This window comes from Mastigoproctus giganteus, chromosome 6 (assembly GCF_048544385.1).
Source record: "Mastigoproctus giganteus isolate SK-2022 chromosome 6, ASM4854438v1, whole genome shotgun sequence".
Lineage (NCBI taxonomy): Eukaryota > Metazoa > Arthropoda > Arachnida > Uropygi > Thelyphonidae > Mastigoproctus > Mastigoproctus giganteus.
The window spans coordinates 145,666,645-145,955,002 of NC_143580.1; the positions used below are offsets into that span (position 1 = coordinate 145,666,645).

At 36.6% G+C, this 288,358-nt stretch overlaps 1 protein-coding gene across 1 annotated transcript; it reads right to left on the minus strand.

The window, feature by feature from the left end:
• Window positions 1–11,843: 11,843 nt before the first annotated feature.
• Window positions 11,844–240,692, minus strand: Tip60 (Histone acetyltransferase Tip60). The gene is made up of 12 exons (XM_090376520.1): window positions 240,642–240,692; window positions 216,086–216,137; window positions 194,388–194,459; window positions 187,177–187,454; window positions 169,959–170,024; window positions 159,365–159,511; window positions 144,134–144,217; window positions 115,627–115,716; window positions 82,087–82,227; window positions 56,572–56,665; window positions 29,991–30,153; window positions 11,844–12,506 (listed from the first exon to the last, which is right to left on the minus strand). Exons 1-12 carry the CDS (start codon window positions 240,684–240,686, stop codon window positions 12,290–12,292), a joined length of 1,449 nt encoding a protein of 482 aa, XP_090232646.1. The 5' UTR covers window positions 240,687–240,692; the 3' UTR covers window positions 11,844–12,289.
• Between the last annotated feature and the right edge of the window lie 47,666 nt (window positions 240,693–288,358).

Consider the following 288,358-nt stretch of genomic DNA (forward strand, 5'->3'; position numbering starts at 1 on the left):
ACAGAATTCATGGGATACCTAGTTGCTGGACAACGCGATGCTGTCACCCATCTCGATAGTTCACGAACCCACCGATTGGCAGGTATATAGGTACACTGCATTCACGTAGACTGTAATTCGATGTCAGTATGGATAAACGTCACGAGTTAACTGACTTTGAAAGAGGGATGATAGTGAGTGCCCGACGCATGGGTCACTCTATCACAGAGGTGGTACAGAAATTGCACTATCCCCGTTTGACAGTATCAAGGGTGTATTGGGAATACGCCATTTCCAGAATAACATCTCATTGTGGACAGCGCTGTGGGTGGAAAAAGGTGGTGAATGAACGTGGCTGTCGACATCTGTCTTACATTGTTTTAGCCACCTGAAGAGCGACAGTGGCACAAATCACCGCCGACTTCAACGAGGGAGGTGCCAGAAACGTCTCTACCAAGACCACCAGGTAATCATTAGCAGCAATAGGTTATGGGAGCCACTGACTCACCTGAGTTCCATTGCTAACACTACGACATAGGACTCTACGCCTTAACTGGATGAAAGAACATCGGCACTGGACCTTGGATGATTGGAGATAGGTCTCCTGGTCCATTTCCAGTTATTTCATGTGGATGAGAGGATGCATATCTAGCAGAAACTGCAAGAAGCTATGCACCTGTCATGTCAACAAGGAACTGTTCAGGCAGCTGGCTTGTCAGTAACGGTCTAGGGTGTGTTCAATTGGTAGACTTGGGATCTCTGGTACGTCTAGATGCATCTCTGAATGGTTCATGTCTTACCCATTACTAGGTAGGTATCCCATGATTTCTGTCCACTCAGTGTATTTTGCTGGATCGAAGACAGTCAGTGGTGGGCCTACAATTTTAAGGAATAGTAGTGAAGAAAATTGTTTTTGTCATCAACAAAGCTCTGGTTGGGCTGACGATCAGATTCATTTGTGAAAATCCTCATTCACATTCACTTGATGAAATCAATATCGTACTCAGAGCATTCATCAAATGCTTCAATTTTTCTGAAACTATCTTTTCAATTAGGTATTCCTGAAATGCACGAATTGTATCTCTTTCGTTTAACCGAAATCTAATCGACAATTTTCTAACTTCATTCTCGCCTAATGTCGCTTGTGAGTTAATATCTTCAGGCCAATGTTTCCTATCAACTACCCTGGCTGACACTGCCAAATCAGCATTTTTACTATCAAGCAGCCTGCTTTCTACTGATTGTTTCAAATTTCTGTAGAAGCTTCTGGACCAATCGGAGAATAATTTCTGTAATCTGTCCCATGAAGTGAAACACCTGAAATTGTAGATTTTTGGCAACATTTCTGTAATATTGTCCCGGAACTGTTTGTCTTTCATGAAAAAGTTTTACGATTTGTTTTTTATTTGCCCTGTATAGATCTAAATTGCACTCCTGCAAGTCCAAGCTCAAATCTGATAATTCTTGAAGAGCATCACACATTAAACCCGTCTAATATAGAGTTCGTAGTCTTAATTTTCTTCTGTAATCCTTCATATGCGCATTTTTCTTTTTGGTTTCGCCTTGAGTCATTCTTTGCTTCTTGAAAATAATTAACTAATGCCTCATAATTATTCCAAACAGCGAAAAACGAAACTGGAAACTCAATGCCACCCATCGAGTGCTTAAAATTCTGCCAATTTTAATAGTTCAATGTCCAGCAAGTTTGTGCACATCTTCAATTCTCTGGAATTTTTTGGTGACATGACATAAAGTTTATCAATAAATGCTTTAAATCTAACGATACCTGCAACGGATTTCACAACAGATTTATGGATAAAGGGGTGGTTGAGGGGAAGAAGACAGAGAGTGGTAATCAGTGGACACTGCTCATCGTGGACTAATGTTATTAGTGGAGTCTCTCAGGGTTCAGTATTAGGTCCATTATTTTTCTGTATTTATAAATGATATTGATGATGGTATATCAAGCTTAATGTCCAACTTTGCAGACGATACGAAGGTTGGCAGGGTTGTCAAGGACACTACTGACACTATGCTGCTGCAACAGGATCTGGAAAGGTTGAGCAGATGGGCTGAGAGGTGGCAAATGAAGTTTAACATTGACAAATGTAAAGTACTACATATGGGAAACAGCAACCCCCAGAGCAACGTATTAACTCTGTGGTACTACACTGACAGTGGTAGAGAATGAAAAGGACCTGGGGGTGGTTGTGCAGGCAGATATGAAGTTTTCTGAGCAGTGCAGACGGGCTGCAAGAGTAGCTCATGGTGTATTGTCGATGATATATAGGAATTTTTCTAGCAGGGATAAGGAGGTGATTATTCCCTTGTATAAGGCAATGGTCAGACCACACCTAGAGTACTGTATACAGGTCTGGAGGCCTCATTTCAAGAAGGATGTAGAGATGCTGGAACGAGTACAGAGAAGGGCAACAAGATTAGTGAATGGAACAAAGGGGTGCTCTTACAAAGAAAGGCTTAAGTTTTGCAAATTACAGTGTCTGGAGACTAGGCACCGGTGAGGTGATCTGATAGAGGTGTATAAAGCCTTGAATGGTTTGAGCATCCTCAATGCTGATCGGATTCTTCCTCTTGCTCAGAATAATCACCTGAGAGGGCATAAATTCAAATTGAGAAAAGACAGATGTAGGATAGATGTGAGGAAATTTGCCTTTAGCCAGCGGGTGGTTGGTTGGTGGAATAGACTTCCATCCCTTGTCGTGGAAGTTGATAGCCTAAATAAGTTTAAGGCTCAGCTGGACAGGTATTTCGAACGAACAGAGGGGTGAAGTGGAAGTGGTTATTTTTTATTTATTTATTTATTTTTTATTTTTTATTTTTATTTATTTATTATTTTTTTTTTGGGCTGATGCTGCATAAGCTTGCTTTCTTGCATCAAATGCCTCTACTAATGCTAATGTATCACCAACTGATAGGTCTAATCGGTAATTAACGCAATGCCACACTATCAAAGAAGGGAATTTTTCTTTCATTAGTTCCATAATGCCATTATAAGAGCTGCACAGCAGTATCATGTGATGCAAACTAAGTGAGTTTTAGATAGTTTTCTGTCATACCGTATGACTGAAGACAATTGAGCAGAGAATCAAAAAACTTTCAAGTTCGACCAAGTCCAAAAACAAATTTACAGGAGATATCAATCCACTGTAAAATATACAAGTTCAAACGTAAACAATTAAAGTGGATTTCTTAATCACCATGGTCAATTTGTCAATTATCAATTAGATTTTACTGCCTGACGATTTTATTAGCCAAATTTTTTCTCATTTCATCACTAATGTGGTTCAAGATGTTAATGCAAGGGTTAGTTGAATTTGAATATGACCCAAGTCAATCCCATTTAGTTCTTGTAGGTCAAGCTCTGATTCAAAATTATGAACAGACTGACTTTCTTTAGCCACTTATTATGGGGTGCAAAAAATTTTTGCTGTTATTAATTTTTCATGAGTAAACTCTAAACACAGATTTTCAAGAGGCTCTATCACAGATTCTGCAAGCAGTTTATAGCAGTTATATATCTCACTGTTTCTTTGTGATCAAAGTTTTTTTTAAAGGCAGTAGCTGTTAGTAGTATCGGCAGCAGGTTTGAATATCTTGACCTTTGACCACACTGGTGATGTCATGGAAAAATTTTATTTTTAGCCAGCCAGCTGGTGCTGCTTACTTCCGGTGTTTATTTTCTATTCCGGTAGGTGACGCCAGTTTATTTTCTTGTATTTATTTTTGCTCCCTAGATGGTGTTAGCAGTATTTTCTCAATCTTATTTTTATTTTTACCCTGAGCTGGTCTTACACTTGGGTCGTCGTGCTTGTTTTCTGGAAACGCATCGCAAAACTCCCTCCCCTTCCATCCCACCAACACCCTCGTGGGGAAATGCAGGTGGGGGATGCATAAGCAGGTACCCCCACTCATGTGGGTGCTGGGTGGGGAGGAAGTAAAGTCGAAAATAACACCCTGCGAGAACTGCAACAAGACAAGGAAGTATGCCAGTTTAAACAGATTTCAGTTTTTCATGTTATTCTGAAAGCTCAACCCATTCAAAGTACCCACAACCACTGAAGTTTTAATTCCTCACATCACTTTTTCACTACATATTCAATGTAGATTTTTTAACAGGTAATTACACAAGATAAAAGTGGCGATTGCCACGATTGCTCTTTTTTTTTACCCTCAAATGGCAGATGGACAACACAACAGCCATAATTCTTTGATTGCTCATTTTTTTCCGAGTCATCTGCAATGCTGACATGCGTGCTTGGCAGGCCCCCACATTGCATATCCCCCAATGCCAATGGCCCTGTGTGTCCCAAGCCAGCACTTTCATTGTGGTGGGGAAGAGACCCTCCAACACACGCATCAGTGGATGGCCACAAAAAATCGGAAGCCAAAGAAGCCTTTGAAGATGCATATGGGTGGCACTCAGGGAAAAAAAATCGCAGAAACATTTAAACTTCTAATACCAACTGGAGATACTACCAATCCATTGTTAAGATCTATACAGATGTTAGATGAACAAAAGACAGAAGAAATATGTGTGGTATGATTACAAATGAAGACACAGTAAACTACAGCAAGTGGAATCTAGGCTAACTCCACTAGCAAGCAGCTAATGGAGTTAGACAGTTCAAGACATAACAAGACTTCTCTGGTTAAGAATGCAAAGAATTCTTCACATACACTGGTGTTCAAAGAAAGTGCATCACACCTTAAAATTGTAATTGTCATCTGAATAACGTATGTATATGGCAATTTCTTACAGATTGCATCAGATAAGATTGACACGCATAGGAGATGATGTAATATTGCATCAGCTGTTACTTTCAGCTGTATAAGCATGTTCTGCAGGAGTCGCAGTCATTCCTTGCTTGTGTTAGGATGGCGAGTTATATGCAGTTGACGCCACGAAGCAAGAGTTATTGTTGCGTTACATGAGGATGTTCTTCCCTTCATATTGCTTATAGAGTGCCTTGTAATCAGTCGACAGTGAGTAGATTTCTTTCCAAACTCAAGAATATTGGTTCTGCTGATAGGAAAAAAGGAACCGGATGCAAACGAGTCTCTACGCCAAATCAGGAATGTATTTTGAAGCACTTATGCCTTAAAAACCATAAAGCTTCTTCATCTGAGCTGAAAAAGAATGGGAAGAACATACAGGAGTGGTAACAAGTGCAGTAACAGTCAGATGACGCCTCTTCAAAAATGGATTTGTAGCTCGTCATCCTAAGAAGAAGCCTATCCTCACACAAAAAAATGAAAAATGTCCGATTAATTTGGTGTAAAGAGCATGTCAAATGGACCCCCAAGTAGTGGAAGTCAGTTTATTTTCTCAGATGAGAAGAAATTCAACCTGCATGGCTCTGATAGGTCACCTGCAGTTTATAAAAGGTTCCATAAATGCCAATGGATACTTGGCTATATTGGAAAGCAAATTGCTGCCAACCATTAGGGACCATTTCAACCTGCCAAATAACTGCATCTTTCAGGATGACTCTGCTCCTTGTCATCGGACGAAAAGTGTAAGTAGGCACTTCTGTAGTTACTTTAGCTTCATTTCTGCATTAGAGGTTCGACAGCAATGTGTTTACATTTGTTACAGGTGAAAAAATTGTTGGAAGAATAGTCCATTACAACTGTTAGCTGGCCAGGAAACAGCCCGGACCTGAATCCTATAGAGAACTGTTGGCATCGTGTGGAATCCGCAGTTGCCAGAAAGAAACCAAAGATCCTTCGTGAACTTCAGGAAGCCATAGTTCGTGTTTGGAACCAAGAATTATCAGTTGATTATCTTCAGAAATTGCTCTTGTCAATGCCTCAATGGTGTGCTGCTGTCATCAGGGCTAGAGGCAGTTCAACTAAATATTAGTTTGCACCTGGTGAACTTTTCATTTTGTTTTCCATTTAAAATGATAAACTGAAGCAAACTGAGGACTTCTGATAACATTTCTGCCTTAATTGTTGTGTTTACCAAAACTGCTGCATAAAGGTTGGAAATGCTCATTTTGGAATATTTTGAGAGCACATGTCAAACATTACTTAGCTTTGCCTTAACTATTAATAAATATCTTTTGTTTTTATTTCTATTTATGATGCTAGTCATTAATGTAACATATTGCAAAAAAGGGTTAGAAACGTGAAATTCCTAGGTGATGCACTTTCTTTGAACACCAGTGTATGTTAATACTTGAAGGAAAGGTTAAATGAAATTGGGACCATGTCAATATGAATAGCTTGACTCACGATGACCCTCTCTGGCAATTTCTTCATGTGTTTTTCACTCTGTTGTGTTGGTGTTTGAACAAGCTGTTGAGAGAAACTATCGGTTTACAAATTTAGCATGTGGTTTTGTCACACACACACCAGAAAACAGGTGAAAAACGCAAGACCTATGTAACAAGACGAAATGAAAATTGCAAGACTGCTAATTGCTACTCGACCAGTGACTTGAGTTTGGCAATGACTTGAAGTTGTGAATTGTTACTTTTCATACAAATCTTGACGTAAAGTTTTGTTTTAGTATCTAACAAAAACCCATCTGCAGCTAATTATGTGCTTTTAATAGTTAAACTGAACAAAATACTCATGGCCACACCAAAGTTAATTAAAAACGAGGCCTGCTTTAATTTGTTGTTTACCCCGACGTGAATGTGCCATTTGATTATCGAAATGCATCGTTATCCTAGTTTATCACCTTGTGCAATGTTTGTTTTCAACTTAAATTTTGAAAAATGCACTTGTTCAGAAAATGAATCGAGACTCCAAACAATTCGTTTTAATTGTGAATGTCGAAATAAGAAAATGATTGCAATGCAAAGAATGAACAGTGAACACGCAGCTGTCCAGAAGGTGGGGTAAAAAACCCAGGACCTATGTAAACAGACGAAATGAAAATCGCAAGGCCACTTGAAGTTGTCAATTGTTACTTTTCATACGATTCTTGAAGTAAAGATTTGTTTTAGCACCCAAAAAAAACCCACAGCTGCCGCTAATTATGTGATTTTAATAGTTAAACCAGTGGTTTTCGATCTTTTTTTAATAATGGCACCAAGTAATTTATTTTATTTTGTGGCACCCCTTCTCAATTTTCTGCCTGTTAGATCCGATTCTGTGTATGTGTGTGTGTGTGTGTAATAATTTTATCCTTTATATAGAGGTACTAAATAAACATCAATTATAGATCACCACAAAATTAAATAGTTACCTTACACCTTTTTATAATGAAATAAATATACGTGGCACCTCTGGAATGTTGTTGTGGCACCCTAAGATGCCGCAGCACCCCGGTTGAAAACCACTGAGTTAAACTGAACAAAATACTCATGGCCATACCAAACTTAATTAAAAATCAGGCCTGCTTTTAATTCTTTGTACAGCAATAAAAAGTCAAACTAGGTGATAACGTAACCATCTGTAATTCGTTTCAAATTGTTTGATTTCAAATTATCAACAGATACAGAAAGCTGCAGTTAGTGTTAATTTCACTGTAGATCGCAAATGGATGTTAGGCAAAGGTATGGTCTTTAACTATGTGCACCAGTGGCTGTCTTAGTTTTTATAACTTGAGAAACTTAAAAATGATAAAAGCTCAAGCTAGGTGATAATATAGCCAGATGATGACCTCAAAAATGAATAGTAGTTTCACAACCAAACAATTTATTTTGATAGTTTTTCATTTCATTTGGCAAGAGACCAGAATGCTCGGCTACCATTAGGGCAAGAAGCAAGTTTTCTACTCTTAGCCTGTTCAAACTCTAGTTTGGACTGATTAATAACTGCTTTACAATTGTTGCGAGCTTTGGTGTAGGCAGAAAATGAAACTGAAGAATTAGAAACAACATTTAAGTTTACTTTCAGTTTAAATAACACTTGCATTTAACTAAGTCCAAAAGTGGAAACATATACATAGACTATCATTTCCCACTGATTCCCTGCCCAATTACAAGGAATGAAGGAAATGTCACATCTGTTTTTCCCCTGTGAAACAGTGGGGAAGAGATCTCGTGTGACGTGCATATGTCCAGAAGACATAGCTTATGTGCAGTAGAGAAGTATTCTTAACGCACACTGTAAGTGCCCCTGGTTGTATTCACAATTCTAGACAGCGCATTAGCCAATATCGTTAGCCTTTTCAATCCATGGCCAGAGTTTAAAAGAAAAAGTACACAGACCTAAGACAGGAGATCAAAGAGATGTGGCATATGGAACAAGTAACAACCATCCCGATCATCGTGTCAACCACAGGTATGGTGCCAAAGATTATACATAACAGCCGAGCCACAATAGATCTCCCAGCAAACACCTACAAGGAACTCCAGAAAGTCACAATCCTGAACATCTGTAGGACAGTCAGAGAGTTCCTCAACCAACAGTAACACCAGACATAACAACAACTACCACCGTGTGTACTTGACAGCAATACCCGTCATGAGGTGGAATCCCCAATCAGGGAGAAATAATATAAGAGCGATAATAATAATAAAAACCAGTTAAAGCCATAAACACTTATGCAGCAGCTCCAGTACTAACATACACCTTCGGGGTCATAGATTGGACTAACACCGAGCTAGAAGATATCATGCAAAAGACAAGGAAAATAATGACCAAGAGCCGCCAACACCACCCGAAGTCAGCAGTGGAGAGACTAACAGTAGCTTGGAAAGAGGGAGGAAGGGGTCTAATAGACCTGATAGAGCAACAGAAAACAGCAATAGTTAACCTGAAGGATTATTTCGAGAACACAGCACCACTTTACCAGGCCACAAGGAAGACAGATAAGTGGTATACCCCACTCAACCTAAGCGAGGAATCCCCTCCCACCCAGACGGCACAAGAAATGAAGTTAGAAAGATGGGCAAGGACACTCCATGGCAGATACTACAATCCCCAGGGTCCTGAGCTGGATATCATCATTCTTCTTTTTCTTGATGATTGCTCTCTCTCTCAGGGTAACTCGGGAATTTTTTTTGGCTAGTGCAGCATAAGCCCCAGGCTTCCTTGCACAATATGGCTAATAATAATAATAATGACCTCTATCAAAATCACATCAATAACATTTCTCCCAATGCATGGCTCACAAGCGGGACGCTCTTCTCCGAGACTGAAGGATTCACGCTCACCATCCAAGACGAGGTAATCAACACCAGAAACTATGGAAAATACATGGCAAAGGAGCCCGGAATGTCAGATGACACATGTCGACGATGCCACCTGGCCTCAGAAACGATCCAATACATTACCATGGGGAGCAAGGTGATCACCCAGACTGAGTACACTCATAGACACGACGAGGTAGCCAGGATAATACATCAGAAGCCAGCGAGGAAATACCAGTTGAGCAAAGAAAGTGTACCATACTACAGGTACGAACCCCAGGCAGTACTAGAGACCCGAACCCACAAGCTGTACTGGGACGGTGCCATAATAACGGATAAGACCATCCAGCACAACGGACCGGACATAACCCTCGTGGACAAGATGGAAAAGGTTACCTACCTGATTGACATAGCAGTGCCCAACACTAGCAATGTCCAGAAAACCCATGAGGAAAAAATTAGAAAGTACATGAACTTGAGACATCAGGGTCAAGGAGATGTGGCATATGCAAGAAGTATCGACCATCTCGATCATTGTGTCAACCACAATGATCGGGATGGTTGATATGGTGCCAAAGACTCTACATAACAGCCTATCAGCAATAGATCTCCCAGAGAACACCTACAAGGAACTCCAGAAAGTCAGAATCCTGAACACCTGTAGGAGTGTCAGAGATTTCCTCGACCAACAGTAACAGCAGACATTACAACGACCCTGTGTACTTGGTAGCAGTACCCGTCACGGAGTGGAATCCCCCAATCATGGAGAAATAATATAAGAGCAATAATAATAATGACCTTGATTTTCTTCATTGCAAATCCCACTGATCTACAAAAACACATAGGTGTAAAATCCAGGGAGGTTGAAAATACAAAAAAGGACACCAATCAAAGCATCTGTGTCGAAGTGTCTGTTTCGGAGGAGTCGTTAAACATGTAATTTTTAATATTTTTTGTTAGAACTCAAGCCTTAGTGTTCACCAGGTGGTGTCTGTTAAGAGAGGTTTAACAGTACACAGATTAAGTTTTTTTTCCTATTTACGAAATTAGGCAAGAATTAAATATATAAAATAATCAATATACGTGTGAAACTGAAAGGAAAACTAAATCATAGAGCTGGGTAACACAAATTTAGTAACCAGGTGATTGAAATACATATGCAAATATTTGGTATGTATTCAAAGTATAAATATAAATTTCGAAAAACAATTCTCAAAATTAAATGTTAATTGATATTGAGTAACCCATTATTGTTTTGTCATTTCAGCCACTATCTCCATAACATGGGGAAAGGGGGGGGGAAGAAGGTTTGTTCTTTTAGTGACGAAATGCAACACACATATTAATCTTCATTTTGAATAAACAGAAATACATATAAATTAATTAAAATTATATAAATTTATGTATTTAGTAAAAATGAAAGTTAATCATGATAATACTACAGCTAGGCCTCTCATAACGCGATATTCAGTTAACGCTATTTGAAAAATGATACCACTTTTCACTTTACACGATACAAATTTCCAGTTAACGCGATCTTTTTTTTTTATGCGATAGTTGAAAAAGATTTGAATCGCGCGTTAAGCTTACTGCGAGTCGTAACGTCAATAAACAAACGTTTGCCTGCTGCCCGCCTTGGTGTGTTCCATCAACCATCGGAAGAAGACGTGTTTGTCTCCTGCTAATAAAGTCAATGCAGACTTGCATTTAAAAATTCAAATTTTTAAATGAGCCAGATGAAAATGTTACTGCGAAGGAGATAACGGTAAAAGAATTAGATGAAATCTTTCATATCGCATAGAACCTTAAACAAAAGGTTTGATGTTCTTTGCGATATTTATTTCACCAGGGCCCAGAGAAGATTGTTGTCGGCTATCGGAAATTGATTGATGAAAAGAGAAAGTCAACACTGTTCAAATATTTCTGCAACAGTAATTTCTTCATTGTGTATTTTATGTCAGAGGTTCCCAAAGTTTCTCAGTTCACGGTGCCTTTAATGTCTCAGTAATTTTTTCAAGGCGCACCCAGACCAAAAGAAATACCTAACAGTTTCGTTTAGTAGTTAGGTCCAAACAACTTAATAAGAAATGCTGAAACTGTGAACTACCTCGAGCTAGTAGTTCACGCAGTGTCGGACAGATGTCGAGTACCGCTGTGTTTCCCTTGAAAATTTTAAATATTCCACGGCACACAGTTTAAGAACCGCTGTTTTATGCAATAAACATTTAATTCCATAATTATTTTCATTATCTTTTACATTATATACAGTTAAAAAGTTATTTAAAAGGTATTTTTAAAATTCTTTATGGACATTCCAGAAGGTCAAGGACCAATTATAATTTTTTCCCATTGGTTATGATATTCAATTAACACGTTTCCGTTTTGCGCGATGCGCTCGCGGGACGAATTAATCATGTTAATCGAGGCCCGCCTGTATATTCTTTGCACAATGGTGAATTTACTGTTTTGTGGTTCTTACATGGTACTAATCATGCATTTAATGTGTTTCACTATCAGAGCAAGCCTTAACTCCATGAAGTGTAAAACACTAAATAGTAATCTAAGGAATTTTTGGTAAAACCATGAACTTCATGGTTTCTACTGCATGGTTTTTGGTAAAACCATGCAGTAGAAACTTCATTATATTCATAATAATAATTCATAAACTAAACAAATATATATAACCCTAAAATTCATAACAACAGTAGAAATGCAAGTCATGTAGATAATTTTTATTTTTTTTTTAATGTGGACTTGATGGTTTCTACAATGATCAAATGTGAGATTTGTACAATGTCTAACAGTGAGCTATACAATTACATACACAACCACTTATCACAGTATGAGGAACACACTGGCCACGGTGTTGTCTCAAATTCGATGCATATGTAATCATCAAATATGCACATTTCTAGTGAGTTTTAACACTCAACATTTATAAAAGTTCATTTATTATATTACGAGCCAGGAAGTGAGTCAAATACAGTGTAGTTTAAAATGGCAGTGAAGTCACAATCCAGACAGAGGGTGAACAAACCACCTGAACCATTAAAGGTTCTACACCCATTAAACTTGTGTTTTTCTTACAATGGAAGAAACACCAGTGCATGCAGAACTAAAGATATATCCACTAATCTTCTTCAGCAAAATATTCCACTGGAGTTTAAAAGTATAATGCACATATCTAAGTACTGAAATATTCACCACTTTCCTCTTTTAGACCAATCCTTAGGAGTCCAGTGCAAACATTTGGGATCGATACGAATTATTCGCTTAGCAGCAGCTCTTTGATAAGCATCAATAACTTCTTTGGTAAAAGTAATAATATACTGTCCTTTATAATAATTGATGAGATTTAAATACTGAAGTGTAGATATCACATCTTCCTTTTTGATACTGGTGAGTTCGGATATCTCACTGTGGAAGGAGAAGAAAAGTTTATCAACTGATGATTACATATAAATGTGTTATTGGTATAGGGTTCACTTGTAAAAGAAGATACATAAATCAGTTATTATTTACAGAATTAACTTATTAAAATCAATCATCATATTATAATTACATATGCCATACCCCAAAATTAACATTTCTTAGTAATCACTGGACGACAGAAACTGCACGTGCTTTAGTAGTAATACTAGTGTGATACAACAATATGGTACTGAAATTATTTAAATAAATAATCCTTTATTTACTTTCAATTACTTTCTTTTCTTTTTGTTTTCAAATTGTTTGATTTCAAATTATACAAGCCTTAGCTTCATTCTGTACATAGCAATGACCAAACTGGGTTTGCTACCTAGTGAATCATTCTCATATGGTGGAGATATTTCATCATAAGCTGCCTTGGTAGAGTAATGTCAACTACTCTAAATAAAAATGACTATTTCAATGGAGGACTACACTGAGTGGACAGAAATCATGGAATACCTACCTAGTAATCGGTAGGCCTAACTTTCGCCCGGATAAGGACAGTCACATGGCGAGGCATTGAGTCCCAGGACTATATTAAAACCGTACTTTTAATATGGTCCTTGAGGTTTTTGCAGACATTCTCTCAGATATGCCAGACAAGCTGTGCTTGCTATCTGGGCGTATAAAATGCTGATGGAACTGATATTCAGGTGACAATCAAATCAAGTGGACTCAATTTCAGTGCAGTCCAGATGGTCTGTGACAGCCAAATCTTCTGCTTGCACCTTCACGATGGTGGGTCTGTTAGTAATCCCCATGCGCAAGTACACTGTGGGTGACCACCCAGGTGTGAACCAACGTAAGCACCTGTGGAATGATGGAAATATCTGTGGAATGTTCACAGGTATTTCCATCCATGGTTGCTGCACTGCTGTCCATAATTCCATCGCATTCCTGGGTGGAGGATCCAAAGCTTGAATGGAACTTTCCACAGCATCCAAAAAATGCTCCACAGGGTTCATGTCAGGTGAATGGGAAGGCCATTCCATGGTGGTAAAATCTGTGAAATGTTCTTCGAACCATGGCTCTGTGTGGAGGCACATCGTCCTGCTGGAAGAGTCCATTGCCCCTTGGGTGCATGATGACCACGAAGGGACGCAGATGGTCTGCAAGGATGGCACGTAACCATTCAGAGATGCTTCTAGAAGTACCAGAGGTCCCAACATGTGCCAGTTGAACACACCCCAGACCATTACCGACCTTCCACCTGCCTGAACAGTTCCTTGTTGGCATGACGGGTGCATAGCCTATTGCGGCTATGCATGTCCCATAACCTAATGTGCTAATGACCGCCCGACGGTCTTGGTGGAGGTGTTTCTGGCACCTCCCTCGTAGAAGTCAATGGTTATTTGTGCCACTGTCACTCTCCGGTTGGCTGAAACAATGTGAGAAAGACGTCGACGGCCACAGTGCTGTCCATGATGAGATGTTATTCCAGAAATGGCCTATTCCCGATACACTCTTGATACTGTCGAATGGGGATAGTGCAATTTGTGTACCATCTCTACAATAGAGTGACCAATGTGTTGGGCACCCACTATCATCCCTATTTCAAAGTCGGTTAACTCACGATGTTTATCCATACTGACATCGAATTACCTTCTACACGAATGCAGTGTACCTATATACCTGCCAAGTGCTGGGTTCATCCACTAGCGAGACAGGTGACAGCGTCGCATTGTCCAGGAACCAGGTGTCTCATGAATTCTGTCATTTTAGTGCACATTGCTTTTATTTATTTGAAGTGGTATATGCCACTGCCCAGACTGCAGTTTCAACCCTTGCATATAATATTTTATAACTCATGAAGAATGAGGCTTGAGTTCATTTTACTTGCTGCACCATCTTATATCTCAGATTTTCATGGTGTCTCAGATTTACATTTGCCCACTTACAAGACCCCAAGCAGGATTAAAACTGTGGTGGTGGTTTAGTAGTAGACCTGTTCCTTTGGAATCAAACAGATTGATAAAATTTGGTCCCATGTTTCATGCTGCATTTTCTCACCTGTCCATCTCTTTCTTCCTTGTTATAAACTCGATCGAAATGAGATCAGAATCAATTCTTTAAATCATGTAGTTTTGTTTAAACTTTTGTTTAAAATTAAAATTTAAAAACCAAAGTGTACTAATAATCCCATTAGCCACTTTCTTCTAAAATAGACTGATTCTGGTGGAGTTATTGAGTTCAATCTAGTAGTGGTATGACTACAGGCAACTTAGAAGAGATTTTATTGTGGTGTATAAGGCTTTGAGCGGTGAAAGTAAAATGAATGAGGGAGCAATTTTCACTGTTATAAATTATTCCAGAATTAGGAGCAATAAATTCAATTACAGGAGAAGAGGTTTAGAATGGAATTGTAGGAAGCTTTCTTTTAGCCAGCGAGTTGTTAATTACTGGAATAAGTTGCCTCCGTGTGTGGTTGCTGCTCACAGCTTAGAAAATTGAAAGGATAGCTGGATAGATACCTACGTGAAGAGGGAGTCAAATAGGTAGTTTATTTTTTTAATTTCATTTCATTTTATTTATCTATTATTATTATTTTTAGGCCAGTGCAGCAAAAACATAAGACTTCCTGACACCATACTGTTAATACCAATACTACATCCATTCACTGCCTCATTCCAAACTCAAAAAACTAACTTTTCCTCTGTCATTTATATCTTTTACTTCTGTTTTTTGAACAATCTTCCTCCATATACATTTTCTGAAAATTACAATCTAAAGAAATTCAAGTCTAATGACAAGTATCTTCCACCTTCTCAACCTTCATGGTACTATAGGTTCTAATGTTTTTCATGTTTGAGGTTTTCATTAAAAATTAATTGCTTTCTACTAATTTTCTTCAAATACATTGCTTCATCTATGTAAACATAAAAAAAGTTATAAGGTACCACATGTGAAGCTACTTTTAACTTATCCTGGAGAAGGTATTATGGCAATAATTCATACCATATACTGTATTCAGAACCATGAGTATGTGCTATGAATTAACTGCTTATCTCTGGTATAATGGAGCCCTGATGTGGAACTTTATGTGGTCTCCTTAACAGTCCAGATTCTTTCATTCCAACACATCAAATTCACACCACATGAATATGTTTTCTGAATATATGGTATGAATTACTGCTTGTCTCTGGTTCTGAAGCAATTTCTGTGATGATCTTTTGTGCAGCTGATCAAATAAGTGAATTTAAGTTATTAGCAAGTGTCAAAAACAATAACACACTAATAGTATTTTCATATATAATTTTTTAGTTCACACCCAATCAGTTTAGTACAGAGGAATGCAACTGGTGTTATATAAGGTCCTTTTAAGAGGAATACAAGTAAAAATAAATGCGCATATATGAGGATCTTTGAAATTTAAAGATCTATTAGCAAACAAGGTAGCCTATTTTAACTTAAGAAGCAAAGAGCTATGTAGGATATAAAGAAACTGATTGAAAATTATAATATTCAGAAATCAGAGTTTTAAAGAAAATAAATGCAACTAATGGATGAAAGCAATGGCAAGATCATATTAGAAATAAGGAAATAAGAAGAGAAGGAATATTAGTTAAACATATATTCAAAGAAAAAATGAATGGTAACAGACTTAGAAGCAGAAGAGGAAGGCGGATCAATGGTGTCAAGAAGGTATTAAAGGAAAGAGAACTTACACTGTTAGTGCTCAAGGTCTAATAGGAAAGGTTGGAAGTTCAGAACTAATCTGTATGGGGGACTGAAAAGTTTCCAACCAAGATTAAACAGCTTTTTTTTTTGGTAATACTGACAGCATAAACACATGTATGCAGTCATAAAACAGTAAAACATCTCACCTTACTAACAATATCATAATAATATCAATGTGTTTACAATATATTTTGAAAATGGCTGTCTTTTTCAATGAATGCTTGAAACTTGAAACTACCTTGTGCAGCACTGGAAGGCTAGTGTTTTCAATTTCTTATGTAATGGCCTTCAGTTTATTCAGCATATATGGATACTCTTATAAATACTCACAAAGGAAAAAATCCAGAAATGACCGATCTGGTTATCTTAGGGAAGATGGGGGATGCGCATTCCTCCAGAAATTAGAAGGTTGCTAAATAACTCTCACAGAAAGGATACGGTTTTAGCAGACATATGGCATTTTGTACCATCGTGCTGAGGGAGTCCACAACGGAGTGTAATCATTATCATTAGCCATATGGTGCAAGGAAGCCTGAGGCTTTTGCTGCACCAGCCAAGGGGAAAAAAAAATTCTGAGTTATGCTGTGTGTGAGAGAGAGAGAGAGAGAGAGAGAGAGAGAGAGAGAGAGAGAGAGACGCAGAAGGGAATCACCAAGAAAGAAAAGGATGATGATATCCAGCTCAGGACCCTGGGTGTGCCAAGCCCATACTCACCAGATGTGAGCCCCTGGGGTTATGAACCATTGAAGTTAATTATGAGGGCATCTTTGGATTCAGGAGAGATTCCTTTGGACTGGAGAAGTGCCAACGTATCACTAATAGATAAAGGTGGTTCTAAGAGTGAAGTCAGTAACTATAGACTAAGTATGACTTCAGTGGTAGGGAAAATCTTAGAGGCAATGATTAAGAATGCACTCCACAGATATTTAGATAGATATGGCATTCTGAATAAACACAACGTAGTTTTGTTAAGGGAAAATCATGTTTTCCCTTAACAGGGAAAACATGACTATAAGCTATTTTGATACAGTCACTCATGAGCTGGATATAAGGAACAATTTTGACATAGTTTATTTAGATTTACAAGGCATTTGACTCAGTCCTTCATGAGAGATTACTATATAAGCTGGAACACGTTTGGATTACTGGAAAAATTCTAAGATGGATTGCTGGGGTGGCTGCCAGGCAGACAGCGTATGGTTGTGATTAATGGATATTCTTCAGATTGGCATAAAGCCATAAGTGAGGTTCCCCAGGGATTGGTTCTTAAACCACTTACAGATTGCATCAGATGAGATTGACACGTGTGGATGAGATTGACATTTCTTTAATTTTCGTAAATAACATTGACAAAGGGAGATAGAAGGTGTAATGTATTATACTTGGGGAATAATAATTCCAAAATAAATTAACACTCGGTGAATAATAGACGAAGAAAGGGATCTGGGAGTTATAATATGGGCAGATATGAAGTTTTCCGAGCAGTATAATCAGGCAGCCAGAAAAGCCTATGGTGTTTTATTGATGAGTTATCAAACATTATCTTGCAGCGATAGATATGTCATAGTTTCACTGTACAAGACAATTGTAAGACCGCATCTTCAAATGGAGACTTGATTTGAAAAAGGCCTTTGAGCTTCTTGAAAGGGTCCAAAAATGGGCAACTCACATGGTGAGATTGGCAAAAGGGCAACCAATACAGGGAAGGACTCCAATTATTTGGGCTACAGAGCTTGGCAACCAGGCACCTAAGATTAGTCAAATTAATGAAGGCGAGATTTTCACTGTTATAAAGAATAGTAGGGGGCATACATTCAAATTACAAGAATGAAGTTTAGACTTAGACTAGGTTGTAGGAAGTTTTCTTTTAGCCAGCAAGTTGTTGACTGGAATAGTTTGGTTTCATAGGTAGTTGAGTCTGACAGCTTGAATAAATTCAAAGGTCAACTGGATAGTTACCTATGTGAAGAAGAAAGAAAATTATTTGTATTTTCTTATCTACTTATTTACTCCCCTTCCCAGCCAGTGCAGCAAAGAAGCCTGTGGCTTCCTTGCACTATATGGCTCTTACTATTACTGTTCAATTAGGAACATGTGCCACTGCCAATGGCGATTCTTATGCTTAATATCCTTCTGATGCCACCTGTTGACAAAAAAAAAAAAAAAAAAAAAAGAAGCAAGTTACAGCATTTTTGGGTAAATATACTACCACCTAAACTTTGAGCTGTTTAACTTTTCAACGACCCTCTACTATATCACAGTGATCTATACACTCACTTGGTATAACAAATATGGCTGATGATGAAACTAGGTAGAAGAAACAAAGAGTCTTTTTTTTTTAAATACTTTTTTTACAATAGAGTCACCAACAACTAGTAGTTGTTGGTAACTCTATTGTCAGGGAAACAGGGAACATGCTTTGTAAAAAGGATAGGTGGAACAGGACCAGGGTATGTCTGCAGGGGCGAAGGTTGATGACGTTGTAGAGCGGATATCATCTTTTAAGGGCACAAAAGGTGATATAGTTGTACACATTGGCACTAATGATATTAAGAGCAGGAGACCGGTGGAATTACTTAACAAGTACAGGTAACTGTTGAAAAAAAGCCGTGAATTAGGGTTGAATTTGAAAGTGTCTGTAATTCTGCCTAGACACGACAGGAGGGAGTATATAATGAGAGCCTTGTCGATCAATTCGGCCCTGAAAAGATTGTGCAAGGTTCAAGGGGTAGAATTTTTTTCAGCCTGGTCTGTACTTGTTAACAGGAGAGACTGCTTCTACAGGGATGGGATACACTTAAATAGAAAGGGTGCAAGAATATTTGCTGATGCTATCGAGGCAGTGTTAGGTGGGTCGGAAAACTGCTAGCTTGGGGGGGGGATATAAGGACTAATAGATTAAAAGTAGCCACTGGCAGAGGTGAAAGTGATTCTTGCACTGCTTCTATTGGAACAAGCAGCAGCCTGGAAAACAAGATGCAGGATATTTCAGAGACTGATAGGAGTCATTGCGGTACAAGTGAACACATGGGTTGTGTTAGGGTTGATAAGAATAGGAACAGGTGCATGTATTCTTGCGTGTACACCAATGCTAGGAGTTTAGTAAATAAATTTGATGAATTTGAGGTATTGCTCAAAACATCAAAGACAGATATTGTTGGGATCAGAGACGTGGTGTCACACAGATATAAGGAATGCAGAACTGGAATTTTGGGAGTACGATGTGTACAGAAAGGATAGACAGAACAGGAAGGGAGAAGGGGTTATGCTATTAGTTAAGAAACATAAAATCCAAGGAAGTGAAGCCAGTCGACATCGCTGGACAGTGCAGTGTTGAATCAGTTTGGTGTGACATAGCATTGGGAGATCAAAATTGAGAGTAGGAGTGTGCTATAGGCCTAATGACTCTGATGAGTATAATAAGAAACTGTACAGGGAAATAGTGTGGGCCAGTAAATTAGAGAGTCTTATAATGGGGGGGGGGAGAATTTAATTTCCCAGATATTGACTGGAATTTGTGGGTTGGTCACTTACACACTAGCAAGGCTTTTGTGGATTTATTGGATGATTGTTTTCTACATCAACATGTTCGGGAGGCAACTAGAGGGAGTAATACTCTTGATCTGATTATCACTAGTGATTCTTCATGCATTAAGAATCTGCAGATAAAGGAACCACTAGGTAGCAGTGATCACAGTGTGCTGAAGTGGGATTTACTCAAAGAGGTAACTACCATCAGGGGTAAAGGGAAGGGTTTTTGCTTTCGTAAAGTCAACTACGATGGTTTGAGACAGTATTTAAATTCTATACAGTGGGACCAACTGATGATGTTACCAACAGCAAATTCAAAATGGGAAGCATTCAAAGAACTTAACTCGGAAGCTACTAGACTTTACATACCAACTAAGAAATATTGTTCAAGGTTTAGGCCTAAATGGATGTCAGACGAACTAATGAGACATATGGCAGAGAAGAAAAATGCACGAGATACATATAAATTAATGGGTGACATGGAAGCCTATGATAAATATAAGCTGGTCTGTAACCAAGTCACAAAGGAGATTAGGCAGGCTAAGGCAGATTATGAGAAATCCTTGGCAAAGGATGCAAAGAAAAACAGAAAAGAGTTCTTTATCTATGTAAACTCTAGAAGGAAAGGGATGAATCAGATTGGTCCACTGGATATTGATGGTTCAACAGTTCAGGATCCTGATCAGGTGGCTAACAAACTAAATGAGTATTTTGCATCTACATTCACACATGATGAGTTATTCAGGAAGGGGAATGCCAGAGGTGAAGTAAACTCTGGCAGTGAGCTAGATGATTTTGTAATAACTGAAAGGAAAGTGGAGGGGAAATTGTTGAGGATAAACATAAAAAAGGCACCCGGGGTGGATAGGATCTATCCAGTTATATTAAAGGAGGCAGCAAAGGAAGTAAGCAAACCCTTAGCCATAATTATGAGAGCTTCTTTGGACTTAGGGGAGGTACCCATAGACTGGAGATGTGCAAATGTGACCCCAATTCACAAAGGAGGATCAAAGGCTGACACAAGTAATTATAGATCTGTGAGTTTAACTTCTGTTCCAGGAAAATTAATGGAGGCACTGGTTAAAGAAGCACTGCAGGATCATCTAGACTAGGCTTCAGTTATAGCTTGGACACAGTATGGTTTTGTTAAGGGAAAGTCTTGCCTGACCAGCTTGATTGGATACTATGATGCAGTCACAAAAGAACTGGATGCAGGTAATAACTTTGATATTATATATTTGGATCTTAGAAAGGCTTTTGATACTATTGCACATGGAAGACTGCTGCACAAATTGGAGCAGTGTAGCATTGGAGGCAAATTGCTGATATGGATTAAGGGATGGTTGAGGGGGAGAAGACAGAGAGTGGTAAACAATGGACACTGCTCGTCGTGGACTAATGTTATTAGTGGAGTTCCTCAGGGTTCAGTGTTGGGTCCATTGTTGTTTTCTGTATTTATAAATGATATTGATGATGGTATATCAAGCTTAATGTCCAAATTTGCAGACGATACAAAGGTTGGCAGGGTTGTTAAGGACACTACTGATGTTATGCTGCTGCAACAGGATCTGGAAAGGTTGAGCAGATGGGCTGAGAGGTGGCAAATGAAGTTTAACATTGACAAATATAAAGTACTACATATGGGAAATAGTAACTCCAGAGCAACGTATCAAATCTGTGGTACTACACTGACAGCGGTAGAGAATGATGTTGTTGTTGTTTGGTTTTTAGGAGCATTAGCAACTAAGGCCATATTGCTCCGGGATATGCGGTGGTCATTCCTTAACCTTTCCGTATCCTCCATATTTGGTGGTGACGGCTCGAACCCCGATCTAATCAAGAAGCATGTGCTACGCACTGCTGCTCCTTCTCACCTGGCTACGGAGGCGCCTGGTAGAGAATGAAAAGGACTTGGGAGTTCTCTGAGCAGTGCAGACAGGCTGCAAGAGTAGCTCATGGTGTCTTGTCAATGATATACAGGAATTTTTCTTGCAGGTATAAGGAGGTGATTATTCCCTTGTATAAGGCAATGGTCAGGTCACACCTTGAGTACTGTATACAGGTCTGGAGGTCTCATTTCAAGAAGGATGTAGAACTACTGGAACGAGTAAAGAGAAGGGCAACAAGATTATTGAATGGAACAAAGGGTTGCTCTTACGAAGCAAGGCTTAAGTTTTGCAAATTACAGTGTCTGGAGACTAGACACCGGCAAGGTGATCTGATAGAGGTGTATAAAGCCTTGAATGGTTTGAGCATGCTCAATGCTGATGGGATTCTTCCTCTTGCTCAGAATAATCACCTGAGAGGGCATAAATTCAAATTGATAAAGGACAGATGTAGGATAGATGTGTGGAAATTTGCCTTTAGCCAGCGGGTAGTTGGTTGGTGGAAAAGACTTCCATCCCTTGTTGTGGAAGTTGATAGCCTAAATAAATTTAAAGCTCAGCTGGACAGGTATTTCGAACGAACGGTGGGGTAAAATGGGAGTGTTTTTTTTTTTGTTTTTTTTTGGCTGATGTTGCAGAAGCTTGCTTTCTTGCATCATATGCCTCTACTAATGCTAATGCTAAGGTATTACGAATAAATACTTGATATTGATGGGTCAACTGTTGATGATCCTGCTCAGGTAGCTAACAAACTAAATAATATTTTGCATCGACATTCACACATGAGGAGTTATTCAGCAAGGGGAATGCCAGAGGTGTATTCAACTCTAGCAGTAAGCTACAGAATCTTGAAATAACTGGGAGTAAAGTGGAGGAGAAACTGTTGAAGATAAACACAAGAAAGGCACCCGGGGTGGATGGGATCTATCCAGTTATATTAAAGGAGGCAGCAAAGGAAGTAAGCAAACCCTTAGCCATAATTATGAGAGCTTCCTTGGACTCAGGGGAGGTACCCATAGACTGGAAATGTGCAAATGTGACCCCAATTCACAAAGGAGGATCAAAGGCTGACACAAGTAACTATAGACCTGTGAGCTTAACTTCTGTTCCAGGAAAATTAATGGAGGCACTGGTTAAAGAAGCACTGCAGGATCATTTAGACAAGACTTCAGTTATAGCTCAGACACAGCATGGTTTTGTTAAGGGGAAGTCTTGCCTTACCAACTTGGTTGGATACTATGATGCAGTCACAAAAGAACTGGATGCAGGGAATAACTTTGATATTATATACTTGGATCTTAGAAAGGCTTTTGATACTGTTGCACATGGAAGACTGCTACACAAATTGGAGCAGTGTGACATTGGAGGCAAATTGCTGCTATGGATAAAGGGGTGGTTGAGTGGGAGAAGACAGAGAGTGGTAATCAATGGACACTGCTCATAGTGGACTAATGTTATTAGTGGAGTCCCTCAGGGCTCAGCGTTGGGTCCATTATTGCTTTCTGTATTTATAAATGATATTGATGATGGTATATCAAGCTTAATGTCCAAGTTTGCAGATGATACAAAGGTTGGCAGGGTTGTCAAGGACACTACTGACACTACACTGCTGCAACAGGATCTGGAAAGGTTGAACAGATGGGCTGAGAGGTGGCAAATGAAGTTTAACATTGACAAATGTAAAGTACTACACATGGGAAACAGCAACCCCAGAGCAACGCATCAACTCTGTGGTACTATACTGACAGTGGTAGAGAATGAAAGGGACTTGGGGGTGATTGTGCAGGCAGATATGAAGTTCTCTGAGCAGTGCAGACGGGCTGCAAGAGTAGCTCATGGAGTATTGTCAATGATATACAGGAATTTTTCTTGCAGGTATAAGGAGGTGATTATTCCCTTGTATAAGGCAATGGTCAGGCCACACCTAGAGTACTGTATACAGGTCTAGAGGCCTCATTTCAAGAAGGATGTAGAGCTGCTGGAACGAGTACAGAGAAGGGCAACAAGATTAGTGAATGGAACAAAGGGGTGCTCTTACGAAGAAAGGCTTAAGTTTTGCAAATTACAGTGTCTGGAGACTAGGCACCAGCGAGGTGATCTGATAGAGGTGTATAAAGCCTTGAATGGTTTAAGCATGCTCAATGCTGATGGGATTCTTCCTCTAGCTCAGAAAAATCACCTGAGAGGGCATAAATTCAAATGGAGGAAAGACAGATGTAGGATAGACGTGCGAAATTTGCCTTTAGCCAGCGGGTGGTTGGTTGGTGGAACAGACTGCCATCCCTTGTGGTGGAGGTTGATAGCCTAAATAAGTTTAAGGCTCAGCTGGACAGGTATTTTGAACGAACAGAGGGGTGAAGTGGAAGTGGGTTTTTTTTTTTTTTTTTTTTGGCTGATGTTGCATAAGCTTGCTTTCTTGCATCAAATGCCTCTACTAATGCTAATGCTAATGCTAATACCATTGCATTTTTTGGTTGGGAAGTGCTTTCATTTGTAGTTCAACATTGGGACAATCTGAAGTAACATACTCACATTTTCCTTGTACTATAAAACACAGATTTTAGTGTTTTGTAGTGTAAACGTTTGCTTGTCTAGCATATTTAGAAGTAAGTACACGAGATAACTGGATTTTTTTTTGTTAATTAATTAATTAATAAAAAATCATGGAAGCAGTGAAAGTTTTATGCTATTTGCCAATCTTTTTTAATTTCAAACTTGAATAAACTTGACCAATCCTTGAAATTAAACTTGACCCTGTCAAGTTTAATTTAAAACTTGATCGGGCTAGCCAGTTGGGTAAAGTACCTGCTTGGCAACCCAAAGGTCCCGGGTTCGAATTCCGCCTTGGGCTTGGATCAGAGTAAAATGCAAAAACTCTGGGAGGTGCATTATGGCCGCAGAAGGCGATGCGCCAACAACTAACAAAAAAAAAAAAAAAAAAAGACCAAGACCTTTTGAAATTGAAATTATGCTAGATCCAAGCATGCAAAAGTTAATTGTACCTATATGGCAGTGAATTTTTATGTTAGTCATGCTATATCATGCTATAGCAGAGTATCATTTTGAATTTTATTCCTTCAATTTAAGGAATTCATATACAGTAGAACCTGGATAAGAGGCGCCTCCGTAGCCAGGTGGGAAGGAGCAGCAGTGCTTAGCACACGCTTCTTGATTAGACCGGGGTTCGAGCCCATCACCACCAAATATGGAAGATGCGGAAAGGTCAGGGAATGACCACCGCGTATCCCGGAGCAATATGGCTTTAGTTGCTAATGCTCCTAAAAAAAAAAAAAAAACCAAACCAATAAAAAAAAAAAACCAACCTGGATAAGAAATTCCTGCATAAGAAGTTTTCTCAAGTACTAGGTTTTGTTTCTTAAGTCCCAATTTCACTCTATATACTGTAATGTATTATTTTCATGCATAAGAAGTTTCCTGGGTAAAAAGTTTTTCCGCATAAAAAGTTGGCGATAAAGAATACACAAGGTATTATTATAATGATGTTTTCCCACTTACCACTTTTTCAATATTGAAATTCTTTTGTTTTATATTAAAAAAAATATTAAACAATATAAACATTTTGGTAATTGAACAAGTTAGTGCCAAGCATAATTTTAATTCGTAGTAAATCACCGAAATAGGTGAAATTGCATCGTTTTTGTATATCTCATATTGTGAATGCCTTCACAATGAATTACCCTGATATTGCACTACTTCCAGTAAGCAACACCTCGCCAATGGAAAGGACTAATGTTATTTATTCTCGGCAGATACCATCACCCCTCTTTGGGGGTATTCGGCAAGAATCTACTGGCGAAGTGTTGCTTATTTGAGAATCCAGTGTCAAAGCATTGCTTATTCTAGGCAGCTCAATATCAGGGCAACTTGTTGTGATGGCATTCACAACATGGGCGCAGGCTGCATGGTGCAAGTGCACCACCTTTGGATTTCGAAGTAATACACAATTTTAAATATTTTCATTAATTTATTGAACAAAAAAAAAAATCCAAATTCTTTCTTTAAAAATACAAGTACTTTCTCCCACCGATCACGAAACATTGGCTCGACTGTAAATGTAAATCAGCCAAACTTGATTTAATTAAAATACTACATGTATTCAAACAAAAAAATTTATTCCCACATGCGTGGATTTGCCAGATTTTTTTGGCTAGGGGCTGCTTTATTCAATAAATGGAAAAAAAAAAAAAAAAACCATGAATGAATGCAAAATATCCAAAATATCAAAATATCCTGCAGGAGCCCATGATTCATAATATGAGATATCACAAAAAGGATGCCTTGTTCGATTAGTGTTTTCCGTAGTCTGAGGCTTAAAGTGCTAAAACCATTTTAGTATAAACATTTTGATATTAAATGGAAGTGACATACTGTAATAGTTTTCATCAATATCCATAATTGGATAGCATCGACCACGTGAAGCACAGAGAACCATTTGCCGTTAAGTTCTGATTTTACTGAATTACCAGACAGCATGGATTTATTAAGGGGAATTCTTGTCTGACCAATTTGATTGAATACTATTGACATGGTCACAAAGGAATTGGATGCAAAAAATAATTTTGATATCATATACTTGGATTTTAGGAAAGCTTTTGATACTTTTGATCATAGAAGACCACTGTACAAATTGGAGCAGTATGGCATTAAGGGCAAGTTGCTGTTATGAATAGAGGGATGGCTGAGTGGGAGAAGACAGAGAGTGGTAAACAATGGACACTGGTCTTCATGGACCAATGCTATTACTGGAGTCCCACAATAATTTGTTGTTTTCTATATTTATCAATGATACTGATGAAGGTATGCCAAGCTTAATGTCCACGTTTCTAGATGATATGAAGGTTGGCAGGGTTGTTAATGACAGTAAAGACAGTATGTTATTGCAACAGGATCTAGAAAAGTTGGGCAGATGGGCTGAGAGGTGGCAACTAAAGTTTAACATTGACAAATGCAAAGTACTGCATATGGGTAGCAGTAACCCCAGAGTAGAGTACCAACTCTCTGGTACTATACTCAGAGTAGTGGAGAAGAATAAAAAAGACTTGGGGGTAATTGTGCAGTCAGATATCAAGTTTTCTGAGCAGTGCAGACAGGTTGCAAGAGCAGCCCATGGGCTCTTATCAATGTTACAGGAATTTTCCTAGCAGGGATAAGGAGGAGATTATCCTCTTGTACAAGTCAAAGGTCAGACCACACCTTGAGTACTGCTACAAGTATGGATGCCTCATTTTAGGAAGGATGTAGAGCTGCTAGAACGAGTACAGAGAAGGGCAACAAGATTGGTGAAGGGAACAAAGGGTTGATCTGAACAAGAAAGGCTTCATTTTTTCAAATTGCAGAATCTGGAGACTAGGCACCTGCAAGGTGTATAAGGCCTTGAATGGTTTGAGCAAGCTGAATGCTGATGGGATTCTTCCTCTTGCTTAGATCATGCACCTGAGGGTGGGCATAAATTCAAAGTGAGGAAAGACAGTTCTAAAATAGATGTGCAGAAATTTGCCTTTAGCCAGTGGGTGGTTGATTGCTGGAACAAACTTCCATCTGCTGTGGAAGTTGACAGCTTAAATAAATTCAAGGCAGAACTAGACTTTTAGAACTTTTAGTTAGGTCCAAACAACTTAATGAGTAATGTTGAAACTGTGATGTTATTGTTATGTTGTTATTTGGCTTTTAGGAGCATTAGCAACTAGGACCATATTGCTCTGGGATATGCGGTGGTCATTCCTGGATCTTTCCGCATCCTCCGTATTTGGTGGTGACGGGCTCGAACCCCGGTCTAATCAAGAAGCGGGTGCTACGCACTGCTGCTCCTTCCCACCTGGCTACGGAGGTGCCATTGAAACTGTGAACTACCTAGAGCTAGTAGTTCACGCGGTGTCTGACATGTCGAGTACTGCTGTTTTCCTCAAAAATTTAAAATATCTCACAGCGCACAGTTTGGGAACTGCTGCACTATATCGTAAACAAGATTCTCTGTAAGCATGTTTCATTTAGAAGTATGGGTTCATTATCAGAAATTGATAATGTTGAATTTTCAATTTTTAAGTATATGAAGCATTGCTGTTTAATATTTTTATTTTAAAATACAGCATTATTAAAAAAGAAAAAGAAAAAAAAAACCCTATGGTGATGGTGCATTTGCCCTTTAAAACATTTAATACATTTCATCCACTGACTACCAAATAGTAAAATAGAAAGAAAAAAAGTGCAAAGTGAAATTATTATTGCTAATATAAAAACACTTGCTTATTAGGTTGTCTTTTAGTCATTATACATTCATGTTAAAAATTGGAAAAAAATGTTAAATTTTATTTTTTGCTATAATGTACGTTGCTTATAATGCAAGTGAAAGTTGTCCCCAAACAGCTGTATTATATCAAGGTTACACCATATTTTCATATTCACTGTAAGTGTGTGTGTGTACTAAATTTGTGTTTTATCTTAAAAAATACTGTTGCTTGAGGACTATATTTAGACAAAAATTTGGAAGAGAGTAATTTTTGAACCTGTTTATTTCTGAAAACCTGTAGAATTATTTAATTTTGGTGAGATGTTCTCAGGAGCTCTAAATAAGATAACACAATAAGCCACAATTAATTTATTATTAACTCTGTTTATAAAAAAAGGCACTGAGTACTAAGGAGTGTACAGAGACCTACCCTGAAGCTTAGATCAAAAATTTTGCATTTTTATGACTCACAATGAAAGATATGTTTCTAACTGGGAATAATATGGAATATTATTCATCAGCTATAACTATGGTTTGCTCAAATGAGATGGCCTCATTTTGAAAAAAAACAAAAAAAAAAAAAAAACAGTCTGGATAGGGAGAAATATTAGAAAGGAATATGAGTTACCAAGTATATAAATCTATTAACAAATGTAAGGTAATGCATATGGGTAGTAGTAATCCCAGAATAATGAATCAACTATGGTACTATACTGAGGGTAGTGGAAAATGAAAAGGACCTGGGAGTAATTGTGCAGTCTGATATGAAATTCTCTGAGCAGTGCAGACAGGCTGCTAGGACAACTCATAAGGTTTGTCAATGATATAGAGGAATTTTGCTAACAGGGATAACGAGGTTATTATCCAACAGTATAAGGCAATGGTCAGGCCAAATCTTGAGTACTGCACGCAGGTCTGGAGGTGTCATTTCAGGAAGGATGTAGAACTGCTGGCACAGGTACAGAGAAGGGCAGCGGGATTGGTGAGGAGAGCAAAGGGGTGCTCTTACCAAGAAAGGCTTAAGTTCTGCAAATTGCAACAGCTGGAGACTAGGCATCTCTGAGGTGATCTGATTAAAATGTTTAAGGCTTTGAATGGATTGAGCAAGCTCAATGCTGATGGGATTCTTCCTCTTGCTCATACTATGCACATGAGGGGGGAATAAATTCAAATTGAGGAAGGATGGCTGCAGAATAGACATGTGGAAGTTTGCCTTCAGCAAATAGGTGGTTGATTGCTGGAACAAGCTTCCACTCATTGTTGAAGTGGATAGTTTGAATAAATTCAAGAAAAAACTAGCCAAACTATTGGAGGGGATGGATAGGTGAAATGGGATTTTTTTTTTGGTTGATGCTGTATAGGCTTGCTTTCTTGCATCATTTTTCACTATTAATACTATTACTACTTAAGATAAAGGAAACAGGTAGCTATTGCAAATTATACCTTTCATTTCTATTTAGTTATTACTCAGTTCTAGCTAGTTATTATAAAAATGTAATATTTTTTATATATATTTATGAAAAATACTGTAATTTAATTTTTAAAATAAATAAAAGAAAACATTTACGCTAAGTACGCTTTAGCGTACTTACGAAAAGTACGCTAAAGTTGTGAACAGAAATATTTTTTCCAACAGATTTTCATTGATAAGATTTAAAAACATTGCATGCACAATGTTTTAAAATAAATGAATCTATGAATAAAGCAGTAGGTGAATAAAGCAGTAGGTGTACCGCTTGATTCATAGAGCTTACTGTGTTATGGGGACAAGATCTCTTTAGAAGTGACTTGAGAAATGCAATATAAAAAAAAATGTTAAACAACTTTTGGTAGACAGCCAAATTAAATTCATCACTAATAGTTACAAGGCATTGTTGAATGCCATTTAGCTTTTTTTTTTTTTTTTTTTTTCCAGGGTCAAGAAAGAGAGAATGCAGTTTTATGGAAAATGTATTGCATAAATGACAATTCTGGAATGTTTTCTGTAAAGATTAAACTAAACTAAAACTTTTATATTCAAATTATGATATGTTAAAATGTTCATACTTATCATAGTAATTATAGTATCTTATTTTAGGCTTTACTAACTTTATGGTTATTTGAGGTCTTTCTCCATTCTCTCCAGGCTTAAGGTTAATAAGAATTTCTAAAATAGTTTCAGACCAGTAGCTTCTGTAGGATAGGAGACCAAGATCTGAAAGTGGTTTCTCAGGTGAACCAGTCTTTCCTTCAAATTTGGATAGCTCATAACCTATATAGTAAAATGTTATATATATATATATATATATATATACACACATGTTATATAAATATAAATGAAAATGCAAAATACAGATGGTATTTCAATTAAAAGGCAGCAGAGTCTATCTTGCTACTTTTTAAGTTTATTTTCTCTCTTGGCCTTTTTTTGACCTTGATCACAATTTGGGCTGAAATTTAATTTTTTCCAATATTTAGTCCTATTGATTTTTTCAAACATTTAAAAAAATGTTGGGAATTTTATCAATTTATCATAAATTAGTCCAATATTAACATCAAATTCAAAAAGTTGATGTTAATGTTGGACTAAATGTTACAATTTAAATTTCATGGTTTCTGTATTTAAATTTTAGAAAAATTAATTCTGCTTTAATCATTTTGACAATAAATACAATTGGTAATACATTTAGCAGTCACACACTAGCTTGAATCATGGTCCACTCAAATATGTATGCTAATTGTATTCTCATACTTAATCATATTTCAAATGCTTTTTCCTCAATTGGAAATTTGTTACCTTGGATTAATCTAAAAACCATCAAGTATACTTCTGAAATGAATGTAAACCAATTTTATTTGAAGAAAAGATAAAATAAATGCAATGGCTGTAAGCCTGAAGAGATGTGTTAAATAAATAAATAAAGAAAGCAATTTTCCCATTGTGCAAAAAAGCAGCTGATTGCTCAAATTTTTAATTTAAAAATTGTAAAATCTGAATGGTTTTACATAGTCCAATGTTAACATTGGACTTATTTAGTCCAATGTTAACATCAATCAAATTCAAAAATTTCAGCCCAAATAGGACAAAAAGAGACAAATAGCTTATGCTTAAAAATAAGTGAGGTAGACCCTAGCACCCTTTAATTGAAATGACCTGTGTAAAAGTTTTAGAAGTGTACAATAGATGAATTTATCACATTAGGTGATTTTAAACTAGATTATTATTGGCACTACTTACGTAACATAATCATTCAAAAAATATCTCTTGTAAACTATCTCTCATTCATTTCTTTTTATCCCTTATTATAAATTAGTTTATCAAATTCCTCTTTTAACTCGGCAGTGCAGTGCAAAAAGGGTATTTGTGCAAACATTTTTGGTTCAAGGTTAATGGGTGAATACTTCTCTATCTTCCATTTCACTTCAAAAACTTGTCAAGTAATAGACCAGTTTTTGAAGTGAAATTTTATGGTTTTCACATGGGTACTACGAAGCAGGGGTCATCTCTGTGCATTTTGCTTCCTAATAACGAAGTGGCCAGAAACAACTAAGGATTATACTTATCTCTAGCCATTTTTAGAGTTCTGTATCAACACAGAGTAACATGGCAGAGCTGAATGGCATTTGGGAACCCTACATAAGCTACAACATATGTCCAAAATAGTTGTGTGAAAACACTGTGCAGCAGGAGTGTTCTTGTAACTTTTTTGTATAGTAGTCACACTACACCTCATGGCAGATACTGTTCAAAAAAAATAATAAACACACATATGAGGTGTGATCAAGTAGTATGGTGACTGATATCATAGCAGCATATTCCCACTTTATGAGTTAATTCATTCCTAGTGCATGCTCATAAAGTGGGAATTTATTTCCCATAGATGTAATGTTAAAAACAGGGATTGGATTACGATCTCAACAATGAAATTTGACCATAGTAGTGTTAAATAAATAAAGGTCAACAAAACAATAGTTTATGCTTAAACAATGATTTATTTATCCAAAGAAATGAAAACATAGCTTTTAAAATCAAGCAAATTATAATAATAAAGAAATTATTTATGTCATACAAATGTTAATGAATGTTTATTCTTCATCATCGACTAAATGCACACTCGTTGATGGCTCATCACTTGGTGGCCTAGCACTGGTTGTTGGAGTTTTCTTCTTCTTCAGAAATGCTTCAAGAGTCGTTTTTTCCCCCCAAAACAGTCTTCTCTTTTCTTTATAAATTTCACAATAGGATCACGCAACATTAGCGTGGCAACTGCTTTATGTTATCTGAGTTCAAGCAGAAGAGACTCTTTTGTCTGCATGAACAAACAAAACGTAGGCACAGTAGTACTGTATTGTATAGCTATGCGTGTGGTTTAAAATGCCGTATTTATGAATGTTTAGCATTTATTTATTGCAATTAATGTTCATATTTTCAATTTTGTTGATACTTGATACTTGAAAAAAAAAAAAAAAAACTCGTAAACCTGGGAGCTCTTAAAGTGAAAACTCATAAAGCGGGAACTGCCTGTATGCAAGTTATCTGAGTTCAAGTTATCAAGTTGTCACAACAAAGCTGATTGCTCATCTAGACACAGTAATGCACAATCACTAATTTATTTGCAGTCAGTTTGAATTAGTGTGTATTGAATAGAAGACATTTTCTGTTTTGCCACATTTTAAATCAGTGGTTTTTACTAAGCAGCAAATTTGAATTTTGTTTCAAATTAAGGAAAAGTATAACAGAAATCCAGGAAATGTTAAAAACAGCTTTCAGAGAAGATGCTATGTATCATTTGAAGACTTTTTCAGGGTTTGCAAAGTTTAACACATCAAGTGTTAAACATTGATGCAAATGTGCATCAATGTTTAACATTCAGGCAAAAATTCCTCTGACTTTAAGGACTATTTTCTTCCAATCTGACAGAAGAAAATCCAGATAGTTTTGTTAAGAACCTTTGCCAGTGGCTGACCAATTCAGCCATAGTGAAAAGAAAGCCAAAAAATGTCCCTGCCTTCCCCAATCCAGATTGACTCAATCCCATAATTTTTGAATTTGGTTCTTAAGGTTGTAGATCAAGTCAGCAGCAAATATGTTATAGAGGGCTGTGTGTTGAAGATAAACCATAAAAACCAATGATTCAATAATTCATGTTCATGACTTGATCAGAAGTGATCCAGGTGTAACAAAGTTGCTAGTGAAATTGGTATTTCGTAGGGGACATGTCAACCAATTTTAACACAAGATTTGGGAATGCAATGCATTTTAGCCAAATTTGTGCCTCGCACCTCACTGATGACCAGAGAGAGTGGCAAGTTGTCATTTGACAGGATCTTCAACAACACGCTACTACTGCTGACTTACACTTTCCATCATTACTAGTGATGAATTATGGGTGTATGGCTATGACTCAGAAACAAAGACTTGGTCTTCTCAATGGAAGGCTCTGTCTTCTCCAAGGACCAAAAAAAAATCAGAGCAATCTCAATGTGAAGATCATGCTTATCGTATTTTTTGGTTCACAGAACATAGTTTATTATGAATCAAATAGTGAACCAGGAATACCACAAAACAGTTCTATGACTGCATGATGCTGTTTGGAGAAAATGGCGGGTAAAGTGGGCTTTGAGGAATTGGCACTTACACCATGACAACACTTGAAAGGTCACAGATTTGCAATGACTGGGGAAATTATTCAGAATGTAATGCAGGAACTATTAGTAATTCTGAAAGAAGCCTATCAGGAATATTTCTATTTCCAGAAGCATTGGATTTGGTGTCTACAGTGTCAAGGAGATTAAGGATGTTCAAATTTCAAAGGAGATTCATCCAAATAGCTGGTAAGCTTCGTAATTTTACAAATATTAGTTCAGTCCCCAAACTTTTTAACCACACCTTGTGTGTGTGTGCACACATGCGTGCGGCTAGGGTTGCCAGATTTCTATGACCGGATTAAAGGGCACTCAAAAATAATTAATGCTACCACTATCCAAAAAAGGAAAAGGAAAATTGAATGATTTTTTAGTTAATAATTAAATATTTTGTTTATATTTTTTAGGTTTTAGTTTAAAAATAAGTTTTCGTATTGACTATAAATATTTGCAAATTTTAGTTTAATTTAGAAAATTTAAAATATTTAATGGTAAACCAGGCTTTCTAGGGGGAAGGATATGGATTGATATATAAGGATAATGAATGATATGGATGATATAAAAAGCAGGAATTGATCCAAATTTTTTAACGCAAGTTTAGTGCATTAATTGACATCAAGCTAGAGTAATTTTAGGTAGGTGAAAAAAAGCAAACAAACAAACAAAAAAAAAAAAAAACACGTACTGGTTTATAGCTAGAAATCATTCACACTGAACATATTTTGTACTATTTGGAGCAGCCTTAAGCACTTCAGCATCATTTTTAAATTTCTCAGAAAAATCTAAACAATTATCTTTAAAATTGAAGTAGATCATTAGTTCGCTTTTTATGAGTGAAGCTGAACATCTATTTTGCCCATCCCTCCACTTCGAGTTCATTACACTAAAAATCCTTTCTGAATTTGCTGAAGTCCCTGGTCACTGAAAAAACATACAAAAATGACCTTGAAAATATTTGAAAACTTAAAATCAAAACTTTTCAAAATTAAATGTCGCTAACTCGAAGTATTCGAACAAGTTTTAAATTTTTCAGAGGTTGACACAGTTTCATAATTTGCTTTCAGTACTGAAACCTCATCAAATAAATCATTCATATCCAACTTTAGTTTTTCTATTAATTTAAAGTACTCTGCTACTTCAACAAATGAGTCATGGTTAGGACAACCATTTTTGAAGCTTAATTTGCTGAGTTTCAAAAAAGGGGCATTTTCATTAAAATTAAATTTCTTTCCTAAATATTTCAATGCAGAATTATAAAATGGTTTGAAATCATTTATTACTGTGCTTTTAACTAATTTCTTTTAATTAATTTCTGAAAATGCTGATGAACTTGATACCCAATTTTTTGGGTATCAAGTTCAGTGAATTTTTTAGATAATTCATTATATAAAAAATATCACTGATAAACATTTCAATCTTTTCAAGCTCTTTTATTGTTTTGCAAATTATTTCGATCGCATACATTGAGAAAAGAAAATATAATTCTACAATTATAGGGGACCTCTGTTAAATTTTCATTATTTTCAATTTTGGTTTGCTTACGAAATAAAGGCTCAAAGCCTTCTATGAAAGCCATCTAGTTGGTACGTGCCTTAAAATTTCCTTAAACTCCGTTTCGGCAAACTCATGAAATTCTTTAAGGTTATCCCTTCTTTTAGCTGAAACAGAAAAATGACCATATATTTTCAAGACAATATTTTCTATATCTAAATTACCGAAAGCAAATTTAGCTAAATTATGAATAACGTAAGCATGGCATTTGCTTTAATTATGTCTTCATTTAATTTCTTAATATTTTGGAATAAGGATTTATTACTCCCAAAATTACAATTTGCATTGTCTGCACTGAAACTAGATACCCTTTGCCAATCCAATCCTAAATTACTCATTGAATTTTTTAGGCACTCAAATATTTCATCTGCACTTTCATCAGCATTTTCAAAAAAATCAACTAAGTAGTTTGTAGGACCATATTCTTTGTTGAAGTACTGAATTGACAAAGGAAACATTTTCATATTCTTTCTATTAGAAGCATTAATTTGTAAACAAAAAAATAATGGTGGATAATGATGTTTTAAATCATCCAAAACAATGGCAGCAGATTTAGTTCTTCCACGATATTTTTGGTGCAATTTTTGAATCATCGTAAAGTTTAGATTTCAATTTCGTGCTACAATCTAATGAGTTATAAGAATGGTGACAAATGATAAATATGAGTTATTTCAGCTGCAGTAACTAAATCCTCTTCTTTCTTATTCTTTTTCACAAGAAACCTATCAAGAAGATTTGAAGAATTTGCTGATTTATGAGCTTGTTAGTCTTTATACTGAGTAACCGCTAAGATGCCCATATAACCAACTTTAAATACATTTCTGAATGGGAGATATCTCGCCTCATGAGGATCATTTGTTGAAGATAGCCATTCGGATTCTTGCTTCCAATTTTTGATATATAAGAACATAGTCTCTTCTTCTTTTTTGGGTCTGTATATAACACGAAATATGTAGGTGCCTATAACCATATAAATGAAATAGATAAATGTTTCTTTGTAAAGTTATAAGAAAAACAGTTTAAACAAAGCCATTGAACTCCATATTATAAAAAGTGATTTTTCTGACACCTATGATTTTATTAATTATCTACCAGTCGCATGATTTTCAAGAAAATTAGATCATGGCCACACCGGTGCAAGTTTTTATGCTTTGTCAAAAAAATATTAATTTCATCTTGAGAAGTATGAAGTTAAGTGCATGGCGTACGTGAAACTACATATATGTAGTTTCAGTGAAACTATATATGGAGAGGCTAGAATAGGTTAACATTAACTCTTTATGATTCATTTCTCAGTGGTGGATTTTGCATTTGAGGGTTTTTTTAACATATCCCCTGTTAAAGCTTTGAAATGAAATTGTAATTTTTTGTCGGGGGCCCTGGGCACGTTGGGTCCGAAGCGTATGCCTCCTACACTTGTGCCACTGCCATTAGAGGCACAGGCATTGAAAAATGAAAATAAAGGACAAATTGCATCCTTTCTCGTTTCAATAAAGGATAAGGACAGTTTGGCTAAAATAAAGGATTGTTCTTTGAAATACAGGCCATCTGGTTACCTTATGTGCGGCATACATGCAATTCTGATTGGGTGTGTGTGGGGGGGGGGGGAATGTAAAGGATTTAACCTGGCTGGCAGTGGTTACACCCAAAAAGATGTAAAGTGTTTAGGGTCAAGCGGCACCAGGGGTTTCCCCCATCTCTGCATAGTTTACATTGTGGGTGAATCAGTTGACTGGAAAAGCCAAGATTTAAAAGTGTATGGACTTTGTATATGTGTGATGCCTTGTACCATTGTTCATCTGGTCATTTGGCCGCCCGACTCCTACTGAGGCCCGACGTTTTCCCACTTTCGCCCCATGGAGGCAGACCAGGTACTCACTAGTATATGGTTCACTCTGGCAGGTCCTGCAACCTAATTTCCTGAGATTTCAGTGGCTAGGACCTAAAAAAAAAAAGAAAAAAAAAAAAGCATACGCGTTGCGGGAAGCGCTAGGAGAAGTCCAAAATGTTGGGCAAAATTAATTTCGATTGGTGATTTTAGATTGTGTGGTGCGTGTTCACATTGCTGTCAGATAGAGTGGGATGAAGGCTGAAGACTGGGGGGAGATAGACAGAAATATGGAGCCGAAAGGGAAGGCAACTCCAGTTTACAGTGGGGCATACCCATGCCCCACCAGAGGGAAGAAATAGGGTGGCAGCAAACTGTCCCCTCCCCACCCTGCCAGGAAGAGGTGAGATAGTGAGCCAGACAAGGGAGCCGGCTCAGGTTGCCAATGTGGCCTGTGTGCATGGGTGGAAGCAAACCAGACCGCAGAGTCAAGTCCGCACCATCCAGAAAACTTGAGGCCCAGCAGAGGTGATCCAATGTTGGTTTAGCTGAATAGGTTGTGCAAAATGTCATAGTTGGGAGTCATTCATGGGACTGTTGTCCCGTCCGGTAGTCAATGTTCTGGGAAGTGGAGTTTTGTCACTTCTCAGAAGAGTTCCAGTTTTTTCCTGCATGAAGGATCAAGCAGTCAAACCTGATGTCTGGTTGGGGGTCTCTGAGAAGCTTTGTTTGACACGTTTATTCGATGTTTGCATGCAGAGGAATGGTCAATCGTCTGGCATACAGGTTCTGGGCAAACTTGGTGAATGCTATATATGAGGCTTCATCTTCCAGTAAGTAGTGTTCCCGGTTTTTGGGATTAAGGTGCACTTGGATGATTAATTCAATACGAAGATCTTCATAAAGTTCGCAGTCATACATCTGGTGTCCCCAGGTCTCCACAGAGCCACATGCACACATTGGGTTGTTTTCGAGTCCGAAAAGGTGTAATTTGTGGCGGATAGCTCCATGTCCTGTTAGGAGATACGTGCTGTACAATCCAGGGCAAAGTCATGCCGGATACTGTGGGTATATTTGTTGCATATCGGGGAGGAACCTCCGCGTGACTTCCCCTTTTGTGGAGGTCGTCCAGCACTGCTGCCATATTGATCGCATATAGATCTGAAGTCTTTTCTTCTCCACTGTCCGATTTGCAGTTGGGTCTGTGGGTGATCCTGGAAGGTAGTTGGATTTCCGTGTCTAAGCTGCTGTAACATGCCTAGGCGAATCACTTCAAGATCAAGGGGGAGGGTCCCAGTGGGTACTTGCAGCGCATGAGTAGATACGGTGCTGCACGCTCTGGTGAGGGTTAATAAAATCGGTCGGTGAATGATGTTGAGTAGCCGAAGATTTACCGCCGTAGAGGCCTTATGGTGCCAGACACCAGAAGCATATGCAATCACAGGGATGATGGCTGCTTTGTAAAGTATTGCTAAGGTTCTTCTTTTCAGCTCCCAGTCACGGCGGGTAATCCTGGCAAGCATGGCAGCGTAGTTTTTCATTTTCTTCTGGATGTATTTTAAGAGGGGTGTAAATGATAAATTTCAGTCCAGGATCACTCCTAGGTACTTGAGTTCTGTGGCCAACTTGATCGTTCTGTTGTAGATTTTTATCTGCAGTGGTCTGGTAGGAGTTAGATATCCCTTTTCCTCTTGTATATTAATGACCTTCTTCCATTGACTGGAAATCCTATCCATAGCTTTGCCGATGATAGCACATTGCATTCCACTTTCCATTTTGAGAAACCTTGTCCTGCTCAATCAGCTTCAACTTCTCGAAAATCTGCTAACAATTCCTTAAATGCCAATCTTCAGGTAATTCTCCAGTGGGGCAAAGACAACTTAGTTGATTTCAACCCTTCTAAAACTCAGTCTTGTCTTATATCTAGCAAAAAGGATTCTTCTGCTCCTATGCTTATCTTTAGTGACACTCCAATTTCTAGGCAAAATGATATATCTGTTTTGGGGATTACGCTGAGTTCTAATCTCTCTTGGTACAAGCACATTACAAATATTGCTTCCTCTGCATCTAAAAAACTTGGTTTTCTCTTTCGCTCTCGGCGTTACTTTTCTTCCAAACAGTTGCTCACTCTGTACAAATCGCAAATCTGCCCTGCCATGGAATATTGTTCCCACATCTGGGGTGTTGCCCCCAAAACCTCTGTCAGGCTTCTTGATTCCATTCAGAAGAGGGCAGTTAGGTTAATTAATGATTCATCTCTAACAGAGTCTCTCACTCGCTTTCTCATAGATGTACTGTTTCTGCTGCATGCCTTTTCTACAGATACTTCCATGGGCACTATTCTTCTGAAATGGCTTCTATAATTCCCGCTCTCTCTTTCAAAACAGGCCGAACACGTGCCGCCACCAGCCAACATCCATTTACTGTCCAACTTCAAACCCACAGAACCAACTTTTCATCTTCCTCATTTATTCATTCAACTGCTGTTTTCTGGAACAACCTTCCTTCATACGTATTTCATGAAAATTACAATCTACAGAAGTTCAAGTCTAATGTCAACAAATATCTTCTTTCATCTTTTCAACCTCTAACCCAAGCACGGTACTAAGTACTATAGATTCTAATACCTCTCGTGTTTGGGGTTCACATAAAAAAAAAAAAAAAAAAAAGTAGGTCAAGTTCCTGCGACCACCATGGCACAGCGCCTGGCCGGGGTGCCTTTCTCCGGATCGACTGGTCCGCTGCTTGTAGGATGGCGTTAATGACAGCACGCTGGTGTTGATCGGGGGTTTGGTTGTGAAGGTTATTGGAAGACAGGTTCTCTGTGTTTCTAATTATGGCTTCTTTAAAGTTGTTCCAGTTGGCTTTGTCAAAGGCATATCTGTTGAGTTTTTTACTGTTTGTTGGAGCCCGGTGAAGTGATCTGTGTATTGTGAAGGTGATAGCCCTGTGGTCTGGGGAAGTCCAGTCTTCCTGCACTGTCCAATCATTTAGGTGCCCGGCAAGGGATCTGGTAGCCATTGTTGCATCTATAGTGACCTCCCAGAGAGTGGAACTAAACGTGGGGAGATTGTTTGGTCGATTTAGGACAACGAAGCTGCTGTTAGCCAGGAATTCCTCCACATATTGGCCATTCCTGGTTCCTCGACGTTCAGGAGTCTCACTATGCCACAGTGGCGAACGACAGTTTAGGTCCGCTGATACGTAAAAGATGTAATGGGAGTCAGTCAAGACCTGATGGTTGGCCAATTTTATTTTTTTTATTTATGGAAAGTTTTTCATTTTTTCAAATTTTGCTTGCAGCTAACATATCATCTTCTCTTAATAGATTACAGTACTTATTGCATGCTTTTATTTTTATTAAAAAAATTAAATATATAAAAAAATCCTTTTTTTATATTTTTTTAAATAAAAAAATATAGAATTTCTGCTAAAAAAAGTCAGAAATAAAATATAAACATGAAGCCAACAGCCACTTCCACTGAACAGTGCAGAAAACATTAAGAGCTGAAATTACAAAATTATGCATGCTCACCTTTTTTGCACTTAGAATTCAGTTTGGTATAATTATACTGCTAACAGACATCTACAGACTGCAATATGCATTCAGCAATATTTCTTAATTCAAAATATTTTATTATCATCAGGTCAGAAAGTTTTTCTTCAGAACACACAACACCAGTCTTGTGATGTTATATTTTATCACACAGACAGAATATAACATTTGTAATGTATATTCTATCTATAGTTATGTTTGTATATTGTTTTTAGGAGCATTAGCAACTAAGGCCATATTTCTCCGGGGATATGCGGTGGTCATTCCCTGACCTTTCCGCATCCTCTGTATTTGGTGGGCACGGGCTCAAACCCCAGTCTAATCAAGAAGTGTGTGCTACGCACTGCTGCTCCTGCCCACCTGGCTACGGAGGCGCCACTATCTATAGAATATAATACATAACAAATGTTATATTTGTTATGTAACATTTGTTCTATATAACAAATGTTATATTCTATCACACAGAATACAACATTTGTAGTGTTATATTCTATCTGTGTCTATATAATATCAGTGTAGCTATACCATAGACAACTCTTAAAGAAAAACTACAGTAGTAGGGTGAAAGGCATCATTTCATCTGTATCTCATATTATGCTCATCCTTCGCAACGAGTTGCCCACGCATTGCACTACCTCGACTTAGTAACGCTTCACTAATAGAGAAGACTATGATTTAAATTCAATCTGTGTGCGTTAAAAAATAAAGCGAGCTGGGCCAAGTGGCGAAAGAGATTGTGGATAAAGTTTGGGAGTTGAAATGTTTAGGTGGCTAACTTCGAGTTAGTAAGAGTTGGCCTGGTTAACAGGTTGTGTGGCAAGTACGTTTGGGAAGGCTAGAAGAACGGGAAGAGGCACATGAAATATTGTCATGTATTGATTCAGGGCTTGGAAACAGATGAAACTAGAGACCAAAATTACCAAGAGGTAATACTGTCAGATTGGTAAGAATAGTAGTAAGAATCTGTAGATGTTTGTTAGTAGTATAATTATACCAAACAGAATTCTAAGTGCATTTGGCTCAGTCCCTCACGAGAGGTTACTGTATAAACTGGAAGATGTTGGGATTATTGGAAAGATTCTAAGATGGATTTCAGGGTGGCTGCTGGGAAGAAGGCAAGGCAGAGGGTTGTGATTAATGAATATTCTTCAGGTTTGTGTAATCAGAAGTGGAGTCCCCTGAGGATCGGTTGGTGGACCACTATTGTTTCTGATTTTCATTAACGACATCAATGAAGGGATAAAGGATGTGATGCCAAAATTTGCAGACAACATAAAGATTGGGAGAATTGTTAATGATGAGTGCCAAGCAGTGCTCCTTCAGGGTGACTTGTTCAAGTGACTCTGAAGGACAGGCTTCAAAAATGGTTAGAAAAGTGACAGATTGTTTTAATGTAGAAAAATGCAAGGTCTTGTGCTTGGGAAATAGCAACCACAAAATAACTTATATTTGTGGGGTCAAATAGGAACAGTAGAGGAAGAAAGGGATCTGGGAGTTATGATATGGGCAGATATGAAGTTTTCTGAGCAGTGTAATCAGGCAGCCAGGAAAGGGTGATTAATGAGAGTAATTCCCATGGTGCCTGTCAATGAGTTATCGACAGGACGCTATGGGCTTCAGTATCCTGTAGAGATAGACAGGTCATAATTCCAATCTACAAGGCAAATGTAAGACCACATTTGGAATACTGTGTCCAAGTATGGAAATCTCATCTGAAAAAAGATATTGAGCTTCTTGAAAGGGTCCAAAGAAGAGCAACTTGCATGCCGATTGTGAGATTGGCAAAAGGAGACCGCACAGAGAAAGAAAGACTTCAATTATGTGGGCTACTCAGCTTGGCAATTAGAGGGGGACCTGGTTGAGGTTTATAAGGCTCTGAGAGGGGTTATCAAAGTGAATGAAAGCAGAATTTTCACCGTTATGAAGAATTCCAAAACTAGGGACCATAAATTAAAATTACAGAAGAAGTGGTTTAAACTAGATTGTAGGAAGTTTTCTTTTGGTGAGTGGTTTATTGCTGGAATAAGCTGCCTTTTCAGATAACTTGTTCCTGTAGTTGAGGCTGACAGTTTGAAGAAATTCAAAGGTCAACTGGATAGTTACCTGTGTGAGGAGGGAAGCAGATTTATATTTTCTTATCTACTTTCTTTCTTTTGGCCAGTTCAGCAAAATCTGTGACTTCTTTGCACTATATAGCTAATACTAATCTCGCAATCCAGCTAAAAATGAAGCATTGCAGGATGAAGTTGATCTGATATGACAGAAGATATTCTAATGCTAAAACAATGTGTCCAGTAAAACAGCAGTAATTTTGACTACCAAGCAAGGGGTAGTCTGAATTATAAAAAATAACCTATATATATAAAATGCTTAGGTATGCTGCCCAAATTTTCTAACTGCTAATTGTTGGCAGCACCTATTCAAGCAGTTCACCTCGCATGACCACCATACTGGGCATTCTTCATTAATTTTTGTACTAACATTTTTCAACTTAAGAAAGTTAACCTATGCCTGAAAGCTATTGATGTATGTTTATTTTATCTTTCTTCAATTTTAATAAACCGTTCTAAGTTTTAAGAAGTATAAAAATGGCAGAACAGTGTGTAAGAACTTTGAGAAAATGTAGGAGAAATGCTATGAAACATTAGAGAGATCTAATAGACTAAGAGACCGAAAAGAGATTCTACGACTATGAAGACACAGAAAACATTGAAGAAAGAGAAGCAAGATTGGAAATGAGAAGTCGGGTGAAATGCCATGGACTAATCAAATAGAAGTACCGGATGTGAATAATCAACAAACTGTAATTAATGTGGAAGAGCATGACATAGGAAATATGTGTTACAACTGTGAGTATTGCAATGCAAGATATTGGGTGCATGAGTTAAACACATCGAATAATTACACTAATGCTGTCATCATGGAAAGATTTCACTTGACCCACTGTCTGAGACACCTACTCTATTACGAGAGCTGCTTACAGAGGATACATGTGAAACAAATAACTACAGAGAACATATACGAGAGTACAACTCAGCAATGGCGCTCGCATCAATAGTTGCAGAGATCAAATCACCACCTGGAAATGGTCCATACTGTTTTAGAATACATGGCCAGATTTACCATTTGGTCTCACCGCTATATCCAAACGAGACAAATAAGCCAGGATATGGACAATTTTATATTTTCGATTCTAATGAAGCAACAACAAAACGGCTTGAAAAACAATCAAACCAAGGGTGTATGGCCAAAGTAATGCAACAATTGGACGAGATGATATAATGCACCCACATCCAAAATGGAAGTTGCTGCAATATTTGTTGGGGAACCACCTGCAAATAGAGACATATGCATATATCCCACAGGTGACTGCTGTAGAATTATATCACTGCTAAACAAGAATGGTGAAGACTGCAGGATCTAGATTAAACTATTTACACCATAATCAGAAAGATGGCATATGTTACACCGGGTACATCTAGTTATAAGTAAATATCCAGCAACAATGTTTATATTGAAAACAATGTGTTCATAGAGTTGCACTCAAATAGAACACAAATAATACAATTTTTTTTAAATAATAAACTTTTATTAATGTATTAAACATTATTACTTGTAACCATAAATTTAAATGGATACAGAAAGCCCTTCTTTAATCATACCTTTTTTTTTTTTAAACAAAATTGGTATTTTTAGGTACATCACCATATATGCATAACATGTCTACTGATTGGCACCACCACCATGTCCACATGCAATAACTTGACTCCTAGTCGATGTATTTTCATGAAAATTTATATTTGGTCCTTTAAAAAAGATCAATCAAGCAATCCCAAATTTTATTAAAATCAGACCAACAGAAATCTGGAAATTATTATTCTTTTGTCCATTCACATTTAATACTTTGACTCTTAGTGAATGGATTTTAATAAAATTTTATATTTTGCTCTGTTAGAACAATCTGTCCATCCTTCTTAAATTTCATTAAAATAAGACCAATAGAAGTCTAACAATTATTATTTATTTTTTTTCATATACATACCACATAGGCTATCCATATATTGTATATTGAAGCATTAGATATTATGTTTGCTGGTTGTGGAATGGGTGGTGTGGCAGATGCACAGAAATGAAATTCTCTAGGTTCATGCTAATTTGTTACAATTTGTTCGTTTATTAATTTTAAAGTAATAAAAACACTTAACTCCTTGTGATAAATCAAACAAAATTATAGTTTATTGGCTCCTAAATTAAGTACAATTATTATGAAATAAGTTCCCATTAAATAATTTTGCTCTAAATCTGAAAACATTTCAATTGCTTTGGGCTCTGTTATCGTCTAAAGAGAGATAAAAGACAAAAATAGGAGGGATAATATAAGTTTTAATTAGCGTAACACCTTAATCAAAAACTGGTATTCTAGATATTTCTAACCTATCTAAATTACAGAACATAAAATCATAAATCACACAACTGGGTATTATAAATAAAATAATTGCAAATGATTTGTTGATTGAGGATGACAATGTATAGAAATTATCAGATTTCCCAACACACACACACACACACACACACACACACACACACACACACACACACACACACACACACACACACACACACACACACACACACACACACACACACACACACTAATTTCAAGTGTTTTGAAGTATCTCTTGAGAAATGGAAGTCGCTGCCTGTTCAATCTGGTCTTTTAAATCTGTGACAATGCTAACATTTTTTGCACACACCTTGCACATAAGTATCCTACACAAAGAAATCCATGGATGTGATATCAGGGGAACAAGGAGGCCATGGAATGGAACCATCCTGGTCAATCCACCAGTTACAAAATTTTTTATTGAGGAAATTGCACACATGCAAGCTCCAGTGTGGTGGTGTCCCATCTTGTTGATATAATATGTGGTTGCAGCATACAATTCATGCATATCTAGGTAATTTATGAAGTACACAGTGCTTTTGTGGAAGAAAAATGACCCAATCACTTGGCTGAAGGACAATGCGCACCACACATTTACCTTGGGACTACCATGCTCATGTTCATGAATTGAGGGGGAATTTTCAGATCCCCCATATGCAGCGATGTGTCTGTTAACTTTACCAGAGAGATAGAATGTCACTTCATCATTGAAAACAACATTTTCCAGAAACGTCTCAACTTTGTCTGTATGGTTGAGAATGTGAACAGTGAATTCCTCTTGTGGTTTGTCACAAGGCTTAATTTCCTGGATAATTTGCACTTTGTAAGCATACAGTATCAATTTCTAGTGAACCACCATGTGCAATGTTTCTCACAGTATTAGCAGCTTGCCTGGCAGTTGTTGTTGTTGTTATTTGGTTTTTAGGAGCATTAGCAACTAAGGCCATATTGCTCCGGGGATATGCGGTGGTCATTCCCTGACCTTTCCGCATCCTCCGTATTTGGTGGTCACGGGCTCGAACCCCAGTCAAATCAAGAAGCGTGTGCTATGCACTGCTGCTCCTGCCCACCTGGCTACGGAGGCGCCTTGCCTGCCAGATAGATTTTGTAGGACTTCAGGTAAACGCTTTCTGAATTTCCAAAATTTTATCTGCAAATGCACTAGGTCTACCTGCTCCTTTCTGGTACAGCACACTGCTAGTTTCTTGAAACTGTTTCAACCATTGTCTCATTTATTGTTCCATACAAGGAGTTTTCTGGAATTTCCATTGAAAATGTCTCTTTACAGTCACTGGAGATTTGATATCCCACAGTCACAATGCACACATTGCTTTCTCCTACACTGTTGTCATTTTAATGTTGTAATGTCACAATGTTTGCTGGGATCTCAGGTACTGGCACCAAGTGCACCACATGAGAAACAATTCACTAAGTGTTGTTTTGATAATTGTAGCAAACCATTTAATATACCAATTACAGTAAACTTTTAATCGAGATTCATAATCAGGTGAATAATTTATATACAACTTGTACATCAGAAGAAAAAACAATAAGAAGAGAAACACTTGCAAGAACACACAACTAAAAGTTGTGTTCCGGTAAAGTTTTTTAATTATTATTATTATTGTTATTACATTATTTCTCCCTAATGGGAGTGGGAGGATTCCACCGCATGATGGGTACTTGTACGAAGTGCACAGGTTGGTTGTTATGTTGGGGGTGTTACCACTGGTCAAAGAACTCTCTGACTATCCTGCCTATACATGTTCAGGATTATGACTTTCTAGAGTTCCTTGTAGGGATTTTCTGGCAGACATACTGCTGCTAAGCTCTTGTGTAGGGTCTTTGGCTGTTGTTATTTGTTGTTGTTATTTGGTTTTTAGGAGCATTAGCAACTAAGGCTATATTGCTCCGGTGCGGTGGTCATTCCCTGACCTTTTCACATGCTCCGTATTTGGTGGTGACGGGCTCGAACCCCGGTCTAATCAAGAAGCGTGTACTACGCACTGCTGCTACTCCTTCCCACCTGGCTACGGAGGCGCCAGGGTCTTTGGCACCATACCAGTGGTTGACATGATGACTGCGATGGTTGTTACTTGTTGCATATGCAACATCTCTTTGATCTCCTGTCTTAGCTCTGTGTGCTTCCTGATCTTTTCCTTATGGGTTTTCTAGTGGTTGCCAATGTTGGACACCACTATGTCAATCAGATAGATAGGCTTTTCCTTCTTGTCAAAAAGGTTATTATCCAGTCTGTTCTGTGGGATTGTCTTTTTCATTATTATGGCATGGTCCCAGTTCAGCTTGTGGGTAGGGATCTCTAGCACGGCCTGGGAGTTTGTACTTAGAGTACCGTATACTTTCTTTGATCAACTGGTATTTCCTCACTAGTTTCTGATGTATTATCCTGGTTACCTGGTCGTGTTTACAAGTGTACTCTGTCTGGGTGATCATCTTGCATCCATCAGTGATGTGTTCGATTGTTTCTGAGGCCAGGTGGTATAGTCGACATGTGTCATTTGCTATTCCAGGCTCCTTGGCGATGTATTCTTTATAGTTTCTGCTGCTGATTGTCTGATCTTGGATGGCGAGCACTAATCCTTCAGTTTTGGGAAGGAGCGTCCCACTCGTGAGCCATGCACTGGAAGCCATTTTATCTATGTGGTCTTGATGGAGGTCATTGTAGTGTCTGCCATGGAGTGTCTGTACATCTTTATAGCTTCATTTGTAATATCTCCATGCTTAGGTTTTGTGGTGGTGATGTACCACTTGTCTATCTTCCTTATGGCCTGGAAGAGTGGAGCTGTGCTTTTCTGGAAGTAATTCTTCAAGTTTGCTATCACTTTCTTCTGTTGCTCGAAGAGGTCGATCAAGCCCCTTCCTCCTTTCCGTGCTTTGTCAGTCTCTCCACAGACTTCGGGTGGTGTTGGCAGCTCTTGGTCATCATTGTCCTTGTCATTCTCATGATGTCCTCCAGCTCGATGTTAGTCCAATCCACAATCCCAAAGGAGTATGTCAGCACTGGGACTGCATAGGTATTTATGGCTTTTATTGTGTTCCATCTATTCAGCTTTGCTTTGAGCAAGCCTTGATCTTGTGTGCTCTAACTGCTGAGCTTGCATCATCCCAGGTATTTGTACAGCTCTTTCCCATCATGGTTTCAATCTCTTTACCAGTCTGCAGCTGGTAGTTTCAGCTGACTAATTTCCTCTGATGAAATTCGTGGGTCTTGCATTTGTCCAGTCCAAATTCCATCCTGATATCATTGCTGAATTATTCAGTGATCTGGAGTAGCTGTTGGAGTTTCTTCATGGTTGCTGCGTAGAGCTTGATGTCATCCATGTATACCATTCACGATTTGCAGATGACATTGTGGTCATAAGCCATGATCCCAAAGAATTAGAGGAAAATCTTAATCAGTTATGCACAGTTAGTAAGGATTTTGGACTAAAGATGAATATGGCTAAAACAAAAGTAATGATGATCAAGTATGCCACGGAAAGGGAAATAATGATTGAAGGAGCAGTAATTGAAAAGGTGGAGTCATATAATTATCTGGGACAAGTTATTAGCTGTAATAATGATATATGGCTGGAAGTCAAGAGAAGAATAAATTTTGGATGGATAGCATTCAGGAAATATAGTCACATACTGAAGAGCAATATCCCAGTTTGTCTGAAACGTAAAATAATGAATCAATGTATACTCCCCACCATGACTTATGGAAGTGAAACTTGGGCACTCACCAAAAGAATGGAAGAGAAGCTGAGAACTACACAGCGAAGAATGGAACGAATTATACTGGGAATCAGACTGTTAAATAAGAAGAAAAACACATGGATTAGGCAGCAAACTCAAGTAAAGGACATTCTTATCAAAACTAAAGAACTAAAATGGTCTTGGGCAGGACACATAGCTTGAAGACATGATGACAGATGGACTAAGAAAATAACAGAATGGTACCCAAGAGAAGCTAGAAGAAAACCTGGAAGACAAAGGCGGAGATGGATAGATGAAATTCATGAGTTTTTGGGTAGTAAATGGATGGCCAGTGCTCAAAACAGAAGGAACTGGAAAGTTGCTGGAGAGGCCTTCATCCTGCAGTGGATTGAAAATGGCTGATGATGTATATCAGGTAGGAGAAAGTGTACAGGTTTTTATTTCCTTCTTTGAAAGTATATCCATACTTGTTGTTGTTAAGCATGGTAGATAGCGGGTTGAGTGCTAGACAGAACTGCAGTGGGCTCAGGGCATCTCCCTGAAAGATTCCTCTGCTGATGGGATTGGTCTGGCTGTGGTGTTCTTGACCTTGATGCTAGTACTCTATTTCGCCATGGTTGCTTTTAGGAAGTTTGTCACTGTCGGATTGACTTTGTATATCTTCAGCATCTCTGTTAGCCAGCTGTGAGGCATGGAGTCGAAGGCCTTATGGTAATTGATGTAGGCTGTGTGCAGGTTGCTGTGCTTCTTGTAGGTTTACTCTATAATTGTCACATCAATGGTTAATTGCTCCTTGCATCCTTTGCTCATCCGCTTGCATTCCTTCTGCTGTTCGGCCATGATGTTCTAACTCTCCAAGTGGTCTGATATCTTCTTAGTTATGCAGCTGGTCAGGATCATGTACATCATTATGAGAAAGGTGATTGGCCTGTATTTTGATATCTTGTATCTTGGTCCTTAGCCTTCAGATATGTGATTCCTTGGGTAAGAAATTCTGGGATTGTCTCTGGATGACTTATCATCCAGGTTAACTACTCTGCTAGGTATTTGTGCCAGTTCTTGTACCAGTAGTTATGGATGTTATCTATTCCTGGGGTTCACCAGTTGTGGGACTTCCTGATTGACTATTGTACTTCTTTCTCCTGAATCTCCCATTCTGTCATCACCTCTACAGTCTTAGTTTTCTTCCGTTCTAGTTGTATCCAGGGGGCTTAGCTATTATGTCTTATTCACTGCTCCATATGTTGCCCCAGAACACCTCAATCATCTTATGCTTGGGTGGTCCACTGCTGTCTTTCTTGTCTTGTATAATACTCCTGTAGAAGGCTTTGGTTTTCATCAGACTCTGTTGTTTATTTTCCGCTGGGAACTCTATATGCATTGGCAGAGAGTGAGGAGGTTCTGCTTTAGTGTGTCTAAGTATTCCCCTATTCTCTGATTTTTGGTCTTATGTTTGCTGTGGACATTGTCTCTTTTGAAGATGCTTTTCACTTTTTCAATCAACTTCTTACTCCTACTACCCCGTTGATACTGGGTCAATTGGCCTACCTTGACTCTTAATTCTTTCATCTTTTGCTGAAGCCTTCTTTCCCAAGAAGGTGGTTCCTTCTTGTAGTCTCTCATTTCTTGTGAGACCACAAGAGCAGGCGGTTCCTTCTTCATTTCTTGTGGTCTCTCATTTCTCTTCTGTGGTGGCTGTTACAGCAGCAAAGTATATGGCTGTGTGGATGGCCTCCAGCCTTGCACTGGTGTTGTTGTTAAGGTAATGTGGTATTATTTATTGATTGAGGTGGCCTGTGACTTGCCCCCACGATTCTATTAGGTCTCTGCTTCAGTGATTATGAGGTCATTATGAGGTCCATTCTCTCGAATTCTGTTAGATTCTTCTTCCACTCATCTTTTATTTGATATATCATGACCTCATTGTTTCCACTTCAGCTGCTCTGGGTTGTATTTCTCTTGCTCTTCCTCTTCTGTTTCCATATTCTTTGTTCTTTGTAGTTGTCTGCTCACATCCTGCTTGACTATTTCCAAGATTACAGGAGCTATCAGGTTCTTTGTGATGATGGTCCTTCTCTGATTCGGTGACATAAACATCCGGGAATTGTTCCAACCACTTGCTATGTAGTCTCATCCTGTACATCATCATAGAATCCTGGGGGCAAGTCACAGGCCACCTCAATTAATAAATACCTTGGTTACTTCGTAGTATGTTGGCATGATCACATGATGAACATATTCATTTCCATGCTTCACTTCATGCGTTGGCATTTTCTTTCTTCCTGTGTCATCACTAGCACAGTTCCACAGGAAGCACTTCCAATTGGTTGGGCTGGATGGTCTAACACAGGCCTGGGCAAACCTTTTGGCTGAAGGGCCACATTAGGAATTCAAAAAGAAGGTGGGCTGCACGTTGTAAAATACTATTTTTAGATATATATTATTTGTTATCATGAAGAAGAAATATAACATAAGAAAAAAATTATTCTCTAACAACCAAGAATTTAATGAGATGAATGGAACTGTTTTACATCTTTTAACATTTTTTAATTTCGGGTGTTAATTTTGTAGTTGAGATTCTTAAAACTGCTTGTAAATGTTCATCGGTGATGCTTGATCGTAAAGAATTTTTATTTAGATTCATGATGGAAAATGTTTGTTCACGCATGTAGGTTGATCCAAAAATAACCAACATTTTTCAGGAAAAATCTTTAAGTTCGTCGAATTTGTCCGAATTAAAAGTATTGTAAAATTTACATTCCTCACAACGATGAAATTCCCTCAAATCGATATCCCACTGCAGATCTATAATCTGAAGTTGTGGTTCACTCGGTGCACTATCAATTTCTATTGAAAATGGGTCGCGCACTATTGCTAAACTTGTCTCAATTTTTCGGAAGTCGCCAAATCTTTGTGAAAAGTAGTCATTCAAAGCATTGATAATTTTACAATATTTTTCAAATTTACTTTCTGGAATCTTCAGCAACTTCATGGTTGGAAAGTGGTCTACCTTGTTAATCAATAAATGTCGAAGGAACAACTGGAGTTTTAATTGAAATCCATTCAAACTTTTTACCTTATCATGGGCGTATAAATTTTTCCCTTGTAACACGGTGTTGAGAGTATTTAAGTGTGTCACGATGTTCAGGGTAAACGCAAATTCACAAATCCAGTTATTATCAGTTAATTCGGGAAAGTCCATAATATTTTTCAGTTTTAAAAATAGAACGATGTCATCTGTAAGATCCCATACTCGCCAAGGAACTTTTCCTAAGCTAAGCCATCGAATTTGGCTATGATAGGAAATATCTGTGTACTCGAATTCAATATCTTGAAGAAAATTAACGAATTGTCTGTGTTTCAGGCCCCTCGATCGTATTAAATTTACTAGTTTAATAATACAAGATGTGACATGTTCAACTTTTAACACATTTTTACATAATAGTTGATGTATAATACAATGAATTGTAATTAAATTATAATCAGGATAATTTTCACAAATTTTATCCTGAATTTTCTTTAACGCTCCAACATTTTTACCTGTCAAACTTGGTGCTCCGTCAGTTGTTACGCTTATCATTTTGTTCCATTGAAAATTATATCTTGTTAAGCATTTTTCAACCTTTTCAAATATATCAGCTCCCGTTGTTTGGTCTTTAAGAGACTCCATTGAAAGAAGCTCTTCAATAATTTCAAAATTAGAGGTACATCCACATATGAAAATTAATAACTTCGCAGTATTCTTTTGGTCGTTACTTTCGTCGAAAGCTATCGAGTACCATGTTATGGATTATAATACTGATAATAATTGCTCATTCAAATTTGTATCGATACATTCAATTCATCTTACTATGGTTTGCCGAGATAAACTTATATTCTCAAAAAATTTGTGTTTAATGTCAGGACATATAATTCCACAAGCTTCAGTTATACATTCTTTAATATAGTCTCCATCAGAAAAAGGCTCGTTGCTTTTTGCAATTATATGAGAAATAACAAAACTTGCCCCTACAGTAGCTTCTTGTTCCTTAGTTATCCGCGTAAAAATATTTTGTTGTCTAGATAAATTTTGAATCAATCCATCAGCAGTTTCTTTCTCGTTTCCGAAGTTAAATTGGCACCATATTCGGAATGTTTAGTAGTGAAATGTCTTGTACTCTTTCAACACTGGGACACACTCCTGGCAGATGAGACAAATAGTCTCGTTATTTATGTTAGCAAAAAAATATTTTGTGTTCCACTCTTCATTGAAGACACGATGCTCTTGTTGAATTTTTCGTTTTTTATTCATTTTTAAAAGGGCGTAAATATTATTTTTATCGCTACTTGCACCAAGATGATAACCAAAGATAATGCAAAAAAACTAACTGCAGGATGACCGTCAGAGAATACAAGATCGGAACTGCGGCCGGTCAGCAGTCCTATCCTATTACTCCGCCACCGCAGCAAAGCCATTGTCGTCATCACCGGTTGTCTGTTACCGTAGTTTCGCGCGGTTAGTTTATAATTGAAAATTATACCATTATAAAAGCGCCCGTTGGCTCACTCCGGTTCATGCCCAATTTCAAATTCTATCTCAATTTGAACAATACAGAGATGATAAAACAATTTACGAGTCGACGAATTCTATAATGTATTACATATACAAATTTATTTTTCAAAAAGGCATCGCAAAAGGCATAAAATAAGTAAACTTTTTTCGAAAATACAATTAAAGCTCGCGGGCCACAAAAAAATGTGCGGCAGGCTGCATGCAGTCCGTGGGCCATAGTTTGCCCGGGTCTGTCTAACCCTTCCCTTGTGGTAGTTGTATTGGGGACAGCATCACCTGCTCCACTGTGTTCCTCTGGAGACTGTCTCTGATTTTTCAAGCCGACCCCTCTGCCTAAGGCTTGAACACGAGTGATTTTATCATATGCCACACTCCATGCAGTATGTTCATTAGTTGTCTTTGACATCATCATCCCTCTATGGAGGTGGACCTGTTTGGCTTTGGCTTGTATCCAGTGGTGGTATTAGTTCTCTAGAATGACACCAGATGGCACCACTACTCGCCTCAGCGATCACTTCGACTTCGGAGGAGGTAGGTCTGCTGAAGCGACTTTGAAATTTTTTCTTTTTATATTATTACCATTATTATTATTATTGTACTTTTTTACTACTATTATTATTATTATTATTATTCCAGTGTAATGGTCATGTTTGCTCCCAACAAGGCGGGACTCAAACCCAGGTCCATCAGGCTGGTAGTCCAGTATCGTAACCACTGGGCCATTGCACCCCTTTATTATCAGTATTTCTTAATATAAGGTTTTTTTTTTAATATTTAGTAAAGGAGGTGATACTGTCTGTACACTGTCCTGGGTCAACAAAATGTCTGCAACTATTTTATTTAAAATACTTATCTAAAATATCATCTTTGATTAAGGTGTTAACCTAATTTGGGTTTTAAAACTTATATATGATCTCTCCTTTCTTTTCTTTCAACTCTCTTTAGACTTGATAATGGAACCCAAAGAGCTTCAAAAACGTTCTTGGATTTAGGGAAAAATTATTTGGAACTCATTTCCTACTAACTGTGCTGCAGTCCAGAACCAACAAACTATAATTCTGTTGGTTTATCAGATGGAGTTAAGTATTTTTATTACTTAAATACCCTTTATGTTATAATTTTTAATAATGGGCATTGGCTTATGTCCTGCTCACTGTCAGAATTGTAAAAAAAACTGCAGTGCATTTCAGTACTTAAATTGTAAAATATTAATAACTGGACTGCTAATATTTGGCACAAAAATAGGCAATGACAACATAAAAGATTAAATATATTTTTTGTAATAAGTTTATCTATCATGTGCTCAAACTTGTAACCAACAGTGACCATCCTAGCTTTTTTTTTTTTTTTTTTTTTTGTTCCTTTGGCAATTTAAAGCTAAATTCTTTCTGTATGGAGTTACTGACATTTATTGAACAGTCTCATATGATGGGTCTCAAGCCACATGGAGTTTTCCCTACAAGTTCATGAAACACAGTCACTGTTTCAACATCCATTTTATCTTCATGTTCAGAGCATTTGAAGGAAAAGGTGCAAACCATGACAAGACAAGTGGGTGTTGAATGCGGTCTGAGAAGGCATCACAACAAAGTACCAGTTCGCAATGCATTGCTGATAAGCAAAAAGTGAAAAACAAATCCCTCACATGTAATCCCCATTCTCAATTTGCTTCCATTTAACATCTTTATATCCTCTGTATCAAGACTTTACTGAAAGGGGCACACTTTGGATATATGAAGGAAGTCTAGCAGTATACATTAGAGAACTAAAATTAATATCAGTAAATGAGTCCCATAAGTGTTTCTGATCATGGCAGAAGAGATTGGCCCCAAGTAGACTACCTAAGAGAACTACTTTGAAAAGAACAAAATCAAGTTAAATTCTAACTTATAAAATAATTCCTAAAACGTTCTAGCCAAATTTCATAGCTTTGTATAACTGCTTAAGTTTTAATTTTTGTGTGACTTCTCAAGGGTTAAGAACAGTCATTTCAAGATAAGACCAGTACTTCCACACTAGGACACCCTGGCTGATCTTGAACTTGCCATCAAGAAAGGATAGGTGCCTTGAAGTTAAGTTCAATCACCCAAGAGTTACACCTCAGGGTGACTGCTGGCATCTCTCTCTCTCTCTCTCTCTCTCTCTCTCTCTCTCTCTCTCTCTCTCTCTCTCTCTCTCTCTCTCTCTCTCTCTCTCTTTCTCTTGAGCAAGGGCGTTCTCAGTGGCCACAGGAATAACAGTTTAGGGGCAAACTGTATATAGAAGCATCACAAAAGGTCCCCTCTGCTGGATGGCCCTATTTTGTATTTCCCTCACCACTCCAAGAGGAGAATTAATCTCACTTGTAGACAATGCCAAATTAAGAGAGTCCAATCTTTTATTTACAAATGAGTTGGAGTTCAGTCTTTAGCACTTTTGCTGCCAACATTTCCGATGACCTTTTTTGGCCCAGGATTGAAAACCATGAAATAGTCAATCTGGACAGAAAAGGGAAGAGACATTTTTGGGCATTCTTCTCATCATAATTGAATTAACAAGCCTCTGGTGAAGGTTGCGTGACAAAACTATCCTATTTTTCTTCTGCAAACTGTAAGAAAAAGTTCTAAAAGTAAGGTGGTTTTACCTCTAAGGGATTAAAAATCCAAAGCCACATTTGCACAAGGAAGCAGTGAATGTGTTTTCAAGAAGCATTTTATAGTAATCTGTTGATAACTATTACTCTACTGAAGTTATACCAAGTCTTGTTACACCAATATCCAAAAATTAAATTACAACCATAAAATCTGTACTATCATGAAAAATATATACTTGTGGAATTCTATTAAATCTTTCGAAAAAAAAAAAAAAAAAATTAGACGAATTATATTGAGCTTGAAATGGAACATCTATTTTCACAAATCATAATCATGATTTGCTAAAACTGGGAAATAGTGCTATGTATTTAAAATAAGAAATGATCACCCTTGACAGCCAAAAACTCTCACAATGAGCTTCTATGCTTATTATAATAAAGCCTTGTGGCAATTCTACTCCTATAGAAGAGCAAATCTGGGTGTAAGGGATTCTGAGAAGTCTATACAGTTTGTCTTCCTAAAACATTTCAGACATACTTATGGATTCAGGTCTGGAGATCTGGCCATTCCATCCAAAGAATATCCTCACTTTGAAGGAATTCATTAACCCAGCTCTCCCAAGTGGAAGAGCATTAAGAAAATTATTGAATTTTCTTAATGCTCTTCAAAAAGAAAAAAAAAAAAGAAAAAGGAAAAATGAAATAGATAGACATGGAAGAATGAATATTAACAATTTTTATATACATGAAAATAAAAAAAATCATACAAAAATAAATATATATATATATATTTATTTGAAGCTGATGAGATATAAACTTACTAAATTCAATGAGCAACTTTCCAAAACCTTTTCGTTGATAAGGAGGTAATGTAAGAATGCAAGCCACATTATAATCTTCTGTTGATTCCTTTTCCTTTAAAATATTATAAAATAATAAAAAAATTAGGTTCTAACCATATTAATCATGAAAAAAAGTAATATAAACTGACTCATCAAACAGAGCAATGAACTTTTAAAATGCAATATACCAGAAATCTGCTACTATTACAGTAGAAGTGTCTATAAGTATCTAATTTGAGTTTATATAATTTAAGTGAGGGAATAAAAGTCTGCTGAAAGGATATATCCAAAAATACAACCTGCAATGATTATTAATTGCAAGCAATCAGAATAAAACTGATTACTTGCAATCCAGCCATCCAGATAGCTGGATGTTGTCCTAAAGATATAGTCCATTATAGATCTAATACTAGTAATTTCCCGATTTACAAACTTTCCACCTTATTATGACTCAAAGCTCAACTTTAACAGGATGCTTGCCTTTTTAAAGTAAAATGAATGAGAATAAAAATTTTCAACATTTATGTATTTAACATATGCTGTTCATATATATGATGTCTGATTAAAAAGTTCTGAGAGTTTATTACAAAACATCAGATTGACCTTCATCTTCAAGTAATTATGAAAGATTTGGTAAAGAGCATTAAAAATTTGTTCAGATAAGCAATTAACCATCTCAGAGACTGCTGATGAATTGGGAATCTCCTTTGAATTGGACTAAGTAATTTTTAATGAAAACCTTCACAAGCATGGTGTTGGCAAAATTTGTTCCAAGCCTGTTGGATGATGATGTCGAAAGGATTCACTATCCTGACAGTGAACCCTTTGTTGATAAGGTCTTACAGAATACTAGAGCAGCTTCAAATGGCAGGATTTGGACACTCTTATACCATTAGGATAAACTGCTTTGAAGGACATCACTTATAAAAATGTTGTATGTACCCTAATTTTTTTTAGAAAAATAAATAAAAATAAACTGTTTTGATCAGACCTCATACATAATATTGTAATCTAAACCTTCTAAAATATTAAGATTAGAAAAGACCTTCATTTATCTTGTTGCTGCCTCTACGTTCATCACTTACAAACTCACTAAGACTGAATAAAGAATTTATATTGTCTTGGAAGATCTTGAGTACTTGTGCTGTTACTCTTAAAGCAGTGGTGAGTCCATATCAGTACATTAATTTTTTGCAATTTCCTTAATTGATAAAAGATTAAAGGGATTATGGGTTGTTACTGGTAGAGTGAAACTTCTCCTAACGGACACCTCTCTTTAACAGACATTTTCAAATTCCCCAACTCTCCTCTATTGGTTTTAATGTGTTTTCAGCTTCTGTCTAGCGGACATTCTCTGTAACGGAGGCGGACAGGCAATCTCCACTGTTTCGTTTAGATTAGCACTTAATTTGATCTCCCCATAACGGACAGCGGGCGAGCTCACGACCCTTTTTCTAGGAATGTTTCTTCCACGTATTACCTCAATCGTGTGTTTATTTTCTATTTCCAATTCTCTGAATTTTATCAAGGTTTACGTCAGTTCTAAACTCTTTTTCAAGAATTTTAAGGTACATGTAAAACTTCTGATGAATTCGGTGTGTGCAGTGGGGGGGAGAATTTTGTCGGCCTTTCGTCTTTTGAGTTTCAGTTTTCAGTTTTGTTCAGTGTCGTGTGAAGTGTACAATGTCTTCTCGTAAACATTTAACTTTAAAAGATAAAGTTGAACTCATTAATGCGTATGATCGGCAAAAAAATAGTGTTCGCAATCTCGCTGCAAAATTCAAAATCGGGAAGATGCAGGTAAGCGACATCCTAAAGAAAAAAAATGAACTGCTCAAACAATTTTGGCAACACGTAAATGATCAGGTTCAAAAATCATTCCCGAAAACCGTTGGACTTCAAATTTACAATGTTACGTATAAGTGGTTTTGTCGCGCACGTGCTAAAAAAATTCCCATTAATGGGCCTATTATTAGAGAAAAGGCTTTGGAGGTTGCAAAATCTATGGGAGTAAATGAATTCAAAGCTTCTGTGGGATGGCTAGACAAGTTCAAAACTCGGCATAAAATTTCTTGGAAAACCGTAAGTGGTGAAGGTGGATCTGTTGATACTGGGGTTGTAACAGAGTGGACCGTCAAAATGGAAGATTTATGTCGCGATTTTGAAGCTAAAGATATTTACAACTGTGACGAAACAGGGTTGTTTTTTAAAGCTCTTCCTGAAAATACAATGAGTCTAAAAAACGAAAAGTGCCAGGGCGGAAAAATTTCTAAGGAACGCTTGACTGTACTATTGTGTACAGATATGCTGGGAGACTTTGAACAACCTCTTGTTATAGGAAAACCACAAAATCCTCGTTGTTTCAAGGGCATAAAGTTGAATCTTCTGAATGTTGACTGGAAGTCTAATAAAAAAGCGTGGATGACACGAGATATCATGAGCGAATGGATAAGTCACTTTAACCAAAACATGATTCTTCAAAACAGAAAAATTATTCTTTTCATGGATAATGCTGCATCTCACCTGCACATTGAATTGTCCAACATTCAAATTGTTTTTCTGCCATCAAACACATCTGCAGAGTGTCAGCCTTTGGATCAAGGGATAATAAAAAATTTTAAACTTCACTACAGAAAATGTGTTTTAAGACATCTCATTGCAAACATGAACGATGTAACATGTGCGAGTGACCTTGCAAAGAAACTCAGCATCCTAGATGTGATTCAATGGATTTCCTCTTCAGTAAATGCAATTAGAAAACAAACTGTCGTGAACTGTTTTGTAAAGTCTAGCTTCTCAAATGCAAAAATTGAAGTTGTGAACAGCGATGTGGAACACCAAGAAGAACAAGAACTTCAACATCTATTGATAATGTACGATACTTCCGCTACAAGTGACCCTGGCTACAAAGATATAGACTCGAACCTCACTACAGAAGATGGTGCTCTAGATATCAATGACATTATCATTGATATTTTTCAAGAAGTTCCTCATGAGGATGAAGAAATGGAAGGAGGTCATTCTGTCGAAGAACATATTAATGACGAACCACCGATGAAAACAGAAGAAGTGCTCATATAAATCAATCGTTTAAAAATGTTTTTCGCCACTGAAGAAGATACTGAAGGACTTTCAATGGTTTCTTCACTCCAAACAAATGTTGAAAACAAAATTATCAGCCGGAAGAAGGTGCAGAAGAAAATAAGTGATTACTGTATGTATTTTTCTTAAGATAAAGTCATAATATGCATAGCACAATTGTATGTATATTATTTACAAAAATATTGTGCAAAATCTGTATATAATTTAATTTAATTTTACATTAAACGTTTAACGATTTTTCTTTATCTCTTGTGTATGTAATTGTATATTATTTACAAAAATATTGTTCAAAATCTGTATATATTTTAATTTAATTTTACATTAAACGTTTCACGATTTTTCTTTCTTTTTTTTTTTTTTCTCCCTCAGACTTCTTGTTAGCGGACACTTCTCTCTAACGGACACATTCTCGTTCCCCATGGCTGTCCGTTAAAGGGAAGTTTCACTGTAGTTCCTTGGTATAGGAGATTATCTTGCCATTCTTTTCGTTTATATTTGTCTGTGTTTTAGCTGGGGTATAACTCACTTTTAAAAATTTAATGTGATTTCTATCTATAAGTATGCCTTCATTTCTGTTAATGGTGTTTATTGTGTTAATGAAAAAATTTCCTTTGTACATTCTACATCTGTAATTTTTGTCTGTTATTAAAACTGACATAAAAAGTCCCATTTGTGGTCTTGTTTTCAAACATGGTTTGTGGAGTTTGATTTGGGCACTGCATACATGACACTATTCCTACATGACACTACAAGATATCTCTGCATTGCATATGGTATTCTGATCCTTTTGTATTAAAAATTTTTGAAATCAGGGTTGATGGGAAGGACACTTCATATATTTTATGGAAACTGATTGGTATATCTAGAACTGATGCCAAATTTGTTGGCAATTCTTTCTATTTTCTCGATAATTTGGGAAAAGTATGGAATTGTATGTTATTGTCAGGGGTTTCTCAGGGTGATTAAAATATTTGTCGCTCATGGTTTCCCCCCCCCCCAGAAAATTTAGTGGATGTGGCTGATTTCATCCAAGAAAACCTGGCTTTCTACAAGGCAGAAGGCTCTCAGGATGAAGTCCTTTGCAATAAATACCAATTTTCATGCTAATGGAGTGATTGGATTTTACATCCAGTCACCTCATTAGAATAAAATGTACCCATGGGAGACTTCTGCATATTTCTGTGTATGGGAGCCAATAATACTAATAATCCATTAGTCTCTTACAAGTTAAGGAGAGCCTAAAATAAGTCCCCAGAATGAGTTATCATTCTGGGGGAATAGAATCAGGCTATCTATAGTTGGTCAATATCCAAACAGGAAACAATGGATGTTTTCTAATCTGAGTATTTAAATTATGACTTTTGTCTTTGCAGGCATTGATGAAATGGTAGAGGATTTGATTTGATTTTTAATGGCGCATTGGCAGCTAAGGCCATAATGCGCCAATGGTAGAGGACCATACCACAATAACACATTGTTAGAAAAAATGAATTATTTATTCATTTTTTGAAAACATGAATCATTGTTAGAGAAAATGAAACCTATTGGACTGGACAAGTTGAACCGCAGTTCACACAGGAAGAACTCCTAGCCGCAGCGGCTCTTATCAAAGGGAAAAAATGTCCGGGGCCTGACTTGTTTGAGCCTGAGATTGTGAAGAAGGTTGTGGAGCTTTCCCCGGAGCTATTGCTGCACCTATTCAATCTCTGCCTACACACTAGCACCTTCCCTGATGACTGGAAAGTTGCAAATATGAAACTGATCCTTAAAAATCCGACAAAACCACCACATCTACCAAGTTCATACAGGCCCATAGCCCTATTGTCCGTATGCAGCAAGCTCCTAGAGCGTCTCCTCCATGTACGGATCCAAAGCCACTATGAGAAAGCAAACCTAATATCACCAAACCAATATGGTTTCAGACCAGGGCGTTCCACGGTTGATGCTCTACAGGCACTGCTCACTGAGGCCCGCCAAGCAGACAGGAAATACTTCCTGATGATTACAATTGATTTCGCGGGAGCGTTCGACACCCTTTGGTGGCCGAGCGTCCTCCGCAGACTCAGGCAAGCAAATGTACCAGACAATTTGTTCAATATCATGAAAAGCTACCTCTCAAATAGGGTGATCACAGTAAATGCACCTTATCAGAAACTCACAAGACGGATACACCGTGGCTGCCCCCAGGGCTCGGTCCTGGGGCCGACCTTATGGAACATGGTGATGGACGAATTTCTATGCCTTGACCTCGGGGAGGTTCGTTCACAAGCCTTTGCTGATGACCTCATCCTGATGGTGACTGCAAATTCCAGGGCCCAGCTTGAGACCTTGGCAAACCATGCACTCCAAATCCTCCAGGACTGGGCAAAAACACACTGCTTGACCATATCACCATCAAAAACAAACTCTCTGCTTCTTAAAGGAACTCTCTGTATTACAAGACCACCACAGATTAAAATTGGAAACAAGACCATAAAGTTGTCAGAGCAACTGAAATATCTTGGCATAGTACTGGACAGAAAACTCTCCTTCCAAGCTCATCTCAAATACATCAGAACCAAAGTGAGAAACTATACTGCCATGGTTGCTAGGATATCCCGTCGGGACTGGGGTCTCAGCAAGCGAACCCTCTCGTTGTATTACAAGGCTATCTTCATCCCTGTGATTACGTATGCAGCCGGAATTTGGTTTGGCAAGGCTACGACTGCAGTAAACAGACGAATCCTGGATTCCACTCAACGCACGGTCCTGCTCTCCATCTCTCGTGCCTGCTGCACTGTAAGTACTCACGCCCTCCAGGTCCTGGTGGGGGCCCTCCCCCTCGACCTGGAGGTGGTGAGAAATGGAATGTTGTATCATCTTTCTAAGGGCGTGTCTCAGACCTGCTTGGGATTCGAGCTGAATCTTACCAACAACCAAAAATTTGAGAAGAGGAGACTTCAAGCACACATGCAGCGGGTGTGGCAGGACCGCTGGACAAATTCAACCAAGGGGGAAATCACCAGGAGACTCATCCCAGATGTTAGCAGAATCTATCCAAAATCCCCATTATGGTTTTCTCCAGGCCTGTATGCCACGTATTTGCTTACTGGCCATGGTTCAATAAAGGCAAAACTAACAACCTTTGGCCTAGAAGAGGACCCAACATGCACCTGTGGAGGAATTGAGGACTGGGATCACCTCATGCATGAGTGCCCCCTCTACGATGACCTCCGCTGCCAGCTTATCACAAAGCTGACTTATATACCAAAAGGCAAAGAAAACCACTTACTGGATACTAAGGAAGAGTATCAAGCTCTCACCAACTACGCACAGCAGCTTTTCTTGAGGAGAAGACAACTAATTGCAGCAACATGATAACCCTCTACTAAATGAACTCAGGGACCCTGATGGTACTGGAACAAGGCAGCTAAACTTGACCAGCATTACCATCATTGGTGTGAACTACCATACATTCTCCAAAATGTCACCCACCAAAGATAACTACCAAATAACTACCTTTGAATAGAGACAACTCACAAATTAAGACAATCTAAGAAAGACAAAAGGTTCTTATACTTCTGGACTTGTCTCTCACGGATGTGACCAATAAGACAATCTCCTAGTTAAAGACTGACAACGCCATCGGAGTGCCATTAGATGTCAACTGCTTTTCTTGGCCAACTAGCATTCCGAACCAGGTACCCTAACTTGGTTCACTTTAATACCCCCTCCCCCGGTAGGGAGAGGGAGGGGACGGGTTTCTGTCTCCTCCCCCTCCCTGCTACCCCATTTTTTCTCCTGGTGGGGCCAGTCCCCACTGACCTTTCTGGGGTTGCCTTCCCTATCATCCCCATATTTCTATCTGTCCCCCAGGCGCCTCCGTAGCCAGGTGGGAAGGAGCAGCAGTGCGTAGCACACTCTTCTTGATTAGACCGGGGTTCAAGCCCGTCACCACCAAATACGGAGGATGCGGAAAGGTCAGGGAATGACCACCGCATATCTCGGAGCAATATGGCCTTAGTTGCTAATGCTCCTAAAAACCAAATAACAAACAAACAAACAAACAATCTATCCCCCCCTTCCTCAGTCTTCCCCCCTACTCTAACTAAATATGTATTTTTTTTTTCTTATTTTTATTTTATTATTTTTATTTTTATTTTATTTATTTATTTTTTATTTATTTATTTTATTTTATTTTATTTTTTTATTATTTTTTTATTTCATTTTATTTTATTATTTTATTTTATTTTTTTATTTTATTATTATTTTTTTATTTATTTATTATTATTTTTTTTATTATTATTTTTTATTTTTATTTATTTATTTATTTTTATTTTTTATTATTATTTTTTTATTTTATTATTTATTATTTTTTTTTTTTTAGGCCCTTGCCACTGAAATCTTAGGAAATTAGGTGGTAGGGCCCGCCAGAGTAATTACTTCTAATGCGATCCCTCTATGCCTGACCTGCCTCCTCGGGGTTAAGTGTGGGCAACGGGGAGTCCCACTAGGGGCCCAACAGCTAAAAGGTCAGAGGAACAACACAACATGACACTACACAACATAAACATGTACCTTACACTTTTTAAAATCTCTGGCCTTTACAGTGTTCTGTGTTTCACAAACAGAGTACACAACACGGAGATGGGGGAAACCCCTTGGGCCGTTAGACAATGAACACTTTACACCACAATAACACAGTTTGTATACACTTATTAGAAAATAAATACAGATTTATTCTAATGAAGAAAGAAATGATCATTTATTTTAACTTAAGATGGATCCCTATTTTGCTGGTTATAGGAAGCTTATGATACCAGAAATCATATGATACTTTCTTGTGTCAGGATGGTGTTAATAACAGTGTGTCATTAAGGCACAGAAAAAAGAAGCTGGCATGTAGTGCAAACAAGTCATCAATAATAGTCTGATCCAAGACAATGTAAACCTTTTGTTCAGTCTTAGTGTCTCTTTATGTCAGTATAAATTCTTTGATTGGTTTATACTGACATAAAGAGCAGATCCCCTCAAAAGGAATTTATATAGTTGCTGAAGAACTTCTTAGCTCTTCAGTGGATGGCCAGAGGATTGCTGAATCAACCATTACTCTTCTGAATGTAAGCCATGAATGATGGAATAGTATCATGATGTAAACTCACCTATGTACAAGATGGTTGGTCAAAGGACAAAACTGTCATCAGACTTGATGACACTTGTACATAGGAGTTTTGATCTTAGGATGAATTGGTACATTTATAGGTGTGTTCAGTCATGCCACTACTTAATAAGGGCACAATTTAGGAGCAAGGACCTAATTAAGCAATTTGGTATCCTTGTTGGAGCTTTAAGTATCACAACTAATGTGACAGCTCTTCTCCAAATATCAGAGAAAGAAATGGATTTATCATAATCATTGTTTACATGTTTTCTCATTGGGATGAGGAATTCCAATGCCAGCCCAAAAAACACACAGTTGTGAGGATATTAGTAGAGAGTTTTATATGCAATTATTACTCACCTCAGAACAAACTGATTTTACCTCAGAACTGTTGTTACAATCATGCAAACTGTTTGATACTAAGGGGAGAGACACAATACGATATCAGCTGCAGTTCAACGGTACAATAGAAAGATTGAATAAAATTTTGGAGATCTTATTAAAAATTGTAGGAAGCAGGGTTAATTATGCACTGGGACTCTTATTTACCTATAACACTGCTTACTGAATATGGACATAATCTGGTTATGCTGATGGATATCTCTTCAGTTAATGTCAATACAGGCTTCAGAGATTTGGATGTCAATTTGGAGGAGGTTGTAAAAAACATTTTCCCTAACAAATCAAGCTGTGAAGGTAATCATGAAACAACAGGAAGGAAAAATAGACAGAATGGATGTATATAAATCCCAACCAAATCAGAAGTTCAAAAAAAATCAGTGCATGGTCAGACAAGAAGTTTTGTGTAAGGGCCCATGGCTCAAATAAAAGCACTCTGAAACTCTAGGCAGTTAATTTTAAGTTGAAAGAACTGGTGGCCCCTTTTAAATCATCTATAGTACAGAAAGACAACCTAAAGAAATACTTTTTTGGGATATGGATATATAGCGTGCCCTAATGTTTCCACAGAAATGGCCTTAAGGCAAAATGAAGGGGTTAGAACTAACTAACTCAACCAAACAATTCAGTGGTAGGTGGAAAGGATTGAAATCATAATGATGATGTCAGGTGAAGAATTAATTCACTAACCATTAAAAAATTAGCATTCTGCACTGACAGAAGAAAAAGCTGCAAAGGTATTATTGTTGTAATTCAGTCATCAACTTATTTTTTCAGCTTCATCATTATGGTGCTATAATTCATAGAAGTTAAAATTTTTTTTGATGGGGAGGGATAAGTTAAAAATATATGACTCTGTTATGTAAAATGCACTGTAAAAATAGAGAACATCGCATGCAAAGTCAAAATGATATACAGAACAGCTAATGTAATTAGAAGAAGAAAAGAAATGAACTTAAAAGATAAAAATGATTTAAATGATACTCAACCTTGTATATAAATGTTGTAATTGATAAGATCCAATTATGCATCTTTTTTATAAAAAAACTGATTAGATTACTAACTTATAGGGGAGGAGTCACAATTTCACAACAGATTAAACCAGTGGTTTTCAATCTTTTTTTTAATAAGAGCACCCCTAAGTAATTTATTTTATTTTGTGGCACCCCTTCTCAATTTTCTGCCTGTTAGATCCGATTCTCTGTGTGTGTATATATATATAATATTAAAACAAATATGTTTGTTTGTTATTTGGTTTTTAGGAGCATTAGCAACTAAGGCCATATTGCTCCGGAATATGCGGTGGTCATTCCCTGACCTTTCTGCATCCTCCGTATTTGGTGGTGACAGGCTCGAACCCTGGTCTAATCAAGAAGCTTGTGCTATGCACTGCTGCTCCTTCCCACCTGGCTTGTTTGGTTTGGTTGTTTGGTTTTTAGGAGCATTAGCAACTAAGGCCATATTGCTTCAGGATATGCGGTGGTCATTCCTTAACCTTTCCGCATCCTCCGTATTTGGTGGTGACGGGCTCGAACCCCGGTCTAATCAAGAAGCGTGTGCTACGCACTGCTGCTCCTTCCCACCTGGCTACGGAGGCGCCTACAAATATGTTATATGATAGTTATTACAATAATTTAACTATAAACAAAATTACAATTTATAATACAAATTATATAATATATATATATATATAATAATTTTATTCTTTATATAGAGGTACTAAATAAACATCAATTATAGATCACCACAAAATTAAAAAGATACCGTACATATTTTTATAATGAAATAAACATAAATTAAAAAAAAAAAAAAAAGTTTAAGTAACTTAAACCCAAATTACACGGCATCCTTGGAATGCTGTTGTGACACCCCGGCTGAAAACCACTGGATTAAACAGTAATCATCTGTATGGTGTATAATGATTTAAAATAAATAAAAAAATAAATAAAGAAGAGTTTGGAATGCAGAAAATAAAACAGGTAAGGGAAGCTATAGAGAGCAGCTAGTTTGTAGCGAATGTTGAAGGAATTGGCTGAGTAGCGATTTACAGAAATATTGAGAAAAGGAAGAAATGGGTGAAGTGACAGTTCAAAATACAGACATATTATACCTTAATAAAGCTCACTGCACAAAAACCATGCACCCTTGGAGCTTTAATTAAACGGATTAAAGCGAAGAGAAGCTCTGAAAATTTACTAAAAACTTCTGATTCAGGTTGCAAAGCTTTAAAAAAAAAGCACCATGTGTACCCTGTACACACGAAAGATGTTTTATTTTATGTGAAAACATCCTTGGCTTGGACAAGGTTAAAGGGTTTTTGGAATGAAAAGAATCCAAACACATTTAACATTTTAGAGCATTTATTTTTTTCGACGGTTTCATCAATTTGAGGCTGCAATGCATGCTCAATAGGTAATTTACTTACAATGGGTTTTATTGCTAAAATATGATATGTACACTTCAGATTATAGAGAGTGGATATTAGAGTTTGATATTACAAGAGGCTTTTGCAGTAGAAATGGACACGAGCTGATTTGTCATAGATGTTGTTGTGCTCATACCATTTCCCATAGTTCTTCAGGAGTATTATTAAGCCACAAAAGAATGTGAGCATGTGGACTGCCACGATGTTGAAATTCGATCCATTTAAAATAGCTGATGACGTAATATTGTCTAAATGGACTGTAACGCTTAGACTGAAGTAAAGTTAAAATACAATCCACAAGTTTATTAAAATGAATCGCACACATTACAGCATCTTCATTAAATAATGTTGCCTTTTGCATAAAATGAAGAGCTTCTGCTTGCTAATCAGGGATATCCAAACCATCATCTTTTAATTTGTATAAAATTTTTAGTAATTTAGGCCAACCAATTTCATTTGCACTCAAAGTTAAGAAGAACGTAGGTTTACCCAATTTTCTGATCATCGCAAATAGATCTCTTTTACGATGTGTCCAGTAATAAGTTGAATTAGGAATCGATTTCAAAAACACTAAATTCTTTTCAATGCAGTTATTGATGCATTCTCGAGATTGGATTTGTTCTTTGATGAGCTTAGTGTCTTTTCCAACGTATTTAAAAGCAATTATAATTAAAAGCAATAAGAATCTCGAGTTCTTAGTCTCATTATTTTCATGGCCATATATAGAAGATGGTAAGGTGTCACTCCATGTAAATGTGAACAATGAAGTTCACTCGATGCCATCATAAACGGTGTAACTTTTAAATCATCTGTAAACTCTTGATACTGACCAAGGTAAATGCTAGGAAAGGACAATTCTTCGGCATGTTTGTCAAAAAGTAAACTTGTGAAGCATTCCGTTCACCAGGTTATTTACAAATACCATTGCTATTTGTAAATATATGTCATTGCTCCATAAAAGTTTGTTGTTGAGTGACTAAACTTTCTTCAATAGGTACAGCTTCACTCATTTCACCATGTGTAGGAGCATCATTGTGTTCCATGTTGTCTTTATCGAAGAATGCCTCGCGAATCTCGATATCATACAGACAATACAAAGTAGTCGTAAGTAGATACTTTAACCAAACTAATTACATCTCGTTTACGAACCAAGCTCATTAAATAACTTGATTTGTCAATTTTTTTATGTTTGATATGAACATTAAGGCAATAATCATCATCTATACTCTGAGGTAAATGATTCACCATCGAATGAACATTTATAGGAACATTTGGCCCGAAATTCTATATTGACCGAAACCATGTCTTAGTCTTCTAATTTTCATGGATGGTATATGAGGAGAAATCAGCCACTAGGTCACTAAATCCAATCGAGGCAGATGAGGTGGAATAGCAGGATAAACAAAACCATTGCTCTTCGAAAATGTTGGAATGGAATCATTTTTGAGAGTTTGCATGTTGGTTGCATTTTATCAGCTCACATTAGCCCAGTGATGGCCATACCCATTTCTTCAAATTGGGTTGACAGGTGGCCAAATTTATTTTTTGTTTATGGAAAAAGTTTTGGGATTATTTGATTGAATTCTTCTTCAGCATACTAATACACTATCTTTTCTTAACAGATTTCTGTTAAAAAAAGATGGTGTACTGTAAGCAGAATTCAAATAATCCCAAAGCTTTTTCAAAAAATAAAAAATAAATTCTTTTCATGGGATCTTTAACATAAAAATACAGTCGAACTTGGTTATAACGAGCATGGAAATAATGAGATCACAGCTGTAACAAACAAAAAGCCATAATGATTTTAATTTATGCGTTATTCCATACAATCACTCACGGTTATAACAAGCATACTACACGGATATACCGAACAAATTTTGGTGACTATGCAAACATTCTTAATTGCTCAGGTAGTCAGAAAAACCCAATTCTTGGAATAGACAAAAAAGAAAAGGGTAACTTAGCTTTATGACCAGCTGCATCGGATTAGCAGCCGGTTTATGACCTTGTCCTCTGGGGATGGGGGGGCTATACAATACTGCATTGGCATTCCGTTTGTTGCATTACCCTATTTACAGATTGTTTTGTATTCACTGAACCATAAATTTATTTCGGGACTTCTAAGAACTTTGTATGCATTTCGGGACGTCTAAGAACTTTGTATGCAGATCACTTTATCATTCTTAAAGTAAAATCAGTTAGAAATGAACCCTTCCTTCAGAAACATGTCTACTAATAAAAGGAAGTGTCTCTTGATTCGTGAACAAGTGGAAATTACTCATGAATTAGAATGTGGTGAAAAAATATTGAAGTGTGTAAAAAGTTTTCTTTGTCCTCTTCAAGTGTATTGACATTGTGGAAGAATAAAGATGTTTACATATCGGCACTGGAAAAGAACATAACAGAAAAAAAAAATTTTAGAAAGTGCAAGGTTACAGATGTCGATGAAGCATTACTTTAATGGTTTACTACACAAAAAAGTGCTGAATTTACAATAGACAGTCCAATCTTGAAGCTCAAGCAGAAAAATTTGCTAAACAATTTGGACATGAGGATTTTGTATGTAACATTGGTTGGCTGGATCGATTAAAAACCAATATAACATCGTTTATGCAAAAATTAGTAGAGAATCTCAATCTGCAGATCTAATAATGGCAAATGAATGGATTGACCATGTTTGGGCAGAAATGTGGAAAGATTTCAATGGCGAAGACATCTACAACGCCGACGAAACAGGACTTTTTTATAATTTGATACTTGATAATACATTTAAATTCAAAGGGAAAAAATGTGTTGGTGGAAAAAAATCAAAGGCTTGCTTGATGGTACTCGTATGCACAAATATGACAGGAACTGATAAAAAAAACTGCTTGTTATCGGAAAATCGTTAAAACCTCGGTGTTTCAAAAACATAAGGAAACTTCCTGTGGATTACACTATGAACAAAAAAGTTTGGATGACTTCGGATATTTTTTGGTAATACGTAAATGATTGGAATAAGGAGCTGTTCAAAAAGAAGAAAACTATTTTACTGTTAGTTAATAACTGTCCTGCACCTCCCCAGATTCAAAATTTGTTCAACATTAAGCTAGTGTGTCTGCCTCCCAATGCGACATCAATTTTACAACCAATGGACATAGGCGTAATCAAGAGTTTGAAAGGATTTTATAAAAGATTTCTAGTTCTACATCTGATCAGTCAAAGAGAAAAGAAACTTACAGAGTCTATATCGATATTGGATGTTATAAATTTATTGAATGATGCGTGGAATATTCTTCATTACTTCGACAACCATATCGAATTGCTTCAAGAAATCAAAATTAAATTCAAATGAAATTTCAATCGTAGATGAAGATGATAGAAATGAAGAAAATAACTTACAATTATCCAAATGGTTGCTACTTAACAACGTAGGTTTTAATACAGATGACATTGAATAATTTGTACGAGTCAATGACAACTTGTTAACTAATGGTCTTCCTACAGAGAGTGACATTGTAGATGCTGTGCCCAACAATGACGATAACGACAATGATTGTGATGATGATATGATGACAAGTGAATCAAAATCAGTGCCAACAATCTCACAAGCTCATGGTGCAATGGACACATTAGTCAATTTTTTTTGAAGGAACTGAGGCAAGTAATGAGACTTTTAACACGTTGAGTGTTTTAAGGGGAAACTTAAGAAATATCAAAGTGAAATCTTTAAAACAAACATCAATTTTAAGATTCATAAATAAAGACTAATTGAAATTGTGTTTATTATTAATTAGTATTGTTTTTAATTACAGAGAATTAAATTGTGTTTAGTATTAAGTGTATGGTTTTAAAATTACAGACAAATAAATTGTGTTTAATATTAAGTGTATTGTAGTTTATTCTTCTTCTTCTTCCAGTTACATAGTTCCCTGAGGAGCTGTTGTGGCCACCAACAAAATCCTCCAACGGCATCGATCATATTAATATGCTTGTAGTTTTATACAAGCATATTAATACAAATATTATGCAGGTATATACTTATATTATTTTTTTCTCTCTAATATGTCTTTTGTTTTTTGAATCTATCTTTTTATCAAGTTATTGAGAATTTTAAAAAAATAGGAGGTAGATTTAACTCATCACTTATATAAAGTGTTCATTGTTTAATGGCCCCAGGGGTTTCCACATCTCCACTATCACAGATATAGCGAGTAACGGTTATAACGAGGAAATCTGTCGGTCCCTTGATGCTTGTTATAACCAAGTTCAATTGTATATCAATTCTGCTGAAAGTTGAAAAAAAGTTATGGCCATAAAATATAAACAAGAAACTAATTAGCATTAGCATTAGTAGAGGCATATGATGCAAGAAAGCAAGCTTATTCAGCATCAGCCAAAAAAAAAACACACCACTCCCATTTCACCCCTCCGTTCGCTCGAAATACCTGTCCAGTTGAGCCTTAAATTTGTTTAGGCTATCAACTTCAACAACAAGTGATGGAAGTCGGTTCCACCAACCAACCACCCGCTGGCCAAAGGCAAATTTCTGCACATCTATCCGACATCCGTCCTTCCTCAATTTGAATTTATGCCCTCTGAGCTGATTATTTCTGAGCAAGATGAAGAATCCCATTGGCATTGAGCATGCTCAAACCATTCAGAGCCTTATACACCTCTATCAGATCACCTCGCCGGTGCCTAGTCTCCAGACTCTGTAATTTGCAAAACTTAAGCCTTTCTTCGTAAGAGCAACCCTTTGTTCCATTCACTAATCTTGTTGCCCTTCTCTGTACCCGTTCCAGCAGCTCTACATCCTTCTTGAAATGAGTCCTCCAGACCTGTATACAGTACTCAAGATGTGGCCTAACCATTGCCTTATACAAGGGAATAATCACCTCCTTATCCCTGCTAGAAAAATTCCTGTATATCATTGACAAGACACCATGAGCTACTCTTGCAGCCCGTCTGCACTGCTCAGAGAACTTCATATCTGCCTGCACAATTACCCCCAGGTCCTTTTCATTCTCCACCACTGTCAGTGTAGTACCGCAGAGTTGATACGTTGCTCTGGGGTTACTGTTTCCCATATGTAGTACTTTACATTTGTCAATGTTAAACTTCATTTGCCACCTCTCAGCCCATCTGTTCAACCTTTCCAGATCCTGTTGCAGCAGCATAGCGTCAGTGGTGTCCTTAACAACCCTGCCAACCTTTGTATCATCTGCAAACTTGGACATTAAACTTGATATCCAATCATCAATATCATTCATAAACACCGAAAACAACAACGGACCCAACACTGAACCCTGAGGAACTCCACTAATAACATTAGTCCACATTGAGCAGTGTCCATTGATTACCACTCTCTGTCTTCTGCCACTCAACCATCCCCTTATCCATAGCAGCAATTTGCCTCCAATGCCACACTGCTCCAATTTGTGCAGCAGTCTTCCATGTGCAACAGTATTAAAAGCCTTTCTAAGATCCAAATATATAATATCAAAGTTATTCCCTGCATCCAGTTCTTTTGTGACTACATCATAGTATCCAATCAAATTGGTCAGGCAAGACCTGCCCTTAACAAAACCATGCTGCGTCTGAGCTATAACTGAATTCTTGTCTAGATGATCCTGCAGTGCTTCTTTAACCAGTGCCTCCATTAATTTACCTGGAACAGAAGTTAAACTAACAGGTCTATAATTACTTGTGTCAGCCTTTGATCCTCCTTTGTGAATTGGGGTTACATTTGCACATCTCCAGTCTATGGGCACCTCCCCTGAGTCCAAAGAAGCTCTCATAATTATGGCTAGGGGTTTGCTTACTTCCTTTGCTACCTCCTTTAATATAACTGGATAGATCCCATCCACCCCAGGTGCCTTTTTTATGTTTATCCTCAACAATCTCTCCTCCACTTTCCTCTCAGTTATTACAAAATCATCCAGCTCACTGCCAATGTTTACTTTGCCTACATCATTCTCCTTCCTGAATAACTCCTCATGCGTGAATGTAGATGCAAAATACTCGTTTAGATTGTTAGCCACCTGAGCAGGATCCTCAACTGTTGAACCATCAATATCCAGTGGACCAATCTGATTCATCCCTTTCCTTCTTGAGTTTAAATAGGTAAAGAACTCTTTTCTGTTTTTCTTTGCATCCTTTTCCAAGGATTTTTCGTAGTCTGCCTTTGCCTGCCTAATCTCCTTTGTGACTTGGTTACAGACCAACTTATATCTATCATAGGCTTCCATGTCACCCATTAATTTGTATGTATCCCATGCATTTTTCTTCTCTGCCACATGTCTCATTAGTTCATCTGACAACCATTTAGGCCTAAACCTTGAACAATATTTCTTAGTTGGTATGTAAAGCCAGGTAGCCTCCAAGATTAGTTCCTTGAATGCTTCCCATTTTGAGTTTGCTGTTGGTAACATCATCAGTTGGTCCCACTGTATAGAATTTAAATGCTGTCTCAGACCACCATAGTCGCCTTTACGAAAACAAAAACTCTTCCCTTTACCTCTGATGGTAGTTACCTCCTTGAGTAAATCCCACTTCAACACACTGTGATCACTACCACGTAGTGGTTCATTTATCTGCAGATTCTTAATTCATGAAGAATCACTACTGATAATCAGATCAAGAGTATTGCTCCCTCTTGTTGCCTCACGAACATGCTGATGTAGAAAACAATCATCCAATAAATCCACAAAAGCCTTGCTAGTGTGCGAGTGACCAACCCACAAATTCCAGTCAATATCCGGGAAATTAAAATCCCCCATTATAAGACTCTCTGATTTACTGGCCCACTCTATTTCCCTGTACAATATCTTATTATACTCATCAGAGTCATTAGGCCTATAGCACACTCCTACTATCAATTTTGATTTCCCTATGCTTATGTCACACCAAACTGACTCGACACTGCCCTGTCCATCGATGTCGACTGGCTTCACTTCCTTGGACTTTATGTGTTTCTTAACTAATAGCATAACCCCTCCTCCCCTCCTGTCCTGTCTATCCTTTCTATACACATTGTATTCCCCAAATTCCAGTTCCGCATTCCTTATATCTGTGTGACACCACGTCTCCGATATCCCAACAATATCTGCCTTTGATGTTTTGAGCAATACCTCAAATTCATCAAATTTATTTACCAAACTCCTAGCATTGGTGTACACGCAGGTATACATGCACCTGTTTCTATTCTTGGCTACCCTAACACAACCCATGTGTTTACTTGTACCGCAATGACTCCCAGCAGTTTCTGAAATATCCTGCATCTTGTTTTTCAGGCTTCTGCTCATTTCAATAGAAGCAGTGCAAGAATCACTTCCACCTCTGCCAGTGGCCACTGTTAATCTATTAGTCCTTGTATCCCCCCCCAACTAGCAGTTTTCCGACCCACCTAACTCTGCCTCGACAGCATCAGCAAAAATTCTTGCACCCTTTCTATAATAATCACTTCCATTATATAGTGCAGGAAATGGTTAAGAACGTGAAATTTCCAAATTGTGCATGCATATATTTCTGCCTCTATATATTTTGTATGTAAGTAGAAATATGCAGAACCTTTTATTAATTTTGCCGAAAATGGAAAAAAAAAAACAACCCCACCTTAGTCATAAATTATAAGCATGAAACTTCAAAATTTTTCACACACACACACACACCCACACACACACACACACACACACACACACACACACACACACACACACACACAATCCAAAAATTAGAGGGGGTAAAAAGTAAAAGTAGTAAAAAAAATAACAGCAGAAAAGCACAAATCACTACATGTTGTGTATAATAAACTAAAATAAAATATATGCCAGTAGCATGGAAAACCAGTAGAGTTAAAATGAACTTAACCAATAAAATAACAAAAAAATAAAAGTATAATAGGGGAGTGGGGGGAAAATAAAGAAGAAGAGAGTACTGTTGAAGCAATGTTCCTAATATAATTTAGAAAATACAAGCCAATTCAAAAGAAGAAATTTAGTGGTGCCTCCAGTTTGGCACCCGTTTCCGAATTATGTGAAATCTTACTAAGGTGGAAACGTGGACTACCAACACAATACGTGACCAAATGAACTGAAAATAATAATTAATAAAATAAAATAGACTGACCATCTTATTGTTTTGCATTTTGAATGCAAAACAAATCCACGCAATGAAGGAATGATACTAAAATCAAACCGCTGATGCAATAGATTTGCATAGCAGTGGTCCTTATGCAGCGAAAAATAATAAGACAGGAAGCCTAGTACTCACACAGCCAAACCATACCATTGACAAAACAATAGTTGAACTGAAAATATATAGAAACAAATTAGGCTATAGATGGCAGTACAGATGCAGCATTAGCAAATCATCACACTGCTACCATGTAAATATAATCCAAAAATTAAATAGAGGGATAAAAAGTAAAAGTAGTAAAAAAATAATACATAAGAAAAAATAATAGAAAAGCTAACGTCAGCAGCAGCAGAAAAGCACAAACCACTATTTGCATATAATACACTAAAATAAAATATATGCCAGTAGCATCACAAACCAGTAGAGTGAAAATGAACTTAAAAATAAGTTAATTTTCACTTTACTGGTTTGCCATGCTACTGGCATTTTTTACATGGATATTTGGATTATATTTACATGGTAGTAGTCACGCTACTACCATGTAAATATAATTCAAAAATTAAATAGAGGGGTAAAAAAGTAAACGTAGTAAAAAAATAATAAATAATAAACTTATTTTTAAGTTCATTTTCACTCTACTGGTTTGCCATGCTACTGGCATATATTTTATTTTAGTTTATTATATGCAACATGTAGTGGTTTGGGCTTTTCTGCTGCCACTGATGTTAGCTTTTCTACTTCTTTTTCTTATTTATTATTTTTTTACTACTTTTACTTTTTACCCCTCTATTTAATTTTTGGATTATATTTACATGGTAGTAGCATGATGATTTGCTAACGCTGCATCTGTACTGCCATGTATAGCCTAATTTGTTTCTATATATTTTCAGTTTAACTATTGTTTTGTCAGTGGTATGGTTTAGCCATGTGAGTGCTAGGCTTCCTGTCTTATTATTTTTCACTGCATAAGGACCACCGCTATGCAAATCTATTGTATCAGCAGTTTGAAATGCAGTGATTCCCTGACCATTATTGGCCTTGTGGTCCTCCGTCGAGATGGGGCATAATGGTCAATCTATTTTATTTTATTAATTATTATTTTCAGTTCATTTGGTCACATATTGTGTTGGTAGTCCACATTTCCACCTTAGTAAGATTTCACATAATTCGGAAACAGGTGCCAATCTGGGGGCGCTACTAAATTTCATTTGAATTGGCTTGTATTTTCTAAATTATATTAGGAACTTTGTTTCAACAGTACCCTCTTCTTCTTTATTTCCCCCCCTCCCCTATTATACTTTTATTTTTTGTTATTTTATTGGTTAAGTTCATTTTCATTCTACTAGTTTGCCATCCTACTGGTATATATTTTATTTTAGTTTATATATATATATATATATATATATATATATATATATATAAAAGGATTGCAGGGAAGGAATGACCCTTTTGAGAGTTAGCATATTTTATCTAATCACCTATTTTCAGGTAATTATTCTAGGCAAAACCTAAAATATCACTTCTCCCCCCCAAGGCTGACACTGCTTTATTTAGAAAATTAGAGATCATAACTGTTATGTTTCCAAGGACCTACCTTTGTTTAAATCCATATTGTTTTATTTGTTGATTACTCCTAGGACAGATTAAACTAATAATGACACTTCTAGGAAGAGTACAAACCAGAATGGCAACTGTTTGATGACTTGGAAAAATTGGAACAATATTTATGAGATTCTGCACATCTCAAAAGACTGAAAGTTGAAAAAAGGGGACATGTTGCTGTCTGGTTCTTTCATGCAATTATTCTATGAAAATCATAAAATATCACTTCAAAAGCAACCTCAGTAAAACTAGGTCCATATTCTAGAACGTACAGGAAGTTTCAGTTATTAATCTTCAACCAAAAAAAAAAACGATGAAAAAAATTTCCTCATGAATTTCCTCATCAATCACCTGACTGATTCTCTGTGACCCTGCAGCAGGTTAACAAATCAAATTTAAAACTGTGTATCCTTTGGCAAGGGAAAGGTAACTTGGTGAGCAGCCACAAAAGGAGATATACATAATTTTTATATTTCATTTTATTATTGTTTCTTCCTCCTTTGCCACCAATTTAATTTTAACAATAACATTCATTTCATATTATTTTTATTAATATAATGGCTTCCTTAAAGTTAAAAACATAAAACTTCTGCTTGATAGTTTGTGTAATAAATCTGCATTAACTTTGATAATCATATCTGCATGATGCATAATGCAATATACTCAAGTTGTTCTGGGGTGTGATGGATGGTCTATTTCAAAGAACTGATGCAAATGCCTTATTCCTCTTCATTCGACACTGTTTACAGTGACTGAGTAAACATGTCAAGTTCCTTTTAATTTCTTGCAATCTGGAAATAATGCAATAAAAGCTAGGATGTTTAAGAACATGTCTATCTGAACCAAGAAAGTTCTAATCAAAATTCTCTAGATTTTATTTTATCATATAGTCTATGCTCATAGAAGCTAGATGTTGAAGTTTGAAACATTCTTTGTTTTTGATTTGATTTAATATTTCAAATAATAAATTTCTTTCCATAACTGTACATGATAAGAAATAAGACACCAAGGAATAATGGCATGATTAAAAAGACAGTTGGAATGAAGATAAGGTGGTGATATATAAATTATGTGTGGAATGTGAGCTGGCCGAACTGGCTATAGCAGTACATATGTGCTAAAGAAGATTTTCTTGTGTAATAAATGCAAAGTGAACAAGAGACTAAATTTAAAATAAAATAGGAGAAAGTCAGTATCATGGTCAACAAAATTTATGGGAAAAGTGGATGACTATAAAAGGATCAGAGGATGGACGTATCAAGAACACAAAGGTCTGACCATTTGAGTAACAGAACTTTAAGTAAAATGGGTAAGCAATTACCCATTTTACTATTAAAATGGTAAACTATTAAACTATTAAATATATATAAGTATCAAAATTTCAGATATTATGAATAAGGAAAACATTGTATTTTAACACTCACAGTACTGAATAGAAGACTGTAGGGGACAAAAAAAAAAAAACATCAAGACTTTTACTGAGAAAAGATGTAAAGTAGTAGAACAGTCATTTTTGATGGATCTGTGTAAAATAAAATACAGCGAGGTTTTCTCGCTGAGAAAGGATATATGGCAGTAGGAAAACTATTTGTGATGGTTCCTGAGTTCTCATAAGTGATTGGCTTATAGATGAATGTAACAAATAATGCAGGTCCCGACTCAATGAGTTGGGAGTGGATCATTCCGGCAACAATAATGATAAAATTATGGTGTGAAGAAGAATTCTCTCCATGTTATTATGCACATTTCAATTTTAATTTGCTGAATTTGTCTTTGAAATGGCAGTAATCTAATACCTAGAAATTGCATAATAAAAAGTTATATTCATAACCATATTTCATATTTTAGCATTAGTTGAGGCATATGATGCAAGAAAGAAAGCTTATACAGCATCAGCAAAAAAAAAACCTTCCCATTTCACCCATCCAGTCACTCGAAATGTTTGTCTAGTTCAGCCTTAAATTTATTTAAGCTATCAACTTCCACAACAGATGGATGTCTGTTCCAGCAATCAACTACCCGCTGGCTAAAGGAAAACTTCTACACATCTATTCTAAAACTGTATAATATTATACAGATGTAGAATAGAGAATAATGTATAATATTATACAGTAGTACACCAATTATACATAAAACTGTATGTATAATTGGTGAGAGGAGCAAAGTGGTGCTGCTCTTACCCAGAAAGTTCTGTGAGCTGCTGCACCTCAATTAGATCACCACACAGGTGCCTAGTCTCCAGATGCTGCAGCTCACAGAACTTTCTTGGTAAGAGCACCACTTTGTTCCTCTCACCAATCTTGTTGCCCTTCTTTGTACTCGTTCTGGCAACTCTGCATCCTTCCTAAAAATGAGGCCTCCAGACATGTATGCAGTATTCAAGGTGTGGCCCGACCATTGCCTTATACAAAGGAATAATCACCTCCTTATCCTAGCAAAATTTCTGTATATCACTGACAAGACCCAATGACTACTATGGCAGTCTGTCTGCACAGGCTGCCATAGTAGTCATGAGAGAGACTGTCAGAGAACTTCATATCTGACTGCACAATTACTTCAGGTCTTTTTCATTCTCCACTTCCCTGAGTGTAGTATCACAGAGCTGGTACATTTCTCTTGGGTTACTGCTACCCATATGCAGTACTTTGCATTTGTCAATGTTAAACTTCAGCTGCCTAACTTTTCTAGATAATGTTACAGTAGCACACTGTCTTTACTGTCATTAACAACCCTGCCAACCTTTGTATCATCTGCAAACTTGGACATTAAGCCTTCAACGATATCATTGAAAAATACACAAAACAACAAAGGGACTAGCACCGAACACTGGGGGACTCCAATAATAACATTAGTCCATGAAGAGCAGTGTCCATTTATTACCACTCTCTGTCGTCTCGCACACAACGATCCTTTATTCATTGTAACAACTTTCTCTTAATGACATACCTCCAATTTGTACAGCAGTCTTCCATGTGCAACAGTATCAAAAGCTTTCCTGAAATCCAATATATGATATCTAAATTATTTTTTGCATACAGTTCCATTGTTATTTGGTTTTTTTTTTTGGAGCATTAGCAACTAAGGCCATATTGCTCCAGGGATATGCGGTGGTCATTCCCTGACCTTTCCACATCCTCCGTATTTGGTGGTCACGGGCTCGAACCCCGATCTAATCAAGAAGTGTGTGTGCTATGCACTGCTGCTCCTGCCCACCTGGCTACGGAGGCACCAGTTCCTTTGTGACCAGATCGTAGTATCCAATGAAATTGGTCCGACAAGATCTCCCTTTAACAAACCCATGCTGTGTCTGAACTATTACTGCAGCCTAAATGATCCTGCAATGCTTCTTTAACCAGTGACTCCATTATTTTTCCTGGAACAGATGTTAAACTAACAGGTCTATAATTATGTGTCACCCTTTGTGAATTGGGGATACAATTGCACATTTCCAGTCCATGTGTACCTCTCCCTGAATCTAAGGATGCTCTCATAATTATGGCTAAGGGTTTGTTTACTTCCCTCGCTGCCTCCTTCAATATAACTGGACTGATTCCATCCCACCCAGGTGCCTTTTTTTTTGTTTAACTTCAATAATTTCTCCTCAATTTTGCTCTCCATTATTACAAAATCATTTATCTCCCTGTTAGAGTTTAGTAAACTTCTTTCCTTACAGAATTTCTCCTGTGTGAATGTAGATGCAAAATTCTCATTCAGTTCATCAATTATCTGAGCAGGAGCATCAACAGTCGAACCATTAATATCAAGTGGAGCAATCTGATTCATCCCCTTCCTCCTAGAATTTACATAATAAAGATGTCTTTGTTGTTTTTCTTTGCCAAGGATTTCTCGTAATCAGCCTTCACTTGCCTAATCTCCTCTGTGACTTAATTACAGACTAGCTGATATCTACCATAGGCTTCTGTGTCACCCGATAACTGTTTTTCTTTGCCAAGGATTTCTCGTAATCAGTCTTCACTTGAATAACCTCCTTTGTGTCTTGATTACAGACTAGCTTATATCTGCTATCGGCTTCTGTGTCACCTGATAATTTATATGCATCCCATACATTTTTCTTCTCTGCCATGAGCCTCATTAATTCAATTAGTCCATTTAGGTCTAAATCTTGAACAGTATTTCTTAGTTGTTATGTAAAGCCTAGTAGCTTCCAAGATTAATTAAGGCTTCCCATTTAGAATTCGCTGTTTTTAATTCGTAATTTAGAATTCGCTGTTTTCAATTGATCCCACAGCAAAGAATTTAAAAATTGTCTGAAACCACTGTAGTCACCTTTACAAAAGCAAAAACCCTTCCCTTTACCCTCGATGGTAGTTACATCTTTGAATAAATCCCACATCAGTCCGCTGTGATGACAGTCACCTAACAGTTCCATTATCTGCAAATTCTTATTGCATGAATAATCACTGCTGATTATTACTCCCTCTGGTTGCCTCTTGAACATGTTTTTATAGAAATTTTGGTTATGAACGTAACTTATTTATTTCTTTTTTTTTATTTATTTTATTTCAAATTTATTTATTATTATTTTTTTAAAATTAATATCAATACGTTTTTACAGATCTTGATTTGTCCGATCTTAGTATAGTAAATTAAGAGTTATGAACAATACCAGTTTTAAAGATTTCATCTGGAAATTTTTCATTAGAGTCAAAGTTGTATTTGCCATCAATACTCATATTTATAAACTTACCTTTGAAAAATAGCCAACAATGTGAAAACCTCTGCTATCATATTCAGTCATAGAATAAAAAAGAAAGGGATCTGTGTCATAATACAGTGTTTTATGGTCTAGGAAACACTTCGCTAGAAGGCATAAATTCTGTGCATAAACCTAAAAATTAAAAACAATAAATTACTTAAAGTAATAATTTTTATCAGCTTCTGTAAATTAATGAATAAACTGTGAGGGGCAAGTCAAAAGTTCCCAAAATGGTTCAATAACAAAGAGTAGGTTTAACTTAGTCACAGTGTTGCTTAGTATTATTTTTTTAAATTTAGCATTAGCATTAGCATTAGTAGAGGCATTTGATGCAAGAAAGCAAGCTTATGCAGCATCAGCCAAAAAAAAAAAAAAAAAAAAAAAAAAAAGTAACATAAATAAATAAAAATAACCACTTCCACTTCACCCCTCTGTTCGTTCAAAATACCTGTCCAGCTGAGCCTTAAACTTATTTAGGCTATCAACTTCCACGACAAGGGATGGAAGTCTGTTCCACCCACCAACCACCCGCTGGCTAAAGGCAAATTTCCGCACATCTATCCTACATCTGTCTTTCCTCAATTTGAATTTATGCCCTCTCAGGTGATTTTTCTGAGCTAGAGGAAGAATCCCATCAGCATTGAGCATGCTCAAACCATTCAAGGCTTTGTACACCTCTATCAGATCACCCCGCTGGTGCCTAGTTTCCAGACACTGTAATTTGCAAAACTTAAGCCTTTCTTCGTAAGAGAACCCATTTATTGTATATTCACAGTATTATTTTTTAAATTTATTGTACTAGCAGGTTCCAGCCAAACCTTGGAAACCCTGCCATATATTCATAACACTGGGTCTATCTAGGGAGCCCCTGGATAGACCAAGAATGTAAGAAAACCAAAGATATACAAGAGATGGCTGAGATTCATGAGGAAGAAGCACAAGTTATCAGCAAGTCCCAGAACTAGCAAACCCCCAGGAATACACAACATTCACAACTACTGGTACAAGAAGTTTAGCAAGCACATCCATAAGCACACCAAGTGGAGCAGTTCAATCGGATGATAAGGCACCCCGAGATGATCCCAGCATCTGTCTCAAGGAATCATCTACTTGAAGGAAAAGATATCAGAATACCAAGGAATCGCCTACCTGAAGGAAAAGATATCAGAATACCAAGGAATCACCTACCTAGAAGCAAGGATACCAGAAACCTGACAATATACAGACCAATCACCTGTTTCTCAACAGCGTAAAAGATCCTGATCATATGCATAGCCAAGAAGGTATCAGCCAGCTTAGTGAGCCAGAAATTCAAGTTATTGTTGTTATTTAGGAGCATTAGCAACTAAGGCCATATTGCTCTGGGGATGTGCGGTGGTCATTCCCTGACCTTTCTGCACCCTCTGTATTTGGTGGCTCACGGGCTCGAACCCCGGTCTAATCAAGAAGCATGTGCTACGCGCTGCTGCTCCTGCCTACCTGGCTACGGAGGCGCCTCCAGAAATTCAAGGTGAAGCAGCAGATGAGCAAAGGATACAAGGAGCAATTGACCATCAATACATACAAAAGTTGTGGAGCACACCTACAAGAAGCACCACAACCTGTATACAGTCTACATCTACTACTGTTAGGCTTTTAAATCTGTGCTCCAAGCTGGGAGAGATCATGAGAAGGATCAGGACAATGATGACTAAGAGCTGCCAATGCCATCCAAAGATGGCTGTCGAGAGGCTGACCACAGTCCAGAAAGAAGGAGGAAGAGGTCTGACAGGCGTCACTGAACAACAGAATAAAGTGATTGAGAACCTAAAGAAAACACAGCACCAATCTACCAGGCCATAAGGAAGGTAGACAAGCAGCACACCCCCACTCATCTCAATGAGGCAACTCCAACGACCCAGACAGAAGAAATTAAAACAGAAAGCTGAATGAAGAAAGTGCTTTAGAGTAGGCACTACAATGACCTCCATCAGGATATACATATGCTAATTACCAGGAACTACAGAAAATACATCACCAAGGACTCTGGAATGCGAGTGATACATGTCAATGATGCTACCTTGTCCTAGAAACAATCCAGCACATCACTGCAGAATGCAGGATGATCATTCAGACAGAGTACACTCACACGACCAGCTTTCCAGGATAAAACATCAGAAGCTAGCAAAGAAATACCCATTGATCAAAGAAAATATATTGTATTACAAGTGTGAACCTCAGGCCATGACTTTCATCAACCAGTGAAATACCACCACTTTGCTTATTGGAGGCTAGAAGTGGTGAAACCCATGTTTAGTCTCTAGAGCAAAGTTTCCGGCATCCCCCTCCCCCTATACTTCTCCTTCAACCCATGCACAGTACTAAGTACTATAGGTTTTGATGCCTTTCGTGTTTGGGGTTTTCATAAAAAAAAAAAAAAAAAAAAAAAAAACAAGAGAACCCTACCCATCATAAGAATGGATAAGATGATCCTGCATAATAAACTAGACCTTCAGCGACCAGAAGGAAAAGATTACCTACCTGATCGACATAACAGTGTGCCCATCACCAGCAACCTCTAGAAAACCTATGAGAAAAAGATCAGGAAGATAACAGACCTCAGGCAGGAAGTTAAAAAGATGTGGCATAAGGAACACGTAATGACCATCCTAATCACTGTCAACTACCAGCATGGTACTAAAGAGCCTACATTAGAACCTAGTAGCAACACACCTCCCGTAAAATTCCAGAAAGCTGCAATCCTGAATATCTGTAGAGAAGGGGTGGCCAACGAGTCGATCGCGATCTACCAGTCAATTGCGAATTTAATTTCGGTCGATCACGACAAATTTTAAATATACAGTCATCCCTCGATTTGCGCACCTTTTGCAATATAATTTTTGAGACGGTAGATAGCGGCACATTTTGAAGGAAAAAAGTAGATCACATCACAAATTAAGTAGGCCACTCCTGCTGTAGAGAATTCCATGACCAATAATAATAGCCAAGACATACCAAAATAAATCCCATAAGGAGAAGAAAGAAGATAATAAGAATCTATCTTTGCATTTCTTTCTATACACTTTGTGTTGTACATATGCTTATATGTTTTCAAATGTCTGATATTGCATTTCCCACCGCTTGAAATTGAAAAATCATATCTGCATACATTACACAAGGCAAATGTGCTTTTTTTAAAGATTTTACAATACAGTTAATTCCCGACTTTATGAGTTAATTCGTTCCTAGCGTAAGCTCGTAAAGCAGGAATTTATTCCATAGACATAATGTTAAAAACAGGGGTTACGTTCTCAACAATGAAATTAGTTAGCTAATTAGTTTTATGTTTTAACAATGATTGATTTATCCAAAGAAATGAAAACATAGCCTGTAAAATCAAGTAAATTATAATTTAAAGAAATTTATGACTTAAAATGTTAAAGAATGTTTATTCTTCATCATCAACTAAATGCACACTCGTTGATGACTCATTGTTGGGTCAGCACTCGTTACTGGTTTATTGCACAAGGAATCTGTCTTCTTCAGAAATGCTTCAAGAGGCATTTGTTTCCAAGATAATCTCTTCTCTTTTCTTTATAAATTTCACGATAGCATGCATAAGCATTTTTTAATGGCACGCACAAATTGCAACTAACAAGCTATGTGCAAGTGAGATTGCAACTAACACAATTCACGGTGAGTAACAAGTTTACAAAGCTTAAAAAAAAAAAAAAAAGAATAAAGAGAAGATTCTGAAAATTTATTTATGTTTTTTATATGATTGAAGATTGTAGTGAAGGGGAAATGCATTTCACCCTAATAACATAAAAACCCACCCAATTCCAGCTATCGTATTTTCACAAATGCAATCACATCGAGTTTACTACCTGTTTATAATTGCTTGCACTAACAGAAAAGCACAATAAAGGGCAAATTGCTTTTATTGTTTTATGGCCGTGACTTCCAGAAATGTGCTTTAGAAAAATATCACAAAGGTGTTCAAAACTGGTTCTTATAACAGAACATATGATAACAATGAAAGTGTAGTGCATTTTTGAATTGGTAACTACAGTAAACCCCCGCGAATAGCGGGGGTTACGTTCCTGAGAAATGCCGCGAATACCGAAAACGCGAATGCTGAGTTATGGCTCCCATAGTAATAAAGGGGTTCCGTTCCAAAGTATGAAATATATACGAAAAACTAGTCTAAAATTTTGTCTATGTATGTATTCTATGTACCTTCATAATATGACTATGTACATAGACAGTACATAGTGAAATGCAAGCATATGGCATCGAAATGAAAATAAGAAACAATTTAATATTAAATGTAATATTTATTAGAAATTTCAAACAAATCTTTCAAACCAGTGCCTTTGCTAGCTAAAAAACTTATCCCGCCAGTGCTATCACCAGTTTCGCTAAAGTGTTGATAAAGGTGTTTTGCCTTTTCACGAATGATGAGTGAACTTAACGGAATTTTATTTTGAGTTTTAAAGCTTTATCCATTTTTTCTAATTTAACATCACGAGTTACAGAGCAAATTTTTGAAACAATTAGCGTGTTTTCACGGACACTACGGCGGATTTTTCCTTCCGATTTCTTGATTGATCGTACTGTTGACTTATTGATTTTATAATGTTTTGCCACTGAGGAGACACTTTCACCATTAGACATTTTGTCTAATAACTCAATTTTATTCGCTAATGTCATCATCTTCTTTGATCTTTTCACATTTCCCTTGTTATTGGTAGCCATATTTTTGTACGGGTTAGAAAGAACTTGTCCGCAATAAAGTCACTTTCTTCTGTTAACACACTCAAAAAAGTCTGTTTTACACTGTAAAACAGTAGATTTATCACTTTTGTAAGCATATCAATTTATAAATTGATAAATTTATTCAATTTATAAGCGCATAAATTAAAAGCAAACGACGAAACCTTCCATGACAAGCGCATAACACATACTGAACAAGGATCAGCGAGAAACATCCACTTTTGCGATTTTGTCACCCCTCTCCCCCCACCCACTGAGCGCTGTTTTGACTGGGAAAGATAATTTTAGCCACGCCCATGGTTTTTTATGGCGGAAAATGTTCACGGCACTTTAAAATTCACATTTTTTTAGGTTTCATTTTCTATTAAATCAGCGACCGTGAATACGCGAAACCGCGAATACAGATACCGTGAATAGCGGGGGTTTACTGTAATACAATTTACATTATAAAATGACCTTTTAGAGAGATAAATGTCTTACTTGTACAGCAAAAATTTCAACTTCCGAGATCTTGGAATGAATAACTAAAGAACAATGTGTTATTGGATTGACATTATGATATTTTCACGATACAATGGAACGGATCTATATTGTAAAGCAGGGTGCAGCATATTGTATAGCTATGCACTTGGTTTGAAATGTGGGATTTATGAATGTTTAACAATCATTTTTTTGCAATTAATCTTCATATTTTCGATTTTGTTGATATTTGATACTTGGGAAAAAAAAAAAACTCGTAAAGCAGGAACTGCCTGTACATATGAAATCTTGATATATACAGGACCATGAATAGGTATTTACTTGATTACTGAACTAGAGCTACGAATACAGCAAAAGTTGTATGATGGAGACAGGTCTAACTCATTATAAAATTCCTTCATTTGTAAGGTGAAGAAGCAAAACATATCTATGAGAAGAGATTAAAGCTGTATATGGGAAGGATAAAGCTGTATAAGAGTAGGAGACCAGCGGAATTACTTAACAAGTACAGGTCACTGTTGAAAAAAAGCCGTGAAGTAGGGTTGAATTTGAAAGTGTCTGCAATTCTGCCCAGACACGATAGGAGGGAGTATATGATGAGAGCCTTGTCGATCAATTCGGCCCTGGAAAGATTGTGCAAGGCTGAAGGGGTAGAATTTTTTTCAGCCTGGACTGTACTTGTTAACAGGAGAGATTGCTTCTACAGGGATGGGATACACTTAAATAGAAAGGGTGCAAGAATATTTGCTGATGCTATCGAGGCAGTGTTAGGTGGGTCGGAAAACTGCTAGCTTGGGGGGAGACAAAGACTAATGGATTAACAGTAGCCACGGGCAGAGGTGAAAGAGATTCTTGCACTGCTTCTATTGGAATGAGCAGAAGCCTGAAAAACAAGATGCAGGATATTTCAGAGACTGCTGGAAGTCATTGCGGTACAAGTAAACACATGGGTTGTGTTAGGGTAGCTAAGAATAGAAACAGGTGCATGTATACTTGTGTGTACACTAATGCTAGGAGTTTAGTAAATAAATTTGATGAATTTGAGGTATTACTCAAAACATCAAAGGCAGATATTGTTGGGATATCAGAGACGTGGTGTCACACAGATATAAGGAATGCAGAACTGGAATTTGGGAAGTACAACGTCTACAGAAAGGATAGACAAGGATAGGAAGGGAGGAGGGGTTATGCTATTAGTTAAAAAACACATAAAATCCAAGGAAGTGAAGCCAGTTGACATCGCTGGACAGTGCAGTGTTGAGTCAGTTTGGTGTGACATAAGCATAGGTAAATCAAAATTGAGAGTAGGAGTGTGCTATAGGCCTAATGACTCTGATGAGTATAATAAGATACTGTACAGGGAAATAGAGTGGGCCAGTAAATCAGAGAGTCTTATAATGGGGGATTTTAATTTCCCAGATATTGACTGGAATTTGTGGGTTGGTCACTCACACACTAGCAAGGCTTTTGTGGATTTATTGGATGATTGTTTTCTACACCAGAATGTTCGGGAGGCAACTAGAGGGAGTAATACTCTTGATCTGATTATCAGTAGTGATTCTTCATGCATTAGGAATCTGCAGATAAATGAACCACTGGGTGGCAGTGATCACAGTGTGCTGAAGTGGGATTTACTCAAGGAGGTAACTACCATCAGAGGTAAAGGGAAGGGTTTTTGCTTTCGTAAAGGAGACTATGCTGGTCTGAGACAGTATTTAAATTCTATACAGTGGGACCAACTGATGATGTTACCAACAGCAAATTCAAAATGGGAAGCATTCAAGGAACTAATCTTGGAAGCTACCAGGCTTTACATACCAACCAAGAAATATTGTTCAAGGTTCAGGCCTAAATGGTTGTCAGATGAACTAATGAGACATATGGCAGAGAAGAAAAATGCATGGGATACATACAAATTAATGGGTGACGTGGAAGCCTATGATAGATATAAGTTGGTCTGTAACCAAGTCACATAGGAGATTAGGCAGGCAAAGGCAGATTATGAGAAATCCTTGGCAAAGGATGCAAAGAAAAACAGAAAAGAGTTCTTTACCTATTTAAACTCAAGAAGGAAAGGGATGAATCAGATTGGTCCACTGGATGTTGATGGTTCAACAGTTGAGGATCCAGCTCAGGTGGCTAACAATCTAAACGAGTATTTTGCATCTACATTCACACATGAGGAGTTATTCAGGAAGGGGAATGTCGTAGGTGAAGTAAACATTGGCAGTGAGCTAGATGATTTTCTAATAACTGAGAGGAAAGTGGAGGAGAAATTGTTGAGGATAAACATAAAAAAGGCACCCGGGGTGGATGGGATCTATCCAGTTATATTAAAGGAGGCAGCAAAGGAAGTAAGCAAACCCCTAGCCATAATTATGAGAGCTTCTTTGGACTCAGGGGAGGTACCCATGGACTGGAGATGTGCAAATGTAACCCCAATTCACAAAGGAGGATTAAAGGCTGACACAAGTAATTATAGACCTGTTAGTTTAACTTCGGTTCCAGGAAAATTAATGGAGGCACTGGTTAAAGAAGCACTGCAGGATCATCTGGACAAGAATTCAGTTATAGCTCAGACACAGCATGGGTTTGTTAAGGGCAGGTCTTGTCTGACCAATTTGATTGGATACTATGATGTAGTCACAAAAGAACTGGATGCAGGGAATAACTTTGATATTATATATTTGGATCTTAGAAAGGCTTTTGATACTGTTGCGCATGGAAGACTGCTGCACAAATTGGAGAAGTGTGGCATTCGAGGCAAATTGCTGCTATGGATAAAGGGATGGTTGAGTGGCAGAAGACAGAGAGTGGTAATCAATGGACACTGCTCAACGTGGACTAATGTTATTAGTGGAGTTCCTCAGGGTTCAGTGTTGGGTCCATTGTTGTTTTCTGTATTTATAAATGATATTGATGATGGTGTATCAGGCTTAATGTCCAAGTTTGCAGACGATACAAAGGTTGGCAGGGTTGTTAAGGACACTACTGATACTATGCTGCTGCAACAGGATCTGGAAAGGTTGAGCAGATGGGCTGAGAGGTGGCAAATGAAGTTTAACATTGACAAATGTAAAGTACTACATATGGGAAACAGTAACCCCAGATCAACGTATCAACTCTGTGGTACTACGCTGACAGTGGTAGAGAATGAAAAGGACCTGGGGGTAATTGTGCAGGCAGATATGAAGTTCTCTGAGCAGTGCAGACGAGCTGCAAGAGTAGCTCATGGTGTCTTGTCAATGATATACAGGAATTTTTCTAGCAGGGACAGGGATGTGATTATTCCCTTGTATAAGGGTTTGGTCAGGCCACACCTTGAGTACTGTATACAGGTCTGGAGGCCTCATTTCAAGAACGATGTAGAGCTGCTGGAACGAGTACAGAGAAGGGCAACAAGATTAGTGAATGGAACAAAGGGTTGCTCTTACGAAGAAAGGCTTAAGTTTTGCAAATTACAGAGCCTGGAGACTAGGCATCGCCGAGGTGATCTGATAGAGGTGTACAAGGCTTTGAATGGCTTGAGCATGCTCAATGCCGATGGAATTCTTCCTCTTGCTCAGAATAATCACCTGAGAGGGCATAAATTCAAATTGAGGAAGGACGGATGTCGGATAGATGTGCGGAAATTCGCCTTTAGCCAGCGGGCAGTTGGTTTGTGGAATAGACTTCCATCGCTTGTTGTTGAAGTTGATAGCCTAAACAAATTTAAGGCTCAGCTGGACAGGTATTTCGAACGAATTGAGGGGTGAAATGGGAGTAGTGGTTGTTTTTTTTTTTTTTTTTTTTTTGGCTGATGCTGAATAAGCTTGCTTTCTTGCATCATATGCCTCTACTAATGCTAATGCTAATAGGTCTCCCAGGATTACTCATCATATGAGACTGTGAAAAATTGTAAAAGAAAGTTCAGCTTTGGGCAAAAGCAGTGTGGAAGGAAGATGTATCTCAGACACAGACCCCATTGTAGCAAAAGTGGAACATATAGTCCTTGAAGATGAACATGTGATTATAAATTTTATAGCATATCAGGTGAAGATTAGCCATGCATGAGTTCCTGCACAGGTTTAAGGTAGCAATCCAATGAAATCCAAGATTGCTGATACCTCCTCAAAAGCTCCATAGGAAAGAGTGTTCCCCACACAACTCTTGGGGCTTTTTAGAGAGAGAGAGAGAGAGAGAGAGAGAGAGAGAGAGAGAGAGAGAGAGAGAGAGAGATAATATTGAGTTTTTTTGACTGAACTGTGATTATGGATAAATGCTGGTTATATTACTAAGATCCAGAAACAAAGCAGGTGAGCAAACAGTGGAAACATTCGTCTTCACCAACCCACCCCCCAAAAAAAGCCAAAGTTCAATTGTCTGTCAGAAGACCGTGCTGCCATTTTTCCGAGTCTCCAAAGGTATAATTCTTATAGATTACCTCTAAAATGAACAGTACCACAGAAACTTTCTGGGAAAGTTAAGAGGGGCTATCAAGTTGAAGAGATGCAGGAAGCTATCCAAAGATATCTGCCTCCTAGTCGACAATGCTCCTGCTCACACAGTGGATTTTTACAATCGGGTGTAGGTTTGAAAATTTGCTGCACCTACCTTATTCTTCAGACCTCTAACCTTCAGACTTCTTCCTCTTTCCTAAAACAAATAAATCATAACGAGACTGTAGATTTCAGGCTGATGGGGAGGTAATTAAGTGAAAGAATAGTTTTCTACTTAAAGTGAGGAATTCTATTCAAGAAGGCCAAATGAACTTATCGACAGATGAACTTGCCAGCCAAATTTCAAATCCCTAATTCTAATTGGAATTTGGGGAGTACAATGTGTACAAAAAGGATAGACAGGGTAGTAAGGCAGGATGGGGTTATGCTGTTAAGAAACACACAAAATCTAAGGAAGTGCATCCAGTTGATATGGGTGGACAGAGCAATGTTCAGTCAGTTTGGTGTGACATAAGCATTGGGAAAGGAAAAATGAGAGTAGTTTGTGTTATAGGCCTAATGACTCCGATGAGTGCAATGAACAATTGTGCAGAGAAATAGAGTGGGCCAGTAAATCAGAATGCCTTGTAACAGGGAATTTTAACTTTCCAGATATTGACTGGAACTTGTGGTTTGGTCACTCGCACACCAGCAAGACTTGTGGATTTATTGGAGGATTGTTTTCCACAGCAACATGTTCAAGGAGCAACCAGAAGGAGTAATACTCTTGATCTGATTATCAGCATTGATTATTCATGTATTAAGAATTTGCAGATAAAGGACCACTAGGTGACAGTGATCACAGTGTATTGATGTGGGATTTACTTAAAGATGTAACTACCATCAGGGGTAAAGGGAAGGGTTTTTGTTTTTGTAAAGGTGACTATAGCGGTCTCAGATAGTTATTAAATTCTATACAGTGGGATTAACTGATGATGTTTAAAACAGCAAATTCTAAATGGGAAGTCTTCAAGGAATTAATCTTGGAAGCTACTAGGCTTTTCATAATAACTAAGAAATACTGTTCAAGTTTTAAACCTAAATGGACTAATGAGGCTCATGGCAGAGAAGAAAAATGTATGGGATGCATATAAATTATCAGGTGACACAGAAGCCGATAGCAGATATAAGCTAGTCTGTAATCAAGTCACAAAGGAGGTTAGGAAAGCAAAGGCTGATTACAAGAAATCCTTGGCAAAGGATGTAGAGAAAAACAACAAGACTTCTTTACTTATGTAAACTCTAGAAGAAAGAGGATGAATCAGATTGGTCCACTTGATGTTGGTAGTTCGACTGTTGATGATCCTGCTCAGATAGCTGACAAACTGAATGAGTATTTTGCATCTACATTCACACATGAGGAACTCTCTAAGGAAGGGGAGAAAAGAAGTTTACTAAACTCTAACAGGGAGCTAAATGATTTTGTAATAACGGAGAGGAAAGTGGAGGAGAAATTGTTTAAGTTAAACATAAAAAGGGCACCTGGGGCAGATGAAATCTATCCAGTTATATTGAAGGAGGCAACGAGGGAAGTTAGGAAACCTTTAGCCATAATTATGAGAGCATTCTTAAGTTCAGGGGATGTGCCCATGGACTGGAAATGTGCAAATGTATCCCCAATTCACAAAGGGGATCAAAGGGTGACACAAATAATTATACACTTATTAGTTTAACTTCTGTTCTGGGGAAAATAATGGAGTCACTGGTTAAAGAAGCACTGCAGGATCATTTAGACAAGACTGCAGTAATAGTTCAGACACAGTATGGGTTTGTTAAGGGGAAGTCTTGACTGACCAATTTGATTGGATACTACTACCACATCATAGTATCCAATAAAATTGGATACTATGTATTGTTCACAAAGAAACTGGATACAAAAAATAATTTTGATATCATATACTTGGATTTCAGGAAAGCTTTTGATACTGTTGCAGATGGAAGACTGCTTTACAAATTGGAGTGGTATGGCATTAAGGGCAAGTTGCTGCAATAGATAAAGGGATGGTTGAGTGGGAGACAGCAGAGAGTGGTAATAAATGGACACTGCTGCACATGGACTAATGTTATTAGTGGTGTCCACCAGGGTTTGGTGCTGGACCCATTGTTGTTTTGTGTAATTATCAATGATATCAATGAAGGTATATCAGGCTTAATGTCCAAGTTTGCAGATGACACAAAGGTTGGCAGGGTTGTTAGGCAGATGGGCTGAGAAGTGGCAACTAAAGTTCAACATTGACAAATGCAAAGTACTGCATATGTGTAGCAGTAACCCAAGAGAAACATACTGTGTGGTACTACACTCAGGGAGGTGGAGAATAAAAAACACCTGGGGGGTAATTGTGCAGTCAGACATGAAGTTCTCAGAGAAGTACAGACGGTCTGTCAGAGCAGAGTTTTGTCAGTGATATATAGGAATTTTGCTAGCAGAGACAAGGAAGTAATTATTCCCTTGTATAAGGCAACGGTGAGGCCACACCTTGGGTACTGAATACTGGTCTGGAGGCCGCATTTTAGGAAGGATGTAGAGTTTCTAGAACAAGTACAGAGAAGGGCAACAAGATTGGTGAGAGGAACAAAAGGGTGCTCTACCAAGAGAGGCTTAAGTTCTGCAAGTTACAGCATCTGGAGACTAGCCACCTGTGTGGTGATCTGACTGAGGTGTATAAGCCCTTGAATGGCTTGAGTAGGCTCAATGCTAATGGGATACTTTTGCTTGCTCAGATTAAGAACCTGAGAGGGTATAGATTCAAACTGAGGAAAGACAGTTTTAGAATAGATGTGCAGAAGTTTGCCTTTAGCTAGTGGGCAGTTGATTGCTGTAACAGACTTCCATCTGTTGTTGTTGTTGTGGAAGTTGATAGCTTAAATAAATTTAAGGCTGAACTAGACAAACATTTGGAGTGATTGGATGGGTGAAATGGGAGATTTTTTTTTTGACTGATGCTATATAAGCTTGCTTTCTTGCATCATATGACTCAACTAATGCTAATAATAATATTTCTAGGTGAGGGACCACCCCTCACCTAGAAATATTAGAGGTGGACTCTAATATTCTAGAAATATACTAGAGGTGGACTTAATGACCACCTCTTGTATGTCATCTGAAATTTAACGTAATTTGTTGGGAACTTACTGAAAGATATTAATTAGATTCAAACCACAAATGTATGATGAAAATTAATCCACATTACAAAGAATAATGCTTATTATCCCAAAATATCTATTTTGCACTGTAGACTAGTGCACCTGATGGCCAATTTCTTGATGAAAATAAGCAGAAAATCATAATTTTAACAGATTTACTATCTTTTTTGCAAAAAGAAAAAATATGGAGGAACTCTTTGTCACCAATTATATTACAAGAGAGAGAGAGAGAGAGAGAGGCGGAGAGAGAGTTTGTTTATTTGGTTTTTTGGAGCATTAGCAACTAAGGCCATATTGCTCCGGGATATGTGGTGGTCTTTCCTTGACCTTTCCGTATTTGGTGGTGACGGGTTCGAACCCCGGTCTAATCAAGAAGCGTGTGCTACGCACTGCTGCTCCTTCCCACCTGGCTACGGAGGCGCCTGCGGAGAGAGAGAGAGAGAGAGAGAGAGAGAGAGAGAGAGAGAGAGAGAGAGAGAGAGAAAGAGAAGATGAAGGGCTTAAATCAAGTAAAAAAGAGAAATTCTCCATTGTAAATCTGGAGAGTTTGCAGCTGGCAGCTATATGTTGGTGGTAGGGATACAGTTTTGGGCTTTCCTCTCACCATGGCAAAATTAGTTTGTCTCAGGTGAAGGTTGCTGGACAAAAAGAATCCAATTTTTCATCTAGTAAACTGGTAGAAACCAATTCTTAAAGTCAAGTGATTTTTCTTCCATTTGGATGAAAAAAACCACTTGACGTGTATCAGAAGGCAGCGAATGGGTTAAATGGTAGTTACACAACATACCACACTATAATTATGAAACTCACCTGACCGCATTAATTCTAATGAAGTAAATGGTATCCAGGTGAAAGAAGTGTACCAAGTGCAGTTTGCACTCCAGAAACTTTTGGATCACATTCTATATATTGAATTCATATGTTGATGCATAAAGAAGTTTAAGATGTTTTAAATAAAAAAAATCCAAGTTTGTAACTCAGAAAAAATAATGATTAATTATTTTATAGCTTTTTAGCTATTTATTTTTTAAGTATTTAAAAATGTGCCTTTGTCAAATATATATTTTTTTTGTATTAAGTTATATATCTCATTCCTCACAATAATAAGTTAACATTTTTATGTATATACAACATATGTGGCTATTTAGCAAGTAATGCTAAACAGAGGTATATGATAACCATTGACCGTGTGGTCCCACTGACAAAAAATATTTTTAATAAACAGTGCAAGAGATTTTTATTTATTTTTTTGCTAGAGGTGCAACAATATTGAGGTGTGACAATAAAGTTCCTGGACTGGTGCTAATGTGGTCATGTTCAATGAGTTTGAAAATAAACGGAAGTGGTATATTGTAGTTCAAACTTCCTAAAACAAATGGTGGTACAGAGATTTTTCAGTAGGCTGATAGGTTGCAAGTAACAACTAGTTTCACTAGTAGTGTTAACATTCTGTGTCATGATTTTGCAATGGGACAACGAAGAAATATCAAATTTTGCTTTGAACTCAGAAAATCTACAACAGAAACATATAAAATGTTAAAAACTGTTTAGGGTGATGAAACGTTAAGTCACACCAGTATGTTTGAATGGTATAAACAGTTCAAAGATGATATGAGGATGTTTGCAATGACCCAAGAAGTGGGCATCTGTCAACCTCTCGAAATGAGGAGAGACTTGCAAAAGTTCAGGAAATTGTGGCAAGAAATCGCCATTTGATCCTCAGAATGATGGCTAGTGAATTGGACGTGAATAAGGAGACAATTTGTCCAAATTCTGCATGAAGATTTAGGGGAAAGGTCTGTGCAAAATGTAACACAGCCTCACGGATGAGCAGAAGCAATGAAGAGTGTCATTAAGCGAATGACTTCATCGAGACTTGTCAAGGCAATCCTAATTCCTTGACTGTACTGTCACTGTAGATAAGTGTGGGGTGTTTCAGTATGACCCAGAGACAAAGCATCAGAGCATGCAGTGGACTTCATATCATTACCAAGACCCAAAAAGTTTCGTTTACAGAAGTCCATGGTCAAGACAATGGTGATCTTGTTTTTTAACAAACAGGGTGTGATTCACAAGGAATTTGTATCTGGGTGGGGGGAGAGATTGTGTCAATGCTGTGTTCTATATACTGGTTCTTCAAAAACTATTGAAGCACATTTCCTGGATGAGGCTGCAGTTTCGAGAGAAAGGAAGCTGGTTCTTGTTGCATGACAATGCTCCCCCACCCATTCTGCACTTGTTTGCTGTGAAGCCACTTCTGACAAAACATGGCACTGTACAGATCAAGCATCCACCCTGCTCTCCTGATCTAGCAACTGGCAGACTTCTTACACTTTCTCAAGGCAAAAATTGCCTCAAGGGAAAGAGATTTCAGGATATTGAGGACATAAAAAAAAATGCAACTGCAGAACCAAACATCATCTCTTTGGATGCCTTTACTGGCTCTTTTCAGAAACTTTTGGATCATACTAACAATATGATAGCAATTTTCTGCACTGATTACTCTATCCATATTACATTTGATCAAAAAAAAAAAAAAAAAAAAACCTTAATCAGTCAAAATTAAGAACACAAATAAAAATATTTAATTACCATAAGCTGTTAATTTACCTTACAATTAACAAATTATGGTACCTATTGTATTTGTGACATTTACTTTACAGTCCTTTCAAATTTGAAGAACATACAAAAGTTAAAAGCCTTAAAAGTAGTTTAATAGAAGTGATATGAAATGAAATTGAACAAAGCCAAAATCCCCAAAGGAACATGCACACAAAAATACATAAAACAAGCATATTGGAAACTGCGACTTAAAGCATGAGAGCTTATATTATAGAAGATCATGTATCAGATTTGACCATTTGTAAACAGGCAACCAGGAAAGCCCATGGTATTCTATCAATGACCCCACTGCACAAAGTAACTGTAAGATTGCAGTTACTTAGACACAGTATTACAAATGTAATACTGTGTCTAAGTAATACTGTGTCTTTGGACCCTTCTTGGAAGGGTCCAAAGACAGGCAATTTGCATGGTGAGATCGGCAAAAGAGTGACTGTATAAGGAAAGACTTCAATTATGTGGGCTACATGGCTTGGTAATCAGGCACCTTAAAGGGGGCCCCTGATTGAGGTTTATAAGCTCTGAGAGTGGTTATAAAAAATGAATGAAGGTGGAATTTTCACTGTTGTAAAGAATTATAGAACTAGGTGTCATAAATTTAAATTATAGGCAAAGAGGTTTGGAGCCAGACTGTAGGAAGTCTTTATTTAACCAGACAGTTGTTGATTACTGGAACAAGCTGCCTCTGCTGGTAGTTGAGGCTGACAGTTTAAAAAATTCAGAGGTCAACTGGATAGTTACCTATGTGAGAGGGAGGCCCATAATTTGTATTTTCTTATCTACCATATTTCCCCATGTATAAGATGCACCTTAATTTTGTGGCCCGAAATTTGAAAAAAAATGTATTACATAAAGTTATTGAACTCAAGTTTTATTCATCATAAAATTCATACAACTCATCACTGTCAAAACTCCCATCCATTAGCTTGTCCTCATCTGTGTCTGATGACGAATCACTGTCTTCATATATTGCCTCGTCCTCAGTTCCATCTATGGCATTTGAAATGCCACACTTCTTAAATGACTTGACAACGATCTCAATCTTGATATTATCCCAGGATCTTTTCACCCAGGTACAAACTTCTCCTATAGTTGGTTTCTTCGCTCTTCCTGCTGGTGTCAAATTGCCCAGAAGACTTCATCCATTGGTTCCATTCGTATCTCATGTCAGCTTTGAAGGGTTTGTTAATGCTGACATCAAGTGGTTGGAGCTGGGATGTCAAGGTATGACGGCAAGTTTTGTTTTTTGCTCTGCAGCAATCTTCTTTGTATTTTTTGTTATGTGTGCCTTGAACTGATCAAGCACCAATAGGGCAGGTTTGCATAAGAGCCCTCCTGGTCTCCTGCTCCAAACTTTCTCAAACCAGATCTTCACCCCATCCTGATCCATCCAACCCTTGTCATGAACGTGGACAATCACTCCTCGAGGAATGTCTTCTTTTGGCATTGTTTTGCGTTTGAAAATCAGCATGGGAGGCAGTTTGGTTCCGTCAGCACAACAAGCTAGAACAACTGTATAATGACTCTTTTCATGTCCACTTGTCTTCAGTTACAGTTTTCATCCCCCTTCTTATCAACACTTGGGACATAAAATTGAATGAAGTCCCCTTCAAATTGAAGGGGGCTTCATCCATATTTTCAATCTGTCCCAACTCAAACTGATGTGTCTTCAGACATTGAATGACAAAATGATGAAATTCAAGAACCTTCTGCTCATAGCTTTCAGGCATCTTTTGGGCAAGTCTTGTGCGTGTACGCATGCTTAGTCCATTCCGTTTCATGAACCTGAAGCACCAATTGTGTCCTCCTTTGAAATCAGTAACTTATTTTTCATAAGCAATTCTTCTTGCCTCGTGCTGAACCATCTTTGTGGACACAGGAATTCCAATTGCCCTTTGCTCTTCAATCCATATCTTCAATTCCCTCTCTAAATCAGGCCATTTTGCTGACTTGCCTCTCATGGTCTTCTTCTGCCATGGCGTTTTCAGTAGGGTTTCTTCTTCTTCCCGTAGCCAGTCTTGGATTGTTTTCTCAGTTGGAGGAGGCCCAAACTTACGTTCAGCAGCACGATTTCCATTAACTTTTGCAAACTGGATCACTTTTAACTTGAATTCAGCACTGTACGAAAATCTTTTCTGAGCCATTTCTGGGCAGAACGTGGCAAAACATAATCTAATATACCGGTAACAAGTGCGAAACAATGAGTGCAAAGACAAGAGCGAAAAAGCGGGAAATGTAAGTAAAAAAATCTACAACCACTGTATAACATGCACCCAGGTTTTAGACCCCAAATTTTTTGAAAAAGGGTGTGTCTTATGCATGGGGAAATACGGTACTTTTTTTTTTGCCAGTGCAGCAAAAGCCTATGGCTTCCTTGCACTATATGGCTAAATCCTGTTCTCATTCTGTGTTTAACAAGGAAACCTTAATTATTGAAGACACTACTTGCTGTAAATTTCAATAGCTATGCATGCATTAATTCTCTCATGAGTGAATTTCCAGACAGTATGCCACATTTTGAGTTTTTTGAAATATTGTAAAAAAAAAAAAAAAAAAAACTTATGTATATATATACCTAACCCTTGATTTACACGGTATATTGGTTCTGCAGAAGTGCCGTGTAAATGAAAATCGTGTAACTCAAGACTGTATAGAAAATGAGGGGATAGGCTCCATAACACTCAATTAAGTAATTTATGTATTTTTTAAAATAAATTTAACACTTTATTTTTATGTATAGATACACAACAAAAATTTAAGAATAATAAATGGAGTATAGTAAAAAAAGGATGAAGGTGCAAAACCTTCAAAATGTATGAAAACAACAGTTTATTCCATATTTTCTTTGCTGGTTAATATAGAAACAATCTTCTTCTTCCTTCTCAGTTGACAATCGTCACTACTGCTGCTAACTTCCTCTACCTCAGAATTAGCTCAATAAAATTCGTTATCAATGTCTGTTTTTTATTGTTACTTAATTCCTTATAAATCTTTTCACATTCAGCTAAACAGTTTCATAATTCCCTTCCAAATCTTAAGTTGCGATCAATATCGAGTAAACAATTTTCAAGATTTTTAGCCATTTCGAGTCCTTTACATATCGTTCTGATAGCGAGTGTTGAACTGGGTTAATTTTCAGAGTCACTGGTTATAGGATTGATAACCATTTCTACCAAATCATCTTTGTTAAATTCTTTGTCCATCACCAACTCTCCAATTTCAGAAGGAAATAAATCATCATGTCTTTCACCACCCAGTTAATATGCCAAATCTATAATCTGAGAATATGCATTCTCTATTGGTGGAATATCATTACCACTCAAAACCACCTTGGGCTAGATAGCTTTCCAGCATGCATTTTAAAGTTGATAATCCTATATCACGATTATGTGATATAGGATTATGTGATATATCCTATATCACGAACTGTGAATGTTATTATTTTCACACAATTTAAAATTGTAAATTTTTTCCAAACTTGGCTGACACTAAGTGTATTGCTAGAATCCAATTCATCCAAAATATTTTGGAATACTTGTTTTATGTAGTATGACTTAAAAGTAAAAACAATACCCCGGTGAAGTGGTTGGATCAGTGATGTAGTGTTGGGTGGTAACAAAATTATTTTCACATATAAATCTGATATAAATGTTTTTAATTATATAAATCTGTATGGCATCCTGGAGCACTGTCTATCAATAAAAGAATTTTGAAGCTCAGATTCTTTTTCTTAACATATATTTCAGCATCAGGAACAAAACATTGGTAGAACCAGTCCTTAAATATTTTCACTGTAACCTATGCTTTTTTTATTGGCACTCCAATAAAATTGCTAGATTTCTTTTATTCAAGCCTTTCATTGCTCTTGGATTTAAAGCACGATTGATAATCATAGGTTTCATCATATAATCACCTGATACGCTGGTGCAAAAGAGTAATGTTATTCAATCTTTGGACAATTTAAATCCTCCAGTTGTTTTTTTCAATTCATGACAAATCAGTTCTAACTGGTTCATTTTTTTTTTGTTTTGTTTTTTTAGGAGCATTAGCAACTAAGGCCATATTGCTCCGGGATATGCGGTGGTCATTCTCTGACCTTTCCGCATCCTCCATATTTGGTAGTGATGGGCTCGAACCTCGGTCTAATCAAGAAGCGTGTGCTACGCACGGCTGCTCCTTCCCACCTGGCTACGGAGGCGCCAGTTCTAACTGGCATTTTCTTCCAGAACAGACCCGTTTCATCAGCATTAAAAACTTGATCAGGTGTATAAGAACCTTCCACAATTATTTTAGCTAGCTCTTGTGGAAATTGTTTAGCTGCCTTCTCATCAGCTGATGCAGCTTCACCTTTGGCTTTAACAATATGTAATGAATACCTTTTTTTAAACATCTTGAACCATCCTTTGCTTCCAGAAAACCCAGTTGTTTGATTTTCAGATGACTGTTGGGTAAAATATTTTAAGTGAAATGAAGCTACAGCTAGGAAAATTACTGGCAGACTGATACCTCAGTGTATCGTAACAGTTGAATAATGACTGGCACGACATACTCAATATGCTAACAACAGGTATAGGGCACCTGCATAGCTTTTTAATACAAGACACACACACTTTTTTAGTTATTCTTAAACCATTGTTAAACCAAAATCGTAACATGTAAAACAAAAAACTGTAGCATTTTTTTGACCATGCAAAATAGAAATCATATGATTTGAGTACCTTGCAAGTGTTTTTTTAAATATTAATTTTTTTCCTATTTTGACTTTAAAGTGAGATTATTTTTAAAAATAAAAGTAAGGTCAAAAATTTTGTGAAAAAGACATTCAAAAAGAGTTAAAAAAAAAAAAAAAAAGTAAAAAATATTGTTACTTTTTTTAATACAGTAAACTATCAAAATAACGGCACCCCAAATAACGGAAAATTCGAGCTAATGGCACATTCAGATTGGATGTTTATACACTTTCTTTTATCAGCCTTGCAGTGCTGATAAAAGAAAGCGGCAAGTCACATGATTAATGTATTTCTTTACGTTTGCCATTTTGAAAGTGAATTCTGTATTGATATCACAGATTATACCGCTTTTACCTTTATTTTAAATTAAACACCCCTCACTATGGCTTCTAAAGTTAATAAACCTCATACAGAGAAGAAAAGAAGAACAATATTAATGTTTAGTGACAAAATTGATATAATAAAGAAAACAGAACAGAGCATAAGTAGGAGTGTATCAATGGCAGAATATAACATTGGATCATCAACACTATATGATATTAAACATTCAAAGCACAAACTTTTAGAATTTACTGCATGTTCAGAATCTAACAATAAGATAGCTAATAGAAAAAGCTTACACAAGCCAAAATTAGAAAACTTAGATAAAGTTTTTAATAACATTTTAATAAAAACCACTCATGCAGCATGAGTGGTTTTTATTAAAATGATTGGAAGATATGGTTATATCAGGGTCAATGATTATTGCCAAAGCAAAATATTTTAAAGAAAAAATGAGCACTGATACAATGATTGCTTTTACTGATGGATGGTTATAATGGCACCTTCAATCCCTGAAGGTGCTATTATTCTGAAAGTCTATTGTATGTATTACTTGATTCAGTTCTCAAATTTCAATCTGAGTAAACCTACTGCACCTTGATCTCTGTTGAAAGGCTGCATCCTCCTTATGCCGATTTTCAAAACTATCATAAATATAAAAACAACCACAATTCCTTGGACACCTCAATTAATAAATGGCACCAAGTTCCTATAGAGTTTCAAAATAAGCTACAAATACACGTGCAATTTGTTAACCCTGCACTGAAACACTCTTCAAAACATATGTACATATATATCATACATCTACAGAATTTTCTACGCATAGCCCACATTGGAAATTACATACATCTAAGTATGCACTTGCAAAAAGGATAAGTAAGAAAAACTGATTATGTCATGTGGATGTGCCCTGAGTTGCTCTAACATTTCATGGGGTATAAAAAGTTTGAAATTAAGAGTAAAAGGCTTAAAGGGAAGAGTTCCTAAGGTTTTATATTAAACCTGGCCTGTATGGTATTCTATTCTTTTTATTTCTATTGCTGTTTTTCTAGTTCTTTTTTTACTGATATACCAGGATTCTATGGTATGGTATGGTATGGTATGGTATGGTATGGTATGGTATGGTATGGTATGCTCCTGCTATGTCAGAGTACTGCTGTCAAATGCTGTAAACTCTTCAATTTAAGTCTTTTACTTTCTATTTCTAAATTTTTATAGCCCACAAACCCTTAGAGGAATTTGACGGCAATCTGGGTACTAATTCTATTCTAATTTTACCTTTCACTTCACCTAATTTTAGCAATTAGCTTTTATTTTTATTTTTTATATATAATTATTCTATATGTTATCTGTTGGGATATTCTGCCAGTAAGCTTTTAAATTTTAATGTATTACCTATTTACACTATGGCCAATCTTTAGAACTAGCTATAACTGATAGATAACAATCAGAAACAGGCAGCTTCAGCTAATTATAATTTGGATATATTGAATGGTACTAGTCCTTGATAATGTACACTCAACATATTCTGTTTATGTATATGCACACATATACTTTAATTCTCTAATTCTTCATATATATATTATGTTTTTTAATTATTATTTTATTTAAGCCTATTTGATTATTGCTTCTTTATCACTTAGACATTATACGTGCTTGACATATAATGGTTAATTGAATAAATTTTGCTGTATTACGGTTAATTGATTAAATTGCTTCGGTTTGGTCTATTTTTCTTTTACTGTTATTTATCTACTATCTGTATGGGTATTTAGGTGTAACGGGAACAGGAGATCCAGTTAGCTTGTGCAGTCTAACTTCTTCTTGGGGGTCTGTACATGTAATGGTAAATAATAATAATAATAATAATGATAATAATAAATTAAGTTAATATTTTGTATTTCAAACAAACATCAAATAAAACAACAAATAAATCAATGTTAACTAACATTCTTTTACTTGGTCATCTACCCGCTACTTCGTCGGGGGCTTTGAGTGGGTCGATAGCCAGATTAAAGGAATGTCTCTTACCTACCCGTTTCTGTTATCCCTTTATCAGTTTTGCCTTTTTAGTGATACTTTTGTATATAATTACTTAATTTTGGATAACTTTAATTAATTGATTTTAGATAATCTTTAATAAATTGATTTTAGATAATCTTTAATAAATTGATTTTAGGTAAATCTTTGATTAATTAATTTTGGTAAACTTTTTTTTTATATTGATTTTAGACAATCTAAAATTATAATTTTAGAAATATTTTTAATCTTAGAATCGGAATCATCAAACTGGTATAGGTGATACAAAGCCCAACGGGTAAGTATCTGGATAAGTGAGGAGGTTTTTACTTACAGTCAGTTGTCCTGTGGTGGTCTGTCGGAAAAAGGGGGGGTTAGTCCCCTTCTCTGTTTGGTTTATTGACCGATCGGTTTTTAGTGCACAGATGCGCCTATTGTTGGTTATGGCGTGATGTCGATATTGCTGTAGGGCGGTATATTTGCAAGTCATAAGAGGATTGATTTTTACGTATTGTTGGGGGTGGGGGCTGAGGTTGGGGGAATTCTTCCGCGTTGAAATGATATGTTTTTCGTATATATTAGAAAATTACGTGGTGATTATTATTGATGATGAGGTTTTGAAGAAAAGGATGTTTTTATGATTTAAGGATGTTGTCCATTTGCATTTTTTCATGAATTTGTATTTACATGATTTTCCATTGTTATTTACATGAATTTATTATTTACATGAAGTCTGTTATTGCTATCCCTTGGACTGGGCCAGTATAGCTTTTCTAAGGCATAACAGCCCATATTGTCCTAAGGGGTAGCTATTTACATATATACAGCCTCTTACTAAGTGAATGTTTACCTTGTGTCTCCTTGTGCTGTTTAGTTTTTTGTATTTTGCTATATTTCCACTTGATTATTTCTAATTTTTAAAAATTATTATATCGAAAGGGTGGGTTAGTATAGGATGCTGGATTACAGTGCGGTCAGAGGATGAGACTCTTCTGAGCGCAATAAATCCGGGCAATAAATGCCAACCCAACCTACCTACAAGTATTTTACCTCGACAGCCAGATCAATATCACCAAAGACAATATCGACACTAAACATTACGACAAAAGAGACTACTTCAACTTCCCCGCCATAAAGCTCATCCACTGGGATAGCAACATAGCTAAACACATACAAGGAAACACAATTAGGAACCAAACAACCAGATTAATAAACATATGCAATAATACAGAAAATATAACGGAGGCAATTAAAAAACTTATAAAAACCCTCGCCAAAAAATGGGTATCAACAACTACAGCAAACACCACATTAAAGCGCCCATACATATGAACATCAAAAATCAACCGAATACCTGCCCATATAGTATAATTTAAAACACCACAAAACAGCTATAAACCATCAGTAGCCAAAAACCAAATTAAAAAGCATGATAAAAACTACCTAAATTGAGGCCCGCATTTATTGCGCTCAGAAGAGGCTCGTCCTCTGACCGCATTGTAATCCGGCATTCTATACTAACCCACCCTTTCGATATAATAATTTTTAAAAATTAGAAATACTCAAATGGAAATATAGCAAAATACAAAAACAAAACTAAACAGCACAAGGAGACACAAGGTAAACATTCACTTAGTAAGAGGCTGTATATACATAAATAGCTACCTCCTAGGACAATATGGGCTGTTATGCCTTAGAAAAGCTATACCGGCCCAGTCCAAGGGATAGCAATAACAAACTTCATGTAAATAACAATGGAAAATCATGTAAATACAAATTCATGAAAAAATGCAAATGGACAACATCCTTAAATCATAATAACATCCTTTTCTTCAAAACCTCATCATCAATAATAATCACCACGTAATTTTCTAATATATACGAAAAACATATCATTTCAACGCGGAAGAATTCCCCCAACCTCAGCCCCCACCCCCAACAATACGTAAAAATCAACCCTCTTATGACTTGCAAATATACCGCCCTACAGCAATATCGACATCACGCCATAACCAACAATAGGCGCATCTGCGCACTAAAAACTGATCGGTCAATAAAACAAACAGAGAAGGGGACTAACCCCCCCCCCCTTTTTCCGACAGACCACCACAGGACAACTGACTGTAAGTAAAAACCTCCTCACTTATCCAGATACTCACCCGTTGGGCTTTGTATCACCTATACCAGTTTGCTGATTCCGATTCTAAGATTAAAAATATTTCTAAATTTATAATTAGATTGTCTAAAATCAATATAAAAAAAAGTTTACCAAAATTAATTAATCAAAGATTATCTAAAATCAATTTATTAAAGATTATCTAAAATCAATTAATTAAAGTTATCTAAAATCAATTAATTAAAGTTATCCAAAATTAAGTAATTATGTACAAAAGTATCACTAAAAAGGCAAAACTGATAAAGGGATAACAGAAACGGGTAGGTAGGAGACATTCCTTTAATCTGGCTATCGACCTGCTCAAAGCCCACGACAAAGTAGCAGATAGATGACCAGGTAAAAGAATGTTAGTTAACATTGATTTATTTGTTGTTTATTTGATGTTTGTTTGAAATACAAAATATTAACTTCATTTATTATTATCATTATTATTATTATTTACCATTACATGTACAGACCCCCAGGAAGAAGTTAGACTGCACAGGCTAACTGGATCTCCTGTTCCCGTTACACCTAAATACCCATACAGATAGTAGATAAATAACAATAAAAGAAAAATCGACCAAACCGAAGCAATTTAATCAATTAAACGTAATACAGCAAAATTTATTCAATTAACCAGTATATATATATATATATATGAAGAATTAGAGAATCAGGAATATCTGTCTATATATATAGATAGATATTCCTTTATAATATCGGTGTAAAAACCCATAGACAACTCTTAAAGGAAGAACTACAATAGCAGTGTAAAGGGCATCATTTCAACTGTATCTCATATTGTGCTCATCCTTCACAACCAGTTACAATGCGTTGCACTACCTCAAATAAGTAATGCTTCACTAATAGAGAAGGCTATTGTTACTTATTCTCAGTGCAGCATTACTTATTCGAGGTAGTGCAACACATGATAACTCATTGTAAAGGATGAGCACAATATGAGATACAGTTGAAATGATGCCCTTTACATTACTATTGTAGTTCTTCCTTTAAGAGTTGTCTATGGTGTTTTTACACCGATATTATACAGATAATTATAACTCTTAAAAATATTATGCCCAGTTGCATTTAGTCTTACTTAAACTTTATCACATACACCTTCTGACATCTCTCATATTGTGGGATTACCTTCACAACTGGGTTGTCATGTTTGCAAAATCAGGGTGCCTGCCCACCCACCGATGAAAGGCCAATAAGCCTTGAAATGGTGCCATCTGGGTGGTGGTGGTGCCCACTGAGAATAAGTAACAATAGTCTTCTCTATTAGTGAAGCGTTACTTATTCAAGGTAACTCACTGTGAACTCACTGGTGAACTCACAACACATGGTAACTCACTGTGAAGGATGCAGTTGAAATGATGCCCATTACACTACTATTATAGTTCTTCCTTTAAGAGTTGTCTATGGTGTTTTTACACCATATAGATAATTATTATAGATATTTATATAGATAATTATAACACTTAAAAATATTATGCCCAGTTGCATTTAGTCTTACTTAAACTAGATATTCCTATATACACTGAATTGGCCTTGCATTACCAACACCTACCTAATACTTTGTAGGGAACTTTTTACCCATAATACACATCTTAGCATGGGTAACATGCAGTAGAGCTACCCATGTGTTACAAAATGTGTACACTAAGGCTGGCACATTGTGTCAGGTGGATGATCGTATTATCAAATGTCCTTTTTCCAGCAGGTACTAAATATGCTCAATTCGGTTGAGATCGGCTGAGTTGGGCAGCCATGGGAGGAAGGAGAATTCATTGTCGTGTTCCTGAAACCAGTGACCAACCTGATGGGCCTTGTGCGTGGTACACTGTCTTGTTGGAAGATGCCACAGTTGTCTCAATACATGTCATCATGAAGGGGTATTCAGTTGACAAAAGAAGGTAGGCATTCCCACTGAGCTGTTGATTAACAGTGATCAGAGGACCCAGGGTATACCATGAAAACAGTCCCCAAACCATAAGACCAATGCCTCTGGCCCACTGAACACTGTGCATCCAGGTGCCATGGCGTCATGTTGCTTTCTCCATGCAGATACACCTGTCTTGGGACCATCAGTCTGAGTGCAGATTTCATAATATCATAAACGTAATTTAAGTATATCATATCATAAAATTACGGTATGTTGAAAATGTCCAAAGCATTTTCAAAATCTGTTGTTATGGAAGATGGTATATGTTTCTGTAAAGATATTAGTGGCCTTCTGAACAAACTGGACATTGAACACAATATTAATAAATGGCATATATTTATTGATGCCTCAAAATTAGAAGTTCTGCTGCATAATGGAAATGCACTCCCATCAGTTCCTTCACTTCAAGCTGTTGGCTGGCTTGAAAGAATAATATGAAAGTAAGTCAAGACTCTGAATGCAATAAAGAACAATAACTTTGCTTGAAATATCTGTGGTGATCTTAAGGTAATTGGATTACTCACTGGTCTACAGGGAGGATTCACAAAAACTGTTGTTTTTCTATGTTTGTGAGGTAGTTGTGCAACAGAAAAACATTATATAGCAGCAGTCGGAAAAGGTGGAGGAATTTTTACCGGGGGGGGGGGGAGTAATATAAAATATGCTCCACTGGTTGAATTAAAAAAGGTCCTGTTTCCACTTTTGCATATAAAGCCTGGATTAATAAAAAATTCTGTTAAGGCTCTGAAGTAAAGAAAGAAGTGAATTCTGCCACTTAAGGGAAGTTTTCTAATTTAACAGATGCAAACAAAAATGAAAGAAGGAATTTTCACTCCTCAAAGATAATAATGTATTTTAAATAAAGCTATAGGATACTGAACTATCGGCTTAGCAATTATTTAAAGGAGTTATGCATGGATTTCTTGGAGGAAAAAAAAAAAAAAAAAAAAGGAAAAAAAAAAAGAAAGATAATCATGACCCCAGGGGCTCACATTTGGTGAGTATGGGCTTGGCAAACCCAGGGCCCTGAGCTGGATATCATCATTCTTCTCTTTCCTGGTGATTATTTTCTACTTTTCTCTCTCTCAGGGTAACTTGGGATTTTTTTTTCTTTTTTTGGCTGGTGCAGCATAAGCCTCAGGCTTCCTTGCACCATATGCCTAATAATAATAATAATAATAATCTCTGCAATATTGTTATAAAGATATTGGCTGCCAAATATCTTTGAAAATTTATTTTCTTCCCCTGCATTTCAATTCCCCCCCCCCCACCACCACACACACACTCTCAAAATCTGGGAGTAAAGGGCAAGGTGAATGTTTTCATTAGGACATATCCATGATGGAAAAGCAGCACCAAAATTGCTGGGACACTGTCCTCATAGGAGCTTACTGCTGGTTTCTTAAGATGGAAAGCAAAATGGACTATACTCTGAGTAATTTTTCTAAGGAAACAAAATGTATGTAATACATTATATATGTTATTAAAGTATTTTAATATGAATAAGACTCATTTTTAAGACACCATATGTATTATTGTATGCTATTTGAAATTGGTTGTTCATTAAGGTTCTAAAATTTTAGTATATTTTTATTATTATTTTTATTTTGACCAGCATATCAGCAGTATGCTGGTTAAAGATTATCTCCCTGAACACTTCCCATTTGACATTTACATGTTAAAACATGTAAATGTCAAATGGGAAGAGAAATGGTAGAGAAATTATTTGGCTGCCTGAAAAAAATTGCAATTTAATTACAATACTGGCTAATAGTAAAATTCTAAATCTGGGTAATAGTAATTAATTCTACATTATTCAGAGTAATACTCTGCTGAAAGTTGTTTCATCGAAAGCTGATTTGCTATTAAATTATTCTGAAACTTTAAACAAACAGTAGACTGTGAATGATGCACCCAGTCAGAATGTCACAATGAATAATGTGTTACCACTCAAACTAGTTTAAGTTACTTTAATTGGAACATACATGTTTACTCAACAAACTGTATATGATTTATTCAGAATTCTTAGTCACAAAGGATTCTCTTCTCCAGATATGCATTCTGAGCTTTCAACAGGGAATCAGTTATTACAAAATAGCTTTACAACTTAAAACTTTTGTTTGAAGTTGTAAAGTTTTAGGAGTGAGCAGTAGTGATCTTGGTAGTCAGTTCATATTCCTTGATAATGATAGTCTATCAGCTGTCATTACCACATCTTTCATAAAATTTTAGAGATAGAAGGCAAGTGGTGACTATGAAGACCAATGAATGTGCCCTCTCCAACACTGAAAATGAAGTGGTGTACCATCCTGCTGAAAATCAATACATTTATTAGGGTCACCACCTCTGCTTTGTAGAAGAAGAAAATTCCTGAGTATATAAAGAGAAACAAACCCAGTAATGTAATTTTTTTTGAAAGTTTGTGTGTATGTACCGTTGAGTTCAGTGGGAATCTGAGAAATGGTTGCCTCACCTGCTTTACTGTTTTTTTGTTTTGCTGTTTTCTTTGCATGAGACCCACATCGCATACACACAAAGTTCAACGATTTGTATTCAGCAGGCCAGATGGGAGGATTTTCTGAAGAGCAAAATCATCTTTGCACTTGGCTGCTGACTTGGTTTCCTGAAACCAAAATGCTGTGCTTTCTCTGTATCAGTGAATTTTAATGATAAAGCAGTGCCTCTGATGGACACAAGCACAACTGCCAACTGCATAAATAAAACTTCCCAGCTATCTTCCTAAGATGATATTTTTTTAAATTCACTATAGATGCAAACTACCTTAAGTGTATAAAGTTGTAAACCTACTCTGTAATAACTCTGACCTTAGGAGTATAAGTTTAATCTAACACAAAGCTCTCTCTACAGTGCAGACAAGGTATCTTGTCTGCTCTTGTCAGCACTTGATTTTTTTTTTTTTTTTTTATGATGTATAAGAATCCTTTGTCCCTAACAGAAGAGTTCTTATCTGTGATGTATAAGAATTCGCCTATTTCTAAGGACAAAGAGGTAATTATTACATTACATAAAGTTTTTGTTAGACTACTCCATTAGTATCATATTCAGGTTCGGAATCCCTATTTTGGAAGGGACATAGATATGATGGAAAAGGTGCACCACAGTGTAATAAGGTCAGTTATCAACATAAAGAAGCACTCAGAGAGGGGGAAAAAGAGAGAGACTTCAGTTTTGTTGGGTGCAAAGACTTGATACAAGACCTACAGTGGGACTCTGTTTAGGTATTTAAAACTTTGAAGACTTGTATAAATTGAATAATAGAGTTATCTTTTTATTGTTTTTCAGGTGGCACAAAATAGAGGTTATTTATTAAGGATGGATAGTTGTAGACATTTAATGTAAGTTTTAAGGAAGGATTGGAAAGATGCCTTGGAAGAAAGAAACAATGTGGTTTTTTTCCCTTCCTTTCTTTTTTTTTTTTTTAGGTTAATGGTAAATAAGTCTGGCATTCGAGCACCAATTTGCCTTTATTAACACTAATAATAAAACATCTCAAAATTAAAGGCAGATTATGTGCCCATTCAAAAAATAAACTTAATTCTCTTCACTAAATTCAACGACCACAGAGAGGATACCATTTCTAAGAAAACCATATATGAAAGCGAGAGCAGGAAATGGAAATATAAAGACAGGACAAGACAGTTGTCTTAACTAGCACAAAAATCATAAAATCACCTATAATGATGACACTGTAAAATAGAAGGTGAGCTATACTATACTAAAACTGGTGTTTCTGGTGTCATTGGCTGAACAACATTTATATTTCACTCTTAACTGAAGTACTGAACAGTTTCATATATTGAAATCACACTAAATTTATATTACCAATTGAACTAAGCTGTGCAAGAAGTTGTTCATATTCTGGGAAATAACTGATTGACATAGTACAGGTTTCTATTATTATTAGTTACTCTGAATGACATTCAGTGGTACAGTGAATTTCAACTATACTTAGATAAAGTTCATTTTATTTTATTTATTTTTCTTATTTTTAAAACAGAAGTATGGAGCCTGTAGATGTCATCTCTAACGAATGAAAAGTAAAGACAGAATTATGCAACTAGTACAAGAAAACATTAGAATTTCATTTCACACAGTGAGTGAATATCTCAATTCATACACAAACCATAACATACGTTTATAGCAGATATGATAAAATAAACAGGTGTTTTTAATGCATTTGCATACAACTAACAGTGATTAAAAATTAAAAAAAATCATTATTATACACTGTTGCACATATCAAAGCACCACAGTAGCCAATTGTGAACTCTTTCATTCATTATGCATTGTGCATAATGATGCATGTTGTGTGCTGAAATTTCTAATTCATTTATCACAGTCCTGTTTTATTTATATCTGCGTATTTATATTTATATATAAAAAAATAAAATAAAAATAAATATGCAGCCACTGTCAAGTGGGCAGATCAACCGTATTTAGCAGAGGAGCTTGAACCGGTCTATTCAAAGAGCATGTGCTATTACACTATCGCTCCTGACCACTCAGCTACGGAGGCCTTATCTAAATTATTTTTTATTTATATTCTAAATATTTATATTGCATATGTCTAAAACTGTGGTAACAAGCAGTGTAATCTTATTTAACTCATACACAAATATTTAAAATTCATCTTTGATTAACAAACAGTTGAGGAAGCAGATTGTATCACCATCTGTTCCCTCAATATTGAAGCTATTTACAGAGCTGTTTAACTCACAAAATAAAGGAGAGTACCAGCACTTTTAGTTGCTGCAGTGGTGTTTACTGTGATTATAATACACATTCAAATTTTTCCGTGTTTGGTTGTATTAAATTGTTTGGAACTTAGGACAAACAATTTTTCTATTATACCCTAATATATCTCCAAAATCTGAAATAAAACCCAAATATTTGCAGAATAACAGAGTACATAGAATAGAATTATCCTAATCTTTCCCTATACATCTCAGTAAGACAATCTGTCAATGAAAGAGATCCAATTTTTGTTTATCCCGCTTTGAAACTAAAAGATTTTTAGAAGAGAGAGAGAGAGAGAGAGAGAGAGAGAGAGAGAGAGAGAGAGAGAGAGAGAGAGAGAGAGAGAGAGAGAGAAAAAATGTAGAAGACAATGAACAACCAGGCCGTCAGGTATTCATTAAAACTGATGAAAATATGGACTGGCTAAGGACAGTGATTAGAAGTGGTCATTGTTCAAGCATTAGAATGGTTGCACAGAACTCAATATGGACAAAGAAACAGGTAGACAAATTTTTACTGAAAATTTAGGCATCAGGAAAGTGTGTGCCAAGATGGTGCCAAAAATTTTGAACAAGATCAAAGAATGAGAAGACTTGAAGTTTGTGAAGATGTTTTGAAAAAATCTGAAGAGGATCCAGACTTTCTGAGTAATATAATGACTTGAGATGAAAGTTTGCCGTTCCAGTATGATTCAGAAACTAAAAGACAGTCAATGCAATGGAAGAGAAAACGATCCTCCAGATCACAAAAAGCAAGAACGTCAAAATCAAAAATGAAAACCATGCTTCTTGTTTTCTCTGATATTAAGGAAATTATTATGGCTGAATTGTCCCACCAAATCAGACTGCCAATCAAACATACTATATTAAAGTTTTGATAAGGCGATGTGAAAAATTCATAGAGACCTGAATTGTGGAAGGATGGTTGGATGCTCCATCACATAATGCACTCTCTGTTCACCAGTTTCTCACCAAAAAACAAATCCCTGTGTGTGAACATGCATTGTAGTCACTAGACCTAGCCTCTTGTGACTTTCTTCTCTTCCTAAACTGAAATGTGTACATAAGGGAACCTTTTCAGTTCGTTGAAGACATTCAGAAAAAAAACAACCAAACTGTTAAAAGGGCTTACATAAGATGACTTCCAGAAATGTTTCTATGTTTGGAAGAAATGTATGGAATAGTGTATGCAGGCCCATGGCAATTATTTTGGAAAATAACTTGTAAGGTACAAAATATTTCATTATATTTATTTTATTGCAAGAGTTCTTGTTATTTTATTGCAAGAGTTCTTGTTATTTAATAGCAACACCTTGTATTTCTTGATTGTAATTTTTTTTTCTCTCCACATACACATTTTTATGTACACATTTCTTCATCTTCATCAATAAACAGTACTGATCAAATGCATTCTTGTTTCATCAGTTATTGTTATCAATTAAGCTGTACTCCAAAGTGATTACAATAAGCAACAACCACTGTATATATTTTGTCATTATTGTATATCTTTTATTGCATGTATATCTTTCATCTTTTATCATTAGGATAAAATAATGTATCACAAAATACATTTCCAAGAGCCACAATACCAAATGTTGTTGATCAAGTAGTCAACTATCCTTGAGCATCTACAAGCAATTAAGACAGCTAATTCCAGACACGCACTATGGTTGTATTCACTGCTAGAGACAATCCAACTTGTTACTAGGGAAAGTCTTTATTTTCTTGGAGAAGTAAATCACCATCTTGTTTGATAGTATAGTGACTTTATCATTTATCATCCATTGGAAAGGCCTGTGTTTGATACTTGCCACTAGTTGGAAGTACTTTTACAGGCTGGATAAAGTTAAGTCAGTCTCAGTTCAAAGGTTCCCCAGGAGGTTTTCTGTTTCTTTCAACCCTCATCCTGTAAATATGTGATGGTCCATGAACTTATATATAAGAGACATTATAACTGTAATTATATCTTAGTGGTTATGGGAAGTACAATATTCTATGCTTTATAACTGTAGATAACACCTTTTACTTTGAAAAAGCATATTTTGTTTGCATAAATAACATAATTTCTTTCAGATTAAATGAAAGAATCTAAATTTATAAATTTCAATTAGAAAATTACCTTATTTTTCCTACCATCAATTTCAAAGAATGAAATGGGGCCTTTTCTATAAATTTCATTTCCTGGTGGGTGTCGTAGATTACACTTAGCCTGCAAAAGATTTTACTCATGTAATATATCTCATATAAAAATATGAATATAGATAAAAATGCCTTCTTTCATGTTTTTTAGTAAATACTCAGTACATGAAATACATTTCGGAACTATTATCACTTTCATCTCCATAATGGAGACGACAGTGGTAATAGTCTACATCCATGGCAAATTCCATTTGTGGTGCAATTTTTATTGATGTCTGAAATAGAACCCATCTATCTACAGCATATAAGACTTTCAAATTGTTAACTTCAGTAAAATTCTTTCATTTTGAGAAATGGCTCACAAAACCCTGGAAAGTGTTTTGTGAGGGTTTTTCAAGTGTAGAAGGACACATTGGCTACATACATATATGAATGACAGCTATTTCATACATATGCTTAAATAATGAGCAATTCTTTATATTAAAGATCTATTTTATCTAATTTCAGACAATATCAGGGGTCTGCAATGTTTCCTAGTTCCACTGTGCACTGTCATGCAAGATAATGGGTAAAGTTTAATATATGTCTGCTTTTGATACAAATGGGGCTGAAGGAATGAGCAATACTGCTTGGCAGAAAATTAACTATGGTACCTTCGCAATCACAGGCAATGATTAGTATCATTTTCACGCTTCTTAGTTCTTAGTAGAACTCTCAGCGGTAACATTTGTTGCTTTTGATGTTTAAATTCAGGTTGTTTATAGGCTGAGTTCTTCCTAATTGAAAAACCTTTGTGGACAGTTTCAAAGACAGAGAATCTTGCATGCCACACACAAGATATACACAAAGGACATTCTGTGAGGCAAAGGACCTCAATGAAGGTAGAAAGTGTTGCTGTGGTCTGTCACTGAGACTGACAGCAGCAGGGAAAATGAAATTGAATACTGGGATCTGCTTAGTGAAAATTGTGCACTACATGACTGAAAACAATCCTGATTAGTGTATGGAGTTTTATGAGTGATTTCAACAGAAAACGAATGAGAATGAACAGATCATGGACTTTATCTGTTGGTCAGATGAAGCCACCTTTATGATTGATGGTACTCTAAACTGTCATCATTGTGTGAGCTGGTTCCCAGACACCTAAACATCCATGTGAACAAGGCCATGAATTTGGTTGACTTATGGTGCAGTGTATCTTAACATGCCCAAGTTATACATTGCACCCACCTTTCGTTATGGGGGATGAGGAATATAAATAAGCTATATTTCACCACATTAACACCTCATGAAAGGGCAAGTTTGATGGTGAATTTCCACACCACAGATAGGCTGAAGAGAGGTCTTGAATTTCTACCACATTAGTATTAGTAGCAGAAAATGATGCAAGGAAGCAAGGCTATATGCATCAGCCGAAAAAAAAAAAAGAACCTTCCCATATTATCTGCTCATCCCTTCTAACAGTTTGTCTAGTTTAACCTTGGATTTCTTCAAGGTTCTACCTTGAATAAATCTAATTCACCTTCTACAACACCAGATGGAAGCATATTCAACAATCAACTACCCACTGGCTGAGGTAAATTCCTGCACATCTATCCTAACAACTATCCTTAATTAATTACAATTTATGTAGTCTGAGCAAGAGGAAGGATTCCATTAACACTGAGCATACTTAATCCACTCAGAGTCTTAAACACCTTAATCAATCCTCCTTGCAGGAGCTTAGTCTCCAGCCACTACAATTTGTAGAACTGAAGCCTTTCATGGTAAGAGCACCCTTTTGTTCCCCTCACCAATCTTGTTGCTCTTCTCTGAACCAGCTCCAACAGATTCTAAAATAAAGCCTGTTGTTTGTTGTTTGTTATTTGGTTTTTAGGAGCATTAGCAACTAAGGCCATATTGCTCCGGGATATGCGGTGGTCATTTCCTGACCTTTCCGCATCCTCCGTATTTGGTGGTGATGGGCTCGAACCCCAGTATAATCAAGAAGGGTGTGCTATGCACTGCTGCTCCTTCCCACCTGGCTACGGAGGCACCACAAAATAAAGCTTCCAGACCTGTACGTGTCCTAACCCATTGCCCTATACAAAGGGATAATCACCTCATTTTCCCCACTGTTAAAATTCTTGTATATCATTGACAAAATCCCATAAGCTGTCTGCTAGCCTGTCCAGTTTATTCAGAGAACTTCATATCCAACTGTACAATTACCCCCAGATATTTTTCATTCTCCACAATGCTGAGTGTGGTACACACAGTTGATATGTTAATCTGGATTACTGCTACCCATATGAAGTAGCTTGCATTTGTCAATATTAAATTTCAATTATCAGTTCTCAGCTCATCTGCTTAATTCATCTAGATCTCGTCGCAGTAACATACCTTGATTACTGTCATTAATCATCTTCATATCATCTGCAAACTTAGACATTAGGCCTGATATGCCTTCATCAATATCAGTAAAAAATATTGAAAACAACAATGGGCCCAGGACTGAGTCATGGAGGACTCCATTGATAACATTTGTGCATAAAGAGCAGTGCCCATTGATAACAACTCTTTGTCTTCCCCTGCTCAACTATACCCATATACCTTTATCCATAGTGGCAACTTGCCCTTAAAGCCAGATTGCTCCAATTTGTAAAGCAGTCTTTTACATGCAACATTATCATAGCCATTTCTCAAATCTAAATATATGTCAAAATTATTTTTTGCATCTAGTTCCTCTGTTACTGTGTCATAGTATCCAATCAGATTCATCAGACAAGACCACTCCTTAACAAATCCATGCTAGGATTGGTCGTACACATGCATTCCTATCTAGATGGTAGAAAGTAGTAATCTACATTACTTCTTTAATCAGTGACTCCATTATTGTTAGCTCGTGACTCCATTATTGTTAACAGAAGCTAACAAGTCTGTAATAACTCTTGTCACCTCCCCCCATTGTGAATTGGGAATATATTTACACATCTCCAGTTCACAGGGACCTCCCTTGAATCCAAAAATGCTCTCATGATTATGGCTAAAAGTTTGCTTGCCTCCTTTGCTGCTTCCTTTAATGTAACTGGATAGATCCCATCTTTGCTTGCCTCTGTTGCTGCTTCCTTTTACTGGATAGATCCAGGTACTTTTTTATATTACCTTCAACAATTTCTTTTTCACATTCCTCTCACAAAATAATTTAGTTCCAAAATAATCACAAAATCAATAAACAATCACAATAATCATTAAATTATCACAAAATAATTTAGTTCCTGTTATAATTTGTTAAACTTCTGGCATTTACCTTCCCTAAAGAATTTCTTATGTGTGAATATAGATGTAAAATACACATTCAGTTTATCAATAACTTGAGAAGGATCTCTTGGCTGCAGATTAGTTTATATCTACACCTGATTTCAGGTGTAGATATAAACTACACCTGGTATCACCTGATAATTTATATGCATTCCACATTCTTCTTCTCTGACGCAAGTCCCATCAGTACATCTGACATCCATTTAGATCTAAGTCTTGAAGAATATGTCTTAATTGGTATAAAAAACACAGCAGCTTCTATAATTACATCCCTGAATGCTTTCCATTTAGAATTTGCTGTTGGTGACTTCATCAGTTGGTCCCCCTTGTCCCCCTTTAATACACAGAATTTAAAAACTGTCTGAGACAAATGTAGTCACCTTCAAAAAGCAAGAGTTCTTCCCTTTGCCAATAATATCTCTTTACATTTATCTCTTTGGAATTTTGGCCTGAATATAACCCCACAAGTAAAAGTTTCACATATACTGACACCAGCTATAATCCAAGAACTTGAAATCTGGAAAAATAAACATACTTCACATAAACGCAATCCCTGAAATTCTAAATATTCCCCAATTCACTGTTTTCATTTTGTTATGTAATCACTAGCATTCAGTAAAGTTTGGCTGGGATGATGACTGTTGTGGAGCCAATAGTGTTTTCAGAAATGAATAATGGATGTTGTAGGGAATTAAAAAAGGTTCTTATGGAATATTATACTATTTTTTAAATTGATCTGTTTATCTATTTGATAAAATTTTTTGTTCAACTCCTGTAGTGATAGCTTCTTTAAAATCAATGTTATCACCAATCTTTTCTCTGTAGATAATGTTCTACACACAGTTCCATAAGAAGTCAAGTGGTGTATGAGATCAGGACTTGTTGGGGGCCAATTAGGCCTCTAAAACTGCTTGAACCACTTTCATATGTTGTTTCCAAGTGTTGATGGACCAAAGTCACCTACTGACTTCAGCTCAGTTATTCAAAGGATGCATGCAGATGGTACTCATCATAACACAACCCTGTATAACATATAGGGTTGTGTATATTATACAGAACTAATATTAATACTATAAAATATACAAAATAAATTCTGTATATTTTAAAGTATTAATATTTTTGTTCATTTAGATACTCACAGTTTTGTTAACAGTATATTATTCTTAATTTTTTAAGGAGTCCTTATGTGCTGTAATGTAATAACTAGATCGTATGTATAGCTTAGCTTAATTTTCAGCACTCACCTCATAGTAATCCACTTAGCTGGTGGAGGGTTTTACCACATACATAGTGGTTATAGGATTCTAATACTTTACAGGGATTATGGGTTTAAAATTAAGTTATGGGCTATAAAAAATTTTTAAGAAAGGAAAGTGCACCTTCCATGGTTGCCTAATTAAATTAAATTAAATGAAGAGAAAAAAAGGAAAGGAAAATATAAGCTAATAATCGCGCACGAGCGACTTTTGAGTTTCCTCGTCTTCAGCTAGCTGTAGTGGAGGGGGGGAAGAGAGTGCGCTTGTGTTATATATGGGTTGGGTTCCCGAAATGTTTCCACGTGCACTGAAATGCATTTCGGGTTAGGTTAGGTAACCTAACCAAATAACCTAACCAAATACTATTTTAAGGGACGGAGTGCGTATAAAAGAACATGTTAAAGGATCAACGCATTTAAGATCAACAGTGTTCAGGTGCTTTATCAAAGATGGAAAAGCTAATAATATGGATGGAAAATCAGATTCAGAAGCAAGTGCCCCTAAGTCCAACGGCCATTCAAGCAAAAGCAAGAAGTATTTATGAAGATATTAAGGATAAGTACAGCGAACCGCAAGCCAAGTTCGTGGCAAGAACCGCATGGTTTAATAGGTTCAAGCATTGCGCTGGTTTCCAAAACATTAAAGTATGCAGTGAAGTCGCCAGTGCAGATTCTGCAGCTGCAGAGAAATTTTGTGATGTGTTAGAAAAAACCCGTCTAAATCTCCACAGCCCTCAACTTCCGCAGTGGCGTGCTTATCAGCTGGAGAGTTATTCTGGCAATGATGCTCGAAAGGTAAAACTTTCTGACATTATGCCTATCTCCTCTCTCTTTTTGTAATTTTATAATTTTGAAATTTTGTACACTTTTGTAATTTTTCCTGCGCATGAGATAAAAAAATTTAATAAATAATTCTATTTACATGTTTGTTGAACATTTCTTTTTTGCTTCAAACAAATTCAGCGCACATAGTTGCGGGTGCTGCATAAGCCTTTAGGGAAATTCTGACACGTAAAACTCGACTTACGTAGCATTCCGCAGAAAGTAAATAAAAATCAGGGAGTGGCTGTACTAATCTTGAACAAGTCATTAGCTGTAATAATGGCTGGAAGTCAAAAGAATAATAAATTTCGGATGGATAGCATTCAGGAAATGTAGTCACATACTGAAGAGCAATATCCCAATTTGTCTGAAACGTAAAATAATGAATCAATGCATACTCCCCACCATAACTTATGGAAGTGAAACTTGGGCAATCACCAAAAGAATGGAAGAGAAGCTGAATACACAGTGACGAATGGAACAAATTATGTTAGGAATCAAACTGTTGGATAAGAAGAGAAACACATTGATTAGGCGGCAAACTCAAGTAAAGGACATTGTTATCAAAGCTAAAGTGCTGAAATGGACTTGGGCAGGACATATAGCTCGAAGACATGACAGATGGACTAATAAAATAACAGAATGGTACGAAGAGGAGCTAAAAGAAAACTTGGAAGACAACAACAGAGATGAACAGATGAAATTCAAGAATTCGTGGGAAGTAAATGGATGGCCATTACACAAAACAGAAGGAACAGGAAAGTTGCTGGAGAGGCCTTCATCCTGAGTGGATTGAAAATGGATGATGATGATGGCCCAATGTGATTCAATCCCTTCCTTCTACTATTAATATAAGCATAGAGGTCTTTGCTGCTTTTCTTTGCATTGGCCGAGAGTTCTCATAATCTGCCTTAGCTTGCCTAACCTCCTTTGTGACTTGATTAAAGACTAGTTTATATCTACCATAGGCTTGTGTCACCTGATAACTTATATGTATCCCGTGCATTTTTCTTCTCTACCATGAATGTCATTAGTTCATTTGACATCCAATTAGGCCTTAAACCTAAACAGAATTTCCTAGTTGAATGAAATGCCCAGTAGATTCTATGATTAATTCCTTAAATGCTTCCCATTTAGAATTGGATGATGGTAACATCAGTTGGTCACACTGTATAGAATTTAAAAACTGTCTGACACCATTGTAGTCACCTTTACAAAAGCAAAAACTCTTCCCTTTATTGATGGTAGTTATATCTTTAAGTAAATCCCAAATCAATATACTGTGATCACGGCCAAATAGTGGTTCTTTTATCTGCAGATAAAATAATATCATTGCTAATAATCATATCAAGAGTATTACTCCTCGTTGCCTCTCTAACATGCTGCTGCAGAAAAAAGTCATCCAATTTTTCCTCAAAAGCCCATTTTTTTTATGAAAACCCCAAACACGAGAGGTATTAGAACCTATAGTACTTAGTACCATGCTTGGGTTGGAGGTTAAGAAGACGAAAGAAGATATTTGTTGACATTAGATTTGAACTTCTGTAGACTGTAATTTTCAGGAAATACGTACGTAGGAAGGTTGTTCCAGAAAATGGCAGTTGAATGAATAAACGAGGAAGATGAAAAGTTGGTTCTGTGAGTTCGAAGTTGGACAGTAAATGGATGTTGGCTGGTGGCGGCACGTGTTCGGACCGTTTTGAATGAATAAACGAGGAAGATGAAAAGTTGGTTCTGTGAGTTCGAAGTTGGACAGTAAATGGATGTTGGCTGGTGGCGGCATGTGTTCGGACAGTTTTGAAAGAGATAGCGGGAATTATAGAAGCCAATTCCAAAGAACAGTGCCCATGGAAGTATCTGTAGAAAAGGCATGCAGCAGAAACAGTATGTCTATGAGACAGCGAGTAGAGAGACTCTGTTAGAGAAGAGTCATTAATTAACCTAACTCCCTCTTCTGAATGGAATCTAGAAGCCTGAGAGAGAGTGAGGCTTTGGGGGCACCGGCCCAGATCTGAGAACAATATTCCATGGTAGGGCGGATTTGCGATTTGTACAGAGTGAACAGCTGTTTTGAAGAAAAGTAAACGCCGAGAGCAAAAGAGAAAACCAAGTTTTTTAGATGCAGAGGAAGCAATATTTGTACTGTGCTTGTGCCAAGAAAGAGATTAGAAGTCAGGGTAATCCCCAAAAGAGATATATCATTTTGCCAAGAAATTGGAGTGTCACCAAAGATAAGCATAGGAGCAGAAGAATCCTTTTTGCAAGATATAAGACAAGATGGGAGTTTTAGAAGGATTGAAATCAACTAAGTTGTCTTTGCTCCACTGGAGAATTACCTGGAGATCAGCATTTAAGGAATTGGTAGCGGATATTCGAGAAGTTGAAGCTGATTGAGCAAGGCAAGGTTTCTCAAAATGGAAAGTGGAATGCAATGTGCTATAAAACTATGGATAGGATTTCCAGTCAATGGAAGAAGGTCTTTAATATACAAGAGGAAAAGAGTGGGGGAAAGAATTGAACCTTGTAGGACACCAGCATTAGTGGAAAAGTTAGAAGACAGAGAGCCATCTACTATCACCCTCAGTGAGCGATCAGAGAGAAAACTGGATAACCAATTACAAAAAACAGTTGACAAGCCATAAGATGGAAGCTTGTTTAGAAGACCTTTATGCCAAACACGATCGAAAGCCTTTCAGATGTGAAGAGCAACTGCTTATGTTTCCCCAAACTTTTCCATTGAATTTGTCCATAAATGGGTAACATAAGCCAGAATATCACCAGTGGATTGACACTGACAGAATCCATAGTGGCAATCATAGATCAGGTGGAAGGTTTCTAGGTAGTTTAAGAGTTGGCGGTTAATTGATTTCTCCATTACTTTAGAAAGAGTAGAAGTAATTGCAATGTTTGTTATTTGGTTTTTAGGAGCATTAGCAACAAAGGCCATATTGCTTCAGGGATATGCGGTGGTCATTCCCTAACCTTTCCGCATACTCCGTATTTGGTGGTCACGGGCTCGAACCCCGGTCTAATCAAGAAGCGTGTGTTACGCACTGCTGTAGCAAAGCTGTAAAACAGGCAATTACTGAAAACCTTGAAGCACAGTTTAAAATTGTAAACATTAAGGCTCTAAGGAAAATTAGCATTAACCTAAATGTGGTCATTGAAGCCACAAAAAAAAAAATAAAAAATAGGGGACAACCCTCTGGTCATTGACGTAGGTTTAAATATTGATAAATTGAAAACCAGAGGACCCAACATCTTAATCTTTGATATAGATACAGCCAAGAATAAACAGGATATTATAACCGAAATATATAAAACAAGTCTACCAGAACACATGACAAAAGACCAACTAAACTCAGAATTTTCTCTGAAATGCAATACAAAAATCAAGATCTGCCCGGTAGGCAGAAGGCAGACAGGATAGGTGGAAGGGTATGCTCTTAGTTAAGAGGCACATAAAATCTAAGGCACTGCATCCAGTTGATATGAGCAGCCAGTGCAATGCAAAGTCAACTTGGTGTGACATAAGCACTGGGAAAGCAAACTGGATAACAGGATCTGGCAGATATTATCTAAACAGCAAAGAATCTATATAGGAGGACAGGAGGGTAGTCACTGGTACAGTGAGCCCCTCCCTAGAACCAAGTGCTACCACTGCATGGACTTCAACACACATCCCACACATATATGGTATGCAGAAAGAAAGTACTTGTGGCCACTGTGCCGTAAGAGGGCATGAATATGGTATGTGCAAAAAAAACCAAGACCCTAAATGTGCCAACTGCAATAGTGCAGGACTTTCTTTCAAGCATTCAGTAAGGGATCCCAAATGCCCAAGCTACTTGAAGGCAGTGAAACAGCACAGACAAGGTTGATTATGGGCAATCATCAAGTTGTGAAGTTCCTGCAACTGAATGCCCAGAGAGCTTGTGCAGTTGCTGACCAATTAAAACTCATAATGGAAGAAAAGAGAAATTATGTACCAGGTACATATTGAGTTGCTGCCACTCTACTCAAGACTGATTATGTCACAGTGGCAGCCGTTAAAAACGTCTTAAAAATAGGTGACACTTCTCCTTTGCCTATTTTTGTAAGAATTTTAGAAAATGTACCATCAGACTGTTGAACAACTTGTACTAATTCATGAAATTGTAGTGAATGAAATAATTCTGGAGCAATCAATGAGTTCCTCAGGAGTTTATATATAGGTGTAGATACACTGGAAGCAATTGCCATAAATATCCAATGAAGTATATATTCATACCTCCAAATGGTATTTCATGAACACCCCAGTTATCTGCTTTAAAAGCATATCTATAATCGATAACAGTTCTGCACTAATCATACTAACTTCATTGATTATAATAGTACATACATGTTGAAATGCAGTTCTATATTGTTGAAGAATATCATTACTAAGTTGAAGATTTGATAGACATATATGGAAAGCAGAATGCACTGTTGTACCATCGATTGCCAAAGCAGCATTACCTGTGGAGGCACAAGTAACATATGCATTGTGAATATGTGATATATTACAAAAGCGATTATACGTTTCCATCAATAATTTAAGAGCAAATGTCTTTCCACAGCCAGCAGGTCCAGTGAGAAATACTTGTATCGGTTCATGTATCTGATTATCAATTTGATGATAGCTTCAAGTAATAATGCGCGTTGTTCTTTATTAGTACTACTCATCAACGACAGTATTCTTCAGATGGTAAGATATTCTCTCGCTTCCTAATGACAGATGATAATTTATCCATCATCGCCATTCTCATCTCCTCATTAATAGTTTTCTTGTCGGTACAGAAATCATCATAAATTTCTTTTGATTTAAGAAATTCTTCATTTTTTTCCCACCGCCAGTCCATTTTCATCATTCTCATCAAGTTTGATACAAAGTTGCCTACAAATTGCTAACATCTTTTCAATATCGATATCAGATTCTAACACTTTTTCTTCTCAAGGTAATTGGTTTCATAAAGTTCAAAATATTTATTTTCATCCAAAATTTCATTCGCCTCATGAAGATGTATTATAATTCTGATACCGAATTATTTTAGGAAATTGTCTTTTCACCCATCCCCCATTTCCTTTTCGATAACGAGCAGTAAATTGTGCAAGAGTTATATCTTTTAATGTTTTGCTCCATTTTTCATATTTATCAAAAATACTATCTTTCCATATATCCAAAGACTCACTATCAACTTGTTGTTCATCCAATTCAGCTGTTGATTTACATAATTTCTGACGCTCATATGGCCATACCGTTGGTACATATTCAATCACTCTTAAAGACACGGACATTGGGTATCGTAATAAATACCAAGCTGCCTCTTGTGAACTCATCCCTACAGAATTCAATACATCTACACTTAATGCTTGTGTTAGATCAGTTATATCCATATCAGGATATTCAGGATATTTAAAGTATATAGCACACGTTACGGGGTCTTCATTCATTTATTAATGTAGCTCTTTCCATGTAAGGTAGATCCATAACTTTGTTAGTTGTAATTTCTTGTTTATATCTGAATTTGTATAACATACATAGTAATACGGGCCATGTTGGTTCACACGCACTCAACATCAAGAACATTGTAGGTTTCCTAATTGATGAATCATGGCAAACACATCTCGTTTACGTTGACTCCAATGATATGCTGAATTGGCAATTGATTTTAGAAATGCCAAGTTAGACTCTAATGACTTGTTTATATATTCTTTCAATTCCAATATAGAACGAGTACTGTTATTCCTACTCATTTAAATGCAATTTGCAAATTTTCTGCGGTACGCATTCACATAATTTTCATTACCATACATAGCAAATGTTGGGGAGTTACTCCACGATGATCAGATCTATGAATTTCACTCGATGCCATCATAAAGGGGGCGCCTCCATAGCCAGGTGGGAAGGAGCAGCAGTGCGTAGCATTCACTTCTTGATTAGACCGGGGTTCGAGCCCGTCACCACCAAATACGGAAGATGCGGAAAGGTCAGGGAATGAACACCGCATATCCCGAAGCAATATGGCCTTAGTTGCTAATGCTCCAAATAACAAACAAACTAACAACAACAATCATAAAGGGAGTAATTTTCAATCCATTTTTAAATTTTCTTGCATATCCCAAATATATAACTAGAAAAGAAAGTTCTTCTGCATGTATATCAAATATGAAACTTGTTGGAGATGATTTCTGACCTGGTGCTATACATAAATATTTATCTTCAGACCATAATAATGTTTGTTTTTGAATTAACAATAGTTCATCATCATTGTTGACAGGTTCCACAATTTCATCTGAATGTTCCTGTTCACTATCATCATTCATCCCCAAGAAACCGTCATTCACTTTTATGCCGTAGAATTTATACAAAGGTGAATTTATCAAATACTGTAACCATATTTTCACTATTTTCTTCTGCACACATCCTTGTAGATATAATGATTTATGCACGAGTCTTCGTTTTCTGTGTACATTAATGGCATAATCGTCATTCTAATTCTCTAAGTAATTGATGAACCATCGTATTTACAATAACTGGTACATTTATTCTCATATAGTCCATGTACATAAAGTAAACAATGAATTTGCATAAAGGGCAATTGTGGTGATACAAACGCTCAGTTATAACATGCAGTGGAGGTTGCTGTTGTTGTTGTTATTTGGTTTTTAGGAGCATTAGCAACTAAGACCATATTGCTCCGGGATATGCGGTGGTCATTCCCTGACCTTTCCGCATCCTTCGTATTTGGTGGCAGTGGAGGTAAATCAGTAGGATATGTTGGATACATAAATCTATTTGATGTGGCCATAGTTGGTATCCGTCCCTCTTTTAACGAAGTATGTTTGTTATTTGGTTTTTAGGAACATTAGCAACTAAGACCATATTGCTCCGGGATATGCGGTGGTCATTCCCTGACCTTTCCGCATCCTTCGTATTTGGTGGCAGTGGAGGTAAACCAGTAGGATATGTTGGATATATAAATCTATTTGATGTGGCCATAGTTGGTATCCGTCCCTCTTTTAACGAAGTATGTTTGTTATTTGGTTTTTAGGAACATTAGCAACTAAGGCCATATTGCTCCGGGGATATGCGGTGGTCATTCCCTGATCTTTCTGCATCCTCCGTATTTGGTGGTTACCGGCTCGAACCCCGGTCTAATCAAGAAGCGTGTGCTACTCACTGCTGCTCCTGCCCACCTGGCTACGGAGGCGCCAACGAAGTATGACAGGTATTACATGTCATGAAAGTACTCATTTCCTGTAAATGAAATTCATTTTGAAGTAATTCACATGAAGTTGTTGGAAATGGATTCAAATCTAATTGAAACCATAAATGATCACAAACATTACAACTAAATCCAAACGGGTTTTTGTATACTAGTTTTTCAAATTCACCAGCTCGTGTAGACACTATAGGGATGAAATCAGGAATCTCATTATTAGCCATTTCTAATTTCGCTTTTTTTTTGGGCACGATATTCCTTCATTCTTTCTGCTGGAGTTTTAGATTCCTGATAAGTATCAGGCATTGTAGAACTCTGTGGTTGAATTTCATTATGATTTGGAATAGTTTGAATTTCTAATTTCCTTTTCTTCCATTCACGATATTCCTTCATTATTTCAGCTCGAGTTTTTTTTGGGTGCAGTTTGAGAGGTCCCAGGCATAACGATACACTCTTATTAAATTTCACCGGGATTCACATTTCTGTCCAATTTCCTTTTCTTTCTTTCACGATATTCCTTCATCTTTTGAGCTTGAGTTTTCTTGTGGGCAGTTTCAGAAGTTCCAGGCACAGTGAAACACTGTTTAGCATTAGCATTAGAAGAGGCATATGATGCAAGAAAGCAAGCTTATGCAGCATCAGCCAAAAAAATAAAAAATAAAAAAAAAAAAACACTTCCATTTCACCCCTCCGTCCGTTTGAAATACCTGTCCAGCTGAGCCTTAAATTTATTTAGGCTATCAACTTCCACAAAAAGAGATGGAAGTCTGTTCCACAAACCAACTACCCGCTGGCAAAAGGCGAATTTCCGCACATCTATCCTACATCTGTCTTGCCTCGATCTGAATTTATGCCCTCTCAGGTAATTATTCTAAGCAAGAGGAAGAATCCAATCGGCATTGAGCATGCTCAAACCATTCAAGGCTTTATACACCTCTATCAGATCACCTTGCCGGTGCCTAGCCTCCAGATACTGTAATTTGCAAAACTTAAGCCTTGCTTCGTAAGAGGAACTCTTTGTTTCATTCAATAATCTTGTTGCCCTTCTCTGTACTCCTTCCAGCAGCTCTACATCCTTCTTGAAATGAGGCCTCCAGACCTGTATACAGTACTCGAGGTGTGGCCTGACCATTGTCTTATACAAGGGAATAATCACCTCCTTATCCCTGCTAGAAAAATTCCTGTATATCATTGACAAGACACCATGAGCTACTCTTGCAGCCCGTCTGCACTGCTCAGAGAACTTCATATCTGCCTGCACAATTACCCCCAAGGTCCTTTTCATTCTCTACCACTGTCAGTGTAGTACCAGAGAGTTGATACGTTGCTCTGAGGTTGCTGTTTCCCATATGTAGTACTTTACATTTGTCAATGTTAAATTTCATTTGCCACCTCTCAGCCCATCTGCTCAACTTTTCTAGATAATGTTGCAGCAGCATACTGTCATTAGTGTCTTTAACAACCCTGCCAAGCTTGATATCGTTTGCAAACTTGGACACTAAGCTTGATATACCATCATCACTATCATTTATAAATACAGAAAACAACAATGGACCCAACACTGAACCCTGAGGGATTCCACTAATAACATTAGTCCACGATGAACAGTGTCCATTGATTACCACTCTCTGTCTTCTCCCACTCAACCATCCTTTTATCCATTGTAGCAACTTACCCTTAATACCATTCTGCTCCAATTTGTACAATAGTCTTCCATGTGCAACAGTATCAAAAGCCTTACTAAGATCCAAATATATAATATCAAAGTTATTCCCTACATCCACTTCTTTTGTGACTGCATCATAGTATCCAATCAAATTGGTCAGGCAAGACTTTCCCTTAACAAAACCATGCTGTGTCTGAGCTATAACTGAAGTCTTGTCTAGGTGATCCTGCAGTGCTTCTTTAACTAGTGCCTTCATTAATTTTCCTGGAACAGAAGTTAAACTCACAGGTCTATAATTACTTGTGTCAGCCTTTTGATCTTCCTTTGTGAATTGGCTTCATATTTGCACATCTCCAGTCTATGGGTACCTCCCATGAGTCCAAGGAAGGTCCCATAATTATGGCTAAGGGTTTGCGTACTTCCTTTGCTGCCTCCTTTAATATAACTGGATAGATCCCATCCACCCCAGGTGCCTTTCTTGTGCTTATCTTCAACGATTTCTCCTCCACTTTACTCTCAGTTATTACAAGATTATCTAGCTTACTGCCAGAGTTGAATACACCTCTGGGATTCCCCTCGCTGAATAACTCCTCATGTGTGAATGCCGATGCAAAATATTTATTTAGTTTGTTAGCTACCTGAGCAGGATCATCAACAGTTGAACCATCAATATCAAGTGGACCAATCTGATTCGTCCCCTTCCTTCTAGAGTTTATATAAATAAAGAACTCTTTGCTGTTTTTCTTTGCATCCTTTGCCAAACATTTCTCGTAATCTGTCTTCACCTGCCTAACCTCCTTTGTAACCAGCTTATATCCATCATGGGCTTCTGTGTCACATGTTAATTTATATGTATCCCATGCATTTTTCTTCTCTGCCATATGTCTCATTAGTTCATCAGACATCCATTTAGGCCTAAACCTTGAACAATATTTCTTAGTTGGTATGTACAGCCTAGTAGCTCCCAAAATAAGTTCTTTGAATGCTTCCCATTTTGAATTTGCTGTTGGTAACATCATCAGTTGGTCCCACTATACAGAATTGAAATACTGTCTCAGACCATCACAGTCGTCTTTACGAAAGCAAAAACCCTTCCCTTTACCCCTGATGGTAGTTACCTCTTTGAGTAAATCCCACTTCAGCACACTGTGATCACTGCCACCTAGTGGTTCCTTTATCTGCAGATTCTTAATGCATGAAGAATCACTACTGATAATCAGATCAAGAGAATTACTCCCTCTAGTTGCCTCCCAAACATGCTGATGTAGAAAACAATCATCCAATAAATCCACAAAAGCCTTGCTAGTGTGTGAGTGACCAACCCACAAATTCCAGTCAATATCTGGGAAATTAAAATCCCCCATTATAAGACTCTCTGATTTACTGGCCCACTCTATTTCCCTGTACAGTTTCTTATTATACTCATCAGAGTCATTAGGCCTATAGCACACTCCTACTCTCAATTTTGATCTCCCAATGCTTATGTCACACCAAACTGACTTGACACTGCACTGTCCAGCGATGTCGACTGGCTTCACTTCCTTGGACTTGATGTGTTTCTTAACTAATAGCATAACCCCTCCCCCCTTCCTATCCTGTCTATCCTTTCTGTACACATTGTACTCCCAAAATTCCAGTTCTGCATTCCTTATATCTGTGTGACACCACGTCTCTGATATCCCAACAATATCTGCCTTTGATGTTTTGAGCAATACCTCAAATTCATCAAATTTATTTACCAAACTCCTAGCATTGGTGTACACGCAAGTATACATGCACCTGTTCCTATTCTTGGCTACCCTAACACAACCCATGTGTTTGCTTGTACCGCAATGACTCCCAGCAGTCTCTGAAATATCCTGCATCTTGTTTTCCAGGCTGCTGCTTGTTCCAATAGAAGCAGTGCAAGAATCACTTTCACCTCTGCCAGTGGCTACTGTTAATCTATTAGACTTTGTATCCCCCCCCCCAACTAGCAGTTTTCCGATCCACCTATCACTGCCTCGACAACATCAGCAAATATTCTTGCACCCTTTCTATTTAAGTGTATCCCATCCCTGTAGAAGCAGTCTCTCCTGTTAACAAGTACAGACCAGGCTGAAAAATATTCTACCCCTTGAGCCTTGCACAATCTTTCCAGGGCCAAATTGATCGACAAGGCTCTCATCACATACTCCCTCCTATCGTGTCTGGGCAGAATTGCAGACAATTTCAAATTCAACCCTAATTCACGGCTTTTTTTCAACAGTTACCTGTACTTGTTAAGTAATTCCGCCAGTCTCCTACTCTTAATATCATTAGTGCCACTATATCACCTTTTGTGCCCTTAAAGGATGATATCCGCTCTACATCATGAACCTTTGCCCCTGGCAGACATAACCTGGTCCTGTTCCACCTATCCTTTTTACAAAACATGTTCCCCGTTTCCCTGACAATTTTTGTTCAATTTCATCTTGATTCACATTTCTGTCCAACTTCCCTTTCTTTCTTTCATGATATTCCTTTGAACGCTGGGCTGTAGATTTTGGCACCGTCACTTGCATATTAATCATTATGCTGATATAACAGTATAACATAGCGCATCACTGCTCAATTATACTTGTTGTGTCACTGCACTTGTTGCATACAACTGAGTTTTTTTGGGAACATGCATTGTACTTGTTGCATCACTGCATGCAACAAATACAGCACATGCGTCCAAGAAAAAATGTTTTTAATGTAAAGTACAATGCATGCGCATCAGGTTTCATGACGATTTTATATAACAATTTCTAGATAAGGTAACATTTTAATAACGACAGTAAAGACATTTTTAATGTCAAAAACAGATTGACATAGCATGCATCAAGAAGCCGTACACCCATGGGGGTAGGGTTCTATTACTCAGTAGTGCCTGAGGTATCTGTAGGCACTACAGAGTAATAGAATCTACCACAGATACCACATGGGCAGCTATAATTATTAGAAATACCAGTATTACAGTAACCAAAATAAACAACTTATGTAACCCTCTTGCAGCCTGTGCGCAGTTTATCTCCCCTCTAAAGTCATTCCACGTAATATTCTTATACTGTAAGCCAGACTTAAACATTGGTCCCAGCACCCAGTACCTACAAACAGCCCTTAGTCTCTTAACTGGCAGCAAAATATTAGTATCCATGGATGCTTAAAAGCAGATCACCACCTCTGTGCCACATTGATATTTATTAGTTAAAGGGGTCCCAGCCAACCTGCTACCCCTGTGGCACAGCCACACAATAGACAGAACTGGCACTCACAATGGGTAAGAAATGGAGGACTTCATAACTACTGCACCATTCCCTGTTATCAACCAGCTGCACAATCTTGCAACATATAGCAGACATTGCATTGGAGTGATTGATGTGACAATGGCCACCCATGCCATTGCCTACAAGTTTATAAACTGGAAAGTGCAAGAGGCCTGGACTATATCCAATCACCTTTCAGTTGGTTCACCAACTATATCAGATCCCACCTGGTCAATGACATAACCAGATATAATATAAAAAAAGGCAAACTGGGAAAAATATACAGAAACCTTATCTACCATACTTATAGTGACTTTCCCACAGGATAATAATCACCTTCATCCGAGTAAACAGGTTTTAAAAATAACAGAACTATAAAAAAAAGCTGCAGATGCCTCAACGAGAAGAAAGCAACCAAGAATGAATAGAGTCCCATGGTAGTGTCCTGAGCTGAAGAATCTCCAACAAAAGTTAAACCAAAACAATAAAAATTTCCAGAGACACAGAACAAACTGGCTGACAGCTGATATAAATGCCCAGATGGAGAACTACCACTTCCTGAGAAATTGTAGCAATCTCTTGTTGGTACTCCTGGTGATGATGACTCATGGGGTGTGGTGGTTTATCACATAATTACCAGCAAGCTGCCAAGGAGAAATGTAGCAAATGCCACAGATACCATGATTGGACAAACGATATACACCTAGGAGGAGACAGTAAATAACATTGTGAATATACTGTTTCCAAAAGAACCCCCCCCCTTTCTCTCTCTCTCTCTCTCTCTCTCTCTCTCTCTCTCTCTCTCTCTCTCTCAAGAAGAAATTAGGAAAGAAAATGAAGAATACTCATATACCTCCAAACCACCCTTGTGGTTATTCTGCCACAATTAATAGAACCAAAGGCAAAAAATGGCCAGGGCATGATCTAATAGAAGTAGAGATGATAAAAGAACTAGTGAAAAACTTTCCCCATCGCTTGTTACAATTATATAATAATTGTCTGGATAAGGAGATTTTCTGCACTATGAGCCAGAGAAACCCCCCTAGAAGATCCCCTAAATCATACAGAGCAATTGCCAAGGTACTGGAGAAAGGCTAATTCTTTTATCCTTTCCGAAAGATCCCCTGTCCATCCACCGCAACGAGTACTATGTTTACACAGGACTGATCCTTCAGGAATAATGGCTTATGATGCTGCAAATGACTCGTGCATGTTGTACCACATCAACGGCTGCACTACAAGTTCTTACCTCTAGATCTCCATGTCATATACTTCGGCCTCTCTCATGCCATCAGGAAGAATAAAGAGGCTGAAATACTCACAATTAAAATGCAAATGGACAATAACATCAAACATGAGATGACCCGTGTGTACTGAACTGGTTTCCCTATGGCAGAGATGATGGAATAGCTCATCAACAGGTGAAATTACTAAACACTTCATTCCGGATGTAACCTTCCTCAACAAATGACGTTACAACTGGTTCTATCCTAATGTCTACGCATACTTCCTTTTGACTGGCCATGGATCATTTAAAAGGCATCTTCTCAACTTTGGTCTGGCAGATGATGCTTTTTGCATCTGTGGAGAGCCAGAGAACTGGAACTATGTAATGCACTCCTGTCCAATCTATCTTGACTTCCGATTCTTCTGGCCCTCAATGCACCGACAATCCATCTGGAGGCGAGGGTATTGCAATCGGAAGAAGCCTACAAAGCATTCTTGGCCTATGCCACTGTGGTCCTCAATAGACGTCGCTATCTCTCAACTTCCAACTGGCACACCTATGACTACCTCAGATCATTCTGTTGGCTAGCTTCCCCACTGCAGTCACAGCAGAAATTAAATAACTTGCCAGCCAATAACTTGCTCAGGGTCCTATAGTAGAACCCTGAGCTGAATTTGCATGTTATCTCAGCGTGAACTCAAGTAAATTTAAATGCATTTAACTATATATTAAAAAAAAAAAAAAAAAAAAAAAAAAAGGTTACACTGTAATTTGCAAGCCGGTGGGTACAAGTTTTCTATGCCATAAGACACCAAGAATGCAAAGTGTATCCTATTTACATATATACATGGCACTAAATATAACGATTATATTGAAAATTATATTAAAACAATAGGTTCAGAAAACAAATTTTTGAAATTAATTATGTTTATCGCTTTCCTGAAATGATATTTCAGGTAAGCGATAGGGAAATTATTATTGATCAACCTACCGTACAACGCTGTTAAGCCCGCTGAACAATTTTTATTACTATTGCAGATATAAACAATCCTTAGACATTGCGATAAAATTATATTAGCATGCACTGATTTTGATATATTAGATCTCCAGTTTGTAAGGCTGACTACGTTAAAATTAAATGCACCTCTTTTATTATATATGTTTACGTCTATATTATTATTATGGAATATTTCTATATGAAGATCCAGATAATTTGCTTTAGTATCGGAACTATTAGTTTTTTCCAATAAAAGTTCTACTGGATATAATTTACTGTAATCCTGGACAAAATGTGGACAATTAAAAACACATATATCATCGACGTATCTATATATAAGTAGGTTATCTTGGAATTCTCTTTCTGTATAATGTAGATAAAGGTTTGCGATTATGCTTGATGCTGGACTTCCCATAGGGGTGCCAGTCACTTGTAGGTATAATGATGTTCCGTCATATACATAATTATTAAAGATGCATAATTTTATTAGAGAATCCCAATAGGTTAAATCAACCTTTATAGCATTTTTATTTTCTAAATATAGTTTCTGGAGGACGACTTTTAAGTTATCAAGATTAATGCTCGTAAATAGACTGTTAAAGTCAAATGTTTGTATTTGATGAATATTGTTAATTTTTTAGAGCATTTATAATAGGCAAGTTATTATTTATTATAATAGTTTTATTTAAGTTATTTAATATAATTTTAAGTAACTTTTCTAACGTTTTTCCGGGAAATTTAACATAACTATCTCTACATGAAGTTATGAATCTAAAAGCAATCGGTGTTTTATGAAATTTGGGTATGCCATATATAAATGGATATTTTAGGTTATTATACTTTAACTTATTTTTTTATGCAATGCAATTAATTTTTTGATTATTATATTAGCGGAAGATGTTATCTGTTTATATGTATGGCTAGACTGTAGTTCATTTTTTAAAATTTCTATATAATATGATTTACATATGATTGCATAATTGCAAGCAGCTTTGTCAACGGGAGTAATTACAAAATGTTCAGGTATATCTTTGAGCTGCCTATTTATTAATTTGGTATTATATAGATTATCCTGTATGAATTTCAATTGATTATATTTGCTAGATATGATATTAAGCATTGTAAATAACCACATGTGGTATGCTTCAACCGGTATGTTATGGCTGTATGCTGATCTTATGCAGTATTTAAGTAAATCTAGATATAACAATTTTTTAAAGTTAGATTTATTAATAGGTAAATTAGGTCGAAATTTAAAACCCAGTGATAAAATATCTCTAAGTTCGGGATATGGGATTATATCTAAATTGCCGGTTATAATGTGATTATGGTTAGGATCCACGTATCTATGAAATGAAGGTTTGTGGCAAACACATGTATCCTGTCCGATGTAAATATTGTGAAGGTTTGTAGCTATTGTTTTATAGTTACACGCTTTAAGACCAAATGGTCTAGAATATCTAAATCTGATATTAATATGTAAGTTATTAATAGGCAGCAAGTCATTACGTAAATTAATAGTTTTATGTATATCTAAATCATCCATTAATTTATTTTGAAAGTATAAGATGAGGACAGAGTTTTCCAGCTGCTTGCTAACATTCAAAATATGAAATCTGAATTTGACAATGTCTGATATAATATGCATAAGACGAGAAGATGCAAAGACGTAATCATTGGTTTGAATTGCTTTGGTGAGAAGTGCTTTGAGTACACTAAGTTTAATACTGAAAGGTGTGTTATGTATTTAAAACTTAGTGTACTCAAAGCACTAAATAGAAAAACCAATGATTACGTCTTTGCATCTTCTCGTCTTATGCATATTATATCAGACATTGTCAAATTCAGATTTCATATTTTGAATGTTAGCAAGCAGCTGGAAAACTCTGTCCTCATCTTATACTTTCAAAATAAATTAATGGATGATTTAGATATACATAAAACTATTAATTTACGTAATGACTTGCTGCCTATTAATAACTTACATATTAATATCAGATTTAGATATTCTAGACCATTTGGTCTTAAAGCGTGTAACTATAAAACAATAGCTACAAACCTTCACAATATTTACATCGGACAGGATACATGTGTTTGCCACAAACCTTCATTTCATAGATACGTGGATCCTAACCATAATCACATTATAACCGGCAATTTAGATATAATCCCATATCCCGAACTTAGAGATATTTTATCACTGGGTTTTAAATTTCGACCTAATTTACCTATTAATAAATCTAACTTTAAAAAATTGTTATATCTAGATTTACTTAAATACTGCATAAGATCAGCATACAGCCATAACATACCGGTTGAAGCATACCACATGTGGTTATTTACAATGCTTAATATCATATCTAGCAAATATAATCAATTGAAATTCATACAGGATAATCTATATAATACCAAATTAATAAATAGGCAGCTCAAAGATATACCTGAACATTTTGTAATTACTCCCGTTGACAAAGCTGCTTGCAATTATGCAATCATATGTAAATCATATTATATAGAAATTTTAAAAAATGAACTACAGTCTAGCCATACATATAAACAGATAACATCTTCCGCTAATATAATAATCAAAAAATTAATTGCATTGCATAAAAAAATAAGTTAAAGTATAATAACCTAAAATATCCATTTATATATGGCATACCCAAATTTCATAAAACACCGATTGCTTTTAGATTCATAACTTCATGTAGAGATAGTTATGTTAAATTTCCCGGAAAAACGTTAGAAAAGTTACTTAAAATTATATTAAATAACTTAAATAAAACTATTATAATAAATAATAACTTGCCTATTATAAATGCTCTAAAAAATTAACAATATTCATCAAATACAAACATTTGACTTTAACAGTCTATTTACGAGCATTAATCTTGATAACTTAAAAGTCGTCCTCCAGAAACTATATTTAGAAAATAAAAATGCTATAAAGGTTGATTTAACCTATTGGGATTCTCTAATAAAATTATGCATCTTTAATAATTATGTATATGACGGAACATCATTATACCTACAAGTGACTGGCACCCCTATGGGAAGTCCAGCATCAAGCATAATCGCAAACCTTTATCTACATTATACAGAAAGAGAATTCCAAGATAACCTACTTATATATAGATACGTCGATGATATATGTGTTTTTAATTGTCCACATTTTGTCCAGGATTACAGTAAATTATATCCAGTAGAACTTTTATTGGAAAAAACTAATAGTTCCGATACTAAAGCAAATTATCTGGATCTTCATATAGAAATATTCCATAATAATAATATAGACGTAAACATATATAATAAAAGAGGTGCATTTAATTTTAACGTAGTCAGCCTTACAAACTGGAGATCTAATATATCAAAATCAGTGCATGCTAATATAATTTTATCGCAATGTCTAAGGATTGTTTATATCTGCAATAGTAATAAAAATTGTTCAGCGGGCTTAACAGCGTTGTACGGTAGGTTGATCAATAATAATTTCCCTATCGCTTACCTGAAATATCATTTCAGGAAAGCGATAAACATAATTAATTTCAAAAATTTGTTTTCTGAACCTATTGTTTTAATATAATTTTCAATATAATCGTTATATTTAGTGCCATGTATATATGTAAATAGGATACACTTTGCATTCCTGGTGTCTTACGGCATAGAAAACTTGTACCCACCGGCTTGCAAATTACAGTGTATCTTTTTTTTTTTTTTTTTTTTAATATATAGTTAAATGCATTTAAATTTACTTGAGTTCACGCTGAGATAACATGCAAATTCAGCTCAGGGTCCTACTATAGGAACGGGTTTGTGATCCCGGGCATACCCGAGCCACAACTTATATCTTGTAATGTCTTTAAACTGTCCTACACTCTTTATTTTTATTTCTCTGAAATTATTAGGGCAATCCGAGGATGTAGGAGAAACTATTTCTTATCTATACCACTATTTTTTGCCTTTGTGGAGTTCAGGTTCTTTTATTCCTACTCCTTTAGTTTTTCTTCTTACTATCTGCATGTTTCTCTATGCGTTAATTTAATTATTTATTTTTACCATATCCATCACATAGGGGGCACCACATATTATTTTGACGACTATTACATTATGTCCTAGATACAGTCAATATGTAGTATGTATTATATATTTAATCTTATTTTAATCATTAAATTACGTTCTCTGTCAAGGTCAACGAGGATTAATATATGCTTACATGTATATTTTACTTATATTTCTTACCTTTGATTCTAATATTTCTAAATTTTCTTAACTTTTATTATCATCTTTCGATTTATATTCGATTTACATTTGGCCTATTCTGGTTTATATTTGGTTTAGATTTAAATTACTTAGCATATATTGATCATCACAGAAACAGAGAACCTCTTGTCGTTTTTTGCCTTCATTCTGGGTGGTTGGCCCCAGTTGAAGTCATCTAGATTGTCGGTAAAAAGCGTTAATAATTTTTTTTTTTTTTTTTTGCGTTTTCTTAGGTCCCTGATGGTATTATTATTGGATTGATTTGCTTATTCTAATGGTTATTTATATTATCCTTAATATTATATATATATATATATATATATATTTTTTTTTTTTTTTGTTGTTGTCGTTTTCTCTCCCATTCTTGTAGGTTAAGCCATTTATATGAGTGTGCATACCTCATATGTAACCTTGTGGTGACTGAGTAAATGCTTGTGATTAGTATTTATAGAAAAAATAATAATAACAGAAAAAAGTGATTGTCTTGGTAGTCGTCAATATTTAGGTGGCACCAGTGACTTTTCTACTTGAATAACAATGAATGCAAGACAGCAAATATGTGAGAGAATGTAGTGTAAAATCTTGTTAACTAGTCTCCTCTAAATATATGTTAAAAATAAAGTGTACTTGTCATCTATGTATAAGTATGACAAGTGTGCAGGTGAACTGAGTACATGTAGAGTATGTATTGTTCTGACAGTTTCCCCCAATTATCGGGGTTTCCCGATAGGTTGTCCCTATCGAGAAACCCCCTGCCTCGCTGACGCCATGTCACCCTTCCCCTGAGGGGAGAAGTACTCTGTACATTTACAGTACAATCTGCTCTCCTACATAGGGCACCCTGAACCTACGACTTTACTCCTCTTCAATACCTGTTTCCCTTCCAAACCTTTTTGCCTGGTGGACTCTACCACCACAAAACCTTCTCTGCTCTTAAAAGCCCCCCCCCCCCCACGGAGGATAGGCTCCTTCCACAGGGGGTGCCCCTCTGCCTCTTTTAACTTCAGTTTCTCAGGGGGAGGCGTTCCTCTAAACCACCTTTTTTTTCATCTGTTCCTTCCCTCCTTAACTATCCTCCGGCATTTCCTATCAATAAAAACTTCTGTGTTTTTTTTTTCTTGGGAGCCCATAGCTAAATGGCAAGAAAAACAGCATACCAACACAATGTAGACTACACTAAAGCTCACACTATCTCTGGCCTTTACAGAGTTAGGAGGGTACCCTCATGCTGCTTGACAGTAAACACTATACACGCTCTTTCTGCACCCCTTATATCTGAGTGACACCGTTTCTCTGATATCCCAGCAGCATTTCAAATTCATCAAATTTATTTACTACCCTCCTAGCATCGGTGTACACGCAAGTAAACATGCAGCAGTCCTTACCCTTAGTATGTATTTACTTGTTCCATGATGACTCCCAGCAGTCCTTGAAATCTCTTGCACCTTACTTTCCAGGCTGCTGCTTTTTCCAACAGAAGCAGTGCAAGAATCACTTTTGTCTCTGCCTGCGGCTATTGTTAATCTATTAGTCTGTGTATCTCCCAAGCTATATGTGATAGCAGTAACACCACAAAATTTGAAAACATCAAAATTTATGTAAACCAGTGTAATAAATTATGATCATTCCTACTAATAAAAAAATCAAAAGGTGTAAAAGATCTTGGTGGTTTGCTTAAAATTTGTTCATTTGAAAGGTGGTCGGCAGTGATGTAAACATTAAAAATCATGGGTTTGGGATGTGTGCCAAGGCAAACTAAAACGATTGGGGCACTTTTATATTTCATTCGCCAATTGCCAGTATTCTATGATTCAGCTGCAATTTTCTGGATGAAAACCCACAAAAATGTTATCTAAGATTGACTAACTTAGCCACAGTGATAAAAGCTCATAATATCCATAAATCTAGTGATCAATGGGTTAACACTGATTTTTATAGGAGAAATATTCAAAGCCTAGAGAAGTGAAATATCTAGTGATAAAGGTGGACTTTTGAATTTTGCCCCAAAGCAGTTACATAATATGCCTTCTCTATCTGCAAGTCTTGCTTCAGCATGATATATATATAATACTCAAATGCGCACTACCATAAGTTCCACAGCTACTATTAGGCAATATAAAAGGCAATTTTTGACCTTATCGAATCAACCCCTCCATGTGTTTCCTACTGTTTATTTCTGTTCCCCCCCCTCTAGACAGGGCATAGCCCATATTTATACATGTCCTTGGACATGTATAAATATGGGCTATGCCCTGTCTAGGTCCAAGCTATTACTTACCCCTCTGTGCAGTGCCAGCCACAAGCATGTTTAACCAGTTATGTCGAACAGGGTCCCCACACTCAAAAAGTGGTCAAGACAATATTGTTGATTAATGTATTAAATATTATTCCTATTCTAAATTTTTGATCAGTATAATATAAAATTATTTAATTATTTCTTAGTTATTATAAAATATGTAATAGTGAATTAAAAATTCACTATTACAAAAACATCCTGTATAAGTTTTGCACAAGACCCCACCCCGGAAATTTTGGGCCAGCTTTGCTTCTTATATATTTAAACACTTTCATGGATATACAACTCATTTAAATAATAAGTAATTAGTGCATAATTAATTAATTTAGTGATTAATAATTAATTTTTAGGTGTGTTAGCATGCGTGTGTAAGTCTTATTGCCTTTACCATGTCTCTCCATCTGTATTCAATAATTTGACACTTATGAATGAATTTTCATAAAATTTTTTATTTAACTCTTTTAGAAAGATCTGTTGAGCCACCCAAAATTTCATTAGAAGAGGACCAATAGGAATCCAGCAATTACTATTTCTTTGTCTGTCAGTCACAGAAGTAATAACTCAAGTCTCGATGAATGAATTCTTACAAAATTTTATATCTGCTTCTGTTAAAAAAATTTGTAGAATGATATTTTCACAATACCTCCATTTATTCCTACGGGATGCAAAATGCATTCCCACGATTTTTTTAAATTTGCACTGGCTGGCAAAAACTTACGTAAAGTCGAATTTCTGTAAGTTGAGTATTATGTAAGCCAGGGAGTGGCTGTATACTCTGAATTATGTGATTTCTATAATTCAGAGTACAGGTAACCCTTGTATAACATGGTAGTTAGGTTCCTATAAAATCTCGTGTTGTGTGAAATCATGTTGTTGTTGTTTGGTTTTTAGGAGCATTGGCAAGGCCATATTGCTCCGGGGATATGCGGTGGTCATTCCCCGACATTTCTGCATCCTCCGTATTTGGTAGTCATGGGCTCGAACCCCGGTCTAATCAAGAAGTGTGTGCTACGCACTGCTGCTCCTGCCCACCTGGCAATGGAGGCGCCGTGAAACCATGTTATACGGGACCAAGAACCAGTACAAAAAGGGAGATTATGTTCCAAAAGCTAACAAAAATACACCATTTTTTTATAACTATTGGAAACTTAATTTTTATTATAAATAAAAATAAATAATGTATGTTTATTTAATTTTCTTCCTCTATATATACTCTGCATCTAGATTTCGTGTATCTTCTGCTCTCTTTAAAAAATCAGTAATCTGGGTTTGTTTGCTTTTGCTTGATAGATTTTTGTAAATTTCAAGGTATGGAGCTAAGCATGTTTGAAGCTCCCTTTTGAACTTTGTGCTCCTTTCAGGTGAAGGATCTGCAATCAGAAAATAAGATTCTAATTGCTCGGCTAAGTTTATGCCTTCCTGTATGCTTTTTAGTGTAAAATTTGGAACTTCAGAATTTTCATGTGTGCGCTATCATCCTCTGAATTGATTTGGTTTACCTCTGATGCCATTTCCACCAAATCCGCTTTGCCAGCTTCTTTTTCTACTAGTAATTCTTGAACGTCTTCAGTAGTCATATCATCAAAACCTTCCCCTCCTACTGACTTAGTAAGTTCTACTATTGCACCAATTCCGTTTTCTGCCAGTTTGACCAAATTTCCTGAATGAACTGACTCTGGCCATACATTTTTCCAACACACATTTAATGTTGAAGGTTTTACTTTGAGCGATAAAGCTATGATTCTGATACAATCCCCAACTGAAAAATTACATCCAGCATAATAGCACAGTTTTCCCCACACAAAACTTCAAAAATGCCGTGTTATGTGAGGTTTGCCACAGTTCTCTAATGTGTTATATAAATACCGTGTTATACGAGGGTTGCCTGTATATTGATTTCTATATATTACTCAGTCTGTAGCTTTGCTAGATTGATCACTATATTAATGAACATTGAAAAAGGACAGCAATTTTGAAATAAGGAGAGACGGTTATTCATGCTTTGAATATATGTTAAGATACTCTAAGTAATTACACTCCAGTAGAGTTAAGTAACTCTACTGGAGTGTAAGTGATATAGGAGTAAGTGATACGTACTATAGTGTGTCTAGTTTTGCTGGCAATATACCATTTATATAACTAATACTTACCATATGCCTTTGTAAACAATTTCTGGATTTCATATACTTCAGGCAAAATTCACATAAATAAATACAAGGTAGATTTACAAGTTCCTGAAAAATGTATTTGATAAATAACATTATTTCATTTGTCACAAAAACATTGAATTAGTTTGAACAATGCCGAAATCAATTAATGAAATAATTATTAAATCAACTTTTAAAAAAGATTGTAACTTCTCTGGTTATAGTCATTTTTATAAATTAATAATAACAGTTATTAGTTAATAAACTAGTGTTTAATATATTTAAAATTTATATTTGAGCAAAATGTTTCTGATGACCAAATTTACCTTATGTATGAAGATATGTAATGAAGGGAAAAAAAAAAAAAATGCAGTTTTAAGTTAAAATATCAATAGGAGAGAATTCAATGAAGCAGATGCACATTTTTCAACACTAATAATATCATGAGATTAAATAAAAAATAGTCTCTGATAATATTAATCCACTATTAACCATGTGGGATTATTTCTGGTTCTCTTCCACATTTTGCTATATCCCTCATGTGAGGTAATTTACAGTACTTTCCAAGACAAAGTTTTTTGCCACAGTTGCTCTGTTAAAAATTTGATAAGTCTCCATTGAATAGGATGAAAATGTACCACAAAGTTGATATTACCTTGCATGTGATTTCACGTGACAATCAAAGAATTAACGTTACAAAGCAACAATAAAAATAATGTCCTCAACATTTGGGTTACAGAACAATTATAACTACTGTTATCTGATAATAAATCTCAAAATAATTTCTTATTTATATTAAATTTACTTTTGTAACAAAAATTTTATAAGGCATGATAGAAAACAAAACAAGACGACATGAGTCCAGCCACTATAAGACAGGTAACAAGATATTTCACTTCAAAGTCAAGTATGGAGTTTATCTTGAGCATTTAAAACTCATAAACCACTTCCCACATCCAAATCAATTCTTTGTGCTCAATAACATACAAAAATTTAGCTTAACAGCACTTTCAAAATTAATTATGAAAGACACTGACCAGTTAGTTACCTACTGCTCAATGGAATAAAATTTCCAGTGAATATTATACAGTGTATTAATCTTTGCTAAATAAACATAAAAAAGCAGTTCTCTTTTAACCTACTCTTTTAACAAAAGAGTAGGTTCCTGTTTTGGACTCAATTCATCCACTGAGTCCACATAAAAAGAACACTTGAAAATACTTTCTGATAATTATGAATAGATGATGTACTAAGTACAAGCACTGACAATTTATCGTGTTTCTTGATTTATTTTTATTATTTTATTTATTTTATTTTTTTTGGTAGTTGTTGGCGCATCGGCTTCTGTGGCCATAATGCACCTCCCAAGGTTTTTGCAGTACTTTGATCCAAGCCCGAGGCAGGATTCGAACCCGCGACCTTTGGGTTGCCAGGCAGGCACTTTACCCACCTGGCAAGCCCAGTTGGCATTTCTTGATTTATGATTTACCATATGATTTAATTATGCAAGGTTGATAATAAACCATTCTCAAAAATACTTCTGAGAATAGTTTATTATGCAATGGTATACATGCAACAATATTACTCAAATTAATACCTTTACATGTAATACTTACATAAACAGAATACTGTTGGGTAAAATCTCAGACATATCTGTACCTTATTTATTTTCCTTTAATTATATCGAAACCCACAAGGCATTTCCTCTTGTAATAAATCAAAAGTTCTATACAATGTGACATATTAAATAATTTGTAGTACGGAATTTCTATCCTTGGGCTGCACAGGAAGAATATATATATGTGAAACTGATTTAAATAAATAAATAAAAAATTTTAAAAATACAAGTGAGACGGAAGTTTACATGGTGAAAGCAGTCAAGGTTACATTCCTTGACAATGGATTTATACACTGAGCCAATGTCCTACTTGTTCTTGGTACGGTTAATCCTGGGCTCTGATGAGTGGACTCTGACAAGTGAATATGTTGTTGTTGTTGTTATTTGGTTTTTAGGAGCATTAGCAACTAAGGCCATATTGCTCCGGGATATGCGGTGGTCATTCCCTGACCTTTCCGCATTCTCTGTATTTGGTGGTCACGGGCTCGAACCCCGGTCTAATCAAGAAGCGTGTATTACGCACTGCTGCTCCTGCCCACCTGGCTACGGAGGCACCCGAATATGTGATAATTACATGCTATTGTTTATTAACAACTAGTGTCCCCTTTCCGTGAATGGGTATTTCTTGCATTGTTGATAGTAATGGAATATTCCAGGATGCCAATGCCACTGTGCAACACAAGAAAGAAAGAATTGTGCAGGGATGGTTCAAAATGCACCATAAATATATGTAAGAGATCTTCCTTGGATTTGAATCAAAAAGTTGCAGGATCGTTCAGAAAGATAAATCAGAGAGTAACATCTGATGAAGAATATAAACACCCCCAAAGGGTGTTCATATTCTTCATCAGCTGTAGTTTTAGTGGTGTGCAAACTATTAAATGAATGGACTAACATAACAAGGATAACTGAGTGCAGCAAGCAGAATCAATGCCAAAGGAATGCAATGCGAATGTAAGACAGAAAATGCAAACTTTTAACATGACCGGCTGTAAATGATGAATTTAGTGATCATGATACTGTTCTGGATATTTTATATTTTTGATGGAATGTACTATCCACCTTCATTTTTAATGCACTTTCTACCTTTCTCAGGAGCTCCTATTAAAAAAAATGTGACACACCAGATTAAAGACTGAGATAAAACAGAACCTTGTTCACATTTGTACTTTCACTTCTGTAAGTTGCATTTTTTAGGAAATATGCATTTGGGGGGGGGGGGGTGAGTTGTTCCAGAGGCCAAAAGTACAAATCATTAATGGATGCTGACTGTGTAATGTACATCTGCTGATCTTCGGTTTGAAACCCATGCTTAAGTTTTTATTGATAATCAGATAAAGAGTACACTGAGTGGACAGAAATCATGGAATACCTACCTAATACTGGGTAGGCCCACCTTTCACCCAGATAAGAGCAATCACATGATGAGGCATTGAGTCCACTAGTTCACGAAAGTGTTCCACAGGTATTTCCATCCATGCTTTCCATAATTTCATCGCATTTCTGGGTGGAGGATCCAAAGCTCGAATGGATCTTCTCACAGCATCCCAAAGATGCTCCACAGGGTTCATGTCCGGTGAACGGGGAGGCCATTTCATGATGGTAAAAGCTGTGGAATGCTCTTCGAACCATGTTCTAGTCACCACGGCTCTGTGGGGAGGTGCACCGTCCTGCTGGAAGAGTCCATTGCTCTGTGGGTGAATTATGACCATGAAGGGATGCAGATGGTCTGCAAGGATGGACACATAACCTGAACCATTCAGAGATGTGTCTAGACATACCAGAGATCCCAATGTGTGAACATGCCCCATACCATTACTGACCATCCACCTGCCTGAACAGTTCCTTGTTGACATGATGGCTGCATAGCTTCGTGCGGTTTTTTTTCAGATATTCACCCTCCCATCTGCTCGAAATAACTGGAAATGGGACTCATCGGACCAGGGGACCTGTCTCCAATCATTCAAGATTCAGTGCCAATGTTCTTTAGCCCAGAAGAGGCATAGAGTCCTGTGTCGTGTTAGCAATGGGACTCTGGTGGATCAGCAGCTCCCATAACCTATTGTGGCTAATGATCGCCTGATGGTGGAGATGTTTCTTGTGCCTCCCTCATTTAATTTGGCAGTGATTTGTGCCACTGTCGCTCTCTGGTTGACTGAAACAATGCAAGAAGACGTTGACGGCCACAACATTCATCCACCACCTTTCTCCGCCCATAGCGTCATGCACGATGAGATGTTATTCCGGAAATGTCATATTCCCAATACACTCTTGATACTGATACTGTTGAACGGGGATAGTGTAATTTCTGCACCACCTCCCTGATAGAGTGACCCATGCATCGGGCACCCTCTATCGTCCCTCTTTCAAAGTCAGTTAACTCACGACGTTTATCCATACTGACTTCGAATTACAGTCTACATGAATGCAGTGTACCTATATACCTGTGAAGTGGTGGGTTCATCCACTAGCAAGAGGGGTGACAGCGTCACGTTGCACAGGAACCAGGTATCCCATGAATTCTGACCTTTTAGTGTACTGCTTCCTCTTGTTGCCTCTCAAACATGTTGCTGTAGAAAACAGTCATCCAATAAATCCAAAAAAAGATGTCTTGCTAGTGTGTGAATGGGGGCACTGGCCCAAATGTGGGAACAATGTTCAATGCTGGGGTGAATGTGAGATTTGTACAGAGTGAGTAGCTCTTTTGAAGAAAAGTAACACTGTGAGTGAAAGAGAAAACTCAGTTTTTTTTATTACAGAGGAAGCAATATTTGTGATGTGCTTATGCCAAGGGAGATTAGAATTTAAGGTAATCCTTAATAGAGATGCGTGATCTTGTCTAGAAATTTGAGCATCGTCAAAGATACATATAGGAGCAGAATGATCCTTTTTGTGAGATATAAGATGTGACTGAGTTTTAGAAGGATTGAAATTAACTGTCATCTTTGTCCACTGAAAAATTACCTGGAGATCAGAATTTAAGGAATTGGTAGTGGATATTTGAGAAGTTGATGCTGTTTGTGCAGGACAAAATCTCCCAAACTGGAAGGAGGAATACAAAGTACTATTCACCAGCAAAACTATGGATAGGATTTCCAGACAACAGAAGAAGTTCATTAATATATAGGAGGAAAAGGGTGGGAGAAAGAAACAAACCCTGGGGAACATCAGCATTGGTGGAGAAGTTAGATGATAGACAGCTGTTCATCATCAACTGCAGTGAGCGGTCAGAGAGAAATCTGAATACCCAATTACAAAAACAGTTGGCAAACCATAAGATGGAAGCTTATTTAGAAGACCTTTATGCCAAACACAATCAAAAGCCTTTGAAATGCCAAAAGCAACTGCTTGAGTTTTACCACTCTTTTCCACTGAATTTGTCCACAGATGGGTAACAGAAGCAAGTGGATCTCCACCGACGGAATCCATTCTGATGATCACTGATGAGATGGTAGGTTTCTTAATAGTTTAGATGTTAGTGGTTAATGGATTTCTCCATTACTTTAGAAAGAGTAAAGGTAAGTACAATGGGACAATAAATGGAAAGGAGAAAATTTCCACGGCAGTAGGAAAAACACCAGTGGAATGAGAAAATGTAAAAAAGGGGGACACAGAATAGGAGTAAGCTCAGGAGCATAGCTTTTGAGAACAAGTGGACAAATATCATCAGGACTTTTATATCAACAAATCAGGACTTTTATATCAACAAATTTTATATCATATCTTTTTGATGGAAGACCACAGGAGGCACTGGATGATGTGTACTAGGAATGGTAGGAGGAGATTTAACAAGATCACCAATACAAGGGTTAGACTAAAAGTAGGATGCTAGCGGGTTGGCTTTATCTTTAGCTGAGGTGGCAATAGAACCATCGGATTGTAACAGAGGTGGGAGTAGAGATGAGTAAAAGTTGTGACCAATAGCTTTGGCAAGAGACCAGAATGCTCAACTACCATTTGGACAAGAAGCAAGCTTTCTACTCTCAGCCTATTCAAAATCTAGTTTGGACTGATTAATAACAGCTTTACAATTGTTGTGAGCTTTGCTGTAAGAAAAAAATGACGAAGGAGATTTGGATGCATGCCAACTGAGATAAGCAACATTCTTATCTTGAACAACCTTTTGAACAAAGGATGAACAAAGGATTTCATCCCTACAAGAATAACTTCACTGATAGGATCTGGGAAAACAGTGAAATCAGAAGATTTAAAACTGTCATCCAACCAAGGGAAAAAAGAATAGAAATCATGCAGATCATCCCATTTTGCATTCTTATAATGCCAAACAACACGAGATTGAGAAGAGCCTTGAGAGAAAGGCTCCATTGGAGAAGAGGCCATCACCTCTTCAGATCTGAGGTAACCTCAACCATGTACTTAGAAGGGTTGTTTGTGAGAAAAAGATCAAAGAGTACATTGTTTGGTAGGTAAATGAACAATCTGTGTGAGACCATTATGACTGCATCTCTACCAGCTGGGTCTGTGTGACTAGAAAACAGATGCCAGCTGGAGTTGTGAACATTAAAGAAAAATTACCTCATTGGTAGGTAAACTGGACTGGAGAAAGTCAAGTTTCACAGAAAGGAAGTCAGAGAGTTTAGTGGAGTTGGGAAAATGATAGAGGCAACAGATGAATTTGACTCTGAATGGTGTATAGAGATTTTAAGCCAAAGGAGATTCCAAATTACTAAGTCTCTAACAGGGAATATTGGAACAGACTTACATACAAGTACCACCTTTGAAGTGAAAGGAACTGTACAGTGAATAATTAGGATAACTGAGATTAAGAGTGTTTGAATCAAATGATAACTGGAATTCTGTCAGAAAAAGTACATGGGGCTCGGCAGCCTGTAAATGGAAATGGACATCATTGAGGTCAGAACCGAAACCGCATGTATTTGTGAAATGAATGAGGAAGCGTTTAGGGGAAGGTTAGATATTTTCACTGATAAGTTTAATTTATTAGTTTGACTATTCATGATGTATTCTGTAGTAAGAAAAGGTGGGGAGGATGTGTATGAAGTAACAAAATTTTGGATACGGTGTAGGCATGGATTGTTTGTTTGGGTTTTATTGGCGCATCAGCAACTGAGGCTATAATGCGCCAAATACCGGTCATATTATAAAAACTTAAAACATTCAGTGACCTAACTAGTTAGGCCACCATGTCCAGGTATATAATAACACGTATATAAAAAATAAACCAATAAAGAGATAACAATGACATAAATTTTAAATACAATTAAAAACTTTTATTGATTTAAAATAGTTAAAAACAGCAGACACATTGTCATTGTCAGATAAAATCTGACTGACTGTATAAGGTTCAGTCAGATGATTAAAAGCGGTAAAACGGGTGCTGCTAAAATCTGGACAGTCAATTAAAAGGTGTCTAATCGTTAAAATTGTGCCACAGGACACACACATAGGAGGGTCATCAGCCCTCAGCAGAAATGAATGAGTTAAATGGCTGTGTCCTATGTGGGTCCGGGCAAGAACAACTTCCTCCTTACGATTCCTGCGCAGACTAGACTGCCACGGTTCAATTACAGGCTTTATTTGATATAATTTATTCGCAGTCTGTCTATTCCACGAATCCTGCCATTGGGAGTGTATCTTCTCGTGTATTATTTGCCTGTAGTCTGTATAGGGGACTGACAGGCAGCAGTTATTATTGGGAATTGCTGATTTGGCTGCGGCGTCGGCCAAACCATTTCCCGTAATCCCAATGTGGCTGGGAATCCAGCAGAAGCGGATATCATATTCACGTCCACAGAGGAAGTGAATCTTCTGCTGAATACTAGACAGCACTGGATGAGGATTATATCTCACAGATATTAAAGCCTGTAACATGCTAAGAGAGTCGGAATATAAAATGAACCGTTGGTATTGGCATTTACTAATGTGATCCAAGGCTAGTGTAGGCATGGCAAGAATATGCCCAGCTCCTTGACAACCCCCCCCCCCCCCGATATTCACTGACCCTCAGCATTGCTATGAGGAATTGCTAAAATGCAAAGATAAATAACTTCGGATAATTTATTACATTCCAAGTTTACCTGTGCACTTGTCAACTAAGGCCATCATATGACCTTGGCAGTAGAAATGTCTATTACTATGTCAGAATCATCCTTCTAGTTTAGACTGCTAGGGTAATAGAAGTAGAAGATTTGAAAAACTGTTGGTAGAATAAATTTGCAAATAATATTCTTCAACTTATCAAAGAGTAATGACCTCAGTATGTGGATATGAGGTACGTTGGATGGAACAGTATGTTCAGATTTCAAATGGCATAACATTTAAAAGAAACAACCAAATTGCTTTATTCAAGCCAGGAGAGAGAGAGAGTCATGAAGTGAGGATAACATGCTCAGAATTATCAGCTTGCTTGGCCTGTCTAGGATTGCTTTTACCAGAAGTCTGGTAAAAGCAATTCTAAACAGTTCCTTTTCTTGAGCTCATCAATGTCTTCTTTCAAGACTTTTTGGATCATGAACTTTTGATTTGAACATGGGGCCAGTGCCACATGTTCAAATCCAGTTTCCTATCTGCACACTAGTGATTGCTGCATGTACTTTACAATTTGGTAATAACTCTAAAAAAAAGTGATCATATGATTTTCTCACCACTTCTAACTTCCTCTTCAAACAGATTTCTCAAAGGTTGCCACTGTTCTACCAGTACAGGCAGACATTTAACTATGGTCGGCCAACATGTACGCATATGCTTCAAAATTTTTTTCACTTTAGCAGCATGTATCAGTTGAAATTGTTTAAATCTATCTTTCTTTTTAGCATTTCTTTCTAGATAGTAATAAATTTCACTAAATATTCATCCACTTTCACAGGAAGGCATGCAGCTCTCTTTACACCATACACATTAATAAGATGATAAGGACAGCCTATTATCACCAAGTGCTCAATCTCCTCTTTTAACAGCTGAATTATCAGCACTAAATGCAAATGAGTTTTTTGAAGACATTTCACTTGCTCGTTCAGAAGATGCCCAGTGTTGCACCCTGCATTGATGCAGGGTGCAACACTGCAGAGTCATCTTCCAATACTGGCATTGAGAACAAGGTGCTTTCGATTGGCCAAAAATGGCCCATTTTTCAGAGTCATCACCTCTTCTTTCCTAATCTATACTCAATAACAATGCTTGTTGATTTTGTTCTTCTACAACTGTATTTTTTCACTATTTTGCTATTGGAAACATTTCTGAAAAATGCACTTGCATGATTAGCACATCGCAGAGGATGATTACATTCCATGACAAATGATGGAAATAAACATTTGACATATGTGACACCATAATCAGCATGAAATGCAACATTTATTTTTGCATTTCTTTCTATGCACTGCACACTGTCATTATGCTTATTTGTTTGCAAATGTCTCATTACATGTGTTTCCCCCTGCTTGAAATTGAAAAATTACAATTACACATGGTATACAAAGCAAGTATTACTTTTTCAGATTTTACAATACATGGAAAATCTTGTGTATACGAAATTTTACATTGTATTTCTTTGGCATCTTACTGAAAGAGCTTTGCACTTCAGAAATACATAATTACTGTACGTTTCTATTCTGCAGCACTGAGTACAACAGCACACCCGACAGCCAATTCATTAATGAAAATAAGCAGAAATTCACCAAATAAAAAAAAAATTTTTTTAATTCCAAATTTAACATAGTATCATTACGTTTTTTTCTGTGAAAATAAAAAGGCAAACTCTTTGTCGCCAACTATATTACAACAGTGAGATGGAGAAGAGTCAAATCAAACAAAAAGCAGATTCTTGGTTGTATATTTGGAGAATTGGTGGCTGTGTACCTGCATCACCAGTAAATGGAGATCTTACCCATAAAAATACTGCTCCAATTTGTGCAATGAAAATACTGGTTGGTGGCATATTACTTGCAGATATACATGGGGATAAGTAGAGTAGATTTATATGCATTTTTTAAAATTGTCAAAACATGCTTTAATAACTTAGTGAATTTTTACCAACTATATTTTTGGAAATTACCCATTCCATCTTTTCTTATAATAAAAATGAAATATTTTTATAAAGATAACTAAAATGTTTAAAACAGAAGTTGAAGAACATAATGGTGAATGCAAGGGAAAACAATTAAATGCTATTTAACCTAAATTATGAAAAAACAGTAGTGTGCTTTTATCATATAATTAAAATGAACTTGCATCTTTCCATTACAATAACAGACCATGGATTTTTAAGCTGTCAGAGTGAAACTGAGTCTTTTAGCCAAGAGAATTAGTTTATAAGCAGAGAAAGATATTTTTGATTGACATGAACTGATATGACTAGATGTCTGTAATATGATGCTGACAATGGAAACTGGCTAGAAGGAAAACTGCTGGGACCAACCATATATTTCCTGCAATCAAGGATTATTAGAAATTGAATTGCCTGCTTCATCTTTCCTTGCAATTTATTTCCACATTCACCTATTGCTGATTGTAGACTACTGTAAATAGTTTCCAAGCAACCAAGAATCATGGAAAGAAGCATCAGCCTCATCAAATCTCAAGAATTTTTACATCACTGGCTTAAAAGGATAAATAAGTGTGAACAATAGCTAGATTTTTAAACATGTTTAAAGTTGATATTGCATTCTGAGCACTTGCAGTAAAAGGAACATCACTCACATCAAAATGAAAATATAAAAGTGACTACATCAGTGCTGGTGGAATGTAGCAGCTTCAAGCCAAGTACTCCATCTGGACAAATGGAGAGGGTGATAGCAACATTATCCCGAGTTTTTATACTATTCCATATGGAAAAGCAACTTCAGAAACACTTTTATGACAGAAAAATGAAATTAATCACATCAGCTAACATACACCTTATCTTCTCTACAACATGATGTAGGGCACATGAAAAACGTTTTGAGGGTCAGTGCTTTTGCTACCTTCACCACGTAGAGAGTGGCAGAGTAGCAACAGATACCAACACAAAAACTTTTTCATTATTTCTATCTGTAAACCATAAAACCTTGAGAATCATTCACAAATCAAGCAAATGTGACTCTTTCTAACATTTCTCACACTAGAAGCAGAGGTTTAACCGCTTCTTCACCATACAATTTCCTCAGTCTTGTTTGCTACCAATTTGTCAACACGTGCTGGTAGATTCAACTGCTGCTAGAAATAAAAAAAAATTTCAGCTCTGTCTTAATGAACAAATTGCACTGCTGAATTATAAATCAAACTGACGTAACAACTGCATTGGGTAGCTTTCATAAGGGATTTATTTATTAAATGGTATTTCACTTGTAATGAACAAAAGGATTAAATAGTTTTTTCCAATGGTACATTTCTACAAATTAGAACTTTACAATGATTAGGCTTAACCTGTGTCAACAGAGACTGATCTGTGCAAAATGATTACAGGGAGATATTTCACTGCTGAAGTAGAAATCAAATAAAATTTGTATGCTTTTGATTTTTGACCATGGATTAGTGGAATCATTCTACTCCACTGAACGACAGAGACCAAGTATTTGGGCCACGGCTTCGGCTTATGTTCAACTTAGAGAAAATATTATTATTATTAGGATGGTTCTGCCTAAGTTGGTAATATCTTTTAAAATTGTATAGCATCAGCTAAACAAGTGAATCACCATACATTTAAAAATCTGAAACACTAATAGGAGACCTGTTTTGAAACTATCAACTTCTCATCAGCTGATGAGTGGTCTCTATTAGGAAACACATGCCAAACTGTGAATAATGAGTTTTGTCTAAATGAACATACAAGTAGTGTATGGAAGTAACTTACATTTAAACACATAACCATTATGTTTGTCTATAAAACCTAGAAATTGTTTGTCCTATGAAGTGTTGTACTATAGAAATTCAGGGAGATATTTCAATGCAGGATATTTTCAATGAAATATCCCCCTTGCAATGTTATAAAACCTAGAAATTCTCACTTTGATTTTTGATCATGAAGTTCAAAAATCAAAGTGAGATTACTCAGGTCCCACTGAAGATCAAGGCCAAGTACTTGGTACTAAGGCTTGGACTTATGTTCAACTTAAAGACAAATACCATTATCCATAGTTCTGTCCCAGCTGGCAATATCTTTATAAATTGTATAGTATCACCCCAATGGGTACTCTCTATTAACAAACATATGCCACACTTTGAATAATGTATTTGGTCAAGGTGAATAATCCAATGGAGTATGGAAGTAAAACCTTCATTAAAACCATTATGTATACCTATAAATCCTAGAACTACACTGCATTTGTGCAGTCATATATAAATCCTAGAATTAGACTGCATTAAAACCATTATGTATACCTATAAATCCTAGAACTAGACTGCATTCAATGCAAATATTTCAATGCAAAAGTTGAAATAAAATAAAATTTGTATGCTTTAACAAGCACTGACCTGCAAAGGATAAATAAAGCCCAATTCTAGGGCTTATAGACACACATAATGGTTTTTATGTATTGTGTGTGTCTATTATGTACAGAAGCAAAACTTCTGTACACCACTTGGCTGTTCACTTAGACAAAATATATTATTCACAGTTTGTCATATTTTTACTAATAGAGACCACCTGCCAGCTGATGAGAAGTCCATACCTTCAAAACCAATGTCTTGGTGGTGCTCTAATTTTTAAATGTGTAATGGATTCACCTGTTCTATTTAAAAAGATATTAACAACTTAGGACAACCCGTGGATAACAATATTTCTCTCTAAGTTGAATATAAGCGCAAGTCTAAGCAGTGAGCAATCTGCCAGTCTTCAGTAGAGCAGAACGATCCCCATGATTGAAATCTAATACAGTAAAGCACTTGGATTTTATTTGAAATACTGAACCATTCCACCTTTATTCACCTTAGCAGTCTTATGAGAATCAGTATTTAAATTGATTCAAATGGAAGTTTTTGACACCAATCACTTCTTTTGAGGAAATGGAACAAATTATTACCTTTACAGCTATTGTAAACTTACTCTCTCTCCTCTCAACCATGCTTAAAAAAGAAGAGTACATCTTTCCTCAGGCATGGTTCAATATTAAAAAGAATAAAATATTTCCTGAATAATTCAATGCTTCAAATAAGCAGCTGTTTTGTTTTGTTTTGTGTTTCAAGTTAAAAAATAGCTGTTTTTGTTTGTTTTAAGAAAAAACAGATATTTGTATCTGTTTTTCCTAAAACAGACTTGAATCAATATTTAAAGACAACCTGTCCAGCTAGTGTATAAAGTTTGTGGGGCCTTATTTGTTCTCTCTGGGCAAATTTTAAAAATTATAACTGCATTATATTTTTCAGATGCTTTAATTCTTCTTTTTTTTTTTTTTTTAATTATGCTTTTAAAAACAAACTATGCAACATACAGTAAACCCCTGCTATTCGCGGGGGTTACATTCCTGAGAAATGCCGTGAATACTGAGTTATGGCTCCCATAGTAATAAAGGGGTTCCATTCCGAAGTATGAAATATATAAAAAAAACTATTCTAAAATTTTGTCTATATATGTATTATATGTACTTTCATAATATGACTATGTACATAGACAGCACATAGTGAAATGCAAGCATATGGCATCGAAATAAAAATAAGAAACAATTTAATATTAAATGTAATATTTATTAGAAATTTCAAACAAATCTTTCAAACCAGTGCCTTTGCTAGCTAAAAAACTTATCCCACCAGTGTTATCACCAGTTTCGCTAAAGTGTTGATAAAGGAGTTTTGCCTTTTCACGAATGATGAGTGAACTTAAGGGAATTTTATTTTGAGTTCGGTCTTCTATCCACAGATTTAAAGCTTTTTCCATTTTTTCTAATTTAACATCACGAGTTACAGAGCAAATTTTTGAAGCAATTAGCGTGTTTTCACGGACACGGCGGATTTTTTCTTCCGGTTTTTTGATTGATCGTACCGTTGACTCATTGATTTTATAATGTTTTGCCACTGAGGAGACACTTTCACCATTAGAAATTTTGTCTAATAACTCAATTTTATTCGCTAATGTCATCACCTTCAATCTTTTCACATTTCCCTTGTTATTCGTAGCCATATTTTTGTATGGGTTAGAAAGAACTTGTCCACAATAAAGTCACTTTCTTCCGTTAACACACTCGAAAAGGTCTGTTTTACAATACAAAATGGTAGATTTATCACTTTTGTAAGCATATCAATTTATAAATTGATAAATTTATTCAATTTAAGCATATAAATTAAAAGCAAACGATGAAACCTTCCATGACAAGCGCATAACACATACTGAACAAGGATTAGCGAGAAACATCCAAGCCGCGATTTTGTCAACCCCCCCCCCCCACACACCACCCACTGGGCACTGTTTTGACTGGGAAAGATAATTTTAGCCAAGCCCATGTTTTTTTATGGCGGAAAATGTTCACGGCACTTTAAAATTCACATTTTTTTAGGTTTCATTTTATATTAAATCAGCGACCGCGAATACGCGAAACCACGAATACAGATACTGTGAATAGCAGGGGTTTACTGTATATCTATATGCACACCTTCTGAAATCCCCTCCCATTTCTAGTGGCAAAATTACTCACTCACTGATATTCTGCAAATTTTACTAACTTCTTCTGCACTGCTACTAAAATCAGTATCTGATCATTTTCAATCTCTAAAAATTGCCACATTTGTTTCACGCAGAATTTTTTTTTTTTTTTTTTTTCCACTGTTCCGTCAGCCATGAGAGTGGTACAATTTTCTGGAGCTACAGGACCACAGTATAATATATGAAAACTTTATTATTATAAATGAAAAATTACAGAAAATGTTTTCTATACTGTGCAGCTATCTTCAGTAAAAATAAGAATCATACCAAAGTGCTGCAACAAGCCTAGAATTGTATTGGGGCATAACAAGAAGAACATTGCACTGAGAGTAAAGAATTGTTCCGAGCTACAAAATTGAAGCATAACATTAAAGCAAATAAACAACATATTAAAAAATATGATACACAACAATATGAAGAGAGAGAATCACATCTAAAATATTAACAACTATCTCTCTTGTACATACAAACCAAGAACTTAACTGCAATATTTTGCAGCAAAATTCTCTGATTAAGTTACTGTTAGAAATTCAGTCTGGATCTCAAAGATGAGAAGCTGAAAGTCTAAATCAAAGGATACCACTGGCTTTGTATATAATGTTTATGGGTTTTACAGTTCAAAAGCAACAAGTTCAATGCACCCCAAAAATAATTTAGTCATCAAGGACTGGACCAATTCTAGTTATATTAACAAATCATACTTAAATGCCAATCCATATTTGTGTGGATTTCATATTTTCTTTTTCTTTTTTTTTTTTTAAAGGAAATATTTTGTTGTATCCTCTTGAACTTTTAACAAACTAATTCATCAGACTTACCATAACTGCAATAATTATTATTAGGATGGTTCTGCCTAAGTTGGTAATATCTTTTGAAATTGTATAGCATCAGCTAAACAAGTGAATGTAGTTGATGCAATTACATGTTACAAAATGTAAAAATGTAGTTGATGCAATTACATGTTACAATTATTGTAATTTATACGTTTCAATTACTTAAACAGCAAATAATATTATGCACTGATCACCTGAGGATATGGAGAAAAGTACCAAGGCCTTATTCTATGTCGACCCAACTCCAACATTTCAATGTTCTTCATTCGAGTTATAAGGTCATCATGATGAGATACTAGACTACCTGTTGTACGTGGACCGGGAGAAGCGTCCTGTGAATCCTAATAATCCAATATTAAAAAAAAAAATCATTAAAAATTTAAGATACAGTAAACGCTTGATTTTACAGACTAATTGGGGAAGGGGTGTCTGCTGGATACTGGTTACTGCTGAATACCATAAAATTGAAAGTTCTCCCGGAGATTATTTCTATCCCACATAATTTAAAATTTAACCAGTTACTCTGCATATGTATACATTAGAACAATAAAAAACAAGCTTTTATTTATCTTGACTTTATTGGTTGATTGACAGTATGAGTTACACAGCAGAATATAATTTATCATGAAAAATCTTTATTCAGACTCCTTAGCTGTGATTTTTACATCTGACAAGGTTTGTTTTAATACCACATTTCTCACAAACATGGAAAAGAGACTCACCAGAATCTAACTTATCTAAGGACTTTAATTTCTGCACAACACTCAGCTGCCCATATTTTCTCTTTTTACCAGTTTTTTAGAGAACATGATGATGCACTGTGAGATTATAATAAAAAAACAGAGCACAGACAAGCACTTGATGATATGATGATGAAGATATCCATAAGCTAACTGGGATTCTTTATATTGGCTGCAGTAACTTACGATTCTCAATTTTCTATCTCAAGGGTACAATCAAAATACACTCTAGCACAATTCAAATTTTTTTAGTCCATTAAATCAAGGGTTTACAGTACATCACATTAAAAACACAATATCAATTAATCAATTTGACTAACTGTTATGTAACCATAGAGGTCTAATGTTCTAGAACACAAAGGAAACTGGCAGTGTTGGATTATCTGATATTCCAACTACAGATTATTAGACATTTTCTAAAAATATATATAGTGTTTAAGTACAGTAGACTCTCGAATTTCCGGGATAGATGGTAAAAAACAAATCCTGGATAATCAATTTCCCAGTTAATCCAAAAATACAAAAGTCCCCGACATACGTAAGAGATACGTTCCAGGACTTCTTACTTCGTAGAGTTTTACGTAATTTGGGAATGACTAATAAGATATTGCTACTATATTATTATTGACAAATCTGAATTCCGCGCGATACTTGTTAATGTTTGGCCATTTTCATACATCCTTATTAGTTTAATTTTCTGATCCAAATCGATGGCTTTCCTTTTGTTGATTTATTTACTAGTAGCACTGTCACTTATTCTCTTAGTCGGCACCATGATAATGGTGAAACTAAAATTTTCTGAAAAGAACTTCACAGGGTTAAGGGGGTTGATTGATTTGGTAGTTGTTGGCGCATCGGCTTCTGTGGCCATATTGCACCTCCCAAGGTTTTTGCAGTACTTTGATCCAAGCCCGAGGCGGGAATCGAACCCGCGACCTTTGGGTTGCCGGGCAGGTACTTTACCCACTCGGGGGTTAAGGGGGAAACACACTATTATCACCTCACGCGAACTCACATTTTACTAAAGCACACATCACTGCCATTAAACAATTTGCACTTTCCAGGTTACTGGGCTTTTCTGTTCGTGCATTTAATTATAAACGGGTAGTAAACTCAATCTTATTGCATATGCGATAATACTGATAGCTGGAATTGTGTGGGTTTTTACGTTATTGTAGTGTCCCCTTCACTGAAATCTTCAGTCATATATATAAAAAAAAAACATAAATAAATTGTAAGAATCTTCTCTTCTTTCCTATTTTTTTGCTTGTTACTCCATATCTCACTTGTGCAACTTGTGCGTGCCATGATCGTCATTATTGATTGCTTATTTTATTTATTTATTATTTTTGTTTGTTTTAAATTTTACAATCCTAAAATAAAAAATAAAAATTTGAGTGAAAAAAAATTTACATAAAACCGTACTTGCGTAAGTCGGGGACTTTACTGTATCGAAAAATGTTCGGCAACCTACGTAAAAAATATGGCGATAGATAAAAAACTTACTCGCGTGTCCAATACGATGCTTTCTTTTATTTTTTGCGATGTCGATTTTAAGTCTAATAGCTTCCCTTTATTTTTTCGATGTTGCCTATGGTTTGGTCACCAACATTATAATGGTTCATTAGAGATTTAACAGATGCACCGTTTTCAAACTTTTGAATAATTTCAACAAGTTCAATGCACCCCAAAAATAATTTAGTCATCAAGGACTGGACCAATTCTAGTTATATTAACAACTCATACTTAAATGCCAATCCATATTTGTGTGGATTTCATATTTTCTTTTTCTTTTTTTTTTTTTTAAAGGAAATATTTTGTTATATCCTCTTGAACTTTTAACAAACTAAAACAAAATTTTTCCTTTTGCAACGGAACACAACAATCGATGCGACACACTAAATCAAACTAAACATTTGGTTGCTTTTTTTTGAGCGGCGGTGTGAAGACAGCGAGGATTGCAAGATAATAGGTACACTAATCTCCCAATGACGACTTATAATGCTGCTTGTCACTTATTTACGACTTGCAAAATATCTGTTTATACCTATTCTAGTTATTACTTGAATTTTTTGATTTATGGTTGATTTTTTTTTTTTTTTTTTTTAATTTGGAGTCTTGAAGTGTCCCGGTTAATCAAGAGTCTGCCGTAATTCAAAATTTTTGCTGTATCTTTATGCTATGTTTATTTTATATTTTGCTATTATTTTTTTACATAAATATATAAAACTGTAGAGTATAGAGACGAAATTAATAACAATTAATTTATAAGATAAGCACTCTACCAATAAAATGACATGAATAAATGTCTGTTTACACTCTGAATGGCTGAAGCCAGAAGAGTTCACAATTTCACTGTAACTTTTTTATTGCATTCAGCATAACAGCACTGCAGCTAAAAATGGACTGTACACTTTTTGTGGCAGTGTACAGGCTCAATCGCGCAACAGGAAAATTGTGGTCTGGGGTAAATGCATATTTCCCCAAGACCACAGCCAGCCCACAGCTTGTGGTGGTTCTGATCTAACTACAACATGTAGAAAAGCACATCATACTTTATTAATAATTGTCACATATAAGGCTTAAATTTTGGGGGGAAAATTACATCATTCATGCACTTTCAATAATAAATGTGTCGGTTGCTGCATTAAAGATGTGAGTTGAGCCAGAAACTAACAAGACTTGTTATGGCAGACATGGTAGACAAAATGTGGCACAATTGTAAATTAGAGCTGTGTCCAAGTAGTAATTTACAGATAAACCTCCAAGATTTATGAACAAATAATTTATTTTATCAAATCTTATCTAAACCTTATAATAAACCAAAAAAAAAAAAAAAAAGATTAGCCAGGGTATAAAAACAATTGCAATACACTCTTCATATCCAGTTGTAAAATAGGATGTAGAAGCTCAGAAAAAAACACTAAAAAGCAGTACATTATGGTTAACCTATTAAAGGCAGGGGGGGGGAGATCATGTGAGAAACAGATATGTTGAATGCAAGACAATTCTAATGAAAAATGCTATGACAGATTGATTCTTAAAACAATTTATGGCTATAGATTCATAAACACTTAATACGCAAGCTATATTTTGCCTGTGCAAGAGATATGTAAAGAAGACAGTCTGAACCAGCCTTTGTGTACCCTAAAAGTTTGGTAGTTGCATACAATCTACAGAAACTTATAATTCATAACAACATAGGTACTTTTTTAGGGTGGTAATTATGCTGCCTAGGTACAACTTGTTATGGATTTCCCACAATTTAAGACTACACAAAGTATAGCAATGACAGCAATGACAGAGAGCCAGAAAATGTATCCAAAAAAATTGTTTAGTTCGGCAGTTAATTTTTCTTTATGTCCTAACATTCTGAAATCACTTTCTTTTGAGGGCAGGAAAGAGAAGGAAGTCCACTGGTGCTAGACTGGGAGAACAGAGTGAATGACTGATCTGTATAATTTCATGTTTCATCAGAAATGTCTTCACAAGAACAGAATGGGCAGCGGCATTGTTGTGCAACAAGAACTAGCTAATGAACTTTCTCCTGGAAACTGTGGCCTCACTTGGGAAATGCACTTCAATAGTTTTTGAAGCACCTGTATATATGCAATGTAGCACCTGGCACTCTCTCTCGCCCCTTCAGGTAAATTTCTTATGAATCACACCCAGCCTCATCTCAGACCTTGGTGATGATTTTGAAGTCCACGGCATGCTCTGATGTTTCGTCTCTGGGTTATACTGAAACATCCAACACTCATCTCTAGTGACAAAAGTCAAGGAAATTAGGATTGTCTTCACAAGTCTGGTGAAGTCTTCATATGATGACACTCTTCATTGCTTCTAGTCATCCGTAAAGCTTTGTGGCACAAATTTTGCACAGACCTTCCTTTTTTCCAAATCATCCTATAGAATTTGGCAAATGCACTCCTTATTCATATCCAACTCATCAGCCATCATTCTGAGGATCAAATGACAATCTCTTACCACAATTTCCAGAACTTTTGCAACTGTCCTCATTTTGAGAGGTTGACCGACGCTTACTTCTTGGGTCATTGCAAACATCCTTGCGTCTGTCTTTGAACTGCTTATACCATTCAAAATGACTTAATGTTTCATCACCATAAATATTTAGCATTTCATGTTTCTGTTGCAGATTTTCCCAGTTTAAAGCAAAATTTGATATTTGTTCGCTGCCCCATTGCAAAATCGTGACACAGAATGTTAACACTACTAGTGAAACTGGTTGTTACTTGCAACCTGTCAGCCTACTAGACAATGTCTGTAGGAAGTTTGAACTGCAACATATACCACTTCTGTTTATTTTCAGACTCATTGAACATGACCACCACAGCACCAGTCTGGGTATTTTATTGTTACACTTGTATCTTATTATAGTCTTAAATAACAAATAAAAAATTAACAAACTTAGATACATATTCTATCTACTAGACTTTGCTTTAACAAATCTGTTAACTAAATGTTACACATCACAAAAAATACACTAATTTCAAATACTGATGACAAAACTGAGGCAATGGAAAAAACTGTAAATTCACCTGGATATGTAGAATATATCAGGCAACATTCATCAAAGCAACACTCCCACAGACAATTTATCAGAAATATGCATTCGGTCCTGATACTTTCTGATCAGCTCTTGTATGATATAAATATCATATCTCAAATACAACGCCTGTTATATCTAATTTTGGTTTTGTTGTATTTTCTTTTGAAAGAGTTTATTTCAGAAATGAAATAGCCTCATAAAACAACACTTCTCTGTATTAAGTTTTTGAAGCCAACTATCTGGAGGTGCTGTCTACATTTGTCCACACAGTCAACTTAAAGTAACTAATATTGTTTTTAACTGGATAACATCAGGTGTATGTATTAAGTGAGTTTGTTATCCATTAAAAACTCAAGACACTGTTGTTGTTGTTTGTGGTTTTATGGCGCAAAAGCTGCTTTGGCTATATTGTGCCAAGACACTGTTGAGACATTAGAAATGAGCCAAAGCCCAAATGCTGTCTCCATCACTGGAGGGACTACAGCATCCCCCAGAAGGTTAACTAAAAAAACCTAATGCAGAAAAGTGTGGTATTACGAAATTTTCAATTTTCTTGATTGACCTGTGTTAACATAGTACATATTGTAATAGTGGGCTCATGCGGCTTGCCTAATAGCAGTTTGATACTCATTAACGTAAATTATGTTTTCAATTGGAGGTTTTCTTCTGATCTACCACATAACTGATTGTCTAAATTCAATTCATTCATTCAGCACTCAACAGAACGATGGTAATAGGCCTACGAGGCTGGGAAAACTCATATTAAATAATTAAACTTCACATCAACCAGTACTTGAAAATATTTTAATACTGTAACTAAAAACACTGTATTTAGAATAAAATGATTAAAATTAGTTTAAAATATTTAAAATATATAAATAAAAACAATTAAAATATGACTGAAAACAGATATTAAAGAATATTAAAAATTAAAATATACCGTAACAACTGTAGCTTTCGGAGACAGCAGTCTCCTTTCTCAACAGCGTACATTTTGCCGTATGCTACATCCTTAAATAGCAGGTCCACGGCATTCGTCACATGGTTCCCCAGGAATGTGATTGGTATTTCCCATTTGCACACCAGAACCAGAAATGGCTCGGGAGCATGTTACCCGAAACCGTTCATCGCGTACCGAGACAACCGTTTCAAAGAGAGGGTGTAAATGTACACCCTTATCTCTATTAATGGTATTACTGGCTGTCTCAATGCGTAAGCTCTCAAGCCATTTACGGTTCCAGAACCCCTGTGCATTATCTGTGATAACAGCATCCCCCGGGGAGATCTGCTGTTGCTTCTCCCAGAAATGCTCTGCCACAGCAGACTTCTGGTAATTTGCAGTCTTTATTGCTTTCATGTGTTCCCCCAGCCGGTCCTTAAGTCGCCGCCCCGTCTCTCCCACATAACATACCTCATAATCCGGGTATTTAATTTCATAAACCACCCCGCTGCTGGCTTCCTTCGGTATGGGGTCTTTAACTCTTGATATCACTGTGTGCAACCTCCGTCCCTGTAGTTGCACACAACGTATTTGACACCCCCGAACTATTCGCACAATGCATTCCGTAAGGCCCGGATAGTAAGGAATGTATGCAGTGCCCACAGGGGTAGACAGTTCAATACGGGTAGTCACTCCCCTAATGAACCTGTCAAAGACACTCTGGGGGTAACCACATTTCTTAAGATCTGCTGTGACTCTGATAATCTCATTATCTTTATCCTCTGAGGTGGTACAGTGGGACCCCACCCTATCAATTAAAGCCTTGACTACACTGTTTTTGTGTTGGCTGGTCTGTGCCGAGTTGTAATGGGTATACTGACCCCGGCACATAGGCTTCCTAAAAACATTGGTCTTAAGCCTAAATCCTTCTCTGACCACCAACACGTCAAGAAATGGTAGGAGCCTCTGCCTCCCCTCTGAGGTGAATTGGATAAACGGGGAGAAGCTGTTAAGCACATTGAGTATTTGATCTTCTCTCCCCTTCTGAATAATGGTGAATGTGTCATCAACATATCTTTTCCATTTATATATGGGAAATTCCAAATCCTTAAAGATCCACAATGGCGCTAATAGGGGAACCCATGGCTGTGCCATGGACCTGCTGTGCATGACGTCTTGAAAGACCATGGTGGTACTAGACAAACAAAATTCCACACCATCACAAATATCATTAACACTTAAAAGCGACCTAGTACTTAAAGATGTATCCTTTTCTAATGCTGTTCTAACACATTGAACTCCAAACTTAATCGGAATACAGGTAAACAAAGATGTAACATCAAAGGAGATCATAATCTCATCTTCTCGTATAGTCTGATCTTTCTTAAAACTCACGAATTCCTTACTATTCTTAATCACAAAAGTGGAAAGTCCTACTATGGGTGCAATCAAGCTTGGCTAAGTATCTTGATGAACGATACAATTCGTCTAAGTGGTATACCTACTTTATGTATCTTTGGGAGACAGTAAAATCTAGGTAAAAAGGCATCCAGAAGCATGCAAGGACCAATAAACCTCCTTCGATATCCATCCTGCCTTTTGCCAACACTGTATAAGATTATTTACTTGCCACTCTAAACTAACCAACGGGTTCCTTCGAGTTACTTTATACGTAGTAGTGTTCCGTAAGAGTTCCAAGGCTTTATAGTGCCGTTGTGGCCAATTTGGCCATGGAAGAATTGGAATCGAGGATCTTTAAGGATTTGGAATTTCCCATACATAAATGGAAAAGATTACGGTTCCAGAACCCCTGTTGTTGATGACACATTCACCATTATTCAGAAGGGGGGAGAGAAGATCAAATACTCAATGTGCTTAACAGCTTCTCCCTGTTTATCCAATTCACCTCAGAGGTGGAGACAGAAGGAACCCTACCATTTCTTGATGTTGGTGGTCAGAGAATGATTTAGGCTTCTGACAAATGTTTTCAGGAAGCCTATGTACCGGGGTCAGTATACCCATTACAACTCGGCACAGACCAGCCAACACAAAAACAGTGTAGTCAAGGCTTTAATTGATAGGGTGGGATTCAACTGTACCACCTCAGAGGATAAAGATAATGAGATTATCAGTCACAGCAGACCTTAAGAAATGTGGTTACCCCAGAGTGTCTTAGACAGATTCATTAGGGGAGTGATGTCTACCCGTAGTGAACTGTCTACCCCTGTGGGCACTGCATACATTCATTACTATCCAGGCCTTACGGAACGCATTGCGCGAATAGTTCGGAGGGTGTCAAATACGCTGTGTGCAACTACGAGGACAGAGGTTGCACACAGTGATATCAAGAGTTAAAGACCCCATACTGAAGGAAGCTAGCAGCGGGGTAGTTTATGAAATTAAATGCCCGGATTGTGAGGTATGTTATGTGGGAGAGAAGGGCAGCGACTTAAGGAACGGCTGGGGGAACACACGAATCCAATAAAGACTGCAAATTACCGGAAGTCTGCTGTGGCAGAGCATTTCTGGGAGAAGCAACATCAGATCTCCCCGGAGGATGCTTTCGTTACAGATCATGCACAAGGGTTCTGGAATCATAAATGGCTTGAGAGCTTACACATTGGGGCATCCAGTAATACCATTAATAGAGATAAGGGTGTACATTTACACCCTCTCTTTGAAACGGTTGTCTTAGGACACGATGAACGGTTTCGGGTAGCACACTCCCGAGCCATTTCCGGTTCTGGTACGCAAGTGGGAAATACCAATCACATTCCTGGGGAACCATGTGACGAATGCCGTGGACCTGCTATTTAAGGATGTGGAATACAGCAAAATGTACACTGTTGAGAAAGGAGATTGCCGTCTCCGAAATCTACAGTTGTTACGGTATATTTTAATTTTTAATATTCTTTAATATCTGTTTTTAGTCATATTTTAATTGTTTTTATTTATATATTTTAAATATTTTAAACTAGTTTTAATCATTTTATTGTAAATACAGTGTTTTTAGTTACAGTATTAAAATATTTTCAAGTACTGGTTGGTGTGAAGTTTAATTATTTAATATGAGTTTTCCCAGCCTCGTAGGCCTATTTAGAGATATCCTTAATAGTTATGGCCATTCAGTGGTACGTCGCATTCGTGAACTTGAGAAGTATAGCATGACGGAGGCCAAACAGCAACAGCATTTACGATTTGCATATCGATGTAAAGCACATGGCTTGGTGCCGTGGGGATTTCATATTAAGATACCCTTTGATGATGACCGCTTAGTTAGAGCTACTAATAGGTTCCAGAAAAGGATGTTGTGCATCTGGATCCAAAAGCCAGCAGCGGGGTAGTTTATGAAATTAAATGGCCGGATTGTGAGGTATGTTATGTGGGAGAGACGGGGCGGCAACTTAAGGACTGGCTGGGGGAACACATGAATGCAATAAAGACTGCAAATTACCAGAAGTCTGCTGTGGCAGAGCATTTCTGGGAGAAGCAACATCAGATCTCCCCAGAGGATGCTGTCATCACAGATCATGCACTGGGGTTCTGGAACCGTAAATGGCTTGAGAGCTTACACATTGGGGCAGCCAGTAATGCCATTAATAGAGACAAGGGTGTACATTTACACCCTCTCTTTGAAATGGTTGTCTTGGGACACGATGAAAGGTTTCGGGTAGCGCGCTCCTGAGCCATTTCCGGTTCTGGTGCACAAATGGGAAATACCAATCACATTCCTGGGGAACCATGTGATGAATGCTGTGGACCTGCTATTTAAGGATGTGGCATACAGCAAAATGTAGGCTGTTGAGAAATGAGACTGCCGTCTACAAAAGCTACAGTTGTTACAGTATATTTTAATTTTTAATATTCTTTAATATCTGTTTTCAGTCATATTTTAATTGTTTTTATTTATATATTTTAAACTAGTTTTAATCATTTTATTGTAAATACAGTGTTTTTAGTTATAGTATTAAAATATTTTCAAGTACTGGTTGGTGTGAAGTTTAATTATTTAATAATAGGCCTACCTACTGTCTGATAATGGAACCAAATAATTTTGAAACTGGTCACATCAGTGACTTTGGTTTTTTAATGAATAACATTTTCACCACAATGATATTATCCAATTAAAAAAAACAGATATTAGTTACTTTAGGTTGCAAATATGGACAAATGTTGTCATTTCTTACAAGCCAAAGCCCCAATGTTGTTTCCGTCACTGGAGAGACAACAGCATTCTTCCTGATGGTCAAATGAAAAAAAAAAAAACCTACTGCAGAAAAATGTTGTTTCAGGACTATTTCAAACACAAAATTTAATAATAAAGTAAAAGTAACTTTATTAAACAAAATCAGGCTAATTTTTGACCTAATTATATTTAACAAACATGTTTAAGAATGGCTGGTAAGAATGAAAAAGAGACATAAAAGAATCTGGTTATAATCAGAGTTATTATTATTAATAATAATAAAAATAACAATAATATCATTCATTTATGAATAATTAATTAATAATTATTAACATTTGATAAATTGCAATACCTCATCAATAGCAGCAAATTTTCTTTTCCTCCCAACGTTTGTCTTTTTAGGAGGAACATTACCATTCTGGAAGAAATCAAAGTGATATCAATGCAGAATTAATCCCACAAGAATATAAATAATATGCATTAAATGAAAATTTATACCAAAAGAAAGAATATTTGGGGGTTATAACAGTTATGACAAGATTAGCATTTAGCATTAGCAGAGGCATATGATGCAAAGCATATGATGAAAGCAAGCTTATACAACATCAACCAAAAAAAAAAAAAAAAAAAAAACCTTCCCACTTCATCCATCCCTTTTCTGCAAAAATTTCTCCACTTCCTCCTTGGATTTATTTAAGCTATCAACTTCCACAATGACAGATGGAAGTTTGTTCTAGCAAACAACTATCCGCTAGCTAAAGGCAAATTTTTGCACACCTATTCAACAACTGTCTTTCCTCAATTTCAGTTTATGCCCCCTCACATTTGTAATCTGAGCAAGAGGAAGAATTCCATCAGCATTGAGCTTCAATCCATTCAAGGCCTTATACACATCAATTAGATCACCTTGCAGGTGCCTAGTCTCCAGATACTGCAATTTGCAGAACTTAAGCCTTTTTTTCGTAAGAGCAACCCTTTGTTCCGCTCACCAGTCTTGTTGCCTTTCTCTGTACTCGTTCCAGCAACTACATCCTTCCTAAAATGAGGCTTCCAGATCTGTACACAGTACTCAAGGTGTGGCCTGACCATTTCCTTATACAAGGGGATAATCACCTCCTTATCCCTGCTAGCAAAATTCCTGTATATCACTGACAAGACCTCATGACCTGCTCTGGCAGCTTGTCTGCACTGCTCAGAAAACTTCATATCTGACTCCACAATTACCTGAGGGCGCTGACTCTCTTTAGAAAATACAGCTGCGAGTTACAGGCTCCGAAAAAAACGATAAGTGTTTGCTTTTTATTTACATAATTGTTATTTTATATTGTACTTAATACGTAGTCTTATAGTTATAATTACGCTGGTTATTTTTATTTTAATTTATATAAACAGTTTTTGTAGATATACGTAATACTTTATAAAACCGTTATTTCGTTCGAATATTGCAGGCATTGTTTTTGTATATAGTGATAGGGAATTCAAATTTTTAATTGAGGTAGCTAGGTAGCTCTAACGTATAATTATAGAAACAGTAATACGCTTCACTGTTTCTATTAGATAGCATAGTATTGACATTTAATTAATTTAATTTATTGATCTTATTAATTTAAAATATCATGCCCCAAACTAGAGCAGCAAAGCAACGGGCACAAAGTGGCAGGAGTGCTGTGACTCGGGGGAGAACTGAGGGGGGGGGGCGATTCTCCAACGCATCACGGCCTAAAAAAATGAGCAGCTTGTGAAATGTTTGCCGAACTATCTGGAACGAAACATCATATTGCCATGGGGGATGTCTTGTGTGTGCACGATGTAAGGAGTGTAAGGAAATCAGGCGACAACTCAGCGTTGTTATGCGCCTATATGAGAGTTTGAAGGACAGGGTGCCCTCGAAAGATCTAAATTGAGGGGCTCATCAGGCTCTCAGCTGCCCACATCAACGCCAGAGCTTGCACTTGGTCATCATGCAACATTAAGAAATATTGTTCAAGGTTTAGGCCTAAATGGTTGTTAAATGAAGTAATGAGACTCCTAACAGAGAAGAAAAATGCATGGGATGCGTATAAATTATCAAGCGACTCAGAAGCCTATGGCAGATATAAGTTAATCTGTAATCAGGTCACAAAGGAGGTTTGGCAGGCGAAGGCAGATTACGAGAAATCCTTGGCAAAAGATGCTAAGAAAAACAGCAAGGATTTCTTTTCTTATATAAACTCTAAAAGGAAGGGGATGAATCTGATCGGTCCACTTGACATCGATGGTTCGACTGTTGATGATCCTGCTCAGATAGCAAACAAACTGAATGAGTATTTTGCCTCTATATTCACACGTGAGGAATTATTAAGGTTTGAAAATGGCAGAAGGTTATCTAATTGTAGCAGGATACTTAATGATTTTGTAATAACTGAGAGCAAAGTGGAAGAGAAATTGTTGAAGTTAAACGTAAGAAAAGCACCTGGGGGTGGATGGGATCTATCCAGTTATATTAAAGGAGGCGGCAAAGCAACTAAGCAAACCCTTAGCCATAATTATGAGAGCATCCTTGGACTCAGGGGAGGTTCCCACGGACTGGAGATGTGCAAATGTATCCCCAATTCACAAAGGGGGATTGAAGGGTGACACGAGTAATTACAGACCAGTTAGTTTAACTTCTGTTCCAGGTAAAATAATGGAGTCACTGGTTAAATATGCATTGCAGGATCATCTAGACAGGACTGCAGCAATAATTCAGACACAGCATGGATTTGTTAAGGGAAAGTCTTGTCTGACAAATTTGATAGGATATTATGATGTGGTTACAAAGGAACTGGATGCAAAAAATAATTTTGATATCATATATTTGGATTTCAGGAAAGCTTTTGACACTGTTGCGCAAGGAAGACTATTGTACAAATTGGAGCAGAATGGTATTAAGGGTAAGTTGCTACAATGGATAAAAGGATGGTTAAGTGCGAGAAGACAGAGGGTGGTAATCAATGGGTGCTGCTCTTCTTGGACTAATGTTATTAGTGGAGTCCCACAGGGTTCGGTGTTAGGTCCACTGTTGTTTTGTATATTTATCAATGATATTGATGAAGGTATATCAGGCTTAGTGTCGAAGTTTGCAGATGATACAAAGGTTGGCAGGGTTGTTAATGACAGTAATGGCAGTGTGCTACTGCAACAGGATCTCGATAATTTGGGCAGATGGGCTAAGAAGTGGCAACTGAAGTTTAACCTTGACAAATGCAAAGTACTGCATATGGGTAGAAGTAACCCCAGAGAAACGTACCAACTGTGTGGTACTACACTTAAGTTGGTAGAAAATGAAAAAGACCTGGGAGTAATTGTGCAGGCAGATATGAAGTTTTCTGAGCAATGCAGACAGGCTGCCAGGGCAGGTCATGGGGTTTTGTCAATGATATATAGGAATTTTGCTAGCAGGGAAAAGGAGGTGATTGTCACTCTGTATAAGGCAATGGTCAGGCCACGTCTTGAGTACTGCGTACAGGTCTGGAGGCCTCATTTTAGGAAGGATGTAGATTTACTTGAGCGTGTACAGAGATGGGCAACAAGATTGGTGAGGTGAATGAAGGGATCCTCTTATCAAGAGAGGCTTAAGTTCTGCAAATTGCAGTGGCTGGAGACTAGGCACCTGCGCGGTGATCTGATTGAGGTGTATAAGGCCTTGAATGGGTTCAGCACGCTGAATTCTGATGGGATCCTTCCACTTGTTCAGATTACGAACCTAAGGGGGCATAAATTCAAATTAAGAAAAGACAGATGTAGATTAGATGTGCGGAAATTTGCCTTTAGCCAGTGGGTGGTTAATTGCTGGAAGAAACTTCCATCTGTCGTTGTGGAAGTTGATAGGTTGAATAAATTTAAGGAGGAACTGGACAGGCATTTGGAGGGAATGGTGTGATTTTTTTTTTTTTTTTTTGGCTGATGCTGCATAAGCTCATACATTTGCTTTCTTGCATCACACGCCGCCACTACTACTACTACTACTACTACCCCAAGGTCTCTTTCATTCTCCACTAACCTAAGTGTAACACGGTTAGTGGAGAATGAAATGGCAGAAGTGGCAACTGAAGTTTAACATTTGTCAATGTTAAACTTCAGTTGCCACTTCTCAGCCCATCTGCCCAACTTTTCCAAATCCCGTTGCAACAGCATACTGTTATTAACAACCCTGCCAACCTTTGTATCATCTGCAAACTTTGACATTAAGTTTCATATACCTTCATCAATATCATTGATAAATATACAAAACAACAAAGGGCCCAACGGTTTAATTCTCCACTAACCTAAGTGTAACACCACCCATATGCAGTACTTTACATTTGTCAATGTTAAACTTCAGTTGCCACTTCTCAGCCCATTGTTTGTTTGTTTGTTTGTTATTTGGTTTTTAGGAGCATTAGCAACCAAGGCCATATTGCTCCGGGATATGCGGTGGTCATTCCTTGACCTTTCCGCATACTCCGTATTTGGTGGTGACGGGCTCGAACCCCGGTCTAATCAAGAAGCATGTGCTACGCACTGCTGCTCCTTCCCACCTGGCTACGGAGGCGCCCTTCTCAGCCCATCTGCCCAACTTTTCCAGATCCTGTTGCAACAGCATATTGTCATTACTGTTATTAACAACCATGCCAACCTTTGTATCATCTGCAAACTTTGACACTAAGCCTGATATACCTTCGTCAATATCATTGATAAATATACAAAACAACAGTGGACCCAACACCGAATCCTGTGGGACTCCACTAATAATTAGTCCACGAAGAGCAGCACCCATTGATTATCACCCTCTGTCTTCTCCCACTCAACCATCCTTTTATCCATTGTAGCAACTTACCCTTAATATCATTCTGCTCCAATTTGTACAACAGTCTTCCCTGCCCAACAGTGTCAAAAGCTTTCCTGAAATCCAGGTATATGATATCATAATTATTTTTTGCCTTCTTGTTTGTTTGGTTTTTAGGAGCATTAGCAACTAAGGCCATATTGCTCCAGGATATGCGGTGGTCATTCCCTGATCTTTCTGCATCCTCCGTATTTGGTGGTGATGGGCTCGAACCCCGGTCTAATCAAGAAGCGTGTGCTACGCACTGCAGCTCCTTCCCACCTGGCTACGGAGGCGCCCCTTTTTTGCCTTCAGTTCCTTTGTGACCACGTCATATTATCCAACCTAATTGGTCAGACATGACTTCCCTTTAACAAACCCATGCTGTGTCTGAATTATTACTGCATTCTTGTCTAGATGAACCTGTAATGTTTCTTTAAGCAGTGACTCCATTATTTACCCTGGAACAGAAGTCAAACTACTCAAACTGCTGTTTTCTAACCAAAAAACAAAAAAGAAAAAAGAATATCATTTAATTGAGATCCAGATGGTGAACAAACTAAAAATAGTAATTATGACCTTAAAAAATAAATAAATAAAATAAGCCTACACAATACATATAGTCTAATATTGCTTAGGTAGATCTAATTCTTCCAATAAATCTGTCCACTACAAAGTCTGGAACAATACATGGAAAGCAGAAATGATCATAATCATTTCTGGAGTGATCATAATCAGACTAAATATTAAATTTTCACTAGCCAACAAAAAATATTTTTTGTATAGACCTCGCAAGGGAAATATGTGATTCTGGAGGAAACAAACATGCTGATTGGAAAAATCATTACAGGATCTCAGCAATCTTGGTACCACTTTTCCGTTGTGGAAATATCTTGACGAAACCACTCCCCTTGTTCATCACTCACATCTCACAGATTTTCAGGGAAAAATTCGAGATGGAAATGAAGAAAATGAATTTTTAATGACATTCAACAGCCTTTTTTTTTTGTAGCATTCGAATAAATTAGACATCAACATTTCATAGTTCTTTTTTCCTATTACCCAAAAAACCACGTACTGACACCTTAAATGACCACCAAGCTGCCACATCAATCTCCTTTAACTGGCTTTCAAACCCATCGTCTTTCAAGAGTTAGGAGTTTCCTAATTTGGGGGGCCTACAAAAATTCCTTCCTTAAGTTTGGAAAATGTTAAATTAGGAAATGCACTACTCAAGTATGCAAATGCGTTACCTTGTTTATCTAATCCTTTCACAAAATTTCTCATCAGGGAAAGTACTAGAGAAAAGAATATCCTAGACCTCATCATCACCCATGATTGGTTGGTTGGGTTTTATTGGTGCATTAGCAACTAAGGCTATAATGTGCCAAAACCTGGTCATAAAAAAGATAAAACTTTCAGTGGCCTAATGAATTAGGTCACTAAGTCAAGGTATAAAAGCAAGTATAAACTGTAAAAGACAAATATCAATAAACAAGTAACAATTTTTTAAATATCAGTAAAAAGGTTTACTGATTTCAAAAAGCTAAAAATAGCAGACACATGGTCATTGTCAGATAAAATCTGACTGAGTGTATACAGAAAAGTCAGATGGTTAAAAGCGGTAAAACGTATTTGGATAAAAACTGGACAGTCAATTGAAATGTGTCTGATTGATAAAACTGTGCCACAGGAATCACACATAGGAGGATCATCAGCCCTCAGCAAAAACGAATGAGTCAAATGACTATGTCCTATGCGGGTCCAGGCAAGAACAACTTCCTCCTTGCGATTCCTGCGCAGACTAGACTGCCACGGTTCAATTACAGGCTTCATACGATATAATTTATTCGTAGTCTGTCTATTCCACGAATCCTGCCATTGGGAGTATATCTTTTGGTGTATTATTTGCCTATAGTCTGTATAGGGGACTGACAGGCAGCGATTATTATTGGGAGTTGCTGATTTGGCTGCGGTGTCAGCCAAATCATTTCCCCTAATCCCAATGTGGCTGGGAATCCAACAGAAGCGGATATCATATTCATGTTCATGGAGAAAGTGAATCTTCTGCTGAATGTAAGACAGAACTGGATGAGAATTACATCTCACAATTATTAAAGCCTGTAACACACTGAGTGAGTCGGAATATAAAATGAACCGTTGGTATTGGCATTTACTAATGTGATCCAAGGCTAACTCTATAGCATGCAGCTCTGCAGTAAATATGCTGCATTCAGAGGGAATCTGCTCCGATGTAGTGGTGTCTGTAAAGACAGCAGCAGATCCCCACATATGATTCCGACTTCGAGCTGTCTGTGTAAACTGGCGCGAAGTCAGAATGTTCAGCTCGGTGTGCTGAATCAAGCTGCAGGTAGACAGATGATGGAGTGTCCGACTTTCCCCAATTTCTAAGGGACAAGTCACATGGCGGGACATGAGCATGCCAGGGTGGAAGGTGTTGCTTTGGTGTTTGGCAACCTTGTCTACCTTGATATTAAGTTCTTTGAGTAGCTCTTGGAGACGAATACCAAACGGACAATTGGCAGTCTTACGGGTGTTGTACAAAATTTCCCATCATGGCTCAAAACGAATGGCCATGTAGGATGATCCGGGAGGGATTTCAGTTTTAAAGCGTACATTAGAGACAACTGCTTACGCTGAAGCGATAACAGTGGTTCGTTTGCTTCGACGTATAAGCTCTGGACAGGAAATGTTCGATATGCTCCAATAGCGATACGGAGAACCTGATGATGGACAGGATCCAGCCATCTACACTGTCTCTGGCTGAATTGTATACCAGGGACCCGTATCTAGTCTGGATCGTACAAGTGCACGGTAGATGCGTAGTAGGGTGCATCGATCTGCACCCCAAGATGTAGAGGAAAGAGAGCGCAGAATATTCAGGCCTCTTGTGCACTTTGTGCGGAGTTGACGGATGTGATCCAGAAAGGTCAGCTTTTTATCAAATACGAGTCCCAAGAATTTTGTGTCCGCCACTACTGGAATAACATTTTGTCCGAGCCTTAATTCAGGTTCAGGATGAAGATTACGCTTACGACAAAAGTGTATGCAAACGGTCTTCTCCAGCGAGAACCTGAAGCCATTAGCAAGTGCCCAGGAATTAAGGCGATCAATGGCTTTTGCAGTTGTCTTTCAATAATCCTCATGTTGCATGATTGACAAAATATGCTAAAGTCATCAACATAGAGGGCACTGTTTACAGTTGGAGGAAGTTGTTCTGTGATGGAATTTACTTTGATGGCGAAAAGCGTGACACTTAATACCGATCCTTGTGGTACTCCCTCCTCTTGGCTAAAGGAACGAGAGAGTGAGGATCCCACACGAACTTGGAAAGATCAATTGGCTAAAAAGTTTTTAATAAAAATGGGGAGATGCCCTCTAAGACCTAGGCTATGCAAATCTTTTAAAATGCCATATCTCCAAGTTGTGTCATACGCTTTCTCCATGTCAAAGAAAACAGACACCAAACGTTCAAATTTTAGGAAAGCATCCCAGATGGATGTTTCCAGTCTAATAAGATGGTCCAACGTGGACAGATTCCTTCGGAAGCCGCACTGGATGTTGGAGAGGTCATTTGATTCTAAATACCACATTAAACGAAAATTAACCATTCTCTCCAGGATTTTGCACAGACAGCTAGTCAGAGCAATAGGACAATAATTAGTAGTGACTTTTGGATCCTTTCCTGGCTTAGCAAAGGCAAGAACGATTGCCGTGCGCCAGGAATCCGGAAACTGCCCTTCAATAAAGATTTTGTTATAAAGAAGGAGCAGATAATCCATAGATTTTGGTGAAAGATGCTTAATCATCATAATGGATGCCATCTGGTCCAACAGCACTTGCTTTGGAAAGAATAAGAGCTCTTTTCAGTTCCTGTATAGTGAATGACCTGTTGTATGGATAGACGCTCTTAGACTTAAAAAATTAAGTGCCTGTTTTTTGATTTTGTGTTTCAGGACCAGGAACTCTGGGGAATACGAAGATGTTGCAGAGATGTTAGAGAATGTTTCCCCAAGAGAATTGGCTATTGCAGTTGGATCTGCAATAGTGCATCCATTATAATCTAGGATTGAAGAAGGGTGGGATAAATATTTTCCCTTCATTTTCCGGATTTTATCCCAGACCAACTTAGTACTAGTGGACTGAGTAATTGATGAAGTAAAACGGATCCACCATTCCTTTTGACTCTGACGGCGAATGTAGCGTGCTTTGGCTCGTGCGCGTTTAAAGGCTATAAGGTTGATTGTGGTAGGATATCGGCGGAATATCCCCCACGCTTTGTTTTGAGCCTTTTTTGCTGCTGTGCATTGTGAATTCCACCAAGGTTTGGGAAATGGTGGAAACCAGGCAGATGTTTTTGGAACAGCATTCACAGCTGCTTGGACCATAATTTCTGTGATGTACGTTACTGCATCATTGATAGGCTCCTGACTGACGGTACTGAGGTCAAAATTTGCCTGATGTTGGAAGGCAGTCCAGTCAGCCTGATCAATCTTCCACCGTGGTAACCTGAAAGGAAGACATGGTCTCCCACTGTGTAACGAGGTTATCACAGGGAAGTGATCACTTCCTTATGGGTTATCCTCCACTTCCCAAGTGAGTGAAGGGAGTAGAGAAGGGCAGATAGAGAGATCAATGACAGAAAAAGTAAGGGTAGGCATGTGGAAAAAGGTGTTTGTTCCAGTATTTAGAAGGGAAAGGTCATTGTCATTTAGCATACGCTCTATGACTCGTCCCCTTCCAGTGATGTTAGCACTACTCCACAGGGTGTTATGTCCATTAAAATCCCCAAGAAGTAAGAAAGGGGGAGGCACTGCATTACCAGATCATCAAGGTCTTCCTGGGAGATGTCAGTCCCAGGTGGCAAATAAATAGAGCAGGCGGTTAATAAAAATCCCACTGAAAGGTGAATTGCAACAGCCTCTATGATGGTTGTAACTAGCAAGGGCTGAACTGGGGTCTGGTTTCCCACAAGGATAGCCACTCCTCCATGAGCAGGACCATCCGCAATTCTATCCTTATGAAAAATTGTGATGTTATGCATGGTGGGATCATCATTTGCCTTTAGATAAGTCTCCTGCAAGCAAAAGCAAACTGGCTCGTGCTTTTGCAGGAGGGCCTTGATGTCATCAGTATTTTGCCGGAATCCACGACAATTCCATTGTAGGAATTTAGCCATTATTTTGGCTTGGTAGGTCCATCAGGCAGCTTCCGAGGTGCTGAGGGCTTACTTTTGTCAGTGTTGGATTTATCTTTTTGGGGGAAGAATGGACGCTGTCCCGTGTCCATTTCTTCCTCCGCAAAGAGTTTCAAGACTGATTCATCCAGTACCTCCTTATTCTCTACATCCATTGTTTCTGGTATCACAGGTGATTCTTCTGAACTTTTTGGCTTTTCTTTACCACTTGGTTTTGGTAGTGGTGGAGCACTAGGAGGTACGGATATAGGAGTGGCAACTGATTGTGTTTTTTTGGTGGGCTTTTGTGAACTCAATAAATAGCATGCAATTGGAGTGAATGACTCTCTTGGTGGTATAGTCATCTCAGTTTGTGTCCCGATAGTGCACTTAGCAGAAACCTTCTGGGCATATGAAGGTTTCCCGCTATTTATTGGTTCGATACGTTTTCTGGCCTCTGGGTAGGAGATATTCAACTCTGTTTTCAGTTTTTGGATTTCTTTTTCATCCTTCCACCGCTGGCATGATCTAGAGTAGGCGGGGTGCTCTCCTTGGCAATTGACACAGATCGGTTTTGGAGATGAACATTCCTTGTTCTCGTGGTCTTTAACACCACATCGAGCACAGGCAGGGTTACCACGACAAGATGTTTGTAGTGGCCGTATTTTTGGCATCTAAAACACCGCAGTAGGTTTGGGATATAAATCCTCACTGGGCAGTTTAGATAGTCTGCCTTGATGGAACATGGAGGCCATGGGGTGTTAAACGTGAGGATAAGAACTCGGGTAGGGACAAGATTCCCATCCTTCCGTATCGATATTCTCTTGACAGCTGTCACTCCTTGGTCTTTTAATTCAGAGAAGATCTCTTCTTCAGAAACATGAAGAAGGTCCCACTCTGATATAACACCTCGTGAAGAATTCAGAGTTTTGTGGGGGGTTACAGTGATAGGTATTCCGCCTATGGATGTAGAGGTCAAGGTTTTTTTCAGCTTGTTTTCTGTTGGAAGCTTCAACCAAAAGGTCACCAGAACGCAGTCGTTTAACGGATTTTGGTGAACCTGCCAGCCCTTCTAATCCTTTCTGGATAAAGAAGGGTGACATCTTTCCAATTGACTGCTCTCCGGTGGAATGGAGAATGACGAAAAGCGGGGTCACTAATGGTGGTGGTGTATCCTCAGTCCTGGCTCTTTTTGCAGAGGTGTTTTCTGCGTCAACATCTTGATTAGGTAGGGGCCTTGTTGGGGCCCCAGAAGAATTTGAATTTATAATACTCATAGGAGTAAAATAAAAATTTCCGATGCCCTAAGTACCTCACCCACCACGGCGCCCTAAGAGGGGATGCCCACTCGTGAACTAGCAGGTACTGCATACATGAATGGGACGCCAAGTTAGTTTAGAGGCACCATACCCACTTTTCCAATAAGCCTTGATCCCATCCCAGGACCAAAGGGAGGGAGGGAGACTTATAGGAACACAGTTGACCCTAGCAGTAAGAACCACCCGCCGATTGATCCCAGCTGGGCCGGTCCGGGACCATCCGTCTTGTCGAAGCAGGGGCCAAAGTGGTGTATTAAGGCCGGGCCCCTCAACCACCAGGATCCCCCTTTCCGAATTCCATGGGTCTGGCGCATGGCTGCATATGCCGGATTCCAACGATGTAACCCTGGAACCAAGGTATGGGCGTTAGATCCCAGTGATGCTAATCTGGAAAACCAGCAGCATCACTGGGAGATCCCCTTCACCACGTACAGGTGCCCACGTCGAGGGGCATCACCCATGAATCAGATGACATAACAGGGCTGACAGTAGAGGAACCAATAGCAGGAAGTGATCACAGAGTTCTACGGTGGATGATGATGAGAGAGGTAGCAGTAGTAAAAGGCAAAGGAATGGGTTTTAATTTCAGAAAAGGAAATTATGATGCCTTACTGTACTACATGGCCTCTATTAACTGGGTAGATATCGCAGAGAGAATGAATACAATTGAACTGTGGTATGCTTTTAAAACATTAATCACAGATACCTTGAATGCGTATTTACCATTAAAAAAATACTCCACGAGGAGGGTTCCACGTTGGATGAATAGTGAAGTTGCCACATTACTTGAGCAGAAAAAGGTGGCATGGAAAGGTTACAGAGCAATAAAAAGTACTGAAGCCTATAACAGCTACAAGATGATCTGTAATAGAGCCACAGAAAAGGTTCGACAGGCAAAGGCAGTTTATGAGAAATCACTAGCAAACAGAGCAAAGAGAGGGGATAAGGAATTCTTAACATATATAAATGCCAAGAAGAGCAGAACAAACCAGATCAGACCTTTACGTAAGGGAAAGGGGATAGTATTAAATACACCAGCTGCCATTGCAGATGAACTCAACAGTTATTTTGCATCGATATTTACAAATGAAAAACCTTTTGTGGCAATGGGAAATTGTGGGAGAGAAGTTGAAAAATATGTAATTAATGATATTTAAATTTTGCAAGATTATTTAATGAAAACACTTTCGAGCCTACAGGCCAATAAGGCTCCTGGAGTTGATGGAATATACCCTATAATCTTAAGGGAGACGGCAAGTGAGTGCACTGAACCATTGAGGCTAATTATGCAAGCATCACTAGACTCTGGGGAGATTCCCTTGGATTGGAAAAGTGCCAATGTATCTCACATACAAAAGAGTGGCTCTAAGAGTGAAGTGGGAAATTATCGACCTGTCAGTCGTAGGGAAAATCATGGAAAATCATTCAGTGGTAGGGAAAATCATGGAAAATCATTCAGTGGTAGGGAAAATCATGGAGGCAATGATCAAGGGTGGAATTCAGGATCATTTGGATCAAACTGAAATTCTCAAGGATACTCAGCATGGTTTTGTAAAGGGAAAATCATGTTTAATAAATCTGGTTCGCTATTTTGAAAGGGTCACTCACGAGCTGGATTTAGGGAATAATTTCAACATTGTTTATTTAGATTTCAGCAAAGCTTTTGACTCAGTCCCACATGAGCGGTTGCTTTATAAGCTGGGACAGGTTGGAATCACTGGGAAAATCCTTAGATGGATAGCAGGATGGCTTCAGGGCAGGAGGCAGAGGGTTGTGATAAATGGCTATTCCTCAGATTGGGTTGATGTAAGAAGTGGGGTTCCCCAAGGATCAGTATTAGGACCACTGTTGTTTTTAATTTTCATAAATGACATCGATGAAGGGATAGAGGGTGTGATAACTAAATTTGCAGATGATGTTAAAATTGGTAGAGTAGTTAATGATCACTGTCAAGCTGAGCTTCTTCAGAGGGACCTAGATAGACTTCAGGAATGGTCAGAAAAATGGCAGCTATGCTTTAATCCAACAAAGTTAAGGTATTACACCTGGGAAACAGTAATCCCAAAATAACTTATTCACTTGGTGGAGTTCAACTAAATCCAGTACTGGAGGAAAGGGACTTGGGTGTTACGATATGGTCAGACATGAAATTCTCTGAGCATTGTAAACAGGTTGCAAGGAAGGCCCATGGTGTCCTATCGATGATCTATCGAACTTTTGCAAGTAGAGATAGGGATGTGATAATCCCATTATATAAGGCTTTTATTAGACCACACTTGGAATACTATGTTCAAGTATGGAGACCGCACCTAAAGAAAGACATCGAGCTTCTTGAAAGGGTGCAAAGATGGGTAACTCACCTGGTGAGATCGGCAAAAGGGCATCCATATGAAGAAAGACTTCGACTATGTCGGTTACAGAGTTTGGAAACTAGACACCTTAGAGTCTAGTTTCCAAACTAGACTACCTGCAAATTTAGAGGAGATTTGACTGAGGTGTTTAAGGCTCTGAGAGGCATCAGTAAAATGAATGAGGACAAAATTTTCAAGATTATAAATGATGCTAGAACTAGGGGACATAAATTCAAGTTACAGGGGGAAATGTTTAGATTGGACTGTAGGAAGTTTTATTTTAGCCAGCGAGTTATAAATTACTGGAATAAGTTGCCTACATGGGTGGTAGAGGCTGATAGTTTGGGGAAATTCAAAGGTCATCTGGATAGTACCTTTGGGTGAGGGAAGCGCATGGAATGATAGGTTTAATTTCCTTTTCTTTTATTAATTATTATTATTTATTATTATTATTTTTTTTTTTTTTTACCATTGTTTTATTTGGGTTTTTTTTTTTTTTTTTAGGCTGGTGCAGCATAAGCCATAGGCTTTCTTGCACCATGATGCGGCCATTACTAATACTAATACTAATTCAAGTCTGATGTGCAGGGGTGGAAGATGAACCTTGTTTGATTGCACTAAAGGAATATATTTTACATCGCATGTCCTGATATGAGCTTGTCCCAATGTTGCCCAACATAATGTTCTTCTGTTGCATGGCTGTTCCACAAACACAAAAAACAACAATATTTTGTGAACCCCCCCCCCCCACAAACCAAAAAAGCAAACCAATAATCTTAAGATCACTGCATATGTTCCAACCATAATCCTGTTTTATAGCATGTAGAAACTTAGACATGCTTTCATGACTTTCTTTAAGTGCAACTGAATGAAACACAGGAACTGATGGAAATTCATTGCCATTATAAAGAAACACTGCATTTAAACTTAATTTTGAGGCATCTATGAATAAATGGCATTCATCTGACTTATGCACACCACCTAGTTCTTTCAGAAGTCCAATAATGTCTTTGCAAAAACACATACTGTCTACCATTTCAGAATATTTCGAAAACTTTTCATAACTTTTTCAAAACACTGAAATCTTTGTTCCTGCTGCGAGTATATTCCACTGCTGTTACCTAGAACCTAACAGTTCAGCTTGTTCTTTCAGCAAATTTAAGTCTCGAACCAAATCATTCAACTCATCTTGTTTGATTAAATGTACCTCACTACCTGAACTACCTGGCTGATAGTCAACATCTTGTGAAGCGGAGGCTTCCAGGGAATGAACTTGATCACTATTATCTTCCCCACTACTGTTTGGAGGATAGATTTACAACATTGATAACATGTCACAATCAATTAATACTTGGAAAACCTTGGCACAGCCTACAAAACGCCTCACTAACGCTGTGTGCTCTCTTCAAATTGTAAATTTCTGCATTGGAATTTCTGCATAGGTTGAAGTTTGATTGTTAATCACAAGAAAACTGAGGGCAGAATTGCTTGCTAAAATTAAGAGAATTAGCTTATATCTCTTAAAATAAATCAGTATGTCATACATTACTGGCTAGATTATACAAAATTGGCATATTTTGGTAAAATGTAACTCACTCTATATTTAATAGCTGTGACGTGATGTGAAACTATCATGAAACTATCACAGTTTTCGGAATTCAAGGCCTCGCAGGTGCCTTGCACCAGGCACTGCAATTTGCAGAACTTAAGCCTTTCTTGGTAAGAGAACACATAAGAATTGGTTAAAAACAGCATTTAAGTTCTTCAAGGTAAAACTCGTGTCGGCTAGTATTTTTACATATATCACAGCTCATAAGATCAAGATTAAAATCATATATCAAAAACAACAAAAGAAATTGGAGATTTATTTAGCATTAGCATACAATGCAAGAAAGTAAGCTTATGCAGCATCAGCCAAAAAAAACCCCTCCCATTTCACCCCTCTATTCTTTCCAAATGCCTGTTCAGCTCAACCTTAAATTTATTTAGGCTATTAGCTTCCACAACAAAAGATGGAAGTCTGTTCCACCAATCAACTACCTGCTAGCTAAAGGCAAATTTCTTCACATCTATTGTACAATTATCTTTCCTCAATTTGAAACTGTGCCCCCTCAGGTTCTTAGTCTGAGCAAGAGGAAGAATCCCATCAGCATTCAGCTTGCTCAACCAATTCAAGGCCTCGCAGGTGCCTACTCTCCAGGCACTGCAATTTGCAGAACTTAAGCCTTTCTTGGTAAGAGAACCCCTTCGTTCCCCTCACCAATCTTGTTGCCCTTCTCGTTCTAGCAACTCTACATCCTTCCTAAAATGAGGCCTCCACAGCTGTACACAGTACTCTAGGTGTGGCCTGACCATTGCCTTGTATAACAATATAATCACCTCCCTGTCACTGCTAGAAAAATTTCTATATATCATTGACAAGACTCCATGACCTGCCCTGCTCAGCGAACTTCATATTTGACTGCACAATTACCCCCAGGTGTTTTTTCACTTTCTACTTCCTTGAGTGTAGTACCACACAGTTGGTACGTTTCTCTTGGGTTATTGCAACCCATATGCAAGAAAGTAAGCAGTATTTAACATTGACAAGTGCAGTATTTTGCACTTGTCAATGTTAAACTTCAGTTGCTAGTTCTCAGCCCATTTGCCCAACTTATCTAGATCCAATTGAAGTAGCATACTGTCTTTACTATCGTTAACAACCCTGCCAACCATTGTGTCATCTGCAAACTTGGACATTAGTCCTAATATACCTTCATCAATATCATTGATGAATATACAAAACAACAATGGGCACAACACCAAACCCTGGGGAACTCCACTAATAACATTTGTCTACGAAGAGCAGTGTCCATTGATTACCACTCTCTGTCTCCCACTCAACCATCCCTTTATCCATTGTAGCAACTGACCCTTAATGCCATACCTCTCCAATTTGTACAGCAGTCTTCCATGTGCAACAGTATCAAAAGCTTTCCTGAAATCCAAGTATATGATATCAAAATTATTGATATCATATACTTGATATTTAGAAATTATTTTTTAAAAATATTTAGAAATTATTTGCTCAGTGAAATCATTTATGGAAAATTATAGACTTGAGATGTATCCCATTAACTTGAATGCAGTATTTATACTGCATCAGAACTTGCATTACAGCAATGCTTTTTTTTTGCTAATAATCAGATGCAGTAAAATCAGCTTATTTAATAGGAAAGGAACCCTAGAATACTTTTTGGAAATAATGTTGTTAATATATTGTAGAAGAGGGTAACATTAGATTTTGCAAAGAAAATGAGGTGGGGTACTATCTTGCTGGAAAATTTAGTCATGAGGGTCTTCCTCTAAGTGAGGGAAAAAGCCAGTTCGTCAGCAGGTATGAAATGGTATGAAAGATGTTCACCTTTGGCAATTCCTGTTCATGCTCTACAATGTGATGCAGATTTTCAGTGCCCCAGATGCACACATTATGGTTATTCTTTTTAGTGCTTAATTGTAATGTTGCTTCACCACTGAAGATCAAGGATGAAGTTATTTATTTAGAAATAAATATTTCCTTATCCTCACACAATATTGTACTGGCTTTAGAAATAAATTTGGTAATTGTGGCTCACTTCTCCACTATGCATTCAGTTAAGGCAGTCAAAGATTGCTAGCCACTTAAGTAATAAAAATTTTTATTTAACTTTAATTTAAATACATTTCCTGCAACAACGCTATTAGGAGAACACGTTTTGCACTACCCGGGGTTGGTGTTTGTGTGTGGGGGGGGGAGGGGGAAGGTTCTGAAACTTAAACAGCCTGGTTTTTTGGGCACACAGATTTTTAGATGTTCTACCTGTATTAATAAAATTTACAAATTCAAATATTATACTTACAACAGCAATGGCTGTACACGTAGTTGGTGTAACTGTAGCAATAGGAATGGTAGCAACTGTAGGAATCACAGTAATAGGAGGAGTAATAAGAGAAGCAACAGGTGGGGTAACAACGTTAATGGCATTAGTAGAAACAGCACCATTATCTTTATCTGGAGAGGAAGAACGGGAACCATTTTTTCCATCTTTAATAGGCGTCCTAGCTTCTTTCTTTGGCAACTGAATTTTTCGTAGATTAAGCCTTTCTTTTGTTACCCATTCATCTAAACGCTTGTTAACTAACACAAGAAAACATTAAATAAAAATAATAAATAAAATTAAAAGAACTCTTTTTTATTAATCCATATTTTAATACACAATAAAGTTAAATTTCCTGCAACAAACAACATTTTTAATGAATTCATTCCACCATTTTGTTTCTTGAGCCATTAGCCCCATGAAATATGAATATGACCTACAGAAACCAACATCTTTCATTGATGTTGATGAATTCTTAAATTCCACTTCTCATTTTTGAGGAAAAAGTTCAGTTCATCATAAAATCAATGGAAAAATAGCAACTGTAATCTATTCTCAAGCTAGATCTTTTGCAACTGGATGGCATTTTTAAACAGATTGTACAATATACAGCTGTTTTTATTTATGGTTATAAACAGTGTATTTTTAACATAATTTTAAAAATTTTTTTCCAGGCTAGAGTGAGTATAAGATTTTTCTGGCACATTAGCAACAATGGCTATTTGATGCCAGAGTGAGTGAGTGAGTCAGTCAGCGGTATAAATGTTTAGGGGGCACACAAGGCAACTTAAGCCAATTATCATTATATATCATTTGGATGATTAAGTAGTTGTTAGTGATAGCAATAACTGAGCAGTAATAATCAATTTATTTGATTATGGTTAGTAATCAGTATATTTACTCCATCAATATTTGGTTAGTAACAATTATTCTCTTTGTGCGGACATTATGAATGAATGTTGGTATTTGTTACTCGTTAATCAATAAAATTCAAACTGACTTTTAGTCATGAAAATTTTCATTTATCATTTAAGTATCAAATATACACTGGTGTTCAAAGAAAGTGCATCACCTAGAAATTTCACATTTCTAACCCCTTTTTCACGATGGTATGTTACATTGACGACTAGCATCACAAATAGAAATATAAACAAAAGATATTTATTAATAGTTAAGGCAAAGCTAAGTAATATTTGACATGTGCTCTCAAAATATTTCAAAATGAGCATTTGCAATCTTTATACAACAGTTTTGGTAAACATGACAATTATGGCTGAAATGTTATCAGAAGTCCTCAATTTGCTTCAGTTAATCATTTTTTTTTTATTTTTTTTTTTTGATATGAAAACCCCAAACACAAGAATTAGAACCTATAGTACTTAGTACCGTGCTTGGGTTGGAGGTGAGAAGACGAAAGAAGATATTTGTTGACGTTAGACTTGAACTTCTGTAGACTATAATTTTCAGGAAATACGTATGAAGGTTGTTGTTTCTTGATTTTTAAGGAGCCCTTATGTGCTGTAATGTAATAACTAGATCGTATATATAGCTTAGCTTAATTTTTCAGCACTCACCTCATAGTAATCCGCTTAGTTGGTGGAAAGTTTTACCACATACATAGTGGTTATAGGATTCTAATAACTTATGGGGATTATGGATTTAAGAACTAAGTTATGGGTTTTAAATTTTTTGGTAAGAAAGGAAAGTGCACCTTCCATTCTATGGTTGCCTAATTAAATTAAATTAAATGAAGAAAGATAAAAGCTAATAGCCATGCACGAGCGACTTTCGAAATCGTCTTCAATTAGCTATAGTGGGGGGAAGAGAGCGCGCGAGTGTGTTATATACAGGTTAGGTTCACGAAATGCATTTCAGTGCACATGGAAACTTAATACGTGCTAAATCCCAAATGGGGGAGAAGTTGGTGGGAATCTTTTTGTTTAATACGTTAAGTGATGTATGGCACTTAAACCACTCAATGATGAGGGCTTCGTTTTGAAGGATTTTATAGCTGGAATTTAATTTGACTACTGTGATGGCTGAATCGATGAGTGGGTTATGATTATAAAATTGGACGTGTTGTGTTAGTTCTGTACTCGCTAAATTAGATTTGAAGCTATTAAAGTGGTAGTATGCACACGTGTTGGAAATTTTTGATGTTCTGAATTTTGCTGTTGTACTGCCTATGTAACATGCTTGGCAATCTGAGTGGCATCTCCCATACTCGTGTGTTGTCTTGTATTAATTGAATTTGGAACTTAACTTGTTATAAGACGTGAATATTAATTTGATATCTGTATTCTTAAAAATCTGTTGAAGTCTTCTAGCATATTGTTGATGATATGGGAGGGCGATAAGGGGTTCATGTATCTTATTCTTATTCACGTGGTTATTAATTTTGCTTGGGTTATTAGTGTTATTATGGACTCTGGCGATGGTTTCTTTTATTAGTTGTAATGGGTATTTTCTGTCAATGAATTTTTTGGTGAGGTATTGCAATTCTACAGATAGGTCTGTTTGTGTGTGACTATATTTTACAGCATTGTATATTTGGTTGTATAGAACTGCTTTTTTGATGTATAAAGAGATTTAGAAAATTAATTTTATCATTGGTTTCTACTTCGAGGATAAATTTGAGTCTTTCATGTGTTGTATTAAACGTGTTCAGTAAAGTATCGATGGTGGTTCTGTTGCCTATTGACAGGACGTCATCTGCATATCTCATGTATAGTTTAATTTCTGGTGGAAAGGGTTGGAGTATTTTTTCTTCAATAGAAGCGAGGTAGATTTCGGATAAGGGGGCAGAGATACCGAGGCCCATGGGAAGGCCAAAAATTTGTTCGTATATGTTATTTTGGAATTTAAATTGTTTGGCGTCAGTCTATAAATGTTCATTATTGACTGTTCCAGTGAATAATGAACAAACTGAAATCTCCCATAAGGAACATTTACTTTCCCATCTGTTTATAGAGACTCTTTACAGTCTTCTGATCTGTAGCAAAAGACAAACAGAATAGCAATATTACATCTACATTCACACATGAAGAATTCTTTAGAGAAGCAGATGTGAGAAGTTAATCAAATTCTAACAGGAGCTATATGATTTTGTCATAACTCAGAAGAAAGTGGATCTTTGTTTCCTGCTTTCTCACAGCACACAACTAGCTTCAAATCTAGCTTTGAAGATTTGAAAGCTAGATTTCAAATTTAGAAATGCTTTTATTGCACATAAGCTACTGTTTAAATCAGGGGTGGGGAATCTCTCGCCCGCAGGCAAAATTTAGCCCCCAGTCAAATTTAAAATTGCCTACTGACGAAGTCCTCTAAAATGCCATATGAAAAAACGGCATAAGCCTTATGGGCAAAACATAAATTTTGCCTGTTGACTGAAATTTGTTTATGGAGTGTTTTAAGCACTCCATAAACAAATTTCTGTTAGCCGTAATGCTTGTCTTGTGACGGAATCTTGAGTCGGAATAAGTACGAACTGATGATGTAATAGTTACACCTTTATTATAGCCAATTAGCATTTAGCATTCCCCCAAAACCATGCTTGCATACATTGGCTCTGTGTTATTAGGTCTTGTTATTGGTGATGGATAGTCAGTGTCGATTTAAGTTTTGTCTTCAATGGTTGTTGGTTGCATCATTACAAATTAAGTGCAATAATTTTGAATGCTGCAACATTTATAGTTCATTTGCTTAGTTCTATTTAATCAATATTGTAAAGTGCATAAAAGTAACCCCTTTCTACGGTGATTAGTAATAATAATAGAAGAATTGCAGGCGAAAGTTCTTTGTTTGATGAAAAATGGACAAATAATTATTTTTTCATGGAAGTGAATGGAAGGTGTGTGTGTCTCATTTGTAAAGAATCGGTTGCAGTTTACAAAAAGTACAATCTTGAATGCCACTATTTGACCAAGCATAAGGAATACGAAAAACTGAAAGAGACTCTGCATTTAGACAAGCTAACATTTTTAAAAGAATCTTTATGCAAACAGCAATCTATTTTCAAAAGACATATTATTCATGAAAATACATCCGTAATGCAAGCAAGTTATGAAGTGTGTGAGCTAATTGCAAAGAAACTGAAACCACATGTCGAAGATGAGTTTGTTAAAGAGTGTAGAGTTGCAGTTGCTTCAATTTTAACTCCAGAAAAAGTCAGATTGTTTGAGAATATTATTTTATCACGGAGGACAGTTTCTGACTGTATAAAAGACATGGCTAACAATATCCAAGAATCCTTGAAACAAGCAGCATCAGAATTCGTGTTTTATTCCATAGCTGTAGATCGTACAACAGACAGAGCACAAATACGGCACATTTGCTTATATTTGTAAGTGAGATAACGGCAAACTTTACAATACTAGATTTACTTGCTTTAAAATCAATGCACAGGACTACTACAGGTGAACATCTCTTTTCATAAGTCAAATCATCAGCAATAAGTGATTTCAATTTACCCTAAGAAAAACTGAGCAGTGTAGTTACAGACAGTGCGTCATTTATGGAAGAATCTTAAAAAAGACTTGTTGCTTTAATTAAGAAAGAATTGGAGAGCCGTCAATTGGAATCTAAAGTGTTCATAGTGTGTCACTGTCTTATTCACCAACAAAATTTATGACATAGAGTAAAAAATTATGTGGAGGTCCTAAAGTCTCGAAACTTTATTAGACTGTTGGACAGACAACTTGAGTAGTCGAGACCCACTAATTTTCGTAAAATCGGACAAATGCTAATAATTTATTGTAATTTTTCCTTGTAGAGGATCTGCGATCTCATTATGGATTTAAAATAAACAGTGGATTTTTTGAAAAGGGTAGTATAGACTATTTTGGAAATTTTAAAGGAATATTAAATTTTAGGAATATTATATATTTTATTTTAAGGCAGAAGAATACTCTTACCTGGGGTTTTCTTCAGGGACGGCTGCATACAGGAGAAGGTGTTCAGAAGGTGTTGAATTGCAATCATATGGAAGGAAGACAAAGAAAAAAGCCAGCTTTTGTCCTAAATCCTTGCATGGGGAGTAATTGTAGGCATAAAGGGAGATGATGTCCTGAAGCCTGATGGGGGGGGGGGGCTTTTTGTTAATTCAAGTTGTCTGTCCAACCAACAAAATTTATGTGCATGTTCTCTAAGAATGACCAATATAATGAAAGTGGTAACAAAATGTATTAACTTCATAAAAAATGAGGGATTGAACAACAGAGGATTTAAAGAAATGTTAAAGGATCTTGAAGCAGAATATGGTAATTTATTGTACCATTTGTGAGGTTTGCTGGGTAAGCAAAGGGCACATTCTCAAGAGCTTCTATGAGCTGAAAAATGAAGTGAAACTCTCACTGGATATTAAAAGCTCCACCATTATGGAATTAGAGGACCAAAAGTGGTCATGTGATTTTGCATTTTTGGTCGATATCACCAGCCACACTTAAATGACCTAAATTTCAAATTACAAATGCAAATCAGCTTATTACCTATCTTCTAGTCAATATCAGGAGCTTTGAATCAATGCTGCAATTGTTCTTAACTCAACTGAAAAAACACTTCATGGTACATTTTCCAACACTGAAAGAACTGAAATCAGAATTGATAGTGGAGTATGCCATAGAGCATTCCAATGTTTTGAATAAATGTCAAAACAGGTTTCAAAATTTACGAAATCATGAACTCAAACTAAAAATGTGCGAAACTCCTTTTGATGTGATGCCAAATGAAGCTCCTGATTTTTTGCAACTACAGTTAATTCATTTACAATTGGATAATATCGTGAAATCCAAATTTAATAGTGTATCTATTTTGGAATTTTATAAATCCTATGTAGATACTGAAAAATATCCACTTTTGAGGAATCATGCATTGAAAATTGCCTCACTGTTTTCTACCACTTACTGATGTGAACAGTTTTTCTCAACATTAAATTTAGACAAGAACTACTTGCGTGCTAAACTTACGGACGATAATCTTGCAAATCAACCCAGGATTGCTGCATCATCTCTGAGCTTTCCAAAGAAAAGCAGGGCCAACCTTCTCATTGAGGTGTAAGGTAAGAAGATTCATTAAAATTAAAACATTATAACTGTCAATCAGTTAATTCACTGCTACAAAGTTTGTCTTTGGTGTTTTGGTATTTAAGGCATTATAACTGCGTGGTTAATTAATGCATTATAACATTTTAATTAACATTACTTATTGTGATCGCGGGCATACCTACGAATTTGTAAAATTTAAGATTAATTTTTTTTTCTCAGCAAAGATGCACCTCCAGGGGTTCTTATGCACTTGCAATTTGCCCTGGTACTAAAAAGGTTCTCCACCCCCCTGGTTTAAATGAACACAACCCTTCTCCCAATGGCAAAATATGTCTCCTTTTCTAGCAGATATCAAGTTTCTGTTAGCTCAATAACAACAACAACAATAGTTTTCCTAACCAGAAGTTCAAACTGATAATACTCCTGACACTGCTATAGACACAGTTCAAATTAAGTGTTTTTGTATTGTTCCCTATCCTGACACATTCCTTCAAGTTATTTAAATTTGTTGCTCTAGCTCAGCTACCCATTCATTTAAAACACCTTTCCAATATTAGAAGACTCTTTGGCTTTTGTAGTCTCATACAAGAACCCTTGAGATGTATGAAAGTGTTACTTTGATACTCACCAGATACGTACAAATAAGTAAACACATTTTATATTTGATCCATAGCATCAGTAAACAAGAATTATATTTAACAGGTTTTAATAAGCCTGTAAGAAAAATGGAACAAGAAAGTAATGAATTACAAAGACTTTACATTGAAAAATGAAATTATGACTGAAACCAGCAAATTACTTTTTTTTTTATAGATTAGTTGCAAAAACTGTTCATATATTTATACCCAGCTAAAAACTCATTTGCTATTAAGTTCTATTACGAATTCAAATGAATGAATGCATTGAATGACATGCTTTAGTCAGACTGCTACAAAAAACCAGTGCATTACCACCAATCAGAAATGGCCTATGCTGCTTCAACCGAAACATACATATGCATGCTGTAGACTGAACCTGATTTATTCAAATTGTGATGGGTCACAAAAATATCTTCTCTAGGAATGCACCCTGAGCTTTCAAATGGGTATTCTAGGACAACAATATACAACTGTAGCTACTAAATTAATACAACATTAGAACAGATATACTTACAATCAATGTAATGAACGTAATAAAGAGTTTCAGTATCTTGTGACTCTTTGACACTTAGGACTTCAGCCAATGCTATAGGAAAAAGAAAAAGAGAAATAGAAATCAGTAATACATAAAATCTCAACAGATAGAAATATTTATTATTCTGCTCATCTTATTTTTGCCTATACAAGTGAAACCGTCAAATAATAGTTAGTCAATAATGGGATAAAATACTATAAATGTCCACTATTTTGAAGGTTATCAAAATTAATAATGACAAACAATAATTAACAATGCCTCCACCTGCATACACACACACTACTCATACTCATCCCAGTCATATCTGGCAGAGTAGAGGCAGTGAGATTATATGCCAGCTGCTCTGGATGCCTCACAGAAAGTTACCAACACATTTGGTCTGGCAAACTATCTAGCAGCCAGCCTGCAAATATTATTTAGAACCGTAACCCTGAAACATAAGGAAGATTAGATCTCTCCATGATGTCCACCATAACCTCAAAAGACATCAATCATATTGAATGATTGAAAAGATGGGGGTTGCCAGAGCTTTGTTCTGGAGACTAAACATGGGTTTCACACTCTTCAAGCCTCCAATAAACAAAGTAGTGGTACTGCACTAGGTAATGAGTCATCTACCACCTATAATTGCTTGATAACATAGAGGGATGGCATTCCTCTGTGGTGTGGTGTGGTGTAGATACCATACCTTAAACCCAGCTTACACTGGTTTACACCTGGGTGATCACCTCCAGTATACCAGGTGTAGTATTTTGGGAGTTGCACAAAGGGGTTATACCCAGGGTTACTAACAATACCACCAATATAAAGGCACAACAGAGGATTTGGCAGTCACAGAACGACCGGAATTCACCAGTTGTTCTATGACAACCAAATCCACTGAAAGTGTCACCTGAATATCAGTTCCATCAGCATTTGACTCAGCAAGCCTCAAGGACCAAACAGAAAAAAATTAATAAAATAAAATTGAATAAAAAATATAGAAAGCAGGAACTACATCTAGTACAGACTTGTGGTGATAGGTAACACTGCATGCATTCTTTGTGAATCAGTGTGCCACGTGGTGTCGGGCTGGATAGAGTCACTGAATATTTATGCACAGTTCTTTGGCAGTGTGTTATGCGTAGTTTGAGATTGTTGCAATGGCTGATGTGAGAGAGCAACGTGCTTGCATCAAAATTTGTTTCCTTCTTAACAATAGAGCAGCAGAAACCCATAAGAAGTTGAAACAAGCTTTTCGTGACAATGCTTTAGGCCAGACGCAGACCTACTATTGGTTTAACTGTTTCAAAAACGGTCGAATATCGGTTTATGACGATGAGCGCTCTGGGCGTCCATCATTGATCACCACCCTGGAAAATGTCACAAAAGTTTGAGTGGCAATCTGTGAAGACCGCAGGTGGACCATCCACAACATTTGTGGCATTGCAGGTGTCAGCAGATTTTGTCAGATGAGTTGAACATGAGAAGGACTGCAGCCAAGTTTACTGAGTGAAGACCAAAAGCAGCATCGCATGGAAGTTAGCAGAGCTCTTCAAGAACACACCAGGGGTAATCAAAACTTCCTTTCTATGGTCGTTGCTGGTGACGAGAGTTGGGTATATGGGTATGATCCAGAAACCAAGCAACAATCATCCCGTGGAACAGCCCATCTTCGCCTCGACCGAAGAAAGCCCGACAAGTGAGAAGCAATGTGAAGTCCATGCTGATCTGTTTTTTGGACATTGACAGGATTATCCATAAGGAATTCATTCATTCTGGCCAGACTGTCAATGCAAAGTTCTACTGCGACGATTAAGGGAAGTCATCAGGAGAAAACATCCACAGAAGTGGCACACAAAGAACTGGGTCCTTTATCATGAGAATGCCCACACATCTCAACAGCCCAACAACATGGCAGTTGTTCCCCACTCCCCTTATTCTCCAGACTTACCCCCTGCGACTTCTTCCTCTTCCCAAGAATGAAAATCATGCTGAAGGGTCGAAGATTTGTCAGCACAGAGGATACCCAAATCAAATCGCAGGTGGTGCTGAACATTATGACAAAGAAGGGCTTTCAGGACACATTCAAATCATGGGAGAAGCGCTGGGATCAGTGTTTCTGCTCTCAAGGGGACTACTTCGAAGGTAACAATGGCAAATCTAATTTATTTTATAAATACATTTTGGGAACTTTTGGGTAGCACCTCGTATTATTAACATGAATTCAAACAAGTATTGCCCAAGGAAATATAGCAAGCCTTCAAATTTTAAAAAAACTAGATCAGCTTACAATCTCTGATCAATGCACAGACCACAAGTTAAAAAACTGTTTCAGACTTTGAAAGTGTTCAACTTTTTGTTGATGCAGATTTTACACAGTGTAAACATCCAATGTTGTGACTAAACAAATTTAAGGAAGGAATATGGAAATTAATTGTTTTTACTGGTGCAGTATAAGCTTTGCTTCTTTGCATCACGTTGCCAATACTAATATTAAATACAGTAATTTTTTTGCAGTGTAAGGCAGGCAACTGTTCACATTCTTCTCTTTCAATATTAAATAAATCATGTAATTCTTTTAAGCTTCATGTTCCATGTTGTATGATTTGTGATTGAAATTTTAGATTTTTTTCAAGGCACAATTAGCATATATGCACAATATGTCTATTATCTTCACCCTGTCTGTTTGTCTGTCTGCATGTGACAATCAACTCTCAGTAGATGGATTTTCATAAAATAAATTTCCCAAATTTCATTAAAATCAGACCAAAATACATATCCAGCAATTATTATTATTTATTTTTTCATACATATTACATAGGCTATTCATATATTGAAGCACTGGATATTATGCCATCCAGTACTTCAATATATGATATACAGTGGAATCTCGTTAATACAAAGTTCAAGGGACCTAAATTTTCACGTTTTGTAATAACGCGGTCCCCCAAAGGTGTCAAAATTTTACCGTTTTTTTTTTTTTTTTGGTACCTACCGTATATCCAAGAATAATAATAAATAATAATATCAAAAATAAATTAATAAAATAAAATAATAAAAATAATATAAAAACAAAAGCCTTGTCGAACATACAGTAATAGGAATAACATATTTTTTAAAGATTTTATTTTATTTGTAAGATAAACTAAGAGAAAAGCAATATTAACAGAAATAAAAATATTGTACAGTATATAGTTTGATGTATACAATATTTTAGTATCACAGTAAAAAGAATTACAATCTTAATATAAAAGAAGACGTATGAAACCATTAACTTTTTAATAAATTAATCTAATTTAGAGAAAGAATCCAATGTTGTTTGCACAATTTTTGTCCTATATGCATTTTTAACTACAACACAGACATTATCAAATGCAATAGTTGTTTCTTTATCAATGTTACTGCAAGCCAACACATTCTCTATTATGTTCAATGCATTCTGGGCATCTTTTTTAGATGGCAGTATGTGCACTTCTTCACTTTCGCTGGTGCTGGTAACAAAAACATCATCATTTTGTTTGGTGCTCAGTAGCTCTTCTGTTGTTGGTGTTGCAGTGGTAGCCACCTTCCACCTTCACAAACTCCTCAAATTTGCCAACAAAATCCATATGCTCCTTCAAATTCCTCCATTCCTCACTGTTGCTATCACATTCGTCTGCTGGACCATGTTTTTCGATGATGTTCTCTCCAAAGCCACTCTTTCTGAAGCAGTTGATTATTATACTTGATATAATACTTTCCCAAGCAATAACAAGATTACGGATAGCATCCAAGACATTCCAATTTGGCCGAAAATTGTTCCCTCCTCCTATGTTGTGGATCAAGTACCTTATCAGGTGGGCTCTATATGCTGTCTTGAGATTATAAATAATGCCTTGATCCAGTGGTTGCATTAAACTGGTGGTATGGGGGGGTTAAAAACAACAGCCATATATTTGTCAACTTAAGTGTCTCGGCAGAATGTGCTGTACAATGGTCTAGAATCATCAAAATGTTCCTTTTTTTTTTTCCTGAAGCCATTCTTCTGTCCAATTTTTGATAACCAAGACCGAAAAATTTTGACCGTAAGCCAAGCACTTCTATTGGCCTCATAATCACAGGGAAGTTGGTTAACTGCTTTAAAACATCTTGGCTTGGAAAACTTACCAATCACAAGTGGGTGTCGTTTTGTACTGCCATCTGAATTGCAGAATAACAGAACAGTGAGTCTTTGTTTACTTAATTTTCCACCATGACAAGACTCTCTTCGAACAGCAAATGTTTTGTTTGACAGGAAATTATAAAATAAACCTGTCTCATCAAGATTAAAAATATCCTTTGCCTCATATTTTTCAAGGATGGACCGTACGGAACACAACCAGTCTGTAGCCTTTTCCTTTTCGACTAATCCAGACTCGCTGCAAACGTTTCGCGAAACCAAGTCATTCCTATCTTTAAATCTTTGGAGCCAGCCACTGCTGCATTTGAAGTCACTAATCTCATGTTGCTGAGCTAGATAATTTGCCTTTTCTTGCAAAATTGGACCTGATATTGGCAAATTAGATGCACGCATTTTTTGATACCAGTCGAAAAGTTTTGTTTCAATCTACTCATGTTTTGCACCATGAATTCATGCACTTCAAGTCTTTTTCGGTTTTTCAGTATTGCAGATAAAGTAGGTAAAGGGATGTTGCATTCCTATGCAATGTCCGTTTTGCTTCTTTCCATCCTATCAGCCTCTTATATAATAATTTTTAGTTTAATTTCCAGGCTTAATTTTGTCCTTCTACGTTTTGTTGCCATAACACTGTAAGATAAGATTTAATATAAACAAAAGACATCAGTTCTTCAAATAGGCCTCTGGGGTTGAGTATATTCATACTATGATTTTTTAGCGTTTCTCACCAACCATTGAAGTAAAAACGAAAACCAAAATCTTAATAACTTTGTATTTAAATTTATAATAGATTTACAGTAGATCAAACAAAACAAGTACAATTAAATTTACAGCGGATATACAAATAAAATACTGATAATACAATAAAATATGCTAGATTAAAAGCGCTAAAATAACTGAAAACAAGTATAATTACATTTACAGTGAATATACAAATAAAATGATAAAATACTGATAATAAAATACTGAATTAAAATACAATAAAATATATTAGATTAAAAGCGCTAAAATAACTGAAAACAAGTATAATTACATTTACAGTGAATATACAAATAAAATGATAAAATACTGATAATAAAATACTGAATTAAAATACAATAAAATATACTAGATTAAAAGTGCTAAAATAACTGTAGCTTTCGAAGGCTTCTGCCTTCTTCCTCAACAGTACACTTCTGTTCTGCGGTGCCCCTGTAAATACCAGCAGGTTCACAGTACATCTCACATGATTCTATAGCACGTGTACTGTTCCCATGTGAGTTGGAACCGGAAGCGGCTCGGGCGCGCTCCAGGCAGAAACGTTCATCCCCTCCAAGGATTACCACCTCAAAGAGGGGATGAATACGTATACCCCTGTCTCTATTTATATTATTTTCAATAGAACTAATTCGTAGGCTCTCGAGCCACTTGCGGTCCCAAAACCTATGCGCCCGATTAACCGAACGTATAGCTCGTATACTAAGGAATTACCAGACGCGCTGTGTGCAGCTCCCAGGTCGGAAACTGCACACGGTCGTGTCACAGGTGAAAGACCCCATCTTAAACAAATATACAAGTGGGGTCGTATATAGCATCAAGTGCCCGGAGTGTGGGGAATGTTATGTGGGGGAAACGAAACGGTGCCTCAAGGATTGTCTGGGGGAGCACACAAACGCGATAAGAAATGCGGATTATGGTAAATCCGCCGTAGCAGAACATTTTTGGGAGAAGCAGCATCAGATCTCACCGGACGAAGCTGTCATCATGGATCGGGCGCATAGGTTTTGGGACCGCAAGTGGCTCGAAAGCCTACGAATTAGTTCTATTGAGAATAATATAAATAGAGACGGGTATACGCATTCATTCCCTCTTTGAGGCGGTAATCCTTGGAGGGGATGAATGTTTCCACCTGGAGCGCTCCCGAGCTGCTTTCGGTTCCAACACGCATGGGAACAGCACACGTGCTATAGAATCATGGGCACCTCCGTAGCCAGCTGGGAAGGAGCAGCAGTGTGTAGCACAAGCTTCTTGATTAGACCGGGGTTCGAGCCCATCACCACCAAATACGGAGGTTGCGGAAAGGTCAGGGAATGACCACCGCATATCCCAGAGCAATATGGCCTTAGTTGCTAATGCTCCTAAAAACCAAATAACGAACAAACAAACAAACAATAGAATCATGTGAGATGTACCATGAACCTGCTGGTATTTAAAGAAGTACCGCAGAACAGAAGTATACTGTTGAGGAAGAAGGCGGAAGCCTTCGAAAGCTACAGTTATTTTAGCACTTTTAATCTAGTATATTTTATTGTATTTTAATTCAGTATTTTATTATCAGTATTTTATCATTTTATTTGTATATTCACTGTAAACGTAATTATACTTGTTTTCAGTTATTTTAGCACTTTTAATCTAGAATATTTTATTGTATTATCAGTATTTTATTTGTATATCCACTGTAAATTTAATTGTACTTGTTTTGTTTGATCTACTGTAAATCTATTATAAATTTAAATACAAAGTTATTAAGATTTTGGTTTTCATTTTTACTTCAATGGTTGGTGAGAAATGCTAAAAAATCATAGTATAAAAGACATCAGCTCAGATAAAATGCACAAAAAATAGATTGCTGTATACGATAGCAAAAGACTCTTTGAACTGGGGTTGCAACTGACCTTATTCCCGTGGAGGGAAAGGGAGTACATGTAAACAAATAGAAAAACTTTTTATTATTTTGTTAATTTAACAACTCATCCTTCAGAAAGATGTTTCTCAGAGTGCACTTGACATAAACTACCATAAACTGCTTTTGTTTACACAAAGCTAATTTCTAACAAGTCAGTGCCATCCTTCGGGAAGCAGGGAGCAATAATTGGATTGCACTGCCAAGATTTGTATTAAACAAACAAAATGACAATATTTATTTCTCACGGGGTGAAAAAGAACTTTGTAATACATATTAACCGAATTTTGTAATAAACGAATATGTTTACATAGAAAAGCCTATCCTTTCGCAGGGGAATGGTGTGTGCTTCATATAAATGAGCACTTCATATAAACAAACAAAATGACAATATTTATTTCTCACGGGGTGAAAAAGAACTTTGTAATACATATTAACCGAATTTTGTAATAAACGAATATGTTTACATAGAAAAGCCTATCCTTTTGCACGGGAATGGTGGGTGCTTCATATAAATGAGCACTTTGTATAAACTAAGTTTGTATTAATGAGATTTTACTGTATATTGAAGTGCTTCATCTATATATCTGTTGCAATATTTCACAAATACAAACCTTTGATTTCCAACGTCTTTTCATTAGTATTAATCTTAATAATTTGAAATCTGTCCTTAATGAAATGTATCGCAAATATAAGCATGTAATTACATGCAATGCACCATATTGGAACAATCTTCTTAATCTATATATTTTTAATAACTTTGTTTTTGATGATGTAGTGATTTATGAGCAGATCAAAGGTACACGTATGGGCAGTCCTGTATTATGCTAATCTATATCCCCACTAGTCTCAAGGCTCTTTACAACAGAATATTCTTATCTTTAGGGGTGTGTGTGTGTGTGTGTGTGTGTGTGTGTGTGTGTGTGTGTGTGTGTGTGTGTGTGTGTGTGTGTGTGTGTGTGTGTGTGTGTGTGTGTGTAATGATCCAAATTTTCTTTACAAGTTTGACCTTTATATCCACAGACATTGTTTTGGATAAAACTAAGAGTAACAACCAAAAAAGCACATTATTTAGACTTGTATATAAATATTGACAGTGGTGATATAATTATTAATCTCTATAATAAAATTACTTTTGTGTTTTTAATTTTCATGTGTGGTCAATTTTTCACATTGGTTATCTGATTTTTCCAAAAGTGTACATTCTGATGTTATCATTTCACAATGTATCAGGATTAATATGATTTAAAGTGATACCAAAATTGCAGTTGCCAATATTAAAAGGTTTTATTCTAAGCTAATTAGCAACCTATTTTCATTGACTTATCTTCAGTATCATTTTTTTAAGGCAATGAATATAATCAATTATAAAAAGATACAGGTTATGTATATAAAAATCAAATTTTCAATTAGCTTTCATGTGTCTATCATTCAGCCTTTGATTATACCATCCAGTCAAAACATGATCATACCTGTGTTTTATCAATCAGCTGTTCCTAACAGCCTGATAGCACAAATGTTGTGGTGAGAACCAGTAAATGTAATACTGCAGATTAATAGCATGCAGTCCATATGAAGTACTTGATCAATATGGGAAAGGGATGTGATCTGATGGACTTCAAAAAAGTGACTGTTGGGTACTGGTTGGAGGATAGCAGCATTATGTAACTGCGAATTGTGTGGGTTTTCCATGGAGGTAAGTTAACGTGTTTCAAGACTGGATGGATAGTGGGCAGAGAAACAGTGAACAGGTCAAAGGCAGGCACCCATGCCTCATCAACAACCATTGATGAGGCACCCATGCCTCATCAACGGTTGTTGTAAATGAAGGCTGTTCCACCATGTGCAAGCAGATGGACAGAAAACAGTGGAATGGCTGAACATGGACTTTAATCAGGAGACAACCAGTATGCTCATGTGCCACCAAAATAGGCACCCGATCAAGGTTCCCCATGCTTATGGCCACCCATTGTTGATGACACCTAAAGTTTGCATCTGAACATCATCATTGGACCATTGACAACAAGAAAACAGTTGCTTTTTCAAGTGATTCACATTTCCTGATATGCCACATGGATGGTAGGTGGAGGGTATGGTGGAAAACTGCAGTAAAGATTCACTATGATGTTCTGGTACAAAGAAACAGGAAGGTTGCAGCAGTGTTTTGTTATAATGGATGTTTACCTGGGAATCTCTTGGAGTCCTCATATCCCTAGACCTAAAAACTGCCTATTCATTGTAACTGATCAGGCAACCCTCCACCCTTCATGGTGGTGGTGGTGGTGGTGACTATCTTCCCAGACGGCACAGGTGTATTCCTGCCATTTTGTTAGAGAGTGGTTCACTGAACCCAAAAGTGACTTCCAGGTACTACATTGGCAAACAAATTCACCAGATATATACACCTCGATCAGATCACCTCACAAGTGCCTAGTATACAGATGCTGAACTTGTAGAACTTAAGCCTTTCTTTGTAAGTGCATCCCCTTTGTTCCTCTCACCAATCTTGTTGCCATTCTCTGTACTTGTTCTAGGAACTCTACATCCTTCATAAAATGAGGCCTCCCATGTATACAGTACTCAAGGTGTGGCCTGACCATTGCCTTATACAAAGAGATAATCACCTCCTTGTCTCTGCTAGCAAAATTCCTATATATCATCGACAAAACTCCATGATCTATTCTGGCAGCCTGTCTGCACTGCTCAGTGAATTTCATATCTCACTGCACAATTACCCCCAGGTCTTTTTCATTCTCCACTTCTCTGAGTGTAGTACCACACAGTTGGCATGTTTCTCTTGGGTCTGCTACCCATATGGAGTACTTTGCATTTGTCAAAGTTAAACTTCAGTTGCCACTTCTCAGCCCATCTCCCTAACTTTTCTAAATCCTGTTACAGTAGCATACTGTCTTTACTGTCATTAACAACCCTGCCAACCTTTGTATCATCTGGAAATTTGAGGACGAGGGTTGCCGGTGCGGACGTGCCTTTCTGCTGCTCTTGGAACAGAGAAGTTTTTTCTGATTTATTTTCTGCTTTATTAGTTTAAATTGACATATTAACTTATTTTCTAGAGTAGCTTTATATTCCTATTTACGGTACTTAAGTTTAAAGTAACTTAGATAGAGATTTTGTAGGTATTACTTAGTATCGGAAAGGGTATCAAATCCACGTGTTTACCGTTCGTAAATAGACACCATTGTTACAGGAAAATTAATCAGTAAAATCTATTAATCTTGTCGAACTTCATTGGCAATTAAATTGTACTTTTAACTATACATATAACCACTTAGGTTACGTAACATAAATAATTAGTAACAATAAATAATTAATACATAACTTTATACGGAAGTTATATAAAGGGATTTCGTAGATAACACTCGTTACTGAAACATAAATATTTCGTAGATAACACTCGTTACTGAAACATGGAGTCACTGGTTAAAGATGCATTGCAGGATCATCTAGACAAGACTGCAGCAATAATTCAAACACAGCATGGGTTTGTTAAGGGAAAGTCTTGTCTGACAAATTTGATTGGTTATTATGATGTGGTCACAAAGGAACTGGTTGCAAAAAATAATTTTGATATCATATACTTGGATTTCAGGAAAGCTTTTGACACTGTTGCGGATGGAAGACTACTGTACAAATTGGAGCAGAATGGTATTAAGGGTAAGTTGCTACAATGGATAAAAGGATGGTTAAGTGGGAGAAGACAGAGGGTGGTAATCAATGGGTGCTGCTCTTCGTGGACTAATGTTATTAGTGGAGTCCCACAGGGTTCGGTGTTGGGTCCACTGTTGTTTTGTGTATTTATCAATGATATTGATGAAGGTATATCAGGCTTAATGTCGAAGTTTGCAGATGACACAAAGGTTGGCAGGGTTGTTAATGACAGTAATGGCAGTGTGCTACTGCAACAGGATCTAGATAATTTGGGTAGATGGGCTAAGAAGTGGCAACTGAAGTTCAACCTTGACAAATGCAAAGTACTGCATATGGGTAGAAGTAACCCCAGAGAAACGTACCAACTGTGTGGTACTACACTTAAGGTGGTAGAAAATGAAAAAGACCTGGGAGTAATTGTGCAGTCAGATATGAAGTTTTCTGAGCAATGCAGACAGGCTGCTAGGGCAGGTCATGGGGTTTTGTCAATGATATATAGGAATTTTGCTAGCAGGGAAAAGGAGGTGATTGTCCCTCTGTATAAGGCAATGGTCAGGCCACGCCTTGAGTACTGCGTACAGGTCTGGAGGCCTCATTTTAGGAAGGATGTAGATTTGCTTGAGCATGTACAGAGAAGAGCAACACGATTGGTGAGGGGAATGAAGGGATTCTCTTACCAAGAGAGGCTTAAGTTCTGCAAATTGCAGTGGCTGGAGACTAGGCACCTGCGCGGTGATCTGATTGAGGTCTATAAGGCCTTGAATGGGTTGAGCACGCTGAATTCTGATGGGATCCTTCCACTTGTTCAGATTAAGAACCTACGGGGACATAAGTTCAAATTAAGAAAGGACAGATGTAGAATAGATGTGCGGAAATTTGCCTTTAGCCAGCGGGTGGTTAATTGCTGGAACAAACTTCCATCTGTCGTTGTGGAAGTTGATAGGTTAAATAAATTTAAGGAGGAACTGGACAGGCATTTGGAGGGAATGGTGTGATATTTTTTTTTTTTTTTTTTGGCTGATGCTGCATAAGCTCCTACACTTGCTTTCTTGCATCATGTGCCACTACTACTACTACTACTACATAAATATTTCGTAGATAACACTCGTAGATTTCGTAGATAACACTCGTTACTGAAACGTAAATATTTCGTAGATAACACTCGTAGATTTCGTATATAACACTCATTACTGAAACATAAATATAGCGTTATAACTGTGTTGGGATACAAGTTTAGGATTTAATTTTGTACTGAAATTGAAATTTTATTGAAAGTAAATCGAAATCATTACTCAAACCAGAGCAGCAAAGCAAAAGGCTCAAGCTAATGGGAATGCTGTGGCTCAGGGGAGAACTGAGGGGGGCAGTTGCCCTCTGATTCACAGCCTTTTAAGATGCACTAATTGCTTGATGTTTGCGGAGCAGTCAGGTATGGGACATGATACTGCCATGGGGATGTCTTTGTATGTGCGCGATGCAAGGAGTGTAAGGAAATCAGGCGACAACTCAGCGTTGTTATGGGCCTATATGAGAGCTTGAAGGACAGGGTGGATGCCCTCGAAGGATTACAAATGAGGGGCCCATCAAGCTCTCAGCTGCCCACACCAATGCCAGAGCTTGCACTTGGTCATCGCACAACACAGCGGCAACCCCCAAGGCAGAATGCGCTGGTCCCAAAGGAACTAGTAGTTGTTGGTGACTCTATTGTCAGGGAAACGGGAAACATGCTTTGTAAAAAGGACAGGTGGAATAGGACCAGGGTATGTCTGCCAGGGGCAAAGGTTGATGACATTGTAGAGTGGATATCATCTTTTAAGGGCACAAAAGGTGATATAGTTGTACACGTTGGCACTAATGATATTAAGAGTAGGAGACCGGCAGAATTACTTAACAAGTACAGGTCACTGATGAAAAAAAGCCGTGAATTAGGGTTGAATTTGAAAGTGTCTGCAATTCTGCCCAGACACGATAGGAGGGAGTATATGATGACAGCCCTGTAGATCAATTCGGCCCTGGAAAGATTGTGCAGGGCTCAAGGGGTAGAATTTTTTTCAGCCTGGTCTGTACTTGTTAACAGGAGAGACTGCTTCTACAGGGATGGGATACACTTAAATAGAAAGGGTGCAAGAATGTTTGCTGATGCTATCGAGGCAGTGTTAGGTGAGTCAGAAAACTGCTAGGTTGGGGGGATACAAGGACTAATAGATTAACAGTAGCCACTGGCAGAGGAGAAAGTGATTCTTGCACTCCTTCTATTGGAATGAGCAGCAGCCTGGAAAATAAGATGCAGGATATTTCAGAGACTGCTGGGAATCATGGGGGTACAAGTGAACACATGGGTTGTGTTAGGGTGGCTAAGAGGTAGAGCAGGTGCATGTATACTTGCATGTACACCAATGCTAGGAGTTTAGTAAATAAATTTGATGAATTTGAGGTATTGCTCAAAACATCAAAGGCAGATATTGTTGGGATTTCAGAGACGTGGTGTCACACAGATATAAGGAATGCAGAACTGGAATTTGGGGAGTACAATGTCTACAGAAAGGATAGACAGGATAGGAAGGGAGGAGGGGTTATGCTATTAGTTAAGAAACACATAAAATCCAAGGAAGTGAAGCCAGTCGACATCGCTGGACAGTGCAGTGTCGAGTCAGTTTGGTGTGACATAAGCATTGGGAGATCAAAATTGAGAGTAGGAGTGTGCTATAGGCCTAATGACTCTGATGAGTATAATAAGAAACTGTACAGAGAAATAGAGTGGGCCAGTAAATCAGAAAGTCTTATAATGGGGGATTTTAATTTCCCAGATATTGACTGGAATTTGGGGACTGGTCACTCACACACTAGCAAGGCTTTTGTGGATTTATTGGATGATTGTTTTCTACATCAGCATGTTCAGGAGGCAACTAGAGGGAGTAATACTCTTGATTTGATTATCAGTAGTGATTCTTCATGCATTAAGAATCTGCAGATAAATGAACCACTAGGTGGCAGTGATCACAGTGTTCTGAAGTGGGAGTTACTCAAAGAGGTAACTACCATTAGGGGTAAAGGGAAGGGGTATTGCTTTCGTAAAGGCGACTACGATGGACTGAGACAGTATTTAAATTCTGTATAGTGGGACCAACTGATGATGTTACCAACAGCAAATTCAAAATGGGAAGCATTCAAAGAACTTATCTTGGGAGCTACTAGGCTGTACATACCAACTAAGAAATATTGTTCAAGGTTTAGGCCTAAATGGATGTCTGATGAACTAATGAGACATATGGCAGAGAAGAAAAATGCATGGGATACATACAAATTAACACGTGACACAGAAGCCTATGATAGATACAAGTTGATCTGTAACCAAGTTACAAAGGAGGTTAGGCAGGCGAAGGCAGATTACGAGAGATCCTTGGCAAGGGATGCGAAGAAAAACAGCAAAGAGTTCTTTACTTATGTAAACTCTAGAAGAAAGGGGGATGAATCAGATTGGTCCACTTGATATCGATGGGTCAACTTTTGATGATCCTGCTCAGGTAGCTAACAAACTAAATGAATATTTTGCATCGACATTCACACATGAGGAGTTATTCAGCGAGGGGAATGCCAGAGGTGTATTCAACTCTAGCAGTAAGCTAGAGAATCTTGTAATAACTGAGAGTAAAGTGGAGGAGAAATTGTTGAAGATAAACACAAGAAAGGCACCTGGGGTGGATGGGATCTATCCAGTTATATTAAAGGAGGCAGCAAAGGAAGTAAGCAAACCCTTAGCCATAATTATGAGAGCTTCCTTGGACTCAGGGGAGGTACCCATGGACTGGAGATGTGCAAATGTGACCTCAATTCACAAGGGAGGATCAAAGGCTGACACAAGTAATTATAGACCTGTGAGTTTAACTTCTGTTCCTGGAAAATTAATGGAGGCACTGGTTAAAGAAGCACTGCAGGATCATCTAGACAAGACTTCAGTTATAGCTCGGACACAGCATGGTTTTGTTAAGGGGAAGTCTTGCCTGACCAATTTGATTGGATACTATGATGCAGTCACAAAAGAACTGGATGCAGGGAATAACTTTGATATTATATACTTGGATCTTAGAAAGGCTTTTGATACTGTTGCACATGGAAGACTGCTACACAAATTGGAGCAGTGTGACATTGGAGGCAAATTGCTGCTATGGATAAAGGGGTGGTTGTGGGGGAGAAGACAGAGAGTGGTAATTAATGGACACTGCTCATCGTGGACTAATGTTATTAGTGGAGTCCCTCAGGGTTCAGTACTGGGTCCTTTATTGTTTTCTGTATTTATAAATGATATTGATGATGGTATATCAAGCTTATTGTCCAAGTTTGCAGACGATACGAAGGTTGGCAGGGTTGTCAAGGACACTGACTGACACTATGCTGCTGCAACAGGATCTGGAAAGGTTGAGCAGATGGGCTGAGAGGTGGCAAATGAAGTTTAACATTGACAAATGTAAAGTACTACATATGGGAAACAGCAACCCCAGAGCAACGTATCAACTCTGTGGTACTACACTGACAGTGGTAGAGAATGAAAGGGACCTGGGGGTGGTTGTGCAGGCAGATATGAAGTTCTCTGAGCAGTGCAGATGGGCTGCAAGAGTAGCTCATGGTGTATTGTCTATGATATATAGGAATTTTTCTAGCAGGGATAAGGAGGTGATTATTCCCTTGTATAAGGCAATGGTCAGGCTACACCTAGAGTACTGTATACAGGCCTGGAGGCCTCATTTCAAGAAGGATGTAGAGCTGCTGGAAAGAGTACAGAGAAGGGCAACAAGATTAGTGAATGGAACAAAGGGGTGCTCTTACGAAGAAAGGATTAAGTTTTGCAAATTACAGTGTCTGGAGACTAGGCACCAGCGAGGTGATCTGATAGAGGTGTACAAAGCCTTGAATGGTTTGAGCATGCTCAATGCTGATGGGATTCTTCCTCTTGCTCAGAACAATCACCTGAGAGGGCATAAATTCAAATTGAGGAAAGACAGATGTAGGATAGATGTGGGGAAATTTGCCTTTAGCCAGCAGGTGGTTGGTAGGTGGAACAGACTTCCATCTCTTGTCGTGGAAGTTGATAGCCTAAATAAGTTTAAGGCTCAGCTGGACAGGTATTTCGAACGAACAGATGGGTGAAGTGGAAGTGGTTATTTTTTATTTATTTATTTTACTTTATTTTTTTTTTTTGGCTGATGCTGCATAAGCTTCCTTTCTTGCATCAAATGCCTCTACTAATGCTAATGCTAATGCTAACTTGGACATTAAGCCTGATATACCTTCATCGATATCATTGATAAATACATAAACAACAATGGGCCCAGCACCGAACCCTGCAGGACTAATAACATTAGTCCACATAGAGCAGTGTCCATTTATTACCACTCTCTGCCATCTCCCACTCAACCATCCCTTTATCCATTGCAGTAACTTGTCCTTAATGCCATACTGCTCCAATTTGTAGAGCAGTCTTCCATGTGCAACAGTATCAAAAGCTTTCCTGAAATCCAAGAATACACTATCAAAATTTTTTTTTTTTACATCCAGTTCCTTTCTGACCATATTGTAGTATCCGATCAAATTGGTTAGACAAGACTTCCCCTTAACAAAACCATGCTGTGTCTGAACTATTACTGCTGTCTTTAGGTGATCCTGCATCACCTCTTTAATCAGTGACTCCATTATTTTCCCTGGAACAGAAGTTAAACTAACAGGTCTATAATTATTTGTGTAACCCTTTGAACCCCCTTTGTGAATTGGGGATACATTTGCACATGTCCAATCCATGGGGGGCCTCCCCCGACTCTAAGATGCTCTCATAATTATGGCTAAGGGTTTGCTTACTTCACTTGCTGCCTCCTTCATTATAACTGGATAGATTCCATCTACCCCAGGTGCCTTTTTTCATGTTTAACTTCAACAATTTTCCCTCCACTTTGCTCTCAGTTATTACAAATTCACTTATTTCCCTGTTACAGTTTGATAAATTTCTGGCATTCCCCTCCTTGAATAACTCTCATGTGTGAATGTAGATGAAAATATTCATTTAGTTTGTTAGCTACCTGAGCAGGATCATCAATAGTCGAACCATCTATGTTACGCGGAACAATCTGATTCAACCCCTTCCTTCTAGAGTTTACATAAGTAAAGAGCTCTTTGCTGTTTTTCTTTGTGTCCTTTGTCAAAGATTTCTTGTAATCTGCTTTCGCTTGCCTAACATCCTTTGTGATGATTACAGATCAGCTTATATCTGCATTTTTGTTTTCTGTCACAAGCCTCATTAATTCATCCGACATCCATTTAGGCCCGAACCTTGAACAGTATTTCTTAGTTGGTATGAAAAGCCTAGTAGCCTCCAAGATTAAGTCCCTGAAGGCTTCCCAATTTTTAATTCACCGTTGGTAACATCATCAGTTGATTCCACTGTATAGAATTTAAATACTGTCTGAGAGCACTGTAGTCAACTTTACGAAAACAAGAACCGTTCCCTTTACCCTTAATGGTAGTTACACCTTTAAGTAAATCCTACATCGGTACACTATAATGACTGTCAAATAGTGGTTTCTTTTTCTGCAAATTCTTAATGCATGAATAATCACTACTGATAATCTGATCAAGGGTATTACTCCCTCTGGCTGCCCCTCGAACATGTTGCTGTAGAAAACAATTCTCCAATAAATCCACAAAAGCGTTGCTAGCATGCAAGTGACCAACCCACAGTTAATATCGGGAAAGTTAAAATCCCCCATTACAAGACATTCTGATTTACTGGCCCATTCTATTTCTCTGCACAACTGTTCATGTGTTTATCAGAGTCATTAGGCCTATAACATACTGCTACTCTCATTTTCCCTTTTCCAGTGTTTATGTCACACCAAACAGACTCAACATTGCAATGTCCAACCATGTCAACTGGATGCACTTCCTTAGGTTTTATGTGTTTCTTAACTAACAGCATAGCCCCTCCTCCCTTCCAACCTTGTCTGTCCTTTCTGTACACATTATACTTTCCAAATTCCAGTTCTGCACTGCTTATATCTGTGTGACACCATGTCTCTGATATCCCAACAATATCTGCCTTTGATGTCTTGATCAGCACTTCAAATTCATCAATTTTATTTACTATACTTCTAGCATTAGTGTATATGCAAGTATAAATGCACTTAATCTTAGTTACCCTAACACAGCCCATGTATTTACGTGTTCCATGATGACTCTGAGCAGCTCTTGAAATCCCCACCAACTTGCTCTCTAGGTTGCTGCTCATTACAATAGAAGCAGTGCAAAAATCACTTTCGGCTCTGCCTGTGGCTACCATTAATCTTTTAGTCTGTAAATCCCCCAATCTAGCAGTTTTCCGACCCACCTAACAATGCCTTGATAGCATTAGCAAATATTCTTGCGCCCTTTCTATTTAAGTGTATCCCATCTCTGTAAAAATAGTCTGTCCTGTTCACAAGTACAGACCACGCAAAAAAATTCTACCCTGTGAGCCTTGCACAATCTCTCCAGGGCAGAATTGATTGACAAGGCTCTCATCATATACTCCCTCCCATCGTGTCTGGGCAGAATTGCAAACACTTTCAAATTTAATCCTAACTCGCGACCTTTTTCCAGCATTGACTTGTTAATATATATATACAGTCCATTCCGGTTATTTGGGACACGTTGGGACTAGTTCAGTTTGGCCCGATTAAGCGGCTGCCCCAATTATCCGAAGTTTCACGTAATAGTTAAAAATACAATGTACCCCCCCTTTACAATTGGTTCACTGTACAATCAAATCACGTTACGACGAACTCAACATAGTAAAGTACTGTTCACTATACGATGTGCAGTAAGCACATCGTATAGTGAACAGTACTTTACTATGTTGAGTTCGTCGTCCAGTCATTGTGATCACGTTTGTGAATTGAATTTTAATTCTATTAAACAGCGATTCTAATTAGCGAAAATAGGAGGAATTTATCACAGGCTATAAAAGCAAAGATATATTAAGCACAAATTTACCCTTTATTACCTTACCAATTAAAAAATTAAATGATACCTGAAAATCGGAAGAATATACGTGATAATCAGAATAATTAATACGTACTGTAATATGTACAAAAGAACTAGTTGACATTTCTGTTCACTGACATTCATGTGTGGGGGTTAAAATTTAAAACAGTAAAAAGATAAGCAATCAATAACAAAGAACACAGCACACACAAATTGCAAGTAACACGATATGCGCAAGTGAGAACAGAGTAACGAGTTACAGAGGTTTAAAAATAGGAATGAAGAGAAGATCTGAAAATTAGTTTTTTTATATAATTAAAGATTTCATGGAAGTGTAAACACATTTCACCATAATAACCCACAGAATTCCAGCTGTTGGTATTATCACAAATTCAGTAAGATCGAGTTTACTGTCCGTTTATGATGGATTTCACTAACAGAAAAGCCCAATAAACAGGTAACTGCTAATTGTTTTTATTGTTTTATGGTTGTGACCTCCAGAATTTCGACTGAACCACGTGGTACCGTCGGAGACAATCATAGGGTGATCTCCAGTGCTGCGGTCTCCTGCCCCGACTAAACGGCATGCTGTCCCAATTAAGCGAAGTAAACCCTGGCTATTTTCTTAATTGGTTTCTGTTTCTTAAGATTTGCCTCAAATAAACGGCTGCCCCGATTAACCGGTGGCCCAAATAACCAGAATCCACTGTATATATATATATCAGTGGCGTCCATGCCCATTTAAGTTGAGTGTACTTTTATCTGGGGGGGGGGATAGTTTTATGCAACCTATGCTACAAAATGTCATGTGTTCCTCATTATTTTCTCATATTTTTCCAATCCCCATTTGTAGTTCATTTTCTATTCTCATCCTCTCAATTAACTTATATATCCATTCTGGTTGTTTCTTCTGCCAAAAAATAGTGTCCCTAGTCCATAAACCATATTAAGATTTTTTAATATATCTCTTCAATTTCTTATAAAATTCAATCTATATATATATATATATATATATGTCAGTGGTGTCGTGTGTCCATTTAGGTTGGGTGTGATTTTATTGGGGAGGGGAATTTTTATGCAACCTGCGCTACAAAATTTCACGTGTTAATTTGAATGCATGATTGCATTTTTATCAACATGTGAAAGTTTTAAGAGTGCACAGCACAGCTGTGCTCTTCTTAATTGGTCCAATGCAATTAATTGTATAATAATTTTGAATACTTTAATTTACTAACTAATATAATTTTAAATATACAATCCATAATTATGGACAACATAAAGGTTCTCCATCAAATAAACAACAGCTATGCATCACGAGCGCCATTTATGTGAGAAGCATAGAGGGTTTACGCTTTGTGGTGAGAAGATTAGAATATCATTGGCAAATACTAGTGTGGCACGAATTATCTGTATTTTGTTACTTTTAAATACAACCATATAATACGCACAGAAATCTGAAAAAGTAATCACTTGGGAAAATATTATTTTTCTGGATTGAATCAAAGAAAGGCTTAAAAAACTCATTTCACTTATTTATTTATCTATATAATATCGGTGTAAATACACAATAGATAACTCTTAAAGAAAAACTTTGTAGTGTGAAACTGGTTGTAGTGTGAAAGGCATCATTTCATCTGTATCTCATATTGTGCTCATCCTTCACAACGAGTTGCCTATGTATTGCACTACCTCGAATAAGTAACGCTTTACTAATAGAGACTTTACTTTACTAATAAGTAACGTTTTACTAATAGAGGTGCCCACTGAGAATAAGTAACTATTGTTACTTATTCTCAGTGGGCACCATCACCACCCAGATGGCACCGTCTCAAAGCTAGTTGGCGGGTGGGCAGGTACCCGGGTATTGCAAACTTGACAACCCAACACACACAACTGGGTTGTGTTTTAGAAAAATATCACAAAGGTGTTCAAAATTGATTCTTATAACAGAACATATGATAATGATAAAAGTGTAGTGCAATTTCCATTATAAAAATTACCTTTTAGAGAGATAAATAGCTTAGTTATATAGCAAAAATTTTGACTTTCAAGGTCTTCGAATGTATTACCAAAAAAAAAAAAAAAAAACCAATGTGTTATTGGGTTCACATTACAGTATTTTCATGATAACTCCATTTATTCCTACGGGATGCAAAATACATTACCACAATTTTTTTTAAGTTTGCACCAGCCGGCAAAAGCTTACATAAAGTCAAATTTCCATAAGTCGAGTGTTATGTAAACCGGGGAGTGCCTGTATACTGTACAGAGAACTATCGGCTTTCATCTTTGGTCTCCGATGTAGCTCTGTATTCACCACACTCAGCCAATTTCAACGATTCAGATCTAAGCATACAATAAGTTGTCAAAAACCTGACTTTATTCCTTTATCTTAGTTACTTTGTTTAAATTTCATACTGGGCTTTTTGCCTTCATTTTTTAATTCAAACTTTAATTCAATTTTCCTTTAACAGGATTTAATCAGCAATATTTGAGCTTTTTAACTTTACTTTATTTATTTTTATTTATGTTTGAATTTTATTCCTTTCTTCCTTTTGGTCTCTGTCAGGTCAGTTATGATGTATACATTTTGTATGTGTACATCTAACAGAAACAGAAACCCTGCTTATTGCAGTGGCTCCTACGGTTTTGGCTGCCGACCCTGTGAAGAAGTAGTTAAAGTCCTGGGACCCACTGCATTAAGTACCATTTTTGTTATCATTATTATTTTTATATTAATCTTAATTTCATTTAATTCTCAATTTTTTCCATTGTAATTACACTTGACAGGTCACACCCCTACCCAATACACTGATAAAATATATTTGTCCATATACATATATTATTATTATTATTATTATTATTATTAGCCATATGGTGTAAGGAAGCCTGCAGTTTATGCTACATCAGCCAAAAAAAAAAAAAAAAAAAAGTGAGTTAATCTGAAAGAGAGAGAAGTAGAAGGGAATCATCAAGAAAGAGAAGAATGATGATATCCAGCTCAGTACCCTGGGTGTGCCAAGCCCATACACACACAGACACGTGAAATGCATCTATCTATGATGCATAAGTGAATTTTAATAACAATTATTATTATTTTTTATTTTTTTGCAAAATATAATTATTTTTATATAATTGCAATTTGCAATTAGTACATTTTACTAATGTGTTTATTTTATTAAAAAAAAAAGAGCTACTTACGCCAGTCTTCACTATTTCTCATTCGAACAGGCATCCTACACCCTTCAGTCACCTAAGCATTTAAAAAATGAATAAATTAATAAAGATGGAAATATTTTCCAGTCAAACATTTACACCTTAATTAAATTCATAGTTTTATAACTATGAATATATGATTAAAAAATTACTTCTGGACCATTATATACTATCATGGCAACTCAATATGGCAAAATGCTGAACTTTTGCTCAAGAGAGATAGAAATGGGAAAAAAAAGTAGTTATCCAACTGTATGGTAATTTAACTTACCAAGCCTCCTTCCTATTCCCCACCATACAAAATTCTGAACAAAGGAATATATACAGAATCAACTCAGCTAATGCTAATTTTAAGATATCAGAAACATTGTGATTCCTAGAAAATTATTACTCTTGTTATTAAATATACTTAATTAGTTTGGCATTGAAATAACAGTAATCTGCTCATTAGTGGAGAGTTACATGGAGAGGTACACAAAACAGATGGCTGAATTCTTTAAATAAAATAAAAACACATAAGTACCAGCTTTTTCACCACATATTCACTATTTTATCTAGAGTTTCTGTAGTTACCACATATTATTAATAATTAAATAATTGATCATAAAGGTGACACAAAAAAAAATAATAAATAAAAAAAAAATATATATATATACTTTTGAGGAGAAAATTGTCATTATAAACAAGGCAAAAAAAGTATGACTCCATAGCAGCTGATGAATCAATGGTGAAAAAAAAAAAAAAAAAAAAGAATGATGATGTACATTAAAGGTGGTATTAACATTTAGCAATCTGCATATAACAAAAAAGACAATGTTTTTAACAATACTGTAGTACTTTTAATAAAATAAATCTCATAACTGATGATATTTGAATGATATATGTTATTTTCACTTTTAACATTTCACCTTAATCATCAAATTCGTATGTTGTTCATATGTTATCAATTTATGTCATTAAAAGTAAAATCTTGTTAACAACAATGTAATTTTGTGTATATGCAAACTGCTAAATGTTAATCCTACTTTACTGTGCATCATTATTCTTTGCTTTTCACCACTGCATTAACTGAAGACTGTCATGAATTCAGTTTTCTGCCTTGTTTATAATGGCAAATTTTGTCATCAAAAATTATAGTTTGCCATTTCTTGTTGTTTTTAATATATTTTTTAAAATTTTTATGACACCATTTTATTACCAAAAACTGTATACAGTACTACACAAACTACTTAATTCTTAATGATATGGAAGTTATAAAAAATGAAAATAAAGTAATATGAGCCCATAGAGGGCAATAAATCAAGAAGCAACATAAATTTCTTGTATTATTTAATACAAACAAAAGCAATATCCCCTTCAAAGTAGTCCCCTCCCTGTGAGTTTATACATCAACTCCAGTGATTCTCCCACTATTTGAAGCATCTCTGGAAATCCTATTTTGTGTTACTGTCCAACACCTCCTGAAATTCAACTTGAATCTGTACAATGCCTTTGAATCTTCATCCTTTATTGGAATTTCATTTTAGGGAACAGGAAGAAAGAGGTCATGGGGGGCCAGGTCGGGAAAGCAGGAAGGTATGGGGCAATCACCATTTTGTTCTTGGATAAAAACTGCTGAACTGACAAAACTGTGGGGACTGCCGCACTGTCACGGTGTGGAAGCCAATGTTCAGTGCACCATTTGTCTGGTTTCTGCTGACATTCTTCCTCAAATGCTTTAGGATCCTAGCACAGAATTGGTGATTTACAGTTTGGCCTGGCAGAAGGAACTGCTGAATCTTCATTGTCAAAGATAACAATCAGCATGGTCTTGATGTTTGCTCTGACCTGCTTTGTCTTTTTTGGCCATGGAGATAATGGCCTTTTCTTCTATGAGTGCAGCAGTTCCCGAACTACTGAGATCTACAGACTTTCAAAAATCAAAAAAAGTTTGCAGACCCCTATATATGTTTCCCTGTGTGTGTATATATATGTATGTATGAACACTGGTTTTCTGAAGTTTTATGTTTAAAACAACTAAACTTTATTCTTATTTTTACATAATATATAATAATAACTTTATTTATCATCAATTTGTTATACATAGGACGAATAATTTGACCATTCCAGAGGATCGGTTTTGGGGAACCACCAGAACTGGTCTATGGTCCCCAGCCCCCAGTTTGGGAAACACTGTACTAGAGGATTGCTGCTTTGTTTCTAGGCCATAATCATAAACCCAGCTTTCATCCCCTGTTATGAGCTTGGAAAGGAAGTTTCTGTCCTTTCTAGCCCATGATTGGGCGGTCCCTGCACATGGAAAGCCAGTTCTGTTTCTGATTGTCACTCTGAAAATGGAGCACAAATTTTGCAGCAGTTCGCCTCATGTTTAAATTTTCAGTTAAAATGTGTTAGCATATACAATAGGAAGAGAATGTCACAAATTATTAACCATACATTGTCCTCATGGCTGACGATGCACTTTTTAACATTTTCATCAGTCTGATTTGACAATGGAATGACCTGAGAGCTCAAAATCCTCAATGAAAGTTTACGAAACTTGCATTGAGAATTTTGAAACAAGAACAGAAAATTTTGAAGATACATAGAGGATTTTGAAACAAGAATAGAAATTTTTAAGATACATAGGGGATTTTGAAACAAGAACAGAAAAGTTTGTGTTCTACTAATAGCATCATCACAAAATGCTTGTTTAAGCATTTTGAAAGTCTCTGAAGTTGTTTTCCCAAGTTTATGACAAAACGTGATGCAAATTCACTGTTTGTTAACATCTGCCATCTTACTCAGCTACAAAAATCAGAAGATACACTCAAGAGAAACACTTAAAAACCAATTGCACAAAAGCACAATGCCCTGTTGGCATGAAACTGGACACTAACTCCCAATGAATTAGTTCAGAGGTATCTAATGGTGCACTGCTTTATTACACAAGGGTTGTGCTCCACAAGCCAGTCTGAAAACTTTTGGTCTGCAACCAGTCATATCTCGTAACTATTAACCTCTTAGTGTAGTGCATGGTAGTGGAATTGTAGTGTTTAATTGTGGTAAATAGGTAGCTCAAAAGTTCTAATCACATAGATTGGCATATATTTTTTTGCTGTTAGCTAAGGTAATTTAATTAATAGATAATTTTATCAACTATTATAATTAATTTATAAATTTATGAAATAACAGTATAGCATAATACATATAAAGTAAACTTGCTAGCATAATAAGTATTATTGCTGCAAAACCTGTGAATACAGTAGTGCTATTACTGCATTTAGGTACAGGGGGTCCCCGGCATCCGAGTATTCATTATCTGAGTCCCCGGAGTTACGAGGATTTGAAAATTAAAGCTTTTCCCCTTGAGAAAATTGACCAATTTTTTTTTTTATCAGAATATTTTTTGTAAAAACGATCTTCATGATCGTGCAACAAATGTTAAGCGCGAAGTTAAAGACATAACTAAATACTATGACACACAATTATATCGGAAAAAATAAGACCAAAAAAAAAAAAAAAAAAACCCGACATGACAACTCTGGATTCATTCTTTATTCGTACAACTGAAAAATAGTGTAACATCAATAAACTTTACATAATCTTACATTGTGTAACATATTATAATAAAAAATGTCTAATAAAATAATTTTCTCATTTTTCAGTCTTTTCATCCATTTTTTACTATGTATGTACAAGTACATAACAAACATTACTATACAATATCTGTAGATATTCCATATCTACTCATCCTACAACGAGTTGCCCGTGTATTGCACTACCTCGAATAAGAAATGCTTCACTTGCGATACCACGGTACCTGCCCACCCACCGATGAAAAGCCAACTAGCTTTGAAACGGTGCTGTCTGGGTGATGGCACCCACCGAGAATAAGTAAAAATAGTCTTCTCTGTTAGTGAAGCATTACTTATTCAAGGTAGTGCAATACATGGGCAATTTGTTGTGAAGGATGAGCACAATATGAGATACAGATGAAATGATGCTTTTCACACTACATGTATCATAGTTTTTCTTTAAGAGTTGTCTATGGTGTATCTACACCGATATTTAAGTAAAATTAAATGCAACAAGGCGTCATATCTTTACATGATATGTACGTGATAAACACACTGTACACAACTCTTAAACAAAAAACTACATTAGTAGTGTGAAGAGCATCATTTTATCTGTATCTCATATTGTGCTCTTCCTTCACAAATAATTACAAAAAAATTTGGGATATGTGCATGCAGTTAAGGGAGAAAGATATAGACCCCTTTAAGGGTGGTTTAAAATGACTCTACTGTACACTGTTTAACTTAGAAAATCCAAATTTAGGAAACCATAATGCACAGTTGTTTTTTAAAAATCTAAAAATTGGCAGAAACTACCCATCACGTATTGACTTTTCATGGAGGGTTGGTTACGGAAATATACCAGTGAACGATTCATGTATAGATTATGCGAATTTTGTACTGAAATTGAAACAGTGTACCATTTATTTTATTACTGTCGATTCGCAGAGGAAGTTTGGAAGAGAATTGTAGGTGTTTGAGAATAAGACAGTTCGTGCTGGTGGAGTTAATTTACTTGCAATTCAATCATCACTTGGGCAAGAAAAAAAATGTTCACGATATTTTTAATTACAGAGACTAAATATAATGTGTGGAAGCTTCGAAAACAGAAAAGGTCTGGGACCTTTAGGGGATGTTTGTGGGACTTGAAACAAACTATGTCTGCTTCCATGCAAAGATTTTTACAGTTGGAAAAATGGCGTTTAGGTCTGATAAGTATCTGAAGTGGAGTTAATTTACTTGCAATTCAATCATCACTTGGGCAAGAAAAAAAATGTTCACGATATTTTTAATTACAGAGACTAAATATAATGTGCGGAAGCTTCGAAAACAGAAAAGGTTTGGGACCTTTAGGGGATGTTTGTGGGACTTGAAACAAACTATGTCTGCTTCCATGCAAAGATTTTTACAGTTGGAAAAATGGCGTTTAGGTCTGATAAGTTTCTGAAAAGGTGGGGAGAGCCACCTCTTCTGTGCAGTTTGGTTGGAGATGAGGTTCATCTAAAATACTGGTTTTAGTTATTAAAAAAAAAAAAAAAAAAAGAAGCACCTGGTTTTTTTTTTCATTCATTACAAAATTCACTTTTCTTGATAAAAATCTAGATCTCATAGGCTCTTATATTCTCACCAAAACAGTTCTGTTCAAAGTCTGAATTAAGATTTTTAATCATATAGTTTTGAATTTTATAATTCATTTGTTTGGTTTGATAGATCTGGTCCAATGTTTTTTTTTTTTTTTTTTTTTCCACATTAAATTCACAACTAACTTTGAAACAGTGCCATCTGGGTGTTGGTGCCCATCTGAGAATAAGTAATAGTAGTCTTCTCTACCAGAGAAGTGTTACTTATTTGAAGTAGAGCAATACTTAGGCAACTAGTTGTGAAGGTGTTCACAACATGAGATATGAATAAATGATGTATTCATACTACCTGAGTAGTAGAAATGATGGAAGTGCATACCCATGCACAAACAACCTCTTTAATACTAGCAATAATTTCAGACAACATAAATTAAAAAATGTTCCATTAGTACGGAGGGAAGTAAAGAAGTTTACTGCTTTAGGAAGTGCGTACTTTTGTACAGCTTTATCCTGATTGCCTGTTATCTTAGGAACCTGATATATAATCATGGCCCAGAGCAATTTATGTTCTTCTTGGTACAACCAGTTTAGCAGCGGCAGCGATGACACCCAACCGCAACCCAGAAATTAAATATATCAAAGTAAGTTTTAATGTGTAGGAATAATTAACTTAAATTTACAGGTTCACAACGAAATGCCATGTATTGCACTACCTCGAATAAGTAACGCTTCACTAAAAGAGAAGACTATTGTTACTTATTCTCAGTAAGCACCACCACCACCCAGACGGCACCGTTTCAAGGCTTGTTGGCCTTTCATCGGTGGGTAGGTACCCTGGTATTGCATACATGACAATTCTGTTGTGACGATAATCCCACAATATGAGAGATGCCAGAAGGTGTATGTGATAATATTTATAAGTAGTGCAAGTAGATTTAGTGCAATACATGGGAACTCATTGTGAAAGAAGAGCACAATATGAGATACACATAAAATTATGCCCTTCACACTACACTACTAATGTAATTTTTTGTTTAAGGGTTGTCTGTGGTGTGTTTACACCAATATTATATAGATTATTATACTCTTAAAGATATGATGCCTTGTTGCATTTAGTTTTACTTAAATATTATCACGTACACCTTCTGGCATCTCTCATATTGTGGGATTATCTTCACAACAGAATTGTCATGTCTGCAATACCAGAGTATCTGCCCACCCACTGATGAAAGGCCAACACACACAGAGTAATAAGATACAGTGTCCACTTGCTGAATTACTCCCAGTTTCAGCACCACCAATTTCAGACCTATAAACTAATGTGGCCATAAAATCCACAGAGTGCTAATGCGCATGCCCATTGCTAATAAAATTAGTACTGGTTTGAAAAGATTAATTTGTTGAGTGTAGCGAATTCATTTTCCTTTGCATTTTGGTTACTATTATTTTAATTATTTCTGTATTATTATTAGCATAGCGAGTTAATTTTTCATTGCATTTTGGTTACTATCATTATAATTATTTTTGTGCATTATTATTATTTATTTTTATTTTTTGTATTTGTCTGCTGACATTATGAAGAGAAGTGCTTCTCGCGTAATAAATCTGGAGTGCGATTATACTGATTTCCGAAAGAACATTTAAGTAATTTATCATAATTGATAGAACCAGGAAATATTTAATGAAATGTAAAAAAACACCACTGAATAGCTAATTATTAACTAATTCAAACTTATTACATTAATTAATATGAATAAGAGGTAAGCAGCAGCCATTATCAATCCACTGCAGGATGGATGCCTTCTCAAACAATTCATATTGAGGGAAATGGACCATAATCTGCTATGCACTGGTTAGCAAATCAACCATATTTAGCAGTCAGGGGCTTGAACTGCAGTCTACTCAGTGTGCTACTGCACTCCCACTTCTGACCACTCAGCTACATTAATATGAATAGTGCATTCATATTAATCAAAGTAATAGTTTATCAAATAATTAAATAATTTGAATTTATAGATGTAAAGACATAATTGGGTTGGGGAGTTTACTCTTCCCTTATAAAATGTGCTGTTCTATATATATGCCATTCCTGCTCATATTAATCTTTTTTTTTTAATTATCATCCATGGTTTTGACTTTTTTTTTTTTTCCTGGGTTACTGACTGGCTGAAAGCAGTTGGTAAGTATGATAGTATTTGACATCAAGATAATTATGCATCATTATTATATAATAATGCTAGACTGTGTGGATCTCATTTTTATGATTGGTGTTTTACAAGCACTGAAAGGGAAAACCTTATCAAATTTGCTTGGCCAAATACTGAGTTTCTCCTTCAACTGACTGTGAGGCGTTCAATCCATGTTTTTCAGCCATGCCCAAGGCTTTTGCTTTTAATGTTTACCTTCAAAGCCCAAGTATTTATAAGTTATTGAGAAGGAAGCTCAATTTACCAAGTAGAAAAACCCTGAAGCATTTAATGTTGAACATTGCTAATAAGCCAGGATTCTGCCCTGTTTTGCTGAACTGTTTAAGGAAGCAAATAACAGCTATGCAGGAAAAAGACAAACTATGCATGCAATGAATAAACAAAGTGCATTATCTAATTGTGAAAATGATGCTGCTGCTGTTCTTCTTGGCCTCTTAAACCGTACTGATACTTTGCTTGAACCAATTTAAGTCTCACTGACAAAGTGAAGGAGTCAGAATCAACCAGGTACAGTGAGGATATGGATATTTCTGTTGAAAATGTAGTGGCATATGTCTCAGGTTACCTAGCCAGAAATATTTTAAAGAGCAACAATTGTGAAATATGTAAAAATTTACTATTAGGCCCAAAAGATCTTGATATTGAAAAAATGTTGTTGTATTTTAAATATTTTAATGTGAGGAGTATGGATTGAATTGGCCATCAAAGGAATTGTTGAATACAATGATATGTGTAAATATCTTCTTTTCTGAAGTTGATTTGGTATTTCATAAGGAAAATTTTGTAAAAAAAACATTGTGAAAAAAACATGATTTATTGACCTTGAGTGGATTGGGAACCACAAGCACAAAGATAATATGCAAAAAAGTGCTTATTCAGTCTTTCTTGAAAATTATGTTAAAACAAAAAGTGAAAAATGTGAACTTGGCTTACTGGTCTAGTGCAGCATGAAAATCCCTTAAAAAAAAATTGAAATATGTTAAACACATGTAACTGTGAAGTGTTAAACATGTGCTGTGAAAGATAGAGGGAAAAACTGTGTCATGATTTTTTTTTATTAGAGATCAGTTGTATCAAAGCAATATTAACTGATTAACTGACTATTCTGAACTACATAAAATATGACAAATCCACAAATAAGATACAATTTCATTTCAATTGGATGGAATTCTATTGTCTGGTAAACTCCAAATCACTGAAGTGTCTTCTTCTGGTTTTCAGAAACATTCCAAAGTAATCTTCAGAATGTCTCTGAAAGCCAGACCTGAAGATTATTGTAAATATGAGAAATACCTGTTCCTTTTTATTAAAAAAAAAAAAATAGTTCAGAATTGGCATCATAGTTTAAAAAAAAGGTTCTGATATTGTTGAACTGGCCCGCTTTTAGTTAGTCCCACTTGTTTTAGTCTAGTGAACTGTCCACAAGAAAGTCTTAAGCATGTTTCATCTGTATCAGTATCTTTCTCACAACGCCAGTATCAAAATTATTTGAATTTTGATGCTGGAGTTGTAAGAAAGATACTGATATTTGCAAAGGAAGCAAAGTTTATCTCTCAGTAACAGCATATCATAGCATCTTTACGGTTTATGAAATCAAGGATTGTATTGAAGACTGTGACACAATGCTTTATTATCATTAATTTGTTTGTTTATGTTGCTTGTACTGGGCATATAAGTCTTGCTTTTAATTTTATGACAAATCAATATGCTTTTTATATACAGCAACTCCCGACTTAAGTAATACTCGACTTACGGAAATTTGACTTTACACAAGTTTTTGCCGGCCGGTGCAAACTTAAAAAAAATCGGGGAAACGTATTTTGCATCCCGTAGGAATAAATGGAGGTATCGTGAAAATATCGTAATGTGAACCCAATAACACATTGTTGTTATTCTTCTTGTTTTTTTTTTTTTTTTTGTAATTCGTTCCAAGTCCTTGGAAGTTGAAAATTTTGCTATACTAAGCTATTTATCTCTTGAAAAGGTCATATTTATAATGGAAATTGCATTACTCTTTCATCATTATCATATGTTCCGTTATAAGAATCAATTTTGAACGCCTTTGTGATATTTTTCTAAAGCACGTTTCTGGAGGTCAAGACCAAAAAACAAAAAAACAATTTGCACTTTCTGATTTATTGGGCTTTTCTGTTAGTGCATCTAATTATAAACAGGTAGTAAACTCGATCTTATTGCATTTGCGATAATACTGATAACTGCAATTGTGTGGGTTTTTACGCTATTATGGTGTTCAAGGTTCGCCTTCACTGAAATCTTCAATCATATAAAAAAACATAAATTTTCAGAATCTTCTCTTCATTCCTATTTACTTATAACACTGGTGAAGGGAAAGGGACCAACGGAAAGTGCAAGTGCTGGCAGTGCTAGGAAACCAAACAAAATTGATTTAGAAATGAAGATGAAAATGAAGTACGAAGCAGAACAAAGTTTGTCATCTATTGCAAGGGAATTAGGTCTCACTGCTTCAATGGTGAATACTATTTTAAATGACAGTGCACGTATAAAAGAACATGTCAAAGGATCAACGCACTTAAGATCAACAGTGATCACAGAACAGCGTTCAGGTGCTATATCGAAGATGGAACAGCTGTTAATAATATGAATGGAAAATCAGATTCAGAAGCAAGTGCCTGCAAGTCTAACGACCATTCAAACGAAAGCAAGAAGTATTTATAAAGATATTAAGGATAAGTATGGCAAACCCCAACCCAAATTCGTGGCAAGCAACGGGTGGTTTAATAGGTTCAAGTATTGCACTGATTTCCACAACGTTAAAGTATGCAGTGAAGTCGCTAGTGCCGATTCTGCAGCTGCAGAGAAATTTTGTGATGTGCTAGAAAATATTATTGATGAAGGCGGCTATTCAATGCAGCAAATTTTTAACATTGATGAGACTGCTTTGTATTGGAAAAAAATGCGGATCAAACATACATTGCCAAAGAAGAAGAAGAAAATACAATGCCAGGTTTCAAGGTGTCGAAAGATAGGGCCACGCTCTTGCTTGGGGTTAATGCAGCAGGAGATTACAGATAAAACCACTGCTTATGTACCATTCTGGAAATCCTCGTGCATTTAAGGGCATCAATAAAGTCACCCTACCTGTGCTGTTGTTTGTTTGTTTGTTTGTTTGTTTTTAGGAACATTAGCAACTAAGGGCATATTGCTCCAGGGATATGCGATGGTCATTCCCTGACCTTCCTCCGTATTTGGTGGTCACGGGCTTGAACCCCCGTCTAATCAAGAAGCGTGTGCTACGCACTGCTCCTGCCCACCTGGCTACGGAGGTGCCCCCCCCCACCCATGCATTTCTGATCAAACCAGAAAGCTTGGATAACAATATCTCTCTTTGAGGATTGGTTTAAATGCTGCTTCATTCCTGAGGTTGAAAAATATTGTAAAGACAACGACGTTCCTTTCAAGATTTTGCTTCTATTAGATAATGCTCCTGGACATTCTACGCATCTAGATGATTTCAATTCAAACATGAGAGTCATATTTCTACCGACAAACACGACTTCACTCATCCAACCTATGGATCAGATATTATTTCAAATTTAAAAGCATACTATTTACGCACAACATTTGCTCAGGCATTGTCTTCAGTAGACGATGAGAAAAATTTTACATTAAGAGACTTTTGGAAATCTTACGATATTTACCACGCCATCTTAAACATGAATAAGGCCTGGGAGGAAATTACTAAAAGTTGTTTAAATGGCGCATGGAAGAAAATATGCACACTGCACATAAAAGGCTTCGAAGGATTTGAAAATGACGAATCATATGAAGAGGTTACATATAAGATTGTAAAGGTTGCAGAGCTACTTCATTTGGTTGATACCAAAGACATGGAGGAGTTAATAGAGGAAGAAAAGAAGGAATTATCTAATGAAGAACTTATTGACTTGCAGGCAGCAACAATCAAAGAAGAAAATGCTGAAGAAACTCAAGATGAACCAAATGAGGAACCGAGATGCTTCATCACCAGAGAGATGGCAATGGCGAGGTTTGAGAAGATGGATCCTGACAGTGAACTATTCTTAAAAGTTAACAGAGGGGTGAATGATATGCTTGCTTGCTACAAAGAAATCTATGATGAAAAGAAAAAGCCACAGTCCGGTTGTTTGTTGGTTCTTTAAGGAGCATTAGCAACTAAGGCCATATTGCTCCGGGATATGCGGTGGTCATTCTCTGACCTTTCCGCATCCTCCGTATTTGGTAGTGACGGGCTCGAACCCCGGTTTAATCAAGAAGCGTGTGCTACGCACTTCTGCTCCTTCCCACCTGGCTACAGAGGCGCCCCACAGTCCGGTCATCCATTAATATGTTCTTTCGTAATGTTGAGCAGCTGACCCCTTCTAAATCTACACAGCCCTCATCCTCCACAGCACCATACTTATCAGCTGAAGACGTTGATTCTGACAACGATGCTCAAGGGGTAAAACTTGCTGACGTTATGCCTGTCTCTTCTCATTTTTTGGAATTTTATAATTTTGAAATTTTTTAAATTCCACGCTTTTGTAATTTTTCCTACACATGAGATAAAAAATTGAATAAATACAATAAATAATTCTATTCACATGTTTGTTGAACTTTTTTTTTTTTTTTTTTTTCATTCAATCAATTCAGCGAGCACAGTTGTTGTGTGAGTGCTGCACAAGCATGGGGGCAATTCCCACTTACGTAGCGTTCCGCGGAATGCAACCCTTACATAAGTCGGGGAGTTCCTGTATATATATTACAGGACAGTTCATGTGATTATATTACTATTTCAATTTACAGAAGAAAACATATAATTCAAATTTTTCATACGTAATGAGAAACTTCGTAAATTAAAGGAATTTGAATAATAAAGTGTGAATTTGTCCTTTTTTTTTTTTTTTGTTGTAAAGCTAACTCAAATAAATATTGATCTAAATGAAAGAATGCTAAATTTTGTTAAAGAATATAACTAACTCAGCAATAAAAGAATATAACTAACTCAGCAAAATTTAGTCACATAATTGTATTCCAAATTTTTCATTGATTCCAGATTCTTTGTACTTTTGTGTAGTATATAAAAAAAAAAATTTATTAGTGGCTATGGTTAGCAGCTATATGATGCAGTGTTCATTTCATAGCATATCATAGCAAGAGAAATAAATAAATAAAGGAAAAGAATTATATTAAAATTAAATATCTGAAAACATACATAAATTACATATGTATACTTGAGAATTGAATTTAAATTATAAGGGAAAAAAGGGGGGGGTGAAGAAAAAGTTAGTGGCGTGAAAACAGAGGTTTAAACTGAGGAGGAAGAAAATGACTACCTTTAGCGTTACCACACGGCTATCATAACCGTTTACTTAAGTTTGCAAAATCTTTACTTATGTTTATATTTCATTATTTTCCATCTTTTACACTGTCTTTTTTTTTTTTTGTATTGGAACAATAATTGTGAATATTTCATACTAATAATCGGTGAATCAATATATTGTCCATCGCAATTACAAAGCTGTAGAAAATTCTCTACACACTTTTTGCAATGTTCAAGCCTGTTTCTTAGGTCCGAAATTGGTGGCACCACTTTCTATGCATTTTAAGTGTAACCGGAATTAACATTATTGTCTGTGGGAGTTGACACTCTGTGGGCCAACAAGCCTTGAAACGGTCCCCAGGGGGAGCCTGATATTCATGGAGTTTCCAAGAATAAGTAACAACAGTCTTCTCTACTGAGGAAGCATTGCCTATTGGAGGAATTTATGAGTTTTTGAGTGGTGTGAATTGAAGGAGTTACTGTCCCTTTCATTCTTCTACACCATTTCTTTTCTTCTTCCACTCCTACTATAACAACTTTCCTTCTACTTTTTGCTTTTCTAAGTCTAATAGGGACAAGTGGATAGTAGAGTTATTATCCCACACACATATAAACAAGCAAATGGCGCCATCTGGGTGGTGGTGGTGCCCACTGAGAATAAGTAACAATAGTCTTCTCTTTTAGTGAAGCGTTACTTATTCGAGGTAGTGCAATACATGGCAATTCATTGTGAAGGAAGAGCATAATATGAGATACAGATAAAATGATGCCCTTCACACTACTAATATAGTTTTTTGTTTAAGAGTTGTCTATGGTGTATCTTTAACTTTTAAAATATTATGCCTTGTTGCATTTAGTTTTATTTAAATAATAAATATTACGCAAATTGGTCCTCATTTTAAGTGGAATTTTCTGGAACCAATTATCCTCAGATAACGAGGATCCCCTGTATCCATTAGTTTAGTGTAGATTCTCAAATTAAATTGAATTTATATGGAAATCATGCCTTAGACAAGAGAAGCAAAGCAAAGGGCCAAAGAAGCAGGACTGCTATGATACAGAGCAGAACTGAAGGGGTGGTTCTCCTAAGCATCGGCCTTAAAAAATGTGCTACTGGATCGATGTTTGAGGACTATCTGGAATGGGACATGATGCAGTCAAGAGGAATATCTTTGTGCGTGGGTTATGTGCAAAGAGTACAAGGAAATTAGGAGTGAACTCAGCGTTGTGATGAGCATTTAAGAGAGAAATTCAACAAGAACAAGAGAACATGAAGAAGAGAGTGGACGCTCATGAAGGAATTAAAATGGAGGATCCACCAAGCTCTCAGCTGCCCAACTCAAAACCAGAGCCCTCACTTGTGCATCTGGCAAAACAGCAGCAATCCAAAACAAAAATGGGATTAGGCCTATAACACAAAAATGTGTTATAGGCCTAATGACTGCAATGAGCATAATAAACAACTATACAAAGAAACAAGGTGAGCCATTAAATAAGAATGTCTTATAATGGGTGATTTTAACTTTCTAAATACTGAATGTAACTTGCGGAATTGTCACTTGCACAATAGCAAGACTACTGGATTTACTGGATAACTTGTTTTTTTACAGCAGCATATTAGAGAGGCAATAAAAGAGAAGAATACTCTTGATCAGATTATTAGAGTGATTCTTCATGCATTAAGAACCTGCAGATAAAAGAGCCGCTAGGTAGCAGTGATCGGAGTGTACCATCAAGGGTGAAGGGAAGGGCTTTTGCTTTCATAAAGGTGACTACATTTGTTGCCGTTATTGGAGGTTTTACAGTGCAACAGCAGCTAAAGGCCATTATGTTCCAAACAATGGCAGGAGATAACATGTGTTATTAAAAGTAAGATAATGTACATTATGTGGGATTTAAGCATTATATTTTGTCATAACACTGTATCTTTTTCAGGAAAGTGAAAACTTCGTTAATGTCAGATCTGTTGTCTAAATTTTTTTGAAAAGTAGGGGTGATATGGGTTGCATGCCTTGATAATAAAGTAATTTGCTGCACTCCATTATAAAAAGTGCAGTCAACTATGATATACTAGACTGTGACAAGCATGGCAGTTCAGACAGAAAGGCAGATTTGAGGGAGAGAGAAGATAAAAGTGAGTAAGGTGTGTATGTCCTATTCTTAGTCTTGCAAGTGTGACTTCTTCTTTTCGATTTGAGCAGAAGCTAGATGGCCAAGACTGGCAATTCGCTTAATTTGAAAGAGTTTGTTGCCTTCTTCGTTTTGCCAGTGATTTATACTTTGACTTATTACAAGACTTTTATAGTTAGTGAAAGGAATTTTGAAAGAAACGTTAACTGCTTCCACAGTAAGTTTGGCTGCATGGTCAGCACTCTCATTGCCAGGTACACCAACATGGCGAGGGACTCAACAAAATTTTTATTACTTTCATGTCCTTAGCTAGATCAGTCAACAAGTTATTTGGTTGGTTTTGGTTTTTTTTTTTTTTTTTTTAGGAGCATTAGCAACTAAGGCCATATTGCTCTGGGATATGCGCTGGTCATTCCCTGACCTTTTCGCATCCTCCGTATTTGGTGGTGACAGGCTCGAACCCCGGTCTAATCAAGAAGCGTGCTGCAAGAAACATGGGAAGGAGCAGCAATGCTCCTTCCCCAATCATGAGCTTTAGTGTAAAGGCTCTGGACATGAGATGTGTGGTAGGCTCCAAGAACAATGAGTAGGCCACTATGATAGGATCCAAAAATCTCAATTCTAGGATTCAAAAATGCTGCATTTGGCAGAGTTTTAAACTGGAAATTCATAATCTAACCTTAATCTTACAATATCATAATATAAGTGAAAAAGATGGTCAGCACCCAGTAACATAGCTACCTTTTTTCGGGCCCGGAGGCAAAGAACATGTTTGGGCCCCTACTTAATGAAAATTGCAAAAACAGGAGACAGCCAAAGATGCCGGGCCCCTAAAGGCCCCAGGCCCGGAGGCAATTGCCTTGCCTGCCTACATGGTAGCTACGCCACTGTCAGCACCCTATGATGTAGCTGATAATATGCTCAAAATGTTTAATTTCTCGAAACAGAGTTCTAGGCTGTTTGATATGGTCAAGAGAAGTCAATATTTTATCTAAGGTTAAGCCAAGAAATTGGATAGTAGGCACAACAGGTATTTTGTAGTTACCCAGCTTTAGAACTGGGTCAGGATGAAGATAACATCTTCTACAGAGATGAAATGCAACCATTTTTTCAGGCAATATGCAAAAACCATTATCTTCAGCCAACATTGAAACCTGTTAAGAGTACTTTGAAGTTGCCTCTCAATCATTCTCATGTTTTGGGAGTGGCAAGATATGCTAAAAACATCTGCGTATAAAGTAGTGAAAACAGCGTGTGGAATGATCTTAGTTACTGAGTTAGTTTTTATAATGAATAGGGTGCCACTTAAAATTTGGTCCTGTGGAACACCTTCTTGGATGAAGTTACGAGAGAGGGTAAATTCAATGTGAACCTGGAAAGACCGCTGCTTCAGAAAGTTCTGTATAAACTTTGGCAGATTGCCCCTGAAGCCTAATGTGTATAGATCATGAAGAATTCCACATCGCTGAGCTGTGTCAAATGCTCTCTCAATGTATAAATAAACTGTAGTCAAATGTTCCTTCCTTATGAAAGCATTGCAAATCTATGTTTCTGTTTGAATCAAAAGGTCTAAAGTTGATCTATCTGTATGAAATCAACACTGTGATGAATAGATAAGGTTGCATTTGCTCAGAAACAAGGTGAGACGAGAGTTTACCATTTCTTCCATTATTCTGCCCATACAGCTGGAGAGGACAATAAGCCAAGTGACATGGATTCATTGGGCCTTTGCCAGGTTTTAATAATGCTATGATATAGGAATGTTGTCAGGTGGTAGATGACTTTCATCAACCGGTGAAATACCACCACTTTGCTTATTGGAGGCTTGAAGTGGTGAAACCCATGTTTAGCCTCTAGAGCAAAGTTTCCGGCATCCCCCTCCCCCCATACTTCTCCTTCAACCCATGCACGGTACTAAGTACTATAGGTTTTGATACCTTTCGTGTTTGGGGTTCTCATAAAAAAAAAAAAAAGGTATCAGGGAAAGCATTTTCTGTATCAATCCAGTTATACAGAAGGAGTAAGACATGAAGCAATTCTTTGTTCAGCTCTTTTAACATGGAATAGTGAACTCCATGAGGTATTAAGAGCAAGCAGTAGTTCAATTATGGTAAATGGACAGATATATGGTTAATGGCAATCAGTGTCAAAATTTAGGTCTGTTTCAGCAAGGGACTTTAATTTCTAGGCGTCTGGTGAGAATAGGAATATGGTAGATATTTGAGAAAAAGACTCTCCAAGGTGTTAGCTATGCCTTGAGGCAGCGAAACATCATTCCCATTTACATTCAGTACTGATAGATGTGAAGGAGGATATTTGTTATATATTTTACTAATAATTTTTCCAGATGGTTTGTGTTTTGGTGGAACTCATAATTATTGAAGCAAAACATTTCCATGACTCTCTTTTGCTTTTTTGCTGAATGCATCTGCCATTGGCACTGGCTTTTTTAAACTGCACTAGATTTGCAGCGGTAGGGTTCTTGCAAAACTTATTCCAGACTTCATTTTTCTGTCGTTTGGCTTGGTTGCATTTGTTATTCCACCAAGGTGTTGGTCTTATTCAATGACTTGTGGACAGTCTTGGTATTGTTGCTTCAGTGGCCTGCAATATTCGGTTTGTTATATAAGCAACTGCAGTATTAATCAATATATTTGAAACAACTGTTTTGTCTAGGATTGTTAGCTGCCTATATTTTTTCCCAATCAGCTTTTGCAAAGTTCCATTTGGCTTCTGATTATAGCAGGGTGGTAAATTTGTTTCTTTATGACAGAATATTGGGTAGTGATCATTACTTAGTGGTACTATAATGAAGACAAGTCAAACAGTGGAAAAAGAGCTGGTGAGCATATGGACAGGTCAATAGCTGAACTTGACCCATAAAGCAGGTGAAAATACGTGGAAATCCAGTATTCGGTATGGTGTCAGGTTTAGCTTATCAAGAAACTTTTTTAAAATTTTTCCCCTATTTATCATGCATCCTATCACTCCATAAAGGATTATGTGTATTAAAATCCCCCATGATGCAAAAGGGAGGAGGGAGCTGAGATATGAGTTTCAAGATCACTGTAAGAGATGTCTTGGTTGGGAGAGATATAAGGAAACAATGGTAAGAGCAAAACAAGAGGATACCTGAGCAGCTACAGCTTCTGATTTGGTTTGTAACATTAATGATCAGGAAGGAATATCGTTGGAGCTGCTACAATTGCAACCCCTCCATGAGCCAAATTGGTTACATGAGAAATTTGATCTTTTCTGTAGATAATATAAATGTTAAGTGAAGTAGTAACAAAAGCAGTTAAGTTAGTTTCTTGTTGTTGTTTTTTGGTGCAAGGGCTGCTTAGGCCATATTGCACCTATCACCGTTATGAATGTTACATATGCATGGTGATTGTGATGGCATTACTCAAAAACGATCATATAATTCGATCTTTTTTGTGAAGTGAAAGAACTCCAGCAGATTAGCGTCATTACCTATGATGTGGCAGAGTGTCATGGGTTCTTTAAGGTTTGGCAGAAAGCTAAAAGAGACTTGGCGGGCAGTGGTGTATAAAGTACACTCAATAAGAATATGCTCCATTGTGAGTGAACAGTTGCACTGTGTGCATTGTGGAGGATCATTACCTGCGAGGAGATAAAGGTGGGTAAGATGACTGTGGCCAATTCGCGCTCTAGTTAAAATTACTTCCTCCCTCCTGTTTATACGGAAACTGGAGGTCCACGGTTGCGGTTCAGGTTTTATTTGGTGGAGTTTATTGTGCGTTTGGGCTTGCCATTGAATTCTCCATTGTTCTTTACACATTCTTTGAATATTACTTTTGTAGTCAAGATATGGAACGTAATACTGTGATAATTCTCTGTCGGATGGATGTTTAGCGGCATAGTCTGCACGTTCATTTACTGGTATCCCAGCATGGCCTGGGATCCAGCAGAAAATGGCCACTCGTTGGAGTTCTTGAAGATGCATCAGTTTGGATTTTATGAGCTTTATTAAAGGATGTGTTTTAGAAGAATTGTTCTGTAAAGCTATAATCGCACTCTGGGAGTCCGTATATATCATGCATTTATGGATGGTCAGATGGAGGATATTTTCTACTGCAAGTTTGATGGCGTATAATTCAGCTGTATAGCTGCTGCATTCATTGGGAGGTGATACGGAGAAGGTTTTGAGGGAAAACGGCTGATGCACCCACTCCACTCTCAGATTTTGATCTGTCAGTATATATTTTTGAAAAATGCAGATAATTTTGTGCGTGGGCAATATGGAGTTGTTGTATATTAACATTTGCAAGAGAGTGTTTTCCCCAGTTTAGAAAATAACTGTCACAGAGTGGTTTAATAGATGTCCATGGGGGATCCGTACTACTTAAATCTTGAAGAACTTTATCAGGATCTATATTCCAAGTTTGTGATAATGCTTGAGCTCTGAGAGGAAAAGGCTGAATTGCTCTAGGTTTATTTCTATAGAATGTTGTGAATTGTGGGTCATTAAGTATCGGCCTAATGGGATGGGTAGGTAGGCTTTGGATTTTAGTTGTATAGTTAAGAAGTAACATCATTCTCCTGAGGCTTAGAGGGAGTTCATGAGCATCATCAATATAAAGACTTTGAACTGGTGAAGTTCTATAAGCGCCTATAGAAATTCTCAGGGCAGAGTGTTGAATTGGTGCAAGTCGCGCTAGCACGCTCTCCCCAGCAGAATCATACACCAGGGCACCGTAGTCAAGGCAAGATCTGATTAGGGCTCTATACAGATGAAGTAACGTGTACCGATCTGCACCCCATGATGTAGAAGAAATGACTCTGAGTATGTTCATTTTTTTCTGGCAAGATGTCTTTAGATGTTTAACATGCTCTATGAAGTTCAACTTACTATCAAAAGTCAGACCGAGCAGACAAATGCTGCTTACAACTGAGATAGGCTGATTTGTTAAGTGCACCTCTGGATCTGGATGCATCTTCCGTTTGTTACAAAAGTGAACTACTTTAGATTTTGAACAAGAGAGTCGATACCCATTCTGTGCCATCCATAACTGAATATTATTAATTGAAATTTGGAGCTGCAGCTCAATGAAAGTCATGTTTTGAGAACTGCAAGAAAACTGCGATCCAACTTCCCTACTGCTGGCATCGTTCCCTCACTCCTTGCATAATTCTCTATAGTAGTCTTCTGCTATTTGAATTATGCCTTCTCTGCTGTTTATAAGTACACCATCGCTATTCTTCAGTTTCAGTATCATTTGTCTTTCTGTATTACTGCTCATGGCTGCTGATTTAAATCCTTTGTTTTCCCTTAATGCTTGTTCTACTTTTCTTGTGTTAAACCTTCTTATGTCCTCTCTGAGTCTCTTTCTAATGGCTTTGCATAACTCAGTATACTCAATTTTCTCCCTGTCAGTGTTTTTCTTGCTTTTCATTTGTCATCTTCGGTTCATCATGACAAGTGTTTCTTGATTAATTTTTTTCTTCTTTGGATTTCTTTTTCCCTACAGGTTTCTTGGGCTTTATCACTTTTAGAAAGTTGTAATATTCCTCTTCGATACCTTGGTCCTGAGCAGTCTGCAGAAGCTCAAACTTGTTCTTAAGTTCCAGTACATACTGCTTTTTCTCCTCTTCTGTTATCTCAAAGACCTTTGTATTATTTACTCGAGTCAGTTTTTTCCTTTCCTTTCCTACATCTATATTAAGTGTACATCTTACCATTCTGTGATCACTTCCAACATTTACCTTATTCAGGATGGTAACATCATTCACAATATATCTTCTGTTAGTGAGGATGAAGTCGATTTCATTAGTAGTTAATCCATTTGGACTCTTCCATGTCCACTTTCTGTTCACCCTTTTCTTGAAAAAAGTGTTCATTACTGACAATCCTTGAGATTCTGCAAATTCCACAAGTCTTTCACCTCTTTCATTTCTTTCACCAATTCCAAAATTTCCTATTGTTCCCCTTTCTGTTTTGTCTTTTTCCAACCTTAGCATTGAAGTCTCCCATAATAATAGTGTAGTGGGTTTTCTGCTCATCTAGAAGACTCTCAATTTCGGTATACATTTCTTCAACCTCTTCATCATCATGGCTCGATGTTGGTGCATAATTATACATTATACTACTATATTATACATTACTAAATCCTTTGACCGCATCTCGCTCAAGTACAACACATCACACGAAATGCAAAACTGTAGCACTCTGGCACTGCTGGATTATTTCAATAATAAAGTATCATTTTGCCACCCTTATTGTAGATACTCTTACTAACGAATTTTGAATTCATTTAGTCAGATCTATATCAGTTAGCTTTAGAAGTTGTAAAGATTTGCACTCTTTACAACTTGTTCATATAGATAAATAGTGCACTGTTAAGTCAGTTTGGTGTGACATAAGCACTGTGAAAGCAAAATTAAGAGTAGGAGTGTGTTATAGGCCTAATGACTTGAGTGAGTACAATGAACAATTGTACAGAGAAATAGAGTGGGCTAGTAAATCAGAATGTCTTATAATGGGGGATTTTAACTTGTCAGATATGGACTGGAACTTATGGGTTGGTCACTTGCACACTAGTAAGACTTTTGTGTAAGATTTAAGTTTTTAAGTTTTTAGTAAGATTTATTGGATGATTGTTTTCTGCAGCAGCATGTTCAAGAGGCAACCAAAGAGGGTAATACTCTTGATCTGGTTATCAGCAGTGATCATTCGTGTATTAAGAATTTGCGGATAAAGGAACCATTAGGTGGCAGTGATCACAGTGTACTCATGTGGGATTTACTTAAAGATATAATTACCATTAGGGGTAAAGGAGGAGGTTTTTGCTTCCGTAAAGGTGACTACAGTGGTCTGAGACAGTTTTTAAATTCTGTACAGTGGGACCAACTGAGGTTTTTACCAACAGCAAATTCTAAGTGGGAAGCATTCAGGGAATTAATAGTGGAAGCTACTAAATGTTTCATACCTATTAAGAAATACTGTTCAAGGTTTATGCCAAAATGATTGTCAAATGAACTAATGAGATTCGTGGCAGAGAAGAAAAATGCATGGGATGCATATAAATTATCAGGCGACACAGAAGCCTATGATATATATAAGCTAATCTGTAATCAAGTCACAAAGGAGGTTAGGGAGGCAAAGGCAGATTACGAGAAATATTTGGCAAAGGATGCTAAGAAAAACAGCAAGGATTTCTTTGCTTATATAAACTCTAAAAGGAAGGGGATGAATCTGATTGGTCCACTTGATATCGACGATCCGACTGTTGATGATCCTGTTCAGATAGCAAACAAACTGAATGAGTATTTTGCATCTACATTCCACATGAGTTATTAGGGTTTCAAAATGCCACAAGGTTATCAAATTGTAACAGGGTGCTTAATGATTTTGTAATAACTGAGAACAAAGTGGAGGAGAAATTGTTGAAGTTAAACATAAGAAAGGCACCTGGGGGTGGATGGGATCTATCCAGTTATATTAAAGGAGGCGGCAAAGGAAGTAAGCAAACCCTTAGCCATAATTATGAGAGCATCTTTGGACGCAGGGGAGGTCCCCACAGACTGGAGATGTGCAAATGTGTCCCCAATTCACAAAGGGGGATCGAAGGGTGACGCGTAATTACAGACCAGTTAGTTTAACTTCTGTTCCGTGTAAAATAATGGAGTCACTGGTTGAAGATGCATTGCAGGATCATCTAGACAAGACTGCAGCAATAATTCAGACACAGCATGGGTTTGTTAAGGGAAAGTCCTGTCTGACAAATCTGATAGGATATTATGATGTGGTTACAAAGGAACTGGATGCAAAAAATAATTTTGATATCATATATTTGGATTTCAGGAAAGCTTTTGACACTGTTGCGCATGGAAGACTACTGTACAAATTGGAGCAGAATGGTATTAAGAATAAGGTTCTACAATGGATAAAAGGATGGTTGAGTGGGAGAAGACAGAGGGTGGTAATCAATGCGTGCTGCTCTTCGTAGTAGCAGTAGTAGTAGCATGTGATGCAAGAAAGCAAGTGTGTATGAGCTTATGCAGCATCAGCCAAAAAAAAAAAAAAAAAAATCACACCATTCCCTCCAAATGCCTGTCTAGTTCCTCCTTAAATTTATTCAACCTATCAACTTCCACAACGACAGATGGAAGTTTGTTCCAGCAATTAACCACCCGCTGGCTAAAGGCAATTTCCGCACATCTATTCTAGATCTGTCCTTTCTTAATTTGAATTTGTGCCCCCTTGGGTTCGTAATCTGAACAAGTGGAAGGATCCTATTAGAATTCAGCGTGCTCAACCCATTCAAGGCCTTATACACCTCAATCAGATCACCTGGCAGGTGCCTAGTCTCCAGCCACTGCAATTTGCAGAACTTAAGCCTCTCTTGGTAAGAGGATCCCTTCATTCCCCTCACTAATCTTGTTGCCCTTCACTGTCATGCTCAAGCAAATCTACATCCTTCCTAAAATGAGGCCTCCAGACCTGTACGCAGTACTCAAGGCGTGGCCTGACCATTGCCTTATACAGAGTGACAATCACCTCCTTTTCCCTGCTAGCAAAATTCCTATATATTATTGACAAAACCATGCAGCCTTACTAATACTAAACCCCATGACCTGCCCTGGCCGCCTGTCTGCATTGCTCAGAAAACTTCAAATCTGACTTCACAATTACTTCCAAGTCTTTTTCATTTTCTACCACCTTAAGCGTAGTACTACACAGTTGGTACGTTTCTCTGGGGTTACTTCTACCCATATGCAGTACTTTGCATTTATCAAGGTTAAACTTCAGTTGCCACTTCTTAGCCCATCTGCCCAAATTATCTAGATCCTGTTGCAGTAGCACACTGCCATTACTGTCATTAACAACCCTGCCAACCTGCCGACCTTTGTATCATCTGCAAACTTCGACATTAAGCCTGATATACCTTCATCAATATCATTGATAAATATACAAAACAACGGTGGACCCAACACCGAACCCTGTGGGACTCCACTAATAACATTAATCTACGAAGAGCAGCACCCACTGATTACCACCCTCTGTCTTCTCCCACTTAACCATCCTTTTATCCATTGTAGCAACTTACCCTTAATACCATTCTGCTCCAATTTGTGTAAATTTAGAGGGGATTGTTTTGTAATTTTTTTTTTTTTTTTTTTTGACTGATGCTGCATAAGCTCATACACTTGCTTTCTTGCATCACATGCCACTACTACTACTCTCCATACATATTTCACCAGAACCGGCCCCCACCAACTTCCTACTGCTTATGCACTATATTTTTACTATTAACTTAAAGCCGTGGACCGCACGATCTCCGTGGGAAACGCCAGTGGCCCCTTTCTAGAGAGTTGAGCGGCACGTTTATTCATTCGAATGCACGATAAGTGAAATCTGAACTGCTTGAATCGGAACGTAAGATTGACTTCATATCGCGACTTGAGATTTACAGCAAATCAGTGAATTTGAGGGGAATTTTGTGCCCTGTGCCGTCGCATCGCTCGATCGCCCCTGAACCCGACCCTGTTTTTCACACTTAAAAATCATCTTCCAACACGTGCAACATCTTTGAAAACAAACCAACAGAAGCGCCACATAGTGAGATCTGATGTTATGATTACGTCATCTCAATAATAGGTTACACACAGAGCAACAGGAAATCAAATAAGCTTCAAATATTGATTAAGAGAGGCGACTTAAACTCTCGTGTATTGCTAAAACTGTGTACTTTTATATAAATATTGCAAAATATATAAACTTACCGCCGTTTCTTCAGAGTTTAATCTTTCATAAGTATCCTCTGTCATGGCTCCTCAAGCAACGCAGTCGAAATCGTTCTGATTGGTTGAGGTGTACTAAACGTAGTCAAATACTAGTAAGTGATGAAAATGAAAGGTAAATGAATTTTAATTTTTGAAAAAAAATATTCTCTATCAAAATTAATTAATTATAAAAAATTTGTTAGTTTCTTTAGCTAATTAAGATCAAAATTGTTTTAACTGACGGCTCTTCACATAACGACAGCGCCACCTTGAATTTACGGTGAAGGGTTTGTGTGATACTATCAGTTGTTTGGAACTATCAGTTAACTAATGTTTCTGTCATATTTGATATTTGTTGACTGGGATTATTTTAGTGTTCTAATCGCGACTATGAAATTAAAACGGATGTTTGTGTAATTCATAAGAAATTAGTACATAAAAATCAGTAAATTTATTGGAATTTTCTCATGAGTAAGTTGAAATTTTGGGAACTAATTAAATATAAGGGGTAAATTTTGTATGGAATGGAGCACACGATGTAGATGAAATTGTGTGAAGACAATTTGACATGGGAACTTTAATTTTGTTTGTTGTTGTCTGTTTTTTTTATTGTAACCTTTTTCGTTTGGACTGTTCCTTATTTATTATAAAAAGCTTAGTAGTATTTTCTATGTTTACTTTTCCTCAATGTTTCCCATTTAAAAATTTACAGTTAATAACATTATCTGTTGGTCTCTGAAAAGAATTTAAAAACTTACTAAGACCATTTTAGTCACCTTTAGAAAAGCAAATTTTTTTTTTTTTTTTTTACTATTGACAGTAGTAACTTAAATATTTAAGTAAATTTCACATCAATATATTATGATCACTGTCACCTAGTGGTTCCTTTATCTGGAGATTCTTGAGACGTGAATTGGGGTTTTCCGGTTTAAAAAAATGCTAACGTGAAATTTCAAACATGCACATGTGCATATTTCTGCTTATTATGTGTATGAGTAGTATTAATTTTTTTTAAAAATATATATCAGATAACATTCACTTCCATTTTAAAGTTTATTTTATATTTGGTGCATTGTTGAGGTCTGTCAAATTTGAATGTTATATATGTTGCTAACTCTGGTTATACTCCAGATTATAGGTACACCTCCGGAGGAAGTGGCCTCTTTTGCTTGAATCTTAGTTAGGGTGTTTATCCCCACCTTGCCGCTGTTTTTAAATCGGGAACTCGTTTTCCAATTTTAAAACAGTGGCAAGGTGGGGATAAACACCATAAGACTAACCATAGCTTGCTAGGCATGCCAATCACTTGTGCTCATAACGATCAATCAGAAGGCGTACCCGATTGTAAAGACTAACCCACGATTTTAATGATTGGCTGCCATTGCCGCTGTTTTAAAATTGGAAAACGGGTTCCTGATTTTAAAACAGCAATAAGCCAGGGATAAACACTAAGATTCAAGCAAAACAAGTCACTTCCCCCACAGGTGTACCCATAATCTAGAAAATAAATAAAAAAATAAAGTGCAGCCATTATCAACCCACTGCAGGATGGAAGCCTCCTCAACAATTCATGCTTAGGGAAATGGACCATAATCTGCCACGCTGTCCATTGCGGGTTGGCAGATCGACCGTATTCAGCAGTCAGGGGCTTGAACCCGGGTCTACTCAAAGAGCAGACCCGGGTTCTGCACTCCGGCTCCTGACCACTCAGCTACGGAGGCCTTGTAGAGTATAACCCTAACTAGGGCATAAATTCAAATTGAGGAAAGACAGTTGTAGGGCAGATGTGAGGAAGTTTACTTTTAGCCAGCGTGCGGTTGATTGCTTGAACAAACTTACATCTGTCGTAGAAGTTGATAGCTTAAACAGATTCAAGGCAGAACTAGACAAACATTTGGAGCGAGTGGATGGGTGAAATGAGAAGGGTGTGTGTGTGTGTGTTTTTTTTTTTTTGGCTGATGCTATATAAGCTTGCTTTCTTGCATCATGTGCCCTTGCTAATGCTAACTTCCTATCCCAATGAATATGTTTTCACGTTTATTATGCAAAAAAGAATCTTTCAACAATTCATCCAAAACTGTAGATATAATAACTACAGACAATCTAAAAGCAAGTAAACTTGAACTAGGAACAAACATATTATTCTGAGTTTCATTGCATCAGTACTAGTCAGCTCCCACTACAATGAGTTAAAACTAATGACAATATTGTTCCACAGCACCTGACAGGTTCTCTTTCACACACACACACACACACACACACACATTTCTGCAAAAACCTTTAAAAATCACTTCAGTTCCTTACTAAGTAAAACTTTGTCATATTTATGAAGGTGGAAAATTACATATTTTAACTTCAAAGGTTAATGCTGGAACATGGTTTTCTAGAGGAACCTTACAGGTCAACCCCACCACCACGGTTAATAAAAGGGCCAAACTCTCCTAAGAATTCTAAATAGCTCATAAAATTGCCATTAAATGGTGAACCAAATTTTTCTTCATCTCTGAATGGCAGACTGCTTTTGCCATAAAATGCATTATAAAACTTGGAACCAATAATCAAATTTTTTTTTAATTTCATCTTTCAATTTTTCATGTTATTTTTTTCTTTTTGGGTTAACCAAATTAACATAAACTGCAGTTATTACTATTTTTGTGACTTGATATATAATAATCTGTTTTCAATCAGAAAATCTAATATTTAATGAAATATCAGTTTGAAACAATAAATAGTACCTGTGCTAGGTGAGTAACACGACCGTGATGTGTTCACTCCTTTGACCATTTTTGAGATTTTTCAAAAAATTCTATTAGAAAAATACAGTGGACTGTTGAAATAATGGCACATTGAGATCGGATGTTTTCATACCGTGTAGATATCTTGCAGTGCCAAAAAAAGAAAACTGCAAGTCACGTGATTACTGTATTGTTTACGTTCACTATTTTGAAACTAAATTCTGTACTGATATCACAGATTATACCGCTGTTTTACATTTATTTTAAACTAAAAAGGCTTTTACTATGGCCCTTAAAGTTAATAAACCTCATACAAAGAAGGAAAGAACAACAACATTAAAGCTTAGTGACAAACTTGATCTAATCCAAGCTATTACATTAGGGTCACCCGTAAAGTTAATTTGTATACCCATATGTATTGTGTCTGTAAATTGCATGTGTTCTCTGGTCAATTTGCCTATTTTTCTGGATGAAAAATCCCAGTTTTTGGGCGGGAAACCTTGCTGTCTATGCCTGAGACACTCAGCCACAGACTGAAAAAAGTCCATTAAAGTTCCTCGTGTCATCGACGTGAGGTGAGGATGGTGACGATACTACTGTGTAGACAAAACTTGATATAATAAAGAAAATAGAATGGGGCATAAGCAGGAGTGTATTAATGGCAGAATGGGGCACCAGTAGCCATGTTAGTAAGAGCCAAGCCTTTACTGAGTGGAGTGTGCAGGGTTCGAGACCAGCTGTCGGTAGTCGTGGATTTCCTCCTCATTATCTTTAGTTAGTCAGTCTCGAGGCCGGGTGCTATTAGCAAGTCAAATCGAAGGATCTTGACTAGGAATGCATCAAAATAAATAAATGCAGAATAACATTGGCTCGTCAACATATTTGTTTTTATGTGCTATTAATAAAATTGCATTCCTAATCTCTCTGTATGTTATTTAGCTTCATTATTTCTGCATTAAATATATTAAAAATAAAACTTAATAGATAATGGAAAAATCGAAATAACAGCACCTTGAATCCCCGAAGGTGCCGTTATTCTGAAATTCTACAGTTTTTGTAATTTTATTTGTAAATGTTCTGAGTGAAGATTGGTATCTCTGTCCATAATTACAATTTTGAAAGTAAAGATGTTAGAGAAAATAATTTAACTGTACTTTCCCCACCCTGTCTTTATCACTGGTGTCCACTACTGACCTTCAATTAACAGCTTGGGCTTTGAACTCTCTAGAAACAATTGTTTATCCACTAGTCAATCAAAATAACTGATATTATTTTTAATTCAATAGCATTAGCTATTGAATTAAAAGTACTTTCGTTGGAAAAGTGTTTACTAAATCACCACATTAGGCTGAGTAGCCCAGTAACAGGGGCTATATTATGCATGTAATCAAAAGTTTTCAGTTGGAAGTTTCCCCCTGCACACCACTTGGCACAGTGTTTAGATTTAATATATTTATTCACCTCTCAACAGAAAATCACTAAGAGTCTACCTGTTATCTGATGATGGAACCAAATAATTATGAAACGGATCATAATAGTGCCTTCAGTTTTTAATGAATAACAGATTCACCTTTATTATGATGTTATTTGATTAAAAATTAAATTAGTTACTCTAGGGTGACTTGTGGATAAATAGTCATTTCTAAAGTGTAAGCCAAAGCGTCATCACTGGAAGGATGGTTCATGTGGAAGTAAAGACAGAAAAACTCAATGCAGGTTATCATTATTTTCTGAAACTGACTACCTGCATTAAAATAACACTTCTTCTTTTACTAAATTAAAGATGTGTCTTTAGTTAAATAAAAATTGCAAATTTGGATTTGAATATGGATGGCCATCCTAAATTGCTACATTTTTCATTTTCGAGTATATCACATGCACTTTTAAAGTAATTTGGTTCAAACGTATATAAGGATCCTTAATCTTCCCGTTCTCTATATCTACCAAGAGTTTTTTATGCTCTTGACAAGTTTTTTTCCAAAAATAAAAAATAAAAAATACTAAAAACAATTGTTTCCTTATGCCCAGTAAAGAATGATATGCTGTGTACTGTATATCACAATGGCACTGTTACTACATAGGCATGTTCTGTTGCTGCTGGTATCCTTCCTAACAGTGTAGTGGTTTTGCCACTTGTCACTCATTTGGAGAGGTCTGGGTTCATTTCCTGTCAGTGAGTGAAGGAATTTCCAAAGTCGTCTTCAATCAGAGATGGTTAGGTGGAGGGAGTTAGGAATTTCCCCATGATTATTCTGGGTTTTTCAATGTGAAAAACCAATTGATCTGTGAACCATTGTACAGACATATGCAATGGCACCGTATGGTCTAAGTCTATTGTCAGTGGTAAAGAGAAGGGTCTTTTCTTTCATTAAAGTGACTACAATAGTTTTTAAATTCTTTTCAGTAGGACCAGCTGATGATATCACCAGCTGAAAATTCTAAATGGGAAACATTCAGAGAAGTAATCATAGAAGCTGCTAAGCTTTTTATATCAACTGAGATATTGTTCAAGGTTTAGACCTAAATAGGTGTCAGATTAACTGAGACAAGTTGGCAGAGAAATAAAATGCATGGGTTGATTATAAATTATCATGGGACAGAGAAACTACAGTTACTGCAAACTAGTCTGCAATCAATTCACTAAGAGAGTTATGCAACCTAAGGCACATTATGAAAAGTCTTTTGCTAACAATACAAAGAAAAATTGCACACAATTCTTTCTTATTTTGACACTAGAAGTAAAGGGATGAACCAGATTTGCAAACTGAATATAAATGGCATAACTATTGATGATCCTGTTCAGGTTAATAACAAACTAAATAAATATTTTGCATCTACACTCACTTCTAAAGAAATTTTTAAGGACTGCAATACTAGGTTATAACTAGGAACTTAATGATTTTGTGATAATTGAGAAGAAAGTGAAAGAGAAAAGTATTGAAACTAAAAGTAAACAAGGCACCTGGAGCTGAAGGAATCTCCAATTATATTGACATAAATGGACAAATGAATATGCCTAAAACAATACTTTTGTTTTAGGCATATTCATCTTTAGTCTGAAATCCTTACTAGCTCTGCATAACTGATTAAATTTTTCTCTAATTCTTTGGGATCATGGCCTATGATCACAATGTCATCTGCAAATCGTAAATGGTTTAGATACTCTCCATTCAGATTATCTCCTTTCTGCGACCAGTCTAATCTTCTGAAAGCTTCCTCAAGGGCAGCAGTAAAAAACTTCGGAGATATTGTGCCTCCTTGTCGAATTCCTTTCTCAATTTTAAATTTTCTACTGTCTTTGTCTAGTCTAATAAAGGAGATAGAGTTCTCATATCGTCGATCTCACCCCAAAACCACGAATCTTCAAAACGTTTTGAAAAAAATGCATTTAAAGATTCTTTGACTTTGGAAAATTCAAGTGTTTTAGTTTTTTTTAACTAAATGTTGTTTTCTAAGTACCTTTCAAAGATGCTGTTTTTAATCCATATTGGTAATTTAAGGTTGCCAATTATGTAGGGGCTTAAAAAGCAGTTTTGTCAGATTCATAAAGAATTGAAAAGGTGAAAAAAAAACATTTTTTTTAACGTGTTTTTGTTGGTCAGAAATGAATAATTTATTAATAAAATGAGGTTAGAATAACATATAAATAAAAATAAATGAAAAAAATTATTAATAACAAGTGTTTAATTACAATAACATACAAGTTGGTATAAATTAATTTTCAATATCTTATATCTTCTTCATATTCAGATTCTTCACTTAAATCTGGTGCTGGTAAATTATCCCCTAATTCTACTGATGCTTTTAGATTTAAATAGAATTTGTGATACTCCTTCGGTTTTGTGAAATCTTCGCATATTTTCATTAAATCTTTTAAGCTTTGCTTGAGATATACGAAGTTCCTCATTGTAGGCTTTGGGAAGGTTAGGTTGCTCATTGCTGGGTCTTTCTTTAGGTCTTTTTAGATTTACTGTTATAAATTCACCTTTGTAGTTTGGTTTGCAGACTTTTCTCCAAGGAACAGCGCCTTTATGTTCTTTGGTGAGAAAAGTAAAATCGTAAAAGTCATCGTATTGTGTGATATTTACACAGAATGGCGTAGGTTTTAATCTTGTGCCTCTAATTATTTGAGCCCATCCCTCAGGTACATAGTTGGTTTTTCTCTCAACTTTAGAGTGCATTGAGTCGCACTCCGTTTCTGAATGGCCTGGTTCAAAAAATGTCTAACAATTTTTAAACTGGGTATAATTTTTAACAAGTACATGCACATTGAAGCCATAAGTGATTATAGTGATAAGTGAATAGTGAGTCACTATTTGTCGTCAGAGGGTACATAATTTTTATCTTCGTCTGGAACTTCAAAGTCATTCAAGGAATCTTAATCTAAATCAGATTCCATTTGAGTGAGGAACACATTGCAAGAATTATTCGCATTCTTGTACTCATTATTCCAAATTTTACTTTTGACCGCAAAAATGAGATGTTACAAAGAACAACTAAACAGTAATACTGATTGGCAAAGTGAGAAAAACAAAGCCATACATGTAACAGCGTGCATGAGCTGGCTTCCCCCTGCCATACTGTCATGCCAAAAATACAAAAGTGGTACTTTCGTGATTTACACTGTCAGTATTTAACATGCCAAACTAACAAATGTGCCACATTCGTGAATCTGCATGGTAAGAAGTGTTTTTTTTTTTTTTTTTTTCATGTTATGTTATTATTTGGTTTTTAGGAGCATTAGCAACTAAGGCCATATTGCTCCGGGGATATGCGGTGGTCATTTCCTGACCTTTCCGCATTCTCTGTATTTGGTGGGCACGGGTTCGAACCCCGGTCTAATCAAGAAGCATGTGCTACACTGCTGCTCCTGGCACCTTTTTTTTTTTTTTTTTTTTTTTTCATAGATAAGTGAAAATGCACATAACATTTTCAACCACTTGGCTTTGAAATACATGTACACATCTTTGGCAGGATGTAGTTGACTAAGAAACAACCTCAAGAATGCATTTAGGTAAAAAGTGCAAAATTTGCACTTTCATAGTTTTGGCATGGTGCCGATGATATATTTTCTTCAAAATCATAATGTATGGGGTAGCTATGCCTTGTCTTTCCAGTGCCCAAAACATTGCCTTATGCTGTATGGAGTCAAATGCCTTTTCATAATCCACAAATGCTAGGCATAATGGTGTTTTATATTTATTTGTTTTCTCCATTAGCTGTGATATTACTTGAAGGTGGCGATCCATAGTTGAGAATACTGCCCTAAAGCCAGTTTGCTCTTTTGGTTGATTCTCATCGCGTATTCTTTCTAACTGTTAGTAATGACCCTTGTGGGCAACTTGTAGATGTGGGAAAACAAGCTAATTAGTCTGTAATTTCCAATTTCTGATTTATCTCCTTTCCCATGCAGCAAAATTATGATTGCATTATTCCACTCCTTAAGTGTCGCACCTTTCATAATGTATTTTGTGAAGAGTCTTGCCAGTTTCTGTGTCATGTCTCTTCCTCCCTATTTTAACAACTCTACAGTAACTTCATCTTCACCCAGGGCTTTCTGATTTTTCATTTTCTTCAATTCATGTTCTACCTCATCAGGAAAGATATCTGGTTATGTCATATGTGTTGCTAATTTGTGATCCATTTTCTCCACTGCAGGCATCATTCCCTCGCTCTTTATATAAAATTCTTTACAGTAGTCTTCTGCCATTTGAATTATGCCTTCTCTGCTATTTATAAGTACACCATTTCTATTCTTCAGTTTCAGTATCGTTTGTCTTTCTGTATTACTGCTCATGACTGCTGATTTCAGTCCTTTGTTTTCCCTTCATGCTTGTTCTACTTTTCTTGTGTTGAATCTTCTTATGTCCTCTCCGAGTCTCTTTTTAATGGCTTTGCATAACTCAGTATACTCAATTTTCTTCTTGTCAGTGTTTATCTTGCTCTTCATTTGTCATATTCGGTTCATCATGACAAGTGTTTCTTGACTAATTTTTTTTCTTCTTTGGATTTATTTTTACCTATAGGTTTTTCGGGCTTTATCACTTTCAGAAAGTTGTATTCCTTATCGCTATCTTGGTCCTGAAAGGTCTGCAGAAACTCAATTTGTTCTTAAGTTCCAGTACATACTGCTTTTTCTCCTCTTCTGTTATCTCGAAGACCTTCCAGGTCTTCAGTAATCTCGAAGACCTTCCAGGTCTTCGAGATTACTGAAGATACGTTTGATACATTCCAGTTCTTACGCAAGACGTTTTTTACGTAACTCGGGAATGACTTAATAAAATATTGCTACTATATCCCTGATATGTCAAAATTACAAAAACTACATAATATCCTGAGAAGAATGAAGAAAAATAGTTATATACCATAACAATTAAAAACCTTAACTGGGGACAGCAGTGAATTAACCGGAGTGGCACATAAGAAAACATAAAAAGAAGGGAAAAAAATGTTATTGTACTGTAAAAACTGATTTTGTACGTCATGTAGGCTTTATAAGGGCTACTAAGGGAATCAAAACCAAAGTGTACGTATTTAAGAAAATTGGTCTAAACCACACAATGAATCAAGTCTGTACGCCTCAGGTGTGATGAACTGAAGGTAACTTAAAACAAACCTGAAGCATTAATGAGACATTAATCACAGGGTGTTGTAGGCTAAATAGAGGTCAGGGAGGCAGTATATGATATGAACTCTTTCAATCTTCATTTGTTTCGTATGTTGTTGTTTTTTTTCTCTTCATAAATTTTGCAATAGGCAATCTTGAACATTTCTTTCTATTTTCAAGAAACGTTCAGTGTTTTCATTCATTTCATCAAACATAAGAGACCTTCCTGAATTTTAAAAAACGCTGCTGCCATTTCCTTTAATTTGAACTGCTTCTTGGGTTGCTCCCATTCCTCAACTGATTTGCTCCTCAACTATTTGCACATTCAACTGGGCTAGGTCTTCTCTTGTTAAATTGTCACCTCGTTCATCCACAAGTTCTACATCTTCGTTCTCCAGGACCAGCTGCAACTCCTGGGTGTAGTTTACAATTTCTTTGGTAATAGAAGACATTAGCTCATCTTTGTTGAAACCTTCGTTAATTTTTCCAAACTCCGCTCATACAAGTTGTTGTCAAATCATGCCAGGCTCTTCAAATGTTGAGTATTTCATCAAGGATGTTAAAGGGCTAGAGTATAATTCTCTGAATAAATAGCCGTTGGGACACAGTCCATATGGCTTAAACATTGCAGGGATTTCTCTGGAGTGCTTCAACCTAATTCATCTGTCTCAAACACATGTTGTCGAATATTTTTTCAGAATTTTTAAAGCAGAAAGTGGAATTTACTTACCTAGATTCTAGTTACACCGCAGATTATTATCCAACATAGTTGGAACGAAAATAAAAACTTAATACTTATTGTTCCTTCATTCAACTTCACTCTTAAAAATTATACAGAAAGTACCTTTACCATTTATGTAAGTCCGAATTTACTTAACTTCGGCTTACGTAAGTTGGGAACTAACTGTATTATTATTTCCCTCCCCTGCTTTTCTTTCTTTCTCACTTTTTACTTCTCTTATCTTCACACAACCCTTATTTACTTACTTCACTTATGTTTGGAACTGTATTTACTTTTATATATATATATATATATATATATATATATATATATATATAAGGGGGGAAATGAGGGTGATAGAAGGGGGAAGCAAAGGTAACAACAAAAAAATTTATAAGAGAAAAATAATTACAAAATTTACAAAATAAGGATTTTGCTACAAAACTTACAAAACTGGCCTCTCATCAGCCAACAGCCAGGATTGCAAGCGAAATAGCAACATGTCTTCATTTTTGATGTAAACCACAAGCCAAAGGGTAAAAAGCATAAACAAATAAAAATGAGAAAATTTGTTACCAAAATAAATGAAAATTAAATTTTGCAAACAAAATAAAACTTTTTTTCAAGGGTTGGAGGAGGATTGAAAATGGCTTGTGAACTTTATGGTTGACACTATGAAGATGAGAAATTAAAAAACTGGAATCAACAAGAGAAATATCTAGAACCATATAACTTATTAGTCTAATCCAAGTGAAGGTGAAGAGATTTTAAAACATAGTAAAAAAATAGACACAGTAGGAAAAAGTGGCCACACAAATGTACACAGGACAAAACAAAACAAAAACTGAATAATGCAAGACGATGAGATACAAATCTAAATTTATACGACAGCAGTGCTATATGCAAAAATACTAGTGCTATATACAAAATGTACAAGGATAGAGTAAAAAATGCAAAATATAGTGATAAAGTGAGAAGAGATATAATGTGGGACAAATAGATAGTATAACAAAGAGTGGAAGTATTATGTATATGGAAAAAAAATTTCAAATAAATAAAATACAAATTAGACCAAAAGTGGGAAATTTTGACCATTGCACCTAATGAAAAATCTGTAATAAATTAATGGATTTAAAAAAAAAAAAAAAAAGAATTATGGTTGATTGTAACTAAGAGCTTTATGGAAATGATAGTTAAAATAAGATAAAGGAAAAGAAATGCCAATAAGTTTAAGAAAAAAACGTTTGAATTTGGAAATAGCAATATCGTAGTTACTACACATGTAGCAATTCTAACACATTGGGAAGTAATGATAGAGTGGACACTGTTAGAAATAGAGGAACACCAAAGGGAAAAAATTAACAACTTCAAAGTTGAAAGAATCTCTTTTATTGTAAAGATCAACTGAAGTATGAACATTAACAATACTAATGTTAAGGTCCAAATAATTAGTTGTGTTATTGCAGGAATTAGTTTTTTTCTGGAGTAAGTTCACAAGGATACAAATGGCCAAAATATTTAATAAAGTTAGGATAATTGATTATGCAAAGGTCATCAATATACCTAACAGGATATTTTGAGAAAGATAAATTTCAGACCAGTAAAGACATAAATTTGCAAGAATAGAAGAGGTGAGGCTACCCATGGGAAGTACCCTTGCTGTCTTGATAGACTTGGAAACCATCAAAAACATAGTTATTAAAGACACAAAGATTCATCAAATTGTTCCAAAAAATGATGTTACAATTAATAACATGATTATTTTTATTTTATTTATTTTTTATGAGAACCTCCAGCACAAGAAGTATTAGAACCTATAGTTATTAGTGTGCATGGGTTGAAGGTTGAGATTAAAGAAGATACTTGTAATTTTCAGGAAATATGTGTGAAAGAAGGTTGTTTCAGAAAACGGAAAGTGAATGAATAAATGAGGAAGAAAAGTTGGTTCTGTGAGTTTGAAGTTGGACAGTAAAACGATGCTGACTGATTGCAGAATGTGTTCGCACTAGTTTGAGAGAGAGAGAGAGAGAGTCAGAATTATAGAAGCCGATTCAGAAGAGTGCCCATGGAAGTATCTCTAGAAAAGGTATGCGGCAGAAACAGAACATTAGCATTATGTGATTAGCATTAGCAAAGGCGCGTGATGCAAGAAAGCAAGCTTATATAGCATCAGCCAAAAAAAAAAAAAAAACCTTATTTCACCCATCCACTCACTCCAAATGTTTGTCAAGTTCTGCCTTGAATCTATTTAAGCTATCAACTTCTACAACGACAGATGGAAGTTTGTTCCAGCAATCAACCACCCGCTGGCTAAAGGCAAACTTCCGCACATCTATCCTACAACCACCTTTCCTCAATTTGAATTTATGCCCTCTCAGGCGATTATTTTGAGCAAAAGGAAGAATCCCATCAGCATTGAGCATGCTCAAACCATTCAAGGCTTTATACACCTCAATCAGATCACCTCGCAGGTGCCTAGTCTCCAGACACTGTAATTTGCAAAACTTAAGCCTTTCTTCGTAAGAGAAACCATTTGTTCCATTTACTAATCTTGTTGCCCTTCTCTGTACTCGTTCCAACTGCTCTACATCCTTCTTAAAATGAGGCCTCCAGACCTGTATACAGTACTCAAGGTGTGGTCTAACCATTGCCATATACAAGGGGGTAATCACCTCCTAATCCCTGCTAGAAAAATTCCTGTATATCATTGACAAGACACCATGAGCTACTCTTGCAGACCGTCTGCACTGCTCAGAAAACTTCATATCTACCTGCACAATTACCCCCAGATCCTTTTCATTCTCTACCACTGTCAGTGTAGTACCACAGGGTTAATATGTTACTCTGGGATTACTACTTTACGTTTGTCAATGTTAAACTTCATTTGCCACCTCTCAGCCCATCTGCTCAACTTTTCTAGATCCTGTTGCAGCAGTGTACTGTCATTAGTGTCATTAACAACCCTGCCATGAGACAAAAAGTGGAGAGACTTTGTTAGAGATGAATCATTAATTAAACTAATTGCCCTCTTTTGAATGGAATGTAGAAGCCTGATGTGGGAACAAAATTCCATGGTAGGATGGATTTGCAATTTGAACAGAGTCAACAGCTGTTTGGAAAAAAAGTAATGCTGAGAGCAAAAGAGAAAACCCAGTTTTTTAGATGTAGAGGAGGCAATATTTATAATGTGCCCATGCCAAGAGAGATTAGAAGTCAGGGAAATCCCCAATAGAAATATATGATGTTGCCTAGAAATCAGAGGGTCATCGAAGATAAGCATAGGATCAGGACTGAGTTTTCGAAGTATTGAAATCAACTAAGTTATTTTCGTCCCACTGCAGATCGGCATTTAAGGAATTGGAAGTAGATATTCAAGAAGTTTAAGCTGTTTGTGCAGGGCAAGGTTTATCGAGCTGGAAGGTGGAATGCAATGTGCTATCATCAGTAAAACTGTGGATACAATTTCGGCCAATGGAAGGTCATTAATATACAAGAGGAAAAGAGTGTGAGAAAAAAACAACCTTGGGGAACCAGCAATAGTGGAGAAGTTAGAAGATAGAGAACTATCTACTATTACCTGTAGTGAGTGTTCAGAAAGAAAACTGAATACCCAATTACAAAAAACAATTAGCCAGACCATAAGATAGAAGAAGGCCTTTATGCCAAACATGATCAAAAGCCTTTGAAACATCAAGAGCAGCTTCTTGAGTTTCACCAATGTTTTGCATTGAATTTGTCCATAGATGGGTAACATAAGCCAGAATACTGATGCTGATGGAATCCATACTGGCAATCATTGATCAGATGGAAGGTTTCTAGATAATTTAAGAGTTGGCAGTTAATTAATTTCTTAATTATTTTAGAAAGAAGAGAAGTGTAATGGGTCGATAATTGCATGAGGGATTTGTACCCTTTTTAGGAACTGGTGGGACATGAGAAAATTTCTGAACAAAAGAGGAAGCACCTTTGGAATAAGAAAGTGAAAAAAGCAGAACATGAGTAAGCTAAGGAGCACAGGTTTTGAGAACAAGTGGAAAAATACCATCAGGACCTGGAGCTTTCTTAGCATCGAGATTGTTCAAAATCCTTCTGACATCCTTTCAATAGAAAACCACAGGAGGCGTTAAATGGAGTGTATGGGAATGATAGGAGGTAGTTCATCAAGATCATCAATACATGAGTTAGAAGAAAATCTCTATTCCCACCTCTGGTTTTGACAGAGATGGGAATAGAGATTGGCAAAAATTGGGGCCAATAACTTTGGCAAGACATCAGAATGGTTGACTATCATTTGGACAAGAAGCAAGTTTTCTACTCTTAACCTCTTTGAAATTTAGTTTCGGCCGATTAGTAACTGCTTTACGATTGTTGTGAGCTTTGGTGTACACAGAAAATGAAGCTGGAGATTTGGATACAAGCCATTTGCAATATGTAACATTCTTATCTTGAACAGCCTTAGCAAATTTACAGTAGACTGTCGATTTTCTGGGATAGATGGTAAAAAAAAAATTCCCAATTAATCCAAAAATACATTACGTCCCCAACATACGTAAGAGATGCATTACAGGCTTCTAACACAAGTCGAGTTTTACGAACTCGGGAATGCCTAATATAATATTGCCACTATATCCCTGATATGCCAAAATTGTAAAAACACAATAATATCCTCAGAAGAATGAAGAAAAATAGTTATATATTTTTAATTAGTTCAATTAAATTATCTGGGGACAGCGGTGAAGTAGCTGGAGTGGCACATCATCATTCTTCTCTTTTTTGACGATTCCTCTCTACTACCTTGCACCATATGGCTGCTAATAATAATAAGAAGAAGAAGAAAAGAAAACATAAAAGGAAGAATAAACGCATGTTATTGTGCTGTAAAAACTGATATGTATTTTGTAGCCCATTGGTTATTATAGTTTACTTCATTGGTGCCGATCCCTACGCTGCTTCTCATATTCTGTAACGTAAGTCCGAAGCTACGTAAGTCTTGGACTTACTGTATCAAAAAGTACAGTAAGTACAAAAGTACAACCTACGTAAAAAGTATGGTGATGGATAAAAAATGAAAAAAAACATACCATGCACTACTCGCGGGTCCAATACGATGCTTCCCTTTATTTTTTAGTGTCGCATATGGGTTGGTTACCAACATTATAATGGTCCTTAGAGATTTAACAGATGCACCGTTTTCAAACATTTGAATAATTTCAAGTTTTTGTTTTATTGAAAGCACAACTCTTGCATTTTCCCATCATTTTTGCGATTTATAAACAACAACAAAAAAAAAAAAAAAAAAAAAAACCGACATCCCTGACATAAATAAGGAAAAAAATTTGTCCTTTTGCAGTGCGATGAAACAGTAATTGACGCAATGCACTAAAACAAACTAAACTAAAGATAATAGGTACACTAATCTCCCAATGACAACTTATAACGGCATTTCTTGTCACTTATTTACCACTTGCAAAATTTGTTTATACCTATTCTAGTTATTACTTGAATTTTATGATTTCTGGTTGATTTTTTTTTTTTTTTTTTTAAATTTGGAGTCTTGAAGTGTTGTGGTTAATCCGATCCCAGTAAATCGAGTCTGCTGTATTTGAAAATGTGCTAAGGTTTTAGATAAAGTTTTAGAAAGATAAGGAAAGAAAGGCCGAGATTTTAAGATGGAGTATGGAATAAAGAATTTCATCCCTACAAGAATAATTTCACTAACACGATTTGAGCAAACTTTGACATCAGAAGATCTGAAACAGTAATCCAACCAAAGAAAAAAACTTTACATATATCATCCCATTTTGCATTCTTGCAATTCCAAACCACACTATGTTGGGAATGGCCAAGAGAGAAGAGACCATCATCAAGTTGTGATCTGAGGTGCCTAGAGAACCAGTCACCTCGACTGTGTACTTAGAATGATTGTTTGTGAGAAAAAGATAAAACGTGTTGGCTGCGTAGTTTGGATTGTCTGGTATTCTTGTAGATAAATGAACAATCTGAGCAAGATCATTTTCATTAGTAATTGCAAAAGCCTCAGCATCTCGATCAGCTGGATCAGTGTGACTAGAAAACGGAAGTTAGCTGAAGTTGTGAACATTAAAATCACAAAGGGAAATTACCTCACTGTTAGGAAAGTTGGATTGGAGAAAGTCAAGTTTCAAAGAGAAAGAGAGGAAGTGAAAGTGTTCCAAGTGATTAGTGGAGTTGAGAGAACGATAAGGACAATAGATGAATTTTACTGAATGTAGTAGAAATTAAGCCAAAGAAGATCAAAAAGAGGCAATTCCAAATTACTAAGTCACTGGACATATGCACATATCTTTGAAGTAAAATAATTTGGACAATTGAGATGAGCAGTGGTTGAATCAACTGATAACTGGGATTCTGTCAGAAATAGTAAATGGGGTGAAAATGGACATCATTGACATTAGAACTGAGACAATGTATATTTGAGAAATGAGCAAGAAAGTGTTTGGGAGGTTTAGATCTTTTTGCAGATAAGTTCTATTATTTCGTTAATTTATGGTGTATTCAAAAGTAAGAAAAGGTGGCAAGGACATGCCGTATGAAATAATTAAATTTTTGGATATGGTATACACATTGTAAGAATATATCCAGCTCCTTGATATAACATGGCCTCAATAATGCCACCTGCATACGCACTACTCGGACTCCCTTCAGTCACTATCTGGCAGAGTAGAGGCAGTGAGATTATACACCAACTGATCTGCCTACCAGATCAACCAGTGTATAATATGAATAATTGGGATTCTATCAGAAATAGTACATGGGGTTTAGCAAATGTAAGTGGAAATAGACATAATTGAGATTAGAACTGAGACCATGTATATTTGTGAAAAGAACGAGGAAGTGTTCGGAAATTCTTTTCACAGATAAGTTTGTTCTATTAGTTTTAAAATTCCTTGAGAATGTCACAGTTGTTCTCTTAGGTATGCCAAGCTGGCTGTTCTTGCTAACCATGAGTCTAAAATGGATCTGATTTGGGTGACACTCAAAGTGGACCTAATTTAGGCAAAGTCTGGTTGATCTGTGACAGCCAAATGATGCACTTGCACTTTCATGACGGTGGGCCTGTTAGTAACCCTGGGTTTAACACATGTGCAAGTGCTTAAATATAGTGCCTACCATACTGGAGGTGACCACCCAGGTGTGAACCAACGTATGCAGGGGTTGAGCCCACACCACACAGGGGAATGCTACCCCTCTGTGTTACCAGGCAATACTGGCTGGTAGATGACTGATCAACCGGTGCACAATACCACCACTTTGCTTATTGGAGGCTTGAAGTAGTGGGACCCATGCAAAGTAGTAGTCACCAGAGCAAAGCTCCATCTACACCCTCCCTCCCCATCTCTTCTATCATGCAGTATGATTGATGTCTTTTGAGGTTATGATGGACATCATGGCCAGATCCAATCTCTTACACTTCAGTGGTACAGCTCTGAAATGGGGTTTGCAGGACAACCACTAGATGCCCACCGGACCAAACCCATTGGTAACTCTCAAGGAGGCTACTGGATCAGCTAGTGTATAATCTCGCTGCCTCTACCCTGGCAGTAGTGACTGGAGAGAGTCAGAGTATCGTGAATGCAGGGCATTGTCGAGGCCATGTTATGTCAAGTAGTTGGTATATTCTTACCATGCATATGCTACAGCCAAAAATTTCATTACTTCATATGCATCCCCCCCCCACCTTTTCTTACTACTGAATACACCATGAATTGTCAAACCAGTAGAACAAATTTATTTGCAAAAAGATCTAAACAATCTAGACACTTCCTTGTTCATTTCTCAAATATACATGCTCTCAGTTCTAATCTGATGATGTCCATTTCCACTTAGTTTGCCAAACCCCATGTACTTTTTCTGACAGAATCACAGTTATCTGCTGACTCAGCCACTACTCATCTCAGTTGTCCAAATTATTTGCTGTATAATTCCTTTTGTGTTAAAGTTGGTACTTGTGCATTTGTCCATTCTGATATTCCCTGTCAGAGATTTAGTAATTTGAAACCTCCTCTTCTCTGGCTTAAAATCTCTTCCACATTCTGTCAAATTCATCTGTTGCCTCTATTGTTCTCCCAACTTCACTAATCACTTGGAACTCTAACTTCCTTTCTCTGAAACTTGATTTTCTTCATTCCAACTTTCCTAATCGTAAGGTAATTTTCCTTGTTGATTTTAATGTTCACAACTCCAGCTGACTTCCGTTTTCTGGTCACACGGACCCATGTGATCAAGATGCTGTGGCTTATGCAATTACTAATGATCTCGCACAGATTTTTCATTTACCTACCACAATATCAGACAGTCTGAGCCATATAACCAACACGCTTGATCTTTTTCTCACAAACAACCCTTCTGGTCGAGGTAGGTGGTCCTCTAGGCACCTGAGATCACAACTTGGTGATGGGCTCTTCTGCAATTGAGCCTTTCTCTCATTGCCATTCTCAGTCTCATCCCATTTTGCATTACAAGAATGCAAAATGGGATGATTTGCAAGATTTATTTTCTATAGTTGGACTACTGTTTCAAATCTGATGTATTTTGCTCAGATCTTGTCAGTGAAATTATCCTATACTCCACCTTAAAATCTCATCCTTTATCTAAACCTTGGTTTTCCAATAAATGTGCTAAGGCTGTTCAAGAGAAGGATGTTGCATATTGTAATTGGCTTATTTCCAAATCTTCTGGTTCATTTTCTGCCTACACCAAAGCTCGCAACAACTGTAAAACAGTTATTAAACAATCAAAACTGTGCCTCCATAGCCAGGTGGGAAGGAGCAGCAGTGCGTAGCACACGCTTCTTGATTAGACCAGGTTTCGAGCCCGTCACCACCAAATACGGAGGATGCGGAAAGGTCAGGGAATGACCACCGCATATCCCGGAGCAATATGGCCTTAGTTGCTAATGCTCCTAAAAAAAAAAAAAAACCAACTGGTAGATGACTGATCACACGGACCCATGTGATCAAGATGCTGTGGCTTATGCAATTACTAATGATCTCGCACAGATTTTTCATTTACCTACCACAATATCAGACAGTCTGAGCCATACAACCAACACGCTTGATCTTTTTCTCGCAAACAATCAAAACTAGATTTCAAACAGGCTAAAGAGTAGATTGTTGTTTGGTTTTTAGGAGCATTAGCAACTAAGGCCATATTGCTCTGGGATATGCGGTGGTCATTCCCTGACCTTTCCGCATCCTCCATATTTGGTGGTGACGGGCTCGAACCCCGGTCTAATCAAGAAGCGTGTGCTATGCACTGCTGCTCCTTCCCACCTGGCTACGGAGGCGCCCAAAGAATAGAAAACTTGCTTCCTGTCCAAATGGACAGGAAGAATGGACGATCATTCAGGTCACTTGCCAAAGCTATTGGCCGGAACTTTTTTTCATTACTGTTCCCACCTCTGCCAATATCGGATGGTTCTATTGAACAGAGATAAAGCTGACTTGGTAGCATCCTGTTTTTCTTCCAAGTTGTGTATTGATGACCTTGGAAAACCACCACCCACCATTCCCAGTATGTTCCATTTGATGCCTCCTGTGGTCTTCCGTCAAAAGGATATCAGAAGGATTTTGAACAATCTTGATGCTAAAAAAGCTCCAGGTCCTGGTGGTATTTCTTCACTTGTTCTCAAAACCTGTGCTCCTGAATTTACTCCTATTCTTTGCTGCCTTTTTTCACTTTCCTATTCCAAAGGTGTTTTTCCTTCTGCTTGGAAATTTGCTCATATCCAGCCAGTTCCTAAAAAGGTTGCCAAATCCCTCCCATCCAATTATCGTCCCATTGCAATTACTTATTCTAAAATAATAAAAAAATCAATTAACTGGCAACTCGTGTGCTATCTAGAAACATTCCATCTGATTAACGATCTCAGTATGGATTCTGTCAGTGTTGATCCACTAGTGATATTCTGTCTTATGTTTCCCATCTATGGACAAATTCAATTGAAAAGTTTGGTGAAACTCAAGCAGTTCCACTTGCATTCTCAACCTTCAACATTTCAAAGGCTTTTGATTGTGTTTGGCATAAAGGTCTTCTAAATAAGCTTCCGTCATGGTTTGCCAACTGTTTTATGTAATTTGGTATCCAATTTTCTCTCTGACCACTGTGGGTGATGGTAGATGGCTGTCTTCTAACTTCCCCACTAATGCTAGTGGGGAAGTTAGAAGACAGCCAGACTTGGTGTTCTCCAAGGTTTGGTGCTTTATCCCCCCCCCCCGTTTCCTCTTGTGTATTAATGACCTCTTTCCATTGACCTGAAGTTGAAGCTGTTTGTGCCCTGCACACACAACTACAATTTCTTGAATATCCACTTCCAATTTCTTAAATGTTGATTACCAGGTAATTCTTCAGTTGGGCAAAGGTAACTTAGTTGATTTCAATCTTTCGAAAACTCAGACCTGTTGTATATCTTGCAAAAGGATTCATCTGATTCTACATTTATCTTTGATTACACTCAGATTTCTAGGCAATATCATATATCTCTATTGGGGATTACCCTGATTTCTAATCTCTCTCTCTCTCTCTTGGCATAAGCACATTACAAATATTGCTTCCTCTGCATCTAAAAACTTGGTTTTCTGTTTTGCTCTCAGCATTACTTTTCTTCCATACAGCTGTTCACTCTGTACAAATCGCAAATCCACTCTAACATGGAATGTTGTACACACACATCTGGCTCTGGGTCCGTGTCCCCAAACTCTCTCTCAGGCTTCTAGATTCCATTGAAAAGGGCAGTTAGGTTAATTAATGATTCATCTCTAACAGTCTCTTCATTCTATCTCATAGATGTTCTGTTTCTGCTGCATGCCTTTTTTATAGATTCAGAAGAACAGTGCCTTGGGCACTGTTCTTCTGAATTGGCTGTAATTCCCGCTCTCTCTTCCAAAGTAGTCCGAACACTTGCCGCAACCAGTCAACAACCTTTTACTGTCCATTTTTAAACTCACAGAACCAACTTTTCTTCTTCCTCATTTAACTTCTGTTTTCTGGAACTATCTTCCTTCATACGTATTTCATTAAACTTAGTCTACAGAAGTTCAAGTCTAATGTCAGCAAATGTCTTCTTTCATTTTCTTAACCTACAACCCATTCGTGGTACTAAGTACTGTAGGTTCTAATATCTCTCATGTTTTGGCTTTTCATAAATCAGTTTATGTACCCAGTTGATTTCAGACCTGTAGTATCATGTAGAAACGATTCTTCTGCTCCTATGTTTATCTTCGATGACACTCCACTTTCTAGCAAGGTCATATATCTCTGTTGAGAATTACCCTGACTTCTAATCTCTCTTAGCATAAGCATATTACAAACATTGCATCTCTGCATTTAAAAAATTGGTTTTCTCTTTTGCTCTCAGCGTAACTTTTCTTCCAAACAGCTGTTCACCCTATACAAATTACCCCTACCATTCAATAGTTTGCCCAAATCTGGGGCGGTACCTCCAAAACCTTTCTCAGGCTTCTAGGTTCCATTCAAAAGAGGGTAGTTCAGTTAATTAATGAATCATCTCTAACAGAGTCCCCTCCACTCTGTCTCATAGATATTCTGTTTCTGCTGCATGCCTTTTCTATAGATGCTTCCATGTTATTTCCAAAACAGTCTGAACACGTGCCACAACCAGCCAGCATCCTTTTACTGCCCAACTTCAAACTCACAGAACCAGCTAAATGAGGGAAAAAATTCCTCATTTATTCATTCAACTTCCGTTTTCTGGAACAACCTTTCATACATATTTCCTGAAAATTACAATCTACAGAAGTTCAAGTCAACAAGTATCTTCTTTCACTTCTCAACCTTCAACCCTTGCACAGTACTAAGAACTATTAGTTCTAATACCTCTCGTTTGGGGTTTTCATTAAAAAATAAAAATCATGATGTATTCAGTAGTAAGAAAAGGTTGGGGAGGGGACATGCTGTATGAAATAATGAAATCCTTGGATATGGCAAGAATGTACATAGCTCCCTGACGTAACGTAGTCTTGACAATGCACACCCCCAACATACATGCTACTAGGACTCCCTCCAGTTACTATCTGCCAGAGTGGAGGCAGCAAGATTATACACTAGCTGATCCAATAAGTTTGGTCCAGTGGGCTATCTAGTGGTTTGGTCTGCAAACACCATTTTAAAGTAGTATCGTTGAAATGTAAAGAATATTGGTTCTCACCAGGTGTCCATCATGACATCAATCGTATTGCATGATGGAGGGGGTGAGGATTACTGAAGCTTTGCTCTGGAGACAAAACGTGGGTTCAAACGCTTCAAGCTTCCAATAAGCCAAGTGGTGGTATTGCTCCGGTTGATGAGAGTATCTACCACCTAGAATATTAATGGAAAATTTCCAAAAGAACTGTTTTTAAATTAGCCAGATCTATATTATTAAATAGACTATGGAAATCAGAAGTTTGAATATCTCGTAATTTATTAGATTTTAATGTTTCCAAGTAGGTAAATTATTAAGAATAATTTTGTTGTTAGATAAAACACCCAGGTTTAATAATTGTTCTTATGAAGGTGAACATAACTATTTTTACAAGAAATAAATCTGAATTTGACAGATGTTTTGTGAAACTTTGGAATGAAATAAACAAAAAGGAAATATAAAATTATTAATACAGTATGGTAGAGCATCAGTTATCCTGAATAATTGATGTCAGACCTCTTCCGGATAATTTTTCTGGTAAGATTAAATAAATTTAATCTTAAATAAATAAAAATTATAAACCAATCTCGGAAAACAGAAACATCCATCCAGGCATTTTTATACAAAACAGGAAAATTAGAAAGATTTTTAAATGTCTTGGTTTTTTCGACTTATTGATAACGAGCACGGACAATCTGTGCATCCCAGTGGCATTTGCACACATAACTCCTCTTTTCTGATCTTAAAACTTGGCGCAGGCATTTCTGTTTTAGTGGCTGGAGTTTTTCTCGGTAATGCTTTCCATAATAAGCTGTCTCATCAACATTATAAATGTTTTCTTTCTCATAATTTGCTATAACTGAAGCAAACTCACTTTTCAAAGGGCACCGCTGCCGATTCGTCTGCAGAACGTTTCTCGCCTTGAATGTCTAGTTCACATATACCGTGCATGTCTCAGTTTAAAGTTTTTCAGCCAATGTGTGCTTGCCTTAAAATCTTCGTTACCGCTTAATTTTCGATTAAAATACAATGCTTTTTCATACAACATTGGGCCAGGTAATGGTTCACCTAAACTTCGCTCTGAAGAAAACAAAAAAAATAAAATGAGTGCACTCTCTACAGCTGCATTTTCAGGTTTCAACATAGTCTTTTTCCTGCTAGATCCTCCTTCACTATTCATAAACGACACAAATTCTGTTATAGCATTGCAATTTTTCTTGTTGGTTGTAAATTGTTGAAGTCCCCACATTAAACTCTTGGGAGAGATTTCCTGAATTTTCACCTTTTCTAATTCTATTAATAATTTCCGTCTTTTGTTGCAATGCTAAAACTATGCGTTTTCTTTTCGTTCACATTTTAACCTAAAAAAATTGAGAAAAATAAAAAATCACATAGTTTCAGGCCGATATTATTCTTATCAAATCTGGAGCTGAACTAATCAAACATCTGCTCATGGTTTCGGGAGAACCAAGTAGTCCTTGTGATATTTTTCTATTCTGAAGGTCATGTAGAATTCTAGAGGTCACAACCATAAAATAATTTGCAATTTTCAGTTTGTTGGGCTTTTTGTTTGTACAATCTGTTATAAACAGGTAGTAAACTTGATCTTTTGCTTATTATAATCAAAATTCAATTTGCAAACTGAAACCGGAGCTTACTGTACTACCGTTAATAAAAAAAAAGAAAGATCAGCCTTTCAAATTATTCCAAATAACCAACGTTCTACTGTATTTAATTTTAATTTCTCATTTAAGGGTAATAATTTTTTAGTGATAATGTTAGGAGAGGTTTGTAAGTATCACTGTCGTGTATCTCTTTGTTTAATATATCAATGCAGAAAGCCTTGTATATAAATGGCGTAGTCGTTGGAGGCTTTGCCTACTAACAAAATGCTCATGTATTTCTTGTAACTGTTTTGATCTTAGAAAAATTCTAATATCTTAAAGACTTAGATAGATGCAAATTTAGGGTACACTTGGGAAAAACGATAAAGTTTTGAAAAACCATTATTAATTCAAATTTGCTAGAGTTCAAATCTGTTAAGTCTCAATTGGTGTATTCTGTTTGGTAGATGACTCTCATCAACTGGTGCGATACCACTACTTTGTGATTGGAGATTTGAAGTGGTGAAACCCATGTTTAGTCACCAGAGCAAAGTTTCCAGCTCTTCCCCATCTCCTTCAACCCATGCGTATCAAAACCTGTGGTACTAAGTACTACAGGTTTTGATACCTTTCATGTTTTCTTCCCCATCTCCTTCAACCCATGCGTATCAAAACCTGTGGTACTAAGTACTACAGGTTTTGATACCTTTCATGTTTGGGGTTTTCATAAAAAAATTTTAAAAAAATGCCAAAGTAAAACAAAAAAAGTTTAAGAAGATTCTATAAAGTTTTTTTCTTAAAGAAGAAAAATTTTAATTTAGCTAGAGTTAATCTAAATTTGAAGCTATAAGAAAAATCTGAGTTTTGGATGAAGTACAATAAGATTCCCAGAAATAATGTGTACATAGTTAGGAACAACAAAAGATTTGTAATTTTGGTGTCTACAAATAGAGCTATTTAAATTTGAAGAGTTAGGGTTAAGGTTTGTAATTAAGGCTAATAAGCCAAAATATTTATTCTATTTGTATCTAATTTTAACATATGTATTTTGGCAACCAGAAGGGTAATAAAGAACTGTGTGAACTAACACAATCACTAATATTAATAAAATCCATAAGTTTTGACTGAAATTTTAAGATAAGAATATGAAAATCTTTTTAGGAAGGTAAAAGCCTAAATTTACAAGTGTCATTGATTAAATGATAAAGATGAGTAGATTTAAATGAAAAGTTTGGATAAATCTACAAAACAAAGTGCTTTGAGAACACCAAGTTTAAGACCAAAAAGTATATTATGAATCACTTGTACATTGAAAATATTATCCTGTTGATTGAGTAGAAGAAAAAGTCACCTGAATTAGATTTGTTTCTGTTTTTGTCTTTAGGCTATTTATAAGATCTAACAAAAGTACTAGTTCATTTATTATATCTTTCAGATTGTTAAATATCTTACTTAGTAAGATTAAGATATTTAATGCACTGTTACTCAGTTTTGGTTTTGTTTTGTCCATACTGAATTAATTATTCAGTATGGACAAATTTAATTTTCCTAATGTATTTATTTACCTACCCACAGGGACTCACATCTGGTGAGTATGAGCTTGGCACACCCAGGGTACTGAGCTGGATATCATCTTTCTTCTCTTTCTTGGTGATTCCTTTCTACTTCTGACTCTCTCACTCTCAGGGTAACTTGGGAATTTTTTTTGGCTGGTGCAACATAAGCCTCGGGCTTCCTTGCACCATATGGCTAATAATAATATGTATTTCCACTGCTACTTATTTTATACTATGTTTTCAAATCTCTTTACCTTCACTTGGATTAGACTAATAAGTTGTGTTTCTAGAAATTTCTGTTGTCGATTCCAGTTTTTAATTTCTTGTCATCATTACATCAACTTTAAAGTTCACAAGTAATTTTATCCCCTCCCTTTAAACCTTGTAAAACTTTATTTTCTTCACAAATTTTTTTTCTCGTTTTTATTTACATTTATGTATTTTACTCTTTGCTGTGTCATTTACATCAGAAATGAAGACACATTGTTATTTTGCTTGCAATTATCTTGGCACCTGACAAGAGGCCAGTTTTGTAAGTTGTGGCAACATCCTTATTTTGTCAATTTTGTAATTATTTTTCTCTTGTTAAACTTCTTTTTAAAATGGATCTCTTGTTAAACTTCTATCCACCCTACCATGGAATATTGTTCCATGGTAGGGCGGATTTGTACAGAGTGAACAGCTGTTTGGAAGAAAAGTAACACCGAGAACGAAAGAGAAAACCAAGTTTTTTAGATGCAGAGGAAGCAATATTTGTAATGAGCTTATGCCAAGAGAGATTAGAAGTCAGGGTAATCCCCAATAGAGATATATCATTTTGTCTAGAAATCGGAGTGTCACCAAAGATAACCATAGGAGCAGAAGAATCCTTTTTGCGAGATATAAGACAAGACAGTTTTAGAAGGATTAAAATCAACTAAGTTGTCTTTGCCCACTGGAGAATTACCTGGAGATCGGCATTTAAGGAATTGGTAGCGGATATTCGAGAAGTTGAAGCTGATTGAGCAGGGCAAGGTTTCTCAAAATGGAAAGTGGAATGCAATGTGCTATCATTGGCAAAACTATGGATAGGATTTCCAGTCAATAGAAGAAGGTCTTTAATATACAACAGGAAAAGAGTGGGGGAAAGAATTGAACCTTGTAGGACACCAGCATTAGTGGAAAAGTTAGAAGACAGAGAGCCATCTACTATCACGCTCAGTGAGCGATCAGAGAGAAAACTGGATAACCAATTACAAAAAACAATTGGCAAACCATAAGATGGAAGCTTGTTTAGAAGACCTTTATGCCAAACACGATCAAAAGCCTTTGAGATGTCAAGAGCAACTACTTGTGTTTCATGAAACTTTTCCATTGAATTTGTCCATAAATGGGTAACATAAGCCAGAATATCACCAGTGGATCAACACTGACAGAATCCATACTGGCGAACGTTGATCAGACAGAAGGTTTCTAGGTAGTTTAAGAGTTGGCAGTTAATTGATTTCTCCATTACTTTAGAAATAGTAGAAGTAATTGCAATGGGACGATCAATTGGATGTCACCCTTTTTAGGGACTGGCTGGATATGAGCAAATTTCCAAGCAGAAGGAAAAACACCTTTGGAATAAGAAAGTGAAAAAAGGCAGCAAAGAACAGGAGTAAGTTCAGGATCACGGGTTTTGAGAACAAGCGGAGAAATACTATCAGAACCTGGAGCTTTCTTTGCATTAAGATTCGTCAAAATCCTTTGGACGGAAGACTACAAGAAGCATTGAATGGAGCATGTTGAGAACGGTGGGAGGTGTTTTTCCAAGATCTTTAATACATGAGTTGGAAGAAAAATGGTATGCTAGCAGGTCAGCTTTATCCTTGGCTGAATTGACAACAGAACCATCTGGTTTTGACAGAGGTTGGAGCAGAGATGGGCAAAAGTTGCGGCCAATAGCTTTGGCAAGAGACCAGAATGCTCGGCTACCATTAGGGAAAAAAGGAAGTTTTCTACTCTTAGTCTGTTCAAAATCTAGTTTGGATTGATTAATAACTGCTTTACAATTGTTGCGAGCTTTCGTGTAGGCAGAAAATGAAACTGAAGAATTGGAAACAAGCCAATTACGATATGTAGCATTCTTCTGTTGAACAGCCTTAGCACATTTATTGGAAAACCTAGCTTTAGAAAAAAAGGACAAGATTTTAAAGTGGAGTGTGGAATAAAGGATTCCATTCCTACAAGAATAATTTCACTGACACAATCTGAGCAAATGCTGAAATCAGAAGTTTTGAAACAGTAATCCGACCAAGGAAGAGAAGAAAAGAAATCTCACAGGTCATCCCATTTTGCATTCTTGTAATGCCAAACAATACGAGGTTGGGAATAGCCATGAGATAAAGGCTCCATTGGAGAAGAGACAATCACCAAGTTGTGATCTGAGGTGCCTAAATGGCCACTCACTTCGACCGTGTGCACTAGAAGGGTTGTTTCTTGAGTAATGAAAAATTCAAGTTCTGGTTAGAACTTTTCTATCGGATAATGCCTCACGTGGAAGTTATTTATAGTCAAATGCAATCTCGAGAAATTGAGGCAGTTAAAATACATGAATATATAGGAAACTTTAAGAATGCTATTCTAAAAATCAGGAATTAAATTTACTGGGAAAATCCTTCAAAATCACTCATGATTGAAGCAAGGGAAGTATGTGACTATATAAGTGTTGACATAGGTGAGAGATATTCTTTTACAAAGTAATTAATTGCTGCTTAATTGTTTAACAAGGAGAACTTTGTTATTTTTCGTACGAAAATGCCCATGGAAGAGGTATGGGAGACTACCGAGGCATATCCCATGATTGAAAGAGAAGAACTTCTTACAGAATTACAAGTTTTCTATAGCAGACATGATCTACACAATTATTGCAAATTAACTGACTTGCTGAAATTTATCTCAGAAAATAATCTAGCTGAAGTTCTTGGTGAACTTACAAAACTCATAAAAGTTCTTTTGACCATTCTGATTGACTACTTCAGAGCCTGAATGCTGCCATTTGACATTAGAAAGAATAAAAACATTTTGCTTGAGCTAAATGAACTAAATGCTCAAGCAATGCTTTCAATAGAGAAAAGCTTGGTCAACAACAAATAAAAACCGAAGAATGGATTTTGTTTTTAAATAAAACTTCAAGTCTGTTAATGGTAAATGTCTAGTTAATGTTTTGTAGTATTTTTAACTAACTTATTATTATTGTATGTCTACATATCTTATAACCAAGGCAATTTAATGTAACTTTATGATGTAGCACCTCCAAACATCAGAGTTATGAGTTGCCACTGATTGTTACCTTCTATCTCCATCCCCCCCACTTTATTGTTCATGCCTTGCATTTGCTGCCTTTGACTATATTAGACTGTTTCCTCTTTTTTTTTTTTTCATTTTTCTGCCTTGTTTCCACTTCCTTGTTATTTTATTCAACATATATATATACACACACTGAGTGGCCACTTTATTAAGCATACCTACTCTTTTCATGAAATGGAGGACTTCCTCACTAACAGCATAACATGTGGGATGCTATATAACATGAAGCAGGTGGGATGCTATATGTGGGCAGTTCAGTAAAATCAAGGTGAAAGATATGCGACTTTGAATGTGGCACAGTAGTCAGCACCAGTATGAGTATCTCAGAAATTAAAACCCTACTAGGGTTTCCACAGTATTACTGTAGGCGCCTCCGTAGCCAGGTGGGAAGGAGCAGCAGTGCATAGCACACGCTTCTTGATTAGACCAGGGTTCGAGCCCGTCACCACCAAATATGGAGGATGCGGAAAGGTCAGGGAATGACCACTGCATATCCCGGAGCAATATGGCCTTAGTTGCTAATGCTCCTAAAAACCAAACAACAAACAAACAGTATTACTGTGTGTCAGGTGTATTGAGATTGGTCCAGTGACCAAATAATAATCAGCCGACAGCGACCCTGTGGTCATAAACAGTTCGTTGGCAAAAGGCCAATGGAAGCTGACAAAAAACAATTCAGTACAACAGTGAGAAAAAAAGAAACATTTCAGGATGTGCAACTCATCTTGTCAGATGGGGTATGGCAGCTGATAACTAAACTGATTCCACTCCTATCATTGCAAAAAATAAGCTGTTGCAGTGGACCAAGGAACACCAATGTACAGTGGAGAAATGGAAAAACATTACCTACTCTGACATCCCAGTTCCCCGTGTTTCATGCTGATAGTCATGAAACACGGGGAACTGGGATAGCTGATAGGATGACAAAAATATGGTCATCCCACCAGCATGAGTTCATGAACCCATTCTGCCAGGTGTCAGCAGTGCAAGCCAATGGTGGCAGTGTAATTATGTGGAGATGGTTTTCTTAGTGCACATGGGGCCCCTTGATTGGAACATTTGGATGACTTAGGTTCTCTAGAAACTTGTTTCTCACTGGGTGCATTCCTTTGTGGCTGCAGTGTATCCTTGATGAATGGTTTCTTCCGACAGCATAATCAACCACATCATAAGGCCAGAATTGTACAGAACTGGTTCCAAGAAAAGAACATGAGAATTCAGCCTACTGTGGTGCCCCCCCCCCCCATTCACCAGGTCTCAGTGAGGTGGCTCTCCAAGCTCTTCTTCAAAGAAGAGCTCTTTCCATTTTACAGTTGGAAAGCAGTTGAGTCGACATGCAACAGCATCCCTGTAGCACACTTTCAACACCTCGTTGAGTTTATGCCACAATGAATTCAAATTCAGACTGTTCAGAGAGATAAAAGGTGATTTACTCTCTATTAGATAGGTTTACCTAATAAAGTGAACACTTGGTGTATATGGACTTCCAATCTATAGATATTAATATTTAAACTATTTTACACATTTCAGCCAATTTATATGAAATTATTGTTGATTTTTACAACTGAGCTAATCGATCAGCATGAAGTGGTATCTTTATTGTTTATTGGCTATTACATTTCACATGCATTTCAGCTTTTACCAAATGTACTATAAGTATCATAATAAATATTACTGTTTTGTATATCCAAAACATTTGTTCACACGTGAAATGTGTGAACCCACACACCCAAGAAAATTTTCTGTGTGGCTATGGGTATCGGTGCCACTTGTGTTAAGTTAAAATATTCTTTTCAGCAGACAATGAAAAACTTGTTAACCATCTGTGCTTCATAATTATTAAAATGAAATTTATCTTGCAAAGATTTTGATAAGATGTAGATAACTGGACATAGAAAAATAATTATGCATTGTACTCTGTATTAACTGACAAGAGGGAACTTGGTAGTTGCTGTAGAATGAGTGGAGAAAATTTAACACAAAAGAATATTCTAAGAAACACCATAACATACTAGTTGATCAATATACTGTAATTGCAGAATGCTTAATTCTCTGTGAAGGCAAAATATATAAAAAAAAAATAATTTAATTTACATTTATTATTGATACCACTGAGGCCATTAGTTCACATATTCATTGTGATGACTGTATACATACTGAATTAATTATTATTATGGTATTATTTTAAGAGCAGCCAGATTTTTGGCACCACAGTGGCAACATGCACCCTTCCTGGTAGCATAACGTCTCAAGCCCACAACCTCCTTACTTGCAGCCATGCATACTAACCACTGGACATGGCCATCTTATACATATGTACTGCAAATGGGTTAATAAAATTAATATTTGAAATCATTTTATGTAGGAAGTTTTCATTTTTAAACTTATTTTACAAAAAAAATTTCATAGAGCCTAGAAAACTTACTGCCCTGAGACCACACATACATATGATGACCTCACTGCTGAAAGAGAAAAAAAAAAAATTTTTTTTTTTTTTTTCCTTTTATGTTTTGAAATTCTTTGTTTCTATAGGTTTCAGTGTGAGATTAATGCAGAGTTGCTTATCTCTGGATTCAGTGGTCAGAGGTGACCATATTTATCTTTGGTCCTATCTATTAAAACTAGGTACCTGTTTTTTTAAGCAATGTGGTTGCTTTAACAAGAATCAAAAAATTGGATCCATGGGTGCTCTATACAAATTTTGAATATTTTACCACCAAGCGTTCTTTCTAACTAGTCTTTATTTTTATTTTTTCCAGATGTATATTAAATTCCTGTTGTGTATATTTATCTGCAAAAAGAAGACAAACTATGGATGAAAAGATTGAATTGCTTGCTAAAGAAGAACTGTTACGTGAAGTAAAGCGAGCATCCGCTAGGGCAGAGATTGTTGGTGCACTTGGTTGGGTAAAACCAACAAGACCAAAAATGAACAAGAAATTTTTTAATAACATTGTGCTCAGTACTGTACAAAGTCATCATAGTTCACCTCGACACAGTGCATCATCAAAAGCATTAAAATATGAACACCATAGCTCAAGCAAATCAAAAAAACATAAGAAGGCCAAACATAAAAAAAAATGTAAGAGTAAATCCAAGAAAGTAAATCATGTAAGGAAACACAGTACTACAAAGGGCAGTAGGAAGAATACCAAATAAACTTTACCACTGTAAAATGGCTCAAATATATAATTTGAAATCTATATATATATATATATATATATTTACAGTGTGTTCAGTCCTTTCTAAATTAACACACATTAGACTAGCCTTTAAATTGCCACCAAGGCCTCAATATCGTTGTTATACCATCTATACAAATATCATTAAAAAGTATTGGGAGCAGAAGTACAGAACTTGATATGGTATTATATCATTTTCAATAGAATAGCAAATCATTCACACCATGGCTTTTTTTTTTTTTTTTTTTTAAGACATCAGATGTTATATTACACCATTTTTTGTTCAGTGGTGTATATTTGGGGCTCCTCTGCATCATACAATTACCATAGCAGTTTGAATAAGATTTGTTATGCAGATATATGGGTCTGAATCCAGGGACAAACTACAGAAAAGGTATAGAGAATACCATTTCCTGGGGCCAAAATGGAGACTGTCCTGGTAGGGTAGGATGCAAACATGGGTTTATTTGTTGTTGGGCCCTCACCACAGACAGTGTAATGTGACATTAAACTAATGCCAAAAGATTGCATTGCACTGTGATATTAGTAATTTTGTAAAACTGCTTTATTGAAATTGGTATTAGTGTTGCCAACAGTGATGGATTTACGAAGTGCACATAATTTTACAGGTCCTAGACCAACAGTAATTGCAATTTACAGTTGCTCCAGGGATCCACACAACCGTTAGTCCTAGAGAAACTATGCCTGCATAAATCCAGCCATATTTTTTTTTATTTCGTATGATGTGATCAATACACGAAGGAACCACTTTTTTCTTGCTTCCTTCGTGTATCGTGGCCGGGATATCCAACCAACCGGTTGGTTCAGCACCATCGTGATATCCAGCCCGAGGCGGGAATCGAACCCGCGACCTTTGGGTTGCCAGGCAGGCACTTTACCTACCCGGCTAGCCCGGTCGGCGAATCCAGCCATGATAAGAAGCAAGCTTATACAAGCATCAGCAAAAAAAAAAAAAAAAAACTTCATTTGCCTATTCTTTCTCATAATGGTAATAATGTAATCCAATAATTTGCCTGAACTGTCTTTAAATTTATTCAAAACTTCCCACAACACTAGATAAAATTTCATTCCAATAATGTTACTCACTCTCTGTCAAAATGTAAATTTCTGTACATCCATTTTTGTTCAGTGGTATATTTACCCTTTTTCAATTTAAATCTGTTTCCATATGGGTGTTTTTCTCACCTCAAAAAGATGTAAATATGTCACTGGCATTTAGTTTACTTAGGCTTTTAAAACCTTATACAGCCATATATTTTCAGTACCCCGAAGCATTTACATAGCCACAAAAGATTTTGCTCAATTTGTTAAGAGGTAAGTTTTTTAAATGCAAGTTTGTCTCTTTGAACTCAAGAAAAAATTGCCTAGTGTACCTAATCAGCAGTGATGTTCAAAATGCTCTGGCACTCAATGTGCTCTACTAGAATCAGTAAACAGTATGTGAATCTCTCCATACCATTATACCTCACTTGAGGCACTGGAACTATCCTGTCAGTACCTAACAGGATAGTTCCAGTGCCTCAAGTGGTTTCTTCCATACGTACACTCTTTCACAGATGCTGAAAAGCATAAATCAGGACTCGTGGTACCATACAACTTACCTCCTCTCCTGCATCTATTCTATACATTCATGGTATAGCATTGTCACAGTTTTGGGCTGACGTCCAAGTTTAGTGACTTCCATAAGTCTCCTATTCCTGTTGTGCATTCTTTGTAGGGTTCTTAACCCTACAAAGAATGCACATCGATTTCTGCATTAACCTTTCGCTGTTAGTATTGTGTCTGACATAGCTTTTTTTTTTTTCCTTCTTTTTATTCTCTAACTGGTTATACAGCGCTTTGTTTTCATTTCAATAAACTATGAATTGCACGACTTTTTTTTTTTTTGACGCTTAACAGACAAACAAAAGCATCTTTCTTCTAGGTAATTCCCAATCCAACATGGTCTCTCTGGAGATGCCAATAACAGGTGTCTAATCTTGCCATAGATCTTTGGTTTCTGCTGGCTAAACATAAACAGTTAACAAACATACAGACATGATGTGAGCATCTGTTTCATTCTGGGGTGAATGATCTTTAAAATTCTAAAAGATATAAAATCTTTATTACTATTATTCATCTCTCTCATTTATTTATTTTTTTTGTTTTTTAACATTTTTTAGCATATATTAACATTTCCATTTATTTTCTCTCATTTTTGTTTGGTATTTTCATAATTTAAAAAAAAAAGCAATTTTTGTAACTAAAACAAAAAAGTGTCACATGTATGCCAAGTGAGCACAGTTGTTAAATTGAGGGTGCAAGTGACAAAAGATTAAATGCAGAGGTTTATTATTCAGCAATAATTACAGTTGATAATCCTCTCCAGACATTTAGCACCTTACATGAAAACACATGCACAACCTTCACTATACGTCAGTACCTTTCAAGAACATTTCCATCATTTAGTGAGAGGAGTTTCCTGAGCTTCCCTGAAAAACTTCCATTTAAATGTATTGTTTTAAAGCCCAGGTAAAACTTATCCGTTGCATATATTAACATTTCCAATATTTTTCAAATAAGTAAAGTAGGGAAAATAGATATAAATAGAGAGTGATTTACAAGGTGTGTTCTGTTGCTTTTCTGTGAAATTAATTGCAATAATTAATTATTTTTTTATTTTTTGTAATGCAATACCTGCTATGCACAGTAGACATTTACTTTTTGCTTATTTCTGTGTTAATGCCTTCCCAACACATATAACCATATTTTATGATTTATGGTTTCCATAATGTACGTGTAACATTATATCGTCAGATACTGGTATTAGGTAAATGTATTGTTGAAGAAGAAATCTGATAATAGTATGCATCTGTGCACCAGACATGCCTGAAGTGGTTTAGCTTTCCATTAATGTAAGAAGTTTACCTATGTTTATTTCTCTATGTTATTAATAAAGAAGCACATTCTAGTGCTTCTTTGTTAATAACATTGAGAAATAAACAGATAATTAGAAGGGGGTGCCCTTGTAACTTTGTTTTGAGCTTTTACCCATATCACTGGTATCCCCTCCAGTCTTAAACACTGTATCCCATGCAGCAGCACTTTAGAAATGGTATCTTAGAACTAGAGTGAATGAGGCTTCATTTTAGGAAGTACTTGGATCTGCAGGGTGAGATTGGTGATTGGAACAAAAGAGTGCTCTTTCCAAGAAAGGCTTCAGGTCTGTAGATTGCATTGTCAGGAGATCTGATTGAGGTGTTTAAGACTTTGAATGGATTGAGCAAGTTCAATGCTGATGGAATCCTCCTCTTGCTCAGACTATACACATAAGAGGGCATAAATTCTAATTAATTGAGGAAGGAAGGAAGGCTGTAAGAGAGATGTGTGGGAGTTTGCCTTCATCTGGCAGATAGTTGGAACAAATTCTTTATGGTGTTGCAGAAGTGGGTAGTTTGAATAAATTCAAAAACTGGACAAACTATTAGAGGATTGACAGGTGATATGGGAAGTGTGTGTGTTTTTTATTGCTAATGGTTGCTTTCTTGCATCTTTTGCTGCCAATGCGCCATTAAAAACCAAATCAAATCTTGCATCTTTTGCCACTAACTATTACTGAATAAACTTTGCAACTGTGACACAATTTATTTTATCCTACATTGCAGGTACAAAGCATATCTGCCTTTTGCATCTTTTTTGATACAATTTTTATCAAAAGAGTTGACTACTATTAATACATTTATGGTCAAACTATAATTATAATTTGAGTAAATGAATGTCTCTTAACTGGATAATAATTTTCAAGGAAAAAAATAAAACAATTCTAAATATTTATTCGTATTGGTTAGAACTTGTTTGGACACGTTACATACATTTAATCGTGGGTGGGAGGGTTCTGATTCTAGCATGGCATGAAAGAAAAACCCGAAACAACCCTGTATATACATACAGAAACTTGTGTTCAGGTATTATGGACACTGTGTGCATAAAAATGTTGCTTAAAGCTTATATTTTGCTTCCAATGTGTCATGTTCCAATAAACCTACAGTTATTGTTCACTCTGAAGTTTTCGGCATAACTGATTAGAACTTCAATTACAATACATTTGTCATATTTACAAAAACATTTGCAGGGGATCATATCATTTGTACATGATTTGATCCCCCCCCCCCAGGGGCTCACATCTGGTGAGTATGGGCTTGGCATACCCAGGGTCCTGAGCTGGATATCATCATTCTTCTCTTTCTTGGTGATTCCCTTCTATCTCTCTCTCTCTCAGGGTAATTCAGAAATTTTTTTTGGCTGGTGCAGCATAAGCTTCAGGCTTCCTTGCACTATATGTCTAGTAATAATAACTGGTAAAAAGAAATTAACTGATTTTCAAACATATTGTGTCAGCTTAATGGGAATACAGTAAACATCAATTTAAATGAATTCAGAAATGGACAAAATCCACTGAACCAGGGTTTTCTTCCAATGGGACTTGGCAACATAACTACCCAAGTCTGATGGTATTTATCGTCAGTTAAAATATTTTCCTCACTATCAGCAGCAGGGAGCCATCTGAAGCTCCACTAAATATACTCAACCTCTTGACTCTCAGAATAAGCTTTAGTCAGTGTCAACTCCACGAATGCCAGTCCCAAGCCCAGATGCAAAAGGAGGGCTGTGCATGTGGCCAGCAACCATATCACACTAAAATAACTACTGCTACAGAAACTGAAGTAGTAGCTTTAAAGTGAAATGTGACTCAAGAGAAGAGCATACGGTAGCTATGACTCACCTCACTGAAAGCCCTGTAAGGTAAGCTGGGATGAGGATGAACCAGACAAGGAATATCTTCACTCCCAAATCAAAGACTAGAATAGGAAGATGAAATGTTCGAACTATGTATGAGATGGATAAAGCAGCACATATAAGAGAAATGATGAAATAAAAAATATAGGTCCTTGGAATTTGTGAAATAAGATAGAATGGAAATGGCAAAATCAAATTGACATCTGGAAGCAAATGAATATAGTAAGGGAGCAGCATTCGTGCTAAGTACTCAAAGAATAACCTATACCAGATTAAAACTCAATGTGGAAGCATGGCAATTATAAATGTATATGCACCAACGGTAATGGGAAGATAGGGAACAGGAGAGAACAAAAATGGAGATGTGTTTAGAATTCTGCACCCTTAAATGAGCTGTTAAAAATAATAGAAGGAATGATATTTTATATACACATATGAAACATGACTATTACCTAACAAATAAACAATAGAGATCCTTCTTAATAGATGTCAGAAGCTAGAGATGAGCAGATACATATATAAAATAAAGCTGGCAAAAATTAAAAAAATAATAAATAAAAAAAAACATTAAGTTTGACTGGCAGAGAAAATATCAAAGATAACGTATTATCTGGAAGAAGGCATAAAAAGGAGGGAAACATAAGAGTAAGAAAAGGTGAATCCTGACAAAAAAGAGAAAAGTTCAGTGGACTGGGTATTTTCCAAAAAATGTACAGTAATAACTTAAACATTAGATATTCCAGAAAAGCTGCATGCAATTGAAGATAAATTGAAAATATGCAAAATAGAAATTCAAAATGCATTAAGGAAGTTAAAATACCATATACAATAAGGAATTGCTATTCCAGCACAACTGTTGAGGGCAGATATAAAATTAACTGCTGATATATTGAATCATTTACTGAATGATATTTGGGAGGAAAGAAAGATACCATGTCTGGAACCTAGGTAACTGTTAAAATACCAACAAAAGGAGACAAAACTATATATATAAAGCGGAGGAGAATAATGCTTCAAGCATGGTATGAAAAGTATTATCAAAGATAATACTTCAAAGGATTATGCTAGAAATAAATATACTAAGACTGGAGCAAGCAGGTTTCAGAAACAATGCAAATTGCAACACTGAGAAAAATACAATTGAAGTACATTATATTTAAGGTATTTCCCAGCATGGATAGAAAATTAATGAAATATTATGGACTACCAGATAAAATTATTAATCTAGTAATAAAAATATATACAGAATATAAATATTCTCTGTAATAGCCAAGTATCCCACAAGAATGTATACAATTACAACACCCTACAATTTTTCTAATTGTTGCAGATTGGATAATAAAAATATAAAATATAGAAAATACAGTGGGGGACTCAAAAACAGATTAAATGTTGCTGACAAGTTTTTATTATTATTATTAGCTATGTGGTGCAAGAAAGCCTGAGGCTTACGCTTCACCGGCCAAAAAAAAAATTCCTGGGTAACTCAGAGAGAGAGAGAGTCAAAAGTAGAAGGGAATCACAAAGAAAGAGAAGAATGATGATATCCAGCTCAGGACTCTGGGTGTGCCAAGCCCATACTCACCACATGTGATATTAGCCCAAAAGATAAGAAGCACAGAGTTGAATCCAATTGAATTCTGCTGTGGAAGCCTCTGCTCCAACTAGAGCAAAGAAGTTTTCACTGTCACTATACAAAAAGTAAAACTTAAGCTGTTCTACTTCACACAAGTGCAGTAAAATATAGTATAACAATAGTTTTTGAGAGTATAAATGATAGGCACAAATTTAGTGGGATAGGCCTTGTCCTCCCCCCCCCTCCCACAGAGTATATTAAAGTGAAGCTTTGCTGCAGTTAGTTATAAAAAAATCAAACTCCTTAAATTCTTATAACAAGGCTGCCTTAAAGAAGGTAATTAAATTCCACTCAAGAGTTCATGAAATTTGATCATCTAATATAAAACAAATGTTCCTATTTACAATCTTTATGGTGTTCTTTTAGAAGTACAAACATGGGTTTGTATTTCTGAAAGAACACCAGTAAAAAGTTGGTTGAGCTTGACGTGTCGTATATGAACCACTCGGAGGCCAAACTGAACTCCACTTTTCGTAATAGTGGAAATTTGCAAGATTACATGATTAGTACTTAACTTTTCAGAAACCAAACGATTAACTTCGATAATTCTATTATCACGAGATGGCATAACCATGTATGGCTTCTGAATAATTATATTTCAGAAGGCATTTCGATTAACTCCTGTTTGACGCCGACAGTTGTCCATAATCGAGGTTATTGTAAAGTGTTAAACAAGAAACATTAATTATAAAAATACATTGTTTTATAAAATACAGGCAGTTCTCGCTTTACGGGGTTTTTTTCCCCCCAAGTATCAACAAAATCGAAACATGAACATATTAATTACAAAAAATGAATGTGAATGTTAAACACTCATAAATACCGCATTAAAAGCTATTTATCTCTCTAAAATATCATTTTTAAGGTCACGAGCGTGACCTTAAGGCCACGTAAATGGTCGTGCCATATAAAAGGTCGTGAGCGTGGTCTGTAAATTGTATTAGTTACCAATTCAAATCATTAAAATGCACTACATTATTAATCGTTATCATATGTTCCGTAATAAAAGCCTTTGTGATTTTTTTCTAAAGCACATTTCTGGAGATCACGACCATAAAATAATTTGCACTTTCAGGTTTATTGGGCTTTTCTGTTACTGCAAGCAATTATAAACGGGTAGTAAACTCGATGTTATTGCATTTGCGAAAATACCGATAGCTGGAATTGTGTGGGGTTCTACGTTATTATGGTGAAATGTGTTTGCCCTTTACTGAAATCTTCAATCGTATAAAAAACAAATTTTCAGCATCTTCTCTTCATTCCTTTTTTTTTTTTAAGCTTCGTAACTTGTTACTCCACGCGAATCGTGTTAGTTGCAATTTGTGCCGTTAAAAAATGCTTATGCATGCAATCGTGAAATTTATAATTAAAAGAGATTATCTTGGAAACAAACGCCTTTTAAAACATTTCTGAAGAAGACTCCTTGTGCAACAAACCAACGAGTGCCGAGCCAATAATGAGTGATCGATGTGCATTTAGTCGATGATGAAGAATAAACATTCTTTAACATTTGTAAGTCATAAATAATTATAATTTGCTTGATTTTACAGGCTACGTTTTCATTTCTTTCGATAACTCAATCATTGGTTAAACAAACTAATTTGTTTAATAACGTAACCCCTATTTTTAACATTGTCTGTGGGAAATAAATTCCCGCTTTACGAGTGCGCGCTAGGAACGAATTAACTCGTAAAGTCGAGAACTACCTGTAAACAAAATTTATGGATGTAATTATTATTGTGACATTATTTATTATTAGCCATATGATGCAAGGAAGCCTGAGGCTTATGCTGCACCAGCCTAAAAAAAACAAAAATTTCCGCGTTACCCTGAGAGAGAGAGAAGGGAATCACCAAAAAAGCAAGAAAGAGAGAAATGATGATATCCAGTTCAGAGTTTGCCATGCCCATACTTACCAGATGTGAGTCCCTGGGATATGCAGAGTAATGAATCAGATAGTGATCCGCCAATACTCAGAAACGTTTTCGCATTTATTGTGAGATTCAGGATTCAGACAAGGAAAATATTGCCCATAATCCAGCTACCGAAACAAATTGTTCAAATACTGGACGGACACGGAGCCATTCAAAATATTGGATGGAAACAAAATAGAAATATTAAAACTGATTCAAAGTACAGAGATAAAAGCTGAATCAAATGAAATGAAATTTTTAGTAAGCGAACATAGTTATTTGCCTAATGATTCAGATTTTGCCATTATCGAATCGCATGCGAAGAAGGATCAGAACATGAAAGAAGAAAAATACCATTCGATATGGTTGAGATGACTTATCAGGACTTTCTTTCCACAAAACCAATTAGAAGATTCCATCACTAACAGAAAGAAAACAATTACGGGATTATCAGTCAACTGGCTGAATATGCAATGGATTAAATTAGAGAAGTCGAAAACACAAATTATACAATTCAAATGCAAGTTTAACCAAAGATATTGAGTGTGATTCAATAAATATAAAATCCCAAGCAGGTAGACCATCAATACTGAAAAACATAACCAGCCCTTGTTATATCCTGGCAGATCTGTAACGAGAGAAAGGACATGATACTGAAATATATTCCTCCCATTAAATATTATTACAAAAATTTAAAGACAAATCGAGGCGATGGTACATTGACACTGAAGATATATAAATATATATATATTTGTCAACAATGTGCTATCGTTGACAAAACTATGGATAGGATTTCCAGTCAATGGAAGAAGGTCGGTAATATACAAGAGGAAAAGAGTGCGGGAAAGAACTGAACATCGGGGGAAAACAGCATTAATGGAGAAGTTAGAAGACAGAGAGCCATCTACCATCACCCACAGTGAGCGATCGGAGAGAAAACTGGATAAACAATTACAAAAAACAGTTGGTAAACCATAAGATGGAAGCTTGTTTAGAAGACCTTTATACCAAATATGATCGAAAGCCTTTGAGATGTTAAGAGCAACTGTTTGTGTTTCACTGAACTTCTCCATTGAATTTGTCCATAAATGGGTAACATAAGCCAGAATATCACCAGTGGATCAACACTGACGGAATCCATACTGGCGATCATTGATCAGGTGGAAGGTTTCTAGGTAGTTTAAGGGTTGACGGTTAATTGATTTCTCCATTACTTTAAAATTAAGTAGAAGTAATTGCAATGGGACGATAATTGGATGGGAGGGATTTGTCACCCTTTTTAGTAGGAACGGGCTGGATGTGAGCAAATTTCCAAGCAGAAGGAAAAACACCGTTGCAATAAGAAAGTGAAAAATGAACGGGAGCAAGTTCAGAAGCACAGGTTTTGAGAACAAGTGGAGAAATACCATCAGGACCTGGAGCTTTCTTAGCATCAAGATTCGCCATAATCCTTTAGACATCCTTTTGACGGAAGACCAGAGGAGGCATTGAATGGAGCATGTTGGGAATGGTGGGAGGTGTTTTACCAAGATCATTAATACTTGAGTTGGAAGAAAAATGGGATGCTATCAGGTCAGCTTTATCCTTGGCTGAAGTGAACAGAACCATCTGGTTTGGACAGAGGTGGGAGCAGAGATGGGCAAAAGTTACGGCCAATAGCTTTGGCAAGAGACCAGAATGCCCGGCTACCATTAGGGCAAGAAGCAAGTTTACTACTCTTAGCAGGCGCCTCCGTAGCCAGGTGGGAAGGAGCAGCAGTGTGTAGCACACGCTTCTTGATTAGACTGGGGTTCGAGCCCGTCACCACCAAATATGGAGGATGCAGAAAGGTCCGCGAATGACCACCGCATATCCCAGAGCAATATGGCCTTAGTTGCTAATGCTCCTAAAACTAAATAACAAACAATAACTACTCTTAGCCTGTTCAAACTCTAGTTTGGACTGATTAATAACTGCTTTACAATTGTTGCGAGCTTTGGTGTAGGCAGAAAATGAAACTGAAGAATTAAAAACAAGCCAATTACGATACGCAACATTCTCTTGAACAGCCTTAGCACATTTATTGGAAAATCAAGGTTTAGATAAAGGATGAGATTTTAAAGTGGAGTGTGGGATAAAGGATTCCATTCCTATAAGAATAATTTCGTTGACACGATCTGAGCAAACACTGACATCAGAAGTTTTGAAACAGTAATCCAACCAAGGAAAATAAGATAAGAAATCTTGCATGTCATCCCATTTGGCATTCTTGTAATGCCAAACAATACGAGATTGGGAATAGCCTTGAGATAATGGCTCCATTGGAGAAGAGACAATCACCAAGTTGTGATCTGAGGTGCCTAAAGGACCACTCACTTTGACCGTATAATTAGAAGGGTTGTTTGTGAGAAAAAGATCAAGCGGAACATTGAACGTTGATAATAATACAATATAATAAAAATAATAATAAAATAGTTCCTGTATCAATTTTCTGTTGAAAGTTCCATAATAATGTTAATGACTTTTGTTGTCTTTATTTTTTCTGGTATTTCCATATTTTCAATTGTCAAATTGATTAACCCCATAAGTTTATAGAAAATTTGTAAAAACATGAACAAATTTTTTTGATATATTTATTTTTATGTTTTATATCTTGTAATATAAAACCTAAATCTTAAATAATACACTAATATTTGTTGGTGCATATATTTCAAGCTAAATTTTAAAAATCAATATAACTTTTGGCACATAATGGCCTTTAGCAGCCGTTGTGCTGTAAAACCTTCAACAACAACATCAATATAACTTCAATTTTCTTTACTTTTCATTTCATGGAGTTGATCTGTGTCTTCTGAGTAGCTCATATGAGATCCCTAATTCATGGGAGAATTTGTGAACTAGCATTATTAAGTGGTAATTTGTATGCAAATGACTGCATTATTACTGAAATGGTAAATTGCACTTGGAGCCACACACACACAAAGAAGTCTGAATAAGCAAGTAACAATATCAAATGGTTCTGTAATTCTCTTGCATGCTGATCCTAGCAAGGTTTTCCAGATTACTATTTGCAAGGTTACTTAAAAATGGGATTTACATGGTGGATGAAGGTATAAAAAAAATATTACATATTGCTCTTGTTGCCATTATCCTTGTGTATTGTGTCTTCAGCTGGTCCTAAAAATGGGTTGGGGGGGAGGTTGAAGCACCTTCCAAGTAATTGTAATACTGTATTGATGGTATGACCAGTGTTGCCAACTCTTAATAATATTTCCCGCTAGCCGCATACTCAAAATCCGCTATTTTTAGCACTTGACCCGCCAAATTTTTTGAATTTTCATTTGTTTGTACTTTGTAGTGAATAAAAACAAACAAACAAATAGTATATATAAATAGTTAACTTCTTCAGGTAAAACATAATTTTTACAACACTTTTCAACTCTTTCGAGCCCGTATCGTACTGATAAGATTGCATTAACCGTGCCAACACTCATTCTGTTGCGTGTTTTGTTTTTTACTAGATTTAAGTTGCTGAATATTCTTTCCACATCTGCATTGGATAATGGCAAAATTAAAATACCCAATGCAAATCGCTAATTTCTTTAAATGGATTTTTACCGCTTGCATCTCGAAAAATTTGAAACTTCTGACCAAAACTTCATTGTATTGTTGATGTTTTCCCATTTAACGAGAGTAATGTTTATATACTGTTACTCAATTTTTTCAATTTCTACTTCAGACAATTTTAAGTTTTGTAATAAATTTATCAGTGGTTCTTTTTGTTGCTTTAATATATTGTTAACTGAGATTAATGATATTTTTTCTAATTCTTTTATGTTGTCCAGAAGGCGTTGGTTTAATTGTAGATACAAATCAATCAAGAAATTACGACTTCTCTCTCTTATTGCCGTTTCATCTGATAAGTTTATTCATTATTAACTCATTTATTTTTCTTTCAAATTGGTAACCTAAATATGGCTTAGGGTCTAAATAATTATTAATGTCTTCTTCTATCCTTTCAATATGTGTATTTGGTAAAAACATTTTATTGGCAATCATCGACAATAGCATGTTTAAATCATGTAGTAATAATGTAGGATCGGCAGTATTTGATTCAAAAGATTTGTTTACTCTTTGTACTTCAGATAAGATAGATTTTAAAATAAAAGATATGCTAAATTACTTTCATCTTTGAACATTGAATAAAGAAGTTCTGCAGTATAACATTTGTCAGTCAAACGAGTTATTTCAAAATGGGCTTTTAATTCAATATACTGTTCTAAAATTCTTGTTATAGCAACTTCAATGGATAACCACCTTGTTTGACACGAATGAATTATCTTTTTCGGATCTGCACCATCGTTTATGGCACTGTATAAATATTTAAATTGATTTTGTCGGCTGGTGGATTTACTAAACGCACGATTTTGCATTGCACGAGGGTTGCTAGGAATACAACTATCGTGCTATACGAGGACTGACTATACTAAGATATTATTACACTGTGGTTATTAGAAATAATTATTACTTATTACTCTTATTACTTATTGCTCTGTGGTTATTAGAAACGTTGAAAGAGATGTCGGTAATTCGGATCGCATTTCTTGGAAGCCAAACAAATACGACGAAGAAAAATTATCCAATGCCATTCCTTCGCTGTTTCAAAAAAAGGCGTCATTAGAATTTTTTCCACATTTTTAGATTTGATTCAACAATTTAAAGCTATGACCCAATGATCAGGTCGTTTGACCGCGAGCGTAACTACGTAAAATTGTTGGGGTTCTCCTCAGGAAAATCCAGAATAATATAAAACCGATTCTTCGCTTTATAAAAAAAAAAACTATGAAATATGATATCCCTACTATTTCAATTATGAATTATTTTTATTGTTAATTAAATAATTAATTGAACAATTAATTAAATATTTCTTAAATGAATATTTCTTAATATAAATGTTACATTGCCAAAATACATAAAATGCTGAACATTTATACTCTTCCCGCTAAAAAATCCGCTATCCGCTATTTCATATTTTTATCCGCTAAACCTGAAGCAATTCCGCTAAATCTAGCGGGAAAACCGCTAAAATGGCAACACTGGGTATGACTGAGTTTATTAAAAAAAAAAAAAAAGAAAGCAAATTCAGAACACCAGTAGTGCAATTTTGTTATCCAGCTTGATTAACTAACATTTGAACTTCTAAAATTTTACATGGTCTATGTAAAACTATATATTAGACTTATTGGTGGGACTGCACCATTAATAATTATAATCTTGCAAAAACAAAGTTGCTTAAAGAGTTTTCAACAAGTATGGCTTGTCATCTGGTAATATAATGGCAAGCACCATATTATATGACAATGTATTTCTTAAAATAAAACAAGTCAAAAATCTAAAAACTGATTTTTTTTTTTTTTTTTTTTTTTTTATTTGAAAATTGAAAATATTTAATAATCCTTGCAAATCTGCAGCAGCAGTTTTGAGACAGATCTCTGAAAACAGCACTTCAGTGTCCTACTTACATAATGCAAGAGAAATTTTGCACTGTTCTATAATTTTCTGAATTTTACACAGCAAAATAATACTATAATAAATATACCTATAAAATTAGAATCTGCGAAAAAAGTCTTATAATTAAAAGCTAAGCTATGTAATATATAAATGAAAATCAGATATATAAATCAGCAGAATAATCTTAATTTAGAAGTGTACAAATAGCTGTTTACAGATTTAACTGCACAGAACTATCTTTCCAAGTATGACTAGAAATTCTGTTTCTAGATTTGAAATCCAAGGTTAATACAATTATAAGTGGGTACCAAAGTGATAGCAATTATTCCCCACATTAAGAGCTAAGAGATTCATACCTTGGCACTCTGCCTAGCAAATTATTACTTAAATTTTCTTTTATTAATGATTTTCCTGAAATACTCATATAGTAGACTCTTGATAGGTTGACAAGTCAATCTCAAATTTCCACAACTCAATAAAACATGTTTTGTAATCAGATCAACCATGATTTTCTCCTGTCAGAAGTCTAAAATTAAACTTAGTTGCAGTAATTCTACTCGCTTAGAATGAACTATTTCAGCAATTCCCAAGTGTTTAATGTAAGATGAAAGTTATGTTTTGTTTTTTTCCAAGATAAGATCATTCCTTTAAATTACACTTATTTAGGAAAAGGTGAACAACCACAAATTATAGCTAGTAAATTTCCAGAAGACTGAAGTTTTCAAAACATTTATAGATTAAGTTAGTAAGGGTGCCTGTAACGAATGACACATATTTATCTGAAATTCTTAAGAGTATAAGCCCTAAGGCGGGATGGGTTTGTTGTACTAGTGTATGATAAAATGGCTCTGCAGATTAATGAGCCAGTAAATATAGTAAAGAATGTTTAATTCCCTGGCAGGGATATAGGAAATGGAATAATGCGTTAGAGTATTTAAGAGAACATCTCTAGTACACAAAGTGAATAAATTCAACATGAGGAAGGATAGATTGAGGCAGATAGATAGATAGAGGCAGGTGATTGATTGTTGGAACAAAGTTCCTTCCACTGCTTTTTTTGCAGAAGTGGGCAATTATGAATAAATTCAAGGAAGAACCCGACAAATTACTGGAGGGGATTGATTTTTTTGGCTGATGCTTTATAAGCTTGCTTTCTGGCATCATATGCCACTAATAATAATAATATATAGTGTTCATGATTTTGAAATAACTTGAACTTATAATATAAATAATAAATCTTATTATATGTGTAAAAATTAAAATAACTCACTATGTTCATGCAGCGTCAAAAAAAAAAAAAAAAAAAGCTTACAAAATTGACATCAAAAGAAAAATATAAATAATAAATCTTATTATATGTGTAAAAATTAAAATAACTCACTATGTTCATGCAGCGTCAAAAAAAAAAAAAAAAAAAAGCTTACAAAATTGACATCAAAAGAAAAACTGAATGATCAATGCAATATTTAAACGATATTTCAAGGACCTTCATTCAGAGCTGAAGGAAATATTGCGAGGAGGGCATTCCATTCAAGATCCTACTGATTTTATTGTCCCTAGCCATCCTTCAAACCATTCAGGAATATTTTCAGCATATAACAGTGATTTATTTGCCACCAGATACCGCCTCCCTCTTGCAGCCAGCGAACCAAGGTGTAATTAAAGCTTTCAAATCTTATCTTCAATCTGTTTTTAATGATTTAGTAAAGCAAACGAATGTGGTATCACAGTTAAAGAATACTGGAAGGCCTTTAAAATCAAGGATGCCATACAATTTGTGAGGTTTTCATGGCAGGTTTCAATGTACACTGGTGTGCAAAATTTAACACTATTTCTAAAGATTACAACCAAAAAATCTTTACTTAATATACTCTTTACTGATGAAAGTAGATTCTATCTCAGCAGCAATTCTGGACATCAGCTAATCTGGCAAGAGGTTGACAGTATCACCCCATAAACATCACT

Excerpts from the sequence above, each read along its gene's own strand:
- Tip60 (XM_090376520.1), bottom strand. The coding sequence starts at position 240,686 with ATGACAGAGGATACTTATGAAAGATTAAACTCTGAAGAAACGGCG. Across the intron at positions 216,138-240,641 it reads TAAACTCTGAAGAAACGGCG|GTGACTGAAGGGTGTAGGAT; the intron begins GTAAGTTTATAT and ends TTAAATGCTTAG. Across the intron at positions 56,666-82,086 it reads TTGTTGGCTATTTTTCAAAG|GAAAAGGAATCAACAGAAGA; the intron begins GTAAGTTTATAA and ends AATATTTTAAAG.